The following is a 288,358-nucleotide window of genomic DNA, read 5'->3' on the forward strand; positions in this document are numbered from 1 at the left end:
ATCCCAAAATCCATACCACGATCTGCGCGATTTACATGACTGACAGCTGCGCAAAAATCTACAAACTGACTATAGCTATATAAACACGCTTTGTTCTAATATGCCGCCATATACATGAGCAACGAATCCCAGGCTAATTCTTTACAAGACACCATACCAGAGGGTCCTGACAATCACGTTCGTTCCTGAATTACGATATATCTGTAAGCCTGTGTTGCCTAAATTTTGTCAAGGCTGACTCACAATAGCGAATTCAATGTACCTTTGTTTAGGAACAATCTGCGTATGGGTCAATTATATCTCAACATTCAGACGGCCTACTGTGTAGAAGACCCTCCGGTAGGAGTGGATTTTCCTATTTTTATTACGAATGTAAACGCTGTTAACGCCATTCAAAAGGTTGTTGTGAGTCTTATAATGATTTCACCCTATTGTGTTCTCGTGTAACACCACCACGCATCGATACCCGTCTAGCAACCACGAGAAATTTGAAACCATTATTGGAATTGCCTCCGACATGTATTTCGTAGCATCCGCGTTATCGTGCGAAATATTGCTACTGACTGACGAAAATATCTCGTTATTTTTCCATTTCGCGTCATTATGTAATAACCAAGGGAGAGATATGCTGTGAGTGTGTGGGTTTTATATGGCTAATGACATTAGTCACATTCGATAATGACATTGACCACGGGACGAACACCTCAAATGGTTATACATATAACATATGCGCAAAAATATTTCACAGTAGAGTATAAACAGTTCTTCTGCACCCATTCTCGGTTACAAAAAGCATATTTTATATAACCGGAAAATGATTTTCGGGTTTACGTATCGCTGAGCGCAGTAGATCGATGATTGTCACTTCAGATCGTATCGTCATGAGCCATAATGGCCATGTGCCATGGTAACCAACAAATCCTAACATAAGTTCCCATCGCACATAAGCTTGTTTTGAGTCTTTGAATAAATTAAATTTATTTACCAGATGAGTTTTAAATTTAAGAATCAAAATAAAGACCATATAATTAGATTTTAGACAACCTGCAAATTCCAAACCCAACCGGACTGCCAGTGGCGCCAGTAAGCGAGCACGTTTTTGCAGCCGTGATATTGTCGGAGAGACGTTTGTTGCTGTGCAGCTAAGACATTCGGTTGGTTTGGCGTGTCTTGCTAGTCCCTATATATTGTTGTGCAACGTGAAGAGATTTTGGTGAATACGAAATGCCTGGAATTCAGGATATTTACAGCGTCAATGTCACCAATCGGTTCGACATCGGCGGAGACGATGACGACGCGGCCGAAGATTACGATCCTTTAGACACCCTGAAAAATCTTGAGGACGAGAAAAAACGGGCGGCTGAGGAAGCCAAGAAGAAGAAACAGTCCCTTGCTAGTAAGGGGAAGAACCAAAAAAAACCTGCGCGATTCCAGGAGAACAAGGAGTCCAACATCCCTGCTCGTAAGGAAACAAACAACAACACTCAGAAATCCACAAAACCTCCCAGGCAGCAATCGGAACGTACTGATGGGCCGGCGCGCGGCAATAACCGCCGACCACCGAGGGACAGACAAAACTTCGGTGAAGGTGATGAAAACCGCAGACCGCCAAGAAGGCGTAATGATCGTGAACAAAGAACTGACCATGGAAATACCCGCGGAGAAGGATTTGATCAACAAGTGAAAACGGATGGAGGCTTCGGTCGCCCTGCTGGTAATGATTATGGCCCAAGAAAAGACCGTGCTGAAAGATACCGTGGATCGCGGGGAGGTTTTGGAAACAACCGCGGACAGAGTAGGAATTTCGGAGGGTATCGCAACGACGGACGTGACGACCGAGGTAAACGCGAATTCGACAGAAGAAGCGGCAGTGATAGAACGAGTGTCAAAGCCACCGACAAGCGAGATGGGGCCGGTCCCAGAAATTGGGGCACGCCGGGTAATGAAATTGAAGAAAGCAGGGAGGTCGAGCCGGTTGGCACTTGGACCGAACCGGCCGAAAGTGAGGAAACGGAAAAAACCGAAAAGCCCGAGGAAGAAGGCGCTGGCGACGAAGATAAGGAACCCAAAGCTGACGAACCCGCGGAAATGACACTCGATGAATGGAGAGCCAAGCAAGAAAACCAAATGAAACCATCGTTCAACATCCGCAAACCGGGAGAAGGTGAAGACCAAGAAAAATGGAAGGGCCTGAAAGTGTTGCGTAAAGTCAACACTAAAACCGAAGGCAAACGTGACATGGCATCGGACGAGCAACACAGGCGGCAAACGAGACCACAGGTCAGCGTCAATATTCAGTTCGGAGACAATGCGAGAGGATTTGGAGGCCGGGGACGCGGACGTGGGGGCATGGACCGGGGCCGTGGCGGTAGAGGTCGAGGTGGCGGACGATACAGCGGCGGCGGCGATCGTGGCCAGCGTCAGTACATGCCGGATGTTCAAAACGAACAGGAATTCCCGACACTGGGCTGAATCCCGAGCGAGAACAGTCCATTATGAACAATCTGTGTTAAATACCCGAATTTGGACTGAACAAAATGAATTGCGTGATTATTGATTTCGAAGCTGGCACCGCAGCGTAGATGTGTCGAATAGTTTTCTTTTTACGTCCAACTTCGTTTTTACGTCGACTAAGTTATGTTTTATCCCTTGCTCGATGACCGCTGGTATACCCAGTCTGGGATAGGACGTGATTATAACCATCCTACATTTGCATGCAGGCGGTTACGTTCCTTGCCGCACGATTCAAAATCAGCAAAACTACTCACCTGACTATGATGCGTTACTGCAAATTTTGAGATTTGAGGAGTTTTGTGTCGTTACCATAAACGATGGAAGGGTGATGGTATCAATGACGTGAATTGAGTGCAGTTCTTGTATTCGTAGTTCTGATCTTGTATGCAAACCTGAATTGGTTTGATTCAAATCGTTCGATCACAAGTTTTCTTTTCCATTACATAGTGTGAAAGCTACTGTGCCGGTTGCATGTCAGTGTGACCCAATATCTTTTACTGCTACTCTGTCTTGAAAAATACAGAAACGCCTTTATCGAAGTCTGTTTGAGGGCTAGTAGTGCAGCCTTTACACCAAAAAGCAAATGTTGAACTATAACCTTTGCTGAAGAGGAATCTCCATACCTATAGGTTGGTGAGATATTATGTGCACGTGGCATGGAAACCGATTTTATACATCAGCCTAACAGCTGATGTATTGGCACAAAAATTTACTGAGGCAAAGATCAAGTCGGTATTCTGATAACTGACCAGTGACCATGGACTCGAAATGACGTAAGACTGCAATCGTTAGCAAGCTGCTCACAGCTTCAACCCAGTTATTTTATATTAACTTGGTAAAAAAAAGACATGTCGTTGCAGTTTTTGATGGCCTTATTTTGCCTGGTGCGCTCGATGTAAATTAATTGGTGTTAGATGTTTGTGGGAATTCTTAGTTATGCTTTACTGTTCAGATGTTTATGAATTATGGCTAACTCGTACTAAATTGGTAAATTCATTACACGTCTGAATCATCTTACACAGGTCTTCCCAATTTTGGTTTACTTGCTGGTTGAGTGTTATTTGAGTATTCTAAGAGCTTGTTGCTTACAAACAATTCTAGCTGTAATCCATGTAGAATGTAGATGGAATAAAGGTTTGAGTTGACTTGACTTCATGATACTACCAATCTCTTCACTGGTAAACCGATCATGAATTTGGAAGCGTTGTCATGAATGTTTGTAGGTTGATATTTTCATTTCTATCTGTGATTGTGGTATCTCTGTTTGGATTTTCTTAAAAGGTAACTGTTGGTATTCACGGACTATTTTTGTTCATATCAGGTTAGTTATATACAGTGTCACTGATAGTTAGCTTTTGACTGGCCGGAACCCAAGATGCGCAGGAATTCGGGACGTACATTTGCTGGTGGCAAGATATCTTCAAAAGATGCAGTACGATTTATGAGGCCTGTTTCTCACAGCAAGCCTAATGAGCTACTACCGACTGAGATTATGCATAAAATATTCAACTTCTTGGATGTGAAATCGTTACTCAATTGTGCTACAATTTGTCGAAGATGGGAACTGATTGCTAATGATAATCTCATTTGGAAAAAAAACTATATCCACTATTTTAGCGAAAAGCAACCTCACTGTCCTCTGGATGTGCCAGAGAAATATTGGAAGAGTAGGTTCATACAGCATGCCAAGAAAAAAAGAAACATTAAATTCAGGAAGTCAACGAAGTCTAGCGCATACACCAGTGTTGCCTCTGAAATTCCACGATTGGGCAATAAATTTCAAGTATCCCTGACGACTGTAAATGGCACTGTTCACAACTACATGGAAAGGTCTAAAGTCTGTAATCCATATGCCCTAACAGTGCACTGGTACAGTTTAAAAGAGTTCCCAACTCTAAGGAACGTATGTAAGATCGAAATATTCTCTCTCAGTCCAATTTTGATCGGACATAATGGTAAGATGTTGGTAAATGGACCTCGGCAAAGATGCCTCGTGTTGTCAGACATTAGGATCTCTGATAGTTCTCGCTACCAAGTATGTAATTTTGATGAAGTGTGTTGTTATTGTTTGAAAAGCGGAGTAATGATCGGGTTATGGAAAAAGACTGACGACATTGCCTTCATTACGGCTTCTTTGCACACATATCAGTTAATGAATAAATGCCTATTATCGACTTCAAAAACTATTTTCAATGAACCCCATATGACAAAACTGGATGATGTATCACGGCTGTATGGTTTACAAGGGTATGAGTTTCGATTTCAAGTTGTCACAGGTTTTGAGGAAATATTCATGTGTAGTGTAAGCAGTGATGCTATGGATATAACTAAAAATGCTTCGTTAATTTCATACAGAAGCAAGAGCTCCTTACACATGCCTTCGTTTAATGATGTCAACCTGAAATGGCGCACTGACCTCTTCAAGGGAGAGTTAAAAAATATGGCACTTCTGACGTTCACTGCTATAGACTTCAATCAAGATGTAATCTGTCATGTAAGCCAGCCTGTTGAATGTGAATTATTAAGAAATGATGGAGCATTTATGCAGTCCTCGAACCTATCTGCAGTGACTTTATCATGTGTAGATGAATCTGTCGGAAGTTCCTCAATGCTGTTCAGGAAGCATGACTCACAAGATCGATTTTCTAATGATGACAATGGATACTTTCTCGATGTGCTGGAGGTGACATTTTTCACCAAGTTTATCAATTCATGGTTTGGTACCAACTACTAACTACTGATCAAGACAAGACCATAACATCAATTCATGCCTAATTCACTTTATTGAAGTAGGCTACGGATGAACTTAATCTCATCTACTAGTTCCTTGTGATTTTTTTCATTTACATTTCATGCTTAGTAGCCTACTGCACTAGCCGGTTTATTGTACTGCTACAACCACATTCATAACACTGTGCAAACATCAATTGACGACTCAGTCTCTTTATATTGTTGTGATGTTGAATGATTCATCATGCCTACTTTAGTATTCCAACTTAGCAAAATGTAGCCTACATTGCTGTTTTTGCACATTTCAATGGATATTTGTATTGAATATGACAGATTTATTGATATAGGCTATACTTTTTTATATTTATGATTATATCATAATGCCACATATATGGTGATTTTAAAGATTATTTTGATTGAGCACTGTTCATTTCCTTTCAACAGCAATACCGGCATCACACAGAATGCCTATTCTAGTGAATGATTATACTTGGTCCGAATCTAATGATTCAGTCCACGTCACGGTTCCATTAAAGGGTGTTAAACGGACAAATGTTGGTTTGACATGCACTAATCGATACCTGAAGGCGAATTATCCTCCATTTTTATTTGAAATTCTGCTCCACGACGAGATCGACGATGACAAGAGCGTTGCAAAGGTTCGTGACGGATCGGTCGAATTCAACCTCGTAAAAATGGATCCGGGAGTGTGGGGGCGACTAAAGTCTGATAAATCTGATGATAAAGCATATATGCTGAAACACAAGCTAGAAGTGGTCGAATATCTCCAGAAGAAGGCGGAGGAGTCTCAGAAAAAAGATGCGAAGGCCAAGTCCGACAACAGACGATACACGGTGAAACAAATGATGAAACTGGAAGAGGAAGAAAAATCTAGGATCGAGAACGCTAAAGAGTCGGAACGTGTGAGAATGGTGAAGGATATGGAAGAATGGAAAGAGAAAAAACGATTGGAAGAACAGAATCAGAAAATGAAGTTACTTGAAGAGCAGATTGACAATAATTTCAAACTTCCTGACAAAAATAGCGACACGTCGTCACCTCCACAAAGTAAAAGAAAAACGAATCAAAATATTTTCTCACAAGATGAAGAATCGTTCGATTACGATACGTACAGTGATAATGAACAACAGGTTCCTTCAAGGAGCCAACCGAGACAAGTGGGAAATATCAAGTTTAAGTTCACTCCACGCGTTTTCCCCACTCCGATGAGAGAATCGAAAACCTTAGAGGAAGAGGAGTGGCTTCAAAAACAGGCAGACGCTAGAAAGACCAAAGAGCTCGACGACCCTGACCTGGAGGAACACGAAAAAGACCCGGAGTGGCTCAAAGACAAAGGTAACAAACTGTTTGGAAGCGGGAACTATCTCGCAGCCGTCAACGCTTATAATCTGGCAATCAGGCTCAGGCCCAAAATGCATGCCCTGTATCTGAACCGAGCCGCTTGCCACCTAAAGCTAAGAAATTTCTACAAGTGCATCGAAGACTGTTCGTCCGCGTATGATTTGTTACAACCCCCGGTGCCTGCTAATGCGAAAGCGCGATTGAAAGCCCATATACGCCGTGGAACTGCCTTTTGTGAATTGGAGATGTACGCCGAAGGGCTGTTGGATTATAACGCAGCTTTGGAAATAGACCCTGGGAATGAATCGCTCCAAACGGACGCCAGGAATATCAAGGATATCATTGAAAAGGGAGATGGCAATGCGTGTGTGGTGTCTTCTGTAAATGCCTAATGAACACCTTAATTTTACAACATTCCCTAATGGTGCGATTTCAAACATTGTCACTCTGCTGCTCTCCTGATATTCATTTTTCCCCAAATCCATCAGGGAAGTCTCCAAAATACAGTGGATAGTACCATCCGAACCGAGTGGCTTCATAACACACCAACATTATATAGATTTACTTATTATTATGGATAACTGACGTATGGTGCAAGAATCCGCGTGTATGATGCAAGTCATGTAACCATTATTTTCGACTGATATCATATTCATACTACAGTACATTTTGATATTTTGTACTTTGTACTGCACAGCTGTAGATTGTCATACGGTATGTAAATTTCTTTTGGAATCTCTTTCGATGGTACTGTGTTGACTTGAAAATTTCATGTAGTGGCCTCTATGTTTACTCACTGTATCACTTCTTTTCGACATATTTTGCTTTGGTAGAAACTTATTCCTACATATTTTTTTGCACTGTTTCTACTTGTGCTGTAGTTCAATGAATTGATCTATATTTGATATTTTTGTAGGTATTTTGCACGATGGCCAATATTTTTTGTAGATATTCGATTCTTCAAAATAGGCATGGTATTGCGCGCCGAGTGATGGGGATTATGAGAGGTGCTTCCACGGCACCTTCAACTATCAGATCAAACATTGATGAAGACATGCCTGTTGACATGGAAGATCCATTTAAACCGTTGACAAAGAGATGTTTCCTGTGCGGAGTTAGAGTGGACTACAAAAATGTTCAACTTCTTTCCCAGTTCGTTTCATCATACACAGGCTTGCCAGTCACACAGAAATTAAGCGGTTTGTCAACTACCATTCATTGCATCTGTCAAGTTGACTAAGATTTTTGTATTTCAGGCTTATGCGACGCGAAATATGATATCATTTTAAAAAACATCAAACTATCTCAGAGGGCAGGTTACATGGCTTTCAGGTTTGTTATGATAAAAAAACTTTATACTATATAATGACATTACTGGTAAACCGCAAATTTTCAGGACAAAGGAGACGACGTTTCTTGAAGATCCTGATATCACTGGAACAGTATTTCATAGTCGCATATCAAGGTCAGGCTCCAAGTCTTTGCCAAGCAAGAAGCCAATTGAAGATTCTTCGAATGCGTGACGTCGATTTGACCAATTTTGTTATGAGAATGGTGTTAGAGCGATGTGCCAAAGCAATTAGGCTGCTAACGGTGCTCACCTGCTGGCGCTAAACAGTGAACTTTGTATGGTTACGAACCCGATATCATTTGTTTTCACTCTTCTTCATAATATACTCTTACCATTCTTTCAATTTATAGATATCTAAGACCAGGGTGTTTTAATAATACGGAATATCTATGGAGGGTTGTGACGGTACTTTGGCAGCCTCCCCCCCCAAAAAAAACGCTGGCCTTGGTCCTGCCACATATGAAATGAAGGTTTTGCGTCCCTATTTACCCACCTTTTTACGGTAAAAAAGGTCATCACTTTGACTCGACTCCCGTTTTGCCCGGCCCAAAATTATTCAGTGAATTATCATAAATTATAGAGTATTTTTTTGCGCAATGCGCACTTTTTTTTGCGCTATGCGCGATTTAATGTTGACGAATATCTTAATTATTGGACATTCTTTCCCCAAGAAAAAAATACGCATGATTTATAGAAAGTGGCATTCAGGCGTCGGCCGTGACCGCGCCACGACGCACCAAGAATCCAAGATAGGCCACGTAACATGCGACTCCAAGAAGTGTGCCAGAACGATTGGCAGCGAGAAAACCTTGGCCGAAAAGGACTGCCCTTAGACCAGAGGTCTCAAACTCAAATGTGCTCGCGGGCCAGTTTTGACGACGCCGCTGGCCGCAGCATTTATAGGGGTATTCTATGTCTTTGCAAGTAGGCCTTATTTGGCGGGAATGAATTGTCCTATTGAAAGTGAGCCGATCCAGCAGACTGACAGTAAACACACATCGTCAAAATGTGATTTACCCATGTATCAATTTAGGCCTGGCACGAAAAGAATCATCACACTTATACCTATTTGAATAGAATTGATATATATTAATTATAATATATAGACACCATGTGGGTGGACAAAAAAGCTATCGGGTTATAATCAATGTTCCCTCTAAGCTGCGCACGTGCGCAAATGCGCAGTGCTGACACAGTCTCTGCGCACAGAAAATCTAAGTTGCGCACAAAAAATCAGAAGTGATGACATTTTTTTTAGTCGTTACGCACTCTTTTCTAAGGGTTTGCGCAGTGAGTTGGTGAGTGTGCGCAGACGCGTCAAAAATTAGAGGGAACATTGGTTATAATTTTGCAGCTACTATGAATATTTTGAATTTAACAGATTGATAATAGAGACTGATCTGATATCAAAACATATTTAGGTTGAGCATTGTAATTCCAATCCAGCATTCGGGTATACTTTTGATAATTAGGCTATTAATCTCATGGCCAAATATCTTCAAATATAGGAGCAGAAAAAATATAAATTTAACATGAAGATATTAATGAGTGTGTCCTAGTGATTGAAATGTCGGAGCGCCAAACGGCCCATCGTTGTTACATCGTTGGAGCGTACCATTACGATACTCCGCCCGGTACCTTCAACTCTTTCGACGCCGCGTATCCCCATATGTTCGCTGCCGATTGTCTTCAAAACGCCGCGTATCCCCATATGTTCGCTAAATCGAGAGAGCGTATTTTTGTCTCGAAAATCTGACATGCCGTTTTGCGTTCATGCCAGTCTGGGCATTGTGCGGTAATGAATTCAAAATTCAAGACTAGCTACTGAGAGGCAATTTCGCTCGATTACCTGTGCGGAATAGTAACTTTATTTGTTTTATATTTCAACGACGGTAATGATTTTCAACAGATGCCAATACCTAAAGACATTTTACATCATTATCACCAATCTTTAGCGACACATCGCGCGTTAAGTTAATATACGGATCCACTGAAGCCACCAAGGCAGTACATGTACTGCGACAACACAGACTTCACACCAATATATACGAATTTAATCAAGTTTTACAAACGTAAAATTGCATCGGGAGATGACGAGGACTCAACGGTGACAAATAATGATGTTTTTGTGCAGATCGATGCTTGTAATCGTACACAAATGAGCTCCGGCGGTATGTTACTGCGCCTGAAAAACAAACTTGAGTACCGGTACTAGCAGAAGTCAAAATTTCGAGCCATTATTGCTGATTTGACGTCACAATGACAACTTTGAAGCATCGACGGCCGAAGATCGTGTCGGCAGCAGTATTTCACGAAGGTTCTAAACCTCCGCATTGTCATCGAAAAGGAATTAACGATTTAAGGATAATATATTATCAATATATAATATAATGAGAATATTCTGTGAAATTTACAACGTCACAGCTAATCTATAAGTACCATAGAAACACCAACAAAATCCATACCTTGGCAGCAGCGCGCCTGAAATCAGCCAAACTTCAGTTCGTACCGAAGCCTGTCCTAGCAACACGACAGGATCAATCAAGGCACGTTACGCATCATTAGATAGAGATCGTTTGCAGCTACAATACGGACGTAGGTACGTCTCGGTAGCTAAGGTAGCGACGAAGTTACGATCGGTTGAAATTGGGGTTATTTGGTGAAAATCGCGGCGTTTTGAAGACAATCGTCAAAATTAGCTCGGCGTCGAAAGAGTTAAGTGGCCTTAATAACATGGTTTAGCGACCAAAAATGTATAACTAACAGATTGCCAATGGTTGCCATAACTACTTGCTTAGTTAGCGAATTACCAAGCTGCGACCTTCAGATCTATTACTGTTCCCTTGATACGCGATTAGTTTGTTGCGTCCATGGTTCTAACAAATGCACGGCATTCCGCGTCACTCCGAGTCCACTCGAGTCATTTTCATTTTGCCATCGAGTTAGCCCGAGTCTGAGTAATTCTAAGAAAGGTCGTGTCCAAGTCCAATTCACAAATTTCAGTCACGAATCGTCTAAGGGTCAGGTTTTGTCATCATGAATTGGAAATGTGACGAAATAGTGAATCTTCCACTGCATGGTAGCGTTTGCATTTGATGTGATAGTGAAGTTTGATGAATAGTTTCAGACTTTCGGAGCAATTTAAGAGGGGATTTTCACTTTATAACCTGAAAAGATATATAAGACACTTATATATTGTCAAATGATTAAAAATCTACAATGTCGCCGCGGGCCGCATGCGGCCCGCGTGTTTGAGACCTCTGCCTTAGACTGACCGAAAACTTCGATATATATACATACATATATGTCAATATGTGTAATTGTCCATAGACGCCTAAATGGCTGATGCCGAATGTTCCTGTCGTGGCAATCTGAACCCCACAAAATGAATACTATCACGCGCGTTCAGGTAGAATATGCTCACTCACTAAACAACCTTGCTGATGAATCGCGGCAGAAAATTAACCTGATAGGGGTGATGTCACCCATATGTTCGGTTTATCACCCTATGGGGCCCAAGACCTAGTGCTGTTTCGGTCCAAATTCATTTGTTCACACAGTGCGTTATTCTCCTTTGCGTATCGTATGATACATCGCACGGTTGCAAGGACAGGACTAATTCCGCCTCTGTCGTTTCGGCGTAACAATATATCAATAAGAACATGAACGGTTTCGGCCGCGCTTTCGCGTAGCAGCATGCTCGTATGTATTGTGTGTCCTAGCGTTGAAACGACTTAACGCCGCAATGACGGGTAGGCACTGGGCACCCGCAGGTTGCACAACTCTAGACTAATCCATGCAATTATCTTTGTCCCCCACCGCCAATTGGGGATTTTATGTGCAGCAGTTACGGCCTAGGAATAAGATATATCTGTCTAACTTCGTATCACATTGCATGCGAAACAACGATGTAATTTGAAAAATATGTCTCTTATCAGGCGCGGCTCCCGTTCTCCCTTTGTTATCTCGGCAGCAATGCTTTGGCCTTGTGTGTCTACTGGACTGCATATATTCTTATGACTTCCGGTTAAGCACGATTATTACCTTTCTACTCCTTTGTTTTGATATGTATTTGTATAGCTGTGTTCAATACACAGTACTGTTGAAATGATTCTGATGAATAACTGGGAGAATGCGGAAGTAAGTTTTCGATATACTTTTATGGTAGCCACATATAAGTTTTGTTTGAAAGATTACATTTAGAGGAAATGTCTAGGATATTCAAAAGGCAATATGGATGTTTCATAGTTCACGAGGTGAAGGGCATGACGGCCAAGTTCAATGCGAAGTAAACGAACACGATGTGTTGCTGAAATGCCTAATTGTGTATCTCATCGTGTGGAGGTTGTAGTGTTTTCAAATGAGGAAATTAACAATGTAACTGAACTGAATGACATTATAAATATATTTGATTCTCCCTATATTTGATGCCGAGATGGAATATTTATGATCAAAAAAGTCAATTTGGCAGATGGAGTCGCTACTGTTGGAAAGGGTTTCATTCATGACAAACTTCTGATCTGGCAAAAACGTCCTTCCGTTCGTTGTGGTTGCGACGCTAACATCGAAGAATCACAGTTCTTACTAACAGGGTTATGCCGTAGACCTGTGGTTTCCAAATTTTTTCACATTGTGGAGCCCACTAGAAAAATCCTAACACGGTAGCGGCACATTTACAAGAGATGAAACGCAGATGTGGTCACGTGGTCAGTAACGGTCGAAGTAGCCTGCTACTTTTTTCTAAGTGCTGAAGTAGATTTCTACCAGGGATATAGATATCCCTGATGTACTACTTGTAGTTATGCAGCACAAGACCTTGTCATAATCTGGGAAAGTGGTCTCCGATTTTGTTAGCGTTAGTGAGATAGTGTAATGGTTATGCGTCCGGCTTCTCGATCGGTAGGTCGTGAGTTCGATCCCTGGCCGGGTCATAACGAAGACTCGAAAATTGGTATCCGCTGCTAGGTGTTCGGCAATCACGGATAGCATGGAGGAGAAAAAACGGGGGCGCAAACTAGATGACCTCACGTCTGTATCACAACTCCGTCGTCAAAGCATCTCGATGGTGCAGGCGAAAAAGAATGTCATATCTCTCTCTCTCTTAGAAGACAATCGTTAATGCTATTCTGCCCAAAAGACAGCATTTCGCCAATCATTAGTCTCAGGCCCTCCGTAGGGTGATAAACCAAACCCCTCGGGTATTCGTTATTACTAGGGCTTGGTACAATGATTCGAGCATTAATTTTAATGATTCGAGTCGAGTAGTAAAATACGATTTTTTCGAGTACTGAAAATATGCGCTCCTCGCAACTGAAAGTTAATTTAATAACGAGAATTATAGTTTTGATGCTATTTTCTAGGGATGGTGTGAACCTCTGAAAGGTTCAGGTTCGTGTGAACGCGAACCTTTTTGAAAGGTTCTGTGTGAACGCGAACGTGAACCTCGTGACGTCATATTGCCAATTTAAACCTTACATTTCAATGAAGTGATAGCCTATAGTAATGTACCGTACCTGTACACGATATAGCTAGCAACGACTCGGGCCACATAATGCCACAATGCTGAAGTACATATTGACGTTTTAAACGTCGCTAAGTGTATCAGCTAAGGCAGTGGTTCTCAACCGGGGGTCCGTGAAGCGGGGTCCGCGAAGCCTCGAAATAGTTGATAACCTAATTTGTATTTCTTTAAATTCGGAAAATCTCGAGGCGGTTTCGCTTCATTACTAGTAAAACTCCAGAGCTCACATCTACACAATGGCCGTCTGAGATGAAACATCCTACTGTGCAGACTCACTCTAGATGCTAAATTGCCAATATCCCACTGATTCAAACATTTTGCTGTTTAGAGATGTTTTGCTGGGGATTGTGGAAAAAAGTTGGATGTGTATGGTCAATCGCGGTGACTTCGAAATGTTTACAACATTCTATTTTCTCCTGTGATGTACATCACCATTTTTCCATAATAACTTCAAGCTAAACTACTAGATGACCACACTGTTAAAAATATTCTATGCCAAATTACTGGTCTGGTCCTGGCAGCAGTTTTACGACTCTGAGACCAGTAAATTTGAAAAATATTTTCCCGTAAATATTATTGACCGTAATTTATTTTTACAAAGACTGACTGTTAAAATTTTTACGGAAAATTCCCGTTACCTGATGTAACGGAAAACGGCTGTAATACCAAGTTACTGGTCTAGTCCAGTGCAGCAGTTTTACGCTGATGAGACCAGTAAATTCGAAATAACTCTCCCCGTAATATGATTTTACATATGCTGACCGTAGGAAATTTTACGGAAAATTTCCGTATCCTAAGGTAACAGAAATCTGCTGTAATATCAATATACTCGTCTGGTCCCTTGCAGCAGTTTTACGTTCCTGAGACCAGTAAATTTGAATCAGGTTTATTTGGTGCAGGAACACGTAAAAAAAAAGTAAGTGTGGATAATGACGAAAATCCAGTCTTTCTTGTGGAGATCATCGGTCAGCAACTGCCTGAATGAAGAAGGCTTCATCAAAACTTCAGCAGCAGTTGAAGGACTGTACTTTGGGCCATGCTCTTATGTAGGTTCTTCTATAATCTGAACAAAGATTATGCTGTCATCAACACCGTTAAAATTTGGAAACTTTGAGACGCTATAGTATGACATACTGCGACTTTTCATATTCTTGTCAATTTCTCACATAATGATGGCCTAGGATAGCGATGTCGAACATAAGGCCAGCAGGCCGCATGCGGCCTGCGAAGCAATTCTGAGTAGTTTGAAAAACCCCTGTATTACCCAGCACATTTTCTAACAAATGTTGAGATATTATTGTAAGAAATGCTTCCCGCAAGGCCACAAATGTCAAGATCATAGACCGTGATATAATTATCCGACAGTGGTGATATGGTTTTACTCTATTCATCATCAGGAACAAGTTGGTGATACTGACATCCAATTCCAAAAACTCCAGAAAGTGCACACTGAGTTCATATTTTTATGAAGAAATGAGCCAAAAAGTAGTTATTCGTGAAGTGAAAAAAAACTGTTATATGCAGGTCGCATGGAAAATATAATAGTTATAAAAAATACAATTCAAATATATTTGGTCGCACTGCTGTATCACTTCTACTCTAAGGCCCCAGACAGACAGAGAAACCCGAATGACGATTAATAATGAGCCACATTCTAACGTCTGCGTTTACAATTAAATCACTTGTGTTCCTCAAAGCGCATACGATGAGTTAACGGCAGATTACGATTAAAACAAAGGGAGCATACAAATATGTCAGCTTATTCCGTGGTTAGAGTCAGTGTTTAAGCGGTTGAATTCAAACGATCAATCTTTGAATTTTTGCCAAACTTCCGTTGTTTGCGAGTAAAGGTGCTGCTAGAATATATCTATATGATATGATCGTGAATGTTATGTAATATACCAAAATGTATACAGGATTGATAATAAAATATTTAAGCGAAAAGTAAGGTCGGGCGTTTTGATGTACCGTAACATTTTGGAATGATTTGACTGATCCGGCCCGCGAGCGGTTTGAAAGTTTGAATCTGGGCAGCGACGCAAGTTGAGTTTGATACGGATACCCTTGGCCTAGGACTTCGTACCTGAATCATCTTTTCCAGCGTGATTGCAAACTTTTCTGGCAATACTCCTTTGCATCGCACGTCCAATGTATATCGCACGGCATCGTGCTAGAAGCGAGAGGCGAAATGATCCCTTTCTATCACATAAGCATTCGTCGTCATGATTCATAATGCCATAACGCTTCCATTTTCGTGTAGTTCAATGTCAGAAAATGTAATACATTCTTATAAGCCATAGCTTCTGTTCGCCATTAAACTGTAACGAAAATACATACGTCGTCAGAAACAGGACTGAGAATAACTTGCCAGATTTGAGCTCGGATACTGCTATACCTACAATATCTGCTATCAACACCTGCAATATTCTAAAGCTAGAGTTAAGCTGTGGCTTCGAAACCCTCAATATCTTACAGCAACACATCTTGTTATTATCCAATACGAAAACATCGCGTCGATATAATATCTATCTCGGAACATTCAGCCGCACGTGCTCAGGCTCAGATATGTCTGACGTCTGACGCCACTATGTCTGGAAAATGTATGGCGTCACAATGTACTGTTCGCTCGAGCAGCTACGAATTCATGATCAAACAATTCACAAGGCCATTCGCAGGAAAAAGGTAAAGGACGTCTACTACTCTCGTCTCAATGGCAAAGGAGCATGGCGGCTAAACACCAGTTCCAGTGTTTCGATATATAGTTTGCATCATACATGCGTTAAGGAGTCTACAATGGTGGCAGAACTGGTCCAACAGATAATTACACAAAAGATCATACCTGCAGTAAAACTACATAACATACCAAATTCGCTTGCCATGCTACTATTGCTAGACCTTAATATCTCAAAGGATACTATTTATGAAGCGATATAAACGATGGTATCTGCAATGCCCAAATGTTCGGATACCATTCACCGATTAGCAATCAGCACGGCCATCGATGTCGTAATTTGGTTGATGATTGAAACATGATGTAATTACGAAAATCACATATATATATATGTACATAAGACCGTAAGCGTGTAAAATGATCGAACTGTGAGTTCAATAGCAATGTTGCAAATAATGATTATCCAGTAAATCGCTTTTACGAATGCCAAAGTAAATCCGGAATACTTATTATCCAGTTGATTGCTTTTACAAATCCACAAGTAAATCTGAAATACTGGTTATCCCGTAAATTGCTTCTACGAATTTAATCTGTAATTTTTTTACCCTCTAAAAACAAGTAAATTTACTTTTGACGTGCCCGTATATTAATTTAACGGGCATTTACCGTTAATATAACTGACGGGACAAATTTACCGGTATAATTTGGGTAAATCTACGAATATTTCTAAGAGTGCAGGCTTGAGGTTATATGTTCATGAAAAAAAGTTGTCATTTTTGGTGACATATTTGTTTCAATCATACCCAAATGTGTAGTCGGAAGCGTTACGCGTTATTATTATATTCGCCACCACCTAGATTTGTGGAATTGGATTTTCTGCACTCGTTCATATCAAATCCAAGGCGCAGATTTTCAAGACACGACCATGTATTTCAAGAAATGCAGTTGCAGAATTCGCTTTGAAATAATAGAAGGCAACCCAATTTCTACATAAATAGAATATGATCCTATTTTCAAGAAGTCATTTTGTTTCTGTTTATCACTAAGCCTTCAGTTATCATTTGCACAAGACAGATGACGACTGACGATAATTGAGCGAAATCTGAACTAAAACTTCGCGGGGGTCCGACACGGGTCCGCGAAGACAAAAAGGTTGAGAACCACTGAACTAAGGCAATCAAATGATCTAATAACCCCATAAAATCAATGATATCTTCCGTCGCTCTGCCAGCAATTTCGAGGAGGACTTGTCCGGGAATATAAGCTTACGCCTTAGGCCAGACCGGACAATGTATTCGGCGTCTGAGTATTGCCACGTTGATATTGAGCAAAGTGCAAAACGGGATTCTACACTTGCTACCGATATCACCCCATTAACAAGTTATACAGCAGTAGCCAACACCCCAATCGCACGGATTTGGTTTTTATGATACAGTTAACATATGAAGTCAAGATTGACCGCGTGCACCTGTTAGATTTTTGCATCAGAAAACTATATCAATCTCATTAATTGGTTGAATAAGCATCATCCGCTGACTACATGTAGTGTATTTCGCTCTTGATGTTGTATGATTGTGGGGCAAGCTCACAGCAGAGAGTCACTATAATAAATATTCAGAAACGGAAGGCTGGATATTTCGAGCAAACTTTTGTAACAAAGGAAGTAAAATTTTTAAGATTGTCAAGGTGCATGCTCGTTTGGTGTTAATTGTTTATGCTGCCAGCGCCATGCATAGAGTGGCCCGCAGTTGAAATGCAATAAATTTGAACCAAAGATGTTTTAATGAAGTGAAAATTGTAATATATGAAAAAGGTTCACAGTGCAGAACCTACCAGGGTTCTGTTGTGAACGCGAACCTCAAAATTTCCGAGGTTCACACACAGAACGCGAACGTGAACCTCACGTTCACACCTTCCCTACTATTTTTCACCGAGGAAGCCTTGAAACCTTGATTGACCGTATCGCAGCTTACGAGACATTGTACAAAGCTACGAACGTTACTGGAAATAACACATTTCCGAAATCATGATCATCCCACAACATTGTCACGAAGTGCAATGAAATCGGCATGGTCAAAAAATATCAAAGTATCTTTAATGTAACGGATGCTAGGCATTATATTCTTTGTGGTGACATAAAAGGTGCATATTTTAACTTTGACATAGTTCATTCTGTTGTGACGTCATAATGAGTGATACTCGACTACTCGACTCGAAGCATAATACGTGATTCAGAATCGAATCACTCAGGTACTCGATTTTGCCCAGCCCTAGTTATTACCGCTACTTGTGAGCGAGATTTCGTATGGCCTATACTTGTTAGCGAGTCAGTTTCTATCGCACGAAGCGCAAATATATTCTATAATTGTGATTGAATCGGTCAACAATATCGGGAATTGCATATGAGTTGCTATAAATTTTTCATCCTCCCTCTTCCCGCGTATAATCAGATTTACCGGTAGAGCTGTGTGAGGTTTTTTCTTGGAAAATGTTCCTGTCCTGACAATATGAACATCACAAGACAAATGCCATCCCGCAGAGAAAAATTATTTGCATGTGAAGAAAAACCAATTTGAAATGGTAAGTGTCTTTTAGTTTAGTAGGCTACGTTTGGGCATTTTCAATGTCGTTTGACATTGCAGACAGGATGTCACGAAATATCATCATATGTAACGAAGTCATTACACCAGGGGTGGCCACTGGCCAACCTTTTCGGTTAACGGGCCGCATGAGATTTACGAATGATTTCGCGGGCCACTTGAATGTTATAGAAACCATTTTGAGTCGTCCGGAAGGAGCAAACCTGATTAGATAACCGTGAAAACAAGACTTATATTAGGCTACTACGCATCAAAATCGGTGGAAACTCCGAGAGCATCCACGTCCTAGCCGCGCGAAGGGCTAAATTTTTTCAAAGGTAATGAATGAATTTGGTCTAAAATAATGTTATTTGCATATAATGCGGATCGACTCTATATAGGTCTACCGCTGGGCTAATTTGACAAAGACAGGATTAATCGGCGCTTGGACGTATCAATATCGGAACTAACTTGTCAATATTCCACATTAGCGGTCAGGTTAATCAAATTTTTCAGTTGGCCTTGCAATTTCGCAATAACTTTCATGGGTAATTATTTTTTGTGCTATTATAACTAATTTCGAGAATTACCTCGCGGGCCACTCAAAATCTTCTCACTGGCCTGCAATATTATATAATACCAACAGGTGCGCCCGAATATGTTTGATTATTATATTACGGGCCCTAGACACCTCACTCAGCTCTACTGGTAAATCTGATTACATGAGCAGAGAGAGAGGATAAAAATTGATAGCAATATATATGCAATTCCCGATCATATATTGACCGATTCATTCATGCGCGGTTAGGCGATGTAAGCTAGCTTACTCAGCAAAATAGGCCTACATCGTATTTCGTGGATAAGTAGCGGCAAAAGCGTATAGCCTGATAATACAGCGAAGGGCGCCATGCCACGACATCTTCTGAAGCGGAGTGCTCGGCTAATCAAAATATAAGAATCGCCTTTCCATATAGCAAAACCATCATTTCCATCCCATGATGCGGTCGAATGCTTAACCCCATGCTGTAGAATATTTATACCTCATGGGCAATGTTCCCTCTAATTTTTCTCGAGTCTGCTCGAATACGCCAACTCACTGCGCAGGCCCTTGGACAACAGTGCGCAACCAGGCCCCCCACAGGGTGATAAACCGAACTTCTGGGGGGCTTCGCCCCCCAGACCCCCCTCAGGCTACACGCTTTTCACCGCTGCTAATTATCTATGTCTGGTCTTCGTTTAGTGGGCGATCCGGCTAAACGCGCGGAGCGCGAAAAATTTCTAGAATTCATGATCAAATCGGTCAATATCATCGGGAATTGCATATATTTCTATCAATTTTAATCCTGTCTCTGCTCACGTAATCACTGAGAAGCTGAGAAGCTGATCTAATGCAACGCCCTACAGTGCATATAGTTGCTGCATTTCCCGATCAACGTTTGCAAAGGGATGGATTTTTTCAACAATATTGGTGCCTGTACTTGCATATTCTGCATATTATCCTATATCACCATACGTGATCAGACTCGCCTGATGGAAGTGATGACTTCAAAAATTCGCGGCATGTAATTGTACAGTAAATCTTACACAATATTCATGCCACGCGGAGAAGACTATTCGTTAGTTTCTCGCAGTTAATTTCGAGCTAGCCCATTGTTATTTATAACTTTTTTAAACCATGTTATTTCGCCATTCCCACGAAGGATTGCGCTTGATATGATATCAGTATCGCTCACGCGTACGATACCATATAGTAAAAGAAAAATCTCTTTCGTGAGTCGCACACGATTGCAAATTCTCATTGCTTCGCGGAGCGCAATATTTGCCTTTTCGGCCGCACTTGTAGGCCTACCTCGGTTTCAGACTTCAGCGATAGCACTATTTACCCCTGGCAATGTTCCCTCTCATTTTTCCCGGGTCTGAGCGCCTGCGCGGTGTCCTGGACTGGAGTGCGCAACGATTAAAAAAAAAGTCATCACTTCGGATTTTTTGTGCGTAGCCTAGATTTTCTGTGCGCAGAGACCGTTTCAGCACTGCGCATTTGCGCACGTGCGCAGCTTAGAGGGAACATTGCTCATGGGATGCGGTTCCATACCAACACCGAGAATGCTATTACCGAGACGGACATTACCGAGAATACTATTACCAAGAATGCACATTACCAAGAACGGACATTACCGAGAATGGACATTACCGGGAATGGCCAATGCCAAGAATCTAATGTAACGGACGTTGTCGAGAAATTTATACCTGAGAATCGATACCAAATGTGGCAACGCCGTGATGCACACACACGACCTGGTTATATGCATGACTTAATTGTCTGCATTGCATATATTGTATTCTCGGTATTTTCCTTCTCGGTAATAGCATTCTCGGTATTGACCGGACACCGTTTCACTGCGTAGCATTTAGGGTTCTATACTATTACCGAGAAAACCATTACCGAGGATGGACATTACCGAAAATGCCATTACCGAGAATGGACATTACCGAGAATGGTCATTACCAAGAATGGACACCACCGAGAATAGACATTACCGAGAATGGCCAATGTCAAGAATATAGCTTACTGGGATTGACGTTGTCGAGAAATTAATAGCTGAGCATCGATACCGAATGTGGTAACGCCGTGGTGCACACACACGACCTGTTCATGTGCATAAGATCCCTGCATTGCATATATTGCATTCTCGGTAATGTCCATTCTCGGTGGTGTCCATTCTCGGTGGTGTCCGTTCTCGGTAATGGCTTTCTCGGTATTGACCGGACACCCTGGGATGCATATCAATATGATTGCTAATATTTTTACGTGTTAATGCGATTGTTGACAGACATAGCCTACCACATTTTGTGGTCAATTCCAATCAAACTCGGTCGCTTACAACTTTTAATTTCAGTCAAAACAGGAAAGCCATGTTCACACCTCCATAGTAAGATGCTTTTTAGGGTACAGACAGTATACATTTTTAATAATATATATTCAAAACGTAAATATATCAAAGCCCAAAGTTTTTCTAGATGAGACTCTTCGGGGGCAATCGTCAGTTTTGTCAAAGCTTCTGGTTGTAATATCTATATATTATAATTTACCATTAAGATTGAACTGACAAATATATTTTGGGGCTCACTGCAGCATCTTTACACCCGGGAACACAGTCGCACAGAGAATGCTGCAGTGGCGCCGGGTCGATTTCAGAATTGCTGTGCAATGTCATAGTAGGAGTAACTAAGCATAAATCTACTCAAGTATGAATAGAAGTAGTGATATTAAAAGTCACTTGAAACTACTTCAAGTAGAAGTAGTTTTCGCTGACTTTGAATCTATTCAACTAAGTAAGTATAGTTAAAAAGCAGTCGCAAACACGCTTTCATCGATTGTCAAAGGTAGAAACGGAGCTATGCAGAAGGTTCAGACAGCACCCTGTGTTCGTGCTGCTACAATGTAGCAGCTACATCCCTGGAGGTATCAATTTGCCACACCAGAAGAAATGATTGCTTTGGAAGCAATTTGTGCTGTGGAAAGCAGTGCCTTTTCTAACTCCAGCGCCCCGTTTCAGCAAATGTCATGCAATGACGCCCTTTCCCGTAAGGACAAAGCGCAATACGCAGAAGATGTCTAGGCTATCGAATACTGCATTAAAGATTTTCATGGTTAGTACAAGTATAGCCTATATGGGAGATCGTAAAAATGCCATTTACATTAAATGTTACTTCCATAAAATAGAGGCAACACACCGCACTTATAGTTTTAAACGTCGACGTGTCATGTTCTGCTAGACTTCGATAAGATATAGTATTGCTAGATTACGATACGATGTTCTCATAGGTTTTTCTGAGCCATATTTACTGTGGTGAAAAATGTCATATATGAGAGATAATGGGGCGCGAAAGGAACCAAGCAACCCGATTGACTAGGGTTAGTTCGGATATCAATAATTTCCAATATTCGGATAGCGGATGTATCCGTATATTTGGAACTTATCTAACCGGTTAACCGGACAATATCTGCTAAGTGAGACAAATCGATTTCACGATGTTTGCATGAAAAATGGATCGTAAAATCATTATACCCTGTGTTATTATAGATCTACGTCAGGTATCACCAACACGCGGCCGCGGCCGCACGCATTTTGTAATGCTGAAATTTATTTCAGTCTAAACGTACTGTTGTTGCTGCTGTTCAAAGTGACCTATTCTCCTGCGTCCAATATCAATTCCTCACTAGCTGATACGGCTTCGGCGATGGTATGATATCATTCAGTGGAGTAAGATTTTGCTGATATGAGTGGGCAGTAGGCACATTGCTTGACGTGCAATGGCCCACTACCGCATGCCATGACCGAGACGCTAAGAAAAAGACCTCAGGCTCCCCAAAAGACTTAAGCTTCACTAGGAGATAGTTTTCCAGCAAGTAGCCCAATATCGATTCTTTAGTCCAGCGGTGGCCAATCTGCGGCAATATAGAAGGAAAATTATGCGGCTGTCGACACTCGATTAGGATGCGTTGGCCACCGTCAATATGTAAATTGAATTTAGGAATTGACTCCCTAATTAATGAGACGTTTGAATTATTTTTGAAATTTTCTTCGCCCTGCGCGTGGTTCCATACGAGTTCACAGCACAGATGCGAACAGAAGAGGAAAATGATGCGCCCCTAAAATAAATACCAATTTGTAATCGTGTTCTCCTCATCACAAAAAAATATTCTTCTGCTTGGCCTAAACTTTAGCGAATCGAATATCTTTCCATTATACCGACAATCCCAATCCTGATGGGATGTCAAGAAATAACAGCATGCAACAAAGGGGACTAATAACAATTGGCCTCCTCAAAAATGCGACACAGCGTCAATACCCCCCTCAATTTTCGAAGACAATCCCTGCATCAACTCTACCGGTGAATCTGATCACATGGGCTGAGAAATGATAAATATTTGTTAGTAACATGTGAAACGATACTAATATTAATCACGAAATTCACTCATGGTGTCATGATTATGAAAATTTTTCGCGCTTAACGCCACTAGAAGACGGGTCCTTGGGGCTAGTCAAAACGATGACTACTCAAGATTTCGGTGCGCATAATAAGCAGATATGACTAAATAAATTAGTCCGGAGTTTGCCGACAATGGACGTGGTCAGTTCAACGTGGGTAGGCTATTTGGCCTCCCGTTATTACATTACAGCTATGCACTAGAATGCAGCCGTATCCCACATAAGCAGGCCTGTTTATTTTTGGATTTCTCCAAAAATGACAAAAATAGCTTATTTTTGGATGTTTTCGAATTTTATTTTTGGAGGATCTCCAAAAATAAGAATTGAGGGTGTTTTGAGCCCTATTACTACTGAAAAAATCCACTAAAGTATGTTATTATCATGTATTCAAGTCCTCCAACACATAGATATCATCAGTGCTCTTGATCTAACTTTCCAATACATTCTCCACAAATTTAGTATTTGGCCTGGAGGGGCCTTCTAAAGAATATTAACACTGTGAGACGCCCCCCTTGATTTTCGAGATATCGGCCTCGAACGTCGCAATTGTGGGAAATATCGAGGTTAGGGGTCCAAAAATGGAGGAATGTCTAACTCTTCAAACTTTCCAATCTTCCAAGCCTTTGGTCCTGAAAAGCGCTCGTCAGTAATGCGTTTAAAACCTCATCCCATGCGTGCCTCATTGAACTTGACAGCCCAACACCCTCTGATCTTCCTTGTGGCGGTCCTCGTCCCAGTCCTCACCTGGACACAGGCGTTCGACCAGGCGCATGAGCTCCTGTTGCTCCATGATCAGAACGTCAAGACCATGAAGCTTCGTGACGGTGGTGCTCTGCTATGTGCGAGCGTGACCATGCGATCGAGAACGATCAGATGGACCACAGCAGCGAAGTTGCACACGCCGGACTGTTTTCGTCCATAACATCAAGGAGTTTGGTACGGTTTCCAGTCAACCAAGAGGCCACCCTCTTCATTGACAATAAACGAGCGTCAACAAACTTGGGGCGCACGCTGTCCATCTACTCTGGATCAAATTGTGTTGCCGTCTGAAGATCAGCAGATTAGTCCCGTCATCGTGTGGACGAAGTGATTGTGACAGAGGTGGCTGTATATGATTTCGCCGTTCCCTTTGCCTCACTCAAGCTGCCTTCCGGTCTTCTCTACATGTCGCACTGTGAAACTTATAGGAGTACAAAGGCGGAGGGGCGGGCAGGCAGGCAAGGTCAGCAGAAACGTGAAGTGGATTGAGTGGAAGTAGTTTTAGCGTTTCTGTGACCCCTTCCCTCACATAGATGCTGTTTTGTGTGTTTTTATGAGTTTTCTGGTCGTTTACATCGCTCTGACTTGTTTATTTCACTGAAAAACATCATCCAAAAAAATCTTATTTTTGGATGTTTTCAAATCTTATTTTTGGAGAATCTCCAAAAATAAAATCCAATATCCAAAAATAAACAGGCCTGCACATAAGTAATCGAAATTTGGCCGTGAATAACAATAAGGTTGGCGATGAACATTGGCCACCTGTACTTTAGTTGCTGAAGAGCGTTGCCAGGTATCGTGCGCAGCTCATAGTTCAAAATAGAATGATAGTGATGATCGTGATTTTCCTGTTATATCCGTATTTCTTCGAAAAAATATTTTTTCTTGTGTGGTAACTATGCCCGTCGCTCATGTTAGAGAGCACAGCGTTGTACTGACGATGGCTGTTAAACTGAATGGCCTATTGTTATCTCGATATCGAAGTCATGCGGCTCGCGGCCTCTATAAATTTTGAAAAGTGGCCAGCGACCCATTTTGAGTTGGCGACCCATGATCTACGTACACGCACAGTACGAGAGAATACGAGAAAAAGCACGCAAATTTAATGTTCACTGCTTCTCAAATGCCCTCCTTATATAAAGTAGGATTACCATATGTAGCTACTCTTTTTTGACATTTTTGAAACTGTGCTCGGGGGACGCCTAAATGTCCTCTTTTTGAGAATTCGTTCTCTTTTTTTAAAAATAATTTTGGATAATGTGCGTAGAAATTGGACTGAGATATAGGAAATCCAGCGACCAAGTAACTGAGCGACGGGTTTTTCGGGACTTCAGCCAGAAAAATGACTTAGATTTAGTCAATTTACCACTTTTCAGTAGCGGGTTGTGTGGTTCCGTTCACACCGCATTGTCGCCCATGTGATATATTCTATCACAGTAAATATGGCCCATTATAGCGTTAAAAACTATTTTTCGCATCTATTATCGTCTAGCACAGCCTTTAGCGTTTCCTATTCTGGAGAAGTGGACTCTTACTATGTTGAGGGTTAGATCTGTTTTATCGGATCACTGTGAAACTTTCTGGTTAAAAGAACGCTTTTTAGAAGTAGTATTTGCATTTCTCTTCCCGGCGGTATCATACTTCGAGTTGTTCAGTCAGCGTTAGGATGCAGGACATGGCACTTCGGAAATGTCAATTGCCTTGTGACCGAATTTACGAGTTCCAAGTCATCAAGTAACAATAAATGACCGTATCTGATGGTTGTACGGATTGTTCACACTACTATAATGTCACTTGTGAGGGCAACCAGTCAGTCACTGAGCATTGCAATTTGTCTCAATTTGTCGAGGCTTTGTATTTGATTGGCTATTTTGCTGATACTGAATTAATACCAGCATGTGGCTATATACGTACTTCCAGTTCTACTTGCATGTGAGCGATACGTCTGTTGCATATACATATATTTATGGTCTGATATACTGATTCATCATCAGCCAAGCTGGCAAAATGTAACGACTTCTCCGTCATCACTCATACTTCTAAAATTCAATTTGACCTGAATCGTGACTTGACTCGAGTCAAAATGTGCAATAATTCGTGACTTGATCCCAACACTGGTTAAAGTAAAAAAGCAAGTGTAGTAATGTCTCTATTTTCCTTCACTGTATGGCTTATTTACGTTTTATAATCCGCCATATTTTAATAACGTATACGATCCGCTACAACTTCTCCGTATTGCTCTTCGACTAAGCTATGGGCTGGGGTGCCATGCCATCATATATTTGAAAATGAAATGTTCAAGTAAACGAAGGATTAGCATCGCATTTCCATATCAATAATTTGCATCCCGTGATGCGGACGAATGCGTATCCTTTACGGTTTCTTAATTCCTGTGAACCATACATAATGTGTATATAGTAAGTAGATTTACATGAATGTGGGAGAGAATATTGGTAGTAAGAGAATTTAAAAATCAGCCAATTGATTTATTAGGATTTGATTTCTGTAGTCAGTGAACTTCCACAGCTCTGCTTTGACACACACTTCGAAAAAGTAACTCGCTTATCATTGATAATTATTTCAAATTGCTGAAGTCGTATTCTGTTAACAACATCTCCCAGATCGACTCAATTATCTGACTCCTTGCTATTTTACATCGCATATCAATAACGCTGCAGTCTTTGATCCAGACTCAAGTTTCGAATTGACATGTTATTGCCAATATGATAATAAATTTATTTTTGCATTGAATCTGCCAATCGAGTTATGGAAGACATAAATTGTTCCATAAGGTCTCTGTCTGCCCTGCTTTCCTGCTGTATAGCGTTTATCTCTTCTCGCCTCAGCTTCCGCTCTTCTTCGATAAGGCTCAGTAGTCTCTCTTCAAAACTTCCAGATCCTACAAGTAGTAACGCAATGCTTTTTTCGCCTCTTTATAAACCAGGAAATCAAACATACGTTTTCTCTTATGTTTCGAAGCTCTTTGTCTGGATCTTCCTCTGCTGCCAACGGTTGTGGAAGACCCTGGGATCAAAACAATGATTGCTGCAACCTTCTTAACTGAATTACATGAAAGTGGGACACTTTCCTATAGCCAGATTCCCGAGAGGATAGAACTACGACTGACGAACTTTTCTTCAGTCCTCCTTGATACTTGACACACTATGACACTACTGATCTTATAATTTACCTTCTAATTTATTCTTAATCAAGTCATACTTCTGATCTTAATAACTCCTACAAAGATGCTGATAAAATAACATGAATGACTAGAAATGAAACGGACAGGCCTACCTTCATGGTCACTTGCGGTGATGCTGTCGTCAGGGTCTCCGCCTTGGCCAGCAGCAGCTGCCGAGCAGATTGAACAGAGATTATCACATGATATAACAAACCATATTTTTGAAAACAGGTTAGGCCCTATAAGCACTCACACTTTGCAACATAACAAAAATCGTGCTACGCAGTACTGTGGGTGTCAACTCATTCTGGATTGATACTAAACACTATACCTGTGCTTTCAGAGACCGTAAGACTGGCCTCGTCCACTTCCACAGTCAGCCTTGGGAACGACTGGAGACCTTCAGTAACTAGTGTCTGTAATGGGTTACGCATGAGCCACCTCGCAAATATCTAATTTATTAAAAAATCAAAATACCGCAGTTCTCGGCCTAGTTCGAAGCAGCTCATCTAGTTGTGAAAAGGGTGGCCAATGTCGCCCTTCTGCCCCCATTCCTGATGTCATTAGCTGTTTCTTCACTTTGTAATACTGCTTCTTCAGGTACTTCCACTGGTTTTTGACCTCTTCCCTGTATTCGAGATAAAACTGTTTATCTGCCTGACAAACTCAGTAGAGATATGTACTTAACCATGTAAATACATGTCCTGCCTCAGCTAGACTTGTTGCCAAATCTTCGAAAATCGGCCGATTTCTTTGCCGACGGGCATCTAGTTGGGACAAGAGACCACGTTCGTTAATCAACCCTAGCAAGGCTTGGATAGCCGCACTGTTCCATGTTTTCTAGAAACATGCGGATATGTTAGAGAACTGTGTAAATACATCAGAAGTGCCTTACTTTTTTGGGGGTATGAATTTTCCCAGATTCCGACATTCCACAACGTACTGTAACGTGCACAATAACTGTAATAAAGCAATAATTCTATATGCAAGTAGCCACTGAACTGCAATAAGTAAACATACATCGCGTCAAATTCTTTGAAATTCGCCTATCAATTGATACATGATCTAGCAGCTAACATTTGCCGGTGAGCGAGATTACCAATATCACCCGACAAATCACGAATCTCCTGCTCCAGAGTCGAGCGACAACCGCTCGATAAACACGCCCGACAAAACCTCAGGTCATGACGCATTCTCTCGAATCGGTCACAGTTAACTGATCAACTGGAACTCGCTCGACGCGCTCAAATGTGTCGGGATATCAAATTGATGCATGTGAAAAGTCTGGAAAATTTTCCTGTTTTCATGCAGGATTTTACTGCAATTTTGTAAGTCTGAAAATTTTGAAAAAGTGTCTTTTTTTCAGATTTCCAAAATATGATAACCCTATTATAAAGCACAATGCATAAATTGTGGAATCCTGTGGAGGGGACCAGATTTTTGTAACCACGACCACGACCTGACCTATCGATTTCGCCTTCCATGACATATGCCACCGCATTTCTTGTCGCTTGCTTTTTCTATACACTCTTATTTACTTTTCATTCAGTGTGCATGCCACCTCTTTACATCGCCTAGGCCAAGGGGGGTGCGTGATTCCATAGACTACTCCAAGTCGCTTCGACACTTTCCTGTCTTTTCATTGTATCGCATTTTTGTGGTGTATTGAACTGATAAAATTGCTAATAAACCAATGATGATGAATGAGTCAACACTCCACATGCACTGAATGCTCTTTCTGCTTCCTCAGAAGTGAGATGAATGGTAAACAGCACTTCGTGGAGAGTCTGAAGGTTGGCAGGTCGTTTCCCAGAAGCTTCATTCCTTTTGGACCGTTCTTCTGTTCAGGTTTGGAGTGGAAGATAGCATAGAAACCATAATTCTCGTCGATAAAATAGCTTTCAGTGGCGAGGAGCGTATAATTTCATTACTGGAAAAAATCGACTTTTGCTACTCGACTCGAATCATTAACATAATTACTCGATTCAAATTCGAGTCCTCGAATCATTGTGCACAGCCCTACTAACTACTAACTACTAACACGTAACCATGGAAGGTCTATAGCTAATATCAATGGTTCAATCGCGAAACAATCGTTGTAGCGATCAATTACGTCCGGCTGTGAAAGTGCCTTTCAGGTTTGTCTCAGTTTGCCGCAGCATTCCGAAATAACGTATACCACCTCTGGAAGCTCCTTTTCTCGCTGCAAACGACTTATTTGTTGCAAAAATGTTTACCGTAGTTAGGACGGCAGTATTTTCTCCACAATGTGGTCAGGTAAGGCACTCTTCGGGAAAACTGAAGGAGCTCGGTCTGCGCCTGAAGTCGATCAAGAATATCCAGAAAATCACAAAAACGATGAAGATGATTTCAGCAGCGAAGTACGCTCAGGCGGAAAAGGCGCTCAGACCAGCCAGAGTGTATGGAACTGGAGCTCTGGCTATCTTCAACAAAACAGAGGTCCCCGTTGAAGAAACCGCACCAAAGCAGCTCTTTGTGGTCTGCACGTCGGATCGTGGTCTGTGCGGACCGTTGCATGCAAACATTGTGCGTGCCATGAGAGCCGAAATCGACACCTTGGCAGAGAGCGTCGAGACTAAAATAGTCTCGATTGGAGATAAGGCAAAACTCATTCTCCAAAGTACTAACCCAAAGAACATGCTGATGGAATGCAAGGAATTGGGAAGAATTGCTCCGAATTTTACTGACGCAACTGCGGTCGCGGAAGGAATATTGCAGAGTGGATTCACATTTGATCATGGCAAAGTGTACTACAACTGGTTCAAATCGGCTATGTCTCAGGAGATAACGAGTCAACCGTTCTATTCTGCGGAAGGCCTCGCTAGCGCACCTACCATGGCTGTATTTGACTCGGTTGATCAAGATGTTATGCAGAGCTACCAGGAATTCCAACTGGTCAATACCATTTATTATACTCTGAAGGAAAACTACGCCAGTGAGCAAGGCGCTAGGATGGTCTGCATGGATGGCGCCACAAAGAATGCTGGCGAAATCATTGATAAGATGACCCTGTTATACAACCGATCTAGACAAGCTGTTATCACCACGGAGTTGATTGAAATTATATCGGGAATGACAGCTCTTTAATATCGATATCTAAACTGTTGGGTTATGATTTCTGCATGTTAAAATTTGAGTGAATGAGGTTTTGTATGATGGTTCTTTTGCAAAATTTGTCTACATTCTTGAATTTTTCGCATTTTATTAACAATATTGCGATTCAAAGACGGAAATCTTGTTGTTTCTAGTGACAGTTTGTTTGAAGTAATATGCTACTTCAACTGAAGTAAAGTTACATTGATAAGAATTTGTTGTTGTTTAGTAATGTCAGCTTTTAGGCAATTTTCACAACTGACTCTATTTGAAAATCTACAGACAGTGGTTGTTGGATCCGTTTATTGTACGGTAACTACATTTGCATTCTATTGTCAATAATCTCATTTTCTCTGAATTTTTCTTGCAGAATTTAGACGAATGCATCGATAATGTTATTTATCCCATAATACTTTTGCATGTCATGGGTGGTTCTTTGAGTTCGCTGGCATGCGGGGCTTGCGGAAGAACGACGTTGACCATCAACAACAAGCACTACTTTTTTCAACATAACATCGGCGAAGGGGGATTCAGCTATGTCGATCTAGTCGAGAGCAAGAGGGACAGCCAGTTGTATGCTTTGAAGAGGATTATATGTCATGATAAAAAATCGCAAGGCGAGGCTTTGGAGGAGGCAGAATACTGTCGTAAGTTTCATCACGAAAACATAATTCCACTGATCGATCACTGTGTGGTTTTGAAGGCACGCCTAACAGAAGTGTGGCTGTTGTTACCATTTCATAAACGTGGGACTTTATGGGATGATTTCCAGCGATACACTGCTAAAAACGAATACATCGATCCCAAAAGAGTTGTCCGATTGTTTTATGGTATATGTCGTGCAATCGAAGTATTTCATAAGAATTCGCCGATGGCGTTGGCTCACAGAGATCTCAAGCCGGCGAATATACTGCTCACAGACGACGACGTCCCGATATTGATGGATTTAGGTTCAGTTTCTCCCGCTCGAGTCGAGATTAAATCTTTCTCGCAAGCGCAAGAGCTTCAAGATTTGGCCGCTGAGAAGTGTACCATGCCGTACCGTGCACCAGAACTTTTTCAAGTGAACGTCCACACTATAATTGATGAGAAAGTGGATATTTGGTCGCTAGGCTGCATTCTCTATAGTCTCATGTGTCTCGAAGGACCTTTCGACAAGGCGTGGTTGAAAAAGGACTCAGTACACTTGGCCGTTCAAAATAGGCGTCTGGTTTATCCTAATAATCAGCCTTATCCAGAGAGTTTCAAGGACTTGGTGAATGATTTATTAAATCTGGAGCCGGAGACCAGGCCGAATATTGATTGGGCACTGACACAGGTACAAGAATTGAGGACCTCCCTCATGGGTGCTGTTTAGAGTACTGTGATATATCTTATCTGACATGATGTTTTCAACTCCGCTGCTGTCGAAATCCTATTCTACAGTAACGGTTCTCAACAATATTCCATGACATATCACTGAGATATTGCTTCACAATACCTTGACGTTGAATAATTGCTATATTGCGTAGTATGATAATGACAACAACTTTTACGTAGTCATGCTGCAGAAATGGAAAAGGGGGCTACAACAACTGGAACTGACATTTTTCCAATTTAGTTTTGTCTAATGATCACTCGATCAGTCCCTAATTGTAGCTAAGATTGTTAGACTAGTACTGTGCAATATTGACGTTGGTATGATACTTTATTTTTGGTGATGTTGCATAATTTATTTTATTGTTGGTTGCATTCGGCTAGGTCGAATACATTATTGTGTACATCATATATATTTTAATAGCACCACATATTTTCATACTCGTGAGCTGCGACTCAAAAATCAAAGTGATTTTGCTCGATGGTGATAGTTACAGTTTTGTAATAAATCCACCTTATTTCTGATCTGCTGCAATCGAATTTGGGAATGGACTACTATGGTTAGTCCCGAGACCGCTGGCTGTGTTAGCTTAGAAATCGAACCCAATAACCTACTGATGGTGAAAGCATGAGATACATTGAAATATATTGGATTTATGAAGTTCAGTTACTGGCTGCTGAAGTAGAGTGGTGGGGGCTGCGACATTCAAGGGTGGGTTGTGGGGCTTGTTCAGGCAGTTGATACACACGATGGGTCAACATATTTTTGATGGACTAGCCATGTAACGCAGCCTGACTACGTTGATTATACTACCTTTGGTAATCGAGCATGTTTATTGAACCAGCTTTTTTGATCAGGTTGGAATCATGCGCCTTTTAGTTATTTTACTGCATAATTTTGATTGTTGCAACTATAGTTATCTCTTTTAAACAATAGTAATCAGTCACACTCTGGTACAAGTTGGTGTCATACATAGGTGAGTAAGTAGGTAGATACTATGCGACTCGCATTAGGCGATGGAATCAGCTGCTAGCTGCTAGCTCAGACACCGCCTCGGTATTTGTGTTATCAATGTTGTTTATTTTGATGGTCATTCCATTCTCAGAAAGATATGATATCAAATTAACCGTATTCCTGACCCGAGAACCCGGTCTGATCAATGTCTGATAAAGATGACTGTGTGGAAATGTCCGAGGAGCTAACGCCAATTGACGATAGCGAAGTACTAACTGATGATGCGTGCGTTAAAGAGCAAGAGTCCCTGAACGATGAGATCGATGGCGCCGCATGTTTTGAAGACAACATGGGGCAGTTGAAATCAAAATTAAAAAAATCACATGCGAATTCGAAAAATGAAGATGGCATCCAAAGGGAGAAGATTGATGTTGAAATTACTGAACCAGACGAACAATTCATGTGTGGGGTTGTGGAGGGTTTCTACGGTCGCCCTTGGACGACGGGCCAAAGGAAAGAGTTGTTTCGAAGGTATGCCGCTAGCTTCTTCGCCACGCCGTAACTTTCCTAATTGCTAAATTTGACAGTGGTGTTAAAAAAAGCATGTCATGCTTAACCAGCACCTCGGACTGACGCCGACAATGCTGGTGAAAGTAAATTTTATCAGGGTACTGTTGGCGTGGCAGTAACAATTTTGTTTGTGTGATAGAATGAAAACCATGGGGATGAATACTTACCTTTACGGCCCTAAGGATGATTACAAGCATCGATTGTACTGGAGAGATCCATATTCCGAGGATGAGGCCGGTAAGTAATCGTGCCCAGCTTCTCTATTCTATTCTACAAATCTCAACTTTGCATGCCTTATGTTCTTCCATTTTGTTCTATATTGTAGGCCAATGTGGGAGTTCAATCGATTCACAATCCTAAGTTGCTTTGTCTCCTAAAACTCCCTTTTTATTGTGTTGCCATTCTTTTAGTGTCTCATATTAATAAAAATTGGTAATAAAATGATTCTGATACTACTGTCGACATGGTGAAAGTATACCTTGTCCTCAAATATTTGTAGTAAATGTAGTAGTTTAAAATTTGATCATGGGACTTGTCAATTCATCATCAGAAATTATGGGTACGGTATTGTGTAATTGATTGGTGTTTGTACCAAAATAGGCGTGTCTTTTATGTGAGTATTTACAGTGTGGCACGGTATGATTATGGTAGTCAGTTTGGAGTGCAAGTTTGATGTTGCAGCAAACAATACGTTCATATTGTCATATTTATTCCAATGGAAGCTTATGACAATATGACAATATGAACGTATTGTTTGCTGCAATATTGAAGTTCTGTACTTCGAAAAGCCTATTTAAGTTTGATGTTTTTCACATAACATGTGATTTTGTAACTAGGTCAGACTAACAACTGTCAGATCTTCACCAGTTTTTTCAGGAGTTGTCTTCTTATTGACTATTCATTCAGTATTCTTGTGTCTATGGTAGTGTATTAATGTATTTCCTCACTGTGCTGACCAAACACAGTCATATTATTTGCTCTAAGTGCCTAGGTGCTCTGGTGCTAAATGCAATGCTACTTTTAAAATCAGCCAGAATCGTTTCGCTATCACTATTATGTTTACTCGACACTATGGTAAGACCCCACAGACGGAATCCGTGGATGTGGTGATTAGTTTATTGTGCTTTTGGACATGTCTGGAATAGCGGACGTCCGAAATGTACGCAAGAATTATACAGTCTTGGACTGTACTGACCATGTCCATCGCTATTAATACGTATTCATTCATCTCCTTGCCCTATAGAGCTTTTGAAGACTCTGATAGAATCAGCTGCGGAGCACGACGTTTTATTCATCTATGCAATATCACCCGGTCTTGACATGTCTTTTGCGTCTGCCAAAGAGATTGATTGTCTGCACAACAAGCTTTTACAGGTAAATCACCTTGAAAATTCCATTCAGCGTAACATTCAATCCAACCGAGTATTTTTATATATACATTATAGGTCCAAGGCCTTGGATGTAAGGCGTTTGCGCTGTTATTCGATGACATCGATCCCCTTTTATGCGCTGCGGATAAACTCCAGTATGCCTCTGCCGCATCAGCGCAGGCTGCAGTTACAAATCAAATGTATGCTGCAATGGCACAGGCCAGATTCCTATTTTGTCCAACAGGTAAGGCAGAGCTTGATATCGGAGCTTCGTTTCATTCATGTTGTATGATTTTTGTTACAGAGTACTGTAACAGTATGGCTATTCCTGACGTGCCAAACTCCAAGTATCTTGAGACGATCGGTAAAGAATTGGACCAGAATATTTCAGTTATGTGGACTGGTAAGATTCTGACCGTTGTCGATTTGTCAATGCTGCGGAAATGTTAACCTTGTCAGTTCAACGGAACTGACGCTTATAAAACAAAAGAGTTAGGTATTTTTTCCAGTCTATAGTACCTATTTAGTGTATAATTAACTTACAGTCACAGTTCAAGCCACCAGTAACTTATTCATTATTTTGCTCCTTTGAAAGACATAGCTGAATTGGCGCAATGGCGAAATGTGAATTTGTTTGCTCATGTATGCTATGTTTCTAATTAGCCTACATATAACCACATATGAAACGATTCAGTTTCTAATTGAATAGTATATTCATATTGAAATGAACCCCAATATTTTTGGCTGACACTCATCAGCAATTAGTAGAGAATTGGAAAAAACATTGTATATAATAGATATCAACAATCGTATCACAAAATATGACATCACCGTAATGAAATTTCGAATAATCGATGCGAAGAGAGAGCTTAAGCTGAATGTACTATTTATAGATGGTTCATGAACTTCTTCTGATTACCCCTGTCAGGGTCAGCCGAAAATATTTCTGTTCCCATACAAAAACATTCAAATCCATGAATGTAGATTTTTTTTCGAAAGGGTTGTTGGTAGTTTTTTTTGCTCTCGAATATCGAGAAGTGGCATTGAATCGTTGTAGGGCCGGAGCACAACATGTATCTTGAAATTCCCTGCTTAGCACTTCCTACCAGTAGAAAGTGAATCTTGCATGGTGTTTCAAACAAATGAATAAGCAAATGCTAAATGACGATAACTCTGTTGAATTGGAATAGCTACTTGTATGGGGTGATGAATCAATTCGATTCTTGACTATGTTTGATCTTTATTTCCAGGCCCGAAAGTCGTATCAAAATATATAACGGTAGAGTCCATCAAGGAACTGACTCAAGTGCTCCGCCGCAAAGTTGTGATATGGGATAACATCCACGCAAACGACTATGATCCGAAGCGCATGTTCCTGGGACCGTATAAAGGTGCACGTTATTAGTTATATGACAGACCTACCGGTACCAATAAATCTATCGCAGGCATCAGGTGAAAGTGGGCTATTGATTTGGTGAAATTTGATATGTCACATGATGAAGTAATGAGTACAGTACGGTGATCATTTGTGCATGCTAGTAGATTGACATTTGCAATCTTCAGTGTTTGTACAGTTTCAGAATTAAAATGAAACTATCGGAGGACTCTGAAACTAAATAGCCCAAGTCTATTTATCCCACGATTGTTGGCAGAACCAAGAGTCGTGTATTGAGAAAGTGATGAAAGTTTAGAAACGAAAAAGCTTTTGCAACCGTAAGATTATTTTTCTTTTGGGCGTAGGTCGGTCAACAGATCTAATTCCACATTTGCGAGGAGTTTTGACAAATCCGAACTGCGAGCTCGAATCCAACTTTATTGCGATGCACACTCTTGCTACATGGTGGAAGAGTTATACTGGTCACAAAGCGACTGTCCAGGATAATTACTTGGTGGAGGTGGAAATGGGTATGCTTTGTTAGCAATTTTTAAAAGTTTCATCTCTTTTTGTCTTTTAATGTGGAACTTCCATGATTTGAATTTATCAATCGCGTTTGAAAGTTGAAACCTGAGATGGTCTGATCACTTGAACAATGTATTATCACAATCATTTTCGAAACGATTACGATTACTGCAAGATCTCACTGCAGGCGATTACAATTACATGGCGAAGTAACCATGATTATGCACGATTTATTACATACATTTTGCTTGAACTTGTGTCTTGAATGCATCTTTGAAGAGGATATATAGATTGAAATGAGGCTGCGTCTTGACAGAACACTGTTAAAAATCACGACATCATTATATTATTATTAATGTATCGCAGCCTATCCACTGTGCAACTTTATGACCAACTCTTGGTCTTGATAAACACGGTGTGTCTTCCAAGGTTGCAGAGGTATAGGTGATCCTGATAAGATATGATTTATTTTGACGCAATACCTGTGGGTGCTGTGTCATATTCCTATTTGTATAGTCTGCTAGCATTCCTCTTGTACGATACAGCGTACCTGTCTGCGTTCCGGTGTGGTGTGGCTGTACTGCATTTAAGCGTTGCCCAAATGTGCAAAAGACATCAAAAAATTTGCTTTACTTGGCTTGATCTTTACTTTTGGGACGTTTCCGGGAATGTTGTTGATTCTATCATTTCAAAGTGACTGTTAACCGTTGCTTGTCAGGTTCAAACCACAATTTCATTTACAATTTGCGTGCGGCTTGCCCTTATCAAATTGTTGTGAGTCAGGCGTTATTGACCTACTTCCTGGTGTTAGTAGCAATGGTCGCCAGATAGGTCAGAGTGATTTCACTAATGAAATATAATATTTGGCGCTGTGACTATCAGAATTTTTATTAAACGAATGGCCATTTCAAGTTTGATTTGGCGTCTCAAAATTATCAATATCACAGAATAGTATGTTTTTCACACTACAGATGATCCAGAGTCAAATAAAGGCCGGTCCCAATCGATTGTAATGGCTGAAGATGCGACGAGTCAGAATGCGGAATCGAGCAAAACAACAGCCTCACAACCATACCCCGCCGAGCCTGAAGTTCCTATCCCCGGGGTTTTGGAAGTATATCCTTCAAAAGCGAAAGCGGACAAGGAAAAAGAGGCGACAACTACGAGATTGCCGACTGGTTTATCGCAGTCTTGTCAAGGAGGTTGGTGTCAGAGGCGTTCTGCTTTTTCGAAGTAGGCTACTCGAGTACACAAGTTTTGACTAACTGCACGATACTCCGGTACACCTGTACCCAAGTGGTTGTGTTTTTACAGTGTTTCCGCTTCTTAACAATGTTCACATGGAAAAACCGCTTACTTTGTACGGTTTTTATTTTGGTTAGTGCAAAGTAGTTTAGGGGCATGTCGGCACCACCTTATGAGTGAAATTGTCATAACTAGGGCCATTTTTATATGACCTTAAAAAATCAATAATATGACTTTTTTTTTGGAAAATATGACTATATATGACTTTGTGTGAGAATCATGTATTTTCACATGCCAACAACGTCACTCACGGAACTAAAGAGTAAAACATACGCAGCATAGCAGTAATACACATCCATTTTTATTTTAAACCACTGTTGTAGTACAGTTTCATGTGGTATGGAATGTCTGCGTCTTTGAATTTACAATTTGGAGGTAAGATGACTATGTAAGGAGAATGAGTGCTCCACAGACGTTGATACGGGTTGACACTTCTGCAGTTTTACACAAAGCGCTGGTGAAATGTCTTGTCTTTGTAGCTCCATAACTTGTCTCACATCGTTTTTGTCCAATAACTACTTCATGTAATTTTTGAGCTCAAGCGGATCTTTTCCGGAATCAAGGGCATTAAATCAGCATGGGCTTCTTTGATGGTGTACGTACAACTTTCCATTTTGAGTATTGTTATAGTGGAGGCCTATTTCTGTTATCTGACTAGTCAACTTTGGACTGTTGACTGAAGTTTTGACGTCCTTTACAATAACCCCTTCACCTTCCTATGCATTGATAATTTCTTTAACTTGTGGAGGTCTCTCGGCATCATATTGAACAACATTCTACCAGTTACCCCAACCGACGAGTACCTGTCTTACTCTCTTAATGCTAAATTGCTTCACCGTTAAAATTGGTATTTGTCATTCAAAGTATACAATGATATGACTTTATAACTCAAAAGTATGACTATAAGCCTATAACTTGAAAAGCTGATTTATGGCCTAACCAGGTGACTTTATAACTTTCTTGATATACCTCATAGGGATACGATTTTTGCGTGAAAATAGATTTCGCGACTTACGGATGCATAGAAAAAATATGACTTTAATGACTTTAAATGGCCCTAGTCATGGCACTTGTGAGAAATAGCTCGGGTGTCGTGATATCTGAATATACTTCCACTTGCACTCAAGTGCAACTTTTGTGAAATGCTTCAAATACTAGCGTATGCCTATTGCCTACTCTGTGTTTGACCGTACACAGCCAGAGACTCGAGCCCCACCAGCAGCATAGGTGTCAGCGAAGACTCGGAAACGGACAGTGACTATTCCTCCCACGACGGACGCTTTGCCAGCGCAAAACAGCCGTTCGACCATGGCTTGTACGATCCTGACGAAGCGTTACGTGAGGTATGCAACCAATCTAGTAATAGAAACTCAATGGTCACCGGGGCTATGGAGTCGGAGTCACTATTATTTCAAATCCTAAGTTCTTAATATCGATAACTTCGCTTCTACTGGTTGGAATTGAAACAAATTTGCTATACATCGTTGTTTTAGACAACTTGACAAATTCATGCGGGTGTCAGTTAATTTTGAAAAATAATTCATTATTTTTTTGATAAATGTAATAACTTCCCTGCACCAGGTTGAAATTGATCCCAATTTGGCATGCAACGATTTTATTGGATAGCCAGCAGTCCAGCACTCACCAACTCACTGCGCGGTCCCTTGGACAACAGTGCATAACGACTTGAAAAAAAGGTCATTAACTTCGACTTTGTCAGCGGCTTAGAGTGAACATTGATAGCCAGTCAAATTTGAACAAAAAAGTTGTCGTTGAACAACCCCAATGCTCAAGTGTCGAATTTTACTGTCACATGCTCAATGCTCATAAGTCCGCGAATCCTTGAAAACGTCCCGAGTCGGAGTTGTAGTCGGTGATAAAGTGAACTGTCTCCCCAATCCCGATGGTAATGCGAGCCGATATTTTTGTACACAGGCCGTACGAAGCTGGCTTCCTTATTTTGCCGCATCCAGTTTGCCGCATGGTAAGCCAATCGCTCGCAGCGGGCCACCGCTCGCCATGTTGTCCCAATCCGGCGTCGTGTCGAACGCCACGATTACGTCGTCGAGCTCGACGACCAGCGTGTTGCGAGGTGACCCGATTGTCAGCACCTCGGCTGCGTCCGAGTCGGAAAGCGTGGTCTGCGAACCGAATCCTGTGCCTGAAGCTCTGGATGACGTTGAAATGGACGGTAGGAATCAATCACGAGCGCTACATGATTTTGGTGCATTTGAATTTGTTGTGGATGTTCAGGGCTTGGCTCGTCGAAGGGCGATGCTGACGATATGAAAATGCCGTTGGATTGCGAAAGTGAACGAGACGAAGAAAAAGGCGACGCGGCAGAAGACGCCGACTCCGCTAGCGACGTTACGAAAGTATGCTATCTATTCAGCTGATATTCAAAAGATATGTCATCTAGCTGATAGGACAGGACGTATATTTCTGTCCTTTTGAACGAAAAATTTGTTGAGTTTGATTTTGCACTTGATTTTGGCTAATTTTGGCTTGCTGATTCCAAAAATGCCACTGGTTTTCTTCTATCACGTCAAGATTTTACTCTACGACATATGCCCAAAATATGCAAATTGTCACGAATTTAGCCTTACTACTTTTGCGTACCATATAAAAATCCACACTTATACCATATAATAAGTTATATAGCCACGGGCTCAATTGAGTTATTATAAAAAAGTGGTATCGATCTAGGCCGATGCTTTCACCCATTTATGGTTCGAGGATGCAATCAGCCGAGGACATTTCAGACGCCTATTTGATGCAAACTGCAGGATATGGCAAGAAAATTGAACGTTACATTTACTATCTGCTATAGGTCCAATGCCCCATTCAGCTTATCCGGTGTAACTTGAAACGCCTATATGCTAGATCAGTGGTTCCCAACCTTTTTCGACTCATCGCCCCCTTTTCAAGCTCAACGCCGATCATCGCCCCCCAGATTTTATGAACCGAAAAATCGGTATACAATCTGTAGTCATCGGCGGGTTGACTAAAAAATAAAAAGGTCAACTTTTCGGATCGTTGTTGAATTTTACACTTTTTGCAGCCAAATTTCCGTGGGTTGACCAGAAAAAAAAAGGTAATTTCTCCGAATTGACTCCAATATAGCCGTTTTAACGTGTCATCGCCCCCCTCACTATTTTCGCCCCCTGTCACCCCCCTTGTCTGTTTTTGCCCCCCTATCGCCCCCTTCGTCATTTTCGCCCCCCTAGGCCGCCAAATCGCCCCCTGGGGGGCGATATCACCCACGTTGGGAACCACTGTGCTAGATAATTTGGATCGAGATGAAGATCTTGTGGATAGCAGGCCTAATGATGAAAATCTTGAAATTGAAGATGATTCAAAACGTAGAGTAGTCCATCAACACAAGTTATTGATCTGGCATAAGCTTTGGGACTTGAATAGAAATCTTCATAGCTTTTATGATTCTTAAGAAGTGGTAAAAAATTACTCAACAAGGTAGACAAGGTATCTCACTTTCGATAAGGAGAAACAGTCTTTTCTTCGTAGGCCTACTTTCGGTAGCTTTGTATTTTGCCGTGATACTGGCATTGGCATGATACTGCAACCATCGATTACTGGAGGAGTTGAGAATCCCGATTTACAATTCAAGTCAAAGTCAAATGCCTATAAGTAGCTCAAAAATGATCCTAAAGTGTGGCATTCTCCAAAACGGCAACGTTTTAGGTGCAGTAACAATTGCTGACTCAGTTGGTCTTCGTGAATAATACAGAAACATTGAGAATAATACAGAAACATAAATTGTTGCAATATCACAAGCATGAATGGATCATATGTGTCGGCTTGAAGATATTCTGTTTACTTGGTGGTCAAGACAACAAGGATGCACATGTAACCCTGATACACATGTGCCACTGCCATATGTTTATGTCAGACAGCAGACATTCAAAAATGTAAAATATCTAAATTTACCCGAAAACCTTGGCATAGCTAGAGATGGGCAAGGAGAAAATGTCTCCCAACATCTGAAGATGGTGCGGGTAAGATACAGAGTGGATTGTAGCTTACGTATGTTAGCTGACTATTTCTCGAGTATCGAACTAGACAACCTACAGAATTATGGGTTATTAGCGTAAATTTGACCCTGAAACTCTCACTTTGTTTATTCTGTAGAAGCAATATCAATTTAAATCAATCATATAAAGCAGTGCAAATGTTTATTTGAAGTCTATTGATTTACTTTCGACTGCTTGTGGTTTTTGAAATGTTTTATACAATAAACACAAAATATTGAGAGTAGTTCTATAATGTGGATTATGAGAAAATGTGGTGGCTGTCTAACCCAAAAACTTGACGTGATAGAGAAAAACAAAAGTCATTTTTTAATTCACCGCCCAAAAGTTAGTCAAAATCTATTGTCTGATCAGTGTCAACAAAAATTGTGTTGACCAGTGTACTCAATAAATTGTATCTCGCTACTCGACTTCAATCATTACAATTAATGCTCTGTTTGGATTGGAGCACTCAATTCATTGTACCATGTCCTAGCCTAGATAAAATCCAGACTATGCTCACTGTTCTTGATTCGGATTCACTGCCGGGCTTGCAAGACTGTTCCAATCAGCTAAACAGCTAATCTTACCTAAATTCTAATCCCACATTGACGTCACAGAGAGTCGGTTTAATTATACGACCAATACATGATAGGAGTTCATCAGAGCTATGGCACAGAAAGATTATTTCTATCTCGACCAGTCCGTTATTCGCTATTTATATCTCGCTCGGTATGGGCATCTATTTCAAATCTGTAGAGAGCTGCGATGTAATTTACCTTTTCTTCCGTGAAACCTTGGTGGGAAGACTTGACCAGATCATTCAAACTCTGTACTTTGAAAAGCTTCGGTAATAGTTTAAGTTGAGCTCGAATGTTAATGAAAGCTTTGTCCGATATGAATCGATATTGGAATGTATCGTGTTCTAACAGCCAATGGAAACAGAAGAAGCTATGCAATGTGAAATTGAACCTGACCATTCTTCGCAAACATGTTCTGTAATGAAACCCGAAAATGCATCGAGTCGAGCAGACTTGAGCGCTTTGCCGGACACGCCTGCTGACACAGTTCGTTCGCGTGAAATGGAAGAAGACTCAGACAAGCGCATAGATGTTACTGAAAAATACGACTCTTCCGAGTGTGTATCCAGGTATGGATCTACTAGATGCTCTACTATGGCTACCCGCAGGGCCGTAACAGCACTTTGTCAGGCCCCCCCCCCCAAAACGTTGGTCTTGGGCCCCCCATAGGGTGGTAAACCCTCCGCCTGTACGCTGTTTATATACTCTACATTGGCTATGCCTTGTATCTTCATTCAGTGTCCGTTTAGTGATCTGCTTTACTTGTCTAATCGCGCCAGGCGCGAGAAATTTGCACAAGTCATGACTGAATCGGTCAATATGACGCTGTTTATACATTGGGTGTCCGTTTAGGGAGTCAGCTTTGCTTGCCTAATCGCGCAAGGCGCGAGAAATTTCTATAATTCATGACTGAATCGGTCAATATGATCGGTATTTGCATATATACTGCTATCAATTTTTACCCTCTCTGCTACCGTAATCTGATTTACCGGTAGAGCTGAGTAAGGTGTGCTTGAAAAGGTATGACCCCTCAATAATAATTGAAAATCTCCGGGTGTCCTACCCGTTGGCAGGAACGAAACAGCACTTCGCCAGGCCCTGCAAAAAACTTGAGTCTTGGGCTTCCATAGGGTGATAAACCGACCCCCCAATCACGTTTGTTCGCTTTTGCCACGAAATTACAGTTGTATTGTTCAGTTAGCCAGCGCTAAGCGCGACAAATTTTGATAATTCATGATAAAATCGGCCAATAAGATCGGGAATTGCATATATATTGCTATCAATCTCTTGTCCTCTCTACTCACGTAATCGGATTTACCGGTACAGCTGAGTGATGTGTCTTTGAAACTGTAGAGCCCGCAAATAATAATTAAACATCTTCTGTGGGGCAGACTCGTTGGTATGACTTCGTTACATGATGTTATTTCGTGACCTCCTGTCTGCTATATCAAAAAATATAGAATCGCCCAAACGTACTAAACTAAAAGATCACACGATTTCAAATTGGTATTTCATCACTGGCATCTAATTTTTCCCTGCGGGATGGTATTTGTCTTGTGAGGTTCAGATTACCAAGACAGGAACATTCAGGGTGGGTTTCAAAAAGTTGTCTTAATTTAGACCTGGCTTAAGGCCAGTGAATGACTTGCCCAAGACGCCAGGCGTCGGCGGTCTTACTTCGGTTTCAAATGTCAATTTGGTGCCGCGCTCGGCCAAGTCCGTTAGTTGCGAGTAATTACTGTCTACTTCGTCGCTGTAGCGAGTTCAACACGGAACCGAGGCCAGATTGTTATTGTTTTGAGTTGCTCACTGATGTCGTAAAGTATGGTAGCGATGCAGTGAAGGAATATGGAATTGCTTGAGTTGTTGAAATTTACGGACGGATGATCAGAACGGAACCCCGAGGAAGTATCTGGCAAATGTTCAGCACGTTATCGCAAAGTATTCGAAGAAATAGTGCGGCTGTGATTCCGATTTTTGAAGACACAACTGCCCAGCATTTTGGCATATTAAATGATGAAGATTATGCTCTTGGAGATGCTGAATATCCACTGAGGACTTATTACTCACGCCACTATTATGCCCAAGAACTTTGACCGAAAAAAGTCACTATTGTTTTCATGCATATTGTTACCCTCTGGCAGAGCGCAGTGCTTTGTGTTAAAGAAAATATCTCGCGCATTGGCTATATTCAAGGAAGAACCTCAGAATATCGATATGACAATAGCCTGCCTCTGCCTTTACAATGATAGCAATGCTGACAAGGCAGATGGAGCTGAATTTGATGACATACTGCAACTGGAAGCGTTGACCGCACTCCCACAGTATCGACTCCTACAGAGAAATCTGCACGACAACGCATGATCTAGAGATTTTTTTTAGCTAGCATTCTTGTTTGCAATACATTTGATTACATTCCAAAACATACTTGTGCTTTATTTCTTGTGACACGTTAAAATGAGGTAAAATGTGCATTATGGCTTTAAGTAAGTTCAAGTTCATAAATTTTGACACAAGATAGCGAAGTTATTGCAAGGGGCTTGGAAAACTGGAGCAGGCGAACATGAATGGCTGAACAAAATAGAATCAAATGTACAAAAGACATGTTTTGACTCTGGATTCGGCTAGCGTCAAATTAATGTTGTTCAGCATCTTCTATAATTATTAACGTTGAGACCATGCTCGACTTGTTTCATTCTCTTCTGCTTTATCACTGATTTTCAAATCTTCGCTGCTTCATAGTTGACTTGGGGCCTGGACTTCGGTGAGCTGTTGGTAGAGATATAACTGATGAATTTGGAACGAATTTTTTAATTTTTATACTGTTGCTATCCATACAAAACTCAATAGTCTATTGTAATACATAGCATCAGCAAACTATACGAATGTTAATAGCAATAATAATGAGATAACAAACAGGCAATTGATGGCCTAGTAATGAATGCAAATTTACCTTGATTTGGTTGGAAATGTTGTTGCCAAAACAACTAGCAGATGCAGCTCACAACTGCTACTCCATAAGTTGGCAGATCAGATGGGTCAGCATCTATCACAAAACCACTTATCAAGCATGGTATAAATATGAATGGAAATGACATACTTACAGCCCAGTGTTGGTATCACGGTGTGAGGAACTGGATAAAGCTCGAGCAAAGTGCTTTCAGAAAAACCTTAATTGAAAAGGAACTGGATATTGGTATGCGCATTCACACTCACATATACAAATAGATAGATAAATACCTATTTGATGGCTTGGCACATCACTGCTTGTTTGATTTTCTCTGTGTTCCAAAAGAATGGTGCTATCATTTGTTTCACAGCCTGCAGCTCACTCTGGTGGCACATTGCACAGCTATATGATAATTTTTACATTGACTGATTATGCTACTATGTCGAAACTATGACTGGGTAGCAAATCTGTGAAAATCAATGGTGAATTGACATATATCTCAAAAAATTTGGATTACTGAAGCGTTAGCATGTACTGCACTTTGAATATTATTGGCATATATCACTTCACATCAATGTCCCCTTTAAGCTGGATACATGCGCAGTGCTGACACGGTCTATGCACACAGAAAATCTGAAGTCATGACCATTTTTTAGTCGTTACGCACTGTTGTCCGAGGTTCTGCGTAGTGAGTTCTTGAGTGTACGCACAGACTCGTCAAAAATTAGAGGGAACATTGCTTCACATCTATAGCGTCAAAAATTAGAGGGAACATTGCTTCACATCTATAGCAATTCACTAACAACTTCATGCCTAGTCATGTAATTTTTCTTTCCGAAACTTCTGGATCTTTATCCACAATGCTGAAATTCGGTGCGCGTGCAGTGAACGGAATATCAATACAATGCTGGTTGAAAAAACACATAATTGATCAAAGTTCCATGTAGTCGGCACTATTCTAGAAAATAGCGGTTAAACATATTCATGACAATGCTCATAGGGGTGGAGCAAAAATGGATATTTAAGGGAACTCTGAAATCAATCACAGTTGCGTGCAAGCGGTACAACATTGATTAGGCTCAACGAAATGAGCATGATACATATTTTCCATTTTCTGGTGACGCGTCGTGTGTTCACTTTTTGACTATAACCACAGCAAAGGCAAACTGTCAAAAAGTCAACGTGTGTAAGTTAAAAGACGTAACTAGTCGAGAAAACTATAATGATGAGTTGACGTAGCACGTAGGCTATCAATAAAGGACCTGTTGATCTGCCGCAACCTACAATCTCATCTTGGGGCTTCTTCGATACATGCACTATATTAACTGATGTTCCCCATGACCACTGATCAGCATCATTACCCGTAGCGGATTCTTATCGCTTACCTTTCTTTACCAAAATGGGCGGGATTCGCAAGTCCAACGCTAGGCACACCTCTACACCTTACCCCAAATATCACTTCCCGTGTCTCGTAACCATAGTCATATCATATTCGTAACCAAATTGATTGGAGTCAGAGGACGAGGGTTACGGTGGTCATGGGGAACATTAATTGATACAATATGGTGCAGTTATGGGAAAAGTGCTGAGGTGTCCAGTGCTCAGGGCTCTGGCTATCCATTTTAAATGAGATCCGCTAAGTTATGAAGACCCCTGCAGCATTTCACTGTAAATCCCATTATATAACGGTATATCATATCAGATTGTCACGTTCATGACAAGATGGATCATGTTATGTGATAAAATATTGCTCCAAACTGCCTGACAGCACTAAACAATAATATCATCTGATTTGACAAGCTGTTCATCAGAAAAATGGCCTACCTCCTCCAAAAAACAGCACAACAGTTACCAGCACAGGAGACTTCAGCCTACCCCCTACCAGGCTTGGATCTCTGTCTTAACAAAGACCACGCAGGGAGGGAAATCCCCTTAAGTCACAGTTTTGAAATTGACTTAGGGCTAAGGGCTGTAGCTTAAGCCCGACGACGGGATTAAGTTGACTATTTGAAACCCACCCTCAGCGCCAGTCATTTAGGCGCCTATGGACAAATAAACCTATATGTATTTCGTATATATAAACGATATTTTCGGTCACCATAAGGGCAGTCCTTTTCGGGCAAGGTTTCTCGCTGCCGATCGTTCTGGCACACTTCTTGGAGTCGCGTATTACGTGGCCTAAAACTGTATATGTCTTGGTGCGTCGTGGAGCGGTAATGGCCAGCTCCGATATGCCCAGTTCTATAAATCGTGCGTATTTTTCCTTGGGGGAATAGTAGCCTTCCCAATAATCATAACATTTTGAAAAAGTTGCATAAAGTTTCAAAAAAACTCTAATTTATACTAATTCACGAACAAATTTGGAGCCCCCCCTTTGGGCCCCCCAATTATGGGGTTTGGGGTGCGGCAGTTACGGCCCTGGCTACCCGCAGGTGTCAACACTTGACTAAGCATATTTGTTGTGTCTAGCATCTTGCGTCTGGCAATGAAATTGCAAACAGACAAAATCAAGATGAGTACCTAATAAAATGCACTTCTTTCAAGTATAGCACCACAACAGTATCTGAATGTCGTGCCAATGTCTATCTTCATTCACAGCTGTTGCATTTGATGCTAGGCGATCAACACACCGCTTCATTTACGAATATTGTGGGATTGTCAGAACACACCATCATGGGTCTGCTGAACCCTTCTCCACTGCTACATGTATAGTGCACTAAGATGATTAAAAGCTGGAACATCATTTCATGAATTTTCAGCATTTTTCAAAAGTGGTTGAAACATTGATTTTAGCGCGACATTTTTTCCCGAAATCACAGGATTTCCATTTTCAGGCCTCAGCACCATTGACTATACACTTCTTGAATGGACTATGTTAGTGGCCGAGAGCACAGACGCTCAAAACCGTTCTGACGTCTCAAATCCACGAACGCTATCCTCTTTACCGGCTGGCATCAGCGGGTTTTTCCGAAAAATTTTGCTACACTTTCCAAAACTGTAAAACATGACCTCAATGTGATGCGTAGCCAACAAGTAATTGTTGGATTCAGAATGTCAACGCCTAACCAACTACGCCACGGAGATAGATGAGATAACTTTGTTGTAAAAGTGGACAAGTTGTGGTTACTTCCTTATAGAGTCCACAACGTATACCTAGTGCGAATATGTATGTGCTATTCACTGCTGCAGAGATAACTTCTTTCAAACAAGCCGTGAGTGACTGCTTTTGCTTAACTAATTCTATCGATACAAGCAACACGTGGTTGAGCGTTTCATCATAAACATGCAATCTGACCCTCAATTATATGCCCATTGCCACAAAGAGTAATATGATATAAATGATAATAATTAGAGTTTCCCAACATGAAAACCTCGATTGGTCGAACAAAAGGTACATATTTGAACACTTTCACGTCATCCATACTAGCGTGATGTCATAATGAGTGATACTGAAATATTTGCAGCACATCGTCCATTACCTCCGTCGATTCGATGACAGTCGAAGACATCCAACTTGCAGTAGAGTTGTTTTACCTGCCTTATGAGCATGGAAAGTTTGGACTGACCATGGTGCACGAATTTATCTGGCTGCGGAATAACGTCCAGAAGGCCGTAGTACCTCCCAATGCGCCGACGTCCACCAAAACCGAGAGTATGGACAAGGTAATGGGGCGTGTCATGGAGATGATTGGGAGAATACTCATTCTCGACATTTTGGTTCTTTTTTATTACAATCAAATTATTGGTGGTAAAAATGGTCTGCAATTGTACCCCAGTCCTACAGTTGAGTGCAATAAATATTTTGCTGTATAGTCCGATTGGAAATTGGTCTTTCCGAGGAGGTGGTCGTCAACTACATCAGATTCGGGTAGGACCTGTCTGTCCCAAGTATCTCCTGTTGTAGCATGATACAGAAAATCAGCAAAAGGCCTGGGTCGCACGCTTTAGGTGACATATGGACATAGGATTACAGTATGCATGGATGCGGCGAGAGTATTTCAGCTATCGCCATGATTTTGTAGTATAGGCCAATTTGTAGCTCGCCACTTGGTATCTAGCATTTTGTGACGATATTAATTATGTCACCAATTGCATTCACAACTGACTTGTGTGCTGCAGTTCGGATACCACTGTATTGAAATGCTTGAATTGAACAGGTGCCATGTGGTATGCAGGTTTGGCGATATTCGTGCGCTTTCTAGACAATTTTCTGCGAGATATGAATGGTTTTAAGTGGATTTAATTCTATTGCTTCATTTGAAATTTCTGAAACTCAACTATCGATTTTCGTCAGGCCGTGCAATGGATGGAGGGCGCTATCCGGTTCGAAGACTATTGCGCCACTATCAGGAAAGTGTGCACCAAGTTGCTGACGTCCACCAACCGCGCCTTGCTCTACGACTTGTTCCCGTACTTTTGGGACATGAAGGGCGTCGTCTCCATGCTCAGCTCCTACGTCAAGTGGATGGGTAAGGGATTTTTGCGATTTTCTTTTCGTTACCATCGGTATCGGTATCATTTGTTTTGTCCTAGGTCAATTCTATCTTCGGCATCAGCCCGCGATTCCGCTCAATCAACCTGAAACTGAATCGAGCACTTCGAAAATGGGAACCCCGTCATCGATTTCTGTCGCTGTTCCTAATGGTAACTGCTGCATCTGGGCTGACTGACATTTGATCACGCAATACAATGAAAAACGACAGCTGAATATCTGACACGTTAGCACGGACCTGGGCGTTTTGGCCTGCGTCGCGATTCTGACTGGCCCGCGAAAAGTTCCTTAGAATGTAGACCATAAAATCTATTTATTAATGTTAATGCGTGGACGAAAACTATAGGTTGTATAAACTGAGCCGGTAATGTGTCTACTTTGAAGTATAGTTTATTTATGTAGCGTGATTACGTAACCTACCTCTTCTGAGTAATCCAGGTTCAAGTCAATTTAGCAAAGTATACTGTAACAATCAAAGTTACAAGTCAATGTTTCCATGTTCAAGTTCAAATCTCGTTGCCATTGTTATATTAGGAATTGCAAGGTTTGTGCTTCAACTCTTATGTCATACGCTTACAAATCCTAGCCACAAGTGCACTTGATTAGCGGTCATTGTCACTCATAAATGATGTTATGTCAAGCAATGACAGGTGCAGCTGAAGGCCAACATATCAAAAAGATTTGAAGCACCAAATATTTGTTATTGAAGTCAGTCGGTCATTTTAGTTTATGAGGAGTACCGAGCAAGTCTCCTTGTTTAAGGAATATAATTTGAGTCGATGTTATGAGAAAAATCATATAATGAAATACATACACTCGACTTATTCGGAAGATTGCTAGCAAAAGAGCAAGGCGATTTTACCAAGCCACACAGGGGTCGGGACGCAACCTTATATTAACGCATCAACCTCGCAGAATGTGGTGGCAATGTAATTCACTGCTTTCAAAACTGCACGTCACAGAATATTTTCTAAACCCAAAATCCCAAAGTCAAGCCCCTTATCCCAAAGTTAACCCTTACACAAACCAAAATTCCAATCCTAACCTAACCCTACATCTACTACTAACGTAACCCTAATTTTAACCCATATGCTCAAGTATCGCATGCCATTGTGTCGCGTCCTCGTATGTCCGCAGACCATATATCCGCTCGTTGATTCTTGATCTGTATTTCGGATTTGCACTTTTTCGGGACAGTCACTACTTGCACTCCTTATCCGAGTGGTTGTGTTTTTAGACTACTTTCACTTCTACATTTTCTTGGTAAAACTACTTAGTTTTTGTACCATTGATTTTGTAAAATAGAAAGTACTTTTGGGATATTTCTGCATCACTTTTATGGCACCCATGTCACGATGACTCAATAAATTTTCAAAATTTACACCATTTCTTGTGTCATTGTGATTTTGCATTAGTCACAAAGATGCATCCTGTAATTTCGAAGGTAGCTACGTCCGATCAACTGCTATAAGTATGTGACCAAATCTGCTTTTTGCAACCAAGTAGCACTTCACTGACATTGATTTTAGGCTTCCACTTTAATTTAGTACATATTTACGACTTTTACTTCTACAAGAGTACTAATGCTGACAACGATGATCCCTTCTGTTCAGCACCCCCGGTACCGCCGGCTGCTGTGTGGTTGGGGACTGATCCAGAACCATGGGTTTTCCGAGGCGGACTGTCTGGAGAATTTCAGGTAAGTCGCATTGGAATTGTACTGTGTGCTACTGTGTGGGAATGTACAGCAGTGTAATTTGTGGTTAACAACTCACCCATCCCTATGTACAGGTACAAGATCTAGGTGTTTGGATCAAATGCTATTTTGAGGCCATATAGACAGATCGTTGTCCTCTATCCAGTATTCACAGACTTGCAGACTTGCATTCTTGCATCGATTCATTCTTGCCTATGGTATTTTCGAAGCTGTCAGTGCTGGTACTCAGAAAAAGTAGAAGCAACAAAGTAAATTTCTACCATGTAGTAGTAGCCATTTCTAAGACATTTCTAAACTAATTCAATTTGAAGTAGAAAATGAAGGAGATTTGGTCTAGGCCAGTGGTCCTCAACTGCCAGTCCACGGACTGGTCCATGGCAAGAATTTTCTATATTATTTCCAAAATACAATACGCTTGTCCATGTCCATTAATTAAAGCAATAAGGCATCAACTTTTATATTTATTTGGAAGGTTTATCTGCATGGTGTCGTTCATGGTCTACTTTGGGCGTACGTCACACGTGCAAGTCTTGTCGAAACCGTTTAAAAGTAGCCTACAATTCGTTTAGGACAAGTCATATGTGAAAGCTACTGAGACTTTTAAACAATCTTCGTTAAATTCTGACTGTACAATTAGGCAATAGCAGTATATTAGAGGTTACAGCAAACAGCAAAGTTGCATTTTTCTCAAAGGTTACCAAACAATCCCAATCAATCTTTGACATTTGACTTGAGAGACTTGATGACTTTGAGAGCTTCGCCTTGCAGAGACTTCCGTGGAACCACGTATAACATCTAGAAGTTAAACACCGGTCCCGCTACATTTTTTTTGAAGTTATACCGGTCCGCGAGGTCAAAAAGGTTGAGAACCGCTGGTCTAGGCATCACATACTTCCGCAGATAATCGGTGGTGGCTACTTTCAAGGGTGCAGGCCGCATCTTATTGACTAACGCAAAATGATTAATATCACAGTTTTCGAAGATATATTCAGTTGTCCAGTCACTGTGTTGCAGGGGCTAATTTGCCCGGTTGTTATGACAAATTCCTGCGTAAAAGGGGTGCAAACTTATCCCAAAACTACTTCCTACATTTTAATGTCTAATGTGTAACGAGTAGGTAAGTGCAACTGGGCAAACCCAGTCCAGTAGTTGAAAAAGTAGTAGTATATCAGTATTGACAGTAGTATTGACAATAGTAATCCATAATTTGAGGCATGCAATGTTACTCTTGTTACAGCGTCTCCTTCCGTTGTCAATGGCAAACGATCTCTTCTGCCAAGCTATACCTTGCATACCGCCCACCTCCAGCGACGTCTACACAATACGACCTTACCTGCCTACTGACGAAGTAGTACACAAATTGTTGGACCCGTGACTTTGCGCTGACCTTTGACATGTTCATTTTCAGAAATCTGTGTATAACATTTGTCTCACTACCGGGAATGACGGCACCGATTTCGCCGACGATTTCTCCGGATTTGAGGACCTTCCGGGAGAAAGGTATTTTGAGCAAGCCGGCCGTATTACGCCTTGTTTTATAGCAAATGCTAGGGCTGGGCAAAAATGACCACCTGAGTGATTTTATTCCCAATGGGGTATCAGGTGTCTCATAGTCCAGTATCAGTCATTATGTCGTCATAAGAGTATTAATGCAGCGTAAAGTATAAATGCGTACCTTTTATGCAGCCTCTAACAACATAATGCCAGTGCTACACTAGACACTACATAAAGATAGTTTTATGATGTTTCGGTCATAGCTATTTCATTACATTTTGTGACAATGTAGGTCATATGCCATTGCCACTTATGTGCTTATCCTTATACTACGTGTTGTGATTTTGAGGCGTCCACCTCGTTTAAAAAGTATAGAAACAATAATTCTCGTTTATTGTCTATCTGTTTGTGGAATGGGACAGATAGTTTCAGTACTTAAAAGCATAGTCTCTCGCTTCGACTAAAATTTTTGCAAATGATACTTGAGTCAAATTGGAGTACTCAAATCATTATTTCCACCCCTAGTAGTGGACTACCAGCTCATTATAGTTATAATACATAATTAATATAATTATATGGAGAAATGACATAAATCAACTGCTCCCTGTGGCAATAACGGTCGTTGCTCGGCTTTCAGGCTGGTGGGCGGGCTTCTGACACTCAGCCCAGAATACTGTTTCGTGGTCGAAGACCGAAATGGCATTTGCGGCTATTCGGTTGGCACCGCCAATGCGAAATCGTTCTGGAGAAAATACGAGATCGCCATCCTTCCCGAAATCAAAACAAAATACCGAAAAACGGATGATAAAGATGAAGCAATCCACGGGGAAGATGTGAAGGTGGTCTTTTTTGCCTACAAGGCGTGGTGTGTGTGTGTGTCGTTTGGTAGCTGCTTTGTAACAGATATATGACTGGACGAATATCAAAGTTTAGGTCTGATTGATAATGCTGAACTGTGAATACTAAACGTTTTTTCATAACCACTAAGTGGCAGAACGCAGCTTGCTCGGCAACTCGGCAAACCGTTGTACTAATCCGCAAGTCTCGACTTTTTGCTTCGTCTCAAAAACCGAACTCTACCGCAATACTTATTAATACAGTACTATACAACAGTCGTCAGCAACCTTTCAATCAAACCAGCATATGCCTGCGACCCCATTATGTTGGAGTTCATTAGTTGAAGAGAAATGTTTATAAATAAAAGTATTACAAAATGAACGGGGTTTCACAAACACAAAATCATGAATTTTGTTTTACCGTTAAATTTGCACTGTTAATGCGATGGTAGCACCTGCAATGCATTCTGTTCGCCAGTTTTTAAGGACGCGGCGTACTGTAATCCAAAACACGTGCAAAGATAGCGAACTAGAAGAAAAAAAGTATCAGTCAATTTGCAGCATTGCATTGAAACGGTAAAAATTATATATGTTGTGTCACGGAGGCCCCAGGGAAAGTTGAGACGACCTCTGCTGAGTCGGGTGTGTGTCTTGACCTCTGGGGAACCCTGGGACCGTGTGAAGACTGGTTGAGAACCACTGCACTAACATGAATGAACGCCGCTTAAAACTGAAGCAATATTACGGTAGTAGAAAAATTTGAATAACTTTGCTACATGATTTTTTTGTCAGTGGCCATTTTCTGTCCAGAGGCTACCAACTAGCACAGCAGATCAGTTTGTTTGCTTGTTGTGTGGCTACCAATTTAGAAGTTCTTTTTATCAACATCTCGTATTTTTGGTGATTTTTTATATTCCTTTCAGCGTTTTTTGTCCGAGATACGCAGCGATGAGGCGCCCGATTCGTACGCAGTGGATAACTTGTACGCGTCCCACCCAGCGCTCATGCAAATCGCGGTGCATCGCAGAGTCACAGATCCGACCATTGCGAGCAATATGACCGTTTGCATGCTTTCGGCACTGAAATCTCACAGTAAGTTGAATCATAGTGGTTGGTTCTATTATTTTCATCTGCTCAAAATACAATGCAATGTAGCCAACTGATAAGAGGATGCTGAAACTACCAAGTGACGACTCTCAATCTTATTACCACTTTGCCTGTTGGTATTCTAAGTATTAATGCCCAACGTAATGATGTTTAACCTTGATCTTTGATCTGTCTTGTGACACTTCTTTGCTTTTGTTGTCATTCTCTTCCTTCTATTTCTACTTCACCGGGTCTTTCGCTGGGACCCTTCTGGTGATGCAGAGAATACACTATCCGACCAGTACGCATGTGATATTGTCTCGTTTTTCAATTTGAATGATATTACATAGATTGCGTCAATGCGTCATCACACTGATAATAAACAATATGTGCCCAGCCGACTGTAACGTGTCGATGAACATGTGTTGACCGACCCTTGGAACAAATGAAAACTTATGTTATTGTTAATTTTTCTGGTGGTGATAATGGATTGCATTAGAATGGCAGCAATACCCTGACCCACGGAACACATGAAAGCAAACAAATGCAGAGGAGATACCGATGGATCAAAAATTGCAAAATGATCCCTGGCCCCAAAATGTTCAGCTGTTAGCAGCAGATCTTTTGTGCTCGCTCAGCGTTCTGATCCAAGCTCTACCTACCCACTTGCTGTGACTATGATCTAAGCTACAGCTAGCAAGAGAAGAATGTTTGGTCAATATAGTATAAAGATTAAGTAAAATGTTGGCATAAAATGACGTTTCGGTTTAGCCTCAAACTTACACATTTGAGGGTACATAAATTTAGCCCGTAAATCGGCATTTTGACTTCCAAATAGCTGGCGACAAAATACCACATGTAATAGTGACATACAGCCTCTCTGTATGTAGGTGTGTTTCTGTTGTTGCATTAGTTAGTCCAACTATTTTGATTTGGTATGTTATCATCGATCCCCACGCTATAAATTTTGTAGGTGAATTAAAAAAAGCCCACTCAATGAGTGTATTGAATAAAAGAATGTGTCGTTATATCCTAATACAAGCCCTACACTTAACATTAAAAATGATTGCTGGTTTGGTCGTGGTGAAGGTTACAAAGTAGAATGTATACTCTGATCGAAATTTATTTCATAACATCCAAAACAGAAAACATCAGTCACAAACTCGCGCAGTTTGTAGTTATTTGCATGTGAGAAAAGATTCTGCCAGCATGCAATTGTAAACAAATTCACAGAGTGTAATCATGGGTTTATGATCATAGGGAATTGTTCAAGTATTTTCGGTCCGAGTGTTTGATGGTAATTTGGTACCACATCTTCCCAACTTTTCATCATCAATATCGGTTGTCGCCATACCTATTTGGAAAGGAAAAGGACTTCGTTACATACCACCTCTGTCGTTCTTTGTTAGTAGCGGTGTGGCATTTTGCGAGTGTGTTAGTTGTCACATGCGAACAACGGTTTGAAATCATCGACCTTTTTTCCAACTACTTACACAATCCAGTAGTGTCAATTACTATTTTTTTAACATCAATGGCTTTACTTCAGATGTTCACGGAGTTCATACCACTGTGAGACAAAGCGATTGCTTCATGCCGGACCAGTACTGTCGGCTGGGATTCAGGGAAATAAGACCGATTGGGATTTCACCGCCCTCGTCACCCAGGACGTGCAGCCTGAGCAAAGAAGACACTATTATTGTATTCGGGAGAAATTTCTAGCATTGTAATCATGAAACACAGTCTGGCTTAGCCACTTATTCTGAATATTCTGATGGTCTTGTCTAGTGTTGAAAATGCCGGGATCGATAAACCTAATGCAGCCAAGCTGTGCGTTTGTTATGGGCCATGTTAGTTTATACACACTCTTGGGTATTTGGGATTGTGGCCAAACGTATCTTGACGCTTAGGAGTCGTTAGTTGGTGGGCTGTCATGAAACGTTCCGACACACGATAATAGAATCAAACTGGCTGCCCGCTGTTTGAGTATATCCACTTTATAGAATAACTCTGTACTAATATGCTTCCATACTTGCAATAGACTGCATTATTCCACAAACATTTACTGAGAGCTGGCAATCACGTTGTTTATGGATATAATGGAATCAACACATTTTGTTATTTTTATCGTGTATGTCTTGTAATTTCTCGATTGAACGCATTGTATGAGGTTGTCGCAGTTTGTTGGTTACTTAACCACTTGGTTGTAGAATCAAGTAACATTGGTATCCTGTTGGTACACTGTTTCGTGATAAGATTGTTCAATATTGATAGGTTAATCACAAGTCCTTGTCTGGTCTTCAACATTGTTATGTAACTTCAACATGCTTGCAGTAGATTTTCATGGAGCGATGTGCAATTTGTGTATCTGCGTGATTCAACTGCAAATTTACATGTTATACATTAAATTGATCAAGTTGTTAACAGGAAGCTTGATTGAAGAAATGGTAATGATATTACCGGCACCTAATTTAGCTTGACTAGGGAGCGTGGGCTTTGGTTGAAATAGGCTATATGTTGTATTCTCCCCAATGATCATGGTTTCAGTACTATCTTGATACAGATACAACCACAACCATCTATCACTGAGATCTATTTCGCTACCATGGCCAATTGGCCATGCCCCTGGGTGATGGGTAGCTGGTAGCTACATACATATCGCAGGATTTACACACTTTACTTGTATTTGATTCAATCTCTATTTTCCAGTGATATATTCTATTTTTTCATGTTCCGATGCCATTTATTCATTTTGAATTGTAAAAATACAGCTTCAATAAAATTGCTCTAATCAGTGGTTAAACATTGCAATCGACTGGATCATGACTTTTTGGTTATCTGAAGATGGCCATTTGCTCGTAGTGTTTCGGGTTTTAGTGAAGCTTCATGCAAGGCCTCAGCTTTCCTTGGGGTGGTGTCCAATAACTTACAGCTTTCCTCAGGGCGGTGTCTAGCGACTTGAGGGTCAGATAAGTGCAGAAAGGATACACACGTACCAAATTCCTCATGCTTGGTATACGAGGCTTACCTCGACGCTTTCGATATGCTGTGCGACACTGGTTTGATCGCGAGGTGGTTGTCATGCGGCGGTGTGTTTTATGCTCAATATGGCTTCTACAATACGGGTGGTATATGCGAGATTTAGACCACTATGCAAGTTGATTTGTCTCCGTTCGGAACGATCATTTGCAGTGTAGAGGTCTGCACTGCCGAATGTAGATACAGCAGTTTCTAGCAACATATTCCGCCATTTTGTTTCCTGAGCTTTGTCACCCACCCGTACCTTATTCTTCAAGTTACTTGAGGCGAGGGCTCCGGCGTTTCAAGGAGTGATCATGTAATACCACTACCATGTGGCCACGCAACAGGATCTTCCAAACGGTGAGTCTCGCATGTTTCATAGGCCATGGCAATAGAAATCTTCATGCTGAATCGGGGTGGGAGCGAATGATTTTATTGCACGGTTTTACACGGGAACCTCACTCTTAGGATTACACTTCAGTGAATTTGAAGCAGCCCTGTACAGGATTTCTGCATTACTTGTGTGATATTCAGCTGATCCTGAATTGTGAGTGCATCATCCTTTAAACTGCTGACGGAGATATTCTTATCTTTCAGGCTCCAAAACAGCATCGCTGAACCGAAGACTCAAATGGTAACCTGGGAATGGTAGTATGTACCATGAGATTTATGATATTTTTCCGAAATGACTATAGTGTTAGGCCTACTATAAAGCACAGTTTGTCAAGCTAGTGTCCAATCTGAAATAGAAGCTGCTATGCTTGAGATATTTTACTTATTGAACTGTCAATATCAGAAACGCATTGCATTGAACACATTTTTACGCAATATGGGAACAGCGCCTGCACTAGTTGACTAAGAAATATGATGTGAGGACAACAGTTTATGGATGGTAACCTACCGTATATTCGGTTTTAGAATAGCATTGTTGAATGAATTGGTCTACATCTGATACAGCAAATATGTTTGATGTTCCTTCCTACGTATGGTAGCCTACCCAACACTTCTGACGCCGTTGTAGTCCACGAATTCGTGCAGCACGTGATGTGAAATCATGTATAGCCTAACTATACCTGTAAACCGATATAATGTAGAATAGGCTACCCATGTTCATTGCTGGCCGCAAAAGAATTCTGCCATTTCTTTGGTAATTTCTACTCTTATTTTTGCATATGAAGGACTAAGATTTATGAGCAAGCGCAACTTCTGGTAAAAACTTTCAACTTCATGGATATCCAAGAGGATCATGCTCAAAGTCTTTTCTGCCGCAAATGTTCATAAATCTGGTGATCAATATTTGTTGGTGAGATGAAATCATTACGAGTCTGTGGACTTGTGAACAACACGCATTTCACAGTATAGAGCAGGGGTGGGCAGACCTGCTTCATGCGCGAGTCGCATATCAAAAATCTTAGCTTTAAAAGAGCCACAACATAAAACTTGAAAAATACGAATTTATAATATCACAATGGAATGTTGGCTATCGAATGTGTGGTGATACGATACGTTTCCACCTGGGCTGCAAGGTGTTTGAAATCAGGCTGATATGACGTCTGAGCAGTGTGAAGTAGATCATTTGAGTACTGATGAGAATTTAAAGGGGCACTGCGCTCTAAAAATGATGTGGTCTCAAATTGAAGGTAAAAACGAACAAAAATTTTTGGCCGCAGCCATTTCCTTCAGAACGCCACCGTAATGGAGCTGCAATTTATTGAAATTTCTACAAGACCAGCTGCCGCGGCTGCTTAACCCGTTACATGGCACGATATCTTCACCGTCGCACTTGCTCGACGCGACTAGGCAGTCACGCAGAGAACGAATTTTAGATAGTTATCAGCCGATGTTATGAAGGAAGTGTGTCTAAGTTTCGTTCTCTGCGTGACTGCCTTATCGCGTTGAGCAAGTGCGACGATGAAGACATCGTGCCATGTAACGGGTGAAGCAGCCGCGGCAGCTGGTCTTGTAGAAATTTCAATAAATTTCAGCTCCATTAATGTGGCGTTCTGAAGGAAATGGCTGCGGCCAATAATTTTTGTTCGTTTTTTCCTTCAATCTGAGACCACATAGTTTTTAGAGCGCAGTGCCCCTTTAAGGAAGATCTCAGCTTGGTAATCTCAACAATATTTTCTTGGCCAAACTCTGCAGTACTTGCTACTTGCTAGCATTTAAATGCAATTGGAGGAGCCACATTCACCATTGCTTGACTGGAAATGAGTGTGACCTGCGCTGCGTAATTATTTATCAGGTTCATTGTTGGACGTAATGATTTATCATTGATTGATGACCAGGCATCCATTGTTTTGGGAGAGACGTTTACGTGAACTCGATTTGCGAGTTCAATTGCAAATTTCTAACCCTGTAGTGCCACCTTCCCCTAAATTTTACAATTCTTGCATAAACCGCAAGGAAAGAAACAACACGATACCTGATAAAATGCATCAATTTATATGTGCAATATGTGCATGTGCAATCATTAAATAGCCGCAATCAAATGCTGAAAGAGCCGGGTGCAGCTCGCGAGCCGCAGTTCGCCCGCCCCTGGTATAGGATAACCAAAATCTAGCACAATAATGTTAAAACATTCCACGAGTCAAATGTAATCTTCCCTTCTCAAGTCTCGAGTTTAATTGTTATTGCCGCACCATAGAGTTGGAATCTTTCAGTACAAGTGGCCACAGAATTTTTCAGCAAAAAAGTGGCTTAGAGTTATAAAAAGGCTGGAAGTAATGCGCCACACATTAATATTTAACACAACATTCGTGTTAGTGAGAATTTCATACTTCAGGTGTCTGTTGTGGTCAACTTGTTTGATAAGTACAGCTCTGCATGTTTGCAGAAGTTGGCCTGTGTCATGACATACAGTAATTATGTATAAAAGTATGCAATGTTTTCTGTGTCTTGGTGCAGAGCAATTCATGTGACTGCACAGAGTAGCATTTTGCCTATCATGCATTTAGCTGAGAAAATATGGGTCAAAATCTACTTCGATATCTGCCATAATAACTTATTGTTTCATCACTGATGTTCACATATGATATATTCAGCTGTCATCCTTATTTAAGCAGGTGATGAGGCTCCAAAGCAAGTCAATGGATGACATGGACATTGCTGTTTTGTTGATTATTATGGTAGAATTCATGGTGCAGTGTGTGCGTATATCCATTCTGGGTGTGGTACTCAATACAAGCGTGGTATCTGCTTCATATTTGATAATGACTGGATGACTTTTACAGTTTTGTCATGATTCGTATTTCAGAATACTCTAAGTTCGTAAATCAACCGACGACATAATGTAGTAACTTAATGGAATCCGGTAAAAACAAGCAAGAGTTCAGTAGCGGATAGAGTACATTAATTTTGCAAGAGGATATTTGTCATTCGGCTTTTCCTGCAGTGGATCCGTGTCCCACATTATTGTTCTACTGACAATATTTCACGTTTTATAAAAACAACTACTATCAATAATTTGATAACCAAATAAGTCGTGTGTCGCATGGCGAATATGCAGTCCTCATAACTGCTTTTCATGATGTATTCCCCACTCTGGTTGACTATATACATGGAGTGTTAGCCAATACAGTACCTATTTATATGAGACACTTGCTTTTATAGTAACTAATTTCATATAATAAGCTATTCCACGTGTGTCAGTGTATTGACCATGAAAAATTTGCGATGTTACTGTTACTGATGGAATTCACTTTTGACCTTGCATATGTTCACAAGAAATGTCTGACACTTTTTATGAATTTTTCAACTGATATATCTAGGTGAGGTTTTGCAGAATGTTGATCCGTGTTCACAAAAAATCATGTATTGTGACATTAGAGCTGCACAACATCTACAGAATATATTCTTGCTGAATATCTTTGGAATGTGTTTTTTTTTGTCCGTATATATGTCGGTTATTCAACAATAGCCTATTGTGATTTAAGATGTTGGACTGGGAATGCTCCCCCGCTAATGCGTTTTATCTGAAAATCATTTCCCCCTTTTTTTGAAATACCGTACCGATACTCAAACCATTTTGACAAATTCAGATTCTTTATAGTTACCATCAATTCTAATCTAATGACTGCCGGGAACGATAAAAAAGAACTCCGAAAAGGAGAAAAATTTGTTGTTACCGTGCAAGAAGTTCTACACAATACTCTCATGGTATTCCTGGAGTATCGAAAGGTGAAATTCTGCGGGGTGTTGCTGAACACTAGCAACAGGTATGTGTTATATCTATTGTACCATTTCCCTTGATTTATCCGGGTCTTATTTCACAGGCGTGCGCCCTATGGAATATCGGAGAAGCCTGTTGAGTCTTATTATCAATCTCACGGGATAGATCCTAAGAAAATAGCTGCTCAAGAAAAAGAGGAATTGGAGAAGACCAAAGACTTGTCCCCGCCAAACTTTCCAGAACCGATCCAAACCCGTACGACATATGCGCAAAAATTGCACTTACCGCCGCCCAGACAAATTTACATGAGAAGAAGGCGATCCAAACGAAAAGTTCGCATGGACATGATAAACACGGACTTGGCCTTTAAAATATTGACCGACAGTCAAAAGTACAAGCCGATATCTCATCCGGAATCGTGTTGTTGTGACAAGTGCATATCCGACATAGCGGGTGGGGACTCTGACGGAGGAAAAGTAATTAAAGGTATCTGTAGTGAGGGTTTTTGTGCTGTGAATATTTAGTTACGAGTCTTACAACAATGCCAATATTTCTAGGTAAAAGAAAACTAATGCTGAATTCGTCAACAAAAATAAATACGAAGCCGAAAAGCACCGTCTCCTATGAAGACATGGCCGCTATTCCCTCAAACTCAAAACGCGCTAAAATCGAACTGAGCGCCAATAAGACCTCAACCGAGATCGTGCGAGCCAGTCTCAAAGAACAGCCAACATCTTCAAAACGGGATACATCGACATCTTCAAAACAGGATGCGCCATCGCCTTTCAAACGTAGTCCCGTCATTAAAATTTCATATAAATCTCCAGGCGGTAAGGGTCGCGTATTGAAAATACCCTCGAAAATCCATTCGCCACCATCTCGCACTGCAGACCCCACAAAGAAAGCCATGCAGGAGAGAGCACGCAAGGCTGTGTTCCGCGCCAAGTCAGAGCATTTCAAATATTTGCAGGATCAGAAGCCCGGTGATACACGGAAACAGCTCAAAATGACAAAAACTGTGACGGAAAAACAAGTCAAATTTAACGACAACCAAATAGCTCCTAAACCGGTCATTAATAGGGATAAATTATCACCGATTCGTTTCCAATTTACAGCAAAGCCCAGTCCTAGAACAGAGCATCATGTGAAGAGCAATGCATTGTCCAAAGTGATTGCTGGTTCTTCGGAGTCCGATAGCGGTAAAGATTTGGAAAGCATCTCAAAAGACTTGTCGAAACGACTGTCTCGTAGTTTAACCCCGCAAGTAATGCTGCAGCCACTCTTGAAAAGTGACACGAAAAATGGTTCAGAGGAAATCAGCATTGCGAAAGATGTATCAGCAGCTTTAGAGATGCCAGATGGTGAAGAAGCATCCATATCGGGCGGCAGCGCTGGCACCAGTCCGTCCAAAAGGTCTCCATCACAACTTTCGCATACCATCTCCGTTACGAGGTGCACAACGGGTGAGGGAGTGAAATGGTGTCAAGGCGATGTCGTTTGGGGGAAAATCCAAGGTTTTCCGTGGTGGCCTGGACTTCTGAAGCGGATAATGGTCAAGAAGGGTCCTAATTCGATCGAACAGATCGCTATTGTAGACTGGTTTCAAAGCAAAACAATTTCTCACATTCCCTGCAGCAAATTAGAGTCTTTCAGTGGAAATTATCACAAACGGTAAGTACTTTGGTGTTGGCGATTTGAAAAATGTTCACTCTGACCACCCTTCTTCTAGATTTAGTAAGAAAATCAAGGGAAATTACAAGAAAGCTATTCAAGAAGCTCATGAAGCTGAAAAAAATATGTCGCGGGAAGTTAGGAAGCTTATCATGCAATTTGAGACTTGATCTCCATGAATTGGAACATTGCCTGTGGAAGAAGTGTTTTAGAATTGACACTATAAATAATTCTTTTACTCCATCGCGCATTTTGTCGTTGAGTTGACTTGTTGACTAGATGAAATATAATAACCCTTACCATCAAACAACCGAGTTATTTTTACCCACTACGATAAATCGACGATTCATGAATATGACTTGCTTCTAACAACTTATTGTTGCATTTTGCTTGGTGATTGATGCAATTTAAATTATTTAATGGGTTACGTGTCCCTGTTGTTGTCAAGCTGCTAGATTTGTGAGCTGCTTGAATAACACTTTGCCTCCACCGGTAAGTTGAACCGTCCCAATTCGGAGAGAGCAGCTTGATATTTTGACATGCAATAAATCGCCTTCATATTGTGCATCAATTCGGTTTGGGCGTTCAGATCAGTTTTGATCTATGACTATCATCAGTGCTGCTGTATTTGACGACTTCGGTAGTTGCTTTATGAGTCTTGACAAATGACACCAGACTTTAACTAGTGATCAGGAGCAGGTCAAATCTACTCGGGTGTACGACTGAAGTACGACCTATGTCGAAACTATACTATACATACAATTCAACGCATTTTCAAGATTGCACGCTCGTTGTACCTAGCTACTGTACTCGTGCTTCCCATAAAATTATTTCGTTAGGAATGTGTACTTTTGGGTTACCGATACGTCGCTAATTGGTTTCGAGTACATTCTTATGATACTTTACAATGAAGAAATTCATCAAAGAATGATGATACTGAGATGAAATTTATTTGGATATTTTAGTTGCTGCTTGGTGCTTATAAAACCTATATCGTACATTCGTCGAGGCGGAAGAGGTGAAGCGTGCACCCCGGGACCTGTACTTGTAAACAACTTACTACCGAATATAACGAGTAGCCCACGATCTCGGACTAGTTCACATGAATCGATTTGTGCGTCGAGCATCCGTACTCGGGAAATCGGTCGGGTCGTTCCTTGCAGTCACAGCGGGCGCATTTGCACTGTATGCTGGAGGTGTCGTTTTCTACGTAAATGACCAATGGCGTCACGGAACTTCCCGCATATACGACTCACCGAGATGGGTGGATTTTTCCACAGATCAAAAACAAGATATCGTCTCCAGACGCCATGGCATGATTAGATCATTGCGCGATTTGTACGAAATGAAACACGAAGCTGCAGGACCGGAATTAATCACATCGGTGTTCTCGCAGGATTGTGTGATAGAAGATCCATACTATCGATTTGTCGGTCCAATAGAAATCCGAAGGTGGGTGGGGTCACATTTTGAACAATGTTGACATAATTTATTTCTTTTCATCCATCCCCGCGGAAAAATATATCATCTCTCTAAGAATTGATCAAAGCTTGATATAAATACTCTAGTATTATAGTATACTATACAGCTTAACCATCACACTAAACTTGTCAAAATTTTGTCAAAATTGTAGCGTTGGGTCAAAATTTGTCAAAATTTTTCATGAAGTCAAAAAATTTTTGACGTCTGCATTTTGTTCGTATCGTAGATTCTGCACTTTAGGTGAACTTATAATTTGATATTTTACCACTGATAGCCTATTTTATAGGCCTACCGTTGTAAACGGCTAATCGTCTGCTCATTGTGAATCATAAACGGTCAAATAAAACAAATAATAGGTAGACATGGTGTTATGGTCAACGTACCGTAAACCGGGGTAACTTTGGACAATTTTCAACAATTCCGCTTTGTATCTTGGAAATGCTAGGTTGTAGGGGAGGCAAGTTTTGTGTTTTTCATGGGTCATGGAGCAAAGATTAGAATTACCTAATCCAAAATCTTCATGGTCATAAATAAGTGCCTTATTTTCGTAAATTATCCGTGTCCAAAGTTACCCCTGCATGTGGGGTAACTTTGGACAATGTGGTTTTTTGTATGCCTTTACACTCTATTGTTTATGAAACCTCGTAAATGAGGCTTATTTGGTAACAGTTGATGAGAGCAGTGGCTAAAACTGAAACAAAATAGTTTATGTCTGGCCTATTGCATGATTTTTACCAAATCCATCCCCCCCCAAAAAAAAAATTAGGTATTTTATGAAGGGCAATGCCCCCTAATTCATCCCTTATCTCGATTTTCCCTCATGCCTTCACCAATTGGGACTTATAAATAACATATGGTGATGAGGGGTATCCCACTGGCCGTGTCAGCAATCGACAGCAAACATTAAGCATGTTACCGTGATTTATTGCCGATTTCAAATATGTTACTGTTCTTTAAAAGATACACTTTCCCTTTCTTATGTCCTCTGCTGGATGTATTGTCATAATTTACAGTATCCCACATTCAGCAGGCACATCTTTAGGAGTATTTGATAAGTTTTTGAAGTAGCTTACACCCGATTACAATCTCTCAGCTCATTGCCTACCCATTTTTCATATTTTGGCAAACTCTTAATTTGTTGACGTTCTCATTCCATTTTAAAAAGCCATCAGGCCGGTCATAAAAGGAAAGGACGTAGTTTATTTTTGTCCTTGATGTTTTTGCGGCATATACACCGACTCATGATATACATACACACGATCCGCGCATATGCATACCATGAGTACATGATGTGCATATGCCGCTGGACAAGGAAGTGCAGATATAGCCTTTACGACTTTCTAAGTCATGCACCACCCCTCCATGCTATCCCAGTAATGCATGAGCGCCAAGCAGGGAAGCCATGGATACCAGTGTTACTAATCAGGTCTTTGGTCTGACCCGGCCGGGAATCGAACCCACGACCTACCGATCAAGAAGCCGGACGCTTAACCATTACGCTATCTTGATCGGAATATAGTTGATGATACACTTTGACACAGATGAAGCAGCCGCTTTCCAGAGCTCTAAATATCACATTTTCCACTGTCCAAAGTTACCCCGTTCTGATAAAATTTGACGGGGCAACATTGGACATCACATTTTCTTGTATTGATCTATGGGTGAGCCCACTGAGATTTTTGCCATGGATTAAGACTACTTAGAGCAGAGGTCTCAAACTCAAATGTGCTCGCGGGCCAATTTCCTAATTTGTGATGACCCGCGGGCCGCAGCATCAATAAATAGAGGTATTCAATCTAGAATATCCAACTAGGCCGTAGTTAACGGCACCTTGCAGACAGGCATTCCGCAACCATCGAGAAAATGTAATTTACTGTTATACTATTCACGCTTGACACGAAAAAATCACATTTTCAAATATTTGAATAAAATAGTTTTTGTGCCGGGCATAATTTGTTAGAAATAATGAGTTTAGACATCATGCGAGAGGACGCATGATGATATCGTAAAAGCTGTCGGGTTGTAATATTGCAGCTATTGGACCTTTGAAATGCCACAATTTTATGCAGAATATTTTAGAATTCCCTAAAGATTGATCTGATATCAGAGCATGTAAGCGGTGTAGCCTAATCGGGGTTTCTGATATACTCGTGATAAGTATAGGCTATTGGTACTGTCATTGCCAAAGTCAAATTAAACCAGCGTTAGGTTTTCTTCGATTAATATTGGAACAGATCAATAACAACTTGAATATAATCATTATTGTTCCATAGTAATAGCATTGTTTCTTAACCGTTTCAGCGATCGTACCCCTTGTACTTTCAATTAGATTTCCAGTGACCCCTGTCGATTTTCAACACAATTTCTGATGGGACCTATAAAAATCAGAAATCCCATTCACATAAAACCGCGCGTAGCGCGAAGAATATTTTCCAGTTGAATAAATTATCCCAGAAAATATTCCACAGCATATAGGCCAGGTACCCCCTATGGTGCTTTGTACCCCGACGGGGATACGGACCCCTGGTTAAGAACCCCTGGAATAGAAATGACTAATCGCGGAAGAATCCATTGGTGCTACAGCTGTGCAGCGCACCACTACCTTACTCGCCACCGATAATAACATGAACAGAGAGAATAAACAACACACTGATTGTAACCAAATATACGTCACGGGGGCCACAGAATGCCAATGGTTTCCATACATATCCGATTAGATTTCTATATTCTATATACCCTACGCAACGCAAGCTACGGGCTTTTGATATATTACTATTCCCCACGACAGTTTCATAGATTTTTGCGTCCGTATGATTGCCTAGTCACTATTCCGAGAGGCAAGTCCTTCTCTGATTTTAACGTTCGACCCTATACTCAACTCGAGTCATTTTTAGTTTATCACCCAGTCAATCCAAAGTCGAGTAATTTGACGAAAGGTCGCACCAAACAAAATCACAATTTTCAGTCACGAATCATCAACGGTTCATGTTTTGTCATCATGAACTTGAAATGTGATCTGCCACTGCATGGTATATTTTAGGAAGTGATGTGATAGTGAAGTTTGTTTAGATTTCAGGTTTTTGTAGTAGTTTTAGAGTGAACTATACGTTCGTAAATCTAAAAAAAGATATATGACACTAGAATATATTGTCGAATTCTTGAAATTGAAAAATGCCTTCGCGGGCCGCACAAAATGTTCTCGAGGGCTGCATGCGGCCCGCGGGCCGCGTGTTTGAGACCTCTGACTTAGAGGTATCTGCTGCCAAGTTTTGAATCTATGAATCACATGCTATCTATGTTTGGTTGTAAGAAGTTTAATGGCCATCAATTTTGATGAAATTGACCCCCGCCATTAATTTATCAACGTTGGGTCAAGTTTAACTGGTAGTGAAATGAATCCATCTTTTATTAAGACTACTTGTGGTACTCTTGCCTCATGAAAAAGAATTGGACATCCAGCGGCAACCCTTTTCCATCAATAACCATTTAAATCTTTTACTGCTTAGTGTCCAAAGTTACCCTTAAGTCCAAAGTTACCCCGGTTTACGGTACCGCAATATCCTAACTGAAGTAAGACTTCTTGTGCATTGCATCATTCTTATATTAAGAAGCGCATGATGAAAATTTGTGATGTAGACCAGTGGTTCTCAACGCCGGTCCGCCTGGTATATTACAATTTTATACCTTAATTTCAAGATGCAATGTTGAAGGCGATAAGTACAGAACAGATACGAGCTCATCGCTAAACAGTGCAGTTTGCGCGATTATTCGTTTTCAATTCATTAATTTTGTGCAGGGCCGTAACTGGGGCACTCCAAACCGCCCAATTGGAGAGGGGCCGAGCTTGAAAAGGGCCCAAAATTAGTTTGCAAATGAATATAAATCATGGCGCATTTTTTAAAAAACTTTTTCCAACATTTTTCAATTTCAAGAGTTCTAAAAAGTTGGTTTAACAAGACTTTAACTGGAAACTGAACAGTCAACAAAATGACTTGGACTCGGACTCGAGTCGTAATACCATGACTCGGACTTGACCCTCTGCTCGCTGACTTGGACTCGGACTTGACTCGGTGGTGAATTGAAAATGACTATAGATTTGATTCGAGTCAAAACTATAAAAGTGAGATTGACTTATGACTTGGTTACAACCCTGCCGAAAGGCGTGCAAAAATTTCGGCAACGAGAAAACCGATTAAGTCAGGAATGATCAAAAATTTTCGCTATTGGCGCGATTAAGATACATAAACTCTCTGCTTACACTGAGTAGAATGAATGTGCTCACTAGTACAGGTGAAAACCTCCACCCAACTGCAGGGTTTGGCGGCGAAGCCCCGGAAGTTTTGCTTATCGCCTTGTGGGGGCCCAAGACCAACGTTTTTTGGGGTGGGCTGACGAAGTATTTTATCGGACCGGATTTGCGCATGGCCGGTATAGCTGCTGTACGGTGTTTTCTTGCGGTATGCATTGTATTCGTAACTGCCAGAGTAGTCTGCATCTGGTGGTAGTGGGCAATGAGCAAGGTAGCACGACAATGTGATTGATTCTACTCCGAAACGCTTCTTCTCTCGATATTGTCAAAAGGAAGATTATTATTCGAGTTGGCGTGGTCGGTTAAACCCACGGCCTTTGGCGCGAGAGACTGTAAACGACTCTCGGCGGTGTCACGTTTATCTGGACAAGGCAATTCTACCTCGACTCAGCAGACTCACTGCCATAAAATGTCACTCTCTAGCACCATATAATTGCAAAAAACGGTTGCATACTTTACATTTTGGCTTCATTTCAATTTTGAAAGTTCACCGGTCCGCCAGACATTTTTTGAAATTTTACCGGTCCGCAGGGTGAAAAAGGTTGAGAACCACTGATGTAGACAACATTGTCAGAGTGAAGCAACACGGTGTGTCACCAGCACCAGCAGTGTACGCACAACTTGAGTGTTGTCAGCCAACAACTGCTGCTGTTGAACGTCCTTGGCAAGCTTCTTAGTAAGGACGTGCACTTTCTATCCAAGAGTGTAGGAAAGTATCTCTCGTTGTACTACAAAATATTTTAATTATTTCTACCATAATACATATTGTAACCACTGGAATTCTTCATAGGGCCAGATTTCGTTAAAATATTGTTTTTTTCATGTAAAAAGTTGCCTGTTTCTAAGCCAAAAACGTTTGTTCAGGCCAAACTACTCTGTTAGAACAGTCAGATCCAACCAGAAATGAAGATAAGTGGTACAATTTTAACAGTATGTGGGAAAACACCTAATTTGCATACGCTAGGTCAAAATTTGGTCAAAATTCATTTTTTTAGGTCAAAAAAAGTCAAAATTTGGATTTTTTAGGTCAAAATTTTCTTTTTTTAGGTAAAAAAAAGAATGCCCTAATAACGAATAATTCTATTATCATGTTCATTGAGTGTTGTATGACTACCGTTACCCAAGTACTTTACAAACTAGTTTTTGAATTAAGAAACAATGTTTCATCATCTTTCCAAATGATTTAAAAAATAGGGCGGGGGGCATTGAATTTTCAAGGGGGCCACGGTGTCAAAAGGTTTGGAACCCATGTTCTAGGCCAACTTGGATTTCTGATTGATATGAAGACAACTTCCAAGTCGTTTCAGCACCCTATCTTTTCATTATATCGCATTTTGTAGTTGTTTTGATCCATGAAAATTTTATTAAATAATTTATTTTTTGATTCAGAGCATTTGGAGGTCTGCACCGTCATTACAAGTACATATCTTTCACCAAATTCCAACCTGTGCATTATGAAGATGCTGTGATAATAAAATGTGAAAGACAGTTCAAAACTCTTAAAAGCAAAGCACCAGAACCTAGAATATTGATGAGCAACCTCGCTGTCCACCTAAAAGTTGACGAGGACGGTGAAGAGAAAATAGATTACATCGCGGATGAGTGGAACTGTGTTTCATTGGTGCAGCCAGAGACTCATAATGGGTTTCTGTTTTCTGGCTCGGTAGCAAAGTTGATCCGGCGTGCTCCATCGAAATTCACCAGTTTGTTGGTAGCGGAGAACAAATCCTTCTTCAATCCGCTACGACTGTTGGAAGATATGATGTCGTTTGTAGATGATACTTCGGAAAAATTGATGACCAGACAAGTGAAAACGGATGATACTAATCCAGAATCCTGCACTAATCATGAACAAGTCTTTAATGCTGGGATTAGAAAGACGTGACAGATTGACTTTCAATAAGCCGTAAATATTCGTATTTATTTCAGTATGAATAAATTATTCAATTGTATATTGAGCTTCTCATAACTGAAAAAATCCTGAGTTCCGACATTGAAGCTGAATTTTATGGAAAATTATGCATAATTACACTGTACAGGACAATGTAAATGAAACTATTGTAAAATATTTAAATTAGCTATATTCAGTCAAATTGACCCAGCGTCCCTTGTGTTCTTGGTACACGCCTACCGACTGATTTTGATATTGTTTCAAAGATCTACAGCATTTTGAATGGTTTGATATAGCTTGATAAAATTTCATCACGACTTGACTTCACTGTTTAAGAGAGTGTAATTTACTTATTGTAATATCATTTTGAATTGATGCTACGTGAGCAAATAAATGACTACACAACACTTGGTGTGGGGCTTTGATCAATGTGCTTTTGTCGCCTATCTGCTCAGACCTCTTATAAAACAACATCAGTCGTTGGATTTTCTATGTCCTATTTATCATCAATGGTCAGCAAGTCCGCGTTTGAGTCATGTTGCATATACTTGAATTGAGTCAGTTTAAAATTTGAGTCGCTAGTCCATGTCCGGCAAATTTCCTTAAATGAGGTCAAGTTGAGTCGTATCAAATTTCCCGATGTCGAATTGATTTATAGTCACCCAAAATTGTCAGTGCCATATTTGCCATTTAAGTTATTGTGCGTACGTATGGGTGTGTATAAAGGCTTGACCGAAACCAAGCTGGGTGCTGTGTCATTTTCATCTTATAATAGAACTCATAATAGAACTCATGAATGAAACCTAACAGGAAATTTATCTGAGCATTTATAGTAGGGGTGGCCAACTTCCCCGGTTGGCGGGCTGGATATGGGAAAAATATGAAGGCTACTTGGCGGGCCGGATTACAGAGTATGTACATTAATTGCGTATTTATCCACCTATACAAGGAATAAATCGTGTTTATTGTAAATTTTAAGTTTGAAGCATAGAGACCAAAAACAATATTTAATGAATTTAGTACCCTGATGTTGGCTACTTTATTAGCTGTTGAAGTCATTCAGACATCTGCGGGCAGTCAAAGTTGTCAACGAGCTCTGCAAACTATGTCGTATGTAAAAACCCTTAACGACTGCACATGGATATCAGTTATATTGGAACACAGCCTTATCTCATTAATGTTCATGGTTGAAAATATATGTAGACCCGAGCAGAACAAGTAGTTTCATGACCTTTTTTCTCAGGTTGGCAAACTTGGATTCGTTCTGTGACGCATAAAATTTGTCAATACTTTCAGATTAGAATCTCACTTCGCGGGCCGTATGTTGCCCATTCTTGATTTATAGCAATGTCAATTCTTATTCAACTCTGCACCCTCTTTGCCAAATTACAAAATTTGATGTAGACCGACTTACCGGTATATAATTTAAAATTCTAATTTTGTGACTCTAAGCTTGACTTCCCGGTCCCAACACTTGATACTCCAACTCCGTCTATATATACATATATAACACTAACCCAATATTTCTATTTTTACGAAGTTGGAGTGAATTATCTTATTTGTTCTTCATCACTGTGTATGATTCAAAATTACGACCCTGAATTGTTTTGCTAGCATATTGACTATGACTCCCGCGGAACTCTCTAAGCCGTATCTATAACAAGCGATTGAGATACTTTTCTAATGCAGCTGTGCTACATCCCTAGAAAATGGACGACATTAAGTTGTCTAATGGCAAAATATGAAATCGTTTTATGACTGGTACGGTCAAAAACCAGACCACTCCGATTGCTCAAGTAACAACTTACTGAGAACTCTAGTTCCATAATTCAAACTTGTTATTACTCACATATTTTTGTCTCAAAAAGAGAAAAAAAACTGCAGAAAATTGGCAAAAAAAGCGATAGAAAACATGAAACACTTCAATGAACTTGATATCAAAGGATGGTGGTGGGCATGCAAGTGATTACTGTTATCAATCAGTAATTGTACTTTGCATGATTGGGTCAGGCACATGGTGTAACTTATGTAGGGGTATGATGCTGATCAATGCAGTTCCGATGATGATGCGAGTTGGATCATCGATGCTTGTGTAGTTGTGTGCTTCTCTGCTTCACTTGGGCTCTTGAAACGTAATCTTCATTGTCTTCTGAACTATCTGAATCTGCAAGAAAGGATCTTAGTAACTAGATAAAAGTCTATCTGACTGTATCGTATACACGGAGGTCATTAGTAAAGAGGTCGGTCAACTTTTTCAGACAACTCGAGAGGATTTGTATACTTACTTGATTAGGAAATACTGTTTGGATCGGGGTTGTAATGACTCGACCCAAGATTTTTTGGTCACTCGACCTGACTCGAGTCATTACTCGACTCGGGTCAATTTTTGTACTGACTCGACTTCTGCTTGAGTCATTGTGTATGACTCGAGACTAGGACTGCCAAGGAAGACATAGCATTGTAACTTCGAAGAATAGCAAAGTCACCACATTATTGGTGTTTCGTATATCAGTCCTGATACTTAGAAAACAGGCCCGGAAACTTGAAAGACTGAGAGAGATTACTATTATGAATGCGATTCATTCTATATCACTCAAGCAGAGTTGAAAAAAGTGGGTTGGGTTGAACTGAACAGTGAACATAATGACTTGGACTCGGACTCAGCCCTCTACTAGCTAACTTGGACTTGGACTCAACTCGGTGGTGAATTGATAATGACTCGACTCGAAACTATAGAAGTGAGATTGCCCTGTGACTCTGTTACAAGTTACAACCTTAATTTGGATAGTTTAGAATAATTTATGTGAGTGAAATTGTTTTAACAACTGGGCAATGCAACCCCCATACTATCTTTCAGAATTTATAGTTTTCAAATAGCAGCAGGTTTGGCACCATTCGTCGTTGCACATGGGGATGCATGTTGCATGTGATATCCATTAAGATTGACAAATGAAAGTGCGGTATGTAGCAACTCAACTCACCCTCTGCTTATTAGTGCGGAAAAAAAAAAGAGATTGGTAGATTTACAGAAGGAGTTGCTAGTCCTCTACGCATTAAATGTCAGTGATATTGTTGATTCCTCGTCATTTAGTAGCTCATTGTTCATAGATGACACTCACCCTCCCACCTACACAATGAATGCTGTTGAATCGAAGTTGCCTATAGCAGTAATAGCCTACTAAGTCACCAAGCAAGATCCTCAATGCAACACGACTGCGGAATATTTTCAGTACCGCGCTGTAATGAGACGTGGAAATTTTAGGAGAATAAAAGAGTCGCGTGGTGAAAAGACGGGGAAGACCTGGCATAGAGTAATCAACCTTCAAAACAAATTTCCATGATGCGTTATTCTATGTGAAAAATGAAAGGAATTATGAAGACTAGTTAAACTAGAAGCTGGGTTGTAATGAATCGAGTCGCGTTGTTTGTGACTCAACTTAACTCGAGTAGTTTCCATAATATACAGAAACGATTCGACTCGACTTCAGGCAATATGTGCATTGACTCGACTTGTACTTGAGTCATTGCACATGATTCGAGACTCGGACGGCCAAGACAGGCATTTTATTGTAACTGTGAAAAATAGTCAAGTTACCATATTATTGGTATTATGTCTATCAACTGGTACTTCAAAACTAGGAAACAAAACTGTTAAGAGTGAAGAAAATTAGTATATTTTGAAGTACATTCAATATCACCGAAGCAGAGTTCTAAAAAACTTGGTTGAACACGGCTTGAGTTGGAAACTGAAAGATGTCTAGGACTCAAGTCTCAACACCATGACTCTGATTCGACCTCTTGCTCCTCGATTTAAACTTGGCTTGCCAGTGAATTGAAAATGACACAGCATTGCGACCAAGCCGAGTCATTTTCAATTCACCACCTAGTCAACTTCGAGTCCAAGTCGGTGAGTAGAGGTTCGAGTCCGAGTCATAGTGTTGTGACCAAGTCCTAGTAATTGTGCTCACTGTTCAGTTTTGAGTTCAATCCGGTTCAACTCACTTTCTTCAACTCTGCTCCAGTGATATAGAATGGCTCCCATTCATAATATACCGTAATTTTCCATGTTTAATGCGCAAAATTTTACCGATTTTTTGCCCTAAAATAGGGGGGTGCGTATTATACATGGGTACAGCAAGCCTTGAAAAAAAAATTCCTCGATCAAAAACTTGAAATCACACCTTTCTTCATGTTTGTTTAAATCGCGCATCAGCTCTAGCCATTGGGCCTCGTAATTCGTATTATAGAGTGTAACGTGGTGCCAAATAGAGAAACGTGTTGCCAATTATCGAAAAGCCTGTTTCTAATTAACGAGAGTCGGCTGCAAAGCACGCGATCTCTTGATGAGTTGGTTTGCAGTTTGTACGCGAGCAAAATCAGGTCGCTGATTGCTACAAGCGTGCGCGGCAATCCTTGTTGATTCATCGCGTTAACGACAGGCCTTGACAATCGCATACACAAGAGACCATGTGCGCAAGATATAATCGCTTGCGTAATCAGTCGGATCTCCAACAGGACTGGCGCGCCCGACATACCCGTTGGCCTGAGGCCCTGAGCAATCACATCTGTAATTGTAATAGGCCTCGTGCGCAAGATGTCGTGTGTCGCTAGCCTGAACTATCGCGTCGCCGACCTCACAGGCTTTGGCTACTATCTACTCTTGTTTAGAGACAATGCCGTTAATTGTATTATGATTAGCGACCATTATGTCATGATTGTTCAACGATGACATCGCAAAACAGAACAACAGCGTGCACTAAAACAGTAAAACACAGCTATTCAGGCACTGCGAATGCAGGGTGCGTACTATACATGGGTACAGGCTTTTTCCCAGAATATACACATCATTTCAAGGGTGCGTATTATACATGGGGGCGCACTATATTCGGAAAATTACGGTAGTAATTTCCTCAGTCCTAACAGTTTCTGGCCCTATCTTCCAAGTATCAGGACTGATAGACGAAATACCAATAATGTGGTGACTTCACTATTTTTCGAAGTTACAATGAAATGTCAGTCTTGGCCATCCTATAGTCTTGAGTCATACGACCTGGTTCGAGTCATGCACAATGACTCGGGTCAGGTCGAGTCGTTTTACGCAATTCACAAAAAAATCGTGACTCGAGTCGTTTACAACGATGCGTTTTTAAGGACTTGACTATAAGTTAGATTGATTACTTGACTAGTGACTATAATATGATCTTTGTGACATGGTTACAACCCGACTAGAAGTGATGTGTACGGTAACCTAGCTTAGAAAGTCAAAATGAGATGAAGCGGAGTTATTCACCAACTCACTGTGCGATTCCTTTGACTCACTGTGCGGCATTTTTGCACCTTAGAGGGAACATACTTTACCTAGACCCACCTAGCTCAGGTACTGTGTCTCTCCTGGTCCGGTCTGTTGCAGAAGTTGGATGGATAGTGACAGGAACCGAATCTGCCTGAATACCGGAATTGTTGCGGTGGCTTAACAGCTCTTGAAAACTGTCTCTACAGAAGTCGACAAGCAACATGAGATATACACCAGAACGAACAAGACGCCTCAAGTCCTCCTGCATCTGTTTATGTTGAAACGTTTTCTTTCGTATTCTCTAGTTCGTTAGAGGCAAGTTACGGTACCTTTCTCGTTTCATCCGGCTTTACATCGGTATCGCCGAGCATTTCCGTGTTGTAATTTTGTAGGCATAATTCGCAACTTGCTATATCGGCACCTAAAGATCAGTAAGAACTTGTTCATATCTTTGTTAGATTGAATTTGTTAATAAGTGTGTGAGAGAGAGAGTCTTCATTTTCATCCTACCAAAATACATAACAAACAAATGGCAATGACGGTGGTACAGAATATATGCATGAACATTGCACAGTATTCGGTATCAGATAAGAATGATCGATACGACCCGGGGGGTCAACTATTCTGATCACACCAGCATCAAACAGGTACACTTGTCTTTATACAGTCTGTGAAGTGTCGTAACAAGCAGTAAAAGTACAAATTGTCACTTGTACTTCGATAGTGGAAGTACTGATGGAAGATTATGCCACCCTTGTAAAGTACTGGAGAAGTGGTACTTTGTAATTGAGATCAAACCTGCTTCACAGAAGCGGGGAAAATTCGAAAAATACTAATATAAAGCAGTGGACCATAACAGATGAGTCACAACTTACTACATGCCTCTCCATGACTAACTTCAAATATTTGACAAATTTAAATTTTCAAAGTTACTTTCCATATCCATGTTTCTAGGAGCTATTTTGCTAGCTGGTTGGGATCATTGTCAAAACCCAGATGTGTTGTACCAGATACATATCAATAGCGCATGCTGACCAGTGTTCAGATTCAAATTCACAGATGTCATTGTTTTTAACCGGTTCTGTTACAATATGTCATTGATAGCAACCAGTAATGCTAGCTGTGAAATGGTTTTATAGAGCAGGTGTGAACGGCTGAATCCGAACACCGACAATAACCTAAGCCAGGGTTTCTTAAGTATGGGGGGTCACACAAGGGTGTAAATTTGGGTCGTGGCCGTACTAGAGGATTCTTTTAATTTGTATGTAATATTAGCTGAATATCGTGTGTTCCACAAAAAAGATTTGCAGGGTAGACCCTTTCCACATGAATATATGAAGTTTTTGCCAAATAGATCGGCGGCGATTAAGATTAATACCAACAAATTTGCCCAAAACGACCTTCGCAGATTGGACAAACCCTATATTGATATGTCCGGTCTTTGAAATTATCAGTATCAAATAACATCATCCTTGCAATGTGAGTCCTGCAGTAAAAATGCGGCCTCCGGAGGAAAATATATGCACCCCATCTGAAATCGTGAGTCACACATGTTTTGTAGAACTGCGTTGTGTACTACTGGAAGTCCGAACCTTCTCTATTTCATACTTGCCAGTAAATACGTAGCCTTGTGACACTAAAAATGCATTCATTTCGATATGCGAGGTTTGGGTCGTTGGATGCCAATTAAACTCAGATTTAGGTGGCATATAATGGAATATATCCTGATGACATCAGACGAAGTGATGACATAACATGTACCATACTTGGTCAAGCATGAATTCTGATAAAGGCATTGTACCAGTAGACCAAGTCCTAAATATTCTTTAGACACATATTCAACTGCCAATAGGATTTCCATGATCCCTCTTGCGTTCCTCAGAGATAAGTAGTATTTGTAATGCATTGTTCAATACTAATGCACATTTGTAATTTCATTACATAGAATGTGTGTCTGTGTCTATGAGATTGGTTGTAGTGGTACACCGAGCTAGTCGGGCCTTTCACATATGTCAGTTGATGAGGAATACACAATGCAACCCATCAGAGTCAGATCATATGAAAATCAGTATACACTATACACAGTACACACACGGGTTATAGACTGCATATAACTTCTGTCTGTTCAGAAAATTTGACAGGCAATAAGCACTCTGAACCTAAGAACTGAAAGTAGATGTATGCTTGAGTACTAAGCTCAAATAAAAACACCTACTTGGTCAGCACTTATTAGCACATTCGCAATGTGGCATACACAGAGATGCAAACACTCGACAAGAAAGCAACGAGACTTGAGTATACAACAGATAAAAGAACAAGCGCAATAAAAATACAGGTAGCAGTATCAAGCACAGACCTGATGCTCTCTTTGTTTTTCGCCATTGCTGCAAACAAAGGTGATGAACGTATTGCAAAGATCCGATACAGCTGCATGGTGTGACCAGTTGATTTTTTAGCGAATCTTCATCGGATTGGCAGATACGACAAATCACAGAAGCTTTAGGCAATTCTGAAAATATTTGACGATGATAGCTTCAATTAAAATTCATCATGTTTCCTGATATCACAAGGTAAGTATTCCATGCTCACCTGTTTTTTTAGTTTTCCTTTCGTGGCTTACCAAACTCGATACTTGAAATTGAGATGAATGGTAAATCGTGGAATGTCTCTCATACGGCCGATGAGCTGAAGTAGATGGCTCCTGAAAAATAATAAAAACACACTCTAAAGGTAATTAGTAATTTGAATAAGTAATTTTGTAATTAGCTCATTACCTCCAATTGAGTACCAGGAAAACAATTTGATAGTCAATACAAAGAACATAATTAAATTATGCTGTCCCCATTATTGTAGTATGGTCAATATCGATACAATGGCCCAATCCAAATAATTGTATTGTAGTCACGGTAACGTTGCTGGTTCATTATGGTCTTGTGAAGTAAAGATAATTATATTGAGACTCACTGAACTAACAGAGGTGTCGGAACTGTCATTTTTTGTCGATAGTCTGCCGTATTTTTCGAGTTTTCGCATTGCTTTGTTGTATTTTTCCCTCCTGGAATCGATTTTGGGAGACGTAACCGTTTTCTCGTTGGTCGGGGATGCATTTCCGGCACCAAGCATCCATGATCTCTGTTTGTTCTCCACGGCCTTTGTGAAATACCCATTATCGGACTCATTTTGGTGTTGTAGTTTCTTCACTCGCAATTCTTCCTACCAGAAATAAAAACAGAATATTGGAAAATCTTCCTCAATCGATCTCTTTGCACCGATTATTATTTCAATATGAATATACTATTCAATCCTAAATTTTTGGAAATTATGAATTTTCTCCACACATATTCATTACTACCACAATGGATGACCACTCTTCGGTTTTTGTAACAAAATTTCTACCTCAGTCAACATGCTTTCTGTCCATATTGTCCGGCCTCCATGAAATTAAAACTAGCTAGGCAAGTGGAATCAATCTCTTGACTTGCAACTGAAAGGATTGTCGTATATAGCAATGCGTATTTGATCATTTCTTGTAGATAACTAGTATAACATGGCAGGCGATTTGTCAGTTAGTGAATGCCAGCGTCGCGGAACAATGGCTGCGGGTTTGAGTCTTGGCTGTAGCAAGTTTATAAAGTGTCGGAGGTTTATGTGATTTCTTCACAATAAGATTAGAAAAAAACAGACAAAGGCCTACTGCAAAAGGGAGAGAACAAATTATTATGAAAAGTAATAAAAAGACCTGCAATTATGTTGGGCATTAACTGTGTCAGTGCGCTGAGGTAAATGTTGGGTTAATAGACCGCGCATTGGGCATTCTGACAACCACATATCCGTTCATTGCAGCACACTCAGTCTTGTGTATTGCATTATGATATGTGTCTTATTTAAGAGAATGAAGATATATCTTCTTTGATTTATGGGTTTATCCTTCTTTACATTACTACCATACCAATTTCAGAACATAATCCACAAATTATTCTTCCCTACTACTCCCCTCTAATCAACTTCACTGGTTATGGTTTTGGATTTCTTTTGCATGAAGATATCTCGAAGCCAATTCATATTTACCTTTTATATATAGTACTTAGAATTCAGTAACATCAGTGTTGCTGCTGTGAATCTCTCAGAGATTGATACTCCAATATTGGGTAATAAAACTAAACTGTGCAAATATATCATAGTAGTGTAGGATGGTGGATACTAATGGCTTAAGGCAAGAGTCACCAACGTTTTTAACAGTTGCAATTTGACGACACAATTAAATACCGTGTTACCGGTGGAGATAGCGTAATGGTGAGCTTCGGCCCAGGTTAAAGTCGCGCCGTCGGAGGTTATTCTGGGCTCCTCTTCCCCCGTTCTCTGTTCTTAGGGCAACAAAAAGTCCAGAAAAAGACCCGATGAAGAATGAAAAAAGAAAAGAGCAGGAAAGAGAGTTCAAAAGTATCGCCGAAAAAAGATTAACACATAAAATACTGTGACAGCGAGCACTAGGCCGAGGTGGATGCCGGATTAAGAGACCGCAACTGGTTGTCTTTGCATCCTTCTATCTGTTAATTACATCACATCATTGTATATTGTGTGTTTTGAGCGGATGAAAATGTAGCCTATCATATGGGCATGGCTATTATTGATTATTGACTATTCACTTAATGAACAGAGAAAGTAGTCATCAGATATGTAGCTAAATAAATAAGGCTTCTCATTATGTTGGTTCTAAGTTTATATGACTTTAATTTTATAAAGATCTACCTGTACTCATCTAAAGTTCCTTCCAAATGTTAATGCTAGTGTTTTACAGACATATTGTCATCATCATCATCATTGGTTTATTAGCAATTTTATCAGTTCAATACACCACAAAAAATGCGATACAATGAAAAGACAGGAAGATGTCGAAGCGACAAGGAGCAGTCTATGGAATCTGACACCCACCTTGGCCTAGGCGATCTAAAGAGGAGGCATGCACACTGAATGAAAGTAAAGAAGATAGCATAGAAAAAAGAAAGCGACAATAAATAGGGCGGCATGTCATGGGAAGCGAGATCGATAGGTCAGTCGTGGTCCGGTAATCTTGAGGATGGACTGTATTTATTTAGTAGTAATTGCTTGTATTTCGACTTGAATGTGGACATGCTCGTCGACTGTCGGATGGCCGGCGGGATACTGTTCCACACATCAGGTCCGGCATATTTGATAGAGCGATGATCTTTTCGGTCGATCATATGATATTTGGACGACGTGGACGTGCGTGTGTTGTACTTGTGTGCTTTTGATTCCGAGGTAAAGAAGTCATTGAAATATTCGGGGCAACGACCGCAGTGGAACTGATACATAAACTTGGCGATTTCTAGTTTCCGCATATCTTCTATGTTTAGGACGCCGAATCTCTTCAGCAGCGACTTGTTGGATAGGCAGCCAGGCCCCGTTGGGGCCCTAGCTATGATTCGGAGTACTTTATGTTGTAGTTTTTGCAGTGGCTTGAGTGCAGTTTTTCTGGCAGCCCCCCAACAGAGGATGCCATAGTGTAACTTCGATTGGATTAAGGATTTAAAGAGTATCAGAAGAACCCATGCTGGCATGAAGCGCCTAAGGCTGTAGAACAGGCCGCACTTCGGTGATAATTTAGTTTCTAGGGACTGAATATGACTCTTCCAGGACATGTTCGAGTCCAGTAAAACTCCGAGATATTTGGCATTATCTGTGTTGGAAACAGGCTGACCAGCGATATTGTCTATGGTCGGTCTTGCATATTTACTACCATGGAATAGTAGCCTATATATCCAATATTAGATAAGAAACCCCTGTCTTCAAATCTTCAGTTTACGCAGCTCGGGCTTGTGATCGACATACATCAGTCAGCTATAGGCTTTATGTCCAGGAAAAATTGAAAACTTTCATTCCGAATATTCAGGTAAATACTTACGGCCTCCACCCTCTGTCTCTCCCTTCTTAATTCTTCAATATCTTTTCGCCTCTGTAGCTTGGCTTGAATTTCCCTGATGGATCTTTTTCTTTCGGCAGAAACTTTGTCATGCTGCTGCATGACGTTCCTTTTCTGCATATTGACTTATTATTGTCAAGACCATCATCAAGTCAATCATACTATAAGAGAATATACATATTTCATAAAGAATATCATTCCCATCCTAATGTCAATAAGTAATCTGGTTCAAGTGGCCAATCCAGCAATTCATGGCAGTGATAAAAACAGAGCGAGATACTTCCGGGTTGTGCTTCATTATCCATGGCAACGAATGCGAAACGATGATCAATCAGGCATGTCGATTTAGTTTCCAAAAAGGTAGAGAAAAAGAGATAAACAGAGTTCTTTTCTGTGTTTTTCTTCAACATTTTTAGCAGGGTTGTAATGACTCGACTGATGAATCTAATCGCGTCCACCTTGAGTCGAAAATGCTTGAAGGTATCCCAAATTTATTTCCTAGGGCAAAATGAAATATACCTTTGTATGTTATATCTGTGTATTTTTCGCGTAATTTCTTTTCAGATCAGGAGTATATTTCACCATAGATTTCACAACATTAGGTCACGACATCGTAAGGAATATCATCATGTGGTATCCTAGTTACTATTGGCTATTGTGGTGTAATAAAACACAGTAGCTAAACACCAACCCTCAACCCTATTTGGAAACAAATCAATCATATATAATATAGTTATGTCTGAAATGTTGTAAGATGAACAATGACTGAGCAATCAATCAATCAATCAGTTTATTAATATTTTCATCATTTCAAAACATCACAAGATTGTGATACAATGAAAAGATAGGAAGGTGTCGAAACAACTTGGAGTGGCCTTCAATATCAGACACCCACCTTAGCCTAGGCGAAGTAATGAAGAGTCATGCACATGCACAGTGCACACAGAATGAAAAGTAATGCAGAGAAGAATATAAGACGCAAGTGACAAAATGAGGTGGCATGTGGCGGAGAGCGAGGTCGATGTTAGGTCGTGGTCCTTTAATCCTGAAGGCTGGCTAGTACTCATTTAGAAGAAATTGCATGTATTTCGAGTTCGATTTGAATGCGGACATGCTCGACGACTGTCGGATAGCGGGCGAGATGCTGTTCCACAATTGGGGTCCGGCATACTTGATAGAGCAATGCGTTTTTTTTGTATTCCGTCCTGATCATATGGTAGTTCTTCGTTGACGCGCGTGTGCTGTACTTGTATATTGAGTACTCTATTGGTTTTTGTGCCTCATATTGAATTGAAGCAACATTTCAAAAAAAATGTGTTGAACTTAAGGTTTACATCAAACGCTCTATTACCTATATTACCTATATCGATCTCGCCTTCCGTAACATGCCACCTCATTTTTGTCGGTTGCTTTTCTATATTATCTTTCTTTTACTTTTCATTCAGTGTGCATCCTCCAGATTACCGTTCCACGACTGACCTATGGATCTCGCCTTCCATGGCATGCCACTCTATTTCTTGTTGCTTGGTTTTTTTTATACTATGTGCTATACTTTTCATTCAGTGTGCAATGTGCATGTGCATTGTGCATATGCCTCCTCTTTACATCGCCTAGGCCAAGGTGGGTGTCTGATTCCATAGACTACTCCAAGTCGCTTCGACACCTTCCGGTCTTTTCATTGTGTCGCATTTTGTGGTGCACTGAACTAATAAAAATTGCTAATATACCAATGAGGATGATGATGATGATGATACTGATAAAAATTGTGGTTAAACCGAACTCTATGGTCAGCGTCACTCATTATTAACCGGTAGGCTGCAACCAGCACATGCGCCCACATGCGCATTCCTGGGTTAATATAACAAATTATGTACATGTGTTCAGTGCGGCATTGCTGCATTTATGGAAAAGTAGCGCCGCGTGCAAGCGAGAAGGTGCAGGTGACTATCGAACTGCAGAAGGATTAAAAACTTATATAATGGTGGCACCCCCGTTCAAACTAGGCGGATCGAAGTATAACCAGGTGCGCCTATATGTTTGACACGCATTTGACCCGTTGCGTTCTGGTTTTAGAAAAACGGAAAATTTAAATGTCCATTGTCCATTGTATTAATTTTGTTGAATTCTATAGGTTTCTCTCCGGATTCGTGTTTGAGCATGTCGCATTTCGCTGTTACATTTTTGTTGTGTGATGTTGATATATAATGCTTTATGAATGAAGTCGAGTATGTGCCAAAGAAATGGTTGATTTCTCCACTTAATTGAATTGTAAACATAGCAGTACTGTTCAACTACCGGTATTGTAACTTGTAACTGGCCTTTTCCTCCTGCTGCTATCAATCCAAGTAATAGATTCCCTCAAATCAATAATATGTATCACATTCACAACAAGATCTGGTAGTGCTATTTCATCCACCGGCACACTCTATATAATCTCATACTAACTCAAAGCATCCAATTGTTGACTATGTTCAATTCTGTACTCTTCAGGATACATTCATTGGCCGATTGCGGCATTTTTTGGATGTAACCGATCCACGTACTCTACTGACGACTCAAAAAGAGCTGAAACGATGTATCAGGACATTGCAGCAATACAAGGAGGGAGACCGGCACACGTACACTAATGCAGAATTGTGGAAAGCACAAAAAATCAAGCAGGTATACACTCTCGTACACATCTCAAATTTTTACTGCAAAATGTAGGCCTAAGGAGTGATTTATAAAACATGCTATAAATTTATTTCTAGTATGGTTCTATTCTCTTTGATTTGCATAACAAAGAGCTATGTGATGGATTAGCTGCATCTCACTGTTTTCTATGACACAATGGTTTGCAAGCTAGAAGTTCAACTAAAATTATAAATGCATATTTTTACTGCGACTTTTGTTAAAATTAAGTACAACTTCCTCGCGATTTTAGTGCAACAAAACTTGGCTTATTTATCGTTTTGACTATTGTTATTTAATTGTCTTCTCAGAAATGTCATACCATTCATTCCATTCAGGCAATAATTCATCCGGATACAGGCGAAAAGATTCTGATGCCTTTCCGGATGTCAGGCTTTGTGCCGTTCGGGACTCCTCTCGTAGTCGGAATGCTTTTACCCAATCCAACGATGTTCTCAACGATATTTTGGCAGTGGCTGAATCAAAGCCACAATGCCTGCGTGAACTATTCCAACAGAAATGCGACAAAAGTGAGTGCTCTTTTGTCTTCAATTTGATGTATAATTTCAGTTAACAGCATGCTGAAGCTGTTTCCTTTTGGATCTGCTATCTTACGAAGTATATTGAAAACGGAAATTAAATCTAGTAAATATAGGATTAGTATTGATCACATGCGTTTGTGAAGTAGATTGTTTTTATGACTTGAAAATGATTCATAAATTTGTCTTTGACTCACAAGTCATTCGATATCTGTCATACATTGAGTCCAGTGATAATAAGACTGGTTCTAGGGCCAGAACTGGGACGACTCGAGTCATGACATGATTCGAGTCAGACTTGAGTCAACTTTTTCAGATGACTTGACTTAACTCAGCGTTTCAAAAATATTTTATAATAAATTCCAAAAAACTAATAACTATAGCACTGTATTTCCGTTCTATAAAGTGATCAGTGCTCACCTTGACGAACATCTTGTATGATTTAAATTGGATTGATTTATGTTATTTGTCAACAATTTGGGCAGGCCTAAATTGTATCGTATTGATGTGTAGGTGGCTTGTGTACTGCATCATATCAATTTGTTCCAATTTTCTGAACTTTCATAGACTATCATCTATTTCACTGACAGTTACCAGACGTTGTTTAGAAATTCTCTACGTATATGTCATTGCTTATTTTGACTCGAGTCACCTTCAAAAATCAAGTGACTTGACTTGACTCGAAATGTGCAATGAGTTGAAGGTAGTGACTTGATTCCGATACTTGTTAGGGCTACATCTAATGGAGTCACCCTGTCACTTTCCCGCACACTGCATAGTGCATGAAGGATTTATTTATTATGTCAATAACATGATGAATTTTCTTAAACTCTCATTTATCAATTCATGTATCTTTCAGCGGATATACATCATTGGCATTCACACAAATATAATATAGCCGGAAACATACATCCTGGATCACATTGTTCCATTATCAAGTAACATAATATTTTTGCAGGAGACTTCCATGAAAGACTTCTTAATGGGTTATGCCGGAGCAGTGACAAGTGCACTTTCGATCGCAGTGGGCCTTAATATGTTGGTCAAGAATTCTTCAACGCTGACTCCAGCTAAACGAATGCTCATTCAGAAGTTTATTCCGTTCCCGGCAGTTGGTCAGTTTTTTTCATGCAGTGACTTGACATTAGGGTTAACAAAAACTTATCCAGAGTTTATTCGAGGCTATATAATGCTAATATGTAGCCTATAATGCTCCTTGCCATCTGAAGTTAAATTATTATCAAGAACTATAATTTCGATGCTATTTCGCAGCATACGGATCATGTAGCGCAGTGGTTCTCAACCGGGGTTCTGCTGACCCCTAGGGGTTCCATGTACTATTTTTAGATGATAAACGAACTCTTTTTGTTGACACAGCCTTGGCTGGTGTATTTTTGGAGTCGACTTTTATCAAAATACACCAGCCAAGGCTGTGTCAACAAAAAGAGTTTGTGTATCATCTCGTATTCGACATTTCATGGTGGTGATACGATTGTTGATATACGTTGTTCTTTTGAATTCTCTGCTTGTTGCTGACGATTACCCCTGGTGAGTGTTGGCCGAAAATATTCGGGTTCATTTCAGTATGAAGGTACTATTAAAAAATAAAAAAAGTAGGAATAGTAAGGTCAATCAGCGTGACTTCAGATGTTGGCAAAAATCCATTTTCCTGTGATGTACGTAACCACTATTCCAGAACAACTTCGAGATGAGCTGCTGGATAAAAATCACTAGGATGTAGGTTCAATAAGAAATGTGCGTCTCAATTTTGGCGGCATATGTGATGCGATTATACCCAAAGAGGTCGTCGGAAGCGTTGCCCGTTATTATAGCATTCACTACCACTCTCTGTGGAAATAAATGTTTGGCACTCGTTCATATCAAATCGAAGGCGAGGATTTTCAAGACACGACCACGTACTTCAAGAAATGCAGCTGTAGAATTCTCTACCGTGTACCCAATTATCCACATAAGAGTGAAAAGTTATTTTCAAGAATAGTGAATTTGTTGCTGTTTGTCACTAGCCGACAGTTAATATTCGCAAAACGCAGATGACGGTTGCGCGTTTATTGAGCTAAATTTGAACTAAAACTGGGGGGTCCGCAGGGGTCCTTGACGGTCCAAAAGGGGTTCGCGGAAACAAAAAGGTTGAGAATCACTGATATAGAGTAAAGCCACGTCCTTTAGTGGGAATGACATTTCTGTGTAGTTGTGAACCGACAGCACTGTCACATATTGCAATGAAATAGGTATGGTCGAAAAGATACCAAATTATCCTTAATGCGATATATACAACTGGCATTACATTCTTTATGGTCGCGTAAAAGGTACATATTTGAAATTAGCACATTGTCATGAGTCATACTTGACTCGACTTGAAGCTTAATACTCTATCTTGAATCGAATCACTCATGTACTCGACGACGGCCTAGCCCTCGCTGCTTGCATATTATCATCGCGGCTACGCTTACGCCTTTCGTTCCTTACACAGCCGCCGCCAGTGTGTGCAACGTGGTACTGATGAGGAGAAAGGAATTGAGTACGGGGATCGATGTCACAACAAAGGACGGAAAAGTGGTTGGAGTTTCAAAAGTAGCTGCAAAAAAAGCACTGTTGGAAATGGCAGCTACTAGGGCCGTGCTGCCAGCTCCTATTCTCGTTATACCGCCAATCGTTATGTCAATGTTAGAGAGGTAGGTACAGTGTTCGGACTGTGCAATAATATAAGCTCTTACACGGAGTAGATTTTCGTGTTCTTGTGATTAGAGGTATGCTGATCACATAGGATTGCTATTGCACACAGAAGTGTGTTGGCTGTAATGTGGCCAAATACTCCAGCAAGTATATGAACTAGGCTAACAGAGAGGATCATTAGACTTTGGCGGAAGAGTTTGGTCAGGTTTCTTGTAAACGTGACATACTTAGCTGATTGTTCTGTTTGATTTGATTCGTGAACTGCTTAAAGGTTCTGGCTTTACAATTTTTGATCACATTGCTAAAATTAATGCTTTAAAAAAACGTAATGTGTGTCAAAGTTCTGCAAAGCGAGATTAGTTTGACATATTTCCAGAACTACAACAAAGCATTGTCGATACAGATGTGTCCATGCAAAATACTATAGTTTGACAGAACACCTGTGACAAAGGAAAACGTTTGTGCACTACTATTGCAACATCCTGACGTCATCCAAAGAACAAGAATGGACAAATTAGAACCTTTTTTCTGTCACTGACTTTGCAGGAATTGCGGCTTCGTGTTGCTATAAAATTTCCATAAATGACAGTTGATGTGGCTAACTGCATTTCTTTTAAACTTGTTTGAAGCAAGACATCGAAAGGTCACAAGCAAATATATTATTTTGAATGTCAATGCACTCAAGGTACCTGGCCCTTTCAAATTTTGGTATTCAAGGACTTACCGTATCCCGTTCTCCACCATATGGTTGTGTGAAGTTGTAATTAGTATATTAATAACGAAAGATGGTGATTAATTGAAAGTAGAGCATAACATGTGGTTAAGCGTATGTCAAGTCAAGTCAAGGGTTCAAACACTGGTGAACAGTATACAGTTGCAATGATTGCATTAATAGTGCAATTTAAACTTTTGAACAAATTGAAAATTTTGTGTTTGTGAGATCAAGTTCATGTGATTATTGAATCTTATTAAAATCCATTTAGGATTACTTTTGTGTAGCTGCATTCTTCCGTAATTAGCATACTTAACTCGTAGGCCTATTGTTTAGTTTCAGCGATAGCATTACTCGAAATATTTATCTCTGTAAAGAAACTGGGGTCACATTTAAATGGTGATTTCACATTTCCATAAATTTTGGTAGCTTCTTGAAAAGTTGTCGACCACCACACGGGGTTGTGGCACCCTCATTACAAGCTGGCCAGATGTGAATATCCAGGTTGTCCGCTTGTTGCATATATATATAACACAGGCTTTTCATCAGTTACAGACACAAAAACTAGTTTCGGAAATAATAGTAAGTAGAATGGACTATGGAGTAGCCTCCCGGTATGAAATGTCTAATGTGGAATTGTCGAAAAAATTGTGCGAGGCGTGGCACCTGAAACATGTAATGATGCGTGTACATTTCGTAGCTGTGCAGCTCATAGTTTTGTATATTCTTGTAATGGTAATCGTGTCATTATCGTACAATGATAATATATTTCAGCTGTTCATTTCTCATAAGTTAGATCTGATGAGTAGGCTACCTTGTCGTGATCGGGACAATGTCTACATATGTTACACGCTGGAGAATTACTTTTTCCAACTTCTTTTTTGAAAAATTGTCATTCACTGCTAAGACTTTTAATTGCTTTTTCAGATTATATCGATGTTAGCGGTCAGAATGATCTTACTGGTCTCTGAATCCGATATCTAGGGTTGAGTATTAATTCTATTGATTAGGGTTGAGTACTAAAAATGAATTTTTCAAGGACTGAAATGATATGCGACTTGCCTCTAATACTGCGGTTCTCAAACAGGGGTCCGTGAAGCATTTTCAGGAGGTCCGCAAAGCCGCAAAATTTGTAAAATGACTGGCAACCAATTTTTTATTTTTCTGATTAGGAAAGGCATGAGCCAGTTTCGCTTCGTAATTGCTTAAACTTTAGGACTTGCGTCATTGAAATGGTCGTCTGAGATGAAATAGCCGACTGTGCATACTCATTTCAATTGTCAAATTTCCAATAGCTTGCTGATACAAACATATTGCTGTTTAGACATGTCTTGCTGGGATTTGTGGAAAAATGAAATGTTACAGATAGCAAGGCCAAACACGGTAATTTCTGAATGTTTGCAAAACATTTTGGATTTGGAGTTGTCAGTCTCAGCAAATTAGTTAACAGTCCTTTGAAATAGAAATTCCTGATCTGCTCTGATGAAGGAATTGAAACCTCGCCACGAAATCCAGTTTCTCCTGTGATATAACCACTAAATAACTTTAATATGAGATGCTAGATAGAAATGACTACGCTGGATGTGATATTTTCATTAAAAACTCACAACAAAAGCTGTCGTCGGAAGCGTTATGCGTTAATATTATGTTCGCCACCAATATATCTTTGTGGAAATCCATATCTAATTTAAGACCCGGATTTTCAGTGCAATAAATTCAGCTGAAAAATTCCCTTCAAATTGATAAAAGTCTATCCAATTTCTACATAATTATAGTGCTCAGTTATTTTCAAGAAAATTCATTTTGTGGCTATTTATCACCAGCCTACGATTAATATTTGCACAAGAAAGATGATGGTAACACGATAATTGAGCTGATGTTGAACGAAAACTTGAAGGGGTCCATGACGGTCCAAAAGAGGTCAGTGAACACAAAAAGGCTGAGAACCACTGCTCTAATACTTAATTTGTCAAAATAGTTTCAATAGTATTCTCTACCGTAGAAGCCTGGGAACCTCTTTGATTGTATCGCAGTATACGAAAATGACATATCTTTGAAGTAGTAATGAACACACAGCATTGTCTCAAAGTGCAATGAAATAGGTATGGCTGAAATAATATAAAATTGTTTATATTGTAATTCATAACTGGCATTATATACTTTGTGGTCACATAAAAGGTACCTATGTCAGCTTTCTGCATCTTTCATACGGTACTGTGATGACTTCATAATCATTGAAACTGGTAGGCTCGATTCAAAGCCTAATACGCTACCACTAAGATACTCGATTTTGCCCAGCCGTACCAGACCTGTAACCACTTCAACGTGGTTAATAATAGATCGTATCAATAACTGTACACGCAGACCTGCTTCCTCGACCCTTGGCCTAACCGCCCAAGTTTATCATGGATTGCAAGAACGATGATTGTTTATGAGCATTTTTTCTTTATTCAGGACCAAATGGTTTCCAAGATACCCTCGTCTCCATTTGCCAGTTCAAGCCGCTGTTTGCACTTTGTCTTTTGGTTTAGCCCTGCCTGTTGCGATCGCCTTATTTCCACAGTTATCACAGGTTCGTATAATATATAATTGCTGGTGATTCATAAGTTATTAATCACTAACACTATCGCGCTAGTTCAAAATGTTATTGCAAGATTTTTGGCAGCTCTTCATTGTCTTTCTGAATTTGATGTCAGCATTGCACTGGGTATTTTTTCTTTAACCAGGGCCATTAAGAGTACATGAAGCCTTGTTGGCAAAGCTATCTTTCCAGCCCCGTATTTCCGCTTTATCATCCGACAAACTACTGAACACAGAAGGTAGCTTTTTGTAGAAGTGGTTCAAGTACTCTCATCTATATTATTTCAGTAGCCTACAAGATATGGTTTGTGCTGCAATTTAAGGACGACTAGTATCGTTTTTCCAGACCAGGGGGGTTCAGTATTCAACCTGCGCCTACCAAAGAAAATTCTGCGGCAGTTAGCCCAAACTTTATAATATTTCGCGGCAGAGCCGGCAAACAAAACATAAATCGAAATCATTCATTCCTTGATACGATTTCTCATGAGATTTTGACTGGAGTTTGCTAATCCCCATCTTCTATCTACTCTATAGATAAAAGGTAGATAGATAGATAGATCCTATTGTGGCGGTCCAATGGTAGTGCCCGTACACCATTGAAGTATTAGACATGAGGCCCTGAATGAACACCCCTGTTCCACGCATTCTGAAACTAATGCAAAAGTAGGCATCAGGCATTTATAATATGTTACTAATTACCATATTAACTTGTGGGGATACATCTCTGCGTCTGACCTGAATGTCTGATAGGGCCATGAATGCGTGCATGTGTAATTGTGCATCTTCAATTCTATATTCTGTCACCATGACAATGGCCATATCACTCTGCCGTTGTGGTAATTATATATCTAGAAATAATGCAAATCTGCTAGAAATCCGTTTGAATAATTTTCCGAAGCTAAAATATAGGTAGAACAGCCTGAAAAACTTGAACTGATCGAAAAGTATAACTACTTGTCGCTGCAAATGCAGAAAGCCTATTTCTGAATAATAATATCACAGGCTGCCTTGTCATGCAACACCGCTGACGTTACGTAAGGAGTACAGAGGATTTCCCCCTGATTTGTTACTAGGACTGGGCAGTGAGCACGGTGATACGAGTAATCGAATTTGAATTCAGTATTAGTTCCAATTCCAAAGATTCGAGTCGAGTTGTGAGATGAGTTTTCCGAGCACTAAAATTATACGCTCATTGCCACTAAGATATAATTATAGTTTCGATATTATTTTCCACTGTTTAAAGCTGTAAACCTCAACTAGTCGCATCACAGCTTACAAAACTATAGTACAAAACTACGCTCGTTGGTGGAATTGACATATTTCTCAAGTAGTGGCCAACACACAGCATTGTCAGAAAGTGCAATGAAATAGGTGCCGGTGTAGTCGAAAAGTACCAAGTAAACTCTAATGTGATGAAGAAGTAGCATTGCATTCTTTGTAGTCACATAAAAGGCACGTATTTGACCACTCGTACTTTGGTGATGTCACCTACAGTGATACTCGAGTACCGGTACTTGACACAATCGAAGCCTAATACGCGACTCAGAGTCGAATCACTTCTGACCAGTGGTTCTCAAACTTTCTTCAACCCCCTTATTGTCATATCAAAAAATAATAAGAACAGCTTTACCAGAATGTTTGCAATTCCATGGCACGGCAGGTGTCATGGCTGTTAAGGCATCTCTCAACCCTCAGTTTGAGAACCACTGACTTAGGTACTTGGTTTTGCTCAGCCCTATTTGTCACAGAGGTGAAGGTGTTACGCATCGAAGGAGTGTACAATGTCCACATTCCAAGTAGTTAAATAGGTTAGTATACTTGCACAACTTGAGCAGTTGGTTTATTACGAACAACTCGTTTCTACTTTTGAAATTTTTTCGAGGCCTGTTGGCTGCTACAATCTCGTTAATAAATTGATGCTCTTCTTCAAAAATTCCATTGATTTCAATGGAATCTCGTTAATATTTACCACTATTGGCCATTTCATGCTCATCTTGGATATGTACCTCACCTTGTTTAAAGCTGTAGCAGGATATTTCCAAGTGGAATCCCGAGAGGCATAATCTCAAACAGGAATTTGAAGGTTCCTAATTAAGTACTTGTCCCTGGCTTTTTATCTTTACACTCTGCCCTATTTTAAAATAGCGACTTGCAATACTGGCAGTGGTCTACTTTAACTGCTTCTGCTTAGTTGAGTCACTTTGTCCGGTTTTATGACATTCCATTTATGCACTGTGTTTTTAACTACATTTGAAGGTGCTAATATTTAATCACAATGCTTAAATCTGTTTTACCGATTCAAATTGAACATTCACAATTAATTGTACCCAGTGGCGTAGCCACGACGCGAAAGCCACAAATGTCCTTTGCAAATTTTTGACTAGTGGATTTCGTTTTCTCCATGCTAGAATGAATATTTGTGATGTCACATCACTAAAATCCCATCCCTATTAAACCAAATTCGATCCGGACTTATGCACGTGTTGACGTTTATATTTGTTCAAACTGTTGCAGATTGCGGTAAAAGACTTGGAAAACGAAATACAAGAGAAGACCAAATTAACATCACTCTATTATAATAAAGGACTATAACGCCCCAAAGTTCAAGATCCGAGATTATCACAGACAGTGTTTCATAGTTTTTTGAGCACGAACCAAGTGTCTGAGTTACATAAAGTCTCAGGACCCCAGGCCATCCAAAAATGCATTTCTCATGTTAGCTGCTACTTTTTCTGACATGTACTTTGAGAACCACTGATCTAGGATACAGCTTGTGTACTATGTACAATTGTGCCTTCTTTAGTCTATGTATAGGAATCACTTCCTCGGTAGCGGTTTGAAATGTGTTTTAAAAATGATGTGGACCAGTCGGCAAGAGAAGTCATTCTTTTATTCGGGCCTATGGTGATTTCATAAAATGTTATGTACGGTAGGTCGGCAGTACTACTACTACAGAAGCGACTTATTAATACTCTTCAGCTTTTCACCGTATTTTACTCATAGCTTTAGTTCAATTATGTAATCCAAGTGCTTAATTACCAACATTTGTAGTGATGTGGTATTTCACCTTTACTCAATATAATTTCATTGCTATGTATACAATTATGTTCCTCCCACAATATGCTTGATTGCCAACAAAGTTCCCGTAATTTTTATCATCTGTCATGACATACTGTATACCCATGGTGACGTCAAAATGAATCGTTGAATTTCTTTGGGGATATTAATTGCTATTCATCAATCGATTTTTCTTATAGGTTTTCATCTTTATTAATGAAATTTCATAGATCCTTGGAAATTGTCACTGGCAAATGTTTTATTATGCGTTGCTGAATTTTTTTGGACTGCATAAGAAATAATTAACGATGTATTGTATACATATCTTATGATACGAATATATGAAATACAATTTCATTATGATTGGTACATCCGATGAAAGAAGTTAAGAGACACTGAATTTACCTGTGAACAAATCAACTAAAATCTTGGTATGATACCTCGAACATATAATCAGGAATGCTAAACGGTCATCTAGAGACCCACTTATCAATCATCATCGGATAATGGTCTTTTGCACCACGGTAAACAAGAGAGGACCGTGTTTATGATGTTTATTTCGGGACTTCCTTGGCCTAGGGTTACCATACGTCCTCTAAGGACGCCTAAATGTCGTCCTTTTTGAGATTTTGTCCTCTTTTTTGAGAATTTTGGTTAAATATAGGGCAAAATTCGACTGAGATACAGTAAATCAGCACTGAAGTAACGCTCCGGGCGGCTATTTCGGGAGCTGAGCCGGAAAGTTGACCGTTTTTCTTTTAGTCAACCAACCACAAAGTCGGGAAAAATTTACCATTTTTGCTGAATTTTCCTCCACAACTCCAAGTCTGAAAATTTTGCAAAAGTGTCCTCCTTTCCCGATTCCAAAATATGGTAACCCCTGCACAGGCACCTTTTGTGTATCGCATTGTGTGATCTGTGTTTTAGACGGATGAAAATACAAATTCATCTGATTAGTATGATTATGACTCCGGCGTACAATATTTCGCTTCTTTAATTAAATATTTCAAGGATCATTATATAAAGATTTCTCGTATTTTCGCAGCATCCTTTTAATGGGTGTGACTGAAATGAGCAAGGCAGTATTTAATGGCATTTCATTGCTACCTGTTGATTTTAATACCCAAGGTTGTAATGACTGAGTTGGCATTTTCTGATGACTCGGCTTGAGTCATTTTCTCAAACTACGGAAATGACTCGACTTGAACTCGAGTCATTACGCTCATGACTCGAACCAAGTCATATGACTCGAGACCCATACGACCCGGACCGATATTTCATTGTAATTTCGATGAATAGTAAAGTAACCACACTATTGGGATTTCGTCTATATTGGTACTGGTACTAGAAAATGCGACCAGAAACTGCTGAAAGTGAGGAAAATTAGTATATTATAAATGCAAACCATACGATATCACCAAACAGAGTTATAAAAAGTGGGTTTAACAAGAATTTAACTGAAAATTGAGCAGTCAACACAATGGCTTGGACTGGGACTCGAGTCATAATACCATGACTCGGACTCGACCCTCTGCTCGAATCAAAACTATTAAAGTGAGATTGACTTGTTATTCGGAGTCTCGTGACTTGGTTACAACCCTGTTAATACCCATACCCAGGACCGTAACTGCCACACCCCAAACCCCTCAATTGGGGGGGGAGAGCTCGAAGGGGGCCCACAATTACTTCGTGAATTAACATAAATCATGAAGTATCTATTTGGAAATTGATGCAAATTTTTCTAATTATTTTCGCGCTGCGCGCAATATGATGTTGCCGGATATGTTGATCATTGGGTACCCTTCCTCCAACAACAAAAAATTACGCATTACCGCGCCACGACGCACCAAGACATGAAGTTATGGGCCATGTAACATGCGACTCCGAGAAGTGTGCCAGAACGATCAGCAGCCAGAAGACCTTGGCCGAAAAGGAGTGCCCCTGTGCTGACGGAAAACGATATCTATACAATGTTTTAATATCCATAGGCGCCTGAATGGCTGGCGCCGAATGTTCCTGTCCTAGCGATCTGAACCCCACAAGACAAATGTCATCCCGCAGGGAAAAATTATAAGCCAGTAAATAAATACCAATTTGAAATCGCGTGCGTCTTTTAGTTTAGTAAGTTCGGGCGATTTCAATATCTCATGACATAGCATATAGGAGGTCACGAAATAGCATCATGTAACGAAGTCATTATACCGACGGGTCCGCCCGAAAATGTTTAATTATTTTTTAGGGGTCCTACCTTTTCCAACACACCTCACTCAGCTCTATTAACGGTAAATCTGATTACGTGAACAGAGAGGATAAATATTGATAGCATATATGCAACTCCCGATCATATTGACCGATTCAATCATTAATTATAGATTTTTTGTTATGGGGGGCTGACGAAGTGCTGTTACGGTCCTGCCCATACCGATCACAGTGCGTGACCGATTCAACTCGTCAAGTTAGGGATACCATATTTTAAGATCTGAAAAAGAGGACATAAAATTGCAAAATTATATATAGATACTGCTGATCGACTGGCAGGTTGACTAACAAAAGTAATTATAAGGACAACTCAGCTCGTCGGTACCTTCAATCATAATTTCCACGGTCAGCTTCCGTCGGGTTGACTCTTTTTTTACCCGCCGCGGTAGTTCTAGAAAAAAGACGGTTTTCGTGTGCACATTGGTGAGAATTGACCTATTTTAGTCGTCTCTGTATAGTCGCCTAACAGATAGTATAGTGGTATAATTGACAGCTGCAGCACCAATGGGTTGCGGGATCGAATCCTACTGAGGCCAACTCCAGAATTCCTACCTACGTGTTGGAGATTTATATGGGCTCCTCGCCATTTCATCCGTAAGCAAGCAAGTAAGTAAGCAGTGTCTTATAAAAGCCTAGAAGTGGGCCGTGCTACAAGTCGGCAGTTACGGAATATAAATGATGAAAATTGGCCTGGTATAAATTACCATAGTAGTCGACAAACACCATGAATACTACAAACAACAACTCAAAACAAAAAAGCAGGACGGATTGCGAAAAATTAGGACATTTGGGCGTCCTCGGGGGACATTTTAGTTTCATTGAAAAAAGTTTACGATCCTCTTAAAAGAGGACATATGGTATCCCTATGTAACTCCATTCTAAAGATATTGCTTCCGGTGCATGTTTGCCTACTACACGCATGTTAAATTCAATTTCATCATTTCAATACACTACAAAACTGCGTACAATGAAAAGATAGGTAGGGGAGATGTGGTACCGATGGATCACTGGGACCGAAAATACTATGAAAATTCTCAATGATCATTTCATGATTACACTTCGTGAACCTTTCTACAATTGCATGCTGGCAAAATCTTTCTTCTCATACAAAAATATTTGACGTGCGCGAGCGATGGGGTCTCTCGCAGATGTTTTTTGTTTTGGGGGGTGTAAACTAAATTTCGATCGACTTATACATTTTTCGTTGTAACCTTCAGCACGAACAAACCAGCAATCATTTTTATTGTGAAGTGTAGGGCTTGTATCAGGCTATATAATGGCACCTATTCTTTTTTCAGTACCTTCCTTGAGTGAAATTTTTTTCGATTCATGTTTAAAATTCGTAGGGTGGGGACCGATGACACAATAGCCAAATCAAGCAAAATAACTAAGCATACTAATCATGAAACAAATGAAACATGCCTACGTACAGAAAATATTTATGTAATAATTGCATATGATGTTTTATCGCTATAACGAGGTATTTGGAAGTCACACTGTTTATTTTCGGGCAGTATGTATGTACCCTCAAATTTATAAGTTCGAGCCTAAATCGAAACGTGATTTTATGACAACATTCGATTTGATATTTCTTGTATTTTTTGACGGTTGCAACCAAACATTCTTCTTTGGCTTGCTGTAGCTTAGATTATAATACTGAACAATAAAAGATGTCACATCTGAGTTTTTAAGGGGATATGTCTCATAGGTCCCCGGGTCGTGTGCCATTAGACCAGGGGTGGGCAAACTACGGCCCGCGGGCCGCATGCGGCCCGCAACACCGTGCTGTGCGGCCCGCGAGAGTCTAAAGACACTTCTTAAAAATATTGATAAAATGCGTACTAAAAATCGAATTATTGCAGAGACTTGATTAAACTTTTTCTTAGTACATGTCACCATGTGGCTCTTAAACTGGGGTCGCGCCCCCTTGGGGTCGTGAAAGCATCTGAAGGAGGGCGTGAAGCTGAGCTTAACTGAAAATTTTTTCGCGCTTCGCGCGATTTGCACCCGATCCATAGCTATTGCTCTGTATTTAGTCTGAATTTAATATTTAAAAATCTCTCATCAACACTCCACACTCGTAACCATCCATGCCAACAAATTATCCGTTAGGTTTGATAGCATCGCCTGGTTGCGTTTTGTGATATGACGATAAGGGGGTGCGAAATCTTTCACCATCATAAGGAAGCGGGCGTGACTTAAAAATTTTTAAGAACCACTGTTCTGAGGTAAATACTTCCTATATTACTTTCTTTATGTTTTACTTTCTGGCGCGACCGCCCGATCTCAAGGCCCACGCAGTTTGAAAGGTTTCAATTATTAAACATCTCAGAAATCCTAAACGACATAATTCGGATCACGAGTATGATTTCAGATTGGCCACTCCAATTTTAATTATTTCAGTGATGTGCTTATAAAAACGATTCGTGCGTGTCTTAGATAGATTCGTTCTCTATATGAGTAAAATTATGGTATTTATATTTCGTCTACACATAGTAGAAGCGCGTTTGAAGCTAACATAGTTATGATGCTGTCTGCATTGTGTGTTCTGGAACTGAACCAAAAGTGGAATTAGCACATCTATGAACAGAGCGCTGCTCACAGATTTAAATTTTAATCCTGTTCTAAGAATCGGGACAACCAACAGTCTGACATTCATCTCTATATATTCACAAATTGGTTATGGAGGTCGACCAGTCCATGGAGGTCGACCAGTCCATGAAATCTCGCCACAGTTTCAGACGCGTGTACGATATCACCACAGCAATGTCTGGCTTGTTTTAAATAATCATATATATTATCTCCACGTCCTCACTATATTATGAAATTGCGATATTGTGTTTTGGTTTATAATCTCAATTTTATATAGTGCGGCCCGCGAATGGATTCAGATGTTGAATGCGGCCCGCGAGCTCAAAAGTTTGCCCACCCCTGCATTAGACCCACCGGGTGGGGACCGATGATACGTTCGAGCAACAAATTTTTAACGTCCATAATTATTTTTGGAAAAGACGGTATTCATGTATATGTGCGCGATAGGTAGAGCTTGTATCAAAGTGCTGAACCAGCAAAAGATCGGCTGTTTTCGACTGAACATATTGGGGCCAGCGATCATTTTCCAATTTTTGATCCATCGGTACCACATCTCCCCTATAGATGTCGAAACGACTTGGAGTAGTCTTTGTAATCAGACACCCACCTGATCTAGGTGATGTTGAAAGGAGGCATGACAGCCTATTATATACCAGTGGTCGGGAATCTTTTATGTCCGAAGAGCCATATTGGCCCTATTTTTTCCATCTCAACTTCCAAAGAGCCATACATGCCAATCAACTGTTACGTCACAATTGAAAATTTGTGACGTCATAGTAGCACTAATTCGAACTCACTACATGGGATTCCTCGTGTGCGCCATATTTTCTCTGTAAAAACTGGAATTTATTGTTCGAAAATAAAGCTCCAAGCGAGAGGTAAGGCACAAACGGGCCAAGCCTCACCATTGATAACGCAATTCATCGTAAGTAGCTTGGAATTCGTTATAACTAATATTAATCGAATGTGACTGTCACACTGATTCCGAAAATCTAAATACTTATCGACTTCTCAATTCTCAAAGTATTCGGCGGTAACATAACGCTGCGCGACACGCATACATTTTATCGCCGGTACTACACAGAGCTATACTTACCAATCACGTTCGTGGATAACTATGGCGTTGTTTGTAATTCAGTTTGTAATTGTGAATGTCACATCCACAACAGTTCATTTCGCACCGTAGATCAGAAACAGAATGGGTATTTGAAAACTTCGTTTTGAAATGGTCGTCGCCATGTCTACTATATGCTCTTTGATTAATCAACGTATCGCACAATTCAAGTTTTCGAGTCGGGTACATAGAATTCGCGAGTGATATTGGCCACTGGCGTAACAGTAACTTAAATTTTATAATTTTGAAAAGAGGGGGTCCGAGTCCCTAAACGAGAAGACGGCATTGTCTTTACCTCTCAAAGACATGTTTATACTGCCACGAGCATAGTTATTTTAGCCGTGATGAAAATTTACCAACAAGTCGCTGCAATATTGATCAATTCAGTACAAAAATAAATATTTGGCCAAGAGCCATATCTTACACCCAAAAGAGCCATATATGGCTCGCGAGCCATAGGTTCCAGAGATGAGCATGGATTAGGATTAGGTTTTGAAAAAACAGGATTTGCGAAATTTTGTCGGATTTGGATTGGATTACAGATTTTTTTTCTGAACGGTTTAGGATTTGGATTGGATTTACCGATTTTCTGGGAGATTAATATGTCGTGTGGCGAATTGCGACACACCTTATTCACATCAGCTATTGATGTACTTATAGTACACTACACTATGGCTCACTCGGTGCAAATGAACATGAGAGGTGCAGCCCTATGCTAGTTATCTCAAATCAAGAGAATCGTTGGTTGTGAGAGTAATCTTCCAATCAATCCCTTGCATAAATTAGCACTTTTTCTGAATTTCAAGTTGGAATCGGATTAGGACTGGACATGGACTATAAAATGAAAAAGTTATGGATTAGGTTTTGGATTTGGATTTGAAGTTTCGGATTTGGATTGGATTAGGACATAGAAATTCCAAATCCGCTCATCTCTGATAGGTTCCCGACCACTGCTATATACACTGAATGAAAAGTAAAATAGTATAGTATAAAAGGACAGACGACGAAAGGAGGTGGCATGTCTCGGAAGGCGAGATCGATATGTCAGATGGTGGTCCGGTAAGCTTTGAGGGCTGACTGACTATATAGCATTGATTTTTTGCCACGTATAGAAGCGCAAGCCAAAATTCCGTAATGTTTCAACTATGCAACGCATGGCGCATCAAATCGATAAAGTTTCCACTCGATGTTGTTTATGAGCCCAACTAAGGTTGCATTTAAAACAAACATGTTTAAAACAGCGCCAATGTTTAAACATATTTTTTAGTTTCTGGCCATGACGTCAAGAGTATTTAATTGTGACGGCACAGTGAATTGACATTGACAATTGTAAATATAGGCAAATATGGCTCCTTCGACTAAAATAATAATAATCGTCAGATTATGTTTTTATCTGAATAAGACACACACACACACACACACACACACACTGCACAATGCGATAATACACAATGCGATGAATTGAACAGATATGAGGATGCCGAACGACCAGTTGCGCGGTGCAGTTGCGGTCTCTTAAACTGGCATGTCACAGTTCTTTCTTAGATGCATGTATATTTCGCGGCTCTTTGTTGCTCTTTCCATTCCTTGTAAGTGCGCTCTTTCACCGGGTCTTATTTCTGGGATTTTTTTGTCGCTGCTGCGAGAACAGCGACCAATGTTCCCTTTAATTTTTGACGAGTCTGCCCAGTGCCCACACTCACCAACTCACTGCGCAGACCCTTGGACAACAGTGCGAAAAAGGTCATCATTTCGGATTTTTTGTGCGCAACTTAGATTTTCTGTGCGCAGAGACCGTGTCAGCACTGCGCATTTGCGCACGTGCGCAGCTTAGAGGGAACATTCCAGCGAACCCAGGGAAGAGGACCCCAGAAAAACGCGCAGTCGTGGAACCAAACCTGGGCCACCCGGGCCGCACGCGCTTATCATCGCCACTACACAGTAGTAGTTAGTATGATCGCTGGCATGACTCCATTGTTTCTTATGGGCGCGGTGGTGACTCGTACTTTTAGACCCCCCTCTCGGCGGTGATTCGTAATGGTTTCTTATGGGCGCGTTGGTGTGTCGTACTTTCAGGTATAGGTTGCGGTGGTGAGTCGTATGGAAAACTCGCGTTGGTGAGTCGTACTTTCAGGTATAGGCTGCGTTGGTGTGTCGTATTTAAAACCCGTGGTGGTGATTCGTACTTTTTGCTATAGGCTGTGGCGGCGATTCGCCCAACCCCCACCATGATGATCCTAAACCACAACCCTAATGATACTAACCCGCATCACTAGTCCTAGTGACACTATAACCCAGTGGACTAACCTTATTGTGAACATACTGATCTTATTTTGAATATAGCAACTGACCTTATTTCGATCCATCCCTGGTTCTCAACACTCGGTGACTCATTCTTTGAGTGTTACTATTGCACGACTCACCACGACTGGCTTGAACAGCCCGCGACTAGGAAAGGGAAATCAGCGATGAAAACTAGGTTTTCAACTCTGCGTGGAGCAATGAATATTCCTTCGCAGGGATTTAAAGTTCAAAGCGACACCACTTACAGTTTCATCTGGCAATTCAAAAAAAAAAAAAAAAATATCAATCTGGTGCACCTGATCTTAGGAAAAAAACGTTGCTAGTGTCACGCCTAACAATCCATATTGCGAGGCAATAACATTACGGAGGCATTGTTCAAAATTGCTTGGAATATAGCTAAAGCCAAGAATTCAGTTAGAGAATGTGGACTTTTAAGAAAGACTGTGTGAATTCGATGTTTCCGGAATTTAGCAACAAGAACAACATCACCTGATGCAAATATCGAAGATACAGTTGTCTGATTCAACCGTAACCAGAAGAGCAATAGCAATGTCAGTCGATGTTTTATCGCAGTCTACTCTGGCCTATAGCATTGGACGAGTCCACCTACTCGCCCACAGATATTGTATATCTAATAACATGGCTGAATTTTCTCAAAGTGGAGACATTTGCGGAGGAAATTAAGGGCAAACGGGCGACGGGACAGTTGTTCTGCAATGAGGAGCTTTTATCGAGGACCAGCGAGAAACTTCAACTTGACAAAGAGGACTTGCGTCACTGAAAGATGACTAATTCACACAGAAAACAGTAACTGCAAGCTTACGAAGGCTGTTCAGTGTTCACTAATGCTTTAATAACTGATTGGTGGTACAGAATTGAACACGGCTTTTAAAAGTGCATTCATATTTTTATTGATTCCAAGAACTTTATCACGTGCACGTGCATCTTATCAAGAGCAACCGGCACGATAATGGATACAGAACTTTCATTATTGCATCACAATTCGCCATTTGTTTGTGAATCCAACTCTGTTCTGTATCCTATATCGTGCCTGTTGCTATGGATAAGAGGCACGCGAAAAGTTCTTTGAGTCAATAAAAATATGAATGTACTGTTAAAAACTAATGCTTTAGAATGCATAAAAATGAATTAAAAGTCCGCATACGACTGGTAAATACAGTGAATTTCTAATAGCCTACAAATACATGGTAATTATGCTATGCGGTCTGCAGCCTGTTTTGTTGTTAATATGCGGCCCGTTATAAATAGGGAGTTCAGAACCCCTGGGCCCTAGAAAGAAGGGTAGAAGCTGTAAAATTTCAGAGTATCCGGTCACCAACAGTGCAAACATCTACGGTACCAACGAAATGTAGGTTGCAAGAATATTTTGAGATTGTAAACGATTTTGACATTTTCTGACCTCACGTTACAAATTTGAATAAATTTATACTTTTTTTGCAATGACAAAAATCGCCCTCATCATCAGCTTGTCAAGTGCTACTCATAATTTGCTTGACTTTAATGTAAATTATATCTGTGTCAATGGTTTACATGACAACACTGTCTACCACATTTTATCATGGTACCCTTGAGCAGTTCAATCCGAACCCAGGTTGACAACAGCAGAACAATTTCTTTATCGTGCGCGATTCATAATCTTGCAAATTTTATTTCGCGATCAATCGGCGAGACGCTGTATAAACACGAAATATTGCGTCAATTCGAACAGGTTATTGTTACACGAATGAAGTTGTGATACGGGTGAATTTGTCAGCTATCTTGCATTCGTATTAGGGAGAGTTCGGACAAATGTATTCCACGTTATGTCATGCATGCATCGCTGTGAAAAAGTAATCACCCATCCTGCTACAAAATGACTGACTAACTGTAGTAGATTGGGTTGCCCGACATATGAGCATGCGACACAATGGAAAACGACAGTTCAGCATGAAACACATCAGCATGCGTCACTTCAGCATGTGACTGTATAACCCAAAAACTTACCCTAACCCGAAACATAGCCTAACCTAGCCTAACCTAAACCCTAACCCTAACCCAACCATAAATCCAACCCTAACCTACCCCTAACCCGTAATTTAACCCACATGCAACAGCAAGCATTCATTACAGCAACAGCAAGCATTCATTGTGAGCGAAAGGTTCCGCAGTTATCCTGCCAGAAGTTCGAAACGATGCGGAGTTAAATATTTGGTATGAACCGCTAGATAATGATTGCCTTCATAACACTGCGCAACAAGAACATGTCGTTCAGTGTCATGAATTTCATTCCAACTCTACATGGTACAGAGCGATATTTGATCACGACCCTGAATATGAAATCATGTATCCCCGTTAGCAAATGTGCGGCGGTGTAGAGACGTCACGATTATATTTCGCATTAGTATATTGATTGATATATCGTGATGTGACGCATCCTTTCAAGATGTCCTATTTTGCTATAATTGATTCGGATAAATAGGACGCATCGCATGGTTTCCTGTCATTTCATAAAATGATGGGTGTTCTTAATTTTGTAACAATCGCTGTCATAGCTGCGATATCCAAAAGCTTGGGTTGTGATGTAAATGCACCTCTGCCGAAGCCATCAACTCCAATTGACTGGAGACAGGTATGGATGTTAAAATATGTATTTGCGGCGAATTAGTGTTCATCCTGAGATTCTATTTCAGTCGAACTCAACGTGGTATGAAACAGTTATGACGCTTGATGCAATCTCTATGGGACACAAATGTAAAAGTATAGAAATGGGACACGCCAGCCCAAATGAATATCTGAATTTAATCATAACTTATTACTACGACAGGTAAGAGTATTTAGACTCACAAGTCAATTTAAGTCATTGTTCATTTTGACTCTAGTCTAGGGTTGCCATACGTCCGGAATTTCACGGTTCAAACTTGCGTCCGGGAGGAATTTCTAAAATATGCCAAATGTCCGGAATTTTGAAGACTTGACGTAGGCTCATAACTTTTTCGTAAATCAGCATAAAAACAATATTTTGGGGGGAATATTTATGCTAATGCATGATATTTTTCTTCGCGCTGCGCGCGATTTACTATCACATTTATTGATTTCAATATGGAGACTACCACCCTCGCAAAAACTGCAATAAAATATAAACAAAAACAACCTTCATTTACTGGAATAAGCCCAATTGTAATAGCAATTATAGGAGAACGGTATATTCCTAGAGATCTTTAAGGCCGCTTAAATGCTTAATTCAAAGATAGTGGTTCCAAACGATGGTGGGTTCGTTTGCCTTAATTCTGGGGTTTACGAATATGTTGAACCTAATCAGCTTCCAAAATAGCCCGTGAGTAAGTCTGGGCTGACTTCTTTTAGTAATCAGCTCATCAAATTTTGATCTGGGTCACGGAACATTTCCAAATTGGAGATTGAGTGGCGACCATAAAAGGTTGGAAACCACTGGATGTGGGTTTCTTATAAAGCTCCGTAGTGCGCACCGGCAAGTGACATAGATTACCGTATAGTGTTCGCTCAAAATCATTGTTTATTTGGGCGGGAGGGGGCTGAAAACATGTGCTTTCGGTCCCGGTTACATAACACACCGCCACATACTCCTGAACCGGATCGTGACCACCTCTGGTCTATGAGCAAAGGTTTGCTAGTGTGACGTCATAACTCTTTTTGAAATCCACTAGTGGGCGCTAAAGAGTGTCCGGAATTTGGGTTGTTGAAATATGGTAACCCTACTCTAGTCAAGTCATACAAAAAGTGGAATCGTGTCATCCCAATACTGTACCACTAGCATTGGGATATTGCATTTGAATTTCGCATTAAAATCATATAGCATCGTAGTTTCCCGTCAGAAAGTTGGAAGAAACAATGGCGCCTTTAGCTCCCTATGCATATTTTTGACTTGATTAAAAGCCGTATGTCAGTTCCAACCGGCATTTAACATCGTAACAAAATTTCCTTTTAGGTTACACATGAGCCTCCATATTAAAAATATATCGGTAATCCGCCTATGCACTAATCTGTAACTTGTTGCAGTGGAGAGAATATCACATTTGAATCGCACGAGACGCTAACGGAAGATGGATACTTCAGACAGATTCACGTTGGAAGTAAGTAGCCTATTTCTATAACGATATATCGATAGGTAACGGTTTGCCAGTTAATTTATTTGTAATAAATTCTATTGAAATTTCACTAGGTAGTGCGGATTCAGCTCATACACACACGAGAAATGGCATAGTTGATCGTGAACTGAGAGACGAGAGTAAGTAAACCATTCCATATGCGTAGTGTCGCCTACATCTTCTAATTCCATACACTGATTGTCTTGACAAGCAATCTAGAGCAGGGGTGGCCAACCTTTTCCTATTCACGGCCGCATTTGGATTACTCATGTAGCCTATACTGCCGTATTCCAGGGCATAGTCGTAATGAACTAACTGAAGGCCAAATGCATATGTTAAACTGTCCATCTTCATTTCCACGAGCTTTGGACTGATAATTACTATACGCACCTAAATCGCGAGGGATGTTATGAATAAGTTATGAGATTCGTTGTGGTCGCGCGAAAATTTTTCAGATTCACGGATGAATTCCATCATTAATATTAGTAGTTTTACATATCAAGCATTTACTTGTTCTCAGCCCATGTGGTCGGCTCACCGGTAAAGTTATAGGAGCGGGTGTTTTCGAAAATTTAGGGCAAGTTATAAATGATGATGGATATTCGGGTGGGCGAATTGCTGTTACTCCTTTGTTGCATGTTGTTATTTCTTGACATCCCATCAAGATTATCAGGATATAGTGGAAATTTCTTTTGTGAGTAACACTAGGCTTACCATATTTCGGAAATGAAAAAAGAGGACACTTTTGCAGAAATTCGAGACAAGCAAAACTGGAGAAGAATTCTCAAAAACAGGTAAATTTCACCCGCTTCATGATCGGTTAACTAAAAAAAAAAAAAAAAAAAAAAAAAAAAAGGTCATCACTTCCGCTCAGAGCTCAAAAACACGTTTTTCACTCCACATTGCTAGGTGGATGACTAAAAAAAAAGGTCTTCTTTTCGCTCAGAGCTGATATCACCACTTTTCCCTCCGAAAACCCGCCGGAGCTTCACTTCTGCGCTAATTTGCGCCATATCACTCGCAATTTCCTCTAAATCTGACCTAAATTTTCAAAAAAGAGGACAAAATCTCAAAAAAGAGGACAAAAGGGCGTCCTCCGAGGACACTTTCAAAAAAGTCAAAAAAGAGGACAAATCCTCTTAAAAGAGGACGTATGGTAAGCCTAAGTAACACACGATTCCAAGTTGGTATTTCGCGATAATTGATCTATGAAATTTTAGAGATTAAAATCGCCAGAAAACACCACAGACTCATAGTCGGTAACATATTGTAATTCGACTTATAATAATTATAATCTGTATGGGGTGAATAATCCTGGTGATATTGCTGTTCCTGTTCTTTCATGTAAGACTATAGTAATTATCACATTGCATCTCATTTTAGTTGTACATTTTTAACCATTGTTCAAATGAAAGACGAACGCTTCGCTGATAGCTTTTCCAATTTTGATTCGTTTTTACAGGTAAGGACGTTGAACAATTAAGGAGAGTATTCGGTTATTGGAGACTTGGTCCATTACTTCGGATACGTCCAATGCATTCATTCAGGTGAATTAAAAAATAGATTACCAGTGGAAAGTAAGGAATGATAGTGAAATTGAGCGCAAATCGAATTTACTGAACAAGTAAGCCATGACGTGACACTTGTTCAAATTTATAGGTTGGGTAGTCTGGATTTCTACAAAGGATAAGACTCTCACAGTGGAACAACTCATTTTCATTCATAATGATTTATGGAAACATGGGATATCGGTACCGCTACGACTGGGTAATTGTAAGGACCTCGGGGGAGTCTGAACAGCCGCAAATCACTTTCGTTGCTGATAAATACTTTTGCAATGATCCATTGTCATCGCCTATACATTGCAAGGTCTATAAGCTAATAGTTAATTCATGTAGAATCATGTAGAGCAGGGGTTCTCAACCCGCGGCCCGCAGACGTATATTTTGTGGCCCGCGACATCTTTCATTATAAACGCAATTACTAATGACACGGTATTGTTACAAATTAATTTAGATACTTAGCTCTTTTATCGCACCGTCTCTGTTTCGTTTGATTACTCATTCTTGAAGACAGTGGTTCTCAAACTGGGGGCACGCGCCCTCTTTGGTGCGTGAAGCATCTGAAGGGGGCGCGAAGGTGCGGTCAACTGAAAAAAATTTCGCGCTGCGCGCAATTTATCCCTAATTCACTGTTATTTCTCTGTGTATAGTCCGAATTTCATATTTGAGAATTCTCTGATCAACGGCTATAACCTTCCATGCCATCAAACTACCCGTTCGTATTGCTAGCATTCTGGTTGCATTTTGTTATATGACGATAAGGGGCACAAAATTTTTCCCTATCAAAAAGGGGGGGGGGGGGGCGTGACTGAAAAATGTTTGAGAACCACTGCTTCAATGTGCTCTCGTTTCTTGATATATGCTCGACTTCGGATTGTTATTGTTTTGAATCATTATTCGGCTGGACTCTGGTTCAAGAGAATCCCGCTTCTTAGTAGGCCTACACTTTTAAAGAGTGTTTGACTCACTGCGAACGGTTGTTGAGATTGCCGACGACGTTACAGACGCATCGTTTAAAATTGCTTCGAATATCGCTAAACCCAAGAAATCTGATATAGAAGGTGTGATTTCAATAAAATCGTAACATACTTTGCGAATATTTGCTGTTTCCGGAACTTAGCAGCAAGGACAACATCACCAGACAAATTTCGAAGATGCAATCGTCTGATTCAATCCTGATCAGACGAGTAACATCAATATCAGTCAATATTTTATCGCCTGTTCTGAAACACGTTGCCGCGTAGACTACTTTTACGCAGCCTTGGATGAATCCACCGACATTGTATAACTAATTATCTGGTTGAATTTCATCAGAGTGGACATATATGCAGAGAAATACTGGCTAGGCAAACGTGGGGAGGGGACCAGCGAAAAATATCAACTTGACAAAGCTGACTTCTGTAACTATTGGTACAGTGCCCTAGGCATGAACGGAAAGGAGAAATGTTGATTGTTTTGCTCAGAAATGCCCCCAAACACCAGATTTCTTCTCATATCACTCAGAGCTCAATGTGATAATGGTCTCTGTAACGCAAAAGTTATAGTAATTTTATACTTGCTCGCCCACGCATTGGAACAAAGAGTTCGGCTCTCTGGTGGAAGGATTTGAGGTTGCATATACCGACTTGACAACGAATGTAATGCACGCTCCATGAAGGGATTTACATGCGCCGCTAGAAGATACACATTCTCACAAGCAGCAGCTGCAAACTTACGAACGCCGTTCATTATTACTTTATAATGCATAGAAATGTACTAAATGCCGGTATACGACTGGTAAATCGGCTACAATAGCCTAAATTTAATAGTAGCCCATGAATGCAAGGTAACATAGTTCTGCGGCCCGCAGCGTCTTTTGCTGTTAAAATGCGGCCCGTTATACAAGGAAAGTTGAGAACCCCTCATGTAGAGATATACAAATATACATGAGTTATAAATGCTAATGTATTGTGGATAAGTCTGCCTATCTGTGAGCATTATAGCATGAGGTTGAGTATCTTATAGCCATCGCCAGGTAAATACGTCTCTCTCTATATATAAGCTTGTAGGCCAGTAGTTATTAATCATGCTGTACAACGGTATCCCAGGTTTAAATTCCCGAACCCATCACACTCGCAATAGTACTTACGTACAGAATTCATGCCGTAATTTTAACAATGCCTTGTAGTCAAACTAGTCATTGATTTAAATATGACAGCATATAGGGATAGTACTGAGGAAAATAGTTCTAATAATCTCATCACAAAATCATGCTGTTAAATCGCTGGAATTAAATCCGGATTTGGTCGCAAGGATGCAAAGCCACGTACGCCAGCGAAGTGTTATATGTTGTTAATATATCAAAGTGAGGTAATTTTTTCTTGTATTGCTCAATTAAATAGAGGCAGGCGCCAAGCAAAATAGATTTAAATGCGGAGATACCAAAGACTACTAGTATGGGTCTATAACTAGGCTATGTATATATGCATCACATCGCATAGCGTCGCCATGAGTCGCTCGCACGTCAAAGTACATTTTGTTTTGGTATTCAGTAAGGGAAGTAGTTGTTGTTATGTTGGAAAAGCAACAAAAAAGATAAAACCCACAAGCAAAGACATATAATCATAAAGATGCACAAGACCGCACATAAAGCCTGAAGAAATCAGCATTTCACCCATGCATATTCGTAGGCCTATATTAGGGTTGCATTTAAATAAAGCCAGGCAAGCGATTGGCGCAGCGTGGTAAGCGACACAGTCACGACAACGATGGTTGCTGGTTCGAGCCCAGGATCTTCCTAATCGGTACGTGTCGAAGGTTTATCTGGGCTCCTCATCGCCGTCCTCACCGTATTTGCGGCGTTGTATGCTTGCGTGACAGGAAAAGAACCAAAATTAAAAGACCATGAACGAGACAATATTCATGATCGGGGCGATGTTGAACCGACGATGATTTCGAGGATTCCAACCTTTCAATATATCCAGTGCAAGTCGACAGTACATGTTTTTACGGAAGTATTTACACAATTATGACATAATAATGACATAACTTTCTAAAAAAGTTTATTTTTATTTTTTTTTAATGGAAATTGTTTAAAACACAAAATGTTTTAAAATACCTACCTGTATATTATTATACACCACATTTGAAGTAATCATAGCCTTTTACTGCTAATTAAATCATAATCACAATTTTATTTCGAACTATCCAACTGCTTTCAAAATTTTCTAATTCTGCGGTTTTCGCGACCCCCGCCGTCGTTTTCCTTTATTTTCTTGGCGTCGCAAAGGTGCTGACATTTTTTTGTAATCAGCTTTTCTCAAGTAGGATATAAGTGGCTCTAGTCGAACGTGCAGAAACTTTTCTATCAGTATTCAGCTTACCAAATCAAGAGGTGGGTTGCGGTCTGTGGTGGTGGTGAGAGGCTTTCAGGTGAGCCGCGACCAAGCACATTTGGCCGTTCCCGTCATTTTTTATTCAGATGACAGTGGCGACTCGTCCTATAGGGCAACTGGGGCATTGCCCCACCTAAAATTCTGTTCAATAACAATTATTTACCATTTATAGACGCACAGCAATCGATATATACCGATTTCACAGCGAAACCCGCATTCTTCATGTGCTTTCGCTTGTAAATGCCCAATTGCCCATACATAGCGAAGCCTGCGAAAATCGAATTATCTTCTGTGTTTTCGCATTGTGGATGCCTATAGCCGGGGCTTGCCCCGGTAGCGCTCATAACAAGCTTTCACTATCTATTCTCTCAAAGCCGCGCACAATAAAGAAACTGTGATTTACTCTTTCCTATTCATAAAATTGCCGAGCAAGTGGGGCAAATATGCCTTGTTGCCCCTAAGGTGTGATGTAACAATCGTATCTATATCTGAACTCGGTTACCGTAATATGCGTTGAGTCGACCTTTGCTGGTATAGGTCGCTTTTGACGGTGTTTCGCACCATAATTATTCTTGAAACTTGGTATGTTATGTCATGAAGTTGGTTATTAACACTGCTCCAACATTTCAGACTTGCTAATTAGGATTAGGGTCAGTGGCGGCTCGTGACAATATCGGGTGGTGGGGCAAGGGCTGCAAGCGACTTTTTATCAAGATGACGTCACAATGGCGTTTTCCAACGTAAACAAGTAACTTAATGATGGTACCATAGTGTCCTATATGGTGTCGACACAAGCAAATCGCACGGTTCAATGAAATTGTATCACGTCACAGTTTCCATTTGGCTACAGGCAATTTGACGGTGATTTTTGACCGACTTGCCGAGCATCAAATTTGATAAAACGGGTATCAATCGAAAGCTGCCGCCGTACTGATTACGAAAATATAAATTTTATTCCGCTCGCGGCCCTGGAACCCCCACAATCAGCCTCTAATTTTTCATTGTTATGGAGATTGGCATTGGGACGCAACAATGCTGTCTAGCGAAACGAGACAGGTGCTCGAGAAAAAGGGAGCCAGACAGTATTGTTGCGTCTGTCGTTTCGCCAGACAGCATTGTTGCGTCCCAATGCCAATCTCCATAACAATGAAAAATTAGAGGCTGATTGTGGGGGTTCCAGGGCCGCGAGCGGAATAAAATTTATATTTTCGTAATCAGTACGGCGGCAGCTTTCGATTGATACCCGTTTTATCAAATTTGATGCTCGGCAAGTTGGTCAAAAATCACCGTCAAATTGCCTGTAGCCAAATGGAAACTGTGACGTGATACAATTTCATTGAACCGTGCGATTTGCTTGTGTCGACACCATATAGGACACTATGATGGTACGGTAACATGAATTTCCCGGCAACAGTGATTTTAACGTATGTGCCACGAGGGGTCCGCTGGTGAGCTGTGACTTGAAGTGTGGTAACTGCGTAAACGGCGTACGGAACAAAGATTCAACACGGTTCATGTTCGCATTAGACCTGACTAATTATCTGCAGAAATGGAAATGACTATAACTCGAGAGATAGCGTAAGCCTAATTGGAAAGGTCAACGAATTCGGACAGATACGCAATTGTTATCTCATAGATTGGGCCTGTCCTATTGAATCCAAAACATCATTGTAAAGGACTAAGAATAGCAGCCTCGGAAATTTGGTCTCGGTACAGCATAAGAGATTTTGGCCTTGAAACTGGAGACTGTAACACGACACATACGTTTTTATTACTGTCTTATAGGTCTGCTGCGAAATCGCCTTTGAAAAATATATTACCGAATAAATACGTGGATGAAAGCCTTAAACTTGGTACACTGTTACATGACATTATCGAGAAGTGGCCTCATGGCCCTTTTCGGTATGGTACACTGTCAAAATTAATGCGAACAGACCAACACCGAATTTTGCGTAAAATTTACTGAGGAATAGGCTGATCAAGTGACGAGGGGTTGTACGCAAATGGCTTGAAGGCCACAATTTCACGGTGAAATTGACATTGGAGAATATACGATCAAAGTAAATATTTGAATGCAAACTGAGAATGATATCATCATCTCACTTAACGTTACCGCAGATACACCGGCTTTTGCGTGAAATCCGCAATGTGTTGTAGGCTAAAGTGTCAGATCGGAGCACATCTTCACCATACTCGACCTTGATAACGAAATTACTGCCCTAATCATTGAGTGTCAACCTTGAGACTTGGCACAGCGTTCGATACTAAAATCAAGACATACCGTGCAAAAGCTTATGACGGATCTAGGTAAGGAGCATCGTTAAAATCAATAGAGACCAATACCGGCTTTGCGTATAATCTGTTATCGATAAATGACGAGTCAGCTCTCACTCGAATTAGGAAACGAAATTACCACTAACACAGTTCAGTGACAAACTTAAAACTTGGTACAGCGTTCGATACTAACATTAAGACTTACCGTGCCAAATGTCATAACCGATCTCAGTATTGAACACCGTCAAAACCAATGGATACCAATACCGGCTTTTGAGTAAAATCTGTTTGCGATACATGACGGATCAGCACACACTCAACTTCGGAAACGGAATTACTACCCTAAACTTTAAGTAGAAACCCTGAAACTTGGGGCAGTGTTAAATACCACCATTACGACATGACATAACAAGTTTCAAGAGTTTTCATGGTGTGAAACCCCATTAAAATCGACCTATACCAACAAAGGTCGACTAAACGCATATGACGGTAACAGAGTTCAGCTATAGATACGATTGTTACATCACACCTTAAGGGCACAGAGCTATCGTGCCCCGGTTGCTCGGTAATTTTATGAATAGGAGAGAGTAAATCACCGTTTCTTTATTGTGCGCGGTTTTGAGAGAATAGACAGTGAAAGCTTGTTATGAGCGCCACCGGGGCAAGCCCCGGCTAGGCATTCGCAAAGCGAAAACACAGAAGAGAATTCGATTTTCGCATAGACTTCGCTATATATGGGCATTTACAAGCGAAAGGACAAGAAGTATACGATTTTCGCTGTGATTTCGGTTTATATAGATAGGTGTGCGTCTATAAATGGTAAAGAATTGTTATTGAACAGAATTTTAGGTGGGGCAATGCCCCAGTTGCCCTATAGGACGAGCCGCCACTGATATGATCAATGATCATTTTGCGAACTTTATGGCGGCACAGTTGTGAGTCAACGGAGGCTGTGTGTGCCGCTGCAATAATGAAGGACATTATGCAAACTTTTCCAAGTTTATGATCACAAGAACCAGTTGAAAACTAGCACTGTTATTTCATGCATACTGTTTTGTCTATTATGATTATTACTGCATTGATTTAATTGGTACCATTGTATTGCATATTATTCTTGTTTCTTTCTTCAAATGTATGCATTCTCTATTTGCAAATGTTGCTTTCAAGTGTAATCATTTCATTTTATTGTTCATGATTTCTTTGCATAACATGATTGAAAATTCAATTCTGTATTGTAAGGCACACTTGATTTCTTGGAATGATCAGGAATATGTGACTATTTATCCAAGGTGGTCAGAATATTCAGCGTTGCTACTCATACAAAAGTGTTGCTGTAAAGTTTTACTCGCCTTCAAGTAGAATAAGCAATTTCAGAGAGATGTGGAAACTACTTCCAAGTGTAGGAAATGAAGAAATGAAAGGTGATCAAGTAGTTTTAAATAGTAGATTTGGTTGATGGCTCGAATAGTTTCAGCAGAGGTGGTCACTTTTAAATTGCAGGGTTCATCTTTGGGACTATCGCAAACTCACCTGTGACACTACAAATAGGTGCAAATATTCCAAAGTGCAAAAAGTAGGTTAGTTATGTTGTTGCGTGGAAGTGATATAAAACACAACCTAGACAAAACTTATTAGTACTCCTTACTAACCACCTGGGCTTTATATAGGCCTGTCATATTTCAATATGTTGAAAAGAGGCATAGCAAACTGGAATGGAATCAGGGTGTACCGCTTGCAACCGTGGTTGATCGACCGCGGCAGTGTGAATATACGTCCGTTGGTCGTCGCACGGCTACCGTACAGTGATCGCGAATCGTGAATATGTGAATTGAGTCTTGCGATACGTGCGTTACGCGCGAATTTACCGTGCGAACCGGGTATGTGTGAATTCGCCTTTAGTACTTAGTTTACGCATGCAGTTGCCTTTAGAGTGAAACTTAGAGGCCTAGAAATTGTCCATTGATCCAATCGTACGCCGGGTGCCACCGCTTCGGTTGCCTATCACCTAGTCGCAACACACCAGGATCGTGTACGAAACACTTTCGGGCGGACTTAGAAATTCTAGGGCCAATCGATTTGCGTAATCTCTAAACCACGAAATCATAACGCAGGCTACTAAGGATGACCTGATGATTGATTCGTGGCATAGGGACGATTCTTAGTTCACGTACATTTTGTAAAATAATCCTTTGATAAAAAAAATGAATAAAACATTTGTTACCACACTTCAAGTCACGGTTTATCGGCAAACCTCGCGCGGCACCTACGTTAAAATCACTGTTGTCCGGAAATTCATGTGACTATGATAAAGTTACTTTTTTACGTTAGAAAACGCCATTGTGACGTCATATTGATAAAAGTCGCTCGCAGCCCTTGCCCCACCACCCGATATTGTCACGAGCCGCCACTGTCAGATGATAATTTTACAAAATGTGCCGAGAGGAGCAATCGGACTAAAAGTCGGGATCATGCGTAAGTTTATCATATGGTTCATCAAAAGGTCTCAACATTTTTGTCTTCACGGACAGCTTTCGACATGTGGACCTCCTAAACTTCGAGTTCAAACCCCAAAAAACATTCCGCTGATGGGAGCTGTGAAGTTCTGTAATTATGATGGAAATCTGGTATGATGCCGACCGGAGGTCGCATACCTATTAGTCCGGAGCGGATCGACAAATTCGTTGGTCCTACTCTGATCCTGTTTATAGCCCTGGTCCGACTCCGGTCTGACTCCTAGGCCGGATTTTAGAAATGACCGCGATCCGGTCCAAAAATATCCGATAATCATTGTCTAGTCACAGGAAGGTATTGAATATTGATTGGAATAATGCAAACAAGACATTGAAAACTGGAAGATCAAACCCGACCCTTACCTGAAGTAAATATGTCAACTTGGACTTGGAATCAGAGTTGGATTAATTACTTTAATTCAGTTCAATTACAATTACAATTCCTCCCTTGCATGCTTCAGTTACATTGCAATTGCAATTACCCAATGCTGGGAATATATAATTACAATTACAATTACTGTAAAAACATGTAATAGTTACAATTACAATTACAGTTCGTAGCCGTAATGAACAAACTGGACGCAAAATATGTTAAACTGTTCAATGTCCATGTCCATTTCCATTTCCAGTGATCTCCGGACTATTCTAATTTTCATATCGGTCTATTATACGCACCTAAATCGTGAGTGGTAATGTTCTGACTAGTTGCTGGGAATGGGTATGGTCGTGCGGAGCGCCAGCATTTTTCAGGCTCACCAATGGATTCCGTCATTTGGTGGATACCGTCACCGGTAGAGTTGACAGAAGAGGTGCTTTCGACAATTTAGGGCAATTTATAAATGATAAATGCATCTTCGGATGATTCAATTGCTATAAGTCACTTTGTAGCATGCTGTTGAATTGTCGGTATAGTGCAGTGGTTCTCAAACTTTTTTTAAACATGCCCCCCCCCCTTTATAACAGTGAAAGATTTCGCGCCACCCTCCTCGTCATATCACAAAATGAAACCAGAATAATAGCAATCCCAATGAACAGGTTGATGGCATGGAAGGTTGCGATTGTCGACGAGAGAGTTCTTAAATATAAAATTAAGACCTCTGAATCGGAGGTAAAGCAGCTTCGCGTCCCCTTTAGATGCTTCCGCGAACCCAAGAGGACGCTCCCCTCAGATGTAATTAAGTACATACAGCTCAATTATAAATTACAATTGATCCAACTCTGCTTGGCATGTGGTTTATTTCCATGAACGTTTCCCTTCAACTATTGATTCGAGATGAAGAGGGTCGAACCGAACCGGCTCCGGCCTAAAATGAGGAAATCCGGCTGGATATCCAATCCAGCTCCGGTCCATGCTCCATCCTAATATCTATTTGAACTCAAAATGAGATCTCCTGCTGCGTTGTAACATAATCTGCGCGCGCTTTGTCGACGACGCACATCGCTTTTGGTAATAAGTAGGGATGGTGTGAACCTCCTGAAGGTTCAGGTTCGTGTGAACGCGAACTTTTTTGGAAGTTTCTGCGTGAACGCGAACGTGAACCTCATGACGTCACGTGACGCCATAATGCTAAGTACATCCCTCCACAACAGTGAAGTGATAGCCTATATTATTGTATACGATACCTAGCGACGACTCGGGCCACATAATGCCACAATGCTGAAGTACATATTGACGTTTTAAACGTCGCCAAATGTATCAACTGGAGCAATCAAATAACATAATAATCCCATAAAATCAATATCTTCCGTCGCTTTGCCCACAATTTCGACGAGGACTTGGAATGGGATAAAAGCTTACGCCTTAACGGTGTAGACCAGACTGGGCAATGTGTTCGGCGCTACGTTGATATTGAGCAGAGCATAAAACGGGTTTCTATACTTGCTACCGATATTACCCCATAAACAAGTTATACAGCAGTAGCCAACACCCCAATCGCACGGATTTGGTTTTTATGATGCAATAAACATATGAAGTCAAGATTGACCCCGTACGCCTGATAGATTTTTTTACATCAGAAAACGATATCAAATTCATTGATTGGTTGAATAAGCATTATTCGCCGACTACAGTGTATTTCACTCTTGATGTTGTGTGATTGCTGGTCAAGCTCCCAGCCGAGAGTCACTAAATATTCGCAAACGTAAAACTAGATATTTCGAGCTAACTTTTGTAACAAAGCAAATAAAATTTTAGAGATTGTCAAGGTGAATGCTCGTTTAGTGTTAATTTTTTTATGCTGCAAGTGCCATGCATAGAGTGGCCCGCAGTTGATATGCAATAAATTTCAACCAAAGATGTTATAATGAAGTGAAAATTGTAATACATGAAAATGGTTCACAGTGCAGAACCTACCGAGGTTCGTTTGTGAACGTGAACCTCTAAATTTCTGAGGTTCACACACAGAACGCGAACGTGAACCTCACGTTCACACCATCCCTAGTATTTAGAGGTGCAGCACACAACTATTACTGTGCTCTGCATAAGGGAATCAGAACAGCATCACTAGAACACAACACAAGAAAGATGATATGGTCGTTACAGTATCGGCATTTGTACATACGTTGAATCAAGCTGGACGTGAAAGGTATAAATTGTGGGTGTCATTAATTTATATATTCGTTATTTACAGTAGAACGGGTCAATACAAATGTAATCCGGCAGCAACCTGCCCCCTAAGGAAAATGAAGAGATTGAAGTAAATCTTTTAACTTTCAGTAATACAGTAAAATTGTTATTCATATGCAATAGATATAGATCAGGGGTGGGCAAACTTTTGAGTTCGCGGGCCGCATTCAACATCGGAATCCATTCGCGGGCCGCACTATATAAAAATGGGATTATAAGCCAAAACGCAATATCAGTATTTGATTATATAGTGAGGACATGGAGATAATATATGTGCTTATTTAAAACAAACCAAACATTGCCTTGATGATATCTTACACGCGTCAGAAACATAGTGACGAGATTTCATAGGCTGGTCGACCTCAATAACCAATTTGTCAAAAATATAGAGATGAAAGTAGGTTGTCCCGATTCTTAGAACAGGATTGAAATTTATATCTGTGAGCAGCGATCTGTACATAGATTTACTAATTTCACTTGTGGTTCAGTTCCAGGACACATAATTCTGACAGCATCATATTCATGTTAGCTTCACACGCGCTTCTACTATGTGTAGATAAAATATAAATACCCGAATTCAACGCATACAGAAAGCGAATCTACCTAAGACACGCGCGAATCGTTTTTATAAGCACATCACTGAAATAATTAAAACTGGAGTGGCCAATCTGAAATCCCACTCTTGATCCAAATTGTGTCAATCTCGTTTAGAATTTCTGTGACGTTTAGCAGTTGAAACCTTTCAAACTGCGTGGGCCTGGAGATCGGGCTGTCGCTCCAGAAATTAAACATAAAATAATATAGCAAGTATTTACCATCCGCGTCAGCGGTGTCTTACAAAAGCCTAGAGGTGGGCCGTGCTATAAGTCGGCAGTTACGGAAAATAAAAAGAATATCGGCCTGGTGTAAATGACCATAGTAGTCGACAAACACCATGAATACCACATACCAACCAACCAACCTTAGAACAGTGGTTCTCAAAGTTTTTGAGACACGCCCACCCCCTTATGATGGTGAAAGTTTTCGTGGCCCCCTTATCGTCATATCACAGAACGCAACCAGGATGCTAGCAAACCTAACGGATAGTTTGATGGCATGGAAGGTTACGACTGTGGATGAGAGATTTTTAAATATGAAATTCAAACTAAATACAGAGCAATAATTATGAGCCCAACGTGAATTGCGCGCAGCGCGAATTTTTTTTCGTTTGAGCTCATTTTCGCTCCCCCCCCTTCAGATGCTTTCACGCCCCTCAGTTTGAGAGCCACTGTCTCAAAATTATCATGGACAAATATACTAAAAAAGGTTAATTAAGTCCCTGCATTCATTCGCTTTTTAGTACCGATTTTATCAATATAATAAAAAAGTTTCTTTATACTCTCGTGGGCCGCACGGAACGATGTTGCGGGCCGCATGTGGCCCGCGGGCCGTAGTTTGCCCACCCCTCATCAATGTTACCTCTAATTTTTGACGAGTCTGCGCACACTCACCAACTTACTGCGCAGATCCTTGGACCACAGTGCGTAACGACTAAAAAAAGGTCATCACTTCCAATTTTTTGTGCGCATCTTGGATTTTCTGTGCGCAGAGACCGTGTCAGCACCGCGCATTTGCGCACGTGCGCAGCTTCGAGGGAACATTGCCCCTGATATAGATGAAGAGATCAGATTACATAATTGCGGTCGATGAAGAATTGGAAAGAGTTGCAGAGCAGAGCTAGAAATTAAGAAAGGTGATTGAAAATGAAGAATCGAAACTACAGAAATTATACTTGAACAGCTTCTTGGAGGTGCAGAACTTCAATATACAGTTGAATAGTATATTCATATCAAAATGAGCCCGAATATTTTCGGCTGGCACTCGTCAGGGGTAATCGTCAGCAAGTAGTAGAGAATTCAAAAGACATGTAAAAAAAATCGCCCCAGTGATGACGTTTCGAATGGTATATCGGGATGACGCCTTCTAACACCGTATACTAGCCAGCGTACAATTTCAAATCTAAATTACAGACCGTCAGTCAGGAGTGTCGAACTCAAATTGGGTTGCGGGCCGGATTCAAACATTTTGATCGCCCGCGGCCCGGGTCAGTCAAATAGGAATAGAAATAGGACGCGGTTTAGTTTCATCCTTGATATTTTGAGTCACATGATATGACATACACACGACCTTTGCATATGCATACCACGAGTGCATGATGTGCAATGTGCACATGTCGATCGATAGTAAATGTGCCGAAATGGCCATGTAAGACTTTCTAAGTCTTGCACCCCCCCCATGCTAACCCGGTAATGCTGAGTCCAAGCCTTACTTACGGACATACTGTCATACGTACTAACTAATCTGGTCTTTGGTCTGACACGGCCGGGCATCGAACCCACGACCTTCCGTTAAGAAGCTGGACGCTGTACCATTACGCTATCTTGATTCCAAAATGTTGTCCATACCTTTGTTTTCACTGGAATGCAGCGTTTGCAAGAAATACGTTTACTTTATAAATGTAGATTTGACAGATTTGATTGCGTTTTCAGGAGCACATTGCGTTTTCATGAGAATACTTTTTTCAAATCATAAAAGTTAGATTACCGGACTGAAAGCAGCTGATTTTAAAGTTTTTACTGAAAATCCTGTTGTGTTGATTAAAAACGGGCCATTTTTTCGATTTCACTCCTAAAATACCTGCTTTCACAGGGCTTTGGAGCAGCCGTAAATTTGCAATGCTCCGGCTCCGGCTCCGGAGCTTTCTTCCATCATATATTAGCTCCGGCTCCAGCTCCGGAGCCGCATTAAGACCACTGCTCCGGCTCCAGCTCCGGCTCCGGCTCTGAAAACTATCGAAGGTGTCTGTTTATATCAGGGGTGGGCAACCAGCGGCCTGCGGGCCATATGTGGCCCGCGAGAAGGTTTTGAGTAGCCCGCAAGCTAATTTCACATTATATTATCGAAATTCTGTTTATCGAAATTGAATTGCTCAGATTGTGAACTTTCAAGGCCAACCAAAAATATGATTAGTCTGGCCGCGACACTTGGGATGTTGATGACTAACATATCAGTTCCGACGCATTGGCAGACCCAGGGTCCAGTCACATTTTTAGTTCGTACATTACAATAAACTAAAAAAGTAGTAAAATTTTTCTTCACGCTTCGCGTGTTTAATTGTCACACGATTTCTTGCTTTGTAACCTAACCCCTACCTGAAAATGAAAAACACCTGATTTAGCTGATCGAGTCTAACTATATTCGCAATTACGAGAGAAGTCTTTTCGCGTTTGCGCTCGCAGAAAGATCGTCGACGATGAAATGTATAGGCACAAAATTATTGTCGTATATTAGTGGAAATCTTCGATATCGATATGTCTAGATGCCGAATAGTCCTGTCCTTGCAAACTGAGCCCAGCGGGCGGTATACAGTCGATTCGCAATATACCGAAGTAGTAATAATAATATTCACTTCGAAAATTTTACGCGCCTGGCGCGGCTAGTGGGCAGCGCACTCGTTCGTCAATTTCATGTGGCCCTTTAGCCGAAAAGGTTGGCCACCCCTGGTGTATATAGATTACTAATTTACCCGTAGGTTAGTTATCTATATAGTAATCTAGAGCAGGGGTTCTCAACTTCCCCCGTATAACGGGCCGCATTTTAACAGCAAAAGACCCTGCGGGCCGCAGAACACTATCACCATGTATTTGTAAACTACTATCAAATTTAGGCTATATGTAGCCTATTTACCAGTCTTATAGGGGCCTTTAGTACATTTTTATGCATTCTAAAGCAATAATGGACAGCGTTCGTAGGTTTGCAGTTGATGTTCTTTTTGGAGAATATCTATCTTCCAGTGGCGCAAGTAAATCTTTTCACGGAGCATAGGCCTACATTGCATTCGTTGCCCAGTCGGCATATGCACCTTCACACCCTTCCACCAGAGAACCGAACTCTCTGTTTCAATGCGTGAGAGAGCAAGTATAAAATTTCGGTAACTTTTTCGTTACAATGGCCATTATCACTTTGAGCTCTCAGTGATATGAGAAGAAGTCTGGCGTTTGGGGTAATTTCTGAGCAAACCAATCAACACTGCTTCTCTCCTTCCATGGCTGGAGCCCTACACCAATAGTTACAGAAGTCAGCTTTGTCAAGTTTATGATTTTCACTTGTCCACTTCCCCCTAACAACGTTTGCCCCGTCAGCATTTCCTCTGGAAATATGTCCAGCCTGATAAAACGCACCTGGATAATTAGCTATGTAATGTGTGTGCACTGTGCAGTCGGTGGATTCGTCCAATGTCAGGCTAAAAGTCTACGTAGCAACGTGTTTCAGAGCATATGCGATAAAAGATCGACTGACATCGCTGTTACTCTTCTGGTCACGGTTGAATCAGACAACTATATAGCTTCGAAATATGTCAGGTGATGTTGGACCTGATGTTAAGTTCCGGAAGCAGCGAATATTCGCACAGTAGGCATACGTTAAAGTTTTATTGAAGTCACGCCTTCTCTAGCAGATTCTTGGGCTTACCGATATTCCAGGCAATATTGAACAATGCGGCTGTAATGTCGTCGGCAATTTTAACAATGCCTCGAAATATGGATTCATGGGCTTGAAACCTAGCTAGGAACGTTTTCTCTAAGATCAGGCGATATGTATAACTCCAGAAGAAACTATATGGTGATAACGTGATATCATTTTAAGCTTCTACATTCCGTTACAACAACTGATCTTCGACGAATGTGACACGGTGACAATACTTTGCCAGTAGTAATTGCGTTCAAGTTGAAAGATGTCGCGGGCCGCAAAATAATCGTCTGCGGGCCGCATACGGGCCGCGGGCCGCGGGTTGAGAATCTGATCTAGAGTCTGTCAGCCGTCAGTAACATCGGATGCAGCAACGATGACATAGGTGCCGCCGTGCCGGCTTGTGACGTCATATTGAATACATGTCAATTGTCGACAACACCATAGTTGCCCTAGAACGCACTTTACTCGGTGGCATTGCTGTGTACAGCATTACAATTCTGATGCGGCGTTTTAACACTGGCACTGTACTCGTTAACATTAAGCCATACAGCTCAATTCAATTTTTAAATTTGCGATTATTATTCAACTGTAACTGTAGTAAGAGCAATATGGGCGGATATCACGACGTGATCAATAGAAATTCGATTTGTACCAAATGCCCAATGGTTTGACGTTCGATATTGGTGCACTCGTTACCAGTAGGGATGGTGTGAACCTCTAAAAGGTTCAGGTTCGTGTGAACGCGAACCTTTTTGAAAGGTTCTGTGTGAACGCGAACGTGAACCTCATGACGTCACGTGACGTCATATTCCTAATTCCAAGCCTATCTTTCAACGGAGTATTAGCCTGTATTAATGTACAATTGTACAAGATACCTAGCGACGACTCGTGCCACATAATGCCACAATGCTGAAGTACATATTGGCGTTTTAAATGTCGCCAAATGTTTAAACTAAGGCAATCAAATGATATAATAATCCCATAAAATCAATATCTTCCGTCGCTTTGCCGACAATTTCGACGAGGACTAGGCAGGGAATATAAGCTTACGCCTTAACGGTCTAGGGCAGACCGTGCAATGTCGTCGGCGTCTGAGTAGTGTTACATTGATATTGAGCAGAGTGTAAAACAGGTGTCTATACTTGCCCCCGATATTGCCCCATTAACAAGTTATACAGCAGTAGCCTACACCTCAATCGCACGGATTTGGTTTCAATGATACATTAATTAACATATTAAGTAAAGATTGACCCCGTACGCCTGCTTGATTTTTTACATCAGTAAACAATATCAATCTGATTGATTGGTTGAATAATCATCATTTGCTGACTACATGTAGTGTATGTGGGATTGCGGGTCAAGCTCACAGCAGAGAGTCATATCTAGCTTTCCGTTTGTAATCACGAACGGAAAGCTAGATATTTCGAGCAAACTTTTGTAACAAAGCAAGTAAAATTTTTGAGATTGCCAAGGTGCATGTTCGTTCATTGTTGATTTTTTATGCTGCCAGCGCCGTGCATAGAGTGGCCCGCAGTTGAAATGCAATAAATTTGAACCAAAGATGTTATATTGAAGTCAAAATGGGAATATATGAAAAAGGTTCACAGTGCAGAACCTACCAAGGTTCTGTTGTGAACGTGAACCTTGAAAATGTAGAGGTTCACACACAGAACGCGAACGTGAACCTCACGTTCACACCATCCCTACTAGAGAGAGAGAGTATTTATTTTTATCGAACCAAAATACATAACAAACGGCAGTGATGGTGGTACAGAAAATATGCGTGCACAGTATTCGGTATTAGATAGGAATGATCGATAAGACCGTGAAGGTCATCTAGTCTGATCACACCAGCACTACTTCGGAAAAGATGTATTGGAATATTAACAAATCAACTCGACCCGAGCAATGTCGACCATCAGGTAATATCGAGACACGGTTTGCAGTAGACCACATGCTTCAGATCACGATACCCAATTTCGGTGGAACTAGAGACACTGCCCCTGACACCAGAGTATAAAAGTGTATAACAAGGCTTCCTTATCCTCGGTTATACGTCGGCCATTCATTTTTATCGAAATACGTTGGGAAAGACGTAAGAATGCGTAAGGGTGGTGACGTTCAAGTTCATCTCCCAATTTATCCAAAGATATATGTCGTAGCGGGATGCTTTTGGTTTCTATGGAAAGCCAGCTATCTTCTGATGTATATCATACTTGATTTGAAGATATGAGGCATGATAATTTTGGAGTACTGACGATCTTACATGAGGAGGTCGGCCTAAAATACGCATGCCGAAAAAAGTGGTTATTTCCAGATATTTTCCGAGTGGTAAATATAGTCAGAAATTCTGCCAGAACATCAGAAGTCGACTTGTACCGTATTTTGCGTAACCTTATTCTGGGGAGTTTTCTGAGGGGGTTTGTTAATTGTGGTCACGCTTCAGTGATTTTCAGGAGCATAGTCCAGTTCAAGTCCAAGTTCGTGATGGAATATGAGTCATAAACTGGTTTACTATGCCTGCAAATGGTTGCATACGACACGACAAAGTATACCACGCTGTTTCATGCCATTAACTGGGCGGTAGGGTTCCGATTCGATATTGATCTTGAACGTGACCATGAGTCGATGACCATTATGACCACTAACTTACCATGTATTTTTGATTTTTCGATATCTGGCGAGCCGCGCGGTTTACGACCACGGTTGACGGCTTGTTCGAAACGAGGCAACGGTGGCTACGCAGCAGTGTTGGGATCAAGTCACTACCTTCGAGTCACGAGTCATTTCGAGTCATTGCACATTTGGACTCGAGTCAAGTCAAGTCAATCGATTTTCGAAGGTGACTCGAGTCAAGTCAAGTCACTCGATTTTTGGAGGTGACTCGAGTCAAGTCAAGTCAAGTCACGAGTCAAGTCACAATTCAAGTCAAGTTGCCTTTTCGAAGCGTGAGGCATGATTACGTCATTGCATTTTGCTAGCTGTCTGAAACACAGATTGAATGGTCATTAATCTTCAACCGATGAACGAATATAGAGTTAAACATACACACATTAGAAGGCGCTGTATCGTTCACATATACGTAGAACTGCTAAATTACGTAATTGCATAGCCTCAGCTTATAGTTACCAGGCAAAATAGAGAATAGAGAAACGAATTGATACGATGCAATACAATACCATTTTACAAATTGATATGATACAATTCAAGCCTGCGCCAATGGCTGAGGACTATGTAAACTATATGCGAATTCCATTTCAATAACACAAGAGGTTTGGTTAAGGCAACAACATAAAACATAAATAGCCATTTTGCTATTAAATTACTTTACTATATTAGTTTACGACAACGTAGGCTGTAAGCTTCGATCACTTCGTTTGAGGCCAATTTATTTGCGACAGAACAATCGAGGCTCTTTAAAACCCACCCATTGTTCTCGGAGGCTCAGTAAAACGCACGATCATTGAATTATTGGTCGCTCTCACGGGTTACAATTGCTTTTCGCGAACAATCCGAACATATGCAAGATAGTGATTTTTATCGCCACCGATTACTTGATGACTTGAAATTGACTCGTGAATTTTGCTCCGAGTCACGAGTCAACCCACATTTTTGATACGCCGAGTCAAGTCAAGTCAAGTCATTTTAGCAAAGTGACTCGAGTCAAGTCAAGTCATACGAAAAAGGTGACTCGAGTCTGACTCGAGTCAAGTCATGACTCGAGTCATCCCAACACTGCTACGCAGTGAGTACAGATAACTAACCTACGGATAGATACACAGCACCCATCGTCACGCTTGAGTGCCCAGAGGAAATTACATCTCAGCAATCTGAACGCAATATAATTGCTAATCCCATAGCTGACGACCCGAGCGCTCTAATTTAATAAAGTTGATCTTATTTGGAAGCTACTCTCGCACTGATTTCGATAATATACATTAAAATCTGATCAGGGCTACGGAGCCCTCTCGAAATACACCTCAATGTCTGAAAATCGGCATTGTTCAGAACAATCGCAAGTGCGCAAGGGCCATTATTATGTTCATTGTGCTGCGTCGCTGCGATTGTTTAGAATTTAGAGCAATGCCGATTGTCAGACTTTGAAGGCTATTTCGTCGTGGCACCATTGCCTTGATGAAATTTTAACGTAAATCTTCAAAATCACCGCAGCAGTAGCTTTCAAATAAGATAAACTTTAGTTAATTTGAGCGCTCGGGTCGTCAGCTATGGGAATAGCAGTTACGTTGCGTTCAGATTGCTGAGCAGTAATTTTCTCTGAGCAAGCGAGCGTGACGGCGGGTGCTGCGTATCTATCCGTAGGTTAGTTATCTATACAGTGAGGCATGATTTTTGACTATCTGACGCTATCTTGGGAGTTAGTCTTGAAAAATGAGAGAGAGAAAGAGATTTTTTTAGAGATAAAGTCTGTTTATTTAGTATTATAAAAAAAACAGACATGTCATGGGGCGTCAATCGAGGGCGGAAACGGTAGAAGGCTATATTCAGCCCACTTTTAAACAGGAGAAGCTCAGATTCAAGTCTTGGTGAGGTCTCTATACGAATTTGAAAAGTGATGGTCAGTTCTGCAAAAAAAGTGACCCCCCATTAAAAGGGTTAAGAGCGCTACCGGGGAAAGCCTCGGCTAGGCATTTACAAAGCGAAAACACGGAAGATTATTCGGTTTTCGGGCCACATTATCATGTACGACCGGAAACTGTCTGCGGGCTGCTCAAAATCACGTCGCGGGCCGTATGTTGCCCGCCTCTATTATATTCTCTCGATTAGACGAGCAAATACACCTCCTCATCCTCTAAAATAAGTTATTTTTGCACCCATAAGCGTCACATTATCGTGCTGCTCACTATAATTCGCCAACCATGCAGTTTCCCGTGACAGTCATTTTGATTGGAGCGCGAAATTGGACAGTGTGGTATTGTGAGAATTTGAATTAATTCCTTCCTCCATAGGCTTTGCGTACGTTGATCGGGAAATGCAGCAATCCAGTCCGATTTGGTCTTAAAATGAGCAAATTTCCGCGACGCAAGCTACTCAGAACCAAGGCCATTGTGTCCAACGTAAAAGATACGGCTTTCAAGTTTGTAATCATATGTTACGTGTATGAATTCTTGTCTGCTTCATACATCCGTATTCCTGAATTTTCACGCAGCTTGTCCGCATCCAGTTCAACTCGTTACTCATACGACGCATTGTGAGCGGCGAAACAGCGTTGTGATTCACAAGAGCAACATCAATATAGGTTACGGGTTCGAGTCCGACCGAGCTCGACTCCATAATCCCACTACAAGTGTTGGATCTAACTATAGATCTATACATTTGGCTCCTACTCTTCATCTCATCCGCATATGCGGTGTCTAAAAAGTCAAGAAGTGGGCCGTGCTACAAGTCAGTAGCTGCGGAGTCATAATGAAGAACACCGGCCTGGTATAAATGACCAGCGTCACAGTGGAAAAACAGCATGAATATCACAAAACAACAACGACGACGTATTGTGCGTCGAATCACCTATCCATTCGTTTTGTCATATCTATGGTGGTTCGCACAATGAAATTTGATGAAAAGTGGGTCGCGAACTAAAATGATTTGGAAGCACTGGCTTAAGCCACCAAGTGTCTCATTAAAACGAGAACTCTTTTACCTCGTTTTGTTTTCAACTATAGTGTACTAAAACCCGTCTCGGCTAAATAAGTTGTTGGGTTTTGTTCAAGAACGTCAATGATGTATATATACATATACAATCATACAATGATTGGAAAATCCAGTGAGCTCGGCGTTTCAGCGCGTCGCTAGTCACGCTTCACCGGGCCTATCTCGACGAAGTAAACAAAAGGTTCGTAGGCAATCTTCCTTTATAGGAACTAGCGTTAAAGTAGTGAAAAGTTTCTCTCATGACCTCTGTTGAAGGTGAAATGCGTGCATAGTGTGCAGATTTTGGCCACTACCGGTAGCATGGCTTAATATTTAGACAGAACCGATGTACCAGTGTGTCTACGTGTTGTATATTGTAATCAGAGGTGGTCTAGCGCAGTGCTTCTCAACCTTTTTCAGTTCGCGACCAACTTTTCATCCAAATTTCATTGCGCGACCCACTAGACGCCCTTGCGCGATTAACATTTAAACCACTGCTCGTCGGAGCCAGTTTTGTGTTGTCAGTGTGTCACAGTTATCTGGTTGCGCCTAGTGTGAATATTTTCCGGAATTCATGTATGGGATTCCGTCAATGATATTGCCAATTACATATACTACTATGAATTTTTGGGGACAGATACTTGGAGACAGTCATTTAGGCGCCTACCCTATATAGTCCATGGACAATTCGGCATATACATATACCGAAGGTTGCGATCCTTTTCGAGAGAGGTTTTCTCACTGTCGACCTTTTGGCTGCATCATTCGCGGAGTCGCATGTTTGCCGAAAGTTCATACGTCTTGGTGTGTCGTGGCGCGGTAATGGCTGACATCGAAAGGCCTATTTCTATAAATTATGCGTATTATTCTATTAGGGAGATGTTATACCGCTATTAAAACCAGGACATCTAACGATGCCAATTCGCCCCATGCGCGAAGAAAATTTGAAAGAAGTTCCATAACGCTCCAAACAAATACTCCATAATTAATGTTGATTCATGAGATAAGGTTGACCCCTCTTTAAGCTCGATGCACCAATTGGGGGATTGGGGTGGGGCAGTTAAGGTCCTGCATGTAACAGATGATTACAGACGTGAAACGCTTATCTAGGCTCCTCGCCATTCGATCCGATCTGCTTAAATGGTGTTTTTAAAAACAGTCTGAAAGTGGACCGTGCTCTAAGTCGTCCGATGCGGAATCATAATAAAGAATATCGGTCTGGTGTAAATGACCATTGTAGTAGAAAAACACATCGAATACCACAAACAACAACTGACGAGCAAGCGCGTATCCAATCAGCCATTCGTCTTTACGTCGAACACAGAACGGTTATGAGTAACTTGCGTTGCGGCAATTGTTTGCTGATTATAACGACAAATCGGGCTGGACTGCTGCATTTCCCGATCAACGTTCGCGAAGCCTTTGGAGGAAAGAATGAATTTCAATCTCAAGCACACACAATAACGCACTGTCGGATTTCACGCTGCAATCAATATGACTGTAACGAAAATCTGGTTCACGAATTATTGTGAGCACGGCAACGTGGCTTGTGGCGTTTATGAGCGCAAAACAATTTAATTTGGAGGAGGAGAATGTGCATTAACTTTTCTAATCTTGAGAATATAAAGTGTCTAGAACAGTTGGAAAATTGAATACGAAAGTGTAACAGTTAGAACGTCTTCGCAGCCCAGCTATAATAGTTTCGCGGCCCACCGGTTGAGAAGCACTGCTCTAGCGGACGGTGCATATTTCATAGTAAGAGGCAGACTTGGACAACTAGATAATTCTAGTTGTCTAATTTCACTAAATTAGAGAAAAATGCCGGTAATCTAATTTTAATTTGTGAAATGTTTCTATTCTCTAATTCTAATTCTAATCTATTTTGTAAAATGTTCCTACGCTCTAATTTTAGTCTAATTTACTGTTTTCCGGAAAATGCGAGTTAACAAGAATGTCCCTCTCGCGGAGGAAAATCCAGCAAGCCGTCATCGCCTTACTTACACCATACAGCCATAGTACCCTGCTAGCATAGTAGCTTATTGCCTGCGAACAACATTATAGTTTTTAAAACTTTAAGTTAATACAACGCCGTGCTGACTAACATGGGCGATGCTCATGGTAACTACGACAGAAGTAATATTTTATTAAAATAGTACAGATAGAACAAGAAATATCATGATCATAAACGTCAGTTTATTTTGAACTATTAGCTGCGCACGGTACCCGACAACACTTTCCAGTGACGTATGAATTGATGTTTGGGATATCCTGCCATGTTCCTTGCTGAAAGTCTATCGCATCCTAAATATTGATCGTGTGGGCACGTCCTATGCCGTTTTCTAAGTGTCTCGTTCTTGGCAGTGTCTGGGCTATTGCACGTCAAGGCAATTTGCTTATTGATTTCAGCTGACTCTCCATCGCTGGAATGCTGTTGCCATCGGCGATGCCGTTTCAGCTAGTATGCAATAGTGTTGTTGGGCTCAGGTGAATAGCTTATTTTCAAACAACAACAATAATAATTTGAAACTGATATCAATTTTAGCATTGTAATATGCTTTACTTTGCGTTCTTCCATAATCACAAATTAGATCGCCGGCTGCGATTGCGGTGACCCGGTATAGTACAAAACGAACCAAGCTTGGTGTAACCTACATACGTTGATCATTCTCATGGTTATGGGAATGCACTGTGATTTGACATGTACTGATTTTTGCTGTATTGACAATTTCATTCAATTTCCACGTTTTTGCTAATTCTGTAATTATAATTCTAATCTAATTCGGAAAAACTGTGTAGCTCTAAATCTAATTCTGATCTAATTTGGAAAAAGCTGTGTATAGCTCCAATTCTAATTCTAAGCTAATTTGGAAATACTTGTGTAGCTCCAATTCTAATTCTAATCTAATTTGTAAAAAACTGTGTAGCTCTAATTCTAGTTCTAATCTAATTCGGAAAAGCTGAACATTTTCTAGTTGTCCAAGTCTGGTACGAGGTAGTGATAGGACCAGGTCACTATCTTCGAGTCATTGCAAATTTTTAATCGAGTCAAGAAGTCATTTCTAAATTTTTCAAGTCAATTCAGGCAAGTTCTAAAACTGACTCAACTCAATTCTTCTCACGTAGTGAGAAAAGGCAAAACCTACTTGAGGACATCAAATATTTGAAGTCATAATAGTCATCCATTATTCCTTTGTTACGGAGATTCATTTTGCGATTTGAATGCTACTGTATACAATTGAATAATATAGGCTATGCATAGTCTGTTGCGGTGGCTCTCAACCTTTTTGTCTTCGCGGACCTATTTTGTACCGTGACGGACCCCGCGGACCCCCTTAGTTCAAAGTTAGCTCAATTATCGTGCAACCGTCATCTGTCTTGCGCAAATATCCGTCACTTGCAACCTGATTTTATCCCTTTTCATTTTATATTATCATCTTTTACTTTCATTCAGTGTGCATGCCTCCTCTTTACATCGCCTAGGCCCAGGACGTGTCTAATCTCAAAGGCTACTCCTAGTCGTTTCGGCATCTTTCAATCTTTCATTGTATTGCAGTCTTGTGATGTTTTGAAGTGATGAAATTTTATGAATGAACTTGAACATGAACTTAAACTCAAGGCTAGGTAGCTGTATGTCGGCGAATGTAATATTAACGCCTCCCGCTTCCGACGACACCTTTGAGCACGATCGCAACATATATGGCACCAAAGTTGAGAAACAGATTTTTCAATGAAGTTATCACTTCTGGTCTTCTATATAGCAGCTCATCTTCAAGATATTCTGGAATAGTGGTTATATCACAGAAGAAAATGGATTCCGTGATGAGATTTTATTTACTTTGTTTGAGACAGACTAGAAAAAAAAACTAATGTTAACAAACCTCAACAAAACATATTTAAATCGCAATAAGTTTGTATTGGCTATTGGCAATAAAAATGAGTTTACATAGTAAGATCTTTAATCTCATACGGCCATTCTGTTGATGTGCTTACTGAAGCACTAGCAGTTTGAAGCGACACTGCTTCGTGATTTCATTAATTTAAAAAATTACAAATTTGTTATCAATCATTTTGTAAATTTATAGGTCTCGCGGACCCCCTGAAAATGCTTCACGAACTCCCAGGGGCCCGCGCCCCCCGGTTGAGAACCACTGGTTTATTGAATAAATAAATCCGAATATTTTCGGTGGATACTCGTCAGGGGTAATCTTCAGCAGCCTGTAAATACAGTATACAATTGTCTAACAAATATCTGCGATGTCTGCTCCTAACTTTTTACTTCAAACTACTTGAGTACTTTTCAGATCGTTCATTTTCTGCTTCAACAAGTATAGCCTACAATTTACTAACAAACGTCTGCAAATTCTGGTCTTAACATAGTTTTTCAAACTACTTGAGTACAATTTACCATGATGTGATAGTAGATCTTGTAAGTGTTTGTGTGCGCAAGAGCGACCCACAATAGGTAGAAAGTTCGGCACTTCTTCCATAGTAGGAAGACATCGAACAATTTTCACCACGATAATCAATGAATGTTTCTCATGAGCATTGGAGGTGGGAAGATATTTGGGGTGGAGGTGGGTTAGGGTTAAAGTTGGAGTTTGAGTATCCGAAGATTAGGGTTGGAGGAGGGGGGATATTAGGGTTAGGGAGGGTATATTAGCATTGGAGGTGGGGGATATTAGGGTTGGAGGTGGGTTAGGGTCAAATTTGGGGTTAGGGTATCCCTATTTTTTCCATGTGAACTCATAAAGAGTAATTCATGTCAATCAACTCTTACATCACAATTGAAAATTCGTGACGTCATGGTATCACTGAGTCGAACTCACTATATCGGATTCATCGTATGCGACACATTTTCTATGTAAAATCTCGTACTAATCATGCTGGTTGCCGTACTTGAGCATGCTAAACTTGAGTTATCTTTTGTACGTTACAGCTTTTTAATCGTATTGAAGTGAGAGCCATATTATATTTTTGGAAGCTTGAGACAATGAATGTTTTCAACAGACGTAGACAACAGTAAAAATGTGAATACTATTTACACGCTTTTTACACTTGCGCGCCTTTTGATGTTGCATGGTATTGTAGTCTTGGTTGACAATGGTGAACTTGAAAAATTTGACACTTTCGTCAGTTATATGAGAAGGTAGGTTCGTCGTGAAGCTCTTTTTAAATGCGAGAACTGATGATCACATGCGTAGATGGAGCCCCACATGATCAGATCACCGTAGTAATATGTACCACTGTAAGGTGGGTGGGTGGGTCAGCAGGGGTATTATGTCGCTCAGCAACTAGGGCTTTGTGCGCCAGGCCTGGGTGGGAGGGTTGATTTGGGGTTATATTCCCCTTCCGGTTAATATCACATAATCTATTAATGGATGTACCATTATCGGATTGTTCAGTAGTACATGACGGTCCGTTGGAAGTTGTTGTAGATTACATCTACCGAGTAGGTAACCTCTTTGTGATCGGTAACGCGTACATGTAAATATGAAGTGTTCTGTAAGGTGTGATGCATCAGGGACGTGGGGTCAAGTGAGGCAGGGGACGCATTGCCTCACCTGTCGTTAGGATGAGTGAACGGCAATTGTGAAACCTTGAGTAAATATTTTCTATCGATGTTCATAAGTGACTAGATTTTGAACATTTGTACTCCCAAAATCACGCAATTTGCATATTTATTGTTCGAAAATAATGAGCGAGGCGAGAGGTAATAAGGCCCCAGACGAGCCACGCCTCTTCATTGATAGCGCAATTAGTCGTAAATAGCTGAGAATTGATAATGACTTATATATGAATCGAATGTAACTGTCACACTGATTCCGAAAACCTACATTTTATCGCCGGTACTGCAAAGCTACTTATCAATCATGAAGGTGAATAGCTATAGCGTTGTTGGTAATTTGAGTTGGTAGTTCTGGATGTAACTTCGACAGAAGTTCAACGTATCGTGCGATCCAAGATTTCGAGTCGGGTACATCAAATTTGCGAGTGATATTGGTCGCCGGCGCGACAGCATCTTGAATTTGAGGATTTTGGAAAGGAGGGTGCGAGCTAGGGTTGGTTCGGATATCAATAATTTCCACTATCCGGATAACGGATATATCCGGATATTTTAGAATTTATCTAACCGGTTAACCGGATAATAACTGCTAAGTGAGACAATCGATTTCATTAGGTCTGCATGTAAAACGGATCGCAAAATCAATACACGGTGTTATTGTAGAGTACCTACCTACGCGCGCAGTATGAGCGAATACGAGAAAAACCGCGCAAATTTAATGTTCACTGCTTCTGCAATGCCCTCTTTATAAAGCACAGATGCATCAATTGTGGGATCCTGTAGCCGGGACCGGAATTTTGTAACAAAGAGTCCACGTTCATTGAATGCTTTTTCAGCTTCCACAGAAGTGGGCTGAATAGAAAGCAGCGCTTCGTAGAGAGACAAAAGGTTGGCAGGTCGTACGCCGGAAACTTCAACGGCTTTACATCCTTATGACCATCCTTATGTTTAGGTTTGGAGTACTAGAAGGACGACTAGCTGATACTGGAATTGATGCCGACATGATACCTCGCTCTAATTCACGTGATCAGGCACGCAGCCAGCCGAAAATGTAGGGTGAATGAAATAAAATCAGGGGGTTTCGATTTTTTTTTCGAATTTATCATCAGCTGAAATCAATTACGCTTGCACGCACGCACATTTTTGCGAACATTCGATGTCATTCAGTTTCGCGGTGTCGCTCTCAGAATCACTAATTAGAATACACTTAACGGCATATCGTCAACAAGCCGTCGAGAGATAGGAGCCAATGCATGCTGGGTCCGAGATGGTTAGGCCAGCGATTATATCGTTCGTAGGCCTATTGCAGATGCGATTGTGTAGGTCAACGATAATATCGTGAGCACCAAGCCAATGAAGATGCGATTGTGCAGGCCAGCGATGGAATAGTGTGTACACGGCACAGTGCACATGGCCTATTGCAGATGCGATTCTTCAATCCAGTGGAACTATCGGCTTGTTGAAGACGCGATAAATCAGGCCAGAGACGATAGCCGAGCGCGCGGCAATCAATGACCTAATTTACCGATCTTCTCAGCAGGAGATCGCGTCACATTACATTGTGCAACGTGTACAGACGCATCTCGCTAATTGGCAACACGCTTCTCGTTAATCGGCTGCGCCAACACTGAATACGACTTATTGAAGCTTACTAAAACGTGTAAAATGCATTAGCAACGATTTTTTTTATCCGGTTAACCGGCAGAAAAATATCCGGATATCAGATAGTGAAAATACCTGCGGTTAACCGGTTAACCGGTTAACCGTTATCCGGATAATCCAACCCTAGTGCGAGCCCTTAACTGTGAATACTGCATTGTCTTTACCTCTCAAAGACCTGTTTATACTGTAATGAGAATAATTATTCTGACCGTGACGAAAATTGACCAACAATTAAGTTGATGGAATATTGATCAATTTAGTACAAAATTAATGATTTGGCAAATAGCCATATCTTATACCCAAAAGAGTCATATATGGCTCGCGAGCCAAATGTTACCGACCCCTGGTTTGGATGCTTTAGGTACAAATGATCGTACACTGATATCAATTATGCCTACCTCAACCTCTACGTCTAGGAAGACCATATTGCGGGGTAGATTATTGTAATCGGAAGTCACTCATATCAACGAGCCAGCCTTCGTAACTTTCTGAGCTTGTAATTTACTAAGAATTCAATGATTCAATGTTCTCCGAAGTTATTCGTCCTGCCTTTCTGAGCTTGTAATTTACCATTAATTCGATGATTCAAAGTCCCGAGAAAATTATTTTTTCCTGGTAGTGTGTCACCACATATGCTTGGCAGACGGTGGTTTCACAGTTGTTTTCAATGAAGATTTCGTTGTTTCATACCATTCCAAAATGATGACTCAAATCCCAATCATCACACTGCACGATTCTAATCTAGCAACACCTTTATTAGGAAACAAACAACAAATAATCGCATTTCGGGATTCTCTGGAGGCCAGGAATCTTTGTCAGAAGTCAGAAATGACACCATAGCCTATATAAGACAGTAGTTACACTCCATTGTTTTCTGTAGCAGTATTGGCGGGACAGCGACCCCTGGTGGTGGACGGGTTAATGGTTATTTTGGTCGACGATTGTACTTGTAACTGTTGCACCGAAAGTTAGTCCTTGCGTGTTTCAGGCCGGTATTAAAAAGAATTGAGGCGAAATCAGCACATTAAAGTTAAATCCGGTCCAACTAAGTCGCGCCAAGCGCAAGGAAAAATTTCAAGAGAAGTGGAATCTGTCACTAAAGCTACTACTCTATATTGATTATATCGGTCATAAATCCTACGTGCCTACGTGCATACTGCATATCGTCCTTGCCTACGTGCCTACCTTCCTATACGTGCATGTACAATGTGGATTAAAATGCTGTCCTCGATTTAGTCTGCGGTAAGTCTGAGGTATAGCATATATCAGGGGTCGGCAAACCCCGGCACGCGTGCCGTGAATTTTCATGGCACTCCAAATGATTTGACGAAAACGACATTTATACCCATGTTTTGTTGCACAACATGTCACATAAGTTTTCAATATATATGCTGAATAAACATAATACAGATTCTATTTTGGCAGAGTTTGGTTATCCTGAACAGTGAACATTTTTCGTCTCCCGCGCGATTTACGATGACTTAGTTTCTTGATTTTGGGAAACCCACTAAAAATATATACGGCAATCTGATACGCTATGAAACCGTTTGGATGGTTTAGTCTAGGAGTATGAACTGTGCAGCCTCTAGTACAGGGGTCGCCAACTCAAAACGGGTCGCGGGCCACTTTTCAAATTTCGTAGCGGTCGCGGGCCGCATGAATTCAATATCGATAGAAAACAGGCTACACAGCTTAGCAACCACGATTTAAAACTTTATGTTAATACAACGCAGTGTTATCTTACATAGGCGATGGGCATGTAGTTACCACTAAAGAAGTATTATTTTTTAAGGGAATACAAATAGGCCTACAACAAAAATCAAGGTAATCAATTTCTTTTTATTCTGACCTCTGAGCTGGGCACGATATCTGGCAACGCTTTTCAGCGACTATGGAATCGATACTGGGGCTAGCGAGAGACGTAACTATCTCCACGTAACCATCTCCTCGTAAAGTTTGATTTTAAAACGAAGCCCTCTAATAATCCGTTTTCTAATCGTATATCGGTCTTAGCAGAGTTTGGGTCATTGCACATCAAGGCAATATGCGCAGCCCATTCATATCAGCTGATTTTCCCTCGATGCAATGCTGTTGCCAATAGTTGCCATCGCTAAAGCCGTTTTAGCTAGTGAGGAATAGTGATGCTGTGCACAGGAGAACAGTTAATTTTGAAAGAAAAACAACAATATGTTGAAACTGTAAGCAATTCCAGCATTTCGAAATGCTTTCTTTGCATTCTACCGAAATCTTAAATGAAGTCGCGGGCCGCAGAATAACACTTTGCGGGCCGCATGCGGCCCGCGAAACGCCTGTTGGTCAACCCTGCTCTAGTATGCGAATATTTTATATGAATCAGCATTTTGGCGCTGAGCATTTTCACGCCAGGAGACACACGTTTCGGCAACATGCGACTCCGTGCGCTGTGTGAGTGGCCGAAATGATTTGCGGCGATAAAACGTTGAAATGTAATAACCGCCGCATGTTGGCCAAAAAGTTCGACATTGATATGCCCACTGTCCAGGCGCCGAAATGACCGCGAATAATCCAGCACCCGTAGGTTGAGCCGCACGTCCCAAATGAGACCCACGAGTCCCGTGTCGAAATGCGAATTTGGAATTGTGTTCGTCTCACGAAAGGACACATTGTTTTAGTTTCGTCTTAAACGTGTAAGCGATTCCAATATATCTGTAGGGGGTATGGAGTATGGACATTTCCCATTCCATACCATACCACATGCCCTATCTACATGTAGTGTATTTCGCTCTTGATATCGTGTGATTGCGAGTGAATCTCACAACAGAGAGTCACTAGGAATTCGAGCAAAGTTCAGTGGCAACTGACAAAGCAAGTAATATTTTGAGATTGTCAAGGTGCATGCTCGTCTAGTGTGATTCTTTTTATGCTGCAAGCGCCATGCATAGAGTGGCCAGCAGTTGAAATGCGATAAATGTTAACCAGAGACGTTATAATGAAGTGAAAATTGTAATATATGAAAAAGGTTCGCAGTGCAGTTCCTTTGTGAACGTGAACCTATAAATTTCCGAGGTTCACACACAGAACGCGAACGTGAACCCCACGTTCACACCATTCCTACCAATCTCCTCAAGGAAAAATGTAAGAGTATTAGAGTAGAACACGAAATCAAAGAGGAATACACCGATTTGATTGTACTGTGTTTTTACGGCAAGTATAGGCATTCAATTTTTAGAATAATCTTCTAACATGGATGATCGAATTGTCGAAGATAACGCTAACAAATTCAGGGATCGCAACCATCAGTGTCCGCATCGAGACTCGGCAGTGTTAACTAGATTCCCGTTAAGCCTCCGTGTGGGCTAACACGAGCAACGCCCCGATTGAAAACTGCGTTCGTATGTTCCTTAGGGCCGACTGACCCATGTTCAATTGCTGTTCATATGAAACCTTTCTTTGCTTCGACTTACATATCTCACGACTGCGACTGAGACCGCGGACGCCTCATTTATTTTTCGCGGGCTACCGGTAGCCCGCGGGCACCGCGTTGGTGAACCCTGTCGCTGTGGTATGATTAGGGTTGCATTTAAAACAAAAATCAATTTAAATCAAACATGTTTCAAATATGGCCACGTCACAGTGGATTAGCATTGACAATTGAAAATATGGCTCCATTGACGAAAGGGGCTTCCGACCACTGTCATAAACAGACCAATAATATATTTAACCTGGACTACATCGTTATGCATCATTTTTACCGTCGGCGGTCATTATCATCAGAGCACCCACTCCGTACCAATCAACTATACACCTACTTGCTATATATGTTGAACCGACGACGATTTGGAGGGTTCCAGCCACTGCACATCGTATACGTCAGCTATATTGGGTGCAAATCGTCCGTAGGCTCACACTAGTATGTTTTTGGAAAGTATTTAGAGAATTTTAAAACACTGTTTAAAACATGTTTTGAATAAAGTGTTTCAAAACACTGATTGATTGAAATGCAACCCTATAGGTCTATGATCACAGCTACAGCACAAATAAGTAGCCGGTTCGAGTCCAACCAATGTCCCTTCCGAAATGTTAGAGGTTTATTTAGGCTCCTTCTTGCCATCTGATCCGATGATGCGATGTCTTATAAAAGCCCTAGACGGGAGAGATATTACAAGTCGACAGTTACGGAACCATAACGGAAAATATAGGTCTGGTGGTTGCAATGGAAAAAACTCCATGAATACCACACAAAACGATAACTAGCTTATAGTCCAGTGCCATACAGCTATTTTCCATAGTTGCATACATCTCGTAAAGAATATTCTATTCTGTCGAATTACAAGATAATCTTACGCCCCAGTCGAGCGTGGAGGTCGGTAATGCGGCAGACACGACCGTCCACGTCAATATTTGTCAGGATATTCCCATACGGTGTAGTTTTAAAATCAGTCCTTCCTGCCACATCATATCATTTGCCCGGCCTATCTCTAGAAAAACTTCCAAAACCGATCGCCTATTATTTATTGCTTTATAGGCAGAGTCATGGAGACTGATAACATGATCAAGAGCACGTCATTCTCTCCGGATCCAGACCACAGACAGTTTACGGTCGTACATGATTATGCGACCCGTGGCCACCGTCTGCCGCAATCCCTCACTATACTTGCTTACTACCTCGAATTTTAGTGAATGTAGATTATTCTTTAGCGTACTTATGTGTATATAGCCTGCAAGAGTGGATCTTACGCGTGAGTTCGTCAACACGAGAAAGCTTGCATTACCGGCATTTACGCATTAACGCAACCCTAATGAATTGATATCCATTCGATTCTCTATTCTCTATTTTGGCTGATACCTAAACTGAGGTTATGCAATTACTTACGTAGTTTAACAGTTCTACGTATATGTGAGCGAAGAGCGATACAGCCCGCCTTCTTGAGTGTATATTTAACTCGAAATTGGTTCATCGGTTCAGAATCAACGACAACTCAATCTGTATTTGAGACTTGACTCGTGACTTGACTTGACTCGACTTGACTCGAGTCACCTCCAAAAACCGAGTGACTTGAATTGACTTGACACGAGTCAACTCCAAAAATTGAGTGACTTGACTTGAATCGAGTCACCTTCCAAAATCGATTGACTTGACTTGACTCGAGTCAAAATTTGCAATGACTCGAAATGACTCGTGATTCGAAGGCAGTGACTTGATCCCAACACTGCTGTGATTGTGGCTACGTGGGAAGAACGTCAAAGCGCTTGCAGGAACGTATAAGTCAGCATGTCCCTAGATTTATTAGAACACGCTCGGTTAAAAGCTCCCCCTTAACTCAGACTTGGACAACTAGATAATTCAAGGAATGACATTTCATGTTTGTCAACAACAATGATGCAGATAATGGCAATCAGTGAATCAGTTATATTTTAGTAATTAGAAAAAGAAAATGAGAATAGGAATCACATTCATAGCGGATGATCTGAATTCTAATTCAACCAAACAATTTGTTGGCTACTACGATTTATACAATATGACCACAATTGCTTGTATCATATCAATGATATCCATTTTAAAATCAAGCTTCTCTATTCTAGCCTGCGAACAAATCCATGCAAAACCAAAAAATCTTGCACAATTACAACTCCAACACTACTGCAGTGAAAGGCCGTTTCCGTTCAAATCAGCTAAATCAGTAATTCAAGTCCTAAAATCTTCAACGCGGGAATATCAAGCATCGACACGATGTTTCCCGATATAGCCATTATTTTTATCGAATTGTGAAACTTCAGGCAACTCTCATTAGTTAGATAACACTGGGCAACAATTTTGAACGAATAATTTGTTGACTTTGATTTTGCACTTGATTTGGGCTAATTTTGGTATGCTGATTCCAAAAATGCCGCTGGTTTTCTTCCATCCCGTCAAGTTTTTGTTCTACGACATATGCACAAAATATGCAAATTTTCACGAATTTAGCTATATTACTTTTGAACAAGTGATTTGTGGTACAGAACTTCAGAATAACGCGAAACAATAACTTCATATTGTTAATTTATTCGCTAAAAGCTTTTCGACCAACTCTCATATTACTTTTGCATACCATATAGAAATCCACACTTCTATCATATAATAAGCTATATAGCTATAGTCAGCGATGGGCGAGGAGAAAGCCACCCCCAACATATGAAGATGATGGGGTGAGATGCCAGAGTATATTGGAGCTTACACATGTTAGCTGACTATTGCTCGAGTATCAAACCAGACAACCCACAGAATTATGAGTTATTAGCGTAAACTTGGACCCTGAAACTCGCACTTCATTTGTCCTGCAGAAGCAATATCAGTTCGAATCAACCAAATAAAGCAGTGCAAATGTTTATTGGAGTCTATTGATTCACTTTCGACTGTTTGTTGTTTTTGAAACGTTTTACACAATAAATACAAAATATTAAAAGTAGTACTTTTATGTGGGTATGAGACAATGGGGTGGGTGCCTACCTCAAACACTTGACGTGACAGAGGAAAACGGAATTCATTTTTGAATTCAGCGCCCAAAAATTAGCCGAAATCAATTGTCTGATCAAAGTTAACAAAAAATGTCTTGACCAGTGTAATTGTTAAATGCACAAAGGAAATAGTATCATACAATAGAACATCTGGCAACTGTATAATTGGGAGCGAGTCGTCTGATCGTATTCTGAAATGAAATGCCGTCCTTCACCTTGCAACATATCAATTTTGTTGGATTATGATGAAAAAGTAAGAGAATCTACTGCTTTCTGAGATATTCTCTGAAAAACAAATAACTCAAATAAATATATTATTAATCAAACATTTCTACAAACATTGTGGAGTACGAGCTGGAGATGGATCGTCTGTACATACTTCATTGCACTGTACATAACAGATAACAGCTTTTTGTGAAGGGACTGGGCCTATAGTCCTATGAAGTGTATGAATTTAATCTTCAATTATATTGGGAGCAATGTTCCCTCTAATTTTTCACGAGTCTGCGCGCCGCACACTCACCAACTCACTACGCGGTCCCTTGGATAACAGTGCGCAACGACTAAAAAAGGTCATCATTTCGGCTTTCATGTTCGCGTCACACATTTTTCTGTGCGCGCGTACTTTGTCAGCAGCTTAGAGGTAACATTAATTGGGACCATCCGTAATGAAAGAGAAACAGATGGCAATTTAATTTTCTGGATTGTTTTGGCAGTTTCTAATAATCTGGGATACGGATTTATAATGAATTATCAAATTGAAAGGTAATCCTAATCGCTTGTGTCCGAAAAAGGTAAATGCATCCTGCAATTCTTATTTCTCTCCAGCCATATTTTTATATCGAAAACAATGATCGATAGAGGTGTTTTGACTAGAGTAGTAGTATAGATAGGTCGTGACCTGGCAGGGGCTCTTATGGGCCCGCTGGTGAGGTGCCGCGAAACTCGTGTTGGTGATGGCACCCTTTTGACCCCCCCTTCCGCTGGTGAGGTGCCATGTGTTCTTATGGGATCTCTGGTGATGGTACCCTTTCGGGTATAGGCTGCGTCGGTGATGTGCCGTGAAAACTCGTGTTGGTGAGTCGTATTTTCAGGTATAGGCTGCGTCTGTGATGTGCCTGTTATGTATTCTTACGGGATCTCTGGTGATGTGTCATTGTCTCTTATGGTATCTCTGGTGACGGCACCCTTTCAGGTATAGGCTGCGTCGGTGATGTGTCTGTCATGTATTCTTACGGGGTCTCTGGTGATTCGCCATGTGTTCTTATGGGTGCGGTCATGAATCGCCCTTTCGGGTATAGTCAACTCTCGCGCTGTGTTGAATAGGTATCAGGAATAGTAAATAGTCACGTGATTGATTCTTAGTTAATGTGTATATTACAAATTATTAAATATGACCGATTCGAGTTAATCCCAACGTTTACGGTGAGTACGACAATGATATATCGTTATTCTTATGGCGGGGGTGGCATGCGGCTATTGTGTCTTATGGGTGCGGCCGTGAATCGCCCTTTCGGGTATAGGCATCTCTCGCCCGGTGTTGAATATGTATCAAGTAAATAGTCATGTGATTGATCCTTAGTTAATGTGTATATTCCAAATTACGGCGAGTACGACAATGATATATCGTTATTCTTATGGACGCGGCGATGATTCGTACTTTCGGGTATAGACTGCGGGCGGAATGTCGTACTTTCAACAAAAAAGGCGTGAAAATAGTTTGCAAAATCTAGGAATTACTCGCATGGTAATGTTTGAGTAATTAGATTACCCCAGAGCCGGCGTAGACGGCGTTTCGAATACCAACAATAACCGCGCTCACAAACTAACACTTCAAATAGGTGTGAAATATATAACAAACCCTGCGATCGCTGACAAGATAATGTCTCGGACATAACCATCTTTCGCGACTTGGTGTTACAGGCATACCGATCGCTCACGCGGTGAAATTTTCGTAAGCAGTTTGTCACAGAACTTGATTTCGCTCGTAAAGATTTAATAAGTAACGGATAACAGACCACCAGTGTCGGTAACTTGAATAGCGACAAATTGTCACTTATTCCTACTCCAACCCTAATCCTTTGTGAAGTGTACGCTTATTCAAAAAGGTGCGAAATAATTCTAAAATCCTACGATCGCTCACAAGATAACACCTATAAGACATAACCATCTCTCGTGACTTGTGGTTACATACATCCCAATCGCTACAATGTAATATGTTGGTAGTTTGGTGCAGAACTGGATTTCACGAGTTTGATATAATAAGAATATTACCTATTAAGTAATAAGCACCGAATAACAGAACCGTCGCAGACGCCGACTTGAATATCCAAGATTTGATACTTTCCGCGATCGCTATATGTTTCACGTTGACTTTAGTTGTATGATAAGAATCATGAAAATATTCAATCAATGCGTTAGTTTGTCAACTTGAAATGAAACTTACTACACAGCTCAAGTTGATTCGTATCTGAATGTGTTAATTCGGTACAATTCTAATTAATTTGAGAAATCTTTTCGTGATCTTTTGATTCGACCGTAACCTGAATATTACTGACGCCGACTTTCAGCCATATTGAATTATTCGCACATTCCGCGCCGCTGTTTTCACACCAATAGAATCAATACCAACTATAACTCTACAAGAACCAAGAATCACAAGTATGTGCATTATGCAGTTATTATCTTTATCAACATGAATTTAAACTCTTAACAAAAACACGCAACTAATCATTTGCCAACTCTAGCATTACCAAAAAATTCAGGTATTGTTGATTGAAAATCCTTGAACCCGTATTATTAATAGTGTTATAGTACAACGTCGGAATCCACTCGCGAGATGTACTAAAGGTAAATCCAGATAATCCAAAATGAAATATTTGGACTTTGAAATAGTCTGAATTGAAATAGATTGACAAACATGACTAACAACTTTCAACCCAGTCATATTTAGAGATTATACGCACATTGATTCGAAACAAGTAATGAAACATTACAACTCTATTCGCGGCCTGCCTTTACGTTTGTCAAAGAGAGTTTCAGAAATATTATCACTATGACATCTCAACATTTTAACATCTTGCCATCAACAAAAGAGCAAAATACAAAAACCTTGTCAAGTCAATCCGTTTGTAACTCACCGAACCAAAGCAAAAAGTGTCCATACGAAAAGTAGACAAGACTACGCAAGTAATCACTACAACCCACAAACATATCAAGTTCGGTTTTAGGCATATACCACCAACTCGTCTTTTTTGTTCAACTGTAAAAGTCGTTACTATGCCGCAAGACAAAGAAATTACTATGCGGTATATTTTGTAAGACAAAAGTAATTACTTCTCGGTGTCGGTGACTTGGGGTTAACATAATATATTTGAGTATACGACATTTGAAAGTATGACCATCGTAGTTTCTTACAATCGAACGCAGGCGTTTTATCGAAAATTATCGTGATGTAAACATAAGGATTGTCACATCGATTTAACATACGAGATTTTGCAATGGTCTATCCTGACTTGATTATCAAATTATTCGCGTTAATTAGACCCGGCGTTGTGGTAAAGGTTATTATGACAGCAACAAACTTTTCAGTACCGTCGTTATAAACATATTGAGTTGTAAAACTATGCGTGTCTGAAATGTTCTTGAATGGAAAATTATTCCACCTTGGTACATATCACCTTGCGTATCGCGGATATCAGAAAATATTTTACAAATGTAATTGTCTCCACTAACCAAGACTAAAGATGAAACAACAATTTCCTTTGTTAAACAATAACCGGTACAATACTTTATCATCGTAATCAGCAGTGAGAATTGAAACATTTTCGCACATTATCCGGTGTCAAGATATCACACTGGGTGAATTGACATACAGCCGCTTGATTAATACCTAATCCGTTCGCACCATTTCACATACTTTGATCATTACAAATGTAAATTGGAATATGTTTGCTAGATGCATTCAATTCAGTTAGAAATGTCTGGTGCACAACAATCGTAATATCAAGGAAGTACTTGCTACACTGTAATTCACTTAACGTGTTTTGTATTGTTGTTCATTTGTAGTATTGATTGTTTTGGAACCCCGAAATAATAATTCCGACATGAAACCAAGCCGCTGAAAGTCGTTACCATCACAACGAAACAATTTGTACGATGTTCGCCAAATGTATCCTATAGTTAGGTGTACTAGAATTATTTGTCTAACACATACACCGACAATGCAATCGAAAATTTTTCCGTTGTCATTCGCTAAAGTAAATGTCATCACAATACTCTGTCACTAAAAGACGTTACTTGGACGTGCTTGAATCCCTAGCAACTGACTAAACCGAACTCCAAATAAATTTTACTCACTCGACGGATATGAAACAGCGTCGCTCAATGTATGCTTTTCTGAATGTAAATCATATAAATCCAGCAGAAAACAATTTTCACTCGCTTGGTAATGAAACCGAAGTCTCCATTTGATATTTTGTTTGTGTCAACTTATTATTATTGATGAAAAGATGAGGGATGTGTCAACTACTTTGCAATGAACACATTTGAGTGGTTGAGCTTTACATCATCAAGCTGTCATTTGTAAATCAAGATTTCGGTAATCTTGTAAATGTATCGTTTAACTAACCGAAATTTAGTGATTGGTGAACATACCAAACGATACACATCCACCCCCGAAATACTGCGTTGATCTTAATTTCCATCATCGTGATAATCGAAGTACATTTCTTTCGAATTCGTAACAACCGGCGTTTCTATGACATGATAAATTTTTGACAAGTTATGCTTAGAAGATTGGTTGCATATCACGAAAAATAATATAGCACTCATATTGACACTCATATTACTTGAGTTTCTCCGCTTACTATATGTAAATGTAACCTCGTCCATCTTTCAAAACCACAACGAACAACGATGAAAAGTATGCAATCAAACACAACATGTTTTACTTTTGTAGGACACTAATTATTATCTCATTTCATACTACGTCTATAAGAAAGATATTCATGACACACGAAAATATTCGATATTCCCATGCTACGAACCTGTACAATGATTGGTGACGCTTTCAAACTGTTTCGATGTCACAAGAACTTTATTGTCTGAGTGGTTGTTCATGTATCTTAATAATCAAATAGTTCAACACAGAACTAGTACTAACAGAAACATCAGAGTTGTTTACACAAAAGTTTGTATATGTGCACAGTATGCGAATACCATGTGTAAGTCCAACACAATTGCGGTATCCATCCGAGTTTAGTTAACACAAATTTATTACAACGGACCCACGTAAACTTTCGTGAAAGAAAAGCATACTCACTCCCAGAGGGTTATGTCAATGCCATAGCAGTACTCCAACAACAAAGTACATATGTTTTCTAGTCACGGTCCTTACATCTTACACACAAATCAATCTACTTTGCTAACGAAAAGTGCTGAGTCATCACATGATTGCCCTCACAACAAAACAGCTAGAAGATATTATCATACAAAAATATTCCTAACCCTTTGCGCACCAGTGACAAATCAGACAACAAACATTTTTTGTGAGTCGAATTGTTGTTCACTTTCAAGTCTACCTGTTGAAATGTACATTAAAACAACACAGTCACAATTCAATTAAAACCACGAATCTGTTTTCATTTCGTCACAAACATGTCACGTACAGAAAAATAAATTTTCTTTCCCCCACACATACTTGTAACCAATCGCTTTCATTAAACACACAACTCCATAAAAGTATTTACTTTCTACAACATAAACATTCCGATGTAGCCATGAAATATTTTTATTAATCAAAACCATCGATTTCTGTTCACGGCGTTAGTGTGTGCATGTCATAGCTGTGGGTCCCGTATTAAAATGGACACGACACGACTGAATGTAAGGGGGTAGAAGTCTATCGCATCGATTTACATGTGGTCTTCGCTACGGTTTCAAAAAACGAATCATCTATTTTGCATTGGTCGAGACCGAGCGAACCAGTAACATGTATTCACGGTAATGATTTTGCTTGTCATATGCGAATGATAGGGTTGCTACTCCGACAAATCAAATCAACATACAACACTCTTCTGACGATCATAATAGCAATTTCATTTTCCGCCCCTTCGTAACTGCATACGCACGAAAAGTATATTGTACAACTACGTTTAACAAGACCAATCACACTACCAGCGTTGAACACAAGATACCTACCCAAGTCAAAATATCATACTGGTTTGGACAACTGACGTTTACCTGTGTAAAATTATCATTTTCACTTGGAGGTCAACCGTTACCTGACTAAAATATCATTGTCCTTTGGAGATTTATCGTTTACCCAGTGTAACAAACCCCCTTCCACTTGGAAATATATTTTATCTCTGGGTAACAAACCTTTTTCACTTGGAAATATATTTTTTCTCTTGGTAACAAACCTTTTTCACTTGGAAATATATTTCTTCCCTGAGCAACAAACCGTTTTCACTGAGCAACAAACCATTTTCACTTGGTGGGTCGTCGTTTACCTGAGTAAAAATATCATTTTCCTTTGGAGATCTGGCGTTTACCCAGTGTAACAATGCATTTTCTCTTGGTCATCTAGCTTTTCCTCGAGTAACAAAACCATTTTCATTTTGAAATCTGACAAACACACCTGACAATTTGGTATTTGTTGTATTGACGATAGTTTGAAATAGATTACAACGAACAGTGACGGAAATATACACGGACTACCGGTTTCAGAGTATACCCCCATCAGTCGTATCACATCAATATCATCGTTAACCACATACAATATGCTCTTGTACACCGAAATGCATGTTTTGGAAAATTGGACAATAGGCTTCGATAGTTCTGTGATGTCCGGGTTCGTGCTTTGGATTTTCCAGAGTCAAAATGTCTGAATAAAACACCTCCTCGACGATGGTTGATATGTGGATAACGGTGTTCGGAAAACGGTTGGATTTATGTCACCCATCGCGATAACAATTCCAGGTCGAGTTTTCCCCTCGCATGTTTACTATATTGTGTCTTTATTGGTTAATGTATGTCTCGACATTCAGTTTGAAATCGGAAACCCTGATAAAGTATGTAACCGGATCCGGATATCAACTCTGAATCGATAAACCAATGAACAATATTCAAAGTAAACATGTTACACCCTGTGTTTCCACGAAAAAATACCATCCAGACATACGTCGTGCTTGTTTGCCCACATCAGTATACACGTAAGTGGAGGTGTGTGACATTGCATGCAATGTGTTGGTATACAAACATCGGGGAGTAAGCCTTCGATCCACAGACATTATCATAGCCGGTAATTTTGATGCAGATCGACTGTCATCAAGCACACCCGATAACAATGTCATACCAATAAGCCACATTGCAATGACTCTGAGTCAATCTGAAGCATGACATACAGACACACAAACATGGAACCGTAACATGGGTTATTCGCACGATGGTGAAAGTGAACTATACAGCATATACCAATAGAGCGTTCACACTCGAATATGCGAACCATGCAAAATCATATACACTGGTTTTTGTTGGATATGTACGAAACCAATAATTCGATACATTTTTTTCCCTTCGATGTCAATAATACAAGCGTCATTCCAATGCATAGCTCGAATGTGAGGTTCGTCGGGTGTAAAATCCATGTCAAATAACACCAAAGTGTGCCTTCCGTGTTTTATTATTTCCACCATCGCATCTTGTCTGTGTCGTAACACTATGGTGCAGGGACTTGAAAAACGGTACATTCTAAAACGGATTGACATGTTCTTCGATATGACCAACAGAATCGATGTCAATACCCTTGTGATGATGTCGTTTCAAAATGTTACCGATATGACGAGCGCAACCTCGATCTCTTGTGGCGATGACCGTTTCGAAATGTCACCGGACGAACTGGACCCTTACGAAAGTGTGTTTTATGATTGCGTGTGAAATCACGAGGCAGTGTGCTATTGCGGTGTACGATTGCAGTCTTCATTCCGCAGAAACACACCTTATTTAATTACAGTATCAGTCCCAGATTTACAGAATCACCGTTCACGATATTTATCTGGAGTCGTTATGTGGTAGTAGCGACGTCCATGCATCGTGATTTAGGGAAAGACTGATCGCAATCATTTCGAGCACCCGTGATTCGATAGTTCACCTTGGTCAAACGCTGCAGTCCCAGCAGAAAACTTCGGTGTCGACAACACGCTGGATATTGACCGATGTATCCAGTTGGTCTGGGTGATCTGTCTGGAGATAGGGTCATGACTATCTTGTAATGTTACAACGCGATAAAACCATCGACTAAATCAGTGAACGGTGTCGAAATATCGATGTAATAGCGCGGACTCAGAGTCATTGCAATGTGGCTTATTGGTATGACATTGTTATCGGGTGTGATGACATTCGATCTGCATCAAAATTACCGGCTATGATAATGTCTGTGGATCGAGGGCTTACTCCCCGATGTTTGTATACCAACACATTGCATGCAATGTCACACACCTCCACTTACGTGTATACTGATGTGGGCAAACAAGCACGACGTATGTCTGGATGGTATTTTTTCGTGGAAACATAGGGTGTAACATGTTTACTTTGAATATTGTTCATTGGTTTATCGATTCAGAGTTGATATCCGGATCCGGTTACATACTTTATCAGGGTTTCCGATTTCAAATTGAATGTCGAGACATACATTAACCAATAAAGACACAATATAGTAAACATGCGAGGGGAAAACTCGACCTGGAATTGTTATCGCGATGGGTGACATAAATCCAACCGTTTTCCGAACACCGTTATCCACATACCAACCATCGTCGAGGAGGTGTTTTATTCAGACATTTTGACTCTGGAAAATCCAAAGCACGAACCCGGACATCACAGAACTATCGAAGCCTATTGTCCAATTTTCCAAAACATGCATTTCGGTGTACAAGAGCATATTGTATGTGGTTAACGATGATATTGATGTGATACGACTGATGGGGGTATACTCTGAAACCGGTAGTCCGTGTATATTTCCGTCACTGTTCGTTGTAATCTATTTCAAACTATCGTCAATACAACAAATACCAAATTGTCAGGTGTGTTTGTCAGATTTCAAAATGAAAATGGTTTTGTTACTCGAGGAAAAGCTAGATGACCAAGAGAAAATGTATTGTTACACTGGGTAAACGCCAGATCTCCAAAGGAAAATGATATTTTTACTCAGGTAAACGACGACCCACCAAGTGAAAATGGTGTGTTGCTCAGTGAAAACGGTTTGTTGCTCAGGGAAGAAATATATTTCCAAGTGAAAAAGGTTTGTTACCCAGAGAAAAAATATATTTCCAAGTGAAAAAGGTTTGTTATCCAGGGCAAAAATATATTTCCAAGTGAAAGGGGGTTTGTTACACTGGGTAAACGATAAATCTCCAAAGGACAATGATATTTTAGTCAGGTAACGGTTGACCTCCAAGTGAAAATGATAATTTTACACAGGTAAACGTCAGTTGTCCAAACCAGTATGATATTTTGACTTGGGTAGGTATCTTGTGTTCAACGCTGGTAGTGTGATTGGTCTTGTTAAACGTAGTTGTACAATATACTTTTCGTGCGTATGCAGTTACGAAGGGGCGGAAAATGAAATTGCTATTATGATCGTCAGAAGAGTGTTGTATGTTGATTTGATTTGTCGGAGTAGCAACCCTATCATTCGCATATGACAAGCAAAATCATTACCGTGAATACATGTTACTGGTTCGCTCGGTCTCGACCAATGCAAAATAGATGATTCGTTTTTTGAAACCGTAGCGAAGACCACATGTAAATCGATGCGATAGACTTCTACCCCCTTACATTCAGTCGTGTCGTGTCCATTTTAATACGGGACCCACAGCTATGACATGCACACACTAACGCCGTGAACAGAAATCGGTGGTTTTGATTAATAAAAATATTTCATGGCTACATCGGAATGTTTATGTTGTAGAAAGTAAATACTTTTATGGAGTTGTGTGTTTAATGAAAGCGATTGGTTACAAGTATGTGTGGGGGAAAGAAAATTTATTTTTCTGTACGTGACATGTTTGTGACGAAATGAAAATAGATTCGTGGTTTTAATTGAATTGTGACTGTGTTGTTTTAATGTACATTTCAACAGGTAGACTTGAAACTGAACAACAATTCGACTCACAAAAAATGTTTGTTGTATGATTTGTCACTGGTGCGCAAAGGGTTAGGAATATTTTTGTATGATAATATCTTCTAGCTGTTTTGTTGTGAGGGCAATCATGTGATGACTCAGCACTTTTCGTTAGCAAAGTAGATTGATTTGTGTGTAAGATGTAAGGACCGTGACTAGAAAACATATGTACTTTGTTGTTGGAGTACTGCTATGGCATTGACATAACCCTCTGGGAGTGAGTATGCTTTTCTTTCACGAAAGTTTACGTGGGTCCGTTGTAATAAATTTGTGTTAACTAAACTCGGATGGATACCGCAATTGTGTTGGACTTACACATGGTATTCGCATACTGTGCACATATACAAACTTTTGTGTAAACAACTCTGATGTTTCTGTTAGTACTAGTTCTGTGTTGAACTATTTGATTATTAAGATACATGAACAACCACTCAGACAATAAAGTTCTTGTGACATCGAAACAGTTTGAAAGCGTCACCAATCATTGTACAGGTTCGTAGCATGGGAATATCGAATATTTTCGTGTGTCATGAATATCTTTCTTATGGACGTAGTATGAAATGAGATAATAATTAGTGTCCTACAAAAGTAAAACATGTTGTGTTTGATTGCATACTTTTCATCGTTGTTCGTTGTGGTTTTGAAAGATGGACGAGGTTACATTTACATATAGTAAGCGGAGAAACTCAAGTAATATGAGTGTCAATATGAGTGCTATATTATTTTTCGTGATATGCAACCAATCTTCTAAGCATAACTTGTCAAAAATTTATCATGTCATAGAAACGCCGGTTGTTACGAATTCGAAAGAAATGTACTTCGATTATCACGATGATGGAAATTAAGATCAACGCAGTATTTCGGGGGTGGATGTGTATCGTTTGGTATGTTCACCAATCACTAAATTTCGGTTAGTTAAACGATACATTTACAAGATTACCGAAATCTTGATTTACAAATGACAGCTTGATGATGTAAAGCTCAACCACTCAAATGTGTTCATTGCAAAGTAGTTGACACAAACAAAATATCAAATGGAGACTTCGGTTTCATTACCAAGCGAGTGAAAATTGTTTTCTGCTGGACTTATATGATTTACATTCAGAAAAGCATACATTGAGCGACGCTGTTTCATATCCGTCGAGTGAGTAAAATTTATTTGGAGTTCGGTTTAGTCAGTTGCTAGGGATTCAAGCACGTCCAAGTAACGTCTTTTAGTGACAGAGTATTGTGATGACATTTACTTTAGCGAATGACAACGGAAAAATTTTCGATTGCATTGTCGGTGTATGTGTTAGACAAATAATTCTAGTACACCTAACTATAGGATACATTTGGCGAACATCGTACAAATTGTTTCGTTGTGATGGTAACGACTTTCAGCGGCTTGGTTTCATGTCGGAATTATTATTTCGGGGTTCCAAAACAATCAATACTACAAATGAACAACAATACAAAACACGTTAAGTGAATTACAGTGTAGCAAGTACTTCCTTGATATTACGATTGTTGTGCACCAGACATTTCTAACTGAATTGAATGCATCTAGCAAACATATTCCAATTTACATTTGTAATGATCAAAGTATGTGAAATAGTGCGAACGGATTAGGTATTAATCAAGCGGCTGTATGTCAATTCACCCAGTGTGATATCTTGACACCGGATAATGGGCGAAAGTGTTTCAATTCTCACTGCTGATTACGATGATAAAGTATTGTACCGGTTATTGTTTAACAATGGAAATTGTTGTTTCATCTTTAGTCTTGGTTAGTGGAGACAATTACATTTGTAAAATATTTTCTGATATCCGCGATACGCAAGGTGATATGTACCAAGGTGGAATAATTTTCCATTCAAGAACATTTCAGACACGCATAGTTTTACAACTCAATATGTTTATAACGACGGTACTGAAAAGTTTGTTGCTGTCATAATAACCTTTACCACAACGCCGGGTCTAATAAACGCGAATAATTTCATAATCAAGTCATGATAGACCATTGCAAAATCTCGTATGTTAAATCGATGTGACAATCCTTATGTTTACATCACGATAATTTTCGATATAACGCCTGCGTTCGATTGTACGAAACTACGATGGTCATACTTTCAAATGTCGTATACTCAAATATATTATGTTAACCCCAAGTCACCGACACCGAGAAGTAATTACTTTTGTCTTACAAAATATACCGCATAGTAATTTCTTTGTCTTGCGGCATAGTAACGACTTTTACAGTTGAACAAAAAAGACGAGTTGGTGGTATATGCCTAAAACCGAACTTGATATGTTTGTGGGTTGTAGTGATTACTTGCGTAGTCTTGTCTACTTTTCGTATGGACACTTTTTGCTTTGGTTCGGTGAGTTACAAACGGATTGACTTGACAAGGTTTTTGTATTTTGCTCTTTTGTTGATGGCAAGATGTTAAAATGTTGAGATGTCATAGTGATAATATTTCTGAAACTCTCTTTGACAAACGTAAAGGCAGGTCGCGAATAGAGTTGTAATGTTTCATTACTTGTTTCGAATCAATGTGCGTATAATCTCTAAATATGACTGGGTTGAAAGTTGTTAGTCATGTTTGTCAATCTATTTCAATTCAGACTATTTCAAAGTCCAAATATTTCATTTTGGATTATCTGGATTTACCTTTAGTACATCTCGCGAGTGGATTCCGACGTTGTACTATAACACTATTAATAATACGGGTTCAAGGATTTTCAATCAACAATACCTGAATTTTTTGGTAATGCTAGAGTTGGCAAATGATTAGTTGCGTGTTTTTGTTAAGAGTTTAAATTCATGTTGATAAAGATAATAACTGCATAATGCACATACTTGTGATTCTTGGTTCTTGTAGAGTTATAGTTGGTATTGATTCTATTGGTGTGAAAACAGCGGCGCGGAATGTGCGAATAATTCAATATGGCTGAAAGTCGGCGTCAGTAATATTCAGGTTACGGTCGAATCAAAAGATCACGAAAAGATTTCTCAAATTAATTAGAATTGTACCGAATTAACACATTCAGATACGAATCAACTTGAGCTGTGTAGTAAGTTTCATTTCAAGTTGACAAACTAACGCATTGATTGAATATTTTCATGATTCTTATCATACAACTAAAGTCAACGTGAAACATATAGCGATCGCGGAAAGTATCAAATCTTGGATATTCAAGTCGGCGTCTGCGACGGTTCTGTTATTCGGTGCTTATTACTTAATAGGTAATATTCTTATTATATCAAACTCGTAAAATCCAGTTCTGCACCAAACTACCAACATATTACATTGTAGCGATTGGGATGTATGTAACCACAAGTCACGAGAGATGGTTATGTCTTATAGGTGTTATCTTGTGAGCGATCGTAGGATTTTAGAATTATTTCGCACCTTTTTGAATAAGCGTACACTTCACAAAGGATTAGGGTTGGAGTAGGAATAAGTGACAATTTGTCGCTATTCAAGTTACCGACACTGGTGGTCTGTTATCCGTTACTTATTAAATCTTTACGAGCGAAATCAAGTTCTGTGACAAACTGCTTACGAAAATTTCACCGCGTGAGCGATCGGTATGCCTGTAACACCAAGTCGCGAAAGATGGTTATGTCCGAGACATTATCTTGTCAGCGATCGCAGGGTTTGTTATATATTTCACACCTATTTGAAGTGTTAGTTTGTGAGCGCGGTTATTGTTGGTATTCGAAACGCCGTCTACGCCGGCTCTGGGGTAATCTAATTACTCAAACATTACCATGCGAGTAATTCCTAGATTTTGCAAACTATTTTCACGCCTTTTTTGTTGAAAGTACGACATTCCGCCCGCAGTCTATACCCGAAAGTACGAATCATCGCCGCGTCCATAAGAATAACGATATATCATTGTCGTACTCGCCGTAATTTGGAATATACACATTAACTAAGGATCAATCACATGACTATTTACTTGATACATATTCAACACCGGGCGAGAGATGCCTATACCCGAAAGGGCGATTCACGGCCGCACCCATAAGACACAATAGCCGCATGCCACCCCCGCCATAAGAATAACGATATATCATTGTCGTACTCACCGTAAACGTTGGGATTAACTCGAATCGGTCATATTTAATAATTTGTAATATACACATTAACTAAGAATCAATCACGTGACTATTTACTATTCCTGATACCTATTCAACACAGCGCGAGAGTTGACTATACCCGAAAGGGCGATTCATGACCGCACCCATAAGAACACATGGCGAATCACCAGAGACCCCGTAAGAATACATGACAGACACATCACCGACGCAGCCTATACCTGAAAGGGTGCCGTCACCAGAGATACCATAAGAGACAATGACACATCACCAGAGATCCCGTAAGAATACATAACAGGCACATCACAGACGCAGCCTATACCTGAAAATACGACTCACCAACACGAGTTTTCACGGCACATCACCGACGCAGCCTATACCCGAAAGGGTACCATCACCAGAGATCCCATAAGAACACATGGCACCTCACCAGCGGAAGGGGGGGTCAAAAGGGTGCCATCACCAACACGAGTTTCGCGGCACCTCACCAGCGGGCCCATGAGAGCCCCTGCCAGGTCACGACCGATCTATACTACTACTGACTAGTCCAAAAATGATCGTCCTGGTGATCATATATCAAATTCACACGATCAATAAAACAATTCAAAATTAAGAATAAAAAAGGTAAACTTTCCGGCTCAACTGCAGAAATACAGTTTTTCTCTCACACTTTACATTGGTTGACTAAAAAAGGTCGTCACTTTCGCTCGAATCACGAATTTCCTGTTTAGCGTCATTTATGCCCATTCTCACTCGAATCTATCCACTATCTTAGCTCTAAAGCCTGTAAAGGAGGACAAATTTCCAAAAATGAGGACATTTAGGTGTTCTTGGTGAACATTTTCAAAAATCTGAAAAAGGAGGACGTATGGTAACCCTACTTCGGACCATCTACTCACTTGAAATAAAATTCTACGTCGAGTCTCTTCCATGCATCTTCAACTCGTCCATGCACTAAATTGAGAAATGATTTGCAAGGTGTAAAATACTAAATAGCAGGATTGTAATGACTCGACTCGAATCCGACTTCGGTCACAATTTTTGGTGACTCGACTTGACTCGGAGTCATTCTTTATATGCGTAAATTATTCAACTCGAGAGTCAATTTGTGTATTGACCCGACCTGTACTTGAGTCAGTGCGCATGAATCGAACCAATTCAGATGACTCGAGACTATAAGGACGGCCAAGACAGACATTTCACTGTAATTTCGAAGGATAGTAAAGTCACCACATTACTGGTATTTCGTCCATCAGTCCTGATACTGTACTTGGGAAATACGGCCAGAAACCGTTAGCACCGAGGAAAATCAAGATATTTTGAATATGAGCCATTCTATATCACTCAAGCTAAGTTTGAAAACGTGGGTTAAACTAGATTGAACTCAAAACTGAACAGGGAACACAATGACTTGGACTCGGACTTGAGTCGCAACACTATGACTCGGACTCGACCCTCTACTCACTGACCTGGACTTGGACTCGGTGGTGAATTAAAATGACCCAACTTGACTCGAGTCAAAACTCGGAACTAGGAACCTGGTCACTTGGTTACAACCCTGCTAAATAGTGGTGTCTGCATCATATAGCGAACCAGCTGTCAGCATATAGCGAAATATCTGAAATAGTCATATGTTTGGAATGACTTCAAAGAAGCATTTTGCTCTGGTCGTACCAAAATCGTATTTTACTTGGTGTTATTGACCGTCAAATTTGATTTCTTGGTTGGCCTTAACATTGTAATAATCAGCATTGATGACCGCGCCACATAATTCGCATTTTGGTCTGGTATCTATAGCAAGTCTCGATTCTGACAGAGAATATTGCGGATGTAAACTGTGCGGCTGGAAATTACAATGTGTCGAATCGTTGAGTGCGAATGTAAATTTGTGACATAACGTGAAATGTTTGAAAAATAATTAATATGCTAATATGAGCAAAACTAACCAATTATAGTATCATCCATTTAATCATTGCCTAATGCTCATGCTTGGAAATAGAGGGGCAGAATTACGTAATAACAAGTGTTGCTGTTTTTGCTATTTATAGCGTTTCGACGACTACGGCAATCAGAATCGGTATAGTCAACAAATGCCGCAAAAATAATACTGAAAATTTTCAATTTCCTCCAATGTATATGGGGGCTGTAAAATGGGAATTATGGATAGGAATGAATCAGGATTTCTCATGATACAGAACCAATCTTGATTATCAATGCAACGTATAGACAGTCATGCCATAATTTTCTAGGCCATTTAGTCGTGATAAATACATTTTATCGAATTAAACTAAAATTCACTAACGGCGTGCGTTATCAGTCAACTTTGATGACGAGTTAAAGTCATGCCTGTAACTTTAGGAACACGATGATTTGTAGTAGCGTTAGTAACGTTGGAACTGCAAGCTTGTCAGATTGAGATGAATTGGACCCGTTGCGTAAAAAGAGCATTGCATACAAAATGCTTGTGCTTCGTAATATATTCATCATTATGACATGAGTATTTACTATTTGGACCAGGGGTTCTCAACTTGGGGGGCGCGGGAGGCTCTCAGGGGGGGGGGGGGGGCGCGAGAAAGTTTTGTCAATTTTGTCAATGTCTGTATAAATTGTGACTAAACATGTGTTTCACAACCATTCTGAAGATACGATTATTGAAGATTAAAGTTAATTCGTATTCTAGAAAGCTTGCCAAACTCAAACTCCAGCAGTCGCGCTCAACGGAGTGTAGGTTGACTTCAACTTCATTTGAGCAAACTTTTGATATTCTTTGAAGATTTAGTGAAATTCCTACGTGCAAGTCATTCATTACTTTATAGCTTTGGCAGTAGCCTAAATCTCTGTGCGCTAGGTAGCTGTTGTTGATAGCTGGCGAACTGCACTGCCTAAGACAGACTTAGATGCAATTTAGTTTGCCCGGTTTCGCCCTCAATTTGGCTATAAATCAACAAAATTTAATTCATTTCCAAAACTGATCAAATTTAGCATGGCAGGACAGAACGACGCCGTGCTCTTTGTAGTCACTACCAGCATCAGGATTATTCTCAGTGCAACCTTCCCTGAAATTAATTGATGTCCTTTTCAATGTTTTTTTGTTATTTTCAAACAAGTTTGGGGAGGTTTGTCAGCAATGTAAAAGAATAAACAACTGGAATGCGGATTCAAAACTGTCGTAGGATATACCTTATGTATACTATTAGATCGGGGGTGGGTAGCCCGTACGGCCGCATACGGCCGTAGAAGGGAATTTGTGCGACCGTCGACGCCTAATTCAATTGGTATGTGTTGGCAGCCGTAGACATGCAGATTGCAATTACGAATTCACTCCCGAATTTTCGAGAGATTTTATTTAATCTTGAAATTTTCTTCGCGCTCCGCGCAATTCAACAAGTCTTCATTTTTCGATTTTAATGCAGTAGCGCCCTTTTTAATTGGAGCCGGAATGGGAATCCTCAAGAAATACCAATTCATTCGCGGCTCCGAAAAATTTTCGCGTTTGGCGCGACAATATGCACTCCCAGCAACTATTCATAACATTGCAACTCGCGATTTCGGTGCGTACAATAGGCCGTTTTGAAAAGTAGAATAGTCCGGAGTTCACCGGGAATGGATATTGACAGTTTACCATAGGTATTTTGCGTCCAGATCGTTCATTGCGGCTAGGCCTGGAATGCGGCCTTAGGCTGCATAAGTAATCGAAATGCGGCCATGATTAGCAGGAAGGTTGGCCACCTCGATATTAGATGATGTGCTCTTTTTGACATGACGATAAATGTAAGGGGGTCAGGGGGCGCGATTTTTTTGACCATCGCCAAGGGGGGCGCGTGTCAAAAAAGGTTGAGAACCGCTGATTTAGACGGTGATGGCTTAGCTATTTCAGATTCGGTAATGTTTCTGTCATTCGATATCAGTTCAACATTCGCTATCGATGCAGATGATGTATATTTCGTATAAGCCGTATACAATATCCATTCAACGAATATACGACCGACAGAATCCCAAATAACATTGACATACTTGACGACATATACGGATTAAGTTGTATCAGGGACAACCACCGTTTTTTAAACAATATACTATTATAACTTGACTAAAATACTCTACAGCTGAATACAGACTCACATTCCAAAACTTCCAACTCAGTGTCGCGATCATAAGCAATCTTCTGGACTTTCTTCAATCCGTCATCTTTCAACACATCACTCTGAGCCCGGTATATCAATGTTACTTTCTTTGAATTAGAGTAGTTGACGAGGGATGAAATCTCATCGAGTGAAGCACAACATCCCCACTCGAATGTACATCTGAGATATTCAATCTGCGGTTGTAAAATTTTGAAATTAATATGGTGTATTGTAGAATATAACGTGGTGTCATTACTATCTTGTGCCGTTTGCACCCTTGGATTTGATTTGTGACAGATAAAGTTATTTCTAAGAATTACAAACTCTGTAGCTCGCAGGTGGAGACTGGAGACCTCGGTGAGAGAAAAAAAGATAAATATTGTGAAGGAGACTCGCAATATCTGGACCAATTTCATGAGAAATTTGTGATATATTGATGCAGCGGCGTACCCAGAGGGGTACAACTGATATCATATTTTAGAGCCGACACCAATATATACTGATAACTGGCAGCTTCAACGATAAGTCCGTCAAAAGATTAGGCATCTAGCTAGGCGGATTTCCAAAACTTCAAAGCATTTATTTGAATATCGTTACAGCCTTTGTAATGCCTGGAAATTAAATGAACTGCAAAAACTTAATCTGAACACTAGTAAGCCATTCAAAATACTTCAATACTCACAGTCTATCAGTTCTCCGACTTCCTACTATCATGCTGCGACTACTCGAAAACGACGATATTTTCTTTACCTTTTAAGGTCATATTTCTTTCAAAATGACAGAAGGACTCGATATTATCGGCGCGCCGATAATCGCACGGGATTTAGTAACAACCACTCCCCATTTCAACCGTGTCATTTTGAAATCTGGATTAAATCAATCATATTTCTTAGCTAAGTTGCAATTTAGCAATTCGCACAAGTCTTGCGATTAACGAGAATCGACGTACAAAGCGGTAGATGGTATCTCGATGTGGAGTGTATTCATTTTTTGCGAAAGAAGTGATTCACATATCTAGCTGCATACTGTAGAATTTTGTGGGCGCGAATCATTGCCGACCTAAACTATTGCATGCGCTGCAAGTACCAGTACATTTTTCTATTCATACTTCTCCTCCTATCTCTCAATGGTATATAGAAAACGTCATTTGATTAATATTGATTGATGATTGTGATATCCTGCCGGTTCAAGACCGGGGACGCGAGACAGAATTAGTTGAAATGTAAACAACTGGATGCATACCGACTGCAAGGAGCGTAATTCAGTTGCGCGTATACTGCAACATGACTATCAGAAGATGTTTGGCAGGCTCTAGTTCATTTTTCCTAAACGTTTTTGAGCTAACCCCCTTGGACAATGAATAAAGTGCCAGCGCCCCCACCCGTACCCCCTCAGCACGCATAAATCAAACGAAAGTTGTTCTGCATTTAATACAGCTAACAATGAGACGGATCAAGTTATCTACTATCATCATCCTCGTCATTTTGGGTTTGAGATTTGATAGGAACAATCTTATTCTAACATCTCCAGTCCCCACGCCCCGTACTGACAAGTCGGTTTCTGCTGTAAGTCAGAAACGTTGTCATGGTACTGAAAACACGTTCTATCAAATATGAGCGGTGAAAAGAAACGACAAAAAAGTCAAGCCGACTTCAGTGAGAGTATTTCTTTTAGATTTAATTGTGTATCCAGAACGATTAATTGTAGTAATTTAATTGGAAAAATTAAACATCAGTTTGAACTCAAAATTGTTCTACCTACACTATAATGTAATCAGCCCCTCAATCATGTCATGCACGAAGAATTTGCAGAATGGATTGATGATCGGGTAATTGGAATATATCCTCTAATCCAGGGGCGGGCAACTTCTCCAGTCTGCGGGCCGGATATAGGAAAATTAGGTACTTGGCGGGCCGGATTGCTGCATCGATACATTATTCGCCCATTTATCCACATATACAAGGAATAAATCGTATTTAATAAATGTATTTTAACGACAGCAATGTAACTTCAAAGCCATTTCTCGCCAATAATGACGAAGGCACTGTTGCATTGAGAACGGCATTGTCATCAGGGCTTTGGAGCCGGAGCCGGAGCCCGGAGCCGGAGCCCCGGAGCCGCGCATTTTCACCGGAGCTGGAGCCGGAGCCGGAGCTCCACAAAAAATTCAGCCGGAGCCGGAGCCGGAGCTGGAGCCCGTTATTTGAGGAGTAGCTCCGGCTCCGACCTATTTCATAAGATGCCATTATATATATGCAACAACCACATCTGCTGATTTATCATAATTGAACAGCAGGCCTGAATTTTAATGCTGTGCACAGCAATGGCATAGAGTAAAGTGCCTTCTAGTGCAATTACGATGTTGTCAGCAATTGACAAGTATTCAGTATGACGTCACAAACCGGCACGATGGCACCTATATGTCTTCGTTGCTACATCGGATGTTTCTGATGGCTGACAGACTCTAGATTACTATAGATAACTAACATATGGGTAGATTAGTGATCCATATAGACCAGGAATTGCCAACCTTTTCGGCTAAATGGCACATGCAATTGACGAACGAGTGTACAGTCCACTAGCTACGCCAAGCGGGAAAAATTTTGTAAGTTCATTAATGAACTAGGTCAATAATAATATTACTTGAGTATTGCGGGTTTATTGTATACCGCCCGCTAGGCTCAGTTTGCAAGGACACGACTATTCGGCGTCTGGTCACATCGATATCGAAGGTATCCGATAATCACAATCATGTTGCGCTTACATTTCACCGTCGACGATCTTTATGACAGCGCAAACGCGAAAAGACTTTCTCCCGTAATTGCGAATACAGTTAGACTGAATCGGGTTAATTAGGCGTTTTTTTTTCATTTTCAGTAGGGGGTCGGCTACCAAGCAAGAAAGCGTGGGCAATTAAACATGCGAAGCGTGAAGAAAAATTTCGCTACTATTTTAGTTTATTGTAATGTACGACGATTTACTGAAAATGTGACTGGACCCTGGATCTGCCAATGCGTCGGAACTGATATTTCGGTCATCAACATCCCAAGGGTCACAGCCAGAATTGTAATTTTTGGTTGGCATTGCAAGTTCACAATCTGAGATAATAGGAAATTACCTCGCGGGTCACGCAAAACCCTCTCGCGGGCCACATTTGACCCGCGGGTTGGCCCCTATGATATAGACATGCCCATTCGATAATTTCAGAGCCGGAGCCGGAGCTGGAGCCGGAGCAGTGGTGATGATGCAGCTCCGGAGCTGGAGCCGGAGCTAATGTATGATAAAAGAGAGCTCCGGAGCCGGAGCCGGAGCAGTTTAAATTTACGGCTGCTCCAAAGCCCTGATTGTCATACAGGCACCACCACCACGCCTGCTTCTCTCTGAGCAATCGACACACTGTGTAATCCTCAATTAAGATTTCAAGGCGTTCGATAAGCCCGGTACCGTAAATTTACCAAGATAGCATTCATTAGGGTGCAGTAGGTGACGAGATTGTGGTTGTTCAACTGATTGGCCTATTTTATCTCGATATTGAATTCATGAGGCCTGCGCCCTCTACGAAATTTGCAAGTGGCCCGCGACTAGGGCTGGGCAAAATCGAGTACCCGAGTGATTCGATTCTGAATCACGTAATATGCTTCGAGTCGAGTCGAGTATTCGAGTATCACTCATTATGACGTCACATCAAAATGTATATGTCACAGTTCAAATATGTACCTTTCGTGCCACCACAAAGAATATAATGCCTATTATCCATCACACTGAAGATACTATGGTATTTCTTCGAACCTACTAGCGATTTCATTGCACTTTGTGACAATGTTGTGGGTGGATCATGACTTCGGAAATATTTTTCCAGCAACGGTCGTAGCCTTGTACTTTATGTTTCGTATGCTGCGATACGGCCAATCAGTTTCAAGGCTTCCACAGTGGAAAATAGTATCGAAACCATAATTATCGTTGATAAAATAACTTTCGGTAACGAGGAGCGTATAATTTCAGTACTCGAAAAATACGTCTTTTGCTACTCGACTCGAATCATTAAAATAATTACTCGATTCAGATTCGAGTACTCGAATCATTGTGCCCAGCCCTACCCGCGACCCGTTTTGAGTTGGCGACCGCTGGCATAAGCGGTATCTTATAAAAGCCTAGAAGTGTGCCGTGCTACAAGTCGGCGGTTATGGAATCAAAAATAAGAAATATCGGCCTGGTGTAAATGATCATTGTAGCCGACAAACACCATGATTACCACAAATGACATTATGGTTGAGTACATGGTAAATGCCGATAATGCAAGTCTTCTCGCTTCGACGAACTTAAGTGTAAGCTCCACCCTCGCTCGCTGCGCAGTGTGCATACATGTGTGTAATAACATACAGTTACTAAAATTTGACTTATGTAAGCAAGTAGTTGTAGTGGGGAATCTCGGAAGACTGGGGCCGCGGGCCACATTATCATGTAAGACGGAAGACTGTCCGCGGGCCGGACAAAATCCCCTCGCGGGCCGTATGTTGCCCACCCCTGCTCTAATCAAATCACCACATCCTTTTGCAGTTTTCCAAGATGATTGATTTATCCTTCTCCGTCAAAATCGGGTATTCGAACTGGACTGGTAGCTCATGTAAGCTTGAGAATTGGAACAGTTCACGTCTCGCAAAATTTCGGTGAAATATCACGAATCCGAACGGTGCCGTTGTCCTCGTTATCAGGTTTCATTATTACTTAGAAGGTAAGCATTCTACTCATAAATTTTGGAGAATATGCCCCTCAAGTAGGCCTAGAAGAGATATCGTTTCTCGCAACCAGAGCGTCGTGTTGCAGCCCCCTCGGTCGGTCGGTCGGTCGGTCCACAATCGTTTGAAGCAGAGATTATAATCACGCGAGACAGTTTCTCTCAAAAAAGCCATCAAACCTTGCCGTGAGCAATAACTGCTCAAATACTTCGTAGTTCTCACAGAACGTAATGAACCACGCTTTCTAGGGATTTCACCGATTGCTAAATTGGTCCATTGAAGGATGGGCAGGATCAACGTTGTCAAGTAACAATGGGCTTTTCAGGTACAGCTGATTAAATAGACCAGTGGTTTCCAACGTGGGCAATATCGACCCACAGGAGGCGGTTTTGAGAAACAAGGGGGCGAAAACCCCAAATAAGGAGACTGGAGGGTGATGGGTGGAGAAAATGTTAGAACATCCAGTGAGATATATTTAATTAACACGGTAAAAAAAAGGCACCTTGTTCTGCATATGACGCAAAAAAGTTCAACTCAAAGTAACGTAGACGTAGAAACCGGTTTAGCCAGCACCTATCCAGGGCCGTAACTTCCGCACCCCACCCCCCCCGAATTGAGGGGGTTGAGCTCGAGGTGGGCCCAAAATTATTTCGTGAATGTCCATAGATCAGATATTTTGATTAATGGGTACCCTTCCCTCAACAAAAAAATACGGCGTCGACCATTACCGCACACCAAGACATAAGAAGTTATAGGCCATGTAACATGCGACTTCGAGAAGTGTGCAATAACGATCAGCAGCGGGAGGACCTTGACGGAAAAGGGCTGCCCTTGTCCTGACCGTAAACTTCGACATATATTCATATATGTTTAATTTTCCATAAGCGACTAAATGGCTGCCGCGGAATGTCCCTGTTCGGGCGATCTGAGCCCCACAAGATAAATGCCATCTCGGGCGAACATTTAGTAAAGAAATACCGATTTGAAATCGTGTACGTCTTTTAGTTTACTGCGTTTGGGCGATTTCATTATCTTTTGACATATCAGATAGGACATCCCGAAATAACATCACGTAACGAAGTCATTATACCAACGGATGTTCAAATATTATTCAGGGGTCCTTCCTTTTCGAACACACCTCACTCAGCTTTACTGGTAAATCTGATTACGAGAGCAGAGAGAGGCGACAATTTGTGTCGAGGTTGATAAAGGGGGATTAGTCGAAAAAGGCTGGGAACCACTGAAATAGACGGGCGACCCTAAATTGCCATGAGTGAATAAATGTTATATTTTTGTTGCATATTTAGCTGCTTTATTCATCAATCGTTTCAACACTGCGCTAGTTTCCATTTAAACCCACACCGCCCTTAATTGCTCTCAGCGCCCCCTACCACGCATTTTATGGCTAGCGCCCCTTCACGCACGCAAATGCCCCCAGGGGGGAGCTGGCGCCAACTTTGGGGAACACTGCTCTATTACTAAAATCTGAGTATCTATATCTGTATCTAAATAGCCTATACTGAAGTCGGCGCTATTACGGGAAAGATTGCAGAACAGAGTTTGACTTTTACATCAGTGATCATAATTATTAGTTCGCCGTTGCTGATGTTGCGTATATTAGTTTGTTCGGTAAAGGAGTGAATAAAATCTCTCGGTGTGTTGTAATATATGATGTGAGGGGTGTGTTGGGAAATTTGCAGTCTCAGCGGAAGATTGCGGACTCCAAACATCGACAAACTCGCAACAAAATTACCTATTCGTTTCTTTTCCATTTCTTATCACAGCTTGCGAAAGTGAAGCTTAGGCTATGCCTTCATTATTGACATCATACGAATAACACAACACAAGCAAGGTTATTCGATCCTTCGGTAATCGACATTTACGCGTGCACCCAACCATGAGAAATTGATGCTTCCTTGGGATTTTTTTCAACCCCTCCATTATTCTCGGTTGTGTCCATGCAAGGTGTAGGCTACACTTGAAGTTTGCGAATATTACCAGATGACGAAGCCTATACCTTCTTTTTTTGACAAGCCTCAACTATATTTCCGAAGTCATCGCCTCTCCCAACATAAAACATAGCGTGGACATTGACGCGAAGAGCGGAAATATTCATCCCTTGTTCCAGAATTTGTTTGTAATCATCAGCGGTTATTTGACCATTCACAGCAATATCCAAGAGGTCAATCTATAACGAGAAGGAGAGATTGTTAATCGGTTTCCTCCAAAGATACGAAAAATGATTCCTGACTTTTGAGTTTGACCTTAATAAAATGATCGGGAAATTTATAGAAATCTGACATTTTATTAATTAGATGAAGAATCTCACCCGATACTTGTTCAAGGAAGTTTCAATCAGTGTCCAAGCGATATTTCTGTCTTCCGTGCCATTAAGTAATATCTTGCTTATCTGAATGCAATATTGGTTTCATGTGACCAAATGATGTAATCGTCATCACGGTGGTGATAAAATGAAATCAATGTAGCCGACATATATTTAGCTCGGGGATATCTAGATATGCCTTATATTAGTTATATAGCCTACAACAGCTATTCGGTAAATCTATCTCGGTCTTTCGTGTAGGCTACTGTACAGGTTTTATTCACATTTATGCTAAATTCTACCTATGAATATGAGATCTAGTAGCTTATATAAACGTTTCTTCCGATCCATATTGTCACACAACGAATTGGAAATCTTGAGGCCGGAGATGAAGTGTTCTTGCCTTATTCCTGCACTGAATAATGCGTAATATAGGCTGTATGAGACGTTAGATATGTTTCGCTGTTGTTTATGATTAGGACAGCTGTTTTTAAATTTTCATCTATCTCTCTTTTCCAAGTCGATATTGTAGTTGACATTCCCCCATAAGAAAAAGCTGCCGGGCGACTAAAATGCCAGAGGGTGACTATCAGCACGAAATGAGGAAGACATAAAATCATAAATATGGAATTATTAGGATTTGATAATCTATACAGCTATGTAATTTCATGGGCTTTGCCAAAATTGCATATATTGTGCACCATGACTACTGAATATCATGGCTTCATTTTAAAATGCTGTTGTTTATTGATAAAACGTTATCAAGCATATATTTAAAAAGTCTGTTTGAGAATCTGATTTGCATATAGTATATTAGAAAGAGTGTGACCGCAATGTAATGTGTTTGGGGTGGTGTTATATAGATGGACCGATGATCGTCTGAAGACCAGGCCCATTGTGCGTATATTAGATTTTCAAAATGATATATATATATATAGGTCTAACTCAGTCTTCATAGAGACTAAGAGCACCATCACCGAGGTGAAAGAAACTCCATGGAAAAAGAACTTGAAAGATTGCTAGTTAGAAATCAAATTTCCAGTGATCGTACGGCTTTTGAGTATGTCCTGATGTCGGTCTCGTTCCGATTAATAACATTGTCCATCAGTGTTGCGTTTGCTCTTCCTTTTTTCGTTCTATTTTCATCTTCGAAGCGTATTGACTTCACGATTTATCTGTATGTCTTCGAATTATGTGTGCAAGAAATGTAGATTGTTGGTGAATGAAGAGAGATCTTCGGTGCGACAAGTTTTATGAAGATTTTCGTTACTAATTTTAACTGGCTGATCGGTTCTATTTCGAATATAGCCTTATGAACAATATTTTGAAAAAAATTGTCTTTAGAAGATATTCAGAGCGGTTCTTTGATTTTGCACAAGACACAAAACTCTGCGCCATCTCAGGCGACTTCTCCCAGAGGCATTTAAAATTTTTATTTTTGTACCCTGCAAATATCTGAAGTTTCAAAGCAGGTTTCTTTGTTTGTGCTATTCATGGGGTTTGTCGACTACAATGGTCATTTACACTATGCCGATTGTCTTTATCTTGATTCCGTATCTGCCGACTTTGTAGAACGGCGAGGAGGAGCCTAGATACACCTCCAACACTTAAGTAGGAATTCTGGAGTCGTCCTTGGTTGGATTCGAACCAGCAACCCATTGGTGTTGCTGCTGTGGATTATGCCACTACGCTTGGTATGCTGCATACGCGGAGCTAATCCTATGTTCGAATTCTGAGATTCCCACATTCGTGTCTTTATAATGAATGATGGACCCAAGATATTTGAGTTTTGACGTTTTCAATATAATTATTATGCAGAGAGCACATTGAAGTCGGGTAGTTCTTCATTGTGGTTAAATATCCACTTGTTTGTACAGTGCAGACTGAGTAATTAGCGAATCACAGATAAAAATATTGGTGAAAATCGTATAATGGAATTTTCGAACTAAACAATTCAACGTCCAGTTAATAGCAAACCTGAGAACTACAGAGCAGTGGTTCTCAACCGGAGGTCCACGGACCCCTAAGGGGTCCGCAACACATCTGCATTTTGCAAAATTGTTAATAACCTAATTTTTCTTTTCAAAATTAAAGAAAACAATATGTAGTTAGTTTCGCTTCTTTACTGACATGAAAATAATGGCCGTCTGAGATTAAATATATTACTGCGCTGCGCAATCTCATTTTAATCGCCCAATTTTCTACTGCTGCAAACATATTTCCGCTAAGAAAAGTTATGATGAGGTTTGTGGAAAAAAGGTTGGAGTAGTATGATCAATCAGGGTCAATTCGGAATGTTTGCAAAAATCCATATTTTGCTGGGAAATACATAGCCGCCATTCCAGAATAACTTCAGGATGAGCAGCGAGATAGAAATGACTCGTCACTGTTCTTAGGGCAACATGAAAGCCCAGAAAAAAGACTCGATGAAAAAGCGCACTCACAAAGAATGGGAAAGAGAAAGAAAGAACTGCGGAAAGAAAGGAAAAGGAGCTGTGACATCGGGCACTAGGCCGAAGTGGAGGCCAGTGTAAGAGACCGCAAATGCAAACGCAACTGGTCGTTCGGTATCATCCTGGCTCATATCTGTTTATTACATCGCATTGTGTCTTATCGCATTGTACATTGTGTGTGTCTTGTTCAGATAAAATATAATCTGACGAATAATAATAATATAAATATATGTTCCTTCAAAAATCTACTTGTCAATTTTGGTGGCAGATATGTTGCGATCCTACCGAAAGGTGTCGTCGGAAGCGGTAGCCTGTTATTAATGCATTCGCCACCATTTATCGTTGTGGAAATAGATTATCGGCATTCGTTCAGATCAAATCGACGGTGCGAATTTTCAAGAGACCACCACGTATCTGCAGCCGCAGAATTGGCTTCGAAATAATATAAGTATACGCAATGTATACATAGTATGATATGTTATCTTCAAGAAAGTAATTTTGCTGCTGTTTATCACTTGACTAGAGTTAATAGTTTCACAAAACAGATGACGGTTGCACGATAATCGAGCTGAATTTCAACTAAAACGTAGGGGTCCGCGGGGTCACGAAGATCAAAAGGTTGAGAACCACTGTTATAGAGTATAGATATTAGAACCAAATTATCCGTAACTGACCTTTCCCAGTTGAGACTTCGATAACTCCGCTAAATCATGCTGCTTGGCATAGATATGTTGTTGTTCACCCAATGTCATAAATTTTGCGTCGAAAAGTCTCCAACAAAATACCACAGGCGCTAGGGCGGGAACCCGTTCGAATACTAGCGTGGAGTCCTATGACAAGTAAATGTTATTAGTTATATCACAATCTACCATCACCACACTCGCTATTACAGCTTACTCTTAGATACCTTCATGAGATTGCCACTATTGAACGTGACCTCACTATAATCGAAGCACGTTTATTAAAACCCGTAATAATATCCAAGTTAATAGCCACCGTGGATAAACATCCTTAGCTTATAATCATCAAACATCTATATAGACAAAAGTACCGCTATTGGCTTTCATTCCAAATTGGTATAATTCACAATCTAATGATTCTTTGACACAAACGTGGATACTGGATAGTTTCATATTTCATACTTCATTTTGACTGACCAGTATAGTGTACATTTAATAATAATGAAGTGAATATCTGTATAATAATAATAAAATATAATGATAAAGCTTAGTATAGTCTGCATCTGAGTTTATCCACGTGGATGGCCTGTTATTTCAATTTGCTGGAAGTGATAGTTCCCACTCGTACAGAAATTTGATATATATAGATAGGGGATGCGACTGACCATTCAGCATGAGCAGGGCGGAGCAGGGCAGAGCCCCTGGATTTAAGTCTTTGACTAGAAGCACTTCGGCAATTCCCTTCTAACATGAGAGTGACAGAAAGCTATGATAAGGCCAAGACTATCTGAATTTCAAAAATGAATGTAAGTGGTTGTAGTGACATATTTCACCCAACAAATGAACAGAAAATGAGTGATGGCAATATTGACTGTCGAGTTCGAGTATTAGCATCAGATTCCTAATCACATTCATAAGCCTTGATATCCAACCTCGACGTTGAACTGCCCTTCAGTACCGCGGCTTATCTTGATGACATCATCACCGTTCCTCAGTTGTAAAGTCCAACCTCCTGCAGTCAGCGTCGCCATCTGAATATTATTGAGACGAGAAGCTTGAGATCGTGAATTAGATCAATTTTATCGACCGAATATCATGACGTTATATTGAAGATATATTCATGAAAAGCATATTTTAAGACAGTGGTCGGCAACCTTTTGCTAGTCACGGGTCAGACATCGATTGTACGATAGGGCTCTTCAAAAATGACTTTTTTTCTCAAATCGTACTGGCTACTTGATAAAATTGTTAGGTTACCTACTTTAAGCCTACACACAAAATTTGGTGCAATTCTAGCCAGTAATCGCTTTGCTACAGGAGAAGAAAGTTTCTATTTATTATAAAAAAATAAATGTGAAAAGATGTGAAAATTTTCTGTTCACCCCATGAAAGTGTTAGGCTGTCTATAGAAACGATCCTCACCAAATTTGGTTCAATTCCAACCTGTGGTAGCGGAGTTATTGTCATCGAAAATTTTTGATTTGAATAAAATAGTATTTACGGTGAGCAAAACTATAATAAATAAACAAAGAATCGCTCATCGTAAATACTATTTTATTCAAATCCAAATTTTTCGACGGCAATAACTCCGCTTCCACTTGTTGGAATTGAACCAAATTTGGTGAGCATCGTTTCTATAGGCAGCCAAACACTTTCATGGGGTGAACAGAAAATTTTCAAATTTTTTATTCCTTATTTTTATATAATAAATAGAAACTTTCTTTTCCTGCAGCAAAGCGGTTACTGGCTGGAATTGAACCAAATTTTGTGTGTAGGCTTAAACCTACCAATTTTATCAAGTAGCCAGTACGATTTGAGAAAAAAGTCAATTTTGAAGAGCCCTATTGTACAACTCTTTGGCGGGCCGGAATATTCATTTTTACTATAATTCACACTCACTCTAGGGGGGTCGCCAACTTAAAATAGTCTAGGGTCACTTTCCTAACTTGATAGACGCCGGGGGCCGCACGATTTTAATGTCAACACCTAATATTTGGCATCTGATGAGCTATTAGCTAAGGTGAAAAGACATTATATCAATGTAACGCGTTGTTGTCTACACGTGTGGTAAAAATATTGTTGAAAAGAATTGCTGCTTTTTCTTAATACAACACTATGAATTATACGTATTGAAAGGAAATGACCTAGTCCATTTTTGTCGTTGATTTTTTTTGCGGCATATTCACCAACTAATGATAAAGGCCTATACATACACGCGATCTGTGCATACTGCATACGAATACCCTCGGTGCGTGGATGTCCATATGCCGCTGGACAAGGAAAGTGGATTTCGAAGTCTTGCATCACCTCTCTATGCTATTCCAGTAACGCATGAGCGCCAAGCGGGGAATACATGGATATCAGAGTTACTAATCAGGTCTTTGATCTGACCCGGCCAGGAATCGAACCCACGACCTACCGATCAAGAAGCCGGACGCTTCACTTTTACGCTATCTTGACGGTATTCATCATAGCATGATGCATATTCTGTTAAAGTTAATATTTGCATAAGACGGTTGCACGACAATTGAGCTAAATTTGAACTTGACCTGGGCGGTCCGCGGGGGTGCGTGATATGGTTCAAAAGGGTTCTGTGAAGACAAAAAGGTTGGGAATCACCAACATAATGGATCTACCTTACGCTCGCGACTGCCAGAGCATCTCCATGTGGTCTTGACACCAGCAAATCAACGACCTATCAGCATCCAGTCACAGTAAATGCACGACCAGCTATCGAGTGCGCGGTATACTACAGAATATACATCATGCTATTTAGAGGTTTAGAGGTTTTTCGGGCCCCGTGAAAGTGCTTCGCGGACCCCCGGTTGATAACCACTGCATTGTGTTGACCATGGCTATCTAATTGCTAGCAAGGGCATGGTGGGCGAGGTGGATTCAGTTTCATCGGCCTGTCGTATTTTGCAAGTACGCTATGTGTATTGTCAAAGTCATTTTTAGCGAAAAATGATATTGAAAACGACGGAATAAATCTTTGCGGAAACGATCAAGATTTTTAAAATATAGTATTTCAAGCATTTAGAAATACAATATTGATATATATTTTCCGAAATCTGAAACCAGGTCGCGGGCCGCAAAAACACACCTGGCGGCGTGTTGGTGACCCCTAGTCTAATGTAATGCGGTGTATCGTATAGTAGTACGCCCTTTAAAAATCAGGCCACACTTTCGGGTGTACGATACATCTGGATGAAGAGAACTTTTCTATAGTCTACGAGTTTACTCTGCAGACAATCTCGTAATTACTTGGTACGAGATACTATAATCTACCGCATTCGAGACAGTTTTATGGCGTACTATTGGACTATTATGGTGTTTTGATATAATTGAAATACCACACTATTTCCAAACAGTGTCAACACTGCAGTTTGGAACTCGACAGGAAACAGCGGGCCGCATTCTCTTGATAACTAATTATCATGTCACGGGCCGGACGATTTCGCCTGGCGGGCCGGATCCGGCCTGCGGGCCGTAGGTTGCCGACCCTTGTTTTAAGACATCGATAATACCAAGAGGAAATGGAGCAGTTATGGAACAAACTCGATGAGAAGTGGAGCATCATACAAAAGTAAAGTACAGTGCTGGAATGACTCGAGTCCTGACTCGAGTCGATTCAGACTCAAGTCAACTTTTTCAGATGACTTGACTCGAGTCACTTTGCCAAAATGAGTTGACTAGAATTGACTCGGCGTGTCTAAAAACGTGAATATATTTAGAGTCATTTTCGAGTCATCAAGTAATCGTTGTCGACAAAGTGCCTGCATGTAAGTACAAGTTCGACCAGCTAATATGACATATGTGAGAAACGAGTCATTCAACGATTGCGCAGGGCCTGGTTTTACTGATCCACCGTCGGAATGTCACAAATAAATCGACCACAAACGAATAAGTGACCATAGCTTACGTGGTCGCAGACTAGTAGTAATCTAGCTATAGTTCGGTACCTTATCTATAGAATGCTAAGTGCTGACTGCTCATCCTAACGAAGTTATGTGATGACATAAACCGAACTGATATAATTTATACATTTATAGTTCTCATCAACAATCGGCGCTGGCTTGAATTGTATGATATTTAGGGTTGCATTTAAAACAAAAGTCAATTTAAATCAAACAGGTTTGAAACAAGGCCATTGTTTAAAACTAGTTTTTTATAGCCATGGCGTCACGAATATACAATTGTGATGTCATATTGGATTGACATTGACAATTGAAAATATAGGTTAAATATAGCTCCTTTGACGAAATATCTGTATTATAGCCGTTCAACCGACTATTTTGAGAGTTCCATTTCGACCATCCCATATCGTATACGTCTGCTATATTGGGGGGTAATTGTCCGTAGACTCTTACAGGCTCATAAAACACGTTTTTTTGGAAAGTATTCACACAATTATTTACAACTTGAAAACACAACTTGTTTTAGAAGCCCATTGTTTAAAACACTGTTTAAAACATGTTTTACACAAAGAGTTTAAACAACCATTGGTTTTAAATGCAACCCCAATGATGTTGATGCGTAGATATATTGTGCATTGCATCATACCAGTTTGTTTCAACTTTGTGAGGTTTCATATTCTACCATCTATTTGGCTGACAGTTACCGACATAGTTGAGCAGTTTTACGTATATTTGGCCAAAGAACTCCCCGCTCAAGGTACAATCCACTCGACTGTCGTCAATCCATCCAGAATTAATATGCACTCAATCTGTACTTCAATCATCTTGCGCGATACAATGACTTGAATCATTGCTCGGACTTCGAACATTTGACATGACTTTCTGACTTCACTCGTGACTTGACTCGAGTCACCTCCAAAAATTGAGTGACTTGACTTGACCAGCGTCACCTTTAAAAGTGGAGTAACTTGAATTGAGTGGAGTTAAAATGATGACTCGATATGGCACCGGTGAAGAAAACGGTTTCATTATTCTTCAACAGCATCATCCACGAAATTTGTGACATTAATATTTGTTGCTATAATTAACAACTAAATCATAGAATCGACCTCACATCCCAATCCAAATTCCCAGATAGCAATTCAATCCGCCGATGCCTAAGAAGTGATCCTACTGCATGTGCTGACAAATTGTTGCCGAGCAAATCCAATCTGTTTACCTGAAAAGAGGGAAATGTATATTCTGAAATGCGGAGATTAGCTAAGCCTGAAAGTCGTTCATGAAAAAGCACTGCGCTCTAAATTATAATTTGATCTCAGATAAAAGCTAAAGGTGTAAAAAAATTAAGCAGCAGCCATTTTTTTTTCCAGAAAATCTCCATAGTAGAGTTGAGGAGTCGAGGCGAAGTGATGACCTTTTTTAGTAAACACAACAATATTTCCAATAAACGTAAATGAAAGAATTGAAAGCATTTTCAACGAAATCCATGTGCGGCAACATAATCTCCTACGCCACTGCTTCAAGGTTGCACATTATCGGCGTAATCAAGCAGATCTGCAGACAATAAATTTGAGATATTGGATAGTCCAGTGCTTTTCAACCTTTTTGAGCTCCATTCACACTTTTTTGTAAAATAAATCTCATTCGCACAAACCAGGGATATCTAGAAGCTCTTATGTCGCGTAGGATCAGTTCTCGATAGAACTGGACTGGAATATCTGTTGCAAGTAACGACCGATATCTAACTGACCGTTAAAGTCCAGACACAGTGGGTTTCCGTAGCTTGTATTGCGAGTAGGATTAACTAACTGGTCTATAACGTATCGTTAAAATATACGCTGGCAATTACTATAAATGGAAGATATTACATTAATGCAATGCTACACGAAAGGCGACACAAAATCCCTGTTTACTGTACGACGTCTGTCTCTGAATAGGCCGAAAACGTGGTCGTCGCTTCTCTCGAGTTATGAGTTAAGTGGAGCATGACAGAGTCACTCACGCTGCGAGAAAGCCACCGTGACATAGCCGACCCTGTGGCGAATGGTGAATGCCAAAAAATGCAGTTATCCATGAGCCACAAATTGAAGGAATGGTGGTGATCAGCGTATGAAAGACTAATAATAGGCAAAATAAGTTAGCATGAAAAGAAATGAAATAAAATAAAAAGTGTAGTACGATGAGCGCGGTGCTAACACAGTTTAAGGCGGACGTTTGATGCGAAGTATCGGATCGGCCGAAGCGAATCGAGCGTATTCCCGATGCAGGTATTTGTTGATCCCGTCTCGGTGTCCGCGGAATATTTCAGGATTTTGCGAGGACTTCAATCGGTGGATATCGAACGGCTTAGCGGCTACCACTCTGTTGCAGGACAGTTTCACGGTCTTCGTCTCCCAGGGCGGAAGCGGTTGGAAACGCCCAGTCATGATATGCGGAGGTACAGAGTCCAGTACATTCGTGTGAGATTGACTTTCGGCATCATAGTCTTCAAAATACCCCTGAAGTTGCACAAGGACTTCAGTAATGCCAGGCATGGCCAGCCCAGTGGAGACATTCACACTGTGCGGAATGGCCATTTGGACGGTGCCATTAGGATTAGCTTTCAGGAAGTTGACGGTTATATCGTCGGAATGATTGGGGGAATGGACTGGACTAGGTTGGACATGGGCATTTGCAGGAATTGACGGTATGGTCAAGCGGGAAGTAAGTAACGTAGTGACCGCCGGCCCATTAACGGGCCTCTGGCTAACAACCACAGATGTATCAGATACATGCGTGCGAGTTGTGTCAGAGGTAGTACGTAAAGGTGAAAGTTCGGTACTCACGACAACGTTTTCTGGGACAGGTTTGTATAGTTTTCGTTGGGATATGTGGGACAATTTGATACTGGCGATTTTCAGCTCGGTGAGAGCGTCGATGAGTTCCTTCTTTGCTTTGATAAATTTCATCTTTGCTTTGATAAATTTCATCTTTGCTTCAAATTCGACTTCGAGTCCTTTCATCTCTATTTCGAGTTCAGCCTTGATTCGTTCTCTTGCGGCTTCCTTGGAAGTAGTGGCACTTATGCGAAATGGACGATTCGATTTAGTGCTTCTTCGTAGTTGATTGGAATTATAGAAGGTACGCTGGTATGCTGCGAAGGCGGCGCCGTTGGCATTACGTTGACAGCGGGTGATATCTGCGTTCAGCTTGTAAATTCGTGGTAGGCTGGAACCAGTAGACTCGTAGGCTTGTGTTATCCGTATCAGTTCGTGTAATGTATCCTTGAGCTCAAGGATTAGTTCGTCTAGTTCGCATTTGCACTCGGCGACGTGCGTGTGTGAGGATGCGTTCTTGATGGTGTGGAAGAAAGCGCGCTTAGCTGTCTTGTAAGCGGTGTTGGATTCTTGTATAACTTTGTGAACGTGCTGCTGGCTGAGCACCTCCGCTTCGGCTGCTGGCAGTAATGTATTAGAATGCTGCTGGCTGAGCACCGCCGCTTCGGCTGCTGGCAGTAATGTATTGGAATGCTGCTGGCTGAGCACCTCTGCTTCGGCTGCTGGCAGCAATGTATTGGAATGCTGCTGGCTGAGCACCGCCGCTTCGGCTGCTGGCAGTAATGTATTGGAATGCTGCTGGCTGAGCACCTGAGCGAAGTCTTTTGCAGCTGCTTGGTTGCATCAACATAGGCCTACTTCAGGGCACCTTGAAAAGAGGTGTCCAATCCCGGAGTTTCAAGATATCCCTGGCACAAACTAACCGAAAATTGTTTTACAATAAAAGATGGAGATTCTTAACAACATTTTGTTCAGATGTGCAACAAATTGGCTACTATGTAGCTTAAGCTATCAAGTGTCTCAGTAAAAAGGCAACTTTGGTCGCTCGTTTTGATTTCAACTATTTCACTAAAACCCGTCTCGGCCAACAAGTTGTTGGGTTTTGTACAAGAACGTCTAATAGTGCTTGGATGGCCAGGTCTTAAAATCTGTTCTGCACTCCTATTCAAAATACAGCAAATTTTGCAAGTGAACAATGGTTGCTGGCAGAAATCGTTTTGGAGAGCGGTTCCGTAGGTTCCAGTTTGTCGAAATGGTGAAAAACCCAAATACTTGTGTTGAGGCTTTTGCCATATGTCTTATAAAATAAGGTTCAAATCGATCGCTACCTTATGATGCGTTGCTACAATTTGTGTTCCGTTTTTTTTTCTCGATTTCCCATTTTCTGTCTCGCGAGTATACGAGAAGAACAAATAAATTCACGATACTGTGTGTTCTTCTCTTTAGCTCAATCTAATTCGAGAATCTATAACAGTTTAATAACGGTAAAGTAGCTTTTCAGACTACCATCAATATCTGAGTTTTGTGGCATCTCGCGACCCGAGTCACATCCATGAAAACGAATTAATTTTTAATATTACAGTAGTGTGCTACGATTTTACGGACAAGTAGCCTATGACATACGGAACGCGCACGCCACAATTCTACCCACCATAGCTCTCCAAAAATCTCTGACGTACGCGATTTCAAATTAGAGTGAATTATATTCCTCTGCGTGTCGTAGTTGTAGCCTACTACTGTCTACCAGAGTTGGATCAATTGTAATTTGTAATGTAATTGAATGTAATTAATTACATATTTCAATGTAATTGTAATGTAATTGTAATTGAAGCATTTTTATTTTGTGTAATTGTAATTGTAATTGTAATTTAACAAAAATTTTGCTCAATTACAATTTCAATTACATTAAATTGCTATTGAGACCTGACAAGCACAACATAAAATAATTGACTTATAATGCATTCTCTTTAAATGTCGACAAGGAATTTGGTGGATCCATTCGAGGAAGCCCTTGACTGCGCCCTTGCGGGCGAAGTTTTTTTTATTTTTACCGCTATGCTGGCCTCGGCTGCCATTGTATAAAATTATTAGATTACTAACCAACGGATGGATTCGCAACACGTGACTCACGATTGAATACGCCGAGAAGCGAACTGCTGAGCCGGCTAAAAGCAGCAGAATTGATAGTCCCATAGCTGGCGATCCAAGCGTCGAAATTTGATATGTATGGTCCTAATCGAAAGCTAGTGTCGCACTGATTCCGCAATAAAAGTATATTTCCAGGCAATGGTACCATCCCAAAATAGTCGTGAAAGTCTGGGAATCGGCATTGTTCTGAACAATCGCTGGGAGTAATTGGTCATTGTTGTGGTCATGCTGCTGCGACGCTCTCACTTTTCAGAACAGTCGGCCTTAAACGGCTATTTTGGAGCAGTTACATTGCCTTGACGAGATTTTAATTTGTATTTTCGGAATTAGTGCATCAATAGCTTACGATAAAGACCAGATGCATCAAATTTGGACGCTTGAATCGCCAGCTCTAGGACTACAAAGTTTGCTGCTTTTAGCCGGCTCTGCAGTACGTTTGTCGGTGCATTCATCCGTGACTCACATCTTGCGCATCTATCCGTGGGTTGGCAATCTACAATACGATTTCAGATCACGATGCTGCATCGTTACTTCGTCTGGCTAACTAACCAGACCACCGGATATTATATAACGTCTTATCTGACAAAGCACGGTTTTGTTTCCACCACTCATCCTAATTCCTACGTCCCTCGATAAAAATAATATTATTTCTTTAATTATATACTATATACGCAAATCCAACCCGTGCATGATTATAATACTTTTTTCAATGACATACTGCATACTGGAATATTTCGAAAACGTTTTTCTTTTATCAATTACCGAGTATTTGCGTATCATGAATGAAACATTAATACTTGAATTGTTGTTAATTACGACGCTACGGTTGTCAAGGAGCACGGTTGAATTTATGATTATTCAATTACATGTTCAACAGCAGCAATTGTAATTGTAATTGTAATGTAATTGAAGCGTGCAAGGAGTAATTGTAATTGTAATTGTAATTTGATATTTTTAGCATGGAGTAATTGTAATTGTAATGTAATTGAAACATGCATGAAAGTAATTGTAATTGTAATTGTAATTGAACTGAAATAATGTAATTGATCCAACTCTGCTGTCTACTCAGATTGCATGAACGGGACTATTCCGTGCCGACAACGGGCCATATCCATACCGAAATTTTGGCCATCCAGCATCGGTCATTTTTGGTCGAGGTTTTGTCGCCGATTATGTTTTGGCACCGCACTTTATCAGCGGTTTGTTGGTGAAAATTTCACGTTTTTATATGCGACGACGCAGAAGGGATTGGCCTCGGAATGAATGAGTCTGATAGGCCCGAACTCTCTCGTTGCACACGTCTACAGTTCATCCCAACGGTCTTCGACCATATTTCCCGGAAAACCAGTCGGACAAATCTTATCATGATTTTGTTGAAAATTATGATTTTCGTGTTACATGAGACATTGTTAAACGGTTGTACACTTGTACATATTGTGTATTCGTTAGTGTTTGGAATATTCTGGAATTTTGATAGCTAACCACTACAGCAGGGGTCACCAACCTGGTGCCCGCGGGCACCAGGTAGCCCGCGAGGACCAGATGAGTAGCCCGCGAGCCTGTTCCAAAAATAGATCGAATAGCAGCATTTGCCAATATTCGTCAGATTATCACCAGTGAGCTTTTAAATATATAAATTGAGTGATTTAGCTATTGTTGTTTAAATCACACTATATCATGTGACTTAGAAATGACGATACATATATATAAACACTTAAAATGATGATATCAAATATCCCCAATTACAATTAGTAATATACCAACATGTAGTAGAATAACAAGATATCGAAGACGTAGAATAGGCCTATGGCGTACTGCCCTTACAGGCGATATGACGGTATGCCACCAACGGTCTTCATGAAATGGTGGGGGGTTCCGTTATGGTAGCTCGACGTCCCGGACAATGCCAAAGTAGTAAACAACATTACTATCCGGTAGCAAATGGCGGTGACGTATACTAGCAGAGGCAGTGTGTATTGCATCTTTTGACACAGCTTGTCTCTCTTACCCTCAACGCAATTTATAGTACCATGTTTCTAACTTTCTGTAATCGATGCTGCTGTCAGGTATAATGAAATCTGTCATGTCTGGATGCTGAACAGTTAGAGATTGAAATTGTACCACTGCAAAATCACCTCCACCTCAAAGCCCACAATGCTGCAGCAAACATTTGGTGCCTTGTTTACACGGAAAAGTACAGTGGTGATTGCGCAGCAGCTATGAAGGTTGCAAGCGTGTTTGGTTCAACCTATCGTTGTGAATCAGCATTTGCGGACACGACATTCATCAAATAACAAACACAGAACACGCCTCACTAATGCACATCTGGAACACTCACTCAGAGTTGCAGTGTAAGTTACATACCAGAGTACAGCGCACTAGTTGATAGCATGCAATGCCAGGCCTCCCACTGACTGGTTTAGAAACAGATAACACGATGTCCAGTCTAACGTTTGACGTGATTTATTTTAAAATCTGAGCTTGCAGTTGTTACATAATCTATATGAACACGGTGCTAAGTAATTCGTGATTTCTTAAAAAGTCTTCGTGGCTAGCTGGTTAAAATGAGATGTTTTGATTCAAAAGAATCTCTTAGAAGTCTTACCGCTATGCGATACCTGCCCAATGCTATGAATATCAAAGCGGAAATTGTGTCTGGTACGGGTAAACGGCGGGAGTAAATTGTAGCCCGTCGCTTCAATCAGTACCCAAAAGTAGCCCTTGGTTGCAAAAAGGTTGGTGACCCCTCCCTAGAGTCTCCCTGCATGAGTGAGAATGACTCATATTGAAAGTGTTCTGGTTTCTCGTGTACGTTCGAGTCAATGTTTTGATACTCGGGTATAATTGGTCTGATTCTGGCTCCTCTGGTGGTAGTACGATACGTCGCTCGCTGTATGAACGGGTCCGCTGTAATATACTCTGCTGTGTGTTTTGGACAGGTGTCTGTCAAGTGTAAGGAATAAGACTCTCAAGCCGCAGGTAGACCGGTATAGATTATGAATTTCATCGAAGGTTATGCGCCCTTGCTAATCTGCTCAACAGCAACGATGCCATCTTCTAACAATATGGAGAAGTTGAAGTGTGGTAGGATCAGTATTTGGCCTACGCGGAAGATTCAAGTTAAAGGTGAACTAATGGCCAACGATTTATGGGAATACGTCGCAAAGGAGACGTAGAGAATGCATCGAGATCTAAGAAGACTAAGGCCGTTGGTATATTATTGCGTAGTCTTGATTGTTCCGTGTTGTCGGCTGTACCGGAAGACCACCATAGTGATTCGAAGAAAATATGGGAGGATCTGGAGAAGAAGTTTGAGCCGAAGAATTCGATGATGTTTCTATCACTGAAACGGCAGATTGAAATGATGCCGACTTTCACGGATACGAATATTATTCGGAAGATTCAAGAATGTCAATTTCTGTTTCAGAGAATGGCCTGTATGGGTCACGTCGTTAGTGGTAGTGACCAGGTTTTCGAAGTGATAAAGCATTTTCCGTCCTGTTTTGAAGTGATGTGTTCGTATCTTGTGAACGAAATGCAAAGTAAGCCGGAATATCCGTTGGAACATTTGCTGTTGAGAGTGCAAACCGTAATTTCGGTTTCTCCGCCCTAAAGTGTTCCAGCCTATCAGGCTAAAGGGGAGTACAGTAAGTCGAAATTTACTAGTACGTGTGATCATTGTGGTAGAGTTGAGAATAAAAGGTCCATGTGTTGGGATCTGAAAAGTGATGTTAATCCACGTGATCGGGAATTCGAGCCTCGTGGTTATTACGGGCGTGGAAGTGTTTCTGGTGAAGGCAGAGAACGTTTAAGCGTCGGACTGCTCATTATGCTGAGTGTGGAAGTGATAATTTCTCAGATAATATATCGTCCCGTGTAGGAGAGAGACATTCGCTGTTTTACTCGTCTGCTGTTTTACCCGTGGAAAGTAGAAATCTGGGTATGCCACATCGTGGTAATAGCGATCGTTTTCGTGTGAGTAAGCAATATCTGATGCTTCCGTCTATTTTCCTGTCTCGACACAGACAGTCTATTTCCTGTCTGTTATCTGTGATAGTGGTGCAACCAGTCATATCAGTTACAATTCGGATATGCTTATTGCACTGAGACCTTTTCGTGCGGAAATCGAATTGGGTGATGGTGAAGTCTTCTATGCTGAGGGTATTGGGACCCTTCGTATGGTCATGTATAAAAATGGAAAGAGAACTGGTATTGCCGATTTACAAAACACACTTTATGTTCCCTACTTGTTGACAACACTGTTTTCCGTAACAGCTGCTGTTGCCAATCCGAAATATGCAGTCGCTTTTAATTCGGATTGTATTCGGATTTTTGATAGAGTTGCTGGGCACAATGTTGCTACTGGCAGTATCGGGAACAATTTGTAGGTGCTGGACTTTCGTCCTTGTACTGAAAAAGACACGTCGGAGCCTTTGTTACGTCCCGTCGAAATGGAGCGTCGCTCTCTTGAAGTTGATAATAATGCGAACAAGGTTAAATGTGTTCTTGGTTTTGACTTTTGAGAAAGAAGTTGATAAACCATCCGTTATGACATTTGCAAGTAGAGTCGATGATACGGGGTCAGCGAATGATTCTCAAATAAGGCGTGGTTCAGATGGAGTGTCTTCCGAATTGTCAATGGTTGCATGAGGTGTAATAATGACGATAAAGCGTTTGTTTTGCCGATTGATACTGTTGGGGAATTTTTGAATGTTACTTGTCTGGCTGGAGACGTTTCAGCCGAGTTGTGGCCTCGTCATATTGGCCACGTTGGACGAGAAGTGATTATACAACGTGATGTTCGTGTCGATGAAACACGACTTGGTCAAGAAGGTTAAGTGGCTGAAGCTCCGCCTGAATTGCCTGTATCGAGTTTCATCTATCCTGGAATGGATGACGAGCAGGAAGTACGTGATGATGAGAAAAGTGAAAACGAAGAAGAAATTGCAGAATTGTTTGAATGATGGTCAGCCGTCCACCGAGACGTACATGCAATGAAAGTTTGCGACAGACTGTTGAACAAGTTGAAGTTGGAGTTGAAGTTGAACCTTCAGTCTCATTATTGTCGCATGCAGTTGGCTACCTGCTACTGATGTGCACGTGGCAGAGTCAAAAAGTCTGAAAGATGTATTGAACTCCGAGCATTCTGATTTATTGAGAAATTCTGCACCTAAAGAAATGAAATCAATGTGTGATTTGAAAGTGTGCGAGTTGGTCAAATCTCCTGTCGATGCAGATGGAATTGAGGTTCGTTACGCGTCAACTCAAGATGAACTTGCCGATATTTTGACAAAGCCGTTACGTCGACAACCTGCTGTTACTTGAGAGTTAAGATTGGTGTAGATCAGGGGCGGGCAACTTCTCCAGTCGGCGGGCCGAATATAGGAAAATTAAATACTTGGTGGGCCGGGTTGCTGAATCGATGCATTATTCGCCCATTAATCCTCATATACAAGGAATAAATCGTATTTAATGAATGTATTTTAATGAAAGCAATATAACTTCAAAGCATTTCTCGCCAATAATGACGAAGACAATATGGATTTGAGAACAGCATTGTCATACAGGCACCACCGTATCTGCTTCCCTCTGACGAATCAATGCACGGTGCAATCCTTAATTAAGATTTCAAGGCGTTCGATAAGCCCGGTACCCCAAATTCACCAAGATATCAATTCTTTAGGGTTTAGTAGGTGACGAGATATAGCGCGGTTGTTCAACTGTGTGGCCTATTCTATCTCGATATTGAATTCATGCGGCCTGCGGCCTCTACGAAATTTTTAGTGGCCCGCGACCCGTTTCGAGTTGGCGACCCCTGCCATAAGCGGTGTCTTAAAAATGCCGAGAAGTGTGCCGTGCTACAAGTCGACGGTTACGGAATCAAAAATAAGAAATATCGGCCTAGTGTAAATTACCACTGTAGTCGACAAACACCATGATTACCACAAATGACATAAGGGTTGATTTCATCGTAAATGCAGATAATGCAAGTCTTCTCGCTTCGACTAACTTGCGCGTAAGCACCACCCTGGCTCGCGGCGCTTACACGTGTATAATAACATACAGTCACTAAAATTTGACGTATGTAAGCCATTAGTAGGGAATCTCGGAAGACGGACCGCGGGCCACATTATGATGTAAGACGGAAAACTGTCCGCGGGCCGGACAAAATCCCTTCGCGGGCCGTATGTTGCCCGCCCCTGGTGTAGATCATTGCTGTTGTGATGAACGTTTAAAATTGTCTCAAGAGAAGAAGTGCTGAAAATGATGATTTTCGTGTTACATGAGATATTGCTAAACTGTTGTATATATTGTACATATTGTGTATTCGCTGTATTCGGAATATTCTGGAACTTTGATAGCTAATCACTAGTCTCCCTGCATGAGTGAGAATGACTCATATTAAAAGTGTTCTGGTTTCTCGTGTACGTTCGAGTTAATGTTTTGATACTCGGGTAGAATTGGTTTGATTCTGGCTCCTCTCGTAGTAGTACGATACGTCGCTCGCTGTATGAACAGGTCCGCTGTAATATACTATGCTGTGTGTGTTGGACTGGTGTCTGTCAAGTGTAAGGAATAAGAATCTCAAGTTGCACGTAGAACGGTGTAGATTGATTCTGAATTTCCCCAGGTTTCTCATGATAAAGCCATATTTTCTGCGTGTCTCTCTTATTGGCTACAGTACCCAACACATTGACTTTGGATATGTAAAAACTATCGTAGGATGCTTTGCAATAAAATCCCCAATTATTACATGCATATTAAGAGATAGCTCTGACACCGTGTTATTATACCATTATACCATTTGCGGTCCATACTTTAATACCACTTGAAGGGGTAAAAATTTGCGTTACAGTAACTTGCAAACGTTAGTCTGTAATGATGATATTTACTGCCATCCTCGTGGTTCGCTCTTATCGAAAAGTTATCACAAAATTATCATGATTGTTTAGCGAAAGAAAGCAGAAAGTCAATTGGACGTCATTTTCCAGCTTGTCGCGGGCTCGGATGGGCTGATATACTGAATACTGATGTATGCCACTACACCAGCTTCCACACCAGGCTTTTGGTTACGTAAAAATTATAGTTCGAAAGTATTAACTCGCTACGGTTTGTGAGATCTACGATTAGTGGTGCGTCGTAAGCAGAGGTGGTCAGTAACGAAGTACTTCTACTTTTTTGAAGTACTCAAGTAGTTTTCCTCTACTTCTGGTACTTACTCAAGTAGATCTGATTTTCTGTACTTCTACTTCTACTTCATAATATTTTGCGATCTACTTACTTACTTTTCGCTATTTTCAGTTCGTCAAGTAGAAGTAGTTTAATCCCCCAATACGAAAGATAGCCTGAGGGATTTTGGGGCTGTTTTCACGGAGTACCAACATTTAATATTCATAAAAGTCAAGTAAAGCCCAGAAATTGTTTTGCGCTGCGCGCACAGTACTACTTAGTTATGGGGTGACAAATATGTTTGTACAAAAGTATCAGTGAATATAATTTAGCTACCGGATTGCTTGGTTCCGCTCTCATCGTATTGTCGCCCATATCAAATATTTCATCACAGTAAATATGGCCCACCATAACGTTTGAAACTACCGTTTCGCAATCTAGCAATTCCCTATCATTTCGTAATTAGCAGCCCATGACGTGTCCTGCTAATCTGGAAAACGTTTCTTTAAACGTTACACCTGTTTTAGCAGATCACCTTTGAAGCTTTATGGACAAAAGACTTGAAATATATTTTCCGCTTTTTAGAAGTAATCTTTGTATTTCACTTTCAATTTCGAGCAGCCTATCACACTTAGAGTTCTGAATACCTTCAGTTATTTTGGCTGCAGAACATACATGTTGAAGCATAAAAACAAGCGTAGTATTTTCCGAAAATGAAGTTACACTAAATGTAACTTTTACAATCCATAATATTTGTTTTTAACGTATACTAATCGGGTAAAGTGTTGAAACCGTATCCGATACAACTTCTCCGTATTTCTCTTTGCCTAAACTTGAGGCCTTATAACATGGGGTAGGGCGCCATGCCATGATATTCTCAAAAAAGGGGTCTTCTAGTAAACAAAGGGTTATTGTCGCAGTTTTGTATCAATACTATTATTTGCCCCCCATGATGCGAAAGAATGCTTATTCTGTCGAAAATTGATACCTCCTGGTATGCATCAATACGAATCAAGCTCTCTGCACCTTCCGCATAGCTCAAGTTGCAGCTTTTGACAGTCCATGTGAACGAATTAAGACTGCTTTCAAAACTACTTACTTACTTGAGTAGATTTAAAGTCACTCAATTCTACTTTTACTTCAAGTAGTTTTAGGTGGCTTATGGAAGGAGTACTTCTACTCGTACTTGAGTAGATTTCTTGACTACTTTGACCACCTCTGGTCGTAAGCTAAACAAGTTTACACAATTGCGCCGCAACTACAAAAGTTACACAGTCCTTGAATTCAATCAATCAATCAGGTTTATATTTATATTTTCATCGTTTCAAAACATCACAAGACTGCGATACAATGAAAAGATAGGAAGGTGTCGAAACAACTTGGAGTAGCCTTTAAGATCAGACACCCACCTTAGCCTAGGCGAAGTAAATAAGAGACATGCATACTGAATGAAAAGTAATGCAGAAAATATAATACGCAAGCAACAAAATGAAGGGGCATGTGGCGGAGGGCGAGATCGAAGTTAGGTCGTGGCCCGGTAGTCCAGAAGACTGGCTAGTATTCATTTAGAAGAAATTGCTTGTATTTCGACTTGAATGCGGACATGCTCGACGACTGTCGGATAGCCGGTGAGATGCTGTTTCACAATTGGGGTCCGGCATACTTGATAGAGCAATACGCTTTCTTGTATTCAGTCCTGATCATATGGTAGTTGTTCTTCGTTGATGCACGTGTGCTGTAGCCTACTTGTGCGCTTTTGTCTCCGAGGTGAAGTAGTCGTTGAAATTTGAGGGACATTGACCGCAATGGAACTGATGTTTATTTGAATTATTCCACGTCAGAAAAATTAACAATTATTCATGATTTTCATTCGCACTATTCGCACCGTCATTCACACTGAAATATTTGTCATTCGCACAAGCGCGAACCGTCACACAGGTCGAAAAGCACTGGAATAGCCGATGCAATGAAGGAACTGCGACTTACAAAACATGGCGCTTTAGTATGTTAAATAAGCGTACGGTACCGCCGCGAAACAGATGTCGTTCAGCCAGGTATATTTTGTGTTAAGCTTGTTAAATATCCGCTCACTATTGCCTTCACTCTACTAACTTCAGTTAATACGGTAAATATCCTTCTAATCAATTCGAATATGCAGCATTGCTGTGAAGAGACTCCCAAGGGAGTAAGTGATTTGTGCTAATACCAAAACATAATGAACGGAAGATGTGTGGCAGCCTCAAGTTATCAAAATATGAGAAAGGTGTGAATAATCGGAAATCGGTGTACTTACAGAACAGATTGGACATTTTGATTCGTGCAAATAGTTCGCCTTCGCCATGGCTGCGTAATCAGTTATTCGCGATATAGGATGACTGAAATCTGCTCATGCTTTGTAATCTGATGCGCGGACGCACATATTGGTGAGTATGAGTATGTTGCGCATGCAGCACGGGAGATCGCGGTATCGCTAATTGTCAACACAGCCGGACTCGCTCATTGCGACCGAAAGTCGAGCGGTAAGTGGTTGGTCGGATGAAGGAACATTGGACCACCGATTACGGGGTCATTTCACACCATGACTCAAGGGACCATTATGTAGCTCATATTGTCAAACAATCAGATGGCTCGTCCTTTGGTATTTACAAATTCCGTTACTTGTAAAAAAAAACTGTCAATTGCAAAACAGATGCCTAAAATCGGCGACTCTTTCAAGAGATGTTCGATGGTCATCGTATCTGCTGCACTGGACGAAGAAGTGTCCGACCGATTCCTATGTCTAACGGTAAGTGGGTGTTTGTCGTAATTGTAATCGATTCATCATCAGCAATTCAGCATTTACGCATGTTCGTAACCCTAAGCCCTCTCTATTTTGGCTGGCTACGCAGCCACCTAGAGCGGATGTTTTCTCACTCATACTAGCACATTACAGATCGAACATCTACCGACTAAGCGACTACATAGGGATTTAAGAGACTGTTTGGGCGCAATTGATGGCGACAAGGACCTTTGCCTGCGATGTAAAAATAAGCAGTCATCATATACAAATCAATAGTTCGATCGCTTACGATTACTTTGAATTTACTTTAAAATCTTTCAAATTTAATCGATAACGATTATGATTACTTACTATGCACTGTTTATGTTGATGTTGTTGGAAACCAAACAGGACCGTAACTGCCGCACCCCGAACCCCCAAATGGGCCCCAAATTTTTTTTGGGAAAATTTATGCAACTTTTTAAAAATATTTCCGCGCCAGGCGCGATTTAATGTTCCCGAATATCTTTGATTTGGGGGTACCCTTCCCCAAGAAAAAATAAACATTATTAATAGAAATAGGCATTTCGCCGTCAGCCATTACCGCGCCACGACACACCAAGCCATGTAACTTGCGACTCCGAAAATATTGCCCGAAAAGGACTGTTCTTTTGCTGACCGAATATTTCGATATATATGCATACATATATGTTTAATTGCTAAATGGCTGGCGCCGAATGTTACTTAGGGTTACCTTATTTTGGGAATCTGAAAAGTGAACACATTTTTAAAAAAATTCAGACTTACAATACCGGAAAATTAGTAGATTTCATCCGAGTTGGTAGTTGATTACCTAAAAAAGGTCATTTTTCCGACTCCCACTTTTTATGAATTTTCCGTCGGTTGACTAAAAAACGTCATCTGTCTGGCTCTCTGACTCATCTCCCGAAAGACACGCCGGACCGTTACCTGAGTACTGATTTCCCATATCTCAGTCGAATTTTTACATACATTTAACCAAAATTTTAAAAAATAGGACAAATTCTCAAAAAAGTGGACATTTGAGATTATTCCGAGGACACTTTCAAATCCTCCTAAAAGAGGAAATATGGTAACCCGGCCTGTGTTACTGTACTGGTAATCTGAACCCCAGATTACAAATGCCATCCCGTAAGGAAAAATTATTGGCCAGTGAAGAAATACCAATTTGAAATCGTCTGGGTCTTTTAGTTTAGTACGTTTGGGCGATTTTAATATCTTTTGTCATAGCAGACTGGAGGTCACGAAAAAACATCATGTGACGAAGTCAATATATCAACGGGTGCCCCCGAAGCTGTTTAATTATTATTTACGGGCCCTAGATTTTCTAAGACGCCTCATTCAGCTCTACTGGTAAATCTGATTACGTGAGCAGAGAGAGGATAAAAAATTGGTGGCAATATATATGCAATTCCTGATAATATTCACCGATTCAATCATGAATTACATAAATTTTTCGCGAATGGCGCGTTTAGCCGAAATAAGCTGACACACAAAACAACAGCACAACAGATCTCGCTGATAACTAGCGGCAAAAACGTACATCCTGACGTGGGTTAAGCCCACCAGAAGTTTGGTTTATCACCCTATGGGGCCCCATGACCAACGTTTTGGGCACTTAACGAAGCGGTGTTTCGGTCCTGCTACCAAATATGGCTTCTCAAAAGTCATTCGTCAAGAACAATCTTATGCGAAAAATGCAGGCCTCAACCTATGCTTGACCAATGGTACAACTACAATAGTACTCGATATCCGAATGTAGTTCAAGATCACAATTTCTTTTTCATGTGCCCTCTCAAACCCGATTGGGTTCGCGGCGGTGACTATTGAGACCACTGCTCCATAGCATTTCTTTCACAATTCATTCCATGTCAATGTCATACGATCAAATAGTGGGATTTAGAGAGTTTGTCATTGCAAAACACATTGGATAACCCTTTGTATAGTTTTCTTGCGTTAGCACACATTAAATACATATAGTTGACCATAAAACTCACATGAATGCGATCCTTCAGACAATTCGTAATCGTAATAAAGAGCTCGTCGTCGATACTGCAGTCTGCTAAATCTAAAGATTCGAGACACTCATTTCTTGCTGCGATCGATCCAACGATATGAGCTTCATCATGACTCAGCGAGATGTGAGATACATTGATTACCGAAAGATCTTTCGTTAGATAGTCATCATCTGACTCATAAATTGCTGTATACAGTTCCATGCAGCCCAGTTTGTCCCAATTCTTCTCCAGTTGCGAACGAATTGACTGAGCGAGAACTTGTTGCTTCCTTGCCTGATCTGAGACTGTCAGGCAATAAGCAATATCGTTAGATAACGTAGCTGTAAGTAGAAAGAGACAGTTTATTCCTCTTTCACAATGAGTCTATTGCTACACTAGTTATAATGGATGATGCGAACCGCTAGAAGGTTCTCGTTCGTGTGAGCGCGAATTCTTATGAAAGGTTCTGTGTGAAAGCAAATGTGAACCTATGACGCCCGTGACACAATATTGCTAATTGCATCACCATATTTCAGTAAAGCAATATATCAATGTACGTACGCTATACACGAAGACTTAGGGCACATGATGCCACAAGGCTGAATACATGCTTAGTTTCTGACTTTTTAAACATCAACTGTAACAAGCAATTGCTACAACAACCCCAAATATCTTTCGTCGCTTTCCCAACAATTTCGACGAGGACTTGTAGGAGAATATAAGCTTATCCCGTTGTTACAGCTATTACCTCCTGAACAAGTTATACAATACAATAACACCCTATCATCATCATACATTAGTGATTAGACAACGACGTAGGCCATGGGTGTCAAACATATGTGTGGCCCGCGGGCCGCATCCGGCCGCCAGACGATTTCATCCAGCCTGCAATTGACTGTATTATTCAGCACATTTCTAACGAATGTTGCAGTTGCATGAAATAATCTCACAACTGGTTTCACTCCAATCACCATTAGGAACAAGTCACTGCCATTTACACCTACTTACGGGAAACAAAAAAGTGTGCATTCAGTTCAGAGTTTTACACAAAATGGACCAAAACCAGTTATTTACAGAAGCAAAAACTCCAATGCAAAACCGTTATATGCAGGTAACAAGTAGAATCCAAACACTTGCGGTCGCACTGCGGTAACACTTTCTGACTCACAAGTCCTCCGGCCGCCAGAGCAATCCGAATTGTGATTTAGTGGGAATGAACCAAATTCCAACGTCGCATTTACACTTCAATCTCTTGTATTCCTTAAATCACATTCACAGCGCTAGGGCCGGATTACGACTGAAATAAAGCGATCACAGGAATATACCAACTTGTATCGTCTTTAGAGCCACTGCTTTAGCGGTTTATAACTGTATTCCTCCAGCAAATCGTCGTATTTTGTCAATTCTATTGTTTGCGAATAAAGTTGTTGCTAGAATATAGCCTCTATGATACGTAATATAATAAGTTGTTGTGCCGATAGCGGAGGGTATACACGTAAGACCTTGATAGCTTCCACACCCTGTTTAACGTACGTGTGTATGATTATAACTTTATTATAGTTACACGAGCTTTTGGAGCGCTGCTCCTTCATCAGCTGATAAAGCGAAAGTAACGCAAACGTTTGGTTTGCCATTGAACGTAATAATCACATTTAAACTCGATATTAAACGATTTCAATCCATCTATGTTGCGGCAATTATCCTTACAAAACTCACCCCGGTGAAGGTCATTTGAATATTTCATGTAAACAACGCCAGTGGCGAATCTTCGAACTACGGACCACTGCTTTTCATGCAGATGTCTGTCATTGAAGCGGACGAACTCTTGCAAATCCATTTCTGAGACAAAACTAGCTGCTAGAAACTCTTGCATGCTTTGATGGCAGAAGAAAAATCTAAAGTCTCCTTCCATCAAGTGACGGCTGAGGATATTATTGCCTGGAACTTTCGTCATCAAATCTTGAACTTCCGCAGCAGAAAGTCCAAATTGCGTCAAATCGGATTCGTCGAATACAACTCTACCGTCTTCTATTCCATGAAACGCCATTGCCTTTAATTTGTTGATTATCGACAAGATTTGCTTGTGATTTCGGATGTTATTCACGCTCTGAAGCACCGATACGATCCTGTTGTACAGCTCCGTCACTGTAGATGGGGGAGTTTTACGTGGATCCCTCCCCATCACAACTGCTACGAGAATTAGGAAAATTGGCACCGATACTAGCTGAAATAATCGCGGTGAAGTAGTTTCAATTACTTTCCAAATTTCCTCTCCAGGATTTTCTTTGATTAAATACGTGAACAGTTTATGAGCGTCGTAATGTGTGAAACCAGTTAATGTGATTATGCTGCTGGGTCGAGCCAACGCTGGTAGCTCGGAGATTTTAAATTCCCTTGAAGTCACAATTATTTTCACGTGACGAAGGATGTTGCGAGCCAAGATATTGTACATGATGCTAGATGTAGTTGCTATCTGATAAGGTTTGATTTTATTTTCAACAAAATCCCACATTGCTTGGTCAAGCCCGTCAAAAATTATTACAGCTTCAGATTGATGCTCGATTAACCATTTGAATGTTTGAATCTCTTCAGATTCATGTTCGAAAAGACCACCGAATAAAAACTTGGAAGCTTTGATGGAGTCCTCTTCTTTCATTTCCTTCAACTCAATGTAATGAGTCATTCTTAGTTTCGGTTTGGAGAATGAGGCATCTTCATTATTCACTTCTGCAGGATGAATTTCAAGAGCTTTTCGAGCTATTCTACGTGCGAGAGTAGTTTTGCCAGAGCCTGCAGAAGAGACGATGGCAGTGACACCAACTACATCATTTGGAGCTAATTTCTCCGGCTTGGATATTGACGAGATTACCTCTTCTATTGTGATGGATTTGCCGTCATTGCCGTGTTGATGGTAAAATCCGACCTCCTTTGTCAACTGATTTCGGAAACCTTTGTTTCCCGCGTCACGATGGGTTGATGCGTCTGGAGAATGTGCTACGTAGTGTCCGCCTTTGTAATAGTCGTCGACGCTGACTTCTTTCATCTGCGGGTAAACTTCGAAATCTGGCTCATGAAGACTTTCATTCATGAAGTCTTCACAAACTCCACTTGCCGTATCTTGCCGGGTATTGTCGTTTACAATCGCAATTAATTTCTCGTACTCTATGCCTGCAGAAATGAGAGTTCGAATGCGTAAACATCGAAACTTTGTAAAGATTAGCCTACTTCCTTTACGGGGGATGGTTTAAAATGCATGCTTCAGGATTCAACCGATATATCTGATCAAATTTCAGATTACCAAGTCAAGACGTCAAAAGCGGAATCTGTTATGTAAAGATTCAATTCAATTCATGTTTGTTTGATATTCATGAGGTTTCGACTATATTGGTCATTTTACACCAGCCACCTGAGAGAAAGGATCTTTCTTTAACTCAGAATGAGAATAATTTTTTCTGATATCTCCAAGTTCCAACAACGGCAATAATCCTAATTATAATAATATTTTAAATGTCATAGCTGCGTCGTACCATCCATATACCGATGCTAGATTTTGGCTGATACCCAACGTTGCACCGATCAGAAGATATTATCTGACTTAAGAGTAACTGCGGAATGCGTGTAGCTGGTAACTGATGCTATTATTGTCTGTCTGTCTGTCAAGCATATATGCAGATTGCATTGAAAGGCAAAGGCACACAGTTAAGTAGAATTAAAATATTTGCTTATAAGATCATGTCATATGCCATGTAGGCCTGTAATATGTCTTTTGAATGTAAGAAACAAGGATTTAAATCGAAGTGGCTTACTACGCCGAAGTAGACTGAGCAAGAACATACTCAATTAGGACACATTTTGTAGAATGCCCAGTTGTATTCAATGTAATTATTCGCTTGCCGAACACCTCTGAGCCATAGAAAAAAACTCTTTGTCCCTGGAAGAAGTGCCAAGTTTGAATGGCGTGCGATCCGAGCCATTGGTTTGTGATTATGCTTATAGCCCGGTATACCTTTGAACCAAGCTCAAGTCGGGTAATAGAAGGTATTGGGCAGTAAAATCGCTGAAATATGTATATCTACCTGCTACCATTGCATATGGTTTATTTTTGACAATATATTTAACTGAAAATTATTTTGCGCTCTCCAGCTTATGTGCGCAGTGCGCACTATCCGTATTTTGTATACAGAGGTGGTCAAAGTTGTCAAGAAAGCTACTCAAGTAGAACTAGCAACGAAAAAATCTACGCAAGTACGAGTAGACATACTTCTTCCATAAGCAATCTAAAACTACTTGAAGTAAACGTAGAATTGACTGACTTTAAAAGTACTCAAGTAAGTAAGTAGTTGTGAAAACTATCCTAATTCGTTCACATGGATTGTTAAAAGGTGCAAATTGACCTATGCGAAAGGTGACTAGCTTGATTCATATTGATGCATACCAACATGTATCCAATTTTCGATAGCATAAGCATGCATCCACATCATGATAGTATTGATATGGAAATGCGATACTAATCCTCTGTTTTCTCGAATAGCATGTTTCAGAAAATAGCATGGTACGGAGCCATCCCCCATATTATAAGGCCCGTAGTCTAGTCGAAGAGCAATACGGAGAAGTTGTATAGGATACGGTGTAAGCACTCTGCGCGATTAGTAAACGTTAATAAAAAATATGCGGGACCGTGAAAATGCCATATTGTGTAGCTTTATTTCCGGAAACTAAAGGCATTACTACACATGCTTTTATACTTCAACATGTATGTTATCCAGACAAAAGAACTGGTATTAATTATAACTCAAACTATATGATACTGGGGAAATTAAAAGTGAAATACTACTTCTAAAAGTGGAACATGAATTTCATGCCTTTAGTCCCGAAAGTTTTAAAAGTGGTGTGCTAACACAGCTCTAAAACTAAAAAAAGTCAGAGTCCACGTTTCCAGATTAGGACACGCCATGGACATGCTAGATTACGATATGACAAGTAATTGCTAGATTGCGAAACATCAGCTTCATACGTTATGATCAGCCATACTGTGATGAATTATGTCATATGGGCGAAGGGCGACAGTGTGGTGTAAACGGAACCACGCCACCCCGCGACCTAAATTATAGTCACCGATACTTTCATGGAATCAAACTGGCTACTCCGTATCCACTGCGCGCGAAGCGCGCCGAAAATTCTTGGCTTTACTCATCTTTTGTGAAAATTAAATGTTGATGCTCCGTGAAAACAGCTCCGAAATTTCTCAGGCTATCTTCCTGATTGAAAGATTGAACAATTTCTACTTGACAAACTGAAAATAGCGAAAAGTAAGTAAGTAGATCACAGAATATTACTAAGTAGAAGTAGAAGTAGCGAAAATCAGATCTCCTTGAGTAAGTACCAGAAATAGAGGAAAATTACTTGAGTACTTCGAAAAAGTAGAAGTACTTCGTTACTGACCCCCTCTGTTTGTATGCGACAATAGATCAGTTTCGGTTTGTTAAGAATCGTTTTCAAAGTAAAGTCAGTTGCTATGTTCACAAGAACATCCGTCATATTCACCATAAGGACAGTCTCGTGTTCACGATAAGGTGAGTCTCATGTTCACAATCAGATCAGTATCATGTTCAAAAGAAGCAAATCAAAATCAGATATTGCAGTATTCGAAACACTCGTTCTGCAAGTTTCGTTTTGTACCTTTGAATTTCATCATAAAATTGTCACTTAAATGTTTTTACGCTTGATCATTTAACGATGTAGCCTACATATTTACAGCCTTATGAGAAGTAGTAAGTCAGTCGAGTAGAGCGGACGCGATTTTCAGCGCTCCCAATATCAAAAAGCCAGGATTCTAGAAGACAAGAAATCGATTTATCCGATTACATAGATAGAGTTTTCACCGACCTAAGTGATACAGCAAGAAATCGATGGAAGACGCTAAATTTGATGAAGTGGATATAAAATAAGGAAGTACGCAATGTATGTATGTATATGGGGGGTTATGGTGCTTAGCAACTATGGCCTTTTGCACCAAACCTAAATATCGTTAGTCTATATTCTCTATTAAACTACTAGATTAAAGCTGCCTCTCGGTTAAAAAAACATATTCAATCACTGGTACAATGGTGGAGGGGTTGCCGAGTAGAGCTACGATATCGATCGGCACGTGGCTCCGTTCTGCTATGTCCAATAAATAAGTACGCAATCAAGACTCAGAATTGCCGTTGCTACATCGGGAAATTATGATTGGCTGTAATCGCCTACTTCGCCAACCGTCAGACAATCAATACCAAGTTCGACCTAGCTTCGCCAACCGTTGGACAATAAATAGCATCTTCTGACCTGAAGTCTACTAGATATTAATCAGTGGCGGCATGTCCTATAGGGCAACTGGGGCATTGCCCCACCTAAAATTCTGTTCAATAACAATGATTTACCATTTATAGACGCTCAGCAACCAATATATACCGAAATCACGGCGAAAATCGCATTCTTTTTGTGCTTTCGCTTGTAAATGTCCATATATAGCGAAGTCTCTACGAAAATCGAATTATCTTCAGTGTTTTCGCTTTGCAAATGCCTAGTCAGGGCTTGCCCCGGTAGCGCTCATAACAAGATTTCACTGTCTGTTCTGGGCTCGAGTCAAACCGAGGTCGACTCCAGAATTCCTATCTAATTGTTGGAGGTTTATCTGGGCTACTTTTCGCCATCTTATCCGTGCAAGCGGTGTCTCAGAGTGGGCCGTTCTTCAAGTCGGCAGATACGTAACAGAAATGAAGAAAATTGGCCTGGTGTAAATGATCATAGTAGTATCGTTGGGACCCCGGGAAATCCCGATCCCAGGATCCCGGGATTTGATGCAATCACGATCCGGGTATTAATCCCAATGAAGTCCCAAGATTTGTAAGCAGTATCTACCAAGGCTTACGTATCGCCATATCTCTTATTTTGGTAATAAAGCAGTGTCACAAACTCGGCTGATTGTCTAAAACAATGGTCTCAAACACGCGGCCCGCGTCGGCATTTTGCATTTTCAAGTATTCAACAATATTTAACTGGAAAATATCTTATTTCGAATGTGAGAACTTAAAATTCACTCTAAAACCACTCCAAAAACCTGGATCGCAATGACATACCAAATGCCCGCTAGCTGCGAAATTATAACGCGACAGCCTTCATGATGACATGATGCATTTGTCATCTCGCATGGTGTCTAACTGTCTATAACTCATTATTCCGCCGAATTATGCCATGCACAAGAATATTTTTAATAAAATATTAATACGCATGACTTTTTCGTGGCAAACGTGAATATTACAATAATGAATCACATTTTTACAATGTGTATGGAAGGCCGGTCTGCAAGTTCCGTCTAATAAGGCCTACTTGGAAATAAATATTTAACCCCTATTTGATGCTGCGGCCCGCCGCGTCATCAGAAACTACGAAATTGGCCCGCCAGCAAATTTTAGTTTGAGACCCCTCGTCTAAACGACGACACTCTTAATGCTCTCATGTTTTTGCTACATTGTTACAAGGAATAAATGTTGTTTGTGTAGCTTGTGTATTCTACTACTTCTCTAATCCCGGGAAATCCCGATCCCGGATTTCAAATTTGATCCCGAAGTCCCAACCCCACGATAGTAGTCGACAAACACCATGAATGCCATAAACAACAACTGTCAGTTCTCTCAAAGCGGCTCACAATAACGAAACGATGAACTAATCTCTCCTATTCATCAAATTACCGAGCAAGCGGGGCAACTGACAGTGTGATGTAACAATGGTATATATACCTGAATTCTATTACCGTCCTATGTGTTGAATCGACTTTTGCTGGTATAAGTCGATTTTGACGATGTTTCGCTAGATGATAATTCTTGAAACTTGATTTGTTATGTCGTGATGGTGGTATTTAACACTGCTCCAAGTTTCAGAAGTTTAAGGTAGTAATCTCGTTTCCAAAGTTGACTGTGTGCTGAGCTGTCATATTCATGATCCGGCAGTTTATTTTTCCGATCGTCATATTGAATATATACTGAGCGTGGTGCAAATAACCATCAATGGTTGAAAGCGCCACATTTCTCCATAATAAGCAAAATACTCATGAAACACGTCCAATAGATTCCGGGTAACGTTCGCTTCGACATGATTCAAAAGATCACGTTATTGGGCACTGTACAATGTGCATATTCTTCGGAAGGCCTTGAATGCACCACTGGACTAAAATTACACTTGTGAATCACAGCATACTTTCGGTAATTTCGATTCTTCATTTTCAATCATCTCTACCTCTGCTCTGTAACCCGTGCCAATTCTTCATCTACTGCCATTCTGTAATCCGACTTCTCCATGTATTGCATAGGTACAACAATGTGAATGTATACTGAAATTTTTAAAAATTACTCCAATCTCGCCATTTTCCTTTGGGGGCAGGTTGCTCCCCGGATTATGTGTGTATTTGCCAGTTCTACTGTGAATAAAGATATAATAATGACAACAACAATTTGACTGCAATACTGAAATTTTAAATTATTTTAATTACTCCAATCTCGCCATTTTCCTTTGGAGGCAGGTTGCTCCCCGGATTATGTGTGTATTTGCCAGTTCTACTGTGAATAAAGATATAATAATGACAACAACAATTTGACTGCAATACTGAAATTTTAAATTATTTTAATTACTCCAATCTCGCCATTTTCCTTTGGAGGCAGGTTGCTCCCCGGATTATGTGTGTATTTACCAGTTTTACTGCGAATAAATATTATATTAATGCCTGTCACATTGTCCCAGGATTATCAATCAAGAGCTTCTTTCGATCTGCTCAGGTCACGGGAGATGTCCGAAAATCACCAACAGATATGGGCAGGCCGTGTTATTTTTGGCATTTCAGGTGCCAGATGCCAAAACTGCCAAAAATAAAAATTTGAAAATGCCAAAAATAAGCAATTTTTGGCATATGCCAAAAATAACACAGCCTGCCAAATAGTGTATTTCTTTCATGGTGTTGTGTTAACAGGACTGCGTTACAAGCGAGAAGAGCGTTTGTGAAAGGCAGGTTTCTTAATCTGGGTCGAGCCCATCCATTAGGGGTGAAAGCACAGTGAAATTGAACGGATGACTGCATTTGGTTTACGTCATACTTTCCATTTGTCCAAAGGTAATTTTTCGACCATTTTTGACCGGCTTGTTGAGCGCTAAATTTGATGAAACTGGTATCAATGAGAAGCTGCCGCAGTACTGATTATTGAAATATATATTATATTCTGCTCATGGAACTGGAACCCCCCAAATCAACCACGATTTGTGCATTGTGATCGAGTTGAACATTGTGACGCAACAAACTGTCTGGCTATTTCTGAGCTGGATAGTCTCGTTTTGCCAGACAGTCTTGTTGCGTCAATGTTTTTAAACAAGCTAACCTTCCCAGGACTTTTCCATGCGAGTTGGTAATATTAAAGCCACTTGAAGTGACAAAAGTCCTCCGAAAATATATCGGTAGACTGAAGGAGAAATGATAGTCGGGCTACTAAATAGAATGTGTTGAGAGTAGAGCCCGACCGATTATCGGCTGGCCGATAATATCGAGTCGATATCACGCTTGGAGAGAAATATCGGTATCGGCCGTTGAAGGTAAAAAAATATCGGCCATTTTCGTGACGTCACAACATGGTGGCAGGGAGTCAGAGAAGTCGATAGAAGACGTGAGGGCGGTAAATTATAAAAAATAAATGGCCAAGCTGCACATAGTGCATACTCCATACAGGCAGTAGGCGTGCCTATCTGAAAAATATTATGGATTACTAACCACCGTTATGCCCCACTGACTTTGTGGGAATCCCCCTGCAGTAATCGATCACCAAAGACAGAGAGCAGCTGGGTGGATTGGATGGTTGTCTGCAGAAGATTTCAATCAATAAGAGAAATGAGAACATCAATCATGCTGGACTGACCCTCACGATGATAGAGAAAAGCGTCTCGTCGAAACATTTCTCGGAAGATAGTGCTATTGGCTCGGTACCAACAGAGCTACCAGTAATGTATGAAGTCGTCTGACTGAGGCCTTCGGCCCGAAGGCTTCGGGACCACCATGATAGGAAATATGCGAGCATAGAGGGCAAGAAAATCAAGCAAACGTGGAGTAAAGCCAATAATTGATACGAAAATTTTTAATTCCGTGATGACATAGGCCAATTCTGACAAAAGAGCGTAAAATATTGATTGTTTGAATGCTGGTCATGGTCAAGGCCTCAAGGGAGGCCCAAGGTGGATGGGTGAAGCAGTTGCAGACGTGGACAATTTCAGTTGTTTTGCATATTCTCTTCAGCTATTTGTTACTGATGTGCCGAAGGCTCCAGGTGCACTGCCAGAAGAATATCAATATTATTATCAATATTTGGTGAAACCAATGAAGGAAAGATCCCCTGTAAGGGAGCGGTGGAACCGAAATGAAGAAAGATTTCCAATTCTTGCTGTGCCACTAACTATGGTACCAAGTGAAAGACTGCTCACTATGTTTAGTACTATATACATCATTTATGGAAGACCACAGAAGTTCATTCCTTGGAGAAAGAGCCGAGAAATTGTGCTTCGTGAACTGTAATCTGCAACTGCTGGATTGGTGCTTTTGATATATTTTTATAGCCCCTAGATCATTTCTTTCATGTTCAAGCATATCAATGGCTGTAAAGCTGTTGAAATAAATGCTCTTGAGTTGTTAAAATTGGGCCTTGAGCTAGATTCCATATCTTTTGAATATCGGCTGAATATATCGGGGTTATCGGTGGAGGTACTGGATATCGGTCTTATCGGTATCGGCTCAAAAATCCAATATCGGTCGGGCTCTAGTTGAGAGACAACACAGGAAACTCCTGGAAAAGGATCGGGAAGAAAATTCTTTCCGCGATGAGATCGATGGCACTGGCGAAGTGATCTCTTTTCATGATGAATGGAAGCCGGTTCGGCCCTTCAAAGATTTTGAAGCTCTGTAACAATCAGCTGTTGAGCGTGTTTGTTAGGCTTTTCTTTCTTTTTTTGCTTATTGGCACCGATTCCGATGGATACTGCACATTTTGTGGTTTCGTTTGGTATTATTAACCTATGAAATCGTTAGGTTTTTTCTTCTTATTATTCATTTTAATAATATATTCATATTAAAACCCGAAGCTTTTCGAGCTGACACTTCTCAAGGGCAATCGTCAGCAAATAGAGAATTTCAAAAACATGCATCTAGCTACATTGCATACAACCAATTATGACGTCATAGAAACAAACAACATGAAATACAGGCAAACCGCGAGCGCAGCTAGTGGACAATTTTTAGATTCACTACAAATTCCTTCTGCTGACACAAGCGCGGTCGGTGGATTTTAATATAAGTCGATTCCAGTGCAGACAGATGGAAATTAGTGCGGCCTCTACCTAATATCAAAAATCTTTCATCGCGATAGTTTTTAGCGCAAGTTGCATTCTCAGCCAAATGCTTGCCGATGGCAGAGTTCATAGCCATGGCCTGATTACGTTCTAGTATTCGGAGATCAGTTACGGCTGCGTCTTCGCGAGAGTCCAATATGCGTGATCTAATAACGCTAGGGACATGTTGTTTGATGCGTTCCTGCAAGCGCTGAGTTGTTCTTCCCACGTACCGACAATCACAGTGGCACTTGAAATCATAGACTATATTGCTTTGTTGAAAAGCAGGAAGAACATCTTTGCGCGTTGCAGGAAGCAATTGTTTGGTGGTAAACACAACATTAGTTTTTACGTTATCGTAACAGCGATTTACAGCAGAAATCAATTGTTTTTCAAACCGGGAAGAGATGGGGCCCAGCCACGGCAAATGTATATATACATTTTCCTCAGACCGTGTGTTCGTGTTTTGTGATTTGTTGGGATTGAAATTACTGAGTTTTCTGTCCACAGAACTTTTGATGATGTGTTCGGGGTAGCCGTTATCGATTAGAATTTTGCGGATATATTCTAGCTCCGCGTTTAATTTTACATCCGAACAAATCATCAAGGCTCTATGCACCAATGTGCCAATCAAATTTAGTTTACGGCGATTCGGGCTAAAAGAATTCCAGCGTATGTAATGCCCTGTAAACGTTGGCTTCCGGTAAACCGAAGTGACAAAGCTAACACCCCGTTTTTCCACCAGAACGTCTAAGAATGGTAACGAGTTAGCACGCTCTTTTTCAAATGTGAATTTTAAAGACGAGTGTAGAGAATTCAAGTTAACGAAGAAATCATCGAACTCCGTCTCATTTTGACAGATAACGAAGGTGTCGTCGACATAGCGACGGTACATGAATGGAGGCTTGGTTTCATCTGCGGCGAAAAGTCTGTTTTCATGGAATCCCACAAATATATTGGCTAAAATCGGGCCAAGAGGGCTACCCATAGCTACACCGTCGGTTTGCATGTAGATGGTATCGTTAAAACTAAACTCAACAGAGCAAGTAGCCGTATTAAGAAGTTCAACGAACACTTTACGCGAGAAGGAAGGTGGTGCTAAATCACCACCACCATATAGCGCGTCCGCACAGATATCAATGGTCTCCTTCAGCGGCACGTTCGTGAAGAGGCTTACGATATCATAAGAACCGAGAAACATATATTTGTGGGATTCCATGAAAACAGACTTTTCGCCGCAGATGAAACCAAGCCTCCATTCATGTACCGTCGCTATGTCGACGACACCTTCGTTATCTGTCAAAATGAGACGTAGTTCGATGATTTCTTCGTTAACTTGAATTCTCTACACTCGTCTTTAAAATTCACATTTGAAAAAGAGCGTGCTAACTCGTTACCATTCTTAGACGTTCTGGTGGAAAAACGGGGTGTTAGCTTTGTCACTTCGGTTTACCGGAAGCCAACGTTTACAGGGCATTACATACGCTGGAATTCTTTTAGCCCGAATCGCCGTAAACTAAATTTGATTGGCACATTGGTGCACAGAGCCTTGATGATTTGTTCGGATGTAAAATTAAACGCGGAGCTAGAATATATCCGCAAAATTCTAATCGATAACGGCTACCCCGAACACATCATCAAAAGTTCTGTGGACAGAAAACTCAGTAATTTCAATCCCAACAAATCACAAAACACGAACACACGGTCTGAGGAAAATGTATATATACATTTGCCGTGGCTGGGCCCCATCTCTTCCCGGTTTGAAAAACAATTGATTTCTGCTGTAAATCGCTGTTACGATAACGTAAAAACTAATGTTGTGTTTACCACCAAACAATTGCTTCCTGCAACGCGCAAAGATGTTCTTCCTGCTTTTCAACAAAGCAATATAGTCTATGATTTCAAGTGCCACTGTGATTGTCGGTACGTGGGAAGAACAACTCAGCGCTTGCAGGAACGCATCAAACAACATGTCCCTAGCGTTATTAGATCACGCATATTGGACTCTCGCGAAGACGCAGCCGTAACTGATCTCCGAATACTAGAACGTAATCAGGCCATGGCTATGAACTCTGCCATCGGCAAGCATTTGGCTGAGAATGCAACTTGCGCTAAAAACTATCGCGATGAAAGATTTTCGATATTAGGTAGAGGCCGCACTAATTTCCATCTGTCTGCACTGGAATCGACTTATATTAAAATCCACCGACCGCGCTTGTGTCAGCAGAAGGAATTTGTAGTGAATCTAAAAATTGTCCACTAGCTGCGCTCGCGGTTTGCCTGTATTTCATGTTGTTTGTTTCTATGACGTCATAATTGGTTGTATGCAATGTAGCTAGATGCATGTTTTTGAAATTCTCTATTTGCTGACGATTGCCCTTGAGAAGTGTCAGCTCGAAAAGCTTCGGGTTTTAATATGAATATATTATTAAAATGTATATTAAAGTTCTGTACCCCAAAGAGTCTCTTCTTATTATTGTTTTATTGGCGCTGATTATACGTGGATGCTGCACATTTTGTGGTGTCTTTTGACAAACTAGCCCAAATAAAGCGTTTTTGTGACTAATTCGAGGCTAAAACTATCTATTTAGAGGACGATGCCAAAACTGCCAAAAATAAAAATCGAAAAATGCCAAAAATAAGTTATTTTTGGCAGTTTTGGCATATGCCAAAAATAACACGGCCTGGATATGGGGAATGGCATTGATTTGAGTATTGACGCGCGCACTCATTATTTCAAAGCAATGCGTCGAGCAGAAAACAACATATTTTTGTGTGATTTGCAGTATTAACCGAGCCATATTTATTGTATGAACCGTGGGGATTACAATATCAAGCACGGGCTAAAACTTACTTCTATTACTGTATGATTGTAATTAATGACTGTCAGATTCCAGTTTTGCAGCTATCGCATATAAATTTGAGTAAATATAGAATCTGGATTTATTTAGTGTCCAAATCTGGGGTTTTCCGAAATATCCCAGTGACATCCCTGCTCCGATGATCTTAAGTACTGTTACAACCTTGGCGTTTCAGTTAAAGCAGTGCTCTTCAACCTTTTTCGACGTGGTACACCCTTTTAAGGTTTGCTCAAAACTCGTACACCCCTGTTCATTAGGTGTCTTCAAACATGACTATTTTTCTCAAATCGTACTGGCTACTTAATAAAATTGTTAGGTTACCTAACTTAAGCCTACACACCAAATTTGGTTCAATTCCAACTAGTAGCCGCCTTGCTACGGGAGAGGAAAGTTTCTATTTACTATACAAAAATAAATAACGAAAAATTTGAAAATTTTCTGTTCACCCCATGAAAGTATTAGGTTGTCTATAAAAACTATGTTCTTCAAATTTGCTTCAATTCCGACCAGTAGAAGCGGAGGTATTGCCGTCAAAAAAAATTGGATTTGAATAAAATAGTATTTGGTCACAGAGTCTATTCGCATCCAGTTAGGCAGCCCGCCACGCAAATTTAGGCTTACCATATTTTGGAAATCTAAAAAGAGGGCACTTTTTCAGAAATTTGAGACTTGCAAAACCGGAGAAGAATTCTAAAAAACCGGTGAATTTTTCCCACTTGGTGATCAATTGACTAAAAAAAAGGTCATCTTTCCGCTCAGAGCTCAAAATATCGTTTTTCTCTCCGCATTGCTAGGTGGATGACTAAAAAAAAGGTCAACTTTTCACTCAGAGCTAAAATCACAGTTTTTCACTCCGAAATACCAGCCGGAGCGTCACTTCTGTGCTGATTTATGGCATATCAATTTGCTCTCTGACCTAAATTTTCAAAAAAGAGGACAAAATCTCAAAAAAAGTAGACAAAAGGGCGTCCTCCGAGGACACTTTCAAAAAAGTCAAAAAAGAGGACAAATCCTCTTAAAAGAGGACGTATAGTAACCCTACGCAAATTGGAATTTATTTCGTGTCAGAGCAAAAACAGCATGATATAACGAACGATATTCAACCTAAACGTAACAGTATTGGGGGGAGAGTAGTTAAAGCTACTGCTGCAGAAGCGGTAATTCAGATCAGCGATGATAGCAGGCGCACCAGCCTACTGCGCATCAGGCCTGCCACACACCACACACAGTCGATAGTAGCACATGGGCTGCAAGAGATGTCAGTAACCTCAGATCGTATGCCGCTATACACAGTCTATTGTCGCTAATTTACATCACTCATAACAAAATACTAAATTGAAAATGTATGGCGAAAGATTGGACATACAATCGGCATTTTAAAACAAAAGGGTTTCGATTTCAATATGGAAGCTGTTTCGACCCTGGCTAGCTACGTCACTTCATTTATGTGCATTGCGGTATTTATTAGCGTCGGGTAGGAAGCACGGATTCAAAAAGTCTGAGCTATCGCAGCGGTTTCCTCACAAATCAATAAAATACAAATGACTAGCTGAACACATGTTTGTTAACTGCGCATACTTTACAACACCAAACGGAACCATTGGTCTATTGCCGACGGCTAAATGAATAGAAGAAATATTTGCTTATGACATCACAATCAAGCGGTGTACAGTATTACACTGGAGATAACATTGTACCATATTGCTCGTTAACCTGTGCGTCAACCTGTCTGTACTGACCTATAAACCGGTATTTGTGATAGCTAGCCATCGGCTCATTGTAATTTGGATCTGGTACACCCCTGTACACCCCATCCGAGTGGTACACCCTTTGCGAATTCTGGTACACCCTAGGGTGTACGACCACCCCGGTTGAAGAGCACTGAGTTAAAGCATATAGGAACGTCACGAAACTCATACAACTTCACCGTATCGCCCATCAGAGAGATGGAGTGGTGCTGTATACAATTGTCTGTTAATCCGGAGAGTTTGAGCCCGAAACCGAAGTTTCATATTGCAACCTTATTTTTAGTAGGCCTAATTTGGATCCATCACAAATTCTATCTTTTTTCTTAGTCGAGCAGTCATTTGGAACGATTTAACACCGTAATAATTGTATGGATACGACGACCGCATGCATCATCCAAAAGCCCCGCCCAGCTTTGAACCCTGCCCCATATGCGGGCCTCGCATCATGAACATATTTGTTTTGTCTGTTTTTGGGGTATTCATGGTGTTTGTCGACTACAATGGTCATTTACACCAGGCCAATATTCTTCTTATTTTCCGTAACTGCCGACTTATAGCACGGCCCACCTCTAGGCTTTTGTAAGACACCGCTTACGCGGATGAGGTGACGAGGAGGAGCCTAGGTAAACCTCCAACACTTAGGTATCGGAACCTCGGTCGGACTCGAACCCGCACCCATTGGTGTTGCAGCCACGGATTATACCACTGCGCTATCTCGCCACTCTATCATGAACATATCTGAAATGGGCTGCTGGAAAAATGGGCAACTACTGTTCTATAATGCCGCCACCATGAAGTAGATGAAAGTTGATGTCTTACCTTGGTTTGGACTGAACTCTCTGATAGTAAAGATATTCGTATTGTGCTGGTCTCCACTAATAACGTTTACCGAGCTGTTTGTGAACGTTTGTCTGACTTGCGCCCCTGTGGCCAAGGTCGAAGAACCTAAAACATTTGAACTATTTGGACATTCAATTTAAATCACCGTTGTATTTTGTACCAACACAATCATTTGCAGTAACAGAGATAATATAAAATAACATGCTACTACTTCAAATGGAAATTCGTATCAAAAGTATTGATATGAATTTAAATTATTAATTTGACAAGGACACTGATCCGTCCAAAGCATAATATACAGCAGGGACGGACAACTTCTCCGGTCGGCGGGCCGGATATGGGTAAATGGAGTCCTTGGCGGACCGGATTACAGAATATATACATTAATCGCGTATTTATCCACAAATATTCCGTGGCCGGCCACAAAAAGTGCTATTACATTAAAATTAAAATTAAAATAAAACTGTATATTGGGCGCCGAGCGGGGGAGTTGACCTTTTTATTTCTTTTTTAGTAGCACTGGTAAAAAATTTACCATTTTTCAGGATTTCCCTCCGCTATTCTAAGTTTGAAAATTTTGAAAAAGTGTCCTCCTTTCCCGACTCCAAAATACGGTAACCCTAATATTGTGCTATGTTTCGTATAGCTGAATAGCTGGGAATGGGATAATGCCGGGCTGATACAATCCCTCCTTTCTGTATCAGGTCTATGATAAGTCCACGATATACGGTTATATACATATTTGATTATCGTTCTGCTATACAGTATAGACCTACATACGACGATCGCTATCCTCAACATCAATGGAGCTTGCTGCAATCATATTGTTGGACGATGTGTGTGTCGATGAATCTATGAATAATTCCATGCTGTAGCAGCACTGGAACATGACGCACTGCATATGTGCTGCATATGTGAAAAAAGCAAGCGATGTAGCCTTACCGGCAATATACGCAAAATGTGGGGCTTTGTCCCCAGAAATTCGATTTTGGTCACGCTTCCGATCCCATATAATTTGTATATGTAGGCTATATATGGGCTATGCATCTAGGTGGCATTCTTCCAGGCTGAAAATCATGTACGAATGAAATGGATGCCGCAGTCACTATCGTCGATGGCGTGCATGTCAGAGGATATTTGATTACTTGGTGCAAGGATCGTTTTGTATCGTATGTCGTCGTTAGATCAAGCTGCTAACCGGTGTGGTGAGCATGGGGCGTAAATTTGTCTGCTTTATAATCAAATTACTGTTATAATATTATAAATAACTCCAGATACTTTGCGTCATCTAATGCAGCACCATCGACCGATGACAAAATGACTATGCCAAGCCTGCGTATTGACTAATAGGATACTCATGATATATTTGTGGTTGATTTGAGGAACAATGGAAAGTTTTCCCCAAACAATGTACAGGGAACAATTTTGATGACACAGACAAGTTCCAATCGTTCATTATAGTTCAGCATCTGAATGCAGTGCAAATCCTTATCGCCGTGTTAAGTGCATCAGATCTCTCGTGCCCCTGGGTGAGGAGCAGGGAGTCGGATTATGTACGTTTGTATTACTAAAGGGCTTGGGCGATGGAGATGCGAAGAAACTGCAACGCTATCGAGTCTGCTACGCTTTCATCTCTCAACACGATCCCAGTGCGGCGAGCGCCTGGCGTGGAAGCTGTGGACAGCAGTTACAATGTAAAGTCGTTTATTGTCTGACCTATCAGAAAGACGTACGCTCTAACATTACTCTATCAACTATCTAGGAAGTTCATGGAACACATGTTTCGGTGTTATAGTTTACAACGCATCGGGGAGCAACAGTAAATTTGCAATAGTCAGAGGGAATTAAATTCATTTCTTCAGCGAATGCAGAAGGTAAACATGTGTAAAGCCATGGTAATTTTGAATCAAACCCCGAACTACTCAATAAAGTGGTACTGTGACTTAAGTACGTGCGATATTAGTGGAAGTCGTCTACAAACCTAGCCCCGACACGTTCGTAGTTCGCAAATGAAGAAGATCTATGCGAGTATAGTCAAAGTGGATAAAAGGGCGGATTTTCGTCCAACGAGATGTGCCAAAATCACGAACTGGCCATGAAACTCACTGTGGCCGGCTACCAGACAGCGCTTTTTCATGGCCAGCCAAGGAAAAATCTGTGGCCAGTAAGTGGTTACGGGAAAGCTGAGACCCCTACTGCTAAAAAGTTATCAAAACGCTTACTTGATGACCGAGATAATGGCGATGCACGTATGGCATTAGCAACTTCAGTGTATGCGTCTCTTCCTTGTCCAGTCATGCCGATGATTAGTGATTTCGTATACAATTATAGTATACCATAGACTAGCAGTACTGAAACGCAAGGACGCATATAAGTAAACAGAGTCCACACTATTTATCCTATGCATACGATTCTGGTTTGTCTTTTTCTGACGGATATTATCTGATTTTCAATCCTCTGCTTTCTAAACGTATAATACCAATTGCACACAAAGTATATTTATAATTAGTAATTTCTAAAAAAAGGAATTACAAGCAAGTAAATAATACTGATATCCCATCAAATATTTCAAGTATACACACGTACCGATGTCAAGTCTAATTTTATTTGCGGCAACCTCTTATCAATATTTTCGATGGCAGAAGCGGTGAGGTTCCAGCCATTACAATATCACAATATTTTGCTATGAACGTGCGATATAATTTGTTCCATAAAATGTCAATTCAAATTCAAATTAGTAGTAGGTCACCAAAATCAATTGCAAAATTTACACCGAAAAAACATCGCTGGCATATAGGTCTTCCTACTTAGTAAGGAGGTCAAATGTGCATTAATTATTTCCAGGGTTAGAGCCATCTCAGGATCCCAACCTATGGGACGGAAAATGATAATTATACAATATACCAAACGCCAGTTGCGGGTGGTCCTATAGCAGGGGCGGGCAACATACGGCCCGCGGGCCGGATCCAGCCCGCGGACAGTTTCCCGTCTTACATGAGAATGTGGCCTGTGGCCGCAGTCTGCCGATATTCCCCACTGCTTGCTTACTACTGCGGCTCGTATGTTATTATATACGCTTGTTCGCAAGAGTGGAGCTTAGGCGTAAGTTTGTCGAAGCGAAAATACTTGCATTATCGGCATTTAAGATGTACCCAGCCGTAATGAATTGATATCTTGGTAAGTTTGGGGTACTGGGCTTATCGAACGTCTTGAAGTCTTAATTGACCCTTTTAATGGGTGGGGGGGGTTCACTGGTGACCTAAGATCAAGTTTATCTCTCAATTTCTGCAATAGTATATGTCGTAGCGGGCTGCTTGTGGTTTCTATGGAAAGTCATATATCTTCTGATTTATATGATACCTAATTTGAAAGTATCAGGCATGGCAATTTTCGAGTACCGACGATCTTACATGATGAATTCGACCGAACATTCGCATGCCGAAAAAAGTGGTTATCACCTGAAATTTACAGATATTTTCCGAGTGGGAAATATTGTCGGAAATTCTGCCATAACATCAGAAGTGGACTTGTATTCTGTGTAATTTTACACCGTTTCGAACATCAAACCTTGTTCTGGGGAGTTTTATGATGGGGTTTGTTAATTGTGGTCATGCTTCGGTTCTTTTCAAGAATATAGTCAAGTTCAAGTCCGAGATCGTGACGGAATATGAGTCATAAACTGGTTTACTATGCCTGCAAATGGTAATGAAGAGAGAAAGTATACCACATTGTTTCATGCCATTAACTAGGCGATAGGGCTCCGACTCGGTATTGATCTTGAACTCGACCATTATGACCACGTCCATATGTAAATGTTTCATTTATTTTAGATTTTTCGATATCTGGCGAGCCGCGCGGTTTACGGCTATGGTTGACGGCTTGTTCGAAACCAGGCAACAGTGGCTACGCACTGAGGCTTCATTTCGGCTCTCTGACGCTATCCCGGGGATCAATCTTGAAAAATGAGAAGAGAGAAAGATATTTTTAGAGAACAATTTGTTTATTAAGTCATATAAAAAAAATAGACATGGCATGGGGTGGAGGGCGGAAACGGTAGAGGGCTATACCCCGACCACTTTCAAACTGGAACAGCCCAGATTCCAGTTTTGGTGAGGTCACGGGTATGAATTTGAATTGTGATGGTCAGTTTTGCAAAAAGTGACTCCCCCCTTCAAAGGGCACCATGTGTTAATTGATCAGAGAGAAGCAGACATGGCAGTGCCTGTATGACAATGCTGTTCTCAAATTCACATTGTATTCGTCATTATCGGCGAGAAAGGGCTTTGAAGTGACATTGCTGTCGTTGAAATACATTCATTAAATACGAATTATTTCTTGTAGATGTGGATAAAAGGCAGGGCTGTGGAGTCGGTAAATTTTACCACCGACTCCGGCTCCGACTCCACACATTTTCAATATACCGACTCCGACTCCGACTCCTAAGTCTTTAAACGTACCGACTCCGACTGCGACTCCGACTCCTGGGTCTTTAAACGTACCGACTCCGACTCCGACTCCCGACTCCGGCATTATTACCAATTTACTTCGAAAATTATATGCCACATTGTCGGTTGAATGACTATCATACAACCATTAAAGATATGCAAACATATGATTAACGGTGACATGCTAAATTGTTTCATTGTGACACAGCGCGAATTATCCACTATCTATGCAATTAACATTAGATTTGCTAAATATCCTTCCTTTTTCGAATTTTAATAACATGGACTCTCTAATATCCTGAAATGTATGAATCATTCAAATACTAATATACATTGGTCATAAATGGAATTTAGTTTAATAGTCAAAGACCCATAGCCTATGTGTACATGTACTTAATCAAGTATTCAAGGATTGGGACTTGCAGTCTTTCTTAATCATATGTTCGACCCAAACAGCTAAGCTACACTGCAGATATTTTTAATTTTGTCAAGTGGGAAGCATCGTTTGGTCATCTTCAGGCCTACATCATGTTTACAATTTTAAAAAACCAGCTGATGTATTTGCTCTGTCACAGTATCAATTGCATCAATTTTGACTGCATCGCGAAAATGCATATTGCGAATTTCTTCCCCTCTGCAACTGAGTTGTAATTTGCAAGTTATGTCTAATTTAGTCTATATCAGGGATGTGCAACTTTTTTGGCCAAATGGACACATAAGATTTAGGAACCATTTCGCGTGCAACTGGAATGTTGATAACCTTATTTTAGTCGTTCGATAGGAGCGAACCAAATTAGGTAACATTGCAAACAAGACTTATATTAATACGCTCTAAAATTGCTAACAATATGTCATGCAACTGTGGAGTGCGGAAGTAGGCCCTCGTCGCGCGAAGCGCGAAATTTTTTTGCAAGATAATGACTGGATTATATCAATAAATATGTTGCTAACATACATTGGGGGTCGCATCTGTATACCACTGGGCTCATTTGGCAAGGACAGGATTATTCGACGTTCAGACATAGCAAAATCGACGGTATCAGTGAACATGCCTCTATCATTTTGTGCAAATGTTTTGTCGACGATCTCGCTGTAAGTGCTCAAGCGATGCCGCATGTTGGACGACACGTTACTACTAATTACGAATATAGTTAGACTCAATTCTGTGAGTAATAAGTATTTATAATTTTTAGAAGGGGGCTCAAATACTGAATGCAAGAAATCTAGTGACAATGAATCATGCGAAGTACCGAGAAAAGTTTAAAGTCAAATAAATCTGCTATGAAATATTCTACTTTATGGTCATATACGAAGATCTGGGATAAATGTGGCTGGCCCCTGGATACGTCAATGCGTCAGAACTGTTGTTTTAGTCATCATCAAATTTCGCGGTCATGCTAATCAAATTTTGGTTGACCTTGCAATTGTACCTGATGCCATAAATAATTTACCTCCCAGGCCACACCTAACCTTCTCGTGTGCCAAATTTGGCCTGCGCGCCACGGGCTGTCCGTACCTGATTTGTATGGTTAATAATAATAGTGATTGGTGGTCCATAAAATTATTTCGAAAATTTTTTGAAAGCAAATGTTTTCATGATAGAAAAGTTGGAGTCGGAGTCGGAGTCGAAGTCAGGGTCATTCTCACAAACTCCGACTCCGACTCCAGTCAGTATTTTCCCCTCGACTCCGACTCCGACTCCGACTCCAGCTATTATAGTTTTCACGACTCCGACTTCGACTCCGACTCCATCAAGCGAAAATTACCTAGACTCCGACTCCGACTCCACCGACTAGACAGTCCTGATAAATGGGCGAATAATGTATCGATTCAGCAATCCGGCCCGCCAAGTACTTAATTTTCCTATATCCGTCCCACCGACTCGAGATGTTGCCCTCTCTTGATTTAAAACAAGACTTATATGACTACGCTTTGAAATTGATAACAATTATGTCACGAAAACTCCGTGTGCAACTGTATAGTGTGCAGTGCAGTCGTGCCCTGGTCGCGCGAAGCACGAAATTTTTTCAAAGGTAACAAATGAATTCGATCAATAAATATATTACCTGCATATATTGAGGGTCGCCTCCATATAGCAATGGGCTCATTTGGCAAGGACAGGATTATTTAGCGTTTTAGACATAGCAATATCGACGGTTTTGGTGAACATGCCTCTGCCATTTTGTGCAAATGTTTCATCGCCGACGATCTCGCTTCGAGTTCGCAAGCGAAGTCGCATGTTGGACGACACGTCATCTGCTAATTACGAGTATAGTTGTACTAAATTCTGTAAATTACGCGTATTTATAATTTCGAGGAAGGGTTCCAATACTAAATGCAAGAAATGTGACAATAAATCATGCTAAGTTCTAAGATAAATTTGAAGGCAAATAGATCTGCTACGGAATATTCTACTTTATGGTCATGGTCATATACGAAGACCTGCGATGAATGTTTACGCCAATGCGTCGAAACGGATGTTTTAGTCATCATCAAATTTGGCGGTAAGGCTAATCAAATTTTGGTTGGCTTGCAATTTTACCTGATGTTATATCTAATTTCGAGAATTACCTCGCAGGTCACACAAATCCTTCTCGCGGGCCACATTTGGCCGTGGGAGGGGGGGATTTGGCCACCCCTGACCTGTATCGTCACTAATAAAAGTGACTGAGGGTACATAAAAATCCTATTATAGTTAATATATTAGTAATTTAAAGATATCTTTGAAAGCAATTGTTTTTATGATAAAGAAGTTGGAGTCGGAATCGGAGTCGAAGTCAGGGTCATTTTCACAAACTCCGACTCCGACTCCAGTCAATATTTTTTCCACGACTCCGACTCCGACGCCATGGTTTGCACCATCCCACAAAGTTACAGCATTTCGGATGTCAGTTTAGTTAGCGTACAAACTCTCCGACAAAGCTGTATATTTGAATATAAATCAAGATTCGAGCAAAAATGGCGCAATTCGCAGGGACGCATATTTAAGCGTTAGCTTTGACAGTTTCGACTGCATCCGCACATATAACGCATGCGACATCCGGGTTGCCTGTAGCCTGTGGGCACTGGATGTACAGTATATACGTCCTTAACAAGAAACAATATGACCAAACAGTACAAGCACGCGACTCGGTGACCAAAATTTAATTCTAATACATGTTATATATAACTTCAGTGAAACTTCTTGAAATACACCTACCGCAACGGAACTCCCGAAAGTCTCCAAATCCTCAGGTATCTTTAATCATAAGCTAACGATCATACTTGCTGCCACCACGTTATAGCGAGCCATTCGATATTTGTGTAACTATGGATAAAACTGTTGATCCAGCAGTCATGAAATCTGTTTGGAAGTGATATCGCAGGATTCACTTGAAAGCGGCATTTTACTGCTAGTTATCAGCGATCGCAGTGTACACATTAGGAGCTAGGCGGTGCTCAAGAAATTCAAACATTTGTGTAAATAAGGACTGATGGATCAGAAATGATATAGTTTGCTGCATAATATTGAAGCAGATTGACTAGCTGCCGCTGTTCAACACATCATAACTTTAAATTATTAGATAAGGATACATATTTGCCAGATTTGACTGCCGAATCCTGTGATGCATACTCTGGTAAAGGCAGATACTTTTCGCTTGCCTTCAACATACACATCTATATCTAGTATAACAAGAATAGAATGCCGATACTGTAATTAGGTGGAATCTAATGAAAAAATGAGAAAGTTTAGCGAAACAATGCGAATTCAAAGCATGTCCATTGGTTATCACAACGCCAACCCAAATCAAGCATAGAAAGTAATTACATTCGTCGACTCAAATAAGTTTTAGAGTAATATGTGTGATCGTTTCAATCCTCAGAAATGGGATTCGATGGGTCGGCAACCGTTTTTATGTGTGCGCCAAACGTCAAAACGTCCACAACACGCGTGCCAAAAAAATTGACATGCATTTGGCACTGCTTCGCGAGTTAATTCATATCCTGCTGGATTTTCGAAAGGCCTTGAGCTTCGAATACTATACTCCAAGTCGTTTCGACACCTTTCTATCTTACATTGCATTGTATTCTTGTGCAGTGGCGTAGCAGAATGTGCTGTCTCCCATGGCTTTCGTTGAAAATGCCGTCCCCTCTAAATTTAGACCGCAGCAAATTTCGACATATTTTCATGTTGAAGCAATCTTTTCAATGAAAGTATTGACAAATAATATGCCGCGTATCAGAAGTTCTATATCTCTTGAGAAAGAGGCCTAACCGTCTCAACGTTTATAGGGCCAAAATTAATAAAGACAAGAAATGGTGAACGAATGTATCAGGCCAGTGGCGGCCAACCCGTTGCCCGCGAGAAGATTTTGAGTGGCTCGCGAGATTATTCCCCAAATTAGCTGTAATATCCAATAATAAATATTCCATGTAATTTATTACGTTTAGATATATCGTCTGCTATCGGCACAACAAAGTATGTAATTTATTGTGAATTTGCAAGGCCAACCAATCGATAGCTTGACCGGGAAATTTGGGTTGTTGATGACGTATTCATCAGTTCCGACGCATTGGCGTAGCGAGGAACCAGTCACATTTTCCGTAGATCTTCGTATATGGCCATAAAGTAGAATATTCCGTGGCAGATTTATTTAACTTGATATTTTTCTTAGCACTTATCGCGATTTATTGTGACTCAATTTCTTGCTGTTAGTACCCCTCCTGAAAATTTACCGAATTGAGTCTGAAAATACTCACAATTTTTAGAAAACGTGTCGTCCAACATCCGATTTCGCATCAATACTTGCAGAAAAATGATAGGCAATGAAACCTTTGCACAAAATGATTGACGCATCTGCGCCGGAATCTTCGATATTTATATTTCTGAGCGCCGAATAATCCTGTCCTTGTCCTGTCAAATGAGCCCAGCGGCATACCGAGGCGACCCGCAATATATGCAAGTGACATTAGTATATAGGCCGAATTCATTCATTAACTTTGAAAATGTTAGCGCTTTTAGTGCAAAATGCACGCTAACTTTTCATGACATATATAATTGTTATCGACATTGATGCGTAATAATATACGTATTGTTTTCATCGTTACGTAAAATCGGGCTCGCTCCTACCGGACGACTAAAGAAACGTCATCAACATTCATTCAACATCCAAGTGGCAGGCGCAATGGTTCGCAAATCTCATGTGGTTCTTTGGCCGAAAGGTTTGGCCCCAGGCCCCCCGTATTAGGCAAATAAAAAATCACAGAGCAGTCGCAGACGGTGATTCGAAAACCAACAATTTGACACTTTCTGGTAGTGGCTATATGTTTTGAGACTTCGGAACAGTAGTTGACTTTAGTTGCGTGATACGAATCATGAGAATATTCAATCAATGTGTCAATTTGTCAACTTGAAATGAAACACACTACACAAACCAAGTTGATTCGTATTTGAATGTGTTGATCCGGTACAACTCTAATCCTTTGAGAAATCCATCTACCGCGATCAGTTGATTCGAACGTAACCTGAATATTACTGACTACAACTTCAGCCGCATCGAATTATTCACACATTCCACGCCGCTGTTTCACACCTATAGAATCAATACCAACTAACTCAACAAGAATCAAGAATCACAAGTACGCACATACAATCATTGTATTTATCAACTTGAAATCAAACTCTTAACAAAAACACGCAACTTATCATTAACCAACTCTAGCATCACCTAAAAATTCAGCTATTGTTAATTGGAAATCCTTGAATCTTATTATCAAACATGTTATAGTACGGTGTCGGAATCCCCTCGCGAGATGTACTAAAGGTAAATTCAGATAATCCGAAATGGACTATTTTGACTTTGATATGGTGTGAATTGAAATAGGACTGACAAACATGACTACCAACTTTCACGCAGTCACATTTCGAGATTATAGGCATATTGATTTGAAACAAGTATTGAAACATCGCAACTCTTTTCGCGAATTGGCTTTACGTTTGTCAAAGAGAGTTTCAGAAATACTATAGCTATGACATCTCAACATATTAACATCTTGTCATACGCAAAAGAGTAAAATACAAAAACCTTGCCAAGTCAATCCGTTTGTTACTTACCAGACCAACTAAACAGTATCCACATGAAAAGTAAACAAGATTACGCGAGTACATACAACCACTACAACTTAAAATCCATAACAAGTTCGAATGTATTCATATTCCGACAATGCGTACTTTTTTTATCCAACTTTAGAAGTCGTTACCATTCTGTAAGATGAAGGAATTACTACGCGGTATATCAGACGAGACAAAATTATTACTACTCGGTATATTTTGTACGACAAAAGAAATTACTACTCGGTGCTGACGACTTGAGATTAACATAATATGTTTGAGCATACGATATTTGAAAGTCTGACCAACGTAGTTGAGAATTCATTTCTTACAATCGAACGCTGGCGCTATATTCAAAGTTATCATGCTGTAAACATAAGGATTGACACATTGATTTGACATATGAGATTTTGTAATAGTTGATCATTACTTCATTATTAAATTATTCGCGTTAATTAGACCCGGCGTTGTGGAAAATGTTATGACAGCAACAAACTTTTCAGTGCAATTGTTATTAACATATTAAGTTGTAAAACTATGCGTATTTGAAATGTTCTTGATAGGAAAATTACTCCACCTTGGTAAAAATCACTCTGCGTATCGCGGATATCAGAAAATATTTTACAAATGTAATTGTTTCCAGTTCCCAAGACTTAAGATGAAACAGCAATATCGGTATTATTACATTCAACAACCAGTACAATTATTAAAATCTATCGTTTGCGATAAACAGCGCTAAAGATGTAATAATTCCATTATTCATACATTGAACATCCGATACAAAATGCTTTATTGTCCCGATTCGCAACGGGTAATTAAAACGACTAAGTGTAGAGTCAGTATATCACAATGACACGTCGTTACTATTGAATCCAGCAATTGATACGATTTATTGTCGGGATTTGTGACAGCGCATTAAAAGATGCACAACTTACAGAGTGTGAAAATATCACTTTGGGTATCGAGTACCGTTTGAAGCGTGCGATCAATACATAATTCCGTTCGCACTCTCTAAGACATTGTGTAGTCTACAGATTGACACTTCAAGACTTTGATCAACACAGAAGCAATTTGGAATATCTTTACTGGACGCAACCTATTCTACTAGACTTGAGTAATACGCAAAACTCATAGCATTAACAAAATCGCCATAAGGGCTACACTGAAATCTACAAAATGTGTTCGTATTGTTGCTCAAAGTAGTGATCATAAATTATCATTTGAATCTTCTAAAGTAATTGTAATCATAAAACCAAACTTGCGAAAGTCATTACCATAAGAAAAGAATATTGTAGGTTGCTTGCTAAATGTATGCCGGAAATATTTGTAGAACGTTCACGACCAAAGAAATCGGAAATTTCCCCCATTGTCATTCGTCAAAGTAAATGTCGTGACAATACTCATCCTGTAAAAGATCTTACTTGTATGTGATTGAATCGCCGGTAATTAACTCGCTAAATCAAACCCTAAGGAAATTTCACTGACTCATCGGATTATGATATTAAACAGCATCGCTTAATCGGCGTAGATCGTTTTTTCTAAATACAAATCATACCTGGCCAGCAGAAACAATTTTCACTCACCTGGTAATGAAACCAAGTGGTGGGTCTTCGTTCAATATTTTGTTTGTGTCAAATACTTTGCAATAAACACGCTGGAGTGGCTGAGCTTTACATCATCAAGCTGTTATCTGTAAATCGAGATTACATCCGACTTGTAACGGTCTCGTTTAACTAACCGAGTTGTATGCACAGTTTCATATTTTTGTCATTTAGTGATTGCTGAACATACCAAACGATACACATTCACTTCCGAAATACTGCGTTGATCTCAATTCCCTTTGTCGTGATAATCGAAGTACATTTGTTTCGATTTCATAACAACCGACTTCTCTATGACATGACGAATTTTTGAAAAGTTATGCTTGGAAGATGGGTTGCATATCTCGAAAAATAATTTACCACTCATATTGATACTGTTACTCGGTATTTTCCCGTTGTCAATTTTCAGACGAGTAAAATTTATTACTTGAGTTGCTCTGCTGCTTACTATGTTTAAATGTAAACCTATCCGTCTTTCAACAACAAAGACATGGATAAAAAGTAGGCAATCAAACGCGACAAGTTTAAGTTTTGTAGGTTGTGTATGATTATCCCACATAACTCATTTCTTACCGAAGGTATATGAAATATATTCATGTTACACGAAAATATTCGCTCGATATTCCCATGCTACACGAACCTGTGAAATGATTGGTGGCGCTTTCAAACTGCGCCTCAAGAACTTTATTGTCTGAATGGATGTTCATGTATCTTAATAATCAAATAGGAAATAATCAAACAGAACTATAGTACGAACAGAAACATCAGAGTTGTTTACACAAAAGTTTGTATGTGTACAGTATGCGAATACCATGTGTAAGTCCAGCACAATTGTGGTATCCACCCGAGTTTAGTTAACACAATTTATGACACCGAGGTCGCGTCATCTTTCGTGAGACAACAAACCAACCAAACCTTCAGGATATGTCCATGTCATAGCAATAATCAGCTACTCCAACAACAGAGTACATGTTTTCTAGTTGCGGTCCTGACATCTTACACACAAATCAATTTACTTTGCTAACGAAAAGTGCTGAGTCATCACATGATTGTGCTCACAACAATGCAACTAAAACATACTATCATACAAAATGGTCGTTATAGTTTGCACACCAACGGTGCACCGTACAAGTAACAAGTCTCGATAATCCAGTTATTGAAAAAACGTGAAAGTGTTTCTTCTGCGCCAAGTCGTTATGTTGACGAAAGCGTATATTGTAATATCATGATTGATTTGCATTCGTTGGTCACAAACTGTCACTACTCTTTAAATTAATTTTCACTCAAACACAAAAGCATACTGGTCACCATTCGTTTTCATCAAGCACGAGTTCAAGAAACTTACTTACTACGACATGAATTGTTATTTTTATGTTGTAAGGGAGAAAACTCGACCCGGAATTTTTATCGCGATGGGTGACATAAATCCTACCGTTTTCCGAACACCGTTATCCACGTACCACGCAGTTACCAAAGTCGAGGAGGTGTTTTATTCAGACATTTTGACTCTGGACAATCCAAAGCACGAACCCGGACATCACAGACCTGTCGAAACCTATTGTCCAATTCCCAAAACATGCATTTCGATATACAAGATCACATTGCATGCAGACATGGGGTAATCGCGATTAGTAATCGTAATCGATTACGACGATTACAGCATTTTCAAGTAATCGTAATCGCAATCGATTACATTCGAAAAAATCCCGAAGTAATCGTAATCGTAATCGACTACTTCCCATATTTAATCGATTTCTTTGTGAAAGAACGATTACTTTTTATTTGTACAAGGACTGTGACATAAACTGAACACTCGTGAACAAGGAAGAGATATTATACCAGTTATTGAGAGCACAAACGTCTGATTTACAAATGCCACTGCTCATTATTACGTCAGTAGTATAGTCGATCGCTCGCATGCGGCTATGGGGTTCTTATGGGCGGGGTGGTGACGCGCCTGAAAACCGGGGGTGGTGATGCGCCTTTTTTGCTATAGGCTGCGGCGGTGATGCGCCATGTATTCTTATGGATGCGGTCGTGATTCGTACTTTCGTGTATAGGCTGCGGCGGTGATTCGCCGTGAAAACTCGTGGTGGTGACTCACCTTTTTTGCTATGGGCTGCGGTGGTGATTCGCCATGTATTCTTACGCGATATGTGGTGACTCGCCATGTGTTCTTATGGGTGCGGTCGTGATGCGCACTTTCAACCATCTCTCGCGTGGTGTTGAATAGTCACCAACAATAACCGCACAAACGGAAACGTGGCTTGCAAGAGGATTAAGCAGTGCGACCTATATTCCGAATGACCTGCGCACTGAATTGTTTCACAGCCAACCGCGGTGGTCGTGACTCGCCTTTTTTACTATAGGTGGTGACGGTGATTCGCCTGTCGTGTATTCTTACGGGGTCTGTGGTGACTCGCCATGTGTTCTTATGGGTGCGGTCGCATGCGGCTATTGCGTCTTATGGCGGGGGTGGTGAGCGGCTATTGATGCTAACACGAAACCCGGGGTGGCGAGCGGCACATATTTCTTATGGCGGCGGGTCTTATTTCTTATGGGTGCGGTCGTGATTCGTACTTTCGGTATAGACTGCGGGCGGCATGTCGTACTTTCAGCAAAAAAAGGTGTGAAATAGTTTGCCAAGTCTAGGAATCACTTGCAAGGTAATATTTTGGTATTTAGTTTACCACAGAGCCGGCGTAGACGGCGATTCGAATATCAACAATAACAACGCTCACGAATTAACACTTCAAATAGCTGTGAAATAGTTTGCAAAACCCCGCGATCGCTGACAAGATAATGTCTCGGTCATAACCATCTTTCACGACTTGGTGTCATAACCATACCGATCGCTCACGCGGTGAAATTTTAGTAATCAGTTTGTCACAGTACTTGATATCGCTGGTAAGATTTAACAAGTAACGAATAACAGACCGCGGTAACTTGAATAGCGACAAATTGTCACTTATTTCCGCTCTAACTCTAATCCTTTGTGAAGTGAACGCTTATTCAAAAGGGTGTGATATAATTTTAAAATCCAACGACCACTCACCGGATAATACTTCAGACATAGCAATTCCGCATACCCGCCTACAAGGTAATATTTCGGTAATTAGTTTGTCACAGAACCGTCGCAGGCGGTGATTGGAAAACCGACAATTTGTCACTCGCCCGCGATCGCTATATGTTTCACGCCTCCAGAATAGTGGCTGACTTTAGTTGCGTGATAAGATCCATGAAAATATTCAATCAATGTGTTAGTTTATCAACTTGAAATGAAACTCACTACACAAATCAAGTCGATTCGTATCTGAATGTTTTAAATCGGTACAACTCTAATCCTTTGACAAATCCCTTACCGCGTTTTTGTTGAATCGAACGTAACCCGAATATTACTGACGCCGACTTTCAGCTGCATCGAATTATTCGCACATTCCGCGCCACTGTTTTCACACTTATAGAATCAATACCAACTATAACTCTACAAGAATCAAGAATCACAAGTATGTGCATTACACAGTTATTGTCTTTATTAACTTGAAATCAAACACTTAACAAAAACACACAACTAATCATTTGGCAACTCTAGCATTACCAAAAAATTCCAGTATTGTTGATTGAAAATCCTTGAGTCATTATTATCAAAAATGTTATAGTACCGCATCGGAATCCATTCGCGGGATGTACTAAAGTTAAATCCAGATAATCCAAAATGAAATATTTGGACTTTGACATAGTCTGAATTGAAATATATTGACAAACATGACTACCAACTTTGATCCAGTCACATTTCAAGATCATACTTTGAAACAATCCTTGAAACTTACAACTTTATTCACGACTAAGTTTTCCGTTTATCAAATAGAGTTTCAGTAAATACTATCGCGATATTTTAATGTGTTACTACACACAATAGAATCAATCAATGAAATAGCACCTGTTGTAAATATTTCTAACTTGACAACCACTTGTGCATACCGCGATCGACTTGCGACGCGATGAGTTAAATCGGAATATTTCAATCTATTTGTCGAAACCTTGAACAAACTATCAGGTTATTTTTTGTTGTAATCGAGTGAACGGAAATAGTATTACGTCTCAACATTTTAGCATCTTCCCATAAACAAAAGAGTAAAATACAAAAAACCTTGTCAAGTCAATCCGTTTGTAACTTACCCAACCAAAGCAAAAACTATCCTTATGAAAAGTAGAATCCATAACAAGCTCGGTTGTATTCATATCCCTACGACGCGTCTTTTGTTTTTCAACTGTAAAAGTCGTTACTATTTTGCAAGACAAAGTAATTACTACTTGATATATTTTATAAACCAAAGTAAATACTACTCGGTGTGTGGTTTGAGATTAACATATTACATTTGAGTATACCGGATTTGAATGCCTGACCAACGTAGTTGAGAATTCATTTCTTACAATCAAACGCCGGTTTTACATTGTGTGGGAGCTCTAGCCCCCTCTCTCCTATCTGTAGGAAGAAATACTACATCACGTGACTTATCGCATATTTATAACCGAGCGCATATCGCATATCAGCCCTTTTTGATATGAGACTCAACGTACGCCGTATAACCTACTGCTTGAAGTAACCATCCGTCCAATACATATGGAAAAGGCAATTGTCGTCTATTGAACTACCAGTCAAAGAGCTATGCGCAGGACGTCGTTCGTATCCGCTACTGCCAGATAAGGATATTGTAAGCCGCTATCCATGACATACGGACTTGCGGTATATACCATCGCAGAATATCGGACAGACAGCTCCTTTCACCGCATGATGCCCACGAGTGAATGACTTAGTTCAAACGAAAAGACTCTTCGCTACTCCATCAACGGACCATTAATACTCACCTGCGACGATACGGAAACTCACTGAGAACACCAGGACTGCAAGACACATCCGGTATTTACCCTTCTATACCATTTCTGGAATTGTTTGTCGGTCAGCAGTTCGCACATACCTTTCAGTTTAATTTTCCGTGTTATTTATTCCGCGCTTTGCCTATTACCATTTTCGTACATTTATTACGATATATATTAATATGGCAACCAGCAGCGAAACAGACGCAAGTGAAGCTCAAAATAAATTGCATAATTACGATCTTAGAAACCGCAGGGATGAACCTGCTACGGGATCCGGCCTATCCGATGATAATGTTCAAGTCAACATAGGCCTACTTCGTGAAAATCAAAATGTCGATGTCATAACTGCCGAAATTAACGGGCCTGTCACTCAGACGGACGCCGAGGATAATGATGAGGCATCCCGGGGCGCGAGTAGTGAGATTCCCCGGAATGCACCGCCTACCCGTGATCCGGTTCGCATGAATTTAGTTGTTGAACCACACCATCAATATGCTTCTCGCCCACGCGAGAACCGGCAAATTCCCTCATTCGGCTTGTCAAAGGAATATCGTGACACGTGTATTGAGGAAGCTGGACGCGCTATTAGTTCGGTTAAAGATGCATCTTTTGATCGAAACGCGCCCGCTTTATACTTCATTAACTAGTACGTATGGCCACATCGATTTCAGACGCTAAAGCCACCGCTAATACTTTACAACACTAATGCCTAACCTAACCTAATGCCTCCTATTTGTTGTTTGTTTTTGACTACGGAACTAAACACGTATTTTTAATTGACTCGGGAAGTGCAAATAACTTCATAAAAGCCCTGATTGATTCATTTGGTAGTCCTACGGTCGCGTTCCGTTGTCCAAATGAAACGATACTTCTCGGCTATGGTCAATCGCAATTGACGCTTCATTCGGTTCTTCGGTCGATTATACGTTCAGTTTTGAGATCGCATCCCTGCCCTATTGCATAATTGGCGCGGACTGCCTTCGCCATTTTGATTGGACTCTAAACATGCGCGAGCGCACGATTAGGGATGAGCACAATAAAATAACGATCTCAGCCGTTCAGAAGGCAGGTTTGCTATCTAACGTGACGTTACATTGTAAAAATTACAGCATCGCAGCACTGCTATCACGCTACCAATCAGTTTTTGATTCTGAACTCGACAGACCGCCTCTACATGAATTTGAATTTGATATACAGTTAACACATCACGCGTCATTTGTTGGATCGTTTAATCTGTCGATTCCCCTTACGCTATTGTACTAAACGTGTTACCTAAATAATACTAAGCATGACTGTTGTACACAAAATTTCGACTTCTGGGACGACGCTTGACGGCGCCTCGGAATTTGCAAGATTATGACCTGTCATTAATTTTCGCAGAAAACTAGCTGCACATTTTATATCAATTTTGCCTCAATGACTTCGCCATTGTCTTGATGACAATAGCGTGGTCTCGGTTTTCTTTCATCTTTTGTTCTAAGTCTATATTCATTATTAGACTACCTTGCTTGATTTTTCATTGTGCAGATATGGTCGCCATGCAATTTTAGTGCATGGCTACTGATATCTGGTCACAGATATCCGTGAAACATCGTTGTATACTCACGATTCTCTTAACATCACCTATGCCCATTACAGCTATACTTGGGGAACTTGTGAATTTGGGGTACGGTTGAAGCACGGGGTCTGTAGGTCTTCGCTTCCGCTCCCGGGTCGTATATGTAATGCCGTGAGCACGGGGAACTTATGCTTCCAAGTAATTTTCCTTGTACTGGCTGTGATATCTCGCCAAACCGTTTTTAGATATGGGGACTGCTGGTGCGCGATTCAGCAATTCTAATGCGCATGGAATTTATGATTTGCAACCCCCCAGTTTAAACTCATACTATTTACTTTCACGATTGCATAACGAAGCAGAAGTAGAGTTCCGCCGACTTGCGTCTCGCCCGTGCGCCATTTTCTCGAAATGATCCACTGACCGGACATTATCATACGGTTTTTGGATAAAATAATTATCCAGCGTTTAGGCAAATTATACCTAGGACAACCGTTATTACGGCGTATTCCACCGGTCGATACGCCATTATTATTAATCAGCCTTCGAAGCACACGAAAGTAGCTGGGCGCACGTTTACATTTGCGATATGTTAGGTGTGCGTGCTGTGATTATTACTTATTTGTTATTGCTTATCTTTCGATTCGTTAGCGGACCGAGTTATTGATTAGCCCGCGTCGACATGGCGATTTGATATCGACACTCGATTTAGTTCGCCAGCACAACGCACGTGTTTCGACATGCCTTGTTGACCCGTTTGATTTTTATTTCTATTCTACGTCATGTACATGACGTCACCACTACAAGTAGAAGTAATTGCAACATATAGCAGTGCTAGGATTCCACCTACAGAGCTGAGCCGCAATCTGCTTCGCTGCCTGCCATATGTGCATTTCGCAATTTTGTGTATACGTTTGATTGCTACCAGTGTGTTTAACATTTTATTTTGCTCGCCTGTTGTTAGTATCCAATTTGCGACTGCTGCCGGCTTGTCTTACAATTCCAGAAACTCGTACTCGACATTCGTGCCGCCCCACCGAGAGTCGCGCTAGAGTACCGGATGCCGGACACGCTCATACGAACTTTCACCTGCTGCCGATACCAGAAACTGCATCATCACTTCGAATTGGAACGCTACACCGATTGCGTCCTATAGCCGATCGCGCGCTGGCTACGAATGCGTTTCGTACCAGAAGACTATTACGGCTTCCGCGACGGTTTTCGCTTTTCACGAAATTCGACCACCTCCGATCGAGGGTCTTGAAAAGCCATCTGCCACAAATGGGTAGTTCCCGCAGGCAGGTTCCCACCATCGGCGGTGTTATGAAATATTACGATGAGCATTGACATTGGTACAACCCGGCATCCTCGCGACCCCACCACGTTGAGATATTTTTATTTTCGCCTATCCCACGTGGAAAGCACATTTTGCGTGCTCGACTGATTATGGCGGCACATTCGAATGGAATTTTGATTGACAGACGTTTTTCGCAACAATTTCGCAACATGTCTTTGTTTTGCCTGGATATTTCCCATCGCTTTGTACAATTTTTCTCCCATCGCATCAACACTTACCACCGCTCCTTTAAGCTTTATTCGATTAATAACTCCCAGCGGTCATGGAAATTAGAACTTTGGTGGTTCACAATAACACACATCTGGTTGCTCTATTTTCGTTCGTAAATAGGGTCACCACATCCTTCTCACACTACTTATCGATCCGTCAAAGTCGATTATGAAATAGGTCACATCTTAACCAGCTGCGGCGGTAGTGCCCTACATTACATCGGTTGGCGGCAACTCCTAATCGATCTCCGCCACTCGCTTCTCTTTTCCTTACCTTTTTTCTCTCATTTAAATAAAACATCAAAAAAAAACTTTTTTTGTTTCCTTTTCCAACCCTCATGCATAGTTATATAAAATTGTATCTCAGACCACGGGATTTGACCTCACATGATAACCATCTGCTACAATCAATCCGCACATTATGTATTTACTGTATTGCGATTATTTCATTTTGTACTTGCATCCCCTGTTACATTTAGTGACCTATACGATTTGAATATCGCTATCACTCCCTTTTAGATGGGACAGTGTGGGAGCTCTAGCCCCCTCTCTCCTATCTGTAGGAAGAAATACTACATCACGTGACTTATCGCATATTTATAACCGAGCGCATATCGCATATCAGCCCTTTTTGATATGAGACTCAACGTACGCCGTATAACCTACTGCTTGAAGTAACCATCCGTCCAATACATATGGAAAAGGCAATTGTCGTCTATTGAACTACCAGTCAAAGAGCTACACGCAGGACGTCGTTCGTATCCGCTACTGCCAGATAAGGATATTGTAAGCCGCTATCCATGACATACGGACTTGCGGTATATACCATCGCAGAATATCGGACAGACAGCTCCTTTCACCGCAATTGAAAGGTATCATACTGTAAACATAAGGATTGACACATTGATTTGATATATGAGATTTTGTAATGCTCGACCACGACTTGATTATTAAATTATTCACGATAATTAGACCCGATGTTGTGGTAAAGGTTATTAGAAAATATCACTTTTGGCATCGAGTACCAGTCGAAGTGGGTGAACAATAACACCGAAAATGATAAATGCGTTTCGTGCTACTATTGATACAAGTTCATTTCTATCAGGTGAAATAAACGCCATCACAAAACTCAGAGCATGCAAAGGTCTTGATTGATATGAATTTCGATTTGTGTCTTATGATTTTAGAAATATTATGATTCGTTAAACCAAAGTCGTATGTCCGATTATTAATTGATTGGAAACTTGATCACGTACCTCGATCATTACAGAAGATTATAACCCCATTGTCCGACAATCTTTTACAAAAGGATCGAAACCAAGTAACCCAAAGTCGTTGCCGTCGCATAAACAATTTGTACGACGTTTGATAATTGTACCCTATACGTTGGTGTACTAGAGATATTTGTAAAACACACTCTGGTAAAGAAATCGAAAAGATATCCTACACCTAAATCTGATAAAACCATTTTGCACTTTTTGTTCGTCAGTAGTATCCATTTTAATTTTCCCATTTCCTCTCGTCAAAGTAGATGTAATCATAGTCACTAAAGAACTTACTTGGATGTGTTTGAATTCTAGACATAGTTATGATTTACTCAACGCAAGACTCAAGAACAACCGTAGTTAACAACCGTGCACACATATCCAAAATATCGCACACTCCGCTATTCCTAAAGTACAAACACCCGATACAAAATATCACTTGTTGCGGCATCATCTTCACAATATCACCATTCTGTTTGTGTCAATTAGTTACTTTGTATGTTATCCCACAACTCTTACAAAAGTACGAAGGATATTAACATCGCACTAAGTAATTAACTTTACTCGATATTCTCACATTACGAAACTGAAGAATGGTTGGTTAGACTCTACAAACTGTTTCGATATCACAAGACCTTTATTGTCTGAATGGGTGTTCATGTATCTTAATAATCAAATAGTTCAACACAGAACTAGTACTAACAGAAACATCAGAGTTGTTTACACAAAAGTTTGTATGTGTACAGTATGCGAATACCATGTGTAAGTCCAGCACAATTGTAGTATCCATTCGAGTTCAGTCAACACAAATTTATTACAACGGAGCCACGTAAACTTTCGTGAAAGAAAAGCATACTCACTTCCAGAGGGTTATGTCAACACCATAGCAGTTCCCCAACAACAAAGTACATATGTTTCTAGCCACGGTCCTTACATCTTTCACATAGATCAATCTACTTTGCTAACGAAAAGTGCTGAGTCATCACATGATCGCTCTCACAACAAAACAGCTAGTAGATATTATCATTCAAAATATTCCTAACCCTTTACACACCAGTGACAAATCATACAACGAATATGCTTTGCGGGTCGAATTGTTGTTCAGTGTCAAGTCTACCTGTTGAAACGTACATTAAACAGCGCAATCCAATTAAAACCACGAATCTATTTTCATTTCGTCACATACAGAAAAATAAATTTTCTTTCTCCAACACATACTTGTAACCAATCGCTTTCATTAAACACACAACACCATAAAAGTATTTACTTTCTACAACATAGACATTCCGATGTAGTCAAGAAATATTTTTATTAATCAAAATCATCGATTTCTGTTCACGGCGTTAGTGTGTGCATGTCATACCTGTGGGGCCCGTATTAAAATGGACACGACACGACTGATTGTAAGGAGATAGAAGTCTATCACATCGATTTACATGTGGTCTTCGCCACGGTTTCAAAAAACGAATCATCTCTTTTGCATTGATCTAGACCGAGCAAGTTAGTTAATGGCCATGATTGTGTTTGTCATATGCGAATGATAGGGTTACTGTCAAATCTACATACAACAATCTTCTGGCGATCATAATAGCAATTTCATTTTCCACCCCTTCATAATTGTACAACTCGGTAACTACGTTTAACAAGACCAATCACACTACCGGCGTTGAACACAAGATACCTACCCAAGTAAAAATATCATTCTGGTTTGGACAACTGACGTTTACCTGTGTAAAATTATCATTTTCACTTGGAGGTCCACCGTTACCTAACTAAAATACCATTGTCCTTTGGAGATTTATCGTTTACCCAGTGTACCAATCCCCTTTTCACCTGGAAATCTATTTTTGGCCTGAATAACAAACCCCTTTTCACTTGGAAATCTATTTTTGCCCTGGATAACAAACCTTTTTCATTTGGAAATATATTTTTTCTCTTGGTAACAAACCTTTTTCACTTGGAAATATATTTTTTCTCTTGGTAATAAACCTTTTTCACTTGGAAATATATTTTTTCTCTGAGTAACAAACCTTTTTCACTTGGAAATATATTTTTTCTCTTGGTAATAAACCTTTTTCACTTGGAAATATATTTTTTCTCTGAGTAACAAACCTTTTTCACTTGGGAATATATTTTTTCTCTGGTTAACAAACCTTTTTCACTTGGAAATCTATTTTTTCTCTTGGTAACAAACCTTTTTCACTTGGAAATATATTTTTTCTCTGGTTAACAAACCTTTTTCGCTTGGAAATATATTTTTTCCTTGAGCAACAGACCATTTTTACTTGGAAATATATTTTTTCCTTGAGCAACAGACCATTTTCACTTGGAAATATATTTTTTCCCTGAGCAACAAACCATTTCACTCGGCGGGTCGTCGTTTACCTGAGTAAAATATCATTTTTCTTTGGAGATCTGGCGTTTACCCATTGTAACAATACATTTTCACTTGGAAATCTGTCGTTTACCTGAGTACCAATACCGTTTTCACTTGGAAATCTGTCTTTTCCCTGGGTAACAATACCCTTTTCGTTTTGAAAACTGACAACCACACCGGTCAATTTGATATTTTTTGTATATTGTTACAACAGACAGCGACAAAATATACACCAACAACGACTCCGATACATTTGTCTAATCAAATATTCACTTGCTCTGATGCATCCCATCAAAATCATTGGTTACTCACATACAATAACAATGTGCTGTTGTACATCGACATGTATGTTTTCGGAATTGGTGAATAAAGGCGTTTCCGATATGTCCGGGTTTGTGCTTTGGATTTTCCAGAGTCAAAATGTCTGAATAAAACACCTCCTCGACTTTGGTAACTGGTTGATACACGGATAATGGTGTTCGGAAAACGGATGAATTTATGTTCCCCATCGCGCTGACAACATCGGGTTACTTGTGAGTTTCCTCGGGTCTGTTTACTATATTGTGTCTTTACTGGTCAATACATGTCGCTCCAGTCAGCTGAAACCGGATCACCAATATGAGAAAGTGTGGGGGCCGGATCCGGATATTCACTCATGACCCAACGACCGATATTCAAGTAAACATGTTAGAGACCGTGTTTTGTCTCCATGAAAAATACCAATGCATACACCATCACATCAAGTACGTCACGATTGTTCACAAGTATTCGCGTAAACCAGGTGTACATACAATGTGTCGGTGTACAAACATCACGGAAAACAAATTCATGTTCTCAAGTCTCATCATGCGACGACTCTGTACATTCAATGTGGGCATAGATGACTTGGGGACAGGCAAGCAGCCATATTTGGACGTAACATGGTCTTAGTATGAACCAACCTCCACCCAACTTGTGAAAAATCAATCTCACACGAGTACAACCCTTTCACGGGTTCACACCTTGATTTTGCAAGATTGTTCGGATTCTCAGGTAGACTTGCATCGTGATCAAGACCTCAATATAATCGTGTTGCGTAACTCACTCAATCCCTGCGCATTGTTGGTCATAACCTGCTAACTTTTTCGCCGAGACCGCAGTGTTTCACCCGACATAATGTATTTGGCGATCACCATCGTTATCAATCTTTCACGCGATGAATATGTCAGATGTCGCTACTCCCACATAACGACTACAGATAAACATCGTGAGCAGTGACTCCGCATTGAAATCGTAAACATGGACTGTGTGTGTGTGTGTGAATCTCGAGTTCGATTACGATTTGATAATGTAATCCAAGGTGAATCTCTGCGAGTCGAAGACTGATTTCGTGTTAATCACGCCACAAGAGGGCGCTGTCTCGTAATTCTACAGGTCAACATAAACCGCGGTTGGAAACTTTTGGTCTAGTTGATCCAGCTACGTATTGAAACGGTGTACCCACACAGACCACTGAGAAAACGCTGTCGTTACCTGACTATATGCCCGAGTAAATATGGGACTACGCGTAACTGTCCATCGGTTTCTTTGGCCTCACACCGTGGTTTTACGACACAGACAAGATGCAGCGGTGGAAATATTGAAAATGAAAAACGATACCTTGGTGACATTTGATTTGGATTTTACACCTGATGAACCATACACTCGATTGGTACATTGGGATGACAACTCTATCGTCGAGGTCGAGGGAAAAGAAATGTACAGATTTGTTGGTGTTGTGGATATTCAGCGAAAATCAGGGTATATGGTTGTGTATGGTTCGCATATTTGACTGAGAATATATCGGTATGCATAATGCACTATCCATTGTATCATATCGTGTGTCATCTATACCCACATTGAATGTACAGAGTCGTCGCATGATGAGACTTGAGAACATGAATTTGTTTTCCGTGATGTTTGTACACCGACACACTGTATGTACACCTGGTTTACGCGAATACTTGTGAACAATCGTGACGTACTTGATGTGATGGTGTATGCATTGGTATTTTTCATGGAGACAAAACACGGTCTGTAACATGTTTACTTGAATATCGGTCGTTGGGTCATGAGTGAATATCCGGATCCGGCCCCCACACTTTCTCATATTGGTGATCCGGTTTCAGCTGACTGGAGCGACATGTATTGACCAGTAAAGACACAATATAGTAAACAGACCTGAGGAAACTCACAAGTAACCCGATGTTGTCAGCGCGATGGGGAACATAAATTCATCCGTTTTCCGAACACCATTATCCGTGTATCAACCAGTTACCAAAGTCGAGGAGGTGTTTTATTCAGACATTTTGACTCTGGAAAATCCAAAGCACAAACCCGGACATATCGGAAACGCCTTTATTCACCAATTCCGAAAACATACATGTCGATGTACAACAGCACATTGTTATTGTATGTGAGTAACCAATGATTTTGATGGGATGCATCAGAGCAAGTGAATATTTGATTAGACAAATGTATCGGAGTCGTTGTTGGTGTATATTTTGTCGCTGTCTGTTGTAACAATATACAAAAAATATCAAATTGACCGGTGTGGTTGTTAGTTTTCAAAACGAAAAGGGTATTGTTACCCAGGGAAAAGACAGATTTCCAAGTGAAAACGGTATTGGTACTCAGGTAAACGACAGATTTCCAAGTGAAAATGTATTGTTACAATGGGTAAACGCCAGATCTCCAAAGAAAAATGATATTTTACTCAGGTAAACGACGACCCGCCGAGTGAAATGGTTTGTTGCTCAGGGAAAAAATATATTTCCAAGTGAAAATGGTCTGTTGCTCAAGGAAAAAATATATTTCCAAGTAAAAATGGTCTGTTGCTCAAGGAAAAAATATATTTCCAAGCGAAAAAGGTTTGTTAACCAGAGAAAAAATATATTTCCAAGTGAAAAAGGTTTGTTACCCAGAGAAAAAATAGATTTCCAAGTGAAAAAGGTTTGTTAACCAGAGAAAAAAATATATTCCCAAGTGAAAAAGGTTTGTTACTCAGAGAAAAAATATATTTCCAAGTGAAAAAGGTTTATTACCAAGAGAAAAAATATATTTCCAAGTGAAAAAGGTTTGTTACCAAGAGAAAAAATATATTTCCAAATGAAAAAGGTTTGTTATCCGGGGCAAAAATAGATTTCCAAGGGAAAAGGGGTTTGTTATTCAGGCCAAAAATAGATTTCCAAGTGAAAAGGGGATTGGTACACTGGGTAAACGATAAATCTCCAAAGGACAATGGTATTTTAGTTAGGTAACAGTGGACCTCCAAGTGAAAATGATAATTTTACACAGGTAAACGTCAGTTGTCCAAACCAGAATGATATTTTTACTTGGGTAGGTATCTTGTGTTCAACGCCGGTAGTGTGATTGGTCTTGTTAAACGTAGTTACCGAGTTGTACAATTATGAAGGGGTGGAAAATGAAATTGCTATTATGATCGTCAGAAGATTGTTGTATGTAGATTTGACAGTAACCCTATCATTCGCATATGACAAACACAATCATGGCCATTAACTAACTTGCTCGGTCTAGATCAATGCAAAAGAGATGATTCGTTTTTTGAAACCGTGGCGAAGACCACATGTAAATCGATGTGATAGACTTCTATCTCCTTACAATCAGTCGTGTCGTGTCCATTTTAATACGGGCCCCACAGGTATGACATGCACACACTAACGCCGTGAACAGAAATCGATGATTTTGATTAATAAAAATATTTCTTGACTACATCGGAATGTCTATGTTGTAGAAAGTAAATACTTTTATGGTGTTGTGTGTTTAATGAAAGCGATTGGTTACAAGTATGTGTTGGAGAAAGAAAATTTATTTTTCTGTATGTGACGAAATGAAAATAGATTCGTGGTTTTAATTGGATTGCGCTGTTTAATGTACGTTTCAACAGGTAGACTTGACACTGAACAACAATTCGACCCGCAAAGCATATTCGTTGTATGATTTGTCACTGGTGTGTAAAGGGTTAGGAATATTTTGAATGATAATATCTACTAGCTGTTTTGTTGTGAGAGCGATCATGTGATGACTCAGCACTTTTCGTTAGCAAAGTAGATTGATCTATGTGAAAGATGTAAGGACCGTGGCTAGAAACATATGTACTTTGTTGTTGGGGAACTGCTATGGTGTTGACATAACCCTCTGGAAGTGAGTATGCTTTTCTTTCACGAAAGTTTACGTGGCTCCGTTGTAATAAATTTGTGTTGACTGAACTCGAATGGATACTACAATTGTGCTGGACTTACACATGGTATTCGCATACTGTACACATACAAACTTTTGTGTAAACAACTCTGATGTTTCTGTTAGTACTAGTTCTGTGTTGAACTATTTGATTATTAAGATACATGAACACCCATTCAGACAATAAAGGTCTTGTGATATCGAAACAGTTTGTAGAGTCTAACCAACCATTCTTCAGTTTCGTAATGTGAGAATATCGAGTAAAGTTAATTACTTAGTGCGATGTTAATATCCTTCGTACTTTTGTAAGAGTTGTGGGATAACATACAAAGTAACTAATTGACACAAACAGAATGGTGATATTGTGAAGATGATGCCGCAACAAGTGATATTTTGTATCGGGTGTTTGTACTTTAGGAATAGCGGAGTGTGCGATATTTTGGATATGTGTGCACGGTTGTTAACTACGGTTGTTCTTGAGTCTTGCGTTGAGTAAATCATAACTATGTCTAGAATTCAAACACATCCAAGTAAGTTCTTTAGTGACTATGATTACATCTACTTTGACGAGAGGAAATGGGAAAATTAAAATGGATACTACTGACGAACAAAAAGTGCAAAATGGTTTTATCAGATTTAGGTGTAGGATATCTTTTCGATTTCTTTACCAGAGTGTGTTTTACAAATATCTCTAGTACACCAACGTATAGGGTACAATTATCAAACGTCGTACAAATTGTTTATGCGACGGCAACGACTTTGGGTTACTTGGTTTCGATCCTTTTGTAAAAGATTGTCGGACAATGGGGTTATAATCTTCTGTAATGATCGAGGTACGTGATCAAGTTTCCAATCAATTAATAATCGGACATACGACTTTGGTTTAACGAATCATAATATTTCTAAAATCATAAGACACAAATCGAAATTCATATCAATCAAGACCTTTGCATGCTCTGAGTTTTGTGATGGCGTTTATTTCACCTGATAGAAATGAACTTGTATCAATAGTAGCACGAAACGCATTTATCATTTTCGGTGTTATTGTTCACCCACTTCGACTGGTACTCGATGCCAAAAGTGATATTTTCTAATAACCTTTACCACAACATCGGGTCTAATTATCGTGAATAATTTAATAATCAAGTCGTGGTCGAGCATTACAAAATCTCATATATCAAATCAATGTGTCAATCCTTATGTTTACAGTATGATACCTTTCAATGTAAAACCGGCGTTTGATTGTAAGAAATGAATTCTCAACTACGTTGGTCAGGCATTCAAATCCGGTATACTCAAATGTAATATGTTAATCTCAAACCACACACCGAGTAGTATTTACTTTGGTTTATAAAATATATCAAGTAGTAATTACTTTGTCTTGCAAAATAGTAACGACTTTTACAGTTGAAAAACAAAAGACGCGTCGTAGGGATATGAATACAACCGAGCTTGTTATGGATTTTGGATTGTAGTGATTACTGGCGTAGTCTTGTCTACTTTTCATAAGGATAGTTTTTGCTTTGGTTGGGTAAGTTACAAACGAATTGACTTGACAAGGTTTTTTGTATTTTACTCTTTTGTTTATGGGAAGATGCTAAAATGTTGAGACGTAATACTATTTCCGTTCACTCGATTACAACAAAAAATAACCTGATAGTTTGTTCAAGGTTTCGACAAATAGATTGAAATATTCCGATTTAACTCATCGCGTCGCAAGTCGATCGCGGTATGCACAAGTGGTTGTCAAGTTAGAAATATTTACAACAGGTGCTATTTCATTGATTGATTCTATTGTGTGTAGTAACACATTAAAATATCGCGATAGTATTTACTGAAACTCTATTTGATAAACGGAAAACTTAGTCGTGAATAAAGTTGTAAGTTTCAAGGATTGTTTCAAAGTATGATCTTGAAATGTGACTGGATCAAAGTTGGTAGTCATGTTTGTCAATATATTTCAATTCAGACTATGTCAAAGTCCAAATATTTCATTTTGGATTATCTGGATTTAACTTTAGTACATCCCGCGAATGGATTCCGATGCGGTACTATAACATTTTTGATAATAATGACTCAAGGATTTTCAATCAACAATACTGGAATTTTTTGGTAATGCTAGAGTTGCCAAATGATTAGTTGTGTGTTTTTGTTAAGTGTTTGATTTCAAGTTAATAAAGACAATAACTGTGTAATGCACATACTTGTGATTCTTGATTCTTGTAGAGTTATAGTTGGTATTGATTCTATAAGTGTGAAAACAGTGGCGCGGAATGTGCGAATAATTCGATGCAGCTGAAAGTCGGCGTCAGTAATATTCGGGTTACGTTCGATTCAACAAAAACGCGGTAAGGGATTTGTCAAAGGATTAGAGTTGTACCGATTTAAAACATTCAGATACGAATCGACTTGATTTGTGTAGTGAGTTTCATTTCAAGTTGATAAACTAACACATTGATTGAATATTTTCATGGATCTTATCACGCAACTAAAGTCAGCCACTATTCTGGAGGCGTGAAACATATAGCGATCGCGGGCGAGTGACAAATTGTCGGTTTTCCAATCACCGCCTGCGACGGTTCTGTGACAAACTAATTACCGAAATATTACCTTGTAGGCGGGTATGCGGAATTGCTATGTCTGAAGTATTATCCGGTGAGTGGTCGTTGGATTTTAAAATTATATCACACCCTTTTGAATAAGCGTTCACTTCACAAAGGATTAGAGTTAGAGCGGAAATAAGTGACAATTTGTCGCTATTCAAGTTACCGCGGTCTGTTATTCGTTACTTGTTAAATCTTACCAGCGATATCAAGTACTGTGACAAACTGATTACTAAAATTTCACCGCGTGAGCGATCGGTATGGTTATGACACCAAGTCGTGAAAGATGGTTATGACCGAGACATTATCTTGTCAGCGATCGCGGGGTTTTGCAAACTATTTCACAGCTATTTGAAGTGTTAATTCGTGAGCGTTGTTATTGTTGATATTCGAATCGCCGTCTACGCCGGCTCTGTGGTAAACTAAATACCAAAATATTACCTTGCAAGTGATTCCTAGACTTGGCAAACTATTTCACACCTTTTTTTGCTGAAAGTACGACATGCCGCCCGCAGTCTATACCGAAAGTACGAATCACGACCGCACCCATAAGAAATAAGACCCGCCGCCATAAGAAATATGTGCCGCTCGCCACCCCGGGTTTCGTGTTAGCATCAATAGCCGCTCACCACCCCCGCCATAAGACGCAATAGCCGCATGCGACCGCACCCATAAGAACACATGGCGAGTCACCACAGACCCCGTAAGAATACACGACAGGCGAATCACCGTCACCACCTATAGTAAAAAAGGCGAGTCACGACCACCGCGGTTGGCTGTGAAACAATTCAGTGCGCAGGTCATTCGGAATATAGGTCGCACTGCTTAATCCTCTTGCAAGCCACGTTTCCGTTTGTGCGGTTATTGTTGGTGACTATTCAACACCACGCGAGAGATGGTTGAAAGTGCGCATCACGACCGCACCCATAAGAACACATGGCGAGTCACCACATATCGCGTAAGAATACATGGCGCATCACCACCGCAGCCCATAGCAAAAAAGGTGAGTCACCACCACGAGTTTTCACGGCGAATCACCGCCGCAGCCTATACACGAAAGTACGAATCACGACCGCATCCATAAGAATACATGGCGCATCACCGCCGCAGCCTATAGCAAAAAAGGCGCATCACCACCCCCGGTTTTCAGGCGCGTCACCACCCCGCCCATAAGAACCCCATAGCCGCATGCGAGCGATCGACTATACTACTTACGTCAGAGGTAGCCTATTAGCTTTGCTCGTCTTCGCGTAGGAAGTGTCCACACATAGTACATAGATATTCGATGTACATTAGTGTGGTTGTAAGAAAACCCACCGTGCTGTATATCGGTTTATCAATACATTTCAGACGCCACTACCTCGCATCAGGATAATTAATCATAATCACCTCTCTGCTTAAGTTAAAATAGCAACTTTTGTATTGATGTTTGGTTATGGTTATGCTTAGTTAAACTATAGAATGTAATAGTTCTAATTCTATAGTTAAATGCAGTTTCACCAGGCCTATATGGTACGAACGTTTAAAATTTTGTGCTCGTCAAATAAAACATTACGGTTTCCACAACGAATCATTAAAATCCACAGCTGCTGATATATATCATAACTGGGCCGTTGTTTTGCCGTTTCTCGTACTGGCAGCTTGCATTACATTTTCTGCATTAAGTTGAAGGCAGGATTTTACGTTTACTTTCTGTTATTCTCAAAATATTCTACTCAAAACGGGCGCCAATCGCTATTTCACAATTCTTTACTGAACATTTTGACCTGCCAGCATAGCCATCGGCTTATATACCTTGTTAGCGTGGGACGTGGGTTGTAGCTAGAATCAGGATCAAAACAGCAAAAGCTTCCCCCAACCAAACTTTGGTCTTGGGCCCCTATAGCAGTGGTTCCCAAACGGTGGGGAATTCCCCACTGGTGGGGAATTTCTGGATTTCTGGTGGGGAATAGACTCACTTTAAAAAAAATCTTTACAGTAATATTCTCATTTACAAAATGTCGTTTTGAAATGCCGACCGAATATTTCATAGCTCATTTGCAATTCAGCGATTCATATTATCAGTGCCCCCAATTAGCGAGAATCGCATGGATAGCGACACTCGATCTCCAGAAATGTTTTTATTCATCTGTGCAACATTATCGGTCACAAAACGTAGTGGTAGAAAAATTCTGAATCGTTGTAATAAAAGCTCCTATTGCTGAACATGTATTCAAGGGAGATCGTGGACTCGCTAATTGATAGCCCATCCGGACTCATTATAGATGAGATTACATATTTATGTTATTTCAAGTTCTTTTAGTATTGTGCGAAAGTGTAGTTTTCGGCGGCTTATATATATATCGCACGCATGAGTTCGTCAACATCAGGAAGTTTATCTAACCTATGTATTATTCGGCATTTACGTATGTAAATTGATGCTACCCCGCAACATTTGGAAAATTTTCAACTTCTCCTATTTTTCTGTTGGCTGCGCGTGGGGTAGATACTTATATTTACGGAGGTGCGTTCACGGTACCAGATTCTAGGTGGGGAACGAAGGCTCGGAATAAATCGGAAGTGGGGAATTACGATAAAAAGGTTGGGAACCACTGCCCTATAGGGTAGTCAATTTTGAAGTTGAAGATTTAATTTCGTCAATAATATTATAGTAATTGCATTATATTGCATTTTTAATCCTATCTCAGCGCCCAATGGTCAGATTTACCTGAAAAGCGGGGGGGGGGCGTAATTCATAATTATAACATCTGGTATCTTGCATTAATTACTTCATTGTATGTTGTTAATTCGTGATCTCCAGTCTGATATATACCCAAAAGATATTGATTGTAGTGGCCCGAACAGCAGACTAATAAAAATTGCGTGAGACGCACACACAAATTGCCATGTTCTGTGGGTGCCCGGGTGGCATTTGCATCGTGGGCTCAGATTGGAAGGAATGGCCTGTTAGTCACGCCCACCAAGCGCGGCTATTAACAATGGACACATACCCTAAGTTTTGGCCAGTGTCTTTCTTTAATAGAACTCTTCGTGGAGAAACTGCATATCTCTTTTGATGTGTCGAGGAGCGGTATTTACTGGCACCTAAATGCCTATTATGCATGCTTTATTTCTTGAGGGGGAGACGTATGCATTTCAAAATCAAGCTATCTAGAGACATTTAAATCGCAAAGCTCAAAGAGAAATTCCAAGTTAATGAAATCTCTCGAAAATACCCTACAATTTATGTTGGTTTACAAAATACTTTTGAGTCCCCTACAACCACGCTCCACACCTTATTGGCGAATTGGGGGTGCGGCAGTTATGGACCTGGCAAGAATGCAAATCATTGGGTGCGATAAATCGTCCTCTATAAAATGGACAGTGGGTACATTATGACGTAACAAGGACATGTCCGATCTTTTTTAAAGACAGTTATTATATCATTGGGCCTTTCCAGCGCAATCCATGTTTTGTCTTCCAATATAACTACTACGATGCAAAATAAATGTAATCGTGAGTAATCGTGATTACTTTTCCAAGTAATCGTAATCGCAATCGATTACATTCATGAAGTAATCACCCCATGTCTGAGTGGGTAACCGATGATTTTGATGGGATGCACCAGCACAAGTGAATATGCGATTACAAAAATGTATCGGAGGCGTTGTTGGTGTATATTTTGTCACTGCCCGTCGTAACAATATACAAAAATATCAAATTGTCGGGTGTGGTTGTCAGTTTTCAAAACGAAAAGGGTATTGTTACCCAGGGAAAAGATAGATTTCCAAGTGAAAACGGTATTGGTACTCAGGTAAATGATAGTTTTCCAAACGAAAAGGGTTTGTTACCAAGGGAGAAAATATATTTCCAAAAGAAAATATGTAGTTACTCTATAGGTAAAAGTATTTTTCCAAGTGAAAATGGTTTGTTGCTGTAGGAAAAAATGGATGTGCAAACGAAAAGGGTGTGTTACTCTAGGAAAGGATAGAACCCAAAGTGAAAATGTATTGTTACTCTGAGTAAACGATAAATCTCCAAAGGACAATGGTATTTTTACTCAGGTAACGGCTGACCTCCAAGTGAAAATACTAATTTTACTTGGGTAGGTATCGTATTTTCAGTGTCAGTGATGTTGTTAAACGTTGTCGCTTGACGTTGGTATCCCGTTAGTGTACTATTATGAGTGTGAAAAGGATTTACACATCTTGTGCAGAGTATCAGAGTATCGCGACAGTAAAGATAATTTTCGCGTGACGAACCAAGATCGTTGCTTAAATGTTAATGCGGCACTCCGATGTTAATGAGTGCCGATTTAGCAGGCGTCGAACCCTGTCTGCTTCGCTGAGTCTGCTCATGGACTCGCTAACCTTGCGTATCAGTCTTGTATTTCAACAGAATCAAGCAATCCAAATCGAATATTAACCAATGTGATCTTCGGAATTGCTTTAAGAATATCAACATGCTAATACATTACAAGAGAGTAAGGTTAGCGAGTCCATGAGCAGACTCAGCGAAGCAGACAGGGTTCGACGCCTGCTAAATCGGCACTCATTAACATCGGAGTGCCGCGTCGAAACAATTCGCAATAGTGCTCGCTCGTCCGTTGCTCGATGGTATAGAGACCGGGACAACGGTAACGAGGCCAATTTATACACTAGTAGCGAAAAGAGAATCAAAGAGTAATCAAACAATCAAAATCACTAAAAAGCGTACAAATCAATTAGTAGAAACACGAAATACAAATAAGGACAGTTGAAGGACGAACTGATTCCTCTAAAAACGTTATCAAATAAAGGATGGAAAAAAGATGCGCAATCGCAAACACTCCCCCATTTGACTGAACCCAGTCAACAGAATTGCACCAATGGAGTAAATGTACTCAGTTCACGTTCGGAGCAGTTAATACTCGGGATGCGTACATTAATCTAACCCTTGACCACATAAATTCGGAATCAAACGTTCCTGCGTGGTGGTTTAACATCTTCCGAGAACCATGGGGTTTAGAGTGCAAAAGGAATGTCAATCGAGTCTGCATATCACGTCCAGTCAATTTCGAAACAAAGAATAGTTCGATGGAAGTCATCAAGATAAGCGACTCGGTCAGAGAAATGTGGTCTAACGGCGTACGGACGATTCCATCCCGACTAATGCCAGAGTAATAATCATTTCAGTAATTGAAGGCAAAGATAAATGAAAAATATCCATCGTATTATGGATCGTACGGACGTTCGAAAAATCACTTACAATGGTAAAGCAGCGTTCAGCAACCCCACTGGCGAGAACAAATCACATTAAAATGGCAGAGGCGTTAAGCAAATCTATATCAGTGATCAGAATAAATCACATTCAATCATACAGAGGCCTCCGGCAACTCTACTAGTGAAGAGAATAAGTCAACTTTAAATTGTAGAGAGGTGTCCAGCAGCTCTACAAGTGTTCAGAACTGCCGAGTCATGTCAATACACAAGGGCATAGTTAAATGGCAAATATCTTTCACATTAGAAGCTATAACCTCCGATAACACGAACGTTCAATAAATCACTTTGAATGGTGAAGCAGCGTTCACCAACCCTACAGGCGAGAACCAATCACATAAAATGGCAGAGAAGCGTTCAGCAAATCTATACTAGTGATAAGAATAAATCACATTCAATCGTACCGAGGCATCCAGCAAATCTGCTAGTGACGAGAATAAATCACCTTGAATAGTAGAGAGGCGTCCGGCAGCTCTACAAGTGTCGAGAACGTTGGTGAGACGGAGAATCGAATGCGGCTCCAACGCGAACGTTTTACTCAAGTGCTTGATGACAGCTATAGTTGTCGGGAGAATCGCGTTACTGTCGCCAAACTTCGTTGAGGCGTCGCTGACAGCATTCAACTTTGTTAGACCATAAGATGTAGCAGATTCGATGCGAAGCAGAGGTGATCAATCCAGGACGGGCAGCAGAGTCCTGAATGTAGACTGAATGCCTGCGCCCGAGCCGAGGAGAGTCAGGAGCTTGAATTCGCTTCAATGCGTATCGCTTCCAGACTCCCTGGCGAATTGATTCCGGACAACCTTATTGCGAATTGACATTTTTCATTTATCTTTGCCTTCAATTACTGAAATGATTATTACTCTGGCATTAGTCGGGATGGAATCGTCCGTACGCCGTTAGACCACATTTCTCTGACCAAGTCGCTTATCTTGATGACTTCCATCGAACTATTCTTTGTTTCGAAATTGACTGAACGTGATATGCAGACTCGATTGACATTCCTTTTGCACTCTAAACCCCATGGTTCTCGGAAGATGTTAAACCACCACGCAGGAACGTTTGATTCCGAATTTATGTGGTCAAGGGTTAGATTAATGTACGCTTCCCGAGTATTAACTGCTCTGAACGTGAACTGAGTACATTTACTCCATTGGTGCAATTCTGTTGACTGGGTTCAGTCAAATGGGGGAGTGTTTGCGATTGTGCATCTTTTTTCCATCCTTTATTTGATAACGTTTTTAGAGGAATCAGTTCGTCCTTCAACTGTCCTTATTTGTATTTCGTGTTTCTACTAATTGATTTGTACGCTTTTTAGTGATTCTGATTGTTTGATTACTCTTTGATTATCTTTTCGGTACTAGTGTATAAATTGGCCTTGTTACCGTTGTCCCGGTCTCCATACCATCGAGCAACGGACGAGCGAGCACTATTGCGAATTGTTTCGACGCGGCACTCCAATGTTAATGAGTGCCGATTTAGCAGGCGTCGAACCCTGTCTGCTTCGCTGAGTCTGCTCATGGACTCGCTAACCTTACTCTCTTGTAATGTATTAGCATGTTGATATTCTTAAAGCAATTCCGAAGATCACATTGGTTAATATTCGATTTGGATTGCTTGATTCTGCTGAAATACAAGACTGACTCGCTAACCTTGCGTATCAGTCTTGTATTTCAACAGAATCAAGCAATCCAAATCGAACCGTTGCTCGATGGTAAGGAGGACGAGACAACGGTAGCGAGGGCAATTTATACAAGCGCAAAAGGGCAATTTAAAACAGTAATCAAAAAATCAAATCACTAAAAATCGTACAAATCAATTAGTAGAAACACGAAATACAAATAAGGGCAGTTGAAGGACGAACTGATTCCTCTAAAAACGTTATCGAATAAAGGATAGAAAAAAAATGCGCCATCGCAAACACTCCCCCATTTGACTGAACCCAGTCAACAGAATTGCAACAATGAAGTAAATGTACTCAGTACACGTTCAGAGCAGTTAATACTCGGGAAGCGTACATCAATCTAACCCTTGACCACATAAATTAGGAATCAAACGTTCCTGCGTGGGGGTGCAACATCTTCCGAGAACCATGGGGTTTAGAGTGAAAAGGAATGTCAATTAAGTCTGCATATCACGTCCAGTCAATTTCAAACAAAGAATAGTTCGATGGAAGTCATCAAGATAAGCGACTCGGTCAGAGAAATGTGGTTTAACGGCGTACGGACGATTCCATCCCGACTAATGCAAGCGACTAATTCAAGAGTAATAATCATTCAATATTTGAAGGCAAAGATAAATGAAAAATGTCCATCGTATTGGATCGTACGGACGTTCGAAAAATCACTTGAAATGGTAAAGCAGCGTTCAGCAACCCTACTGGCGAGAACAAATCAGATCAAAATGGCAGAGGCGTTCAGCAAATCTATATCAGTGATCAGAATAAATCACATTCAATCATACAGTGGACTCGCTAACCTTGCGTATCAGTCTTGTATTTCAACAGAATCAAGCAATCCAAATCGAATATTAACCAATGTGATCTTCGGAATTGCTTTAAGAATATCAACATGCTAATACATTACAAGAGAGTAAGCGAGTCCATGAGCAGACTCAGCGAAGCAGACAGGGTCCGACGCCTGCTAAATCGGCACTCATTAACATCGGAGTGCCGCGTCGAAACAATTCGCAATAGTGCTCGCTCGTCCGTTGCTCGATGGTATGGAGGACGAGACAACGGTAGCGAGGGCAATTTATACAAGCGCGAAAGGGCAATTTAAAACAGTAATCAAGAAATCAAATCACTAAAAATCGTACAAATCAATCGGTAGAAACACGAAATACAAATAAGGACAGTTGAAGGACGAACTGATTCTTCTAAAAACGTTATCGAATAAAGGATAGAAAAAAAATGCGCAATCGCAAACAATGCATGCATTTCGATTACCGAGTTGCTGTACAATAGAGATGACTCTACGTTAGACCACGCTGTGTGATTCGTTTAAAACCACAAGACCACATGTAAATCTATTCGCACAACTCGATGATGTGGATGTAGTGTTACTAAAATTTATTATTACCTATTTACGCAACATAAAAATAACAATTCATGTCGTAGTAAGTAAGTTTCTTGAACTCGTGCTTGATGAAAACGAATGGTGACCAGTATGCTTTTGTGTTTGAGTGAAAATTAATTTAAAAGAGTAGTGACAGTTTGTGACCAACGAATGCAAATCGATCATGATATTACAATATACGCTTTCGTCAACATAACGACTTGGCGCAGAAGAAACACTTTCACGTTTTTTCAATAACTGGATTATCGAGACTTGTTACTTGTACGGTGCACCGTTGGTGTGCAAACTATAACGACCATTTTGTATGATAGTATGTTTTAGTTGTATTGTTGTGAGGACAATCATGTGATGACTCAAGCACTTTTCGTTAGCAAAGTAAATTGATTTGTGTGTAAGATGGAAGGACCGTAATTAGAAAACATATGTACTCTGTTGTTGGAGTAGCTGATTATTGCTATGACATGGACATATCCTGAAGGTGTGGTTGGTTTGTTGTCTCACGGAAAATGACGCGACCTCGGTGTCATAAATTGTGTTAACTAAACTCGGATGGATACCACAATTGTGCTGGACTTACACATGGTATTCGCATACTGTACACATACAAACTTTTGTGTAAACAACTCTGATGTTTCTGTTCGTACTATAGTTCTGTTTGATTATTTTCTATTTGATTATTAAGATACATGAACATCCATTCAGACAATAAAGTTCTTGAGGCGCAGTTTGAAAGCGCCACCAATCATTGCACAGGTTCGTAGCATGGGAATATCAAGCGAATATTTTCGTGTAACATGAATATATTTCATATACCTTCGGTAAGAAATGAGTTATGTGGAATAATCATACACAACCTACAAAAGTTGAACTTGTCGCGTTTGATTGCCTACTTTTTATCTATGTCTTTGTTGTTGAAAGACGGATGGGTTTACATTTAAACATAATAAGCAGCAGAGCAACTCAAGTAATAAATTTTACTCGTCTGAAAATCGACAACGGGAAAATACCGAGTAACAGTATCAATATGAGTGGTAAATTATTTTTCGAGATATGCAACCCATCTTCTAGGCATAACTTTTCAAAAATTCGTCATGTCATAGAGAAGTCGGTTGTTATGAAATCGAAACAAATGTACTTTGATTATCACGACAAAGGGAATTGAGATCAACGCAGTATTTCGGAAGTGAATATGTATCGTTTGGTATGTTCAGCAATCACTAAATGACAAAAATATCAAACTGTGCATACAACTCGGTTAGTTAAACGATACCGTTACAAGTCTGATGTAATCTCGATTTACAGATGACAGCTTGATGATGAAAAGCTCAACCACTCCAGCGTGTTTATTGCAAAGTATTTGACACAAACAAAATATTGAACGAAGACCCACCACTTGGTTTCATTACCAGGTGAGTGAAAATTGTTTCTGCTGGCCAGGTGTATGATTTGCATTTAGAAAAAACGATCTACGCCGATTAAGCGACGCTGTTTAATATCATAATCCGATGAGTGAGTGAAATTTCCTTAGGGTTTGATTTAGCGAGTTAATTACCAGCGATTCAATCACATACAAGTAAGATCTTTTACGGGATGAGTATTGTGATGACATTTACTTTGACGAATGACAATGGGGGAAATTTCCGATTTCTTTAGTCGTGAGCGTTCTACAAATATTTCCGGCATACATTTAGCAAGCAACCTACAATATTCTTTTGTTATGGTAATGACTTTCGCAAGTTTGGTTTTATGATTACAATTACTTTAGAAGTTTCAAATGATAATTTATGATCACTACTTTGAGCAACAATACAAACACATTTTGTAGATTTCAGTGTAGCGCCTATTGCGATTTTGTTAATGCTATGAGTTTTGCGTATTACTCAAGTCTAGTAGAATAGGTTGCGTCCAGTAAAGATATTCCAAATTGCTTCTGTGTTGATCAAAGTGTTGAAGTGTAAATCTGTAGACTACACAATGTCTTAGAGAGTGCGAACGGAATTATGTATTGATCGCACGCTTCAAACGGTACTCGATACCCAAAGTGATATTTTCACACTCTGTAAGTTGTGCAATGCGCTGTCACAAAGCCCGACAATAAATCGAATCAATTGCTGGATTCAATAGTAACGACGTGTCATTGTGATATACTGACTCTACACTTAGTCGTTTCAATTACCCGTTGCGAATCGGGACAAAAAGCATTTTGTATCGGATGTTCAATATATGAATATTGGAATTATTACATCTTCAGCGCTGTTTATCGCAAACGATAGATTTTAATATTTGTACTGGTTGTTGAATGTAATAATACCGATATTGCTGTTTCATCTTTAGTCTTGGGAACTGGAAACAATTACATTTGTAAAATATTTCCTGATATCCGCGATACGCAGAGTGATTTTTACCAAGGTGGAGTAATTTTCCTATCAAGAACATTTCAGATACGCATAGTTTTACAACTTAATATGTTAATAACAATTGCACTGAAAAGTTTGTTGCTGCAATGATATATATACAATGATTGGAAACTCCAGTGAACTCTGCGTTTGAGCGCGTCGCGATAGTCATGCTTCACTACAGGTATGAAATCGATGTAAACAAACGGTTCGCCAGCAATCTTTCTTCAGGAACTGGCGTTAACGTAGTGAAAAGTTTTTTATCGAGACCTCTTTTGCACGTGAAATGTGTGCATACTGTACAGGTTTTGGCCAAAACCAGTAGCATGGCCTAATATTCAGACGAAACTGATGTACTAGTGTGCCTACGTGATGAACATTGTGATCGGAGGTGGTCTCGCAGTATCAAATAAAGGTGGATACTTCATAGTACGAGCTAGAGTTGGGATCAGGTCACTATCTTCAAGTCATTGCAAATTTTTAATCAAGTCACGAAGTCATTTCTAAATTTTTCAAGTCAATTCAGGCAGGTTCTTAAAACTGTCTCTGAAGTCAGGCCTTCTGAAGTTGTGAAAGTAGGCAAAACCTACTTGAGGATATCGCAAAAAGCATCACGTTTTTGAAGTAATAATAGTCAATATTCCTTTGTTATGGAGATTCATCTTGTGAACCAAATGCTCATATATACAATTGAATAAAAATAAAAATATTTTTGTTTGATACATATCAGGAGTAATCGTCAGCAGCTTGTAGATACAGTATACAATTGACTAACAGATGTACACAAAGTAAAGTCTAACTCATTTCTTTATACTACTCGAGTACTTTTCGGACCGTTCATTTTCTGCTTCAACAAGTAGATTTCAATATCCAATTGACTAAGAAACGTCTGCAAAACCTGGTCTTAACCTACTTTTTCAAACTACGGTACTTCATGAGTACAATTTACCATGATATGATGGTATATCTTATAAGTGTATGTGTGCGCAAGAGCGACGCACAATAGGTAGAAAGTTCCTGCCACTGTCCATGTCAGGTTTGATAGACTTGTGCACAGCCAATGATCTATAAATGATTGTTCACAGCATATACTTAGTATGGTCATTAAATTGTAATGTTGTCCATGTCCAGTCCAGTTTGTCAACTCTTACAATCATAGTTGACTTGCAAGATGGTGACTTCGAAGAATGGGACGGAATAGAGACTATCCAACAATCCCCTTCACTCAACAAATAATTTTGAACAGCTTAAATACCTCACCTCTTCATGGACTCCTAAATGCTCTGATACTAGTCGTGTCTAAATTTCAATGAGGATACCAACACCATAATATCATTGAGAATTTTATACAGGGTATGGATATTTCATTTACTTTAACACTTGAAAACTGCATAAACAACTTTTGTTATCATGTCAGACTTGTTTAGGCTTACCATACGTCCTCTTTTAAGAGGATTTGTCCTCTTTTTTGACTTTTTTGAAAGTGTCCTCGGAGGACGCCCTTTTGTCCTCTTTTTTCCTCTTCTTTGAAAATTTAAGTCAGATTTATGGCAAATTGCGAGTGACATCCCGCAAATTAGCACAGAATTGACGCTCTGGCGGGTATTTCGGAGTGAAAAACGGCGATTTTAGCTCTGAGCGAAAAGATGACCTTTTTTTTTTAGTTAACCGATCGAACAGTTGGGAAAATTCACAGGTTTTTGAGAATTATTCTCCAGTTTTGCAAGTCTCAAATTTCTCCAAAAAGTGTCCTCTTTTTTTATTTCCAAAATATGGTAAGCCTAGACTTGTTGTCATCTAAATTCAGAATAACAAGAACCAAAATCCTAGTCAACGGAAAGCATTTAAGTCAAGTGAATATGTAGCAAAAGGGGATTTTTATGTTTATGCAAATTACAATATCAGATATACCTATGTTTAAGCCATTCGATAAATGTACTGTCTGCATCTATTTTTGTTGTAATTTATGAAACTGTGCTGTGCTATTATGAACAATCGAATAACTGTGCCTATTAGTTGATAACGTCAATGTTTCTTGTCACGTAACAAAAATATATATTCTCAAATGTTATTTTTTCGAGCTTTCTTATCCTCTCTTAATGACAATAACAGGACAGCAGTTGGATGGTAGAGCAGCGATCTCACATGACGTTGAACATCGGAGGGCATTAAAGCATCAAGTACCATGGCATTTGAACACTAGTATGTTTCAAGCCTCTTTAGAAATCAATTATTCTTTGAAAATTACCATATCGCAGGTGCGGCCAGATTTCCTGATCAGGATAAAAATGATTCCAATAACGGATCAAGACTCAATCTCTTGGTGATAATGAGGTAGTCTGCTTGATGGATTGGCAAAAATGTCTGTATCAAATTTATCATTGTTGTTGTTTTCTTGTCTCTTTGATAAGCTTCCCTGCTCACGAATTTCGTTGCTGTTTCTGCGGCATAAGAATATCTCCAGTTTTGCAGTAGCGGCATATCTTTTTCCAGCTAGTACAAGTGAGGCAATATTATCTGGAATGCCATATGGCTTTAAATGGCAATTGTAGCTGAACTTGGTTGTCATATTCACAAGGCACACGAAATTATCCAAAGGTTGCATTGTAGTGTCCATCTCTTCACCTCTCGTACTCGAATAATATGCATAGTCTTTCAGCAAGACTATTTTTCTCTGCATCAATCGATCCAATGAGTATCAATCCAATCCGGCACCAATCGTCAAAGTATTATTCATTTTGTCTACAATCTTTGGAAATATCTCAATGTCTGCAGCAGAGTGGAACATGACATGGTTGCTTCTCATGGACGGCCTGGCGTACCGAAATCCCATAAGATAATGATTTGCACTTTTATTAAGATCCCTGAATCCTATTCAATTTCCTCGCGGATGTGGTTTGTTTTGCTGTTTCAATACACGAACAATCTTTTCTTGAAAGTTAGAATGGACTATAATTTATAAAAAATGTTAACGATCCTGTAAAAAATTTATGCATTAGACATTTACAGAATGGGAATTTGTTATGTCACAGTTTTGCCAGTCAACTACAATTGAAATCAAGTTATTTATTCAATCCGTCAAGTATTTTCCGTACTGCCGCATATGCAATATATATGAGCAATATGCATATTCAAGAGAGATTTTGCATTGGATGATAGTGGAGTTACATTGCTGGGAAAATAACCTGGGTATTTGAGGCAGCAGCACATACAATGCAAGTTGATGCTCATGCTCAGGCCATAAAGCGTGATGCAAATGGCGAAAAGTTATGAAGGTTATACATAAAAAAACCATAGACATACATACACACTATACAATGACGAAGGTTACAAAATCATTTCCTAACCTTTCAATGAATAAGACACCATAGAATGTTGCTCGCAAATGCATAAATCATCTATTTTGTACAATCCTTCCAGCTATCAATCTTAATGAGTACTCCATGTTAATTTTCAAGGTTTACAGGCAATTCATGGGGAACACTTCACAACGGGTAGTTCATACCAAAAAAGTGCCAAAACGTTTACCAGGTATATTTTGAATAAATGGGCATTGGTAGACGCTTTCGGACACCCCGGTGTGAAAGATTCAACTATTGAGAGTAGTACGACATATCACGCAAGGTCGATGTGCACAATACCAACTATGGAGTGATTATCCTCAATGTCATTCTGGTGCATTGTTTTGCCGATGGAATATTGTTTGGAACAATGCCGATTCTCATCATTGATGTGGATTGAACGGCCTGACCCGGTAAAGAGTTATATCTGTTAGCATTTTACCAATCAGTACAATGTTAGTTTCCGGTTAGTTCCGATTTTATATTATATTATGAAGGTACAATCGCTATACTGATACTACGGTTGCCAGTGAACTCAGCCCTACAATATTACAACATATACTATATAAAACAACTTAGTTGCTCACACAATTATCGTAATCAACCCTTCTCTTTTAAAAATCAGGTGACATAAATGCTGCCAGAATATTTTAAAATCCTCTTTTAACAATCCTTCTAGGTTCTGCACATCTATATTGACGCTCACCCACAGTATCTATTATTTTTTTGGCTGTGTCGTACATGCATGGTTGCAACCGATGCTAAAATGCCTCACAGCTAGTCGGTACTTTGATAAATGTGCATTGTTAAAAGTTATATTAGATCCTAGTATGCAGCACTGCCTCACTATGCTCAAGAATCCAACAAAAGCTAAACCAATTGGGGAAAATCAGTGAATTAGTACGCCAGAAAGGTCGATTGCAGCACTCCCCCACAGTCGACATACGCAATTCCGTACCTCTACTCAAGCATATCCCGCGACGGACTGATTTCGCCGGGAATCTATCTTATAGCGTTAAGGGGCGTGGCAGTTTCCAATAATTGTATATATATCATTGGTTGCTGTCATAACATTTACCACAGGGTCTAATTAACGCGAACAATTTAATAATGAAGTAATGATCAACTATTACAAAATCTCATATGTCAAATCAATGTGTCAATCCTTATGTTTACAGCATGATAACTTTGAATATAGCGCCAGCGTTCGATTGTAAGAAATGAATTCTCAACTACGTTGGTCAGACTTTCAAATATCGTATGCTCAAACATATTATGTTAATCTCAAGTCGTCAGCACCGAGTAGTAATTTCTTTTGTCGTACAAAATACACCGAGTAGTAATAATTTTGTCTCGTCTGATATACCGCGTAGTAATTCCTTCATCTTACAGAATGGTAACGACTTTTAAAGTTGGATAAAAAAAATACGCATTGTCGGAATATGAATACATTCGAACTTGTTATGGATTTTAAGTTGTAGTGGTTGTATGTACTCGCGTAATCTTGTTTACTTTTCATGTGGATACTGTTGAGCTGGTCTGGTAAGTAACAAACGGATTGACTTGGCAAGGTTTTTGTATTTTACTCTTTTGCGTATGACAAGATGTTAATATGTTGAGATGTCATAGCTATAGTATTTCTGAAACTCTCTTTGACAAACGTAAAGCCAATTCGCGAAAAGAGTTGCGATGTTTCAATACTTGTTTCAAATCAATATGCCTATAATCTCGAAATGTGACTGCGTGAAAGTTGGTAGTCATGTTTGTCAGTCCTATTTCAATTCACACCATATCAAAGTCAAAATAGTCCATTTCGGATTATCTGAATTTACCTTTAGTACATCTCGCGAGGGGATTCCGACACCGTACTATAACATGTTTGATAATAAGATTCAAGGATTTCCAATTAACAATAGCTGAATTTTTAGGTGATGCTAGAGTTGGTTAATGATAAGTTGCGTGTTTTTGTTAAGAGTTTGATTTCAAGTTGATAAATACAATGATTGTATGTGCGTACTTGTGATTCTTGATTCTTGTTGAGTTAGTTGGTATTGATTCTATAGGTGTGAAACAGCGGCGTGGAATGTGTGAATAATTCGATGCGGCTGAAGTTGTAGTCAGTAATATTCAGGTTACGTTCGAATCAACTGATCGCGGTAGATGGATTTCTCAAAGGATTAGAGTTGTACCGGATCAACACATTCAAATACGAATCAACTTGGTTTGTGTAGTGTGTTTCATTTCAAGTTGACAAATTGACACATTGATTGAATATTCTCATGATTCGTATCACGCAACTAAAGTCAACTACTGTTCCGAAGTCTCAAAACATATAGCGACCACCAGAAAGTGTCAAATTGTTGGTTTTCGAATCACCGTCTGCGACGGCTCTGTGCCAAACTAATTACCGAAATATTACCTTGGGAGCGATCGGTATACCGTAACACCAAGTCACAAGGGATCGCTATATCTCTGAAGCGTTATCCTGTGAGCGGTCGTAGGATTTTAAAATTATTTCACAACTTTTTGAATTAGAGTTAACTTCGCAAAGCATTAGGGTTTAAGCCGAAATAAGTGAGAATTTGTCGGTATTCGAATCACCGTCTTCGACGGTTCTGTTATTCGTTACTTATTAAATCTTACCGGTGAAATCCAGTTCCGTGCCAAACTATCAAAATATTACCTTGTGAGCGATCGGTACGTATGTAACATGAAGTCACGAGTGATCGCTATGTCTGAGGTGTTATCTCGTCAGCGAGCGCGGGATTTGCAACCTATTTCACACCTTTTTGAAGTGTTAGTTTATGAGCGCGGCTATTGTTGGTATTGGAATCACCGTCTACGCCGGTTCTGTGACAAACTAATCACCAAAATATTACTTGTGCGCGATTCCTACCTCTGTAACACCAAACCACGAGAGATGTCTATGTTTCATGTGTTATCATGTGAGCGCTCGTAGGATTTTACAAATATATCACACCTTTTTTGAAGTGTTAGTATGTTAGGCTTACCATATTTCGGAAATGAAAAAAGAGGACACTTTTTCAGAAATTTCAGTCAAGCATAACTGGAGAAGAATTCTCAAAAACAGGTAAATTTCACCCGCTTCATGATCGGTTGACTAAAAAAAAAAAGGTCATCACTTCCACTCAGAGCTCAAAAACAAGGTCTTCTTTTCGCTCAGAGCTGAAATCACCACTTTTCCCTCCGAAATACCCGCCGGAGCTTCACTTCTGCGCTAATTTGCGGCATATCACTCGCAATTTCCTCTAAATCTGACCTAAATTTTCAAAAAAGAGGACAAAATCTCAAAAAAGAGGACAAAAGGGCGTCCTCCGAGGACACTTTCAAAAAAGTCAAAAAAGAGGACAAATCCTCTTAAAAGAGGACGTATGGTAAGCCTATAGTATGTGAACGCGGCTATTGTTGGTATTCGAATCGCCGTCTACGCCGGCTCTGTGGTAAACTAATTACCAAAATATTACCTTGCGAGTGATTCCTAGATTTAGCAAACTATTTCACACCTTTTTTGCTGAAAGTACGACATGGCGACGCAGCCTATACCCGAAAGTACGAATCACCACCGCGCCCATAAGAACAACGATATATTGAAGTCGCAATCACCGTAAACGTTAGGATTAACTCGAATCGGTCATATATAATATTTTTGGATATACATACTGTTGTCATTGTTTACTATACTTGATATTCAACACCACTTCATCAGAGATCTCTATACCTGTAACGGTAGAACACTATCACACAAGATTCCGCGGGCACATCACCGACGCAGCCTATACCTGAAAGGGATCACCAGGGATCCCATAAGAAACAATGACACATCACGAGCGATAGGGGCTCTGAAAGGGTACCATCACCAACACTTCACGGCACATCACCGACGCAGCCTATACCTGAAAGGGTACCATCACCAGAGATCCCATGACACATCACGAGCGATAGGGAGGTCAAAAGGGTACCATCACCAACACGAGTCTCCAGGCACATCACCAAAGGGCCCATAAGAGCCCCAGGCACAACCAGAGAGCTCATATACTACTAATATCATCATTAACGTAAAAATCACATATGTAATCTGCCTGCTGGATGATTTTGATGTATCTGTGGTCTGTATATCAGTTTGAAACAAGTTAAGTACAAAATATAGATAGGAGTAAGGTTTTTCAAACTTATTAACCTTACTTTGGCATGATAACTAGAGACAAAAATAAAAACTGGGCATTCGATGTAATATGTGAAACATGCAGATGAAATATGGATGGATGGCTAAGGGGAGATCGGCATTGAATGCCATTTGCTATTAAAGAATCTGAAGGGAAATTCGAAACCTTATAGTTGACTGTTATTTCTGTCTGGGTGACATTTCAAGGTTCAGAATAACTAAATGATCACTTGACATTACGTATCCTTGTAAGCCATCTCCTCTTAAGCACCTGTTCCGTATTGCAGCAAGTTTTCACTGCCCAAACTATCAGCATAAAAGCTCCAGAAGACTCGACAGGGCTTAAAGATACAGAAAATGACTCCGACGACGACTTCAACATCTCCCATTTAGATTAGGGTTACCATATTTTGTAAATCTGAAGAGAGGACACTTTTTCAAAATTTTCAGACTTGCAAAACCGGAGGAAAGTCATCAGGAAATGGTAAATTTTTCTCACTTCGTGGTCGGTTGACTAGAAAAAAGGTCAACTTTCTGACTCAGGTCCCAAAATACACTTTTTGTCACATTATCAGTTGGTTGACTAAAAAAAGGTCAACTTTCCGGCCCAGCTCCCGAAAAACCCGTCGGAGCGTTACTTCGGTGCTGATTTACTGTATCTAAGTCGATTTTGCCATATATTTAACCAATAGTCTCAAAAAATAGGACATTTGGGTGTCCTCCGACGACACTTTCAAAAAAGTCAAAAAAGAGGACAAATCATCCTAACCCTTTCTAATCGGCCGGCCTACTGACCAAAATTTTACTCACAAAAAATACGATAAAATGTCATCCATATGGTTTAAATCGACGCCCAATATATTGCCGTAAACCTGAAGTAGCCGCCTAGCCGGTCTGAGATACTCTTACGGCTCAGACGCGAGAAGGAATAGCGGTGTGCGAGAAAATGTTCTCGATTTCTTGAAAATAAAATACAATTTTGTTCTTCTATATCTCCTGACGTCATACTTAGGCCCTCTCTCGGTATATGATCACCTGATTGCGTTTCGCATGAATCTCTACGTTCCAACGAGACATTACACGCTACTATAGCGCTTCATAGCCATGGCTTTGGAGCAGCCGTAAATTTAAACTGCTCCAGCTCCGGCTCCGGAGCTTTCTTCTATCACACATTAGCTCCGGCTCCAGCTCCGGAGCCGCATTATTACCACTGCTCCGGCTCCAGCTCCGGCTCCGGCTCTGAAATTATCGAATGGGCCTGTCTATATCAGGGGTGGCCAACCCGCGGGCCAAATGTGGCCCGCAAGAGGGTAATTTCCTATTATATTATCGAAAATGATTTGCTCAGATTGTGAACTTGCAATGCCAACAAAAAATTACAAGTCTGGCTGCGACACTTGGGATGTTGATGACTAAAATATCAGTTCCGACGCATTGGCAGATACAGGGTCCAGTCACATTTTCAGTAAATTGTCGTACATTACAATAAACTGAAATAGTAGTGAAATTTTTCTTCGCGCTTCGCGGGTTTATTTGTCACACGCTTTCTTGCTTGGTAGCCTACCCCCTACTGAAAATTAAGAAAAAAACGCCTAATTTACCCGATTGAGTCTAACTGTATTCGCAATACGGGAGAAAGTCTTTTCGCGTTTGCGCTCGCATAAAGATTGTCGACGGTGAAATGTAGGCACAAAATGATTGTCGCATATTATCGGAGACCTTCGATATCGATGTGGCTAGACGCCGAATAGTCGTGTACTTGCAAACTGAGCCTAGCGAGCGGTATACAGTAGACCCGCAATATACTCAAGTAATAATATTATTGACCTAGTTTATTTATAAACTTTGAAAATTTTACCCGCTTGGCGCGGCTAGTGGACCGCGCACTCGTTCGTCAAATGCATGTGCTCCTTTAGCCGAAAAGGTTGGCCATTCCTGGTCTATATAGATTACTAATCTACCCATAGGTTAGTTATCTATAGTAATCTAGTCTAGAGTCTGTCAGCCGTCAGTAACATCCGATGTAGCAACGAAGACATAGGTGTCGCCGTGTCGTCTTGTGACGTCATAATGAATACAATTGTCGATAACATCATAGCTGCACTAGAACGCACTTTACTCTATGCCAATGGTTCTCAACCTTTTTTGACACGCGCCCCCCTTGGAGATGGTCCAAAAAATCGCGCCCCCCCTGACCCCCCTTACATGTATCGTCATGTCAAAAAGAGCACATCATCTAATACAGAGGTGGGCAACGTTTTTGATAATTATGGCCGCATTTCGATTATTTATGTAGCCTAAGGTCGCATTCCAGGGCATAGCCGCAATGAACGATCTGGACGCAAAATTCCTATGGTAAACTGTCCATATCCATTCCCGGTGAACTCCAGACTATTCTACTTTTCACAATGGTCTATTGTACGCACCGAAATCGCGAGTGGCAATGTTATGAACAGTTGCCGGGAGGTGCATATTGTCGCGCGGAGAGCGAAAATTTTTCAGGGCCGCGAACGAATTGTTATTTCTTGCCAATTCCCATTCCGGCTCAGATTAAGAAGGGCACTACTGCATTAAAATCGAAAAATGAAGTCTTGTTGAATTGCGCGGAGGACGAAGAAAATTTCAAGATTAATTAAAATCTCTCGAAAATGCGGGAGTGAATTCGTAATTGCAATTTGCATGTCTACGACCGCCAACACATACTAATTGAATTAGGCGTCGACGGCCGCTCAAACTCCCTTCTACGGCCGCAGGCTGCCCACCCCTGATCTAATACTATACATAAGGTATATTTCACGCCAATTTTGAATCTGCATTCCGGTTGTTGAGTCTTTTACATTGCTGACAAATTTCTCCAAACTTTGTCTGAAAATAACAAAAGAACATTGAACAAGACATCCATTAATGTTGCATCTAAGTCTGTCTTAGGCAGTTCAGTTCGCAAGCTACTAACAAGAGCTGCCCAGCGCTACAAGCTTCAGGCTACTGTCAAAGCTATGAAGCAATGAATGACTTACACGTGGGAATTGCTCTCTATATCTCCAAAGAATTTCGAAAATTTGCTCAAATGAAGTTGAAATCAGACTATACTCCGTTGAGCGCGGTTGCTAGAGTTTGTATTTTGCAAGCTTTCTTGAATATGGAATAAATTTCATCTTCATTAATCGTCTTCTCATAATGGATGTGAAACACATGTTCAGACACGTACAATTTATACTGACTTTGTCAATTTCTCGCGCCCCCCTATACTGACTTCGTCAATTTCTCGCGCCCCCCCCTGAGAGCCTCCCGCGCCCCCCAAGGGGGGCGCGCCCCCCAGGTTGTGAACCCCTGCTCTATGCCAAGGGTCGCCAACTCAAAACGGGTCGCGGGGCACTTCTCAAATTTCGTAGACGCGACGGGCCGCATGAATTCGATATCGATGAAAAACAGGCAACAATGTTCTAAAACTCTACGTCAGTACGACGGTGAGCTACCTAACATATGCGATGGGTATATTGACCACAAACGAAATAATATTTTATTTAAGGATTACAAATACAACAAAAGATCATTATCATCAATTTTATTTTATTTTGAACTGTGAGCTGGGCACGATACCTGGAAACGATTTTCAGCGACTAAGAAATCGATATTGGGACTAGCGAGATACGTGACTAGCCGAAAGACCATCTTCACGTAAAGCTTGATCTTGTGGCGAAACCCGAAGCCAGCGGTTCTCAAACTTTTTTAGACACGCCCCCATTTATGATACTCAAAAATCGTCATATCACAAAATGCGACCAGAATGCTAACAATCCCAACGTCTAGTTTGATGGCATGGAAGGGTATGACTGTTGAGTGTTGATAGGAGAATTCTCTAAGATGAATTCCGGACTACACACAGAGCAATAACATTCCATCGAGGGAGAATCAGCTGGTATGAATGGGCATAATGTCTTGACTTGCAATGGCCCAAACACTGCCAAGACCGAGACGCTTAGAAAACGGCTTAGGGCAGTGGTTCCTAAAATTTGGAGCTCGCGCCCCTCGTGGGGGCGCGAAATTTTTTTCAGTTGAGCGCATCTCCGCCTCCCCTTCTGATGCTTTCGCGCCACTGCCACTGTCACTGCCCTTAGCCGTTTTCTAAGCGTCTCGGTCTTGGCAGTGTTTGCGCCATTGCATGTCAAGACTGCCCATTCATATCAGCTGATTCTCCCTCGATGGAGTGTTGTTGCCATCACCACAGCCGTTTTTGCTAGTGACGAATAGTGATATTGGGCACAAGAGAATAGCTTATTTTGAAACAACAACAGCAACATGTTGAAACTGTAGTCAATTTCAGCATTTCAAATTAGTTCTCTTAGCTTTCTTCCGAAATCTCAAATCAGGTCGCGGGCCGCAGAATATGACTTGGCGGGCCGCGTGTTGGTGACCCCTGCTCTATGCCATTGCTGTGCAGAGCATTAAAATTCAGGCCTGCTGTTCCATTATGGTAAATCAGCAGATGTTGCTGTTGCATATATCTTAGTATCTTATGAAATACGTCGGAGCCGGAGCTACTCCTCAAATAACGGGCTCCAGCTCCGGCTCCGGCTCCGGCTGAATTTTAAGCAGAGCTCCGGCTCCGGCTCCAGCTCCGGTGAAAATGCACGGCTCCGGGGCTCCGGCTCCGGGCTCCGGCTTCGGCTCCAAAGCCCTGTTCATAGCCCAGCGCTACGATCTTGGAAAGGTAGACATGATGAGCACGAATCACGCGGCCGCCGCCGATGAGTAATCGAGGGCAACTCTAAACGGCGGAACGAGCGGACTGCGGAACTAGCGGAACTTGCGATACTAAACGGCGGACCAAGCGGAACGGCGGACCGAGCGGACCATGACAAAATAGCTCAATACTAAACGGCGGACCGCGGAACAGCGGAACATGTAATACTAAACAGCGGACCGAGCGGAACTGCGGACCGGGAGGACCATAACAAAATGGCTCAATACTAAACGGTGGACCGCGGAACAGCGGAACATATAATACTAAACGGCGGATGGAGCGGAACCGCGGACCGGCGGACTATCACAAAATTTGCAGTGTAAACGGCAGACCGCGGATCAGGCCCATCTCGTAATTTTCTCAAGTTATCTTTTCCTGGACTTTGTTGGAGCATATATTTTGCTGAAAATTTGGTCAAGTAATTTCATTTTATCAAGTTATGTAATTCTTCAACGTCTAGTAATGAGTTACGAGACAATTTTACTTTATTCCATGTCGTTTTGTACTTTATATGTTTTGTATTTCCAAAATGTAGTAAACTTTTAATGGTCATGACATTGTAATCTGTTGACACCGGACCACAGTGTCAGCAATTTCATCATTTCAAAAGACTACAACACTGCGATACAATAAAAAGATAGAAAGTTGTCGAATGGACGGGGGAGATAGCGTAGTGGTAACGATAAGCGCCCACCAATCTGGCGGACCTAATTCGATCTTCCCGTCGGAGGTTTATCTGGGCTCCTCTCCCCCGCCGTTACCGTTCTTAAGGTGAAAAAAGTCCAGCAAAGACCCAACGAAAGAAAGCAGTTACAAGGAATGGAAAGAACCAGTATAAAAGCGCCGCGGCCTCAACAAGATCAAGATCGAAAAGTACTGTGACATCGGGCACTCCAGGCAGAGGTGGATGTTAGATTAAAAGGATCTTAACTGCATGCGTGTCGTTCGACATCCTCCTATCTGTTCATCCCATCGCATTGTGTCTTATTGCGTTGTGTGTGACTTCAGATGAAAAAATATATGATCCTCTTATCATCCTGTACTGAGGGAGCAGTAATCAGTTTGCACCAGAACACACAGATCAAAGGTACTTCATCTGATGTCCCCGTGGGAAAATTAAGTCATTTTCAACTAAGACTGTGAGAACCATAAAAGAAGTTGGCCAGCGTAGTAGCTAGGTGACATCCATAATCTGACATACCTTCAAGCACTGATTTAATGCGCCGTTCGCAGTTTCACTTTACGTTCAGTTCGTATACTTACACCTGCATGGCTTAATCTTTGAGACAAGCATATAGGCTATTCATCTTAGTCCGGTATTAAATTTGTTCAGTCAGTCCACGATTTGCGTTTGTGTAATCTGTCGTCTGACCCGTCGTTTTCGTTGAGAAATCCTTCTGGGATTTGTATACGAAGTAGTTATTAAAGTTTTCCCTTGCCAAATTATCGTGTTCGAGCAAAAAACTACTATTACTACAAGTCAGAAAGTAAACAGTTCGTATTTCAACTTTAAATTAATCGGTTAATTCGGATATAGTCCAGAAACGTAACCACTAGAAGAGTGAACAGATGAAAACCTACTGGCATGTTTCAAAATAAAAAGTACTTTCCTTATTTAGCTAGATCAGGGGTGGGCAAACTTTTGAGCTCGCGGGCTGCATTCAAGATCTGAATCCATTCGCGGCCGCACTATGTAATTAAGGATTATAAACCAAAATGCAATATTGGTATTCGACTATAGTGAGCACATGGATATTGATAATATCGTATAGATTTCATAGGCTGGTCGACTTCAATGACCAATTTGTCGAAACTATAGAGATTGTCCCGATACTTAGAACAGGATTGAAATTTAAATCTGTGAGCAGCGATCTGTTCATAGATTTACTAATTCTACTTTTGGTTCAGTTTCAGGACACACAATGCTGACAGCATCGTAACCATGTAAGATTCAATCACGCTTCTACTATCTGTCGATGAAGTATAAATACCGTAATTCTACACATAGAACGAATCTACCGAAGACACGCGCGAAACTATTTTTAAAAGCACATCACTAAAATAGTTAAAACTGGAGTGGCCAATCTCCAATCACACTCATGATTCGAATTATGTCAATGTCGTATAGGATTTCTGTGATTTTTTAGCAACCTTTCAAACTGCGTGGGTCTTGAGATGATCGCGCCAGAATTTAAACATAAAAAATATTATAGGAAGTATTTACCTTAGAACAATGGTTCTAAAAGTTTTTAAGACACGCCCCCCCTGTGATAGTGAAAGATTTCTCGCCCCCTCATCGTCATATCGCAAAACGCAACCAGGATGCTAGCAACCCTAACGGATAGTTTAATGGGATGGAAGGTTGCGACTGTGGATTAGAGATTTTTAGATATGAAATTCAGACTAAATACAGAGCAAAAATTAGGAATTGTGTGTAAATCGCGCGGAGCGCGAAACAATTTCTTAGATGAGTTCAGCTTCGCGCCACTCTTCAGATGTCTTCACGCCCTCAAGGGGGGCGCGCCCCCAGTTTGAGAACCACTGCCTGAGAATTATCATGGTGAAATATACTAAGAAAAAGTTTAATTAGTCCCTGCATTAATTCGATGTTTAGTATGCATTTTATCGATATTTTTAAATAAATTTCTTTAGACTCTCGCGGGCCGCACAGAACGGTGTTGCGGGCCGCATGCGGCCCGCGGGTCGTAGTTTGCCCACCCCTGAGCTAGATAGACTAAGAGCACCATCACCGACGTGATGGGAACATCCATCGAAAAGAGAGCATCAGAGTTAGCTGGTTACATTTCATTATAATTACTACTCAAGTAGAAACATGCATAGAAGTTTCCCCTGGATCAGATAGTCGATTTATACCATGTCTGTGGTGTGTTAGTAAAGCAGGCTACTGCATTGCAACCAGGACATCATGTTTGGGGTGTATTCGTACTGCTTTACAACTTACAACCCGGGTATCATGTCTGAGAAATGTTTGAGGTGTGTTCGTACTGCATTGCAGCCTGGATATCAAGTCTGGGGTATGTTTGGGGTGTGTTGGTACTACGTTGCCACAGTTGAAGAAACCCCATAGTTACCCTAGACAAGATTTCCTTATGTTCGGTATGCTCCTTATTGTCAAAATGAAAGGCACCCTATCAGAAATTAGGAGTATTGCGACATTTGCGAGCTGCGCCTGATCCGCGGTCCGCTGTTTACATTGTGGTCTTTGTAGTAGTCCGCTCGGTCCGCAGTTCCGCTCAGTCCGCTGTTTAGTATTGCAAGTTCCGCTAGTTCCGCGGTCCGCTTGTTCCGCCGTTTAGTATTGAGCTATTTCGTTGTGTTCCGCTCGGTCCGCAGTTCCGCTCGGTCCGCCGTTTAGTATTGCAAGTTCCGCTAGTTCCGCGGTCCGCTCGTTCCGCCGTTTAGTATTGAGCTATTTTCTTATGGTCCGCTCGGTCCGCAGTTCCGCTCGGTCCGCCGTTTAGTATTACATGTTCCGCTGTTCCGCGGTCCGCCGTTTAGAGTTGCCCGTAATCGATTACGTAATCGCGTAATCTCACGGAAGGCAATTCACTTCCAATTCTACATAACATAGTAACTATTTTATATATCTGCATGCTATTGAAGTGGTATCAACCCCAGTGACTTGTTATATGTAACTTGCAACTGCATAACGGATTCGTAAGTATACACATATTGGCTTATTTGACACTGCCAAGTGCCCATATACGCTCGAGAAGTCATTTCATGTGATACATTATTGCTTTATTTCACATCAATTTGAACTGTATTCTACACGGCTAATGTTCCATGTATGATCAACAGTAGTCATAGAAGCCAACAGTAACTTCGTGTGCCATCTAAACCGATATATAGCTGCCTCTATATCAGGGGTCACCAACGTGGTGCCCGCGGGCCCCAGGTAGCCCGCGACGACCAAATGAGTAGCCCGCGTGCCTATTCTAAAAATAGATCGAATAGCAGCATTTACCAATATTCGTCAGACTATTACCAGTCATTGATTTAGCTATTCTTGTTTAAATCACACTAAAATGTAACTTACAAATGACGATACATATATATAAACACTTATAATCAGGCCGTGTTATTTTTGGCATTTCAAGAGCCAGATGCCAAAACTGCCAAAAATAAAAATTTGAAAATGCCAAAAATAAGCAATTTTTGGCATATGCCAAAAATAACACGGCCTGCCAAAGTGTATTTCGTTCATGGTGTTGTGTTAACAGGACCGCGTTACAAGCGAGAAGAGCGTTTGTGAAAGGCAGGTTTCTTAATCTGGGTCCAGCCCACCCATTAGGGGTGAAAGCATGGTGTCCTAAATGTTGTGAGCACAGCGAGATTGAACGGCTGACTGCATTTGGTTTACGTCATACTTTCCATTTGTTCAAAGGCAATTTTACGACCATTTTTGACCGGCTTGTCGAGCGCTAAATTTGGTAAAACGGGTATCAATGAGAAGTTGCCGCAGTACTGATTATTAAAATATGAATTATATTTTGCTCATGGAACTGAAACCCCCAAAATCAACCACGATTTTTGCATTGTGATCGAGTTGAACCTTGTGACGCAACAAACTGTCTGGCTATTTCTGAGCTGCATAGTCTCGTTTTGCCAGACAGTCTTGTTGCGTCAATGTTCTTAAACAAGCTAACCTTCTCAGGACTCTTCCATGCGAGTTGGTAATATTAAACCCACCTGAAGTGACAAAAGTCCTCCGAAAATATATCGGTAGACTGAAGGAGAAACGATAGTCGGGCTACTAAATAGAATGTGTTGAGAGACAACACACGAAACTCCTGGAAAAGGATCGGGAAGAAAATTCTTTCCGCGATGAGATCGATGGCACTGGCGAAGTGATCTCTTTTCATGATGCATGGAAGCCGGTTCGGCCCTCCAAAGATTTTGAAGCTCTGAAAAGCTTTTGTGGATGACTGGCAACATTCTTTCCCTCAACGGCTACTGTTGAAGCCGATATTTCCCAGATTCGCTGGGCGAGAAATAAATTTAGGAGAAACTTAGCTGACCTGAGTTTGGAAGCACTGTTATACAGTGCAAACGATTTCAACAGCTGTAACAATCAACTGTTGAGCGTGTTTGTTAGGCTTTTTTTTGCTTATTGGCACCGATTCCGATGGATACTGCACATTTTGTGGTTTCGTTTGATATTATTAACCTATGAAATCGTTAGTTTTTTTCTTATTATTATTGTTTGTTGGCACTGATTATACGTGGATGCTGCACATTTTGTGGTGTCTTTTGACAAACTAGCCCAAATAAAGCGTTTTTGTGACTAATTCGAGGCTGAAACTATCTATTTAGAGGACGATGCCAAAACTGCCAAAAATAAAAATCGAAAAATGCCAAAAATAAGTTATTTTTGGCAGTTTTGGCATATGCCAAAAATAACACGGCCTGCTTATAATGATGATATCAAATATCCTCAATTAGAATAAAAGTAATATACAAACATGTAACAGAATCACAAGATATCGTAGACGTACAATAAGGCGCGCTGCCTATATAGAGACATGACGGAATGCCATCCACAGTCTTCTTGAAATGGTGGGGGGTTCCGTTATGGTAGCTCGACGTCTCGGACAATGCCAAACTAGTAAACAACATTATTATTCGGTAGCAGATTTTGAATATCTGTATGCCCATTACGCATTTCATCTCATGACACAGCTTGTTTCTCTTACACTTAACGCAGTTTACTACCATCTTTTCAATTTTTTGTAATCGTTGCCGCTGTCCGGTATAATGGAAATCTGTCATGTCTGAATGCTGAACAGCTGGAGATTGAAATTGTAACACTGTAAAATGACGTCCACCTCAAAGCCCACCAGGCTGCAGCAACAACTATGAAGGGTGCAAGCATGTTTGGATCAACTTATCGTTGTGAATCAGCTTTTTCGGACATGAATTTCATCAAAAAAACAAATACAGAACACGCCTCACTAATGCACGCATCTAGAACACTCTCTCAGAGTTGCAGTGTCAAATTACATACCCGAGTACAGCGCACTATATAGTTGATAGCATGCAATGCCAGGCTTCCCACTGACTGATATAGAAACAGACACCTGTCTAACGTGTGACAAGATCTATTTTAAAATTTGAGTTGGCTGTTGTGCAATGGTGCGAGGTAATTCATGATTTCTTGAAAAATCTTAGTGGCTAGCTAGAGTTGAAATGAGATGCTTTGATTTAAAAGACTCTCTTAGAAGTCTTACCGCAATGTCATTCCTACCCAGTCCTATGAATATCAAAGCAAAAATTCAGTCTGGTACGGGTAAACGACGGGAGTAAATGGTAGCCCGTCGCTTCAATCAATACCCAAGAAGTAGCTCTTGGTTGCAAAAAGGTTGGTGACCCCTGCTCTATATGATATTGTTATTACAGGCTCTGGAACCAAAATAGCCTAACTCTCACGCTTATTTGTGTAGTGTTAGGGCTGGTGTCGGCTTTGTTATACAATAATGAACCCCATGATAGGGATATTGATGAATATGCCAGGATAATGGCCAACCATATGTACAATTTGCAATTGCCTGAAGATATTGCACATCTGTTCGAAGCCGCAACGAGTCGGATGAACTTACGCAGCCATGATTTTCACGTAATAAGGTATTGCTTTCTTTCACGTCGATTTGAAACATTACTACTTCGATAAAAGGACTTCCATTGAATAGTATGACCAACAACAAGTCATAGAAGATAACTGTAATTTGTTATATGACGTCTAGAACGGAAGATACAATGGTTTATATTCCAGGCGTTCATTCACGCGAACATCATTACAAATTCAATTTTGCGGGAAACGTTTTTGCGTGTTCAATCTGCATTTCAAGAAGGATATACAATGATGTCCTTGTTATTGACACAATCAGTCCTTCACAGAGACTGATACAACTCGACGGCGAGTTGGACTGGAGCAATCGTTGCGAGTAATGACTGACTGAGTATAATTAACTGGCTAATAAGTCCGGACACAATAAGTTTCCCTATGTGTGTATTGCAGAATGTCGATCAAACAACCCAGACTATTTATCATACCGTTGAAAAATAAGCTGGCATATACTCTAAATGAGAAATTACATTAATTAGAGTCAGATTCAGAGCGGCGTGGAAGCCCTGTTTACGGCACGACCGCTTTCGGAAAGAATGATTTGTGATCCAGTTTCTTCTCGCGTGGGGCGACGTGACTCGAGTGTAACCAACCATTGATACGGACAAAAACCACCTTGACAATTGATATAATAGGTTGTACATGGTCATATGTATGCGTATTCATAATAACTATCCATATAAATCGATTGTTACAGTTTAGAGAGTAATGCAGGTCGAGCTATCTTAGAATAAATAACGACTCCTCCGTGTTAAACAATCGCGGTCCAGTATACTGGTCCGCCGGTCGTATGGTAACTCTAATATAGATATAAATCCGAAACCACTCATTCCGAACCAACCAAAACTTGATGATTTAGTTGGGACTCACTAAATCAAATGCGGAAATTCTGACTCCAAGGTTGAAACTATAGGTTGAAACTATGTCCTTCTTCGAGAAAGGGTCATGAACGATTTTCACGGCATTTTTCTCGGGTGGGTTCTCCTTGCTTATGCGGGAATGTTGGCAATCTTTTGCAAAGCACTACACAATAAAGTGACTGCGAGAATAGCAGGAGCATTCAAGGCATTTCGAGATGTTGTTGAAAATTTTCTTGGAAATAATGGTCGAGATATATAATAAAATAAAGTGGGGCATATCCTTAAACGACCTACCTGGACTTTCATCTTGATTTTATTAGTTCAAACATGAATAATGTAAGCGAGGAACATATAGTGACGTGTTTTAGGAAGATATGTATGATTTGGAAAGAGGATACTAAGAGTGGTGGAATTGCATCATGATGGTGTCCGGTCAATACCGAGAATGCTATTACCGAGAAGTACAATACCGAGAATGGACATTACCGAGAATGGACACCACCGAGAATGGACACCACCGAGAATGGACATTACGGAGAATGCAATATATGCAATGCAGGCATGTTATGCATATGAACAGGTCGTGTGTGTGCATCATGGCGTTGCCACATTCGGTATCGATTCTCAGGTCTACATTTCTCGACAACGTCCGTTACATTAAGCTAGATTCTTGGCACTGGCCATTCTCGATAATGTCCATTCTTCATAATGTCCATTCTCGGTAATGTCCATTCTCGGTAATGTACGTTCTCGGTAATATCCATTCTCGTTAATAGCATTCTCGGCAATGTCCATCTCGGTAATAGCATTCTCGGTAATAGTATGGAACCGAATATGATGGGGGATTATTTGCGGTCCATAATACCAGCACATTTCTCAATCTATATCAGCGGTTCTCAACCGGGGGTCCGCGGACCCCTAGGGGTCCGCGAAGCAATTTCAGGGGGTCCGCGAGACCACTAAATTTTTAAAATGGATGATAACGTAATTTTTATTTTATTTTTTAATTTGAGAAAGAATGAGGCAATTTCACACCACAACTGCTTAAACCTCATGACTCATATCATCATAATAATCGTCTGACATGAACTATCGCAGTGTGGACATTCATTTTCATTACCAATTTTCCAATAACCTGCTGTTACAAACATATTGCTGTTTAGAGACGTTTTGTTGGGGTTTGTTGAAAAAATAAAAATATGGAGATAGTAACGTCAATCAGGGTGACTTCGTAATGTCTTCTCGATTTGAAGTAGTCAGTCTCATCAAATTAGTGAACAGTCGTTTGAAATAAAAATTTCCGAAGTATTTCCCTAGTTTGTCCCAATGCAGGGATTGAAACATCGCCCCGAAATTCATCTTATCCTGTGATATACATAACCACTGTTTGAACAGCTTCTTGGAGGTACAGAACTTCAATACACAATTAAATCGTATATTCATATTGAAATGAACCCGAATATTTTCGGCTGACTCTCGTCATAAATCGGACGATGATATACCTGCTCTTAAAGCTCGGCTATCATAGTTGGCGCATTCTTGTTGCGGATGCCCTATCGACAAAGCTGATTTTTTGATGAACAAGGAGTGTTTCGTTGCTATGAAAGCATTACGCTCCAACCCTGAAATTTATATCACCAGTTATATTGGTATGCAGCCTTGTCTCGCTAATGTTCAATTGTTCATGGTCGAAAATGTTTGCTCGTAAATATATATGTAAACCCGCACAGAACAAGTCGTTTCATGACAGTCTTTGTCAGGACGGAAAACTTGGCTCCATTCTTTGGCGCATAAAATTTGTCTATAATATTAAATTAGGATTTCCCTTTGACGGTAGAAACTCTCTGCTTGCCGATCAAAATGCGGATTCGGCCCGCGGTCCGTATGTTGCCCGTCTCTGCGCTAGATGCTGGACGTGATATGTTCATAAAATATATGTTTCTTCATTTTGGTGCCATAAATGTTGCGATCACACCAAAAGTATCGTCGGAAGCGTTATGCGTTAATACTGCATTAGCCTCCATCTGTCTTTACGGAAATGGTTTTGGGAACTCCTCGTTCATATCAAAACGAAGACGCGGATTTTCAAGACTCGACCACGTACTTCAAGAAATACAGCAGCAAAATTTCTACATAAATAGTATGATGTCATTTTCAAGCAATCATGATTTTCCTGTTTATCACTAGCCAACAGTTCATATTTGCATAATAGAGCTAAAATTGAACTAAGACTTGAGGGGGTCCGCGAGGGTCCGTGACGGTCAAAAGGGGTCCGCGAAGCCAAAAAGGTTGAGAACCACTGATCTATATAGACCCAAATCATGCAAACAAAACCACTTCGGAAATTTTTTGAAGTGTTGCCAACATTTTATAATCAATGGTAGCCACTATTTGTGCATATTCCTTCGTTTTTTTTCAGTGTGTTTGTGCGTCCAATAAGGAATTAGTGTGTTTGCATTGTTACTTGATGCATGAGTAAGCTATATTTGTTCATATTAACCTCTTCATTGGCGTTTTCTTACCTCCAATAAAGAATTATTGTGATTAATAAGAAGCAATTATGAGTAAAATCAAAAATTAGAGAAATCGACGTTTCTTCCAAATTTGGGACACTCCTGGAAAAATTTGGGTATAATGGTAATTAGTTTGGAATACTAAAACACAATACATAAAATTTTCAGCCAACTAAAACTTTTACAAAATTTTGTTACATGGTGTAATTAGTAATATAATGATTCTCTAGTGACGTTCCATGAGAGGTAAGTGAGGCAAAAGCTCACCGGTCGCCAGGATGACTAAAAGAAAATTGTGAAGAGCTTCATTAATTATAACACCAACAATAATGCGATGCAAGAGTGAGACGAGTTCGTCACGATAATATTTGTCGTGTCGTAGGCTTTTGGTAATCGCGTTGTGGTACATTCTTTCAAGGCCACCTATTTTGCTGTAATCCATTCGGATAAATGCCATGCAGGATTTTGTATAATTTCTTGAAATGGCGCAGGCTTTACATTTCGTATTAATCGTTATCATAGCTGGGACCTCAAAAAGTTTGGGATGTGATGTAAATGAGCCTGCTCTGCCGAAACCAGCAACTCCTATTGACTGGACTCGGGTATGGAAGTTATATTGCGGATCTCATTTTGAGCGGATTTATTTTGATCCTACGATTATATTTTATTTCAGTACAACTCAACACGGTATGAACCAGTTACGTCGCTTGATGTAATATCTATGGGTCGAAAATGTATAAGTGAAGAAATAGGACAGGCTAGCGCAGATGAAGATCTCAACTCAATCTTAACTCATTTCTACGCCAGGTGCGCATTTTGAGAGGCAGCCTGTTGCATAAAGTATTTAACTTATGACATACTTTAAGTATAAACTTATGAAGGTACATTATAGGAAATAAGCATATCACTGGCCTGTTTTATAAGTGAATTTCATTTTCATATCGGCTTCGCTCCACATTATCTGACGAAACCATTTAATTGAAAATTGCGTACCACGGACATAACCACAACGTGAATTGGGTGCGAAATTATTGTTACAATCAAATGACGTCACGGAATCACTGTGACGCAGTTTCAACAGATCGCATAGTTTCCACATTTAAGGAAGCAATGGTGCCTATAGCCCGCTATATCAGAAATATATTCGACTTGGTCAAACGCCAGTTCTAAGTTTTAATCGCCACAAAATATTTGAAATTGTACTGGAGGTTCTGTCAATTTTAACGTGTTCCAGTGGAGAAAAAAAAATCATGCGCATCTAGTGCTAACCGAAGATGGATTGTACATAGAGATTCACGTAGAAAGTAAATATAACTGTCACGTGAAATGGCAAGGTCGACCGTGAACTGGAAGATTAAGGTGAGTAAACGATTCAACATAGCCTACATTATTTCGGCATCCGCTGACTCATTCAGAGATTGTCCCTAGAATTAATGAAAGCACAGATATCATGAGAAGCGAAAATTACAGAGGTAAGAATCGTTCGATCAATACCAAACACAAAATTCTACTGTGTCATATTGCCAAATTGTTCGATCGGGTCAGTAACGTATTACTGGCCTCCGAAATCGTGCTGCATATCAGTTGAAATATTACTAGCGCTATTGATGTTTCTGTCTTGTCGTGAAGTCACGCGCTCAGGGGCGAATTCCTTCACGCGCTATTTATTCGTGACTTTCTGAAGAATATTTAAATAATAGACTAACGTTTCGCGGATAACATTTCCAATGCCGAATCGTTTCTGCAGATAACACCGTTGAAGGAATGAAGTTTTCGGTGATTGTAGACATGGACCATTACTTCGCATACGTCCATCATCATCATCATCATTGGTTTATTAGCAATTTTATCAGTTCAATACACCACAAAAATGCGATACAATGAAAAGACAGGAAGATGTCGAAGCGACAAGGAGTAGTCTATGGAATCGGACACCCACCTTGGCCTAGGCGATGTAAAGAGGAGGCATGCACACTGAATGAAAGTAAAGAAGATAGTATAGAAAAAGAATGCGACAAGAAATAGGGCGTCATGTCATGGGAAGCGAGATCGATAGGTCAGTCGTGGTCCGGTAATCTTGAGGATGGACTGTATTTATTAAGTAGTAATTGCTTGTATTTCGACTTGAATGTGGACATGCTCGTCGACTGTCGGATGACCGGCGGGATACTGTTCCACACATCAGGTCCGGCATATTTGATGGAGCGATGATCTTTTCGGTCGATCATATGATATTTGGACGACGTGGACGCGCGTGTGTTGTACTTGTGCGCTTTTGATTCTGAGGTAAAGAAGTCATTGAAATATTCGGGGCAACGACCGCAGTGAAACTGATACATAAACTTGGCGATTTCTAGTTTCCGCATATCTTCTATGTTTAGGACGCCGAATCTCTTCAGCAGCGACTTATTGGATGGGCAGCCAGGCCCCTTTGGGGCCCTAGCTATGATTCGGAGTACTTTATGCTGTAGTTTCTGCAGTGGCTTGAGTGCAGTTTTACTGGCAGCCCCCCAACAGAGGATGCCATAATGTAACTTCGATTGGATTAAGGATTTAAAGAGTATCAGAAGAACCCATGCTGGCATGAAGCGCCCAAGGCTGTAGAACAGGCCGCACTTCGGTGATAATTTAGTTTCTAGGGACTGAATATGACTCTTCCAGGACATGTTCGAGTCCAGTAAAACTTCGAGATATTTGGCATTATCTGTGTTGGAAACGGGCTGACCAGCGATATTAACGGTTAGGTTATTTTTTGTATTTTCTGTCAGCAATTGCGATTTCGAGGCGTTTATGCAAAGGTTGTTCTGGGCCGTCCACTCATGGACTTTGGGCATTTGGTCACCAGTCAGGGCATCTAGCACTCATTCAGGTGAATATGAATATTCATATTGAAAAGGAAAAGTACTGATTGATAGTGAAATCATAGTGTCCTATATGGTGTCGACACAAGCAAATCTCACGGCTCAGTGAAATTGTATCACGTCACAATTTCCATTTGGCTACAGGCAATTTGACGTCATTTTTGACCGGCTTGCCGAGCATTAAATTTGGTAAAACGGGTATCAATCGAAAGCTGACTCTGCACTGATTACGAAAATATAAATTTTATTCCGCTCGTGGCCCTGGAACTCCCACACTCAGCCTCGAATTTTTAATTGTTATGGATATTGGCATTGGGACGCAACAATGCTGCAGCAAAATAAGAAACAAACGATACCAACGTAAAACGCACAAACATAACAGTCCTCCCCTGTAAGTTAAGGGTACCAGGTAGTTTACGTTGGCCGATAGAATTCAGTTTGTTTTCTCAGTCTAAGCGGATAACGCCTGCCCGACGTTCGAGCAGGACTAGCTACAGGACGTTGTGCCCTATGTCTGACCAATGGTTGTTCAGCTTGTGACTGTTGCGGCTGAGCATTTTCCTGTGTGGCTGTATCATGACCAGCTGAAATCAAGCGTGGTTGGAGTTGGTTCTTATGCCTTCTCCAATACCCATGATCTGTTTTTACAATGTACACAACACGTCCCAGTATTTCCGTCACAGCGCCAGCAACCCACTTTGGTCCTCCTCGGTAACTGCGAGCGTAAACCGAGCAACCAATCTCGAAATGGGTGACTGATTGTCCAGGCGTAACGGGTTTCGATTTATCGAAGGGCGAGCACAAACTTAACAAATTAAGCGGCTGCCGACCATGTAAAATCTCAGCAGGCGTTTTCCAGTCTGTGCCCGGGTGCGGTGAACATCGGTACGTAGCGAGAAGCGTTTGGAGCGCGAAGTTAATATCTTTTCCCCCGTCGCAATTTTTTATCAATCCCGCTTTCAGAGTCTGGAGGAAACACTCCGCTACCCCGTTCGAGACAGGGTGAAAAGACGGTGATACGATATGGCTGATTGCCAAATTAGAACAAAACGTATCGAATTCATTCGATGTGAATTGCGGTCCGCCATCTGTGACAAATTGTTACGGGCAAGCCTTCAATAGAGAAGACTTTCCTCAAAGCGTTGACTACACACGAGGTTGTTGTGGTAGATCCGACATTCATTACTTTAACGAAAGGATATTTCGAATGCGCATCGACGATGACAAGAAACATTTTATTGTTTTATGGACCTGCGAAGTACAAGTGAATTCGATCAAAGCTTTCGGAAGTTTTAGGCCATTCGCAATATTGACGATCCGGCGCTTTCATTACTTTGCAGCAAAATTGGTTTCTCGGTTTACGCTCGCAGTTACCAACGCGGACAAAAAGTGGGTTGCTGGCGTGGTTACGGAAATACTGGGACGTGTTGTGTACATAATAAAAACAGATCATAGGTATAGGATAAGGCACAAAAACCAACTCCAACCACGCTTGATTTCCACTGGTCATGATACAGCCACACAGGAAGTTGCTCAGCCTCAACAGTCACAAGCTGAGCAACCATTGGTCAGGAATAGGGCACAGCGTCCTTTAGCTAGTCCTGCTCGAACGTCGGGCAGACGTTATCCGCTTAGAATTAGAAAACAAACTGATTTCTATCGGCCAACGTAGATCACCTTGTACTCTTAACTTACAGGGGAGGACTGTTATGTTCGTGCATTTACGTTGGTATCGTTTGTTTCTTATTTGTCTACGATTAGTAATTACCGCCAATCAGTATTTCCTCGTGTGTCGTGCTTCGTATTTATACCCTGTGTTGTGTTGTGTACTGGTCTTTCGTTTAACTTCACTCTGGATCGTGTCGCCTGTCTTAAGTTATTCTGCTGTATAATATACTGATTTCATATTGCAACGTCGTCGTATGAGTTATTGTTCAAACAAGATCAAGAACATAACAGTAATTTTCGATACATACATCCCAGATCAGTTAACTGGTAACGGCAATCGCACATGTGCCTCTGTAAATACATAGACTATCCTGTATATTATGTTTAACAAATGCGTCTATTCCCCACCAGGATCCCTTGAATTCCCCACCGGTTGGGAAACACTGGGTAAGTTCTTTCGTTCGAAGCATATGAATGTTGAAGTTTAAAAACTAAATGCATTATTGCCTATATTTTTCGTAAGTAAAATTGAATGGAAGCATAATCTTACGATCTACTCTACGTTTTATTTATTTACCATATTTAAGTCTAATGAACCAAAGCGTCGATTCTTTAACCGATACAACTTTTCCGTATCCCTCAAATAGTCTTAAGTACCGGCCTTATATTACAGGGAATTGCGCAACAATGCTGTCTGGCTCTTTTTCTCTTGAGCTACTCTCTCGTTTCACCAGACAGCAATGCAGAGTAGCTCAAGAGAAAAAGAGCCAGACAGCATTGTTGCGTCCCAATGCCAATCTCAATAACAATGAAAAATTCGAGGCTGATTGTGGGAGTTCCAGGGCCACGAGCGGAATAAAATTTTTATTTTCGTAATCAGTGCAGAGTCGGCTTTCGATTGATACCCGTCTTACCAAATTTAATGATCGGCAAGCCAGTCAAAAATGACCGTCAAATTGCCTGTAGCCAAATGGAAATTGTGACGTGATACAATTTCACTGAGGCGTGAGTTTTGCCTGTGTCGACACCATATAGGACACTATGGTTGCACCAAGGACAATGGGTTATCGCGAAAATGATGGCTCGACGTTACATCGCATGGCCTTCCATTAATCGCGACATTGAAAATCTCGTGAAGAGTTGCGACGCTTGCCGTAAAGTAATGAAAGTGCCTGATCGTAAGTATCGTGAATGGCCCAAAACGCCTGAAAGCTTTGAACTTGGATTTCGCAGGTCCAATGAAAAATAAAATGTTTCTTGTCATCGCCGATGCGCATTCTAAATATCCTTTAGTTAAAGTATTGAATGTCGGATCTACCACAACCTTGTGTGTAGTCAACGCTTTGAGGGAAGTCTTCTCTATCGAAGGCTTGCCCGTAACAATTGTCACGGATGGCGGACCGCAATTCACATCTAATGAATTCGATAAGTTTTGTTCGCATTTGGCAATCAGCCATATCGTATCACCGTCTTTTCACCCTGCCTCGAACGGGGAAGCGGAGCGTCTCGTCCAGACTCTAAAAGCTGGATTGATAAAAAATTGCGACGGGGGAAAATATATTAACTTCGCGCTCCAAACACTTCTCGCTACGTAGCCTACCGATGTGCACCGCACCCGGGAATAGACTGGAAAACGCCTGCTGAGATTCTACATGGTCGGCAGCCGCATAATTTGTCAAATTTGTGCTCACCCTTCGATAAATAGAAACCCGTTACGCCTGTACAGTCAGTCACTCATTTCGAGATTGGTTCCTCGGTTTACGAGCGCATCGAGTCATCTTTGAAAATCGATTGACTTGACTTGACTCGAGTCAAAATGTGCAATGACTCGAAATGACTCGTGACTCGAAGGTAGTGACTTGATCCCAACACTGTTCGTTACTGACCGCCTCTGGTTCCGGCATTGCCCGTTAGGGTTCACGGATTTATATTTGTTAGTACCATTGACAGGGCAAAGATGAATCTTACTAGTAGAGTTGAGCTAAGATACAGTTAGGTTTTGCAGATTTATATTTGCTTGAACCCTTGACAGAACAACTCCAGATTGCTGCTAGTCCTATCACAAGGTATGCACTGTCTATGGTTGGTCATTGGGCTGATGATTGTTTTGTTTGACTGTGTGATCAAAACTCACTTCTAGCTGCAGCTATCTGAAAATATTTGAAACAAAATTTTAAATAGAATTTGATCCGACTGCCGCAATATTGTAAAAAAATCCAGTCCGAATGAACAAAGTTATGATATATGCGGTACTATGCAAATGTAAGCTGTATGTCGATCTTGCATAACGAGGAAAGCCGTTACAATATACGTAGCAAATCCTTCCTATCTTTCATAAAATTACAATTATCGCGGTATTTTGAATTGATGAAAACTATAAAATAAAAGGATTTCGCGCTCAGTTTCAGGCGTGATGACGCAGCTCGACGACATTCTTGGTTACACTCAGAATATATAAATTATTAGTTTAGGTGCTTTATGTACAAATGATCGTTAGACTGATATCAATTATGCCTACCCCAACCTCTACATCTAGGAAGACCATATTGCGGGGTAGATTATTGCAATCGGAAGTCATTCGTCGCAACGAGCCAGCCTTCGTAACTTTTTGAGCATGTAATTTACCATTAATTCGATGATTCAAAGTCCTTTTCTTCTTGGTAGTATGGTACCACATATGCTCGGAAGACGGTATATGGATATAACACTCGGTTTCACAGCTGCTTTCTGTGAAGATTTCATCGTTATATTCTATTACAGTGGTTTTCAACTTTTTTGGACACCATTCGCACCTTTTTGGTAAAATAAATTTCATTCGCATAATTCAACCGACAATTGTAATAAAAAAGAAGATCAAGATATTTTGTTAATATATTCAAGAGATAGACTATTGTAGCTTAGGCCAGTGCTTCCCAGCCGATGGGTCGTCGTGTTCACTCTAACCTGCCCGCGTGTGCGGCCGCGCACTGCTCACAGGGTCGCCGCGGACAGGAAAATATGTGCCTTTCACTAAAAAGCCGAAGTGATGACCTTTTTTAAGTCGTTACGCACTGTTGTCCAAGGAGCCGGGCAGTGATTTGGTGAGTGCGTGCAGACTCGTGAAAAATTAGAGGGAACTTGATTACAGTGCTTTTCGACCTTTTTGGAAACCATTCGGACTTTTTGGATAAAATAAATTTCGTTCGCACGAACCAACCGAAAATTGCTATAAGAAAAGAAGATGAAGATATTTTGCACAGATATTCAAGAAACAGGCTACTATTATTGCTTAGGCCAGTGCTTCCCAACCGGTGGGTCGCTAACCTATTTCACGTTGGTCGCGCGAAGATATTTCAGTCGGGTCGCGAAGGATTTCTAAATGTTGCAGTTTCCTATTCAATATGCCAATTGCCTTATATTCTCACGATTAGACGAACAAATACACGTTCTCATCCTCTAAAATAAGTTGTTTTTGCGCACATAAGCGCCACGTTCTCGTGCTGCTCAAAATAATTCGCGAGCCAGTTTACCGTGACAGTCATTTTGATTGGAGCGCGAAATTGGAAAGTGTGGTATTGTGTACACCTGAGAATTTGAATTAATTGCTTCCTCCATTGAGGCTTTGCGTACGTTGATCGGGAATGCAGCAATCCAGCTCAATTTGGTGTTATAATGAGCAAATTCCCGCGACGTCAGCTACTCAGAACCCCATTGTGTTCAGCGTAAAAGATACGGCTTTCTAGTTTGTAGTCATATGTTACGTGTATCAATTCCTGTCTGCTTCATACTCCCCTATTCCTGAATTTTCGTGCAACTTGTCGGCATCCAGTTTAACTCGTTGCAACAGCGTTGTGATTCACAGCACCAACACCATCATAGGTTACGGGTGTTGGGGGTATATATATAATTTTATATCCATGCATGAGGTTCTACTCTCCATCTCCTCCGGAGCTTAGCGGTGTCTAAAAAGTCAAGAAGTGGGCGGTGCTATACAAGTCTGAGTCATAATTAGGGCTGGGCACAATGATTCGAGTACTCGAATCTGAATCGATAAATTATTTTAATGATTCGAGTCGAGTAGCAAAAGACGATTTTTCCGAGTACCAGAGGTGGTCAGTAACTTAGTACTTCTACTTTTTCGAAGTACTCAAGTAGTTTTCCTCTACTTCTGGTACTTACTCAAGTAGATAGAATCTCCGATACTTCTACTTCTACTTCGTAATATTTAGTGATCTACTTACTTACTTTTCGCTATTTTCAGTTTGTCAAGTAGACGTAGTATAAACCCACCAATTAGAAAGAGAAACTGGGGAATTCTCGGGTTGTTTTCACGAATTTCTCACTTTCAATTTCAGGAAAATTTAGTCAAACCCAGAATTTCCGTTACGCTTCACATTAAGTAGATATAGAGTTACAAATATGTTTCACGAAAGTGAATATTACTTAGGTTGCAGGTTGCATTGCACCGCATTGTCGCTCATGTGACATATTTCATCACGGTAAATATGACCCATCATAACGTGTAAAACTACCGTTTCGCAATCAAGCATTTACCCATTATATCGTAATCTAGCAGCCCATGGCGCGTCCTAATCTGGAAAAGTGGGATCTGACTTTTTAAGCGTTAGATCTGTTTTAGCAGACCACCGTTGAAGCTGCCTCGACAAAAGACATAAAATACATATTCCGCTTTTCTGATGTAGTATTTGTAGTTCTCGTTCAATTCATAATATCATTAATTGGAGTTCTAATTAGTTTCAGTTCTTTTGTCTGGAGAACATACATGCTTAGGTTTAAAAGCAAGTGTAGCATCGCCGTCTATTTCCCTAAATTACAATTACACTATATGTCATTTTTACGTTACGCCATATTTTTTTTATCATCGCATACGAATGGCGCAAAGTGTTAACATTGTATCCATACAACTTTTCCGTACTGTATGCTCTTCGACTAAAAGTAAAGGCCTTAATAGGCGTGAGAGAATATACTATGACATTTTCTAAAACGGAATGTTCGAATAAACAAAAGATTAGTATCTCATTTCCATAGCAAAACTATCATTTGCATCTCATGATTCGGTCGAATGCTGATGCTGTCGAAAATTTATACCTTCTTGGATGCATCAATATATATATTGTACATGAAGCTCTCTGCACCTTCCGCATATCTCAATTTGCAGCTTTTGAAAGTCCATGCGAACGTATTATGACCGTTTTCCAAACTACTTACTTACTTGAGTAGATTTAAAGCCAGCAAATTCTACTTCTACTTCAAGTAGTTTTGGGTTGCTTATGGAAGAAGTACTTCTACTTGTACTTGAGTAGATTTTTGTGTCGCTACTTCTACTTCTACTTGAGTAGCTTTCTTGACTACTTTGACCACCTCTGCCGAGTACTGAAATTATACGCTCCTATATTTTATCGACGAGAATTATGGTTTCGATACTATTTTCCACTGTGGAAGCCTTGAAACCTTGATTGGCCGTATCGCAACCTATGGCTCGCGAGCCATATATGGCTCTTTTGAGTATAAAATATTGCTCTTTGCCAAATATTTATTTTTGTGCTGAATTGATTAATATTGCAGCAACTTGTTTCTAAATTTTCATCACGGCCATAATATTTATTCTCGTGGCAGTGTAAACAATGTCTTTGAGAGGTAAAGGCAATGCCGTCTTCAGGTTTAGGGGCTCGATCCCCCTCTTTTCAAAATCCTCAAATTTAAGTTACTGCCGTGCCGGCGGCCAATATCACTCGCGAATTCGATGTAGCCTACTCTATAGTCTATTGCACGATACGTTGATTGATCAAAATGAATAGCAGACATGGCGACGCCCATATGACAACGCAGTTTTGAAATACACATTATCTTGCTGACCTACGCGCGAGATTAACTGCCGTGGACGTTACATTCACAATTACAGACTCGAATTACAAACAATGTCATAGCTATATATGTTCTTGATTGGTAAGTGGCTCCTGTAGTACCGATGATAAAATGTAGGTGTGTAGCGCAACGTAATGTGTTACCGCCGAATACTTTGAGAATTTAGAATTCGATTAGTATTTAGATTTTTGGAATCAGTGCGACAGTTAGATTCGATTATTATCAGTTACAATAAATTATAAGCTACTTACGATGAATTGCGTTATCAATCACGTTTCACGCTTTATTTCCGAACAGTAAATATGCAAGTTGTGTGATTTTGGGAGAAAAATGTTCAAAATCTTGTCATTCATGAACATCGATACCAATAATAATTGAAGGTTTCACAATTTTCGTTCACTCATTCTGATGACAAGTGAGGTACTGCCTCACTTGCTTCCCCTAACTCGACGTTACTGATTTATCACAGTTTAGGGCGGGTATAGGCATATTTCCTGCTGTAGTGACCATATGTTTAGCTCCACCTACTCATGTGATCATGGGTGCTCGCATTTAAAAGGAGCGTCGCGACAAACCTACGTTCTCCTAACTCAAGTTTCGCGTGCTTAAATAAGTCAACCAGCATGACTAGTACGAGTTTTTACATGGAAAATGTGGCGCACACGACGAATCCCATGTAGTGAGTTCGAATTAGTGCTATCATGACATCACGAATTTTCAATTGTGACGTAACAGTTGACATGTATGGCTCTTTGCGAGTTTAAATGGAAAAAATTGGGCAAATATGACTCTTCGGACAAAAAAGGTTCCCAACCCCTGGTATAAAGCTACGAACGTTACAGGAAATAACACATTTCCGCAGTCATTTCCTCCGACAACATTGTCACAAAGTGAAATGAAATCGGCAGGGTCGAAATAATACCAAAGTATCTTTAATGTGATGGATAACAGGCATTATATTCTTTGTGGTGGCATAAAAGGTACATATTTGAACCTTGACATCTTATATACTGTTATTACGTCATAATGAGTGATACTCGGATACTCGACTCGACTCGAAGCATAATACGTGATTCAGAATCGAACCACTCAGGTACTCGATTTTGTCCAGCCCAACACAATAATTCGAGTACTCGAATCTGTATCGATTTTAATGATTCGAGTCGAGTAGTAAAAGACGTTTTTTTTCGAGTACTGTAATTGTACGCTCCTCGCAAATGAAAGTTAATTTACGAACCAGAATTGTATATTTGATACTATTTTCCACTGAGGTAGCCTTGTAACTTCATTGGCCGTGTCGCAACATACGAGATATAGTACAAAGCTACGAACGTTACTGGAAATAACACATTTCCGAAGTCATGATCATCCCACAACATTGTCAAGAAGTGCAATGAAATCTGTATGGTCGAAAAAATACCAAAGTATCTTTGATGGGACGGGTAACAGACATTATGTTCTTTGATGTCGCATAAAAGGTACATATTTGAACTTTGACATTGTACATTCTGTTGTGACGTCATAATATGTCATACTCGAATACTCGACTGGACTCGAAGCGTAATACGTGATTCAGAATCGAATCACTCAGGTACTCGATTATACCCAGCCCTAGTTACGAGAACGTAGCTACGTAGTAACGCTCCTTTTAAATGCAAGAACCCATGATCACATGCGTATGTGGAGCCAAACATGGTCACTATTCAGCAGTATATACTAGGAATGGTGTGAACGTGAGGTTCACGTTCGCGTTCTGTGTGAGAACTTCGGAAATTTAGAGGTTCACGTTCACAAACGAACTGTGGTAGGTTCTACACTATGGACCTTTTTCATATATTGCTATGTTTCACGTCATTATAACATCTTTGATTGAAAGTCTTTGCATTTCAACTTTGGACCTCTCTATGCATGGCGTTGGCAGCATAATAAAAATAAACACTAAACGAGCATGCCCCTTGCCAATCTCAAATATTTTACTAGCTCTGTTACAAAAGTTCGCTCGAAATATTCAGCTTTCCGTTTGTTGATATTTAGTGACTCTCTGCTGTGAGCTTGACTCGCAATAACACAACATCAAGAACGAAATACACTACATGTGGGAAGTCAGCGAATGATGCTTATTCAAACAATCAGTGAAATTAATATAAAAAATACATCGTTGTCTAATGTATAAAATCTAGCAGGCATACCGGATCCATCTTGATTTGATATGTTTATTGTATCATAAAAACCAAATCCATGCGATTGGGGCGCTGGCTACTGTATAACTTGTTTATGGGGTAATATCGATAGAAAGTATAGAAACCCGTTTCACACTCTGCTCCAGTGGCGGCTCGTCCTATAGGGCAACTGGGGCATTGCCCCGCCTAAAATTCTGTCCAATAACAATTTAACCATTTATAGACGCACAGCGCTCAATACATACCGAGATCACAGCGAAACCCGCGTTCTTCTTGTGCTTTCGCTTGCAAATGCCCATTGCCCATACATAGCGAAGTCTCTGCGAAAATCGAATTCTCTTCTGTGTTTTCGCTTTGTGAATGCCTAGCCGGGGCTTGCCCCGGTAGCGCTCATAACAAGCTTTCACTATCTATTCTCTCAAAGCCGCGCACAATAAAGAAACGGTGATTTACTCTCTCCTATTCGTAAAATGGCCGAGCAACCGGGGCAAATATACCTGGTTGCCCCTAAGGTGTGATGTAACAATCGTATCTATATCTGAACTCGGTTACCGTAATATGCGTTGAGTCGACCTTTGCTGGTATAGGTCGATTTTGACGGTGTATCGCACCATGATAATTCATGAAACTTGGTATGATATGTCGTGAAGGCGGTATTTACCACTGCTCCAAGTTTCAGGCTTGCTACTTCTTAAAGATAAGGGTAGCAATTTCGTTTCCGAAGTTCAGTGTGTGCTGATCTATCATGTACAATTGTACATTGTACAGCAAACAGATTTTACTTAAAAGCCGGTATTGGTCTCCATTGATTTTGACGATGTTCCATACCGAGATCGGTCATGACATTTGGCAGTTTGGCACGGTAAGTCTTAATGTTAGTATCGACCGCTGTAACAAACAAGTTTTTAATTTCGTTTCCGAAGTCGAGTGAGAGCTGACTCTTCATTTATCGCTAACAGATTTACGCAAAAGCCGTTCGGTGTTCGTTTGTTTGTATTGATTTTGACAGTGTACCATGCCGGAATGGGTTGTGTATGAGACTGCGTAGGCCTATGCTACTTCTCGATGATTTCTTGTAACAGTATACTAAGTTTACGGCTTTCATTCATGTATTTATCGATTAATATATTTTCCAACGCCGATTTCGCAGCAGACTTATAGACAGTAAGCCGTATGTGTTGTGTCGCAGTCTCCTGTTTCAAGGCCAAAATGTCCTATGTTGTTCCGAGAACGAAGTTCCGAGGCTGCTGTCCTGAGTTCTTCAAAGACCATTCAAATTGATCATCTGGATTCAATATGACAGGCCCAATCTGTGAGATAACAATTGCGTATGTGTCCGAACTCGTTGACCTTTCCAGTTAGGCTTACGCAATCTCTCGAGTTCTAGTCATTGGAATTAGTCAGGTCAAGTCAAGTGCGAACATGAATCGTATTGAATCTTTGCTCCGTACGTAGTTTACGCAGTTGCCTTTTGAGCGAAAATTAGAGGTCTAAGTTGGCCAGTCCATTGATCCAATCGGGTGCCGGGTGCCTCCGCTTTGGTTGTCTATCACCTGGTCCTGGTCGTAACCACCAGCTCAGTGGTCGTAACACACCAGGATCTTGTACGAAACACTTTCGGACGGGCTTAGAAAAATTAGGGTCTATCGATTTGCAAAATCTCTAACTCTACCATGAAATCATAACGCATGCTACTAAGGATGACCTGATAATTGATTCGTGGCACAGGGACGATTCTTAGTTCACGTACATTTTGTAAAATAATCCTTTGATTTTAAAAAAAATTAATAAAACATTTGTTACCACACTTCAAGTCACGGCTCACCGGCAAACCTCTCGCGGCACCTACGGTAAAATCACTGTTGTTGAGAAATTCA

At 40.5% G+C, this 288,358-nt stretch overlaps 13 protein-coding genes and 4 long non-coding RNA genes across 23 annotated transcripts; 12 read left to right on the forward strand and 5 right to left on the reverse strand.

Moving 5' to 3' along the window:
• The first annotated feature begins 1,005 nt into the window (after positions 1–1,005).
• Positions 1,006–3,053, forward strand: LOC145440237 (uncharacterized). The gene has a single exon (XM_080317811.1). It carries the CDS (start codon positions 1,225–1,227, stop codon positions 2,470–2,472), a length of 1,248 nt encoding a protein of 415 aa, XP_080173937.1. The 5' UTR covers positions 1,006–1,224; the 3' UTR covers positions 2,473–3,053.
• Positions 3,054–3,889: 836 nt separating this feature from the next.
• On the forward strand, positions 3,890–5,197 carry LOC145440232 (F-box only protein 15-like). The gene is made up of 2 exons (XM_080317806.1): positions 3,890–5,008; positions 5,082–5,197. Exons 1-2 carry the CDS (start codon positions 3,890–3,892, stop codon positions 5,082–5,084), a joined length of 1,122 nt encoding a protein of 373 aa, XP_080173932.1. The 3' UTR covers positions 5,085–5,197.
• A 506-nt stretch (positions 5,198–5,703) lies between these two features.
• Positions 5,704–7,522, forward strand: LOC145440236 (dynein axonemal assembly factor 4-like). Its single transcript, XM_080317809.1, has one exon. The coding sequence runs from the start codon at positions 5,709–5,711 to the stop codon at positions 6,996–6,998; it is 1,290 nt and encodes a 429-aa protein (XP_080173935.1). The 5' UTR covers positions 5,704–5,708; the 3' UTR covers positions 6,999–7,522.
• Positions 7,523–7,534: 12 nt separating this feature from the next.
• Positions 7,535–12,135, forward strand: LOC145440248 (small ribosomal subunit protein bS18m-like). Its single transcript, XM_080317824.1, has 4 exons — positions 7,535–7,805; positions 7,863–7,938; positions 8,003–9,591; positions 10,673–12,135. Exons 1-3 carry the CDS (start codon positions 7,535–7,537, stop codon positions 8,127–8,129), a joined length of 474 nt encoding a protein of 157 aa, XP_080173950.1. The 3' UTR covers positions 8,130–9,591; positions 10,673–12,135.
• A 2,213-nt stretch (positions 12,136–14,348) lies between these two features.
• On the reverse strand, positions 14,349–15,792 carry LOC145440258 (uncharacterized). The gene is made up of 2 exons (XR_013915489.1): positions 15,562–15,792; positions 14,349–14,541 (listed from the first exon to the last, which is right to left on the reverse strand). It is a non-coding gene; the product is annotated as an uncharacterized LOC145440258 (long non-coding RNA).
• A 13,982-nt stretch (positions 15,793–29,774) lies between these two features.
• LOC145440912 (ATP synthase F(1) complex subunit gamma, mitochondrial-like) lies at positions 29,775–31,148 on the forward strand. The gene has a single exon (XM_080318685.1). It carries the CDS (start codon positions 29,892–29,894, stop codon positions 30,768–30,770), a length of 879 nt encoding a protein of 292 aa, XP_080174811.1. The 5' UTR covers positions 29,775–29,891; the 3' UTR covers positions 30,771–31,148.
• Positions 31,149–31,198: 50 nt separating this feature from the next.
• LOC145440910 (serine/threonine-protein kinase 16-like) lies at positions 31,199–33,241 on the forward strand. The gene has a single exon (XM_080318684.1). The coding sequence runs from the start codon at positions 31,201–31,203 to the stop codon at positions 32,131–32,133; it is 933 nt and encodes a 310-aa protein (XP_080174810.1). The 5' UTR covers positions 31,199–31,200; the 3' UTR covers positions 32,134–33,241.
• A 38-nt stretch (positions 33,242–33,279) lies between these two features.
• Positions 33,280–58,224, forward strand: LOC145440909 (protein O-GlcNAcase-like). Of its 2 annotated transcripts, none has more exons than XM_080318682.1 (21): positions 33,280–33,618; positions 33,797–33,894; positions 34,901–35,031; positions 35,103–35,271; positions 35,332–35,430; positions 36,278–36,418; positions 36,768–36,932; positions 37,899–38,129; positions 39,430–39,575; positions 40,168–40,423; positions 40,486–40,607; positions 43,193–43,410; positions 49,256–49,454; positions 50,086–50,260; positions 50,325–50,435; positions 51,897–51,982; positions 53,238–53,348; positions 53,409–53,500; positions 54,132–54,333; positions 55,254–55,422; positions 56,963–58,224. In XM_080318682.1, exons 1-21 carry the CDS (start codon positions 33,293–33,295, stop codon positions 57,133–57,135), a joined length of 3,420 nt encoding a protein of 1,139 aa, XP_080174808.1. In that variant the 5' UTR covers positions 33,280–33,292; the 3' UTR covers positions 57,136–58,224. The 2 variants fall into 2 exon arrangements, with proteins under 2 accessions (XP_080174808.1, XP_080174809.1); XM_080318683.1 differs by lacking the exon at positions 33,280–33,618 and adding an exon at positions 33,652–33,740.
• On the reverse strand, positions 44,773–47,806 carry LOC145440913 (uncharacterized). The gene is made up of 4 exons (XR_013915650.1): positions 46,082–47,806; positions 45,946–46,011; positions 45,795–45,887; positions 44,773–45,610 (listed from the first exon to the last, which is right to left on the reverse strand). It is a non-coding gene; the product is annotated as an uncharacterized LOC145440913 (long non-coding RNA).
• Positions 58,225–60,861: 2,637 nt separating the features above from the next.
• Positions 60,862–64,841, forward strand: LOC145440914 (PWWP domain-containing protein 2B-like). Its single transcript, XM_080318686.1, has 4 exons — positions 60,862–62,651; positions 62,709–63,091; positions 63,163–64,276; positions 64,335–64,841. The coding sequence occupies exons 1-4, from the start codon at positions 62,506–62,508 to the stop codon at positions 64,444–64,446; spliced, it is 1,755 nt and encodes a 584-aa protein (XP_080174812.1). The 5' UTR covers positions 60,862–62,505; the 3' UTR covers positions 64,447–64,841.
• A 138-nt stretch (positions 64,842–64,979) lies between these two features.
• LOC145440916 (uncharacterized) lies at positions 64,980–72,365 on the forward strand. Its single transcript, XM_080318688.1, has 2 exons — positions 64,980–65,728; positions 71,457–72,365. Exons 1-2 carry the CDS (start codon positions 65,379–65,381, stop codon positions 71,950–71,952), a joined length of 846 nt encoding a protein of 281 aa, XP_080174814.1. The 5' UTR covers positions 64,980–65,378; the 3' UTR covers positions 71,953–72,365.
• Positions 72,366–73,778: 1,413 nt separating this feature from the next.
• Positions 73,779–83,464, reverse strand: LOC145440915 (uncharacterized). The gene is made up of 7 exons (XM_080318687.1): positions 83,175–83,464; positions 80,216–80,464; positions 79,841–79,952; positions 79,608–79,760; positions 77,581–77,672; positions 77,327–77,519; positions 73,779–74,122 (listed from the first exon to the last, which is right to left on the reverse strand). The coding sequence occupies exons 1-7, from the start codon at positions 83,310–83,312 to the stop codon at positions 74,037–74,039; spliced, it is 1,023 nt and encodes a 340-aa protein (XP_080174813.1). The 5' UTR covers positions 83,313–83,464; the 3' UTR covers positions 73,779–74,036.
• Positions 83,465–85,027: 1,563 nt separating this feature from the next.
• On the forward strand, positions 85,028–95,755 carry LOC145440238 (sideroflexin-5-like). Of its 3 annotated transcripts, XR_013915475.1 has the most exons (8): positions 85,038–85,215; positions 85,683–85,853; positions 86,201–86,392; positions 87,360–87,516; positions 88,893–89,094; positions 92,262–92,379; positions 94,902–95,267; positions 95,321–95,755. XR_013915475.1 is itself a non-coding variant. In XM_080317813.1 (7 exons), exons 1-7 carry the CDS (start codon positions 85,061–85,063, stop codon positions 94,977–94,979), a joined length of 990 nt encoding a protein of 329 aa, XP_080173939.1. In that variant the 5' UTR covers positions 85,028–85,060; the 3' UTR covers positions 94,980–95,755. The 3 variants fall into 3 exon arrangements, 2 of the variants coding, with proteins under 2 accessions (XP_080173939.1, XP_080173938.1); XM_080317813.1 differs by having other exon boundaries at positions 85,028–85,132; positions 94,902–95,755; XM_080317812.1 differs by having other exon boundaries at positions 94,902–95,755.
• On the reverse strand, positions 95,226–105,124 carry LOC145440255 (uncharacterized). 2 transcript variants are annotated; one of them, XR_013915486.1, is made up of 3 exons: positions 103,761–105,124; positions 96,706–98,094; positions 95,226–96,665 (listed from the first exon to the last, which is right to left on the reverse strand). It is a non-coding gene; the product is annotated as an uncharacterized LOC145440255 (long non-coding RNA). The 2 variants fall into 2 exon arrangements; XR_013915485.1 differs by lacking the exon at positions 103,761–105,124 and having other exon boundaries at positions 96,706–98,681.
• Positions 105,125–105,851: 727 nt separating this feature from the next.
• On the forward strand, positions 105,852–108,469 carry LOC145440207 (uncharacterized). Its single transcript, XM_080317778.1, has 4 exons — positions 105,852–106,342; positions 106,404–106,537; positions 107,749–107,822; positions 107,912–108,469. Exons 1-4 carry the CDS (start codon positions 106,226–106,228, stop codon positions 107,983–107,985), a joined length of 399 nt encoding a protein of 132 aa, XP_080173904.1. The 5' UTR covers positions 105,852–106,225; the 3' UTR covers positions 107,986–108,469.
• A 35,212-nt stretch (positions 108,470–143,681) lies between these two features.
• LOC145440223 (NACHT, LRR and PYD domains-containing protein 3-like) lies at positions 143,682–218,118 on the reverse strand. 3 transcript variants are annotated; one of them, XM_080317797.1, is made up of 12 exons: positions 217,953–218,118; positions 210,288–210,413; positions 195,182–196,633; positions 193,466–193,770; positions 177,652–177,756; positions 173,553–173,651; positions 172,615–172,770; positions 169,494–169,574; positions 169,182–169,352; positions 162,427–162,622; positions 159,207–159,261; positions 143,682–144,322 (listed from the first exon to the last, which is right to left on the reverse strand). In XM_080317797.1, exons 3-12 carry the CDS (start codon positions 196,551–196,553, stop codon positions 144,301–144,303), a joined length of 2,562 nt encoding a protein of 853 aa, XP_080173923.1. In that variant the 5' UTR covers positions 196,554–196,633; positions 210,288–210,413; positions 217,953–218,118; the 3' UTR covers positions 143,682–144,300. The 3 variants fall into 3 exon arrangements, with proteins under 3 accessions (XP_080173923.1, XP_080173921.1, XP_080173922.1); XM_080317795.1 differs by lacking the exon at positions 217,953–218,118 and adding an exon at positions 212,531–212,947; XM_080317796.1 differs by lacking the exons at positions 143,682–144,322; positions 217,953–218,118 and adding exons at positions 158,862–159,059; positions 212,531–212,950 and having other exon boundaries at positions 159,174–159,261.
• A 48,593-nt stretch (positions 218,119–266,711) lies between these two features.
• LOC145440257 (uncharacterized) lies at positions 266,712–267,344 on the forward strand. The gene is made up of 2 exons (XR_013915488.1): positions 266,712–267,119; positions 267,243–267,344. It is a non-coding gene; the product is annotated as an uncharacterized LOC145440257 (long non-coding RNA).
• The last annotated feature ends 21,014 nt before the right edge of the window (positions 267,345–288,358 follow it).

This window comes from Botryllus schlosseri, chromosome 6, assembly GCF_051294905.1.
Source record: "Botryllus schlosseri isolate E-star chromosome 6, Bs_hap1, whole genome shotgun sequence".
In the NCBI taxonomy this organism is placed as follows: Eukaryota; Metazoa; Chordata; class Ascidiacea; order Stolidobranchia; family Styelidae; genus Botryllus; species Botryllus schlosseri.

Bases quoted from the DNA above. Each gene is read 5' to 3' on its own strand.
- LOC145440237 (XM_080317811.1), top strand. From the start codon at position 1,225: ATGCCTGGAATTCAGGATATTTACAGCGTCAATGTCACCAATCGGTTC.
- LOC145440232 (XM_080317806.1), top strand. From the start codon at position 3,890: ATGCGCAGGAATTCGGGACGTACATTTGCTGGTGGCAAGATATCTTCA.
- LOC145440236 (XM_080317809.1), top strand. From the start codon at position 5,709: ATGCCTATTCTAGTGAATGATTATACTTGGTCCGAATCTAATGATTCA.
- LOC145440248 (XM_080317824.1), top strand. From the start codon at position 7,535: ATGGCCAATATTTTTTGTAGATATTCGATTCTTCAAAATAGGCATGGT. The intron at 7,806-7,862 runs GTTTGTCAACTA...TTTGTATTTCAG, and splicing joins AGTCACACAGAAATTAAGCG to GCTTATGCGACGCGAAATAT. The intron at 7,939-8,002 runs GTTTGTTATGAT...GCAAATTTTCAG, and splicing joins GCAGGTTACATGGCTTTCAG to GACAAAGGAGACGACGTTTC.
- LOC145440912 (XM_080318685.1), top strand. From the start codon at position 29,892: ATGTTTACCGTAGTTAGGACGGCAGTATTTTCTCCACAATGTGGTCAG.
- LOC145440910 (XM_080318684.1), top strand. From the start codon at position 31,201: ATGGGTGGTTCTTTGAGTTCGCTGGCATGCGGGGCTTGCGGAAGAACG.
- LOC145440909 (XM_080318682.1), top strand. From the start codon at position 33,293: ATGTCTGATAAAGATGACTGTGTGGAAATGTCCGAGGAGCTAACGCCA. The intron at 39,576-40,167 runs GTATGCAACCAA...TTTTGTACACAG, and splicing joins CTGACGAAGCGTTACGTGAG to GCCGTACGAAGCTGGCTTCC. The intron at 51,983-53,237 runs GTAAGTCGCATT...CTCTTGTTACAG, and splicing joins GACTGTCTGGAGAATTTCAG to CGTCTCCTTCCGTTGTCAAT.
- LOC145440914 (XM_080318686.1), top strand. From the start codon at position 62,506: ATGACTGCCGGGAACGATAAAAAAGAACTCCGAAAAGGAGAAAAATTT. The intron at 62,652-62,708 runs GTATGTGTTATA...CTTATTTCACAG, and splicing joins TTGCTGAACACTAGCAACAG to GCGTGCGCCCTATGGAATAT. The intron at 63,092-63,162 runs GTATCTGTAGTG...CAATATTTCTAG, and splicing joins CGGAGGAAAAGTAATTAAAG to GTAAAAGAAAACTAATGCTG.
- LOC145440916 (XM_080318688.1), top strand. From the start codon at position 65,379: ATGAATCGATTTGTGCGTCGAGCATCCGTACTCGGGAAATCGGTCGGG. The intron at 65,729-71,456 runs GTGGGTGGGGTC...TTTTTGATTCAG, and splicing joins GGTCCAATAGAAATCCGAAG to AGCATTTGGAGGTCTGCACC.
- LOC145440915 (XM_080318687.1), bottom strand. From the start codon at position 83,312: ATGCAGAAAAGGAACGTCATGCAGCAGCATGACAAAGTTTCTGCCGAA. The intron at 79,953-80,215 runs GTGAGTCTCAAT...ATTATTTTTCAG, and splicing joins CCGACACCTCTGTTAGTTCA to GAGCCATCTACTTCAGCTCA. The intron at 77,673-79,607 runs GTCTGTGCTTGA...ACTGATCTTTAG, and splicing joins AAAAACAAAGAGAGCATCAG to GTGCCGATATAGCAAGTTGC.
- LOC145440238 (XM_080317813.1), top strand. From the start codon at position 85,061: ATGTACATGTGTTCAGTGCGGCATTGCTGCATTTATGGAAAAGTAGCG. The intron at 85,133-85,682 runs GTGACTATCGAA...TGTACTCTTCAG, and splicing joins GTGCAAGCGAGAAGGTGCAG to GATACATTCATTGGCCGATT. The intron at 89,095-92,261 runs GTAGGTACAGTG...TTCTTTATTCAG, and splicing joins GTTATGTCAATGTTAGAGAG to GACCAAATGGTTTCCAAGAT.
- LOC145440207 (XM_080317778.1), top strand. From the start codon at position 106,226: ATGATGGGTGTTCTTAATTTTGTAACAATCGCTGTCATAGCTGCGATA. The intron at 106,343-106,403 runs GTATGGATGTTA...ATTCTATTTCAG, and splicing joins CTCCAATTGACTGGAGACAG to TCGAACTCAACGTGGTATGA. The intron at 106,538-107,748 runs GTAAGAGTATTT...AACTTGTTGCAG, and splicing joins ATAACTTATTACTACGACAG to TGGAGAGAATATCACATTTG.
- LOC145440223 (XM_080317795.1), bottom strand. From the start codon at position 212,606: ATGACTGGACAAGGAAGAGACGCATACACTGAAGTTGCTAATGCCATA. The intron at 177,757-193,465 runs GTGAGTTTTATG...CCCTCTTTTCAG, and splicing joins GTCTGAAGGATCGCATTCAT to GTAAACAGATTGGATTTGCT. The intron at 172,771-173,552 runs GTTGGATATCAA...TACTTGTCATAG, and splicing joins AAGGGCAGTTCAACGTCGAG to GACTCCACGCTAGTATTCGA.